The sequence below is a fragment of the Helicoverpa armigera genome, chromosome 25 (assembly GCF_030705265.1).
Source record: "Helicoverpa armigera isolate CAAS_96S chromosome 25, ASM3070526v1, whole genome shotgun sequence".
In the NCBI taxonomy this organism is placed as follows: Eukaryota; Metazoa; Arthropoda; class Insecta; order Lepidoptera; family Noctuidae; genus Helicoverpa; species Helicoverpa armigera.
Genome location: NC_087144.1, coordinates 5956610 through 6238562, shown reverse-complemented (window position 1 = coordinate 6238562; position 281953 = coordinate 5956610). Strand labels below are relative to the sequence as shown.

The 281953-nt window shown below is 36.9% G+C and overlaps 16 protein-coding genes and 1 long non-coding RNA gene across 23 annotated transcripts; 8 read left to right on the top strand and 9 right to left on the bottom strand.

The window, feature by feature from the left end:
- Positions 1–15572: 15572 nt before the first annotated feature.
- Positions 15573–22032, bottom strand: LOC110382059 (uncharacterized). 6 transcript variants are annotated; one of them, XM_064041467.1, is made up of 7 exons: positions 21823–22032; positions 19880–19988; positions 18213–18423; positions 17979–18111; positions 17599–17691; positions 17234–17516; positions 15573–15821 (listed from the first exon to the last, which is right to left on the bottom strand). In XM_064041467.1, exons 3-7 carry the CDS (start codon positions 18395–18397, stop codon positions 15769–15771), a joined length of 747 nt encoding a protein of 248 aa, XP_063897537.1. In that variant the 5' UTR covers positions 18398–18423; positions 19880–19988; positions 21823–22032; the 3' UTR covers positions 15573–15768. The 6 variants fall into 6 exon arrangements, with proteins under 6 accessions (XP_063897537.1, XP_063897532.1, XP_063897534.1 ...); XM_064041462.1 differs by having other exon boundaries at positions 17895–18111; positions 21823–22031; XM_064041464.1 differs by having other exon boundaries at positions 17895–18111; positions 21849–22031.
- Positions 22033–23562: 1530 nt separating this feature from the next.
- LOC110382052 (exportin-2) lies at positions 23563–46527 on the top strand. Its single transcript, XM_064041389.1, has 19 exons — positions 23563–23787; positions 24591–24736; positions 25070–25262; positions 26811–26956; positions 28047–28247; positions 29358–29528; positions 32019–32148; positions 32742–32905; positions 33911–34100; positions 35674–35774; positions 36802–36988; positions 39353–39509; positions 40100–40191; positions 40948–41153; positions 42077–42174; positions 42735–42902; positions 43435–43597; positions 43959–44103; positions 44603–46527. The coding sequence occupies exons 1-19, from the start codon at positions 23703–23705 to the stop codon at positions 44755–44757; spliced, it is 2898 nt and encodes a 965-aa protein (XP_063897459.1). The 5' UTR covers positions 23563–23702; the 3' UTR covers positions 44758–46527.
- A 1714-nt stretch (positions 46528–48241) lies between these two features.
- Positions 48242–49582, bottom strand: LOC135118724 (uncharacterized). Its single transcript, XR_010277742.1, has 2 exons — positions 49441–49582; positions 48242–48845 (listed from the first exon to the last, which is right to left on the bottom strand). It is a non-coding gene; the product is annotated as an uncharacterized LOC135118724 (long non-coding RNA).
- A 508-nt stretch (positions 49583–50090) lies between these two features.
- On the top strand, positions 50091–52666 carry LOC110382065 (uncharacterized). Its single transcript, XM_049845767.2, has 2 exons — positions 50091–52282; positions 52365–52666. The coding sequence occupies exons 1-2, from the start codon at positions 50165–50167 to the stop codon at positions 52470–52472; spliced, it is 2226 nt and encodes a 741-aa protein (XP_049701724.2). The 5' UTR covers positions 50091–50164; the 3' UTR covers positions 52473–52666.
- Positions 52667–55948: 3282 nt separating this feature from the next.
- Positions 55949–60487, bottom strand: LOC110382060 (large ribosomal subunit protein uL30). Its single transcript, XM_021342537.3, has 7 exons — positions 60348–60487; positions 59432–59579; positions 58881–59000; positions 58268–58357; positions 57699–57842; positions 56539–56688; positions 55949–56111 (listed from the first exon to the last, which is right to left on the bottom strand). Exons 2-7 carry the CDS (start codon positions 59573–59575, stop codon positions 55971–55973), a joined length of 789 nt encoding a protein of 262 aa, XP_021198212.1. The 5' UTR covers positions 59576–59579; positions 60348–60487; the 3' UTR covers positions 55949–55970.
- A 257-nt stretch (positions 60488–60744) lies between these two features.
- Zmynd10 (Zinc finger MYND-type containing 10) lies at positions 60745–66179 on the top strand. Its single transcript, XM_064041371.1, has 10 exons — positions 60745–60946; positions 61210–61318; positions 61506–61619; positions 62056–62195; positions 62494–62616; positions 63014–63168; positions 63490–63641; positions 63941–64102; positions 64308–64546; positions 66068–66179. The coding sequence occupies exons 1-10, from the start codon at positions 60843–60845 to the stop codon at positions 66135–66137; spliced, it is 1368 nt and encodes a 455-aa protein (XP_063897441.1). The 5' UTR covers positions 60745–60842; the 3' UTR covers positions 66138–66179.
- Positions 66180–68005: 1826 nt separating this feature from the next.
- Rps12 (Ribosomal protein S12) lies at positions 68006–72527 on the bottom strand. Its single transcript, XM_021342530.3, has 6 exons — positions 72440–72527; positions 72268–72305; positions 71846–71980; positions 70460–70562; positions 69467–69568; positions 68006–68112 (listed from the first exon to the last, which is right to left on the bottom strand). Exons 2-6 carry the CDS (start codon positions 72282–72284, stop codon positions 68050–68052), a joined length of 420 nt encoding a protein of 139 aa, XP_021198205.1. The 5' UTR covers positions 72285–72305; positions 72440–72527; the 3' UTR covers positions 68006–68049.
- Positions 72528–72725: 198 nt separating this feature from the next.
- On the top strand, positions 72726–80100 carry LOC110382056 (uncharacterized). The gene is made up of 16 exons (XM_064041365.1): positions 72726–73301; positions 73424–73599; positions 73677–73815; positions 73882–74011; positions 74090–74215; positions 74296–74348; positions 74488–74678; positions 75459–75546; positions 75740–75875; positions 76149–76241; positions 76332–76494; positions 76567–76743; positions 78639–78778; positions 79074–79138; positions 79399–79491; positions 79948–80100. Exons 1-16 carry the CDS (start codon positions 72922–72924, stop codon positions 80015–80017), a joined length of 2220 nt encoding a protein of 739 aa, XP_063897435.1. The 5' UTR covers positions 72726–72921; the 3' UTR covers positions 80018–80100.
- LOC110382057 (protein NDUFAF4 homolog) lies at positions 76935–78206 on the top strand. The gene has a single exon (XM_021342527.3). It carries the CDS (start codon positions 77084–77086, stop codon positions 77747–77749), a length of 666 nt encoding a protein of 221 aa, XP_021198202.3. The 5' UTR covers positions 76935–77083; the 3' UTR covers positions 77750–78206.
- Positions 80101–80230: 130 nt separating the features above from the next.
- Positions 80231–88644, bottom strand: LOC110382051 (N6-adenosine-methyltransferase catalytic subunit). The gene is made up of 13 exons (XM_064041366.1): positions 88181–88644; positions 87631–87817; positions 87056–87180; positions 86461–86552; positions 86068–86194; positions 85434–85605; positions 84736–84818; positions 83759–83854; positions 82861–83005; positions 82247–82394; positions 81392–81503; positions 81029–81095; positions 80231–80715 (listed from the first exon to the last, which is right to left on the bottom strand). The coding sequence occupies exons 1-13, from the start codon at positions 88371–88373 to the stop codon at positions 80589–80591; spliced, it is 1674 nt and encodes a 557-aa protein (XP_063897436.1). The 5' UTR covers positions 88374–88644; the 3' UTR covers positions 80231–80588.
- Positions 88645–88913: 269 nt separating this feature from the next.
- Positions 88914–89824, top strand: LOC110382064 (NADH dehydrogenase [ubiquinone] 1 beta subcomplex subunit 9). The gene is made up of 3 exons (XM_021342540.3): positions 88914–89100; positions 89169–89314; positions 89458–89824. The coding sequence occupies exons 1-3, from the start codon at positions 89006–89008 to the stop codon at positions 89634–89636; spliced, it is 420 nt and encodes a 139-aa protein (XP_021198215.1). The 5' UTR covers positions 88914–89005; the 3' UTR covers positions 89637–89824.
- Positions 89825–89923: 99 nt separating this feature from the next.
- On the top strand, positions 89924–94563 carry Dpit47 (DNA polymerase interacting tpr containing protein of 47kD). Its single transcript, XM_049845797.2, has 3 exons — positions 89924–90253; positions 93061–93251; positions 93680–94563. The coding sequence occupies exons 1-3, from the start codon at positions 90104–90106 to the stop codon at positions 94491–94493; spliced, it is 1155 nt and encodes a 384-aa protein (XP_049701754.2). The 5' UTR covers positions 89924–90103; the 3' UTR covers positions 94494–94563.
- Positions 94564–95077: 514 nt separating this feature from the next.
- LOC126055643 (uncharacterized) lies at positions 95078–102359 on the bottom strand. Its single transcript, XM_049845790.2, has 10 exons — positions 102105–102359; positions 101526–101696; positions 101238–101315; positions 98864–98996; positions 98377–98608; positions 97815–98004; positions 97222–97321; positions 96503–96619; positions 96040–96164; positions 95078–95236 (listed from the first exon to the last, which is right to left on the bottom strand). The coding sequence occupies exons 1-10, from the start codon at positions 102165–102167 to the stop codon at positions 95093–95095; spliced, it is 1353 nt and encodes a 450-aa protein (XP_049701747.1). The 5' UTR covers positions 102168–102359; the 3' UTR covers positions 95078–95092.
- Positions 102360–102562: 203 nt separating this feature from the next.
- On the bottom strand, positions 102563–106733 carry LOC110382066 (vesicular inhibitory amino acid transporter). Its single transcript, XM_021342544.3, has 4 exons — positions 105987–106733; positions 105624–105786; positions 105417–105549; positions 102563–105330 (listed from the first exon to the last, which is right to left on the bottom strand). The coding sequence occupies exons 1-4, from the start codon at positions 106123–106125 to the stop codon at positions 104146–104148; spliced, it is 1620 nt and encodes a 539-aa protein (XP_021198219.3). The 5' UTR covers positions 106126–106733; the 3' UTR covers positions 102563–104145.
- A 921-nt stretch (positions 106734–107654) lies between these two features.
- On the top strand, positions 107655–112442 carry LOC110382049 (uncharacterized). The gene is made up of 10 exons (XM_049845787.2): positions 107655–107833; positions 108319–108489; positions 108747–108824; positions 109126–109267; positions 109649–109880; positions 110101–110290; positions 111015–111114; positions 111206–111355; positions 111635–111756; positions 112260–112442. Exons 1-10 carry the CDS (start codon positions 107732–107734, stop codon positions 112419–112421), a joined length of 1449 nt encoding a protein of 482 aa, XP_049701744.2. The 5' UTR covers positions 107655–107731; the 3' UTR covers positions 112422–112442.
- Positions 112443–114004: 1562 nt separating this feature from the next.
- LOC110382063 (BSD domain-containing protein 1) lies at positions 114005–127493 on the bottom strand. Of its 2 annotated transcripts, none has more exons than XM_064041368.1 (9): positions 127327–127493; positions 126182–126284; positions 120251–120316; positions 119704–119761; positions 118768–118865; positions 118264–118478; positions 117690–117812; positions 116905–116990; positions 114005–116477 (listed from the first exon to the last, which is right to left on the bottom strand). In XM_064041368.1, the coding sequence occupies exons 1-9, from the start codon at positions 127335–127337 to the stop codon at positions 116101–116103; spliced, it is 1137 nt and encodes a 378-aa protein (XP_063897438.1). In that variant the 5' UTR covers positions 127338–127493; the 3' UTR covers positions 114005–116100. The 2 variants fall into 2 exon arrangements, with proteins under 2 accessions (XP_063897438.1, XP_063897439.1); XM_064041369.1 differs by having other exon boundaries at positions 114005–116474.
- A 28947-nt stretch (positions 127494–156440) lies between these two features.
- On the bottom strand, positions 156441–276245 carry LOC110381447 (putative transcription factor SOX-15). The gene is made up of 4 exons (XM_021341789.3): positions 275911–276245; positions 267669–267900; positions 249718–250109; positions 156441–158651 (listed from the first exon to the last, which is right to left on the bottom strand). Exons 2-4 carry the CDS (start codon positions 267746–267748, stop codon positions 157408–157410), a joined length of 1716 nt encoding a protein of 571 aa, XP_021197464.1. The 5' UTR covers positions 267749–267900; positions 275911–276245; the 3' UTR covers positions 156441–157407.
- Between the last annotated feature and the right edge of the window lie 5708 nt (positions 276246–281953).

The following is a 281953-nucleotide window of genomic DNA, read 5'->3' as shown; positions in this document are numbered from 1 at the left end:
AATAAAATAAAAATATTCTTGAAAACTATTTTATTATTATTAATGAGTATTTTATCAGATTCTGTTACATCAGTTTGTCAACACAACACAAAAGCTTTTAAATGCGGAACATTATCTATGGTGGATATCAAGTATTTTTACAACATATTTTATAAAAAACCCGAAAAAGATGCATTTTTTTTTTAATACTGCAATCCAAATCAAATAAAAAGGCGCAGAGGGCAGCAGAATTCAAATAGAAGAAAATTACTACAGACTAAATTTTAAGGTAATTTGTTTAAGTCAGAAGTGCATTGTTCCTGTTTGTCAGAAAGCCTTTCTTAATATATATTGCAAATTACAAAGCATAAAGTTCAAGCAATAATGAAACCTGGTTCTTTGGTAACTGAACGGCGTGGTGGTAACCGCTAAGAATTACCATTCAAAGAAAAAGTTGCTGCTGTGAAGGGATTTATTTGTAGTTTCAATTGCGATGAGCCTCATATTGTCGGGGGACAACAAAAATAGTTTATCTAGCCGCTGAACTTAACATTAACAAGATGTGGCGTATGTATAACACTCAAGCACAAAATAATTTAAAAGTGAAGGCATATTTCAGAAAAATGTTTAATACGCATTTTAATTTAGGGTTTGGCTCTCCCCGAACAGACGTCTGCTCAACTTGTTTGCAGCATAATGAGGAAAAAAAATTGCAGATTTATATTTGCCAAAAACCATTAAAATTCCAATAACAAAAGTAAGTTCAGCTTACGTCAAAAGAGAGAAGCCAAAAATTATTGAACTTAATTACGGGTTTAGTGCTGATTGCGAAAACCAATGCGTGGATCTCAGCTTTATAATTAGATCTCGCCAAAGTCAACAGCGTCTCCAGGCACCTACGGCGGCATACTCGGCAAAAATACCTATTGCTAAACCAAAGTATATAAAAAAGGTACACTTACCATTACACATTACTGGTGAAACAATTTTAAAAGAAACACGACATTCATGTATCCCAAATTTTGAACAAACTGAAATCAAAAGTATTATAAATACTTGTAAAAATAAGATAGCAGAAGATGCAAGCACCTCAATTCAAGAAATTTTTGAAAATGAAATATTGACATATAAAGAAAAAGGATACGATCTTGTTCAGAAATGTCCTGAATATAAAAATGTTAAGTGTAGCCTGGCAAATTACAGGAAAAAGGCTTTTGGGATAAATAAAATACACAATCAGAATATAACCCAATTAGAAATACCAAAGAAATTTGAGAACTTCTTGTTGTGTGATTATAATGATGGAAACGAACGCATTATTGTATTTGCAACAGAAGAATGCATGCTGCAACTCACACAATGCAAAACTGTGTACATTGATGGCACGTTTTTTGTTGTGAAACCATTTATTCAATTATTTACAATACACGGTGACTTGGGTAGCACTGCATCAAGTAACAATATTTTACCACTTGTTTATGCTTTATTGCCAAACAAAAAAGAAAAAACTTATGTAAGATTGTTTGAAATGCTAAAATGTCGCTTGCCTAATTGGTGTCCAGATCAATTTCGTCTTGATTTTGAGACAGCAATTATTAACTCGATAGCTGCTGTTTATCCAAATGCTAATATAAAGGGATGTTATTTCCATTTTGCACAAGCCCTCAAAAAGAAGACCAAAGAGTTGAACCTCTTAAAAAGAAGATATTCAAGACGGCATGTGGACTTATGCAAAGCTTTAAGTTTGATTCCGCCAGAAATGTTAGATGATGGATGGCTATATATTATGGAGGACAGTCCAACAGATGCAGAAACATTAAAATTTAATAATTATTTTGTGGAGATGGTATTCAAGAAACCTCTTTGAGTACTCGAAGGTTCGTTACTTCAAAGCATTAAGAGTCGACGATAGTCTGAAGCGTCTTAATAGATTAGTCCCAGATATTAATGAGGGTTTCCCTTCTCTACAATCTCTTTTAACAAGTGCCTCAACAACTACCGAAAACATATCAAGAAATTGCAACTCTCCGTGTGTTCCCTTTCTATTGTACTCGATAGAATCTGGAAACATAATGAGGAGAAAGGGGCTCCTTCGACCCCAATCTGATAAGATGAGACTCCCCGTGCTCCTCAACTCTCCTTCCATATTCGAATAAAAAAAAGTAAAAAGTGGCATAGAATTAGACAATCGAAAAAAAGAATACATTGAACGAGACCAAAGATTGAATTATATTATAACTAAATTAATAAAAGGAGAAATTAGTCTAAGTCTATGCTTAGAAAAACTGTGTACGTACTTATGACTAATTTATAGTTATGGATAATCTGCTGTGTTGTAATTTTGATATTTTATTTGTCTTTTTTTCTATATTTTTTGATATTGATAGTTTTTTTTTTTTTTAATTTTGTATTTACAATATAAGTTAATTTTTAATTACTTTTTAAATTGTGATTTTATTGTTGTTGTTTAAGTATTATTATATACATACTATAAATATATATACATAATATATTATACCTATGCTGTGATGTTTAATCAAAAAATCTGTGATTATTTTGTACGTTTTTTAGTCATGTAAGTGTTGATTCCAAACTTTGATCTGTGATTTTAAATTATATTAATTATCTAGGTATAAACCATAGTATAACATTTTATTTGTTAAACATTGAAAAGATTAGTATGTGCGTGATTAGTATGCGTGATTTACAATATATATATTACACTTTTTTAACTCCACATGCAGTTTTATTTCAATTTTCACTATTAAATCCCAAGGCATTATTGAAGTTTTAAGAAAAAATATTCATTTAAATATTTTATAAACTTAGGAGTGCTGACAGTACTTTTAACTAACCAACAATCGGGGGCGAGTTGGAGTATCTAATAATTTAATGGGCGAGTTGATGCACTTAGGCAATCAGGGGCGAGATCCAAGGGGCGAGCTGAGCCTACACCCGACAAAAATATAAAATTCTTTAATGAATACCAGCGGAACGAAGTGTCTTTGGGATCCAAAACACCCTCTATATAAAAATAGAGGCGAGAGAGGCAGCCTACAAAGTTATTATGGAAACCACGGAAATGGGTAGGTACCGTGAAAGAAGTTGTAAGCAAAATTCGGGTACTTCGTAATACTTATAACAACGAATTATTGAAAAGATAAAAATGTACTAAGACGGGTATGGGAGCTAATGAGGTGTATATGTCTTAAATACCATGGTTGATTCATATGGATTTTTTGAAAAACATTGATAGTTACACCAGAGAGAATACAGAAAATATGGTAAGATATTATTATTTTTATTTAATTTAATAAATCATTCTTTCTTGCCATTTGAAACGCCCTTGTCCAACAAAGTAGTCACTATAATGTTCTCTTATTCTGTGGGCATTCCTGGAATGGTTTCTACTAAAACTCCTGAGTGGCCTGAATGAACCTCTAATTATTTCTCCTGAGTTTGTATTTTCTTCATCAATCAACCCTGGTTGAATATAGGACTCTGATCTAGTTCTTAACCAATTGTGCAAAACACAACATGCCTTTATAATTTTGTCCACAGTTTCCGGCATTAAAGGAATAGGTTTTTCAAATATTCGGAATTTACTAACTAATACTCCAAAAGTGTTTTTTTTTTTTAGTATTAGAATGACACATTGTGTTTTCCATGACTGTGAAATACGTTTACAATGCCAAAGGAGATTAAGAACATTAAGAAAAAAAAATGCGCAGATTCATCTAAAATTTTAATAATACAATATGGAAAATCGTCTAAACCAGGTCTCGTGTCTCTCCGAGATATCAAACTCATGTTAAATTCTGACCATGTAAAAGGATGTAGTAAAGTTTTTGAATTTATTTTCTCGTGTCCAGAAGCCAATTTCGAGGCGAATCATCTCTTAGCCATTATTCTCCGCGAAATTAATCGAGTGAATATAGAAATTCAGAAAGAAGATGGTCTGCTCAAAACTTTGCAAAAAATGAGACAAAATCCAATGTAATATTGGATAAAAGAAGCTGGCAAAGTAGCTGAAAAATTTGGTGTTGACCCTATTGTGCAAAACAAACGAATTCCAAAACGAAAAAAAAAATTCGACGAGATGTGTGAAGACGAATTGAATACTCCACAACCTGTTCAACTTTTTTCTAAAGAAATAATGATGGTATTTGATCGAATCATATCCGAAATTAAAAAGAGATTTGATTGTGCTACAAAAAAAAAGATTCATATTTTTATTTGTTTTTTAATTTATATAGTGAGATCTATAAAAACCGATTACCAGGTTTTTTTTTAATAATTTGTGGAACCGCAGATTGAAAAGTTACAGAGAGTTGAAGTTCAAAATTGATCAAAGTAACCCCGGTTTACGGTACTTCAGAAACTAATATGCAACTAACAACTAACTAACATGGTTGTTGTAAGTTTGTTTTGAATGAATTAATAACTCATTTTAATTTATATTTTTACAAGAAGACTAAGAACAGTTAGGAATACAAAAAACCGAGTTTCCTTACAAATACAGAAAAGGAATTACATAAAAAACTTGTTGCTGCAAGGATTAGGATAAGCAAAATGAAAAACAAAGTTAAAAAGCTGTCTGCTAATGTAAAAGCAGCAAAAAGATTGCATCAAATCCTGCAGTATTTGATATATTGTACAAGTACAGCAAAATAAGTAATAAGTATGCAATGTCGAGAGGACCACAAAAAGGAAAACGGGTGACGGTTTACATTAAAGGAAAAAATTGCTTCCTTATCTATTTTCAAACAAAGTCCCACAGGATACAGATTTTTGCGAAAAAAAAATATTTTACCTGCTCAGCAAACACTTATTAAATTGGTACAGAAGTAACATAAAGCCTGGGATTAACAAAAATGTTTTCTCTCAATTGAAAAATAAAGCTGACAACATGAAATTAGAAGAAAAGCTATGTGTTGTTATGTTTGACGAAGTTTCTTTGAAGAATAAATCTTGCTTATTATAATGAAAGAAATGATAAAATCACTGGTCTTGTTGACAATGGGCAAGAGAGGAAAAGTGAATTTGCAGATCACGCCCAAGCTTTTATGTTACGTGGTCTAATTTATAATTATAAGCAGGCAGTATCCTACACATTTGCGTCAAGTGCTACTAAGGGACCTGAACTAGCTAAACAAATTAAGAAAATGACAAGAAACTTGCAAGAAGCAGGGTTCAAAGTGGTTGCTACTATATGTGACCAGGGTACTAATAATAGACAGGCTCTCAACCTGTTACTTAACGAGACAAGGGGAATTTATTTAAGAAAAGGAGAAGAACCAAAAGATAATATAATTTTAATAAATGTTCAAGAAATTGTACCACTTTATTACCCACACCTTCTCAAAGGAATTCGAAACAACCTCATGACTAAAAATATAGAATACCTATACCATAGAAGGCGCCACCAAGGATACCACATTTTCTTAACGACGACCAAGAAACAGCCCGAGTGAGTTGGTGTCGTCGACACCAACTCGTCGTCTCGGGTTGGGTCTGTTGAGTTTGAACTCTGCAGCGATTCGACCGAGGAGAGTCAAAGCAGGTCTATGATATAGTTAGTGGTAACGAGTCCTAGATTTACGCTTACGATCCGGATTCTAAGCAGCAGTCAGCTGTCTAGGTCTCCCAAGACGAACCAAAACCGACCAAAGTCGTACGCTCGCAAAGCACTTTAAAAAAAATAGTTGCCTCGTCTGTGGCAAAGGGTGATCATGTCGCCACTATTGTACTAAAATATCGCGAGACGGTTACCGCTGACTCGTATACCACTGTTTGTTTGCCAAAAGTCAGCACCTAATAAAAAAATAAATAATCCAAGAAGTCGAATGATCCTGCACCATAATAATGTGATTTCGCACACCGCGCGCCAAACAAAGATGTTTTTGAGTTCCCAATATATTGAAATATTGGATCATCCACCTTACAGCTCTGACTTAAGCACTAATGATTTTATTACATTCCCCAAAATAAAGAAAAAATTTCGTGGTCTACCTTTCAGCACACCTGAAGAAGCTGTTGTGTGTGTGTGTGTGTGAACTTATACAAATCGGCCATTTTGACTACCCCGACTTTGGAATGGAATAAATATTTAAAAACTGGTTTGAACGCATGCAAAAGTGCATTAAATATCGCTGAGTATTCTTAAGAAAACAATAAACGGTAATAACCTATTGGATTATCTATACTTATTTCAAACGACACAACACAACTTAAAAGGCAGCCCTCTAAAACTATAGATGATTGACCTGTTTTGTAACTGTGTTTTTTTTTTTTAGATAAGAACATACTTCCCACAGAGTGCAAGGACACTGCTGATCTGCTGCTGTTTATGGACACCATATTTGACTCAATGAATGACAGTCAACAGAAAAATAAGAACGCCAAGCCTTTACTAGGCACAGCAACGCTGAACTCGGCACATCACAAAATATGGCTTGAGGGTGTACAAATATTTCAATCCATGAAATTTGTAGCTAGTAACGTTAGGAAACAATCAATTCCTTCCGTTACCAATTGGGTGTGGACACTGAACGGGATTCAAACGCTATTAAAAAAACTACAAAATTATTTTAATGTGTCGTCAATATGGTTGCGGCATCTGAATCAGGACCCCCTGGAAAATTTCTTTTGGGCAGTGAGAAGCCAAGGGTGCCGCAACACTAATCCTACCTGCGACCAATTTGAGTCGGCTTTCGCCAGATTACTAATAAAATAATTTAATTACTGTCCACACCCGCAGAAACTGCGAAAAAGACTTTTGTGATGATCCAAAGCGTGCACAGATTGCTGCAATGATTTTACTTCAAAAAATATAATACATTAAATATAGGGAATTCGCAGACCGACGATGGCTTTGCACTCCCAGCATAAACTTAATAGAGGTGATTTCGAATATTCAGGATTTAATTAATGAAATGAAAAATGAACAAATCAATGAGTATGTTTATTTGTTTGATTCTATAAACTGCAAAAATATTAATAAAATATTAGCTGGGAGAAAAGACGTTGATGACTGTGAGGACAAATTGCAAACAAAAGCAAAAAAGCTAAGTGATTATAAAAAACACAAACTAGATTTTTAGCCTTTAGTTCTATTCTACAGTAATCTTTCACTACATGACATATTTAAAACTTGTAGTAGACAACAGAAGAACAGAGTAACACTATCTACTACATAATACAAGTTTTTAAATGGTAGAGTTGAGGAATGCTTTTTAAAGCGCCCAACAATCTATATCAAGTAGCACTCGAGCAACTGTCTTCAATGCATAAAATCAACATAAAAAATTGCGGCTTGTTCAGAGATGAAAAATATCCTTTTTTTGGGTGCTACACCTGACGGGATCACCACCAGTGATAATGTTAGTGGATATAAAATGTCCTATTGCACCATTTAAAAATGACATAAAAGATACAATACAAAATAAAAAAATTATGGTGAAAAAAATAATGGTGAGGTGGTTATTAACCAAAGATCGGATTGGTAATTTCAGATCCAAGGCCAAATACATATTGCAAAAAAAGATGAAAAATATCCTTTTTTGGGTGCTACACCTAACGGGATCACCACTAGTGATAATGTTAGTGGATATAAAATGTCCTATTGCACCATTTAAAAATGACATAAAAGATGCAATACAAAATAAAAAAATGCATTTTTATAGAAAAAAACTAATGGTGAGGTGGTTATTAACCAAAGATAGGATTGGTATTTTCAGATCCAAGGCCAACTACATATTGCAAAAAAATATATATAATTATATGGACTGATAATTGCGCAGCTCAAAACAAAAACTGGGCATTTCTTTGTTTTCTAGTTTACATGGTTAATAGCGTGACCATTGCCACAGACTAACAATAAAATATTTCGAGCCAGGACACACTTTTATGTCGGCGGATCACTTTCACCATCAGGTGGAAATGACTATGAAATATGAGAAAATTTACGATTATGATGATTTTGTATTCTCTTAAAAGATCCAATGCTAAAAATAATACCGTGAAGACTATGAACGTAAACGATTTTTTTAATTTTACCGACGTGTCGTCGCAACATAAGATAAAAAACACAGTGCCCAGAGTATATTTGAAAGATGTGAAGTCAGTCAAAGCTGAGAAAGGTCAATTCTCAATAAAATACAAAGACAGTCAGGCAGAGTGGAAAATTCTGGACTTCCTTAAAATGAAAATAATTAAAAATAAATCTTTTCCGGAAGTCTCAAGTAAAATGTCAGTTAGAGGGGTCAGCAAAGAAAGAAAAGCCGAAATAATAGCCAAACTATTACCTTTAATGATATCTTGGACCTTTTATTCGCAAACACCTCAGTGGCGACGAGGATAAACCTATTAAACAAAATAGCATAATACTCTGGAAGTCATCATGTCGATCGGAAATATTTCCGAATTTAATGTGAGGTCAGGCAATTTCACCTCATACGTAGAACGTCTGGGAATGTTTTTTAAGGTAAATAAGATAAAGGAAGAATTATGGCTACCTACTTCAATAGCAGTAATGGGCGATGAAGCGTATGAATTGCTTAGTAATTTGACGAGCCCGGAGAAGCCGTGCGAAAAAACTTATATGTCAGTGGTAAAAATTTTGACAGATCACCTTCAACCGAGTCCATCGTTCATGGCGGAAAGATTTCGTTTCCGCCAAAGACGGCAACATGAAGGTGAATCTGTTTTACAATACATATCGGAATTAAAAAAACTTTCAAAATATTGCGAATTTAAGGCCGTGTTAGAAGAAAATTTACGGGACCAGCTTGTTTGCGGGCTAAGGAATCAACCATTTAAAAGATCCAATACAAAATAAAAAAATGCATTTTTATAGAAAAAAACTAATGGTGAGGTGGTTATTAACCAAAGATAAGATTGGTAATTTCAGATCCAAAGCCAACTAAATATTGCAAAAAGATAGCTGTTTATTGGGTATATGGTATGGCGATAATAAAATAAAAACTGAAATTATTAAAAAGGATGACGCGTTCTGGAAAAAAGAGATGGAACCCAAAGTTGTTAAAATTCTATTACGACTGTCTTCTTCCCGAACTTGTCGACCCCAGGCGCACTAGGAATAAGCCTATTCGTGATCCGGATTACGTGATTGTTCGTAACAATACGAACTCTGTGCCAGATACTTGCAACGAACAAGTAGAAAAAGCAACTATTTCGGGAAAGGAAAATGCTGATTGAAATCAACAATCAATTATAACATAAACACGGACGGACAACCAGTTATTTGGAATAATATAAAAGTGTTAATGATGAAGAAAGAGAAACCTTTAAGTATTTAAAAATATTACAAAACTTCATACAAGGATTATTGTTACCAGGAAATTGAAGTAAGAAACAAAAGGAAGAAGATGAACCTGGTAACAGAAATTTCACTAAAAAAAGCATACACAGAAAGGCAGGATCTCAACAAAAAGAGGGATTTAAGAGATCTTATCACTAAAGGACTTATCCCTCTTTTTTACGCAAATTTTTATAATTCCATAATTAATTAGATTTACTTAGTTGAAATTTTTATGAAATGCTTAGTATAGATTTGGTATTTTAGTAGTGATGATACTATTAAATATACTTTGTCCTTTGAACCTACGTCGCGTAGCGTGTCATGCTCCTCTACAGATGTTCTTAGAGATGATGAGGGCATTCACTTTAAGTCCTTACTCGACACGCACACATTTTTAGAGCAGGGGGAGGTCCGACTCCATATGAGTGCCGGTTATCTTGTTTTCTCCTCCCAATGTTGGTTGACTTGAGGTTCTTGAGAAGCCATTCTCCTCGGATCATACAGTGCAATGGTCCCAGTTACTTCAGTGATTGGTCATCTATCATGGCATTTCAAAAGTGTTGTGATGGTGATTGCGAATCCATAAGTAACTCTCATAAACTGTTTTACATGCCCCTATACGATAATTTAAGGAACTTGTGGTTGTCATTCCTAATGCCTACAAACCCTAACTTACTTAGACTCACTAAAAATCAGTTAAGAAACAAATTTGTTTGTGACAAGCATTTTGATAGAACACAGTTTGATGATCGTGGAGTCAGGAATCGTTATTCATATCCCTTCTATCTATGAGATCATACGATCTTGCCACTCAACATTTCCATCTGTACTAAAATATGTTTTATATTGGTCCCTGTTTCGTTTAGCTTCCAAACTCATTTGAATGGTAGAACGTCTTTGGAGATTAATTAATGGAATAGAATTTTCAAATCTCTCCGCATGTTGCATTGTGTCTGTAGTAAATTCACCCCTTGTGAGGCTAGAAATAGAATATAAGTTACTGTGTTTACACAAATAATTGTGTAAAGTGCAAATAGCAAGCACAACGTAACAGATACTGTTGTGACTTTTTATACAATTTATAGCAGTCTGTAATAATCGAAACCTTCCAGAAATTATTCCAAAGGCATTTTCTACTACATTACGAGCCCTTGATAGTCTGTAGTTATAAATCCTTTTTTCATAATCGAGTTCTCTCTGGGAATATGGTTTAAGAAAATTAGGTTCTAGTCCTAACTGTTACACTTTGTATGCACTTTAAGCATGTGTGAGAGACCACCCAGCGTAATGTTTGTCATCCCGTGAGACAGCGAATAGGTAGTACTAATTAATAATCCGATCTAACCAGTCGTTTTCCTCATCCGATGACTCTCTCATCCAGAGACTTTCTCATCCAGTGACTTTATCTTATCCAGTGTATCTCTCATGCGGTGACATTTACCAGTGACTTTTTATGTAATTATTTGTGTTTTATATCAAAAATTCTAATATACTAAATATTTGGAAATTGGACCTTTTATTCCAAATCACCTAACTCTATAACAAATCTGGTGGCAGCGTAGCGGGATACAAGGTATCCCTGGTTCGTCTCCAAGCAGTGTTCGGAAAAACTTTGGTACTCAAACATTGTGCAAAACTGTTCTGGTGTAATAACTACCCAAAAATTGTGCAAATACTTCTCTGATCGAAAACTGCTCGTCGTGGCCGTTACTACAATTATTAAATTTCAAATTGTCAAATTATTATTTTTTACATTTACATAATCCGTATATATAATAAAATTGACAAATTATGTTGTTCCTGGAAATTCTGCAAGCGGAGACCATTATTTGGGACCCCAATGATACATGTCATAACGACAAAAAATGATTATGCGCTTGCTGAATCTCTACTTAAACGGCATCGCCCCCGTTCAATAGGGATCAGTCAGGCACCAGTGGAAAACGTGAGGCTGAGGCGAAATATCATGCAAGAGCCAGAGCACTTGATGGGACGTGAAAATACAAAGAGATGTGTGATTTGTCAACGGCAGAAGAAATCCAAAGCCGTTCACTCAAGGTGCATCACGTCTGACGCATATCTTTGTTTTGGGGACTGTTGGAGAATTTGGCATTCTGCAAAAGAGTTCCCAGGCGTAGATATACGTGAACGTTTTTGGGAATGTGTGAAATGACAATGCGCCATATCACTCTGTTCAAATTAACAAACCCCCCAGCAGCAATAACAAAAAGCAAAAATTTTATAGTGGTTACAACGCAATGGTGTGGAAGCTGACAGTCAAATGTTAAAAAAAGAGTGGGTTAGACTATTGAACTTACAAAAACTACAGACGCACCCCTCATATTTTTTCGATGAATTGGCCAAATCAAATGGTCACACAGTATTTCGGTTACCCTACCACTGCCAATATAATGCAATCGAGTTGATATGGGAGCAGGTCAAAGGTATCTATTTGTTTTTTCTTAGCATTTATTGTCCCACTGCTGGGCCTTTTTTTATAACTAAATGTACAAATATTTTTAGGTTATACAGCAGGCGTAACAAAACTCCGCCATTCACGGCAAATAAAATGATGGTTTTATTAGAAGAAGCTTGGGCTCAAGTGACAGCTGACGATTGGCGAAAAGTGGTCGAAAGAACAAAGAAAATGTGCTTACAAGACTGTCGTCCGACTGTTACACGGGTCTGTCGTCTAAGCAGGCAGAGGGACGATGAGGGATGAAGTATAGATGAAATGTGCATTGCGCCACATTTTGATTATAATCAAAGAAAAGATGAAATTACAGGTTTCGTAAATAATGGCGAGTCAAGACAAAATCAATTAGCTGACCATGCTCTTGTGTTTATGATAAGAGGCGTTCAAAAAATTACAAGCAACCTATTTTATATTTATTTTGTACAAATTCAGCTGAACTGGCTAAACAAATAAAAGCTGTGATACAAAAACTGCACAGTGTAGGACTACATGTCCTAGCTACAGTCTGTGACCAAGGTTCATCAAACGTGAGTGCGATAAACTCTTTGATTAAGGAGACGAGAGCTGATTATTTAAGGAAAAATAAAGAGTTACGGAGAGACATATTTGAAGTCGACGGCAAAGAGGTGATTCCTTTATACGACCCGCCACATTTGATTAAGGGAATAAGAAATAACATGATGACCAAAAATTTAGTAAGTTCCATAAATGGATCCTCAAAATTGGCAAAATGGGAAAATATAACCAAATTATATGAAGAAGACCCAGCATATAAAGGAATACGACTAGTTGACAAACTTACAGATCGACACATAAATCCTGATAAATTTCAAAAAATGAAAGTAAAGTATGCAACACAAGTTTTGAGGAAGAAAGTTGCAGTTCCTATGGGATTTTTAGCAGGTAATTATTTTCGAAACATTTTATTACCTAAACATTTTAATGACTGCCCCATTGGTCTAGTGGTCGCAAGCACGACTGCTGTGCGGTGGGTCCCGGGTTCGATTCCCGAGTCCGGCCGAAATCGCTTTGTGGGTTTTCTGAGACTTACACAAAGCAGCCCGAAGTCTAGAAGTTGGTGGTGGTACACCCTCGTTCCTGGGAGGGCACGTAAAGATGGCGTACCCAACTTTACTCAGTAGCAGTTGCTGTTAAAATTCCACGTCAGAGGCCGTGAGGCGGATTTGAGAAAACTCTGACACTAGGGCTTATTAGGCGATAAAAGCCTACAGCTCACTCGATAAAAAGAAGATTAACTCTCAGAACCTAATTATGCTAAAGTCATCAGCATTTATATCAACCGAAAGAATTCCAGTACTGGACTTAGACCCCCCCCAAGTTTCACTACAAAATCACCCATCTTCCCGCCCAGTAGGTACTTCCACACTGTACTGCTAATTTAAATCTTATTTTGTTTTTCAGAAAAGAACATACTGCCAGCTGAGTGCACACAGACTGCTGATGTAATCCTTTTTTTTTGACGAACTTTTCGACTCTCTAAATGGGAGTTATGATATCTCAAAAAAAAAGGTACGGGAAATCTTTATTGATGCAAGTGACTCCAAAATCAGACCATGGTACCGTTTGGTCTAAAGCTAAAATAGTTTTAAGGGCAATAAAATTTGTAAGTAAAAACAATAATTCACAGGACAGGCAGGTCACAGTTCCGACAATAAGTATAATTGGTTACGTACTGTAAACAATGTGGAGTACCTAATAGAAATACTTTTTTAAAGAATATGCTATTAAATATGTGTGGATGAGGCATTTTAATCAAGATCCTCTGGAGAATTTCTTTGAATTGCAGAAACACTAACCCTACTGTAGCTGGCTTCGAATCGTCCTTTGCTGCACTATTAATTAATAATTTAAGTGGCCAGCACTCACCTGGTTCCAAGTATGAGGAAGATAGTTGCGAAACAATTTTTAAAACCATAGAAACTATTTAAAAATGATAAGAAGCCGTCCATACCCATAACCACTGCAGATTTTGAGGATCAAGTCCAATACACAAACTTTGAGGTGAAAGCAAAAAACCCTAGAATATTAGCCAGTTTACAGTACGTAACTGGTTATATGCCACAAGACACAAGCAGAGCTTAGTTTGTGGCTCGACGTCAACTACCAGAATGTTATGTTACTCTCTTGTCAATAAACGTTATTTTATTATTTTTATTTTATATAATAAAAATCGAGAGCAAAGATATCTAAAAATTGAAAAAAATGCAAAGATTATTTTTATGACCAAAACAGTGGAAGCGATTTTTTAAAAATAAGACAATACAGAAAGGGAAAAACCTATCTAACATATCCCAGTAATGAGATAATAATGTTTATTTATTTTTTTCAAAAATACAAGATATTGTTACTTTTTATAAATCTATATTTGACAACATAAAAACAACTATAACAACAATCATGCATGTGGATCTCGATTTTAGTATATTTCAATGTGAAAACCACAAACTATTTCAATGTTGTTTGATTTTACACCTTGAATTCCTTTCTCTCTATCAAAGAGAGAATTTTTTACCTTTTTATTCCTCATTTTTTAGGATGAAACTGACACGTATGAAGACGAAGAGGTTCAGTATATTTGCGACGATGAGTCAGAATATTTAGAAGAGACATTGTGTGCTATTTGCTGTGAGGCAGGAAAAAATGAGATGTGGTTAAGGTAGAATTCCGTGGATAGCGGCTACGACAGCCGCGCGCGGCTTACGACAGTCGTCGGCCGCGCGCGACAATAGTCAACCTATGAAAATGTATGGCGCCGTTGCCGAGGCCAGCGACAGTCGCGCGCGGCCGACGAATTTCGTAAGCCGCGCGCGGCCGTATGCATCTCAACATGGTCTAGCGCTTAGTAACATCTATATAATTTTAGTAAAACCAGAATTGAATTGTTTTTTATTTAGTCGGCAAAACTACCTTTTGTTTTCATTACAATACAAATGCTTTTGAATCAGTATTGGGTGGTATCCTTCATCATTTCTACTTTTTAAAAATAGGGTCGATTGGTAATCTATTTTCATAACACAGCCACAGCAATACGTGATCCTCTTCTTCTTCAAGGATATCAATTAGCACTTCGACTAGAGGGAACGGACGAACAAAATCTACTAATTTCAGCACAATGTCGCGCGCGGCTTACGAAATTCGTCGGCCGCGCGCGACTGTCGCGAGCCTCGGCAGCGGCGCCATACATTTTCATAGGTTGACTATTGTCGCGCGCGGCCGACGACTGTCGTAAGCCGCGCGCGGTTGCGTAAGCCGCGACCCACGGAATTCTACCTTTACCGTTGTCTGAGAGCACGGTTGATTATATCTGCGTTTTCTGCTTAGATCCTTAAAGTTACACAGTAACGTTTATATTAAAATTTATAATAAGTAGATTTCAGACTGATATAGAATTTTTGAGGCTGATTTAATAATTAAGTAGCTCCCATCACACATATGAGAATTTAAAGGCTCTCATTTTCCACTAAGTCGGGTAATGAGAGCGATTCTGTTTTTCTCTTTAAACGCGTCTTTAAACTGCGTCGTCCCAACAGTAAAGTACGGAGGAGGCAGCATAATGATGTGGGGCTGCAAGGCGGCTGGCGGGGTTGGCAAAATGTTTGTTTGCGAAGATCGTATGAAAAGCAAAAAGTACATGGAAGTACCTACTTAAAACTGCATTTATGCTTTCGTTAACGACTAGTCTTGTTGCCACCGGTCTACGCAAAAAATATTAAATAACTTTTAGAAAAATTGATTTCGGTACACGAGATACAATGAAAAAATGAAAAGCAGAAAGTTATCGGAAGCGATTCCACGTTTATTAGTAACAAATACAAAGTCGTGGTGGCCTAATGCCACTTTCCTAAGTTTTAAAACTAAGTATTTCATGGTCAACAATGACTGTGTTTCGGAGGGCACGTGAAACTGCAGGTCCCAAGGCTGTAATTGAACATCTTTGGCAGTTGAACATTTTAATTGTCTAATCGTATTATTATTTTTTATCATTTTGAAAACCAAATAAATTACTTAAACTAATGCCTCCACCTGAAACAAATAAAATATTTGTATTAAACGAAGTAATAAGTCGTGGTTTATGTTTTCAGGGCCATCTTCCGACTCCTTATCTCCATTCAGTAAGTAAGGGCCAGGAAAACTATAATGATGCTCACATCAAAACAATGACAAAAGAAATGTAGGTAGTGGAACGGCAATATGGAGTTTTAAAAAGACGATTTTCGATGCATGTTACGTGTTACATATGTACAATTTGTAAAGAATTTGAACCTAAAATAACGACTCTATACCAAAGGAAATGCCTTAAAATTATCTGTACTTTCTTTGACTACAAGTACTATTTGCAATGGCTGAAAAGTTGTGTGAGTTGTGTGTGATCGGTCGGCTCTTCGAAAAAGACGTCGTACATTGTATCTAGAGTATTTAGAGTCTCATCGAGATTTCGTGGATATGTTTAGCACTTTGCTGCAGCAACAAGGAAATAGCTTCTTTAAGATTCTAAGAATTAATTTTTTCGTGAGAAATAATGGTATACTCAAACACTCGGAATAAAATATAAGACATTTTCAAATGAGAACATAATATTGTTCGATGCTATACGCAATGCCAAAAGTGAGTAAACTTAATCCCGATTTGAAAGAAGATACCAAAATTGTCACGCCACACACAAAATGAAAATAGTTTTTAGCGACAGCAAATACGCAGTTATTTTGTTTAAAATGGGTGTTCGCGAGGAAGAACGGGAGAAAAATACTCGCCCCTTCAAAGTACGTACGTAGTATGCGTTCATTATATCGATGGCGCGAGGAAGACCAGAAACAACAATATTGAAAACTCAGGCGGTGTGCCTAGGACCTGTAAACTTTAAGAAAAAACTGTGCCAATTGTGAAGCCAGTAACGATAGTTCAAAGCCATCCCAAACTGACAACAAAAACACTGAAAACTGACTTCAAAACATGCCGCCGAGTTGGCTAAGAAATATGATGCTCATTACGCGCCGACTCCGAATCGGCAGCGAAGCAACTCCTAGGCGTGTTTTTATTCCTGATTGTACATAATAATTTAGTTTGTAAATATAGTATTAGAAGTAGAATAGTAAGTTTGTATATAAATGTATTATAATAACGTATGTAATTATGTCAAGAAAAATATAAAATCATGCGTTTCGAAATATTGAGGGCACAAGGAATCTCGGAACATTTACTGCAGCTGATATACACAGTCGCCGTACATTAGGTAGATGTGGCCACATCGTTTCTATAATTTACTATCTTGCCTGGGTCGGATATGCAGACGACTGGATTCAGCTTGCAGAATTTTTTGACGCGCTATGTCTGAACATAGAAGATAACAATTAATATGGAATGATTCAGTATTGTGAGGAGATTTCTGTGCCACGTTTTTATATTTATTAATATCTAGATAGAAAGTAAATAAACACCTTTTATTTGATCCAAAATTGCAGTCTTAATCTCTAATTCTTTGGCTGCTGCTTGCAATTGTAAATCATACAATTTTCTTTTGAATTCCAGTTCTTCCCTCAATATTTGCCCTTTGAGGTCCTCAACAGTTTCCCTTTTTTTATTAACATTTTGCAAGCATGCATTTTTATGAGAATCTAGCGAAGTTGCCTCAGTCCGCTCATTGTTATTTGAAATATGTGGCCGCTTTCGTGACCACAGTGACGTTTTATTAGTACAGAAGTCCCGAAGTTCTTGTATACCCTAAGAAAAAAAAAATATGATTATGTATATTATAGGTGCCTATAGGTCTGTTACGAACACCATTGACAGTATTTCCACTTACGTCGGCCTTAGATTCTTTAACTAAGTTGTTTTCCATATTAATTCGTTCATATATTTGCAACTCGGCACTATCCGAAATTTCTTCTATTTGTGCCTGAAATAGAAGTGGTTCCATAAAATGTAGGCAATAAAATTATAAATTTTGACATTCTCAACGTTCCCATGTAAGGAGATTAGCCAACCAAGTTTATAAACATGAATACACTTCTAGGATTTTTCAGTTTCACTGATTTGCACATTCTTTTCTTCCGCAGTTTTACACAAATCATTTTGAATGGTAATGGTTTTCACATGCACCTTTTCTGTCTCCAATTCGGTCTCAGCATCAGAATCTGGTACCTCTAATTTTTCTGTACATCCTCGGCCAAGAAAAGCACAGACCTTTTCCAGTATAGGGTCAATTTTTAAGGTTGATAGCACATCCCCATTCCGTGTAGCGTTATTTTGCATTAAAACATATTTCTTGCTCTCGCTTTTTAACTTCTCCCACATCTTCATCAAAGATTCCTTGTTTCTAAAAGAAGACATGGCATTAAAAATAATAATACGATTTTTTTGGAAAGAATATGCAATGAATAGTTGGAACAATATACATAGAGAATGAATGTTTCATACCTGTGAATTTTTGATGTAGAATTAAAAGAATTTGTGATGGCTATCCACGAACAATTCTTCGCCTCATTTGTAGCCCCATCTGTCTTTTTATTCAAAATTGTTTCTTTGTGACGGAGCAATAACTTAATTAACTTATATTTTTCTTGCAGGGAAAAATTTTGACCACGCTTCCTCTTTTCAGTCATTATTCTTAGTTTTTTCTGAACCGTTACTAAACAAAAATAAAATAGGTTTAAGAGCAGAGCTAATTAACGATTTTTCAACTATTTATGATACGACAGCGTGTCTAAAAACGCCCCGATCGACTCGCATACACTTTGTAGTAGCCGAAGTAACTTGCTTTGATCCATAATATACAGAGCTAGTCCACATGCAAACTAAGGGTCCGTTTAAACAGACCGGCTCGGAGAGCTTCATCGCTCTTTTTTTTTTCACACAGACAGGAATCGGCTCCGATCGGCTGCGTAAGATGCAATCGGAGCCAAACGTCTGCAAGACCGAGAAAAAGTACGCGATCGGAGCCGGTCGGCTCCTCTTATTATTTCACACCGAATCGCCTTCGAGCATTCTTAATGACAAAAGCAGTGCACATGCAAAAATAAAACATACTTCGAATACTAAGTACCCGATTTTCAACGTGTTAAGAATTTGCTCTCCTCTCCGAGCCGGTCTCTCTGTACGGACCCTAATCGTGTATATAGCGGAATAAGCGCGAAAAACTTAACAATTCCAATCTATTCGCGAACAGTTGCATGCTCGTCGTTTTAATTTATTTCTATTATAATGACAATCATATAGATAGAGGTAGATCTGCGTATCTATTCTACATTGGACTTGAGGCACGTGCTCTTTTTTGATAAACCCAGAGACATTTGTACAAAATCTTAATAATCTGATAGGCCGCCGCCGCCGCCCCGCTGCCCGCAAAATTCGAGGCAGAGGCCTTATGCGGGTTTTGTTGGCAGTGGGTTCACGTCAATGCACGATAACGCCCGCTGTCACACCGCTTTAATTGTAAGAGACTACATGCAAGAAGTTGGAATCCCTGTTATGCGCTGGCCGGCGCGAAGTCCAGACCTGAACCCTATTGAGCATCTTTGGGATGAACTGAAACGGCGAGTACGGGCACATGATCCTGCCCCTACCACTCTTCAAGACCTCCAAGATGCCGTGGTTGCAGAATGGGACAACATTCCGCAAGAGACTGTTGTCACGTTAATCAAGGCCGTGGACCAGGGGGGTAACACTAGGTTTTAAATTGTTTTAAAGGACTTTGTTGTAATTTTTACTGATAAAATAAAATTTTCCTTTTTAATCATTTGCATTAGCTTGCTTTTTTTATATCCATGTAAACAAATAACCACGTCCATTTATTTATTCTGAAATTTAAATAAATTGCCTTTCCAATGATACCTCATAATCATATGTCTACCACTGATTAATAGGGTTAAAATGACTTTGAAGGGAATTTATAAAGTTACTCATAAGTGTTTTTAGACAATTAGGGTGTTTTGGATAAGAAATTTGTTTATGCAGTCAATGGTGGTCCTAGCTCACTTTGTTGTTGTTACATGGAGAATTAACATTGTATTGCATAGAAAATGAGTGGTTTGCCCGCAACTGATGTCGCCAGAGCTGTGACAATGATCGAGGAAGGTCACACATACCGTTCAGTGAGTCGAAGGTTGGGTGTGTCCGTATCTGTGATCCACCTTAATGTTAAACGGTATAGGCAGACGGGGTCTTACGTGCGGAGGCGGAGACAAGGCAGAAATCCTGCAACCAATGCCGTAGATGACCGTTTTATAAGGGTGCAAACTTTGAGAAATCGTCGTCAAACTGCAGTTCAAACCCGAAATCTTTAAGAAGAAGTGCGTAATGTGCGTGTCAGTGAAAGAAGAGTAAGAAGACGGTTAAATGAAGCCGGTTTAAAGTCACACGTGCCAGCTAAAGCGCCCAAGCTTAAGGTATGTCATCGAGTTGCAAGATTAGCGTTTGCTCGTCAACACCAAAATTGGTCTGAAGAATGGAGTCAAGTTTTATTCTCTTATGAAAGCCGATTTTGTGTAAATTTCATCGACGGAAGAGAAAGGATGTGGAGGCATCGAGGAGAACGCTACCATCAAGCAAATTTTACCGAAACAGTGTCATACGGTGGAGGGTCCGTTATGGTATGGGGTATAGGAGTATAATGTTATAGGAGTTACAGACAGTCCCTTATGCAGAGCCTGCATGGGGGAAGAAGAAACAGCGGCACACGTGCTACTAGACTGCCCTGAAACCGCCATATACAGGGCTAAGTACTTCGGTAACCCAGGTACTATCCAAGAGATAGTCAGCAGAATTAAACCTCTGCTGGCTTTTCTCGAGGAGTTGGGGTGGATCGAGTGAATAAACACCCATTATCACCCTCACACGCAAAATACGCGCTTTGTCGTGGAGTTGCGGAAACCAGCCCGAGTAATCTAATCTAATCTAATCTAATGGTATGGGGTGGCATTACTTTATCAGCACGCACGGCTTTAGTCATCATCGATGGAGGTTCTCTAACTGCACATCGATACATTACAGAGATCTTAGAACCCCATGTAATGCCTTTTGCCCCATTCATGTAATGTAATAAATGTGTAATATGTAATTATATAATTAGTAATAAGCGCTAGAGATACTATATACTGTAATTGAATTTGTTATGCATATCTTATATTAAATGAACTGTACAGTTTTTATAAGAAAAAAATAAACTTCTTTAACCCGATGTATATAAACTTTGATTTGCTGTTTCTCAAAAGTAGCTTTTTTGGGTTGCGTTACATCTTTCATCCTGGAGGTCTGATTTACATAGGATCATCATAATCCACAACTTTTATTGCAACCTTTATAGAAAGTGCAAAGGGAATATTGAGTTCCCAAAAATTTACAACCAAGCCCATGTATTTTCACTTTTTTTGGGAAATTATCAAATGACCCACTGCCTCACTGCACAGAGAGAGAGCTCCTGTTGTGGTAGCAGTGAGTGACCTGGAGTAGTAAACCAAAGCTTCAAGAACAAATCAAGAATTTGAGATGTTTGATCCCTAAGACAACCATGTGGCATTTCCGAATTCCACTGCACTGACAAGACTTTCAAGACTTTAGAAGCTAATTTTAGCAGCCATTGCAACAAAAACCGACGATAAATTTAAATATTTTTCCTCTATCATTCTTGTACCTAGTCATTTGATGTAATGATAATAACATTTTCTGTATGTGTAAATTAATAAACTTTTGTTGATTATACTCAGTAAAGATACGACGCCATGTTGATAAATGACTTTCATTGCAAAATCTTTGTGACAAATGCAAAAGGTGAACCTGTGTACCCAAAACCCACTGAACAGCGGTACGGAATGATGGGTGGTACCAAAATACATTGTGCCGAAATCTGAGAACAGTTTTGAATGGACCAATCACACAGAAAACACTGACCAAAAAACCTAACCAAAACCTAAGACAACCCACGAACCAAAAATCAACCAACAGACCAAGAATTTACATGTTGTCGTTACCCACACTGTTTACAGAGATTTTTAAGACATAACCGAGTCAAATGATACATAAAAACAATAACCTTTTGATTATGATAGCACTTCGCACCTGCAACAGGATTTCCTAGTCCAAGCACATAAGACTCGTATCAAGTCTTTTATTTAACTTTTTACTTAAAACAATAATAACGTTATAACAGAATTAATTTTAGAAAAACAAATCCTACAAATTCCGCAGAAAATACAACTTGAGACAAGTATCAAGAGACAGACACAAGTGAGACGGACAGACAAGTTCAGTTTGCGTCTTTGTCTTTGATTCATCGACTATCGACTACTACCACAGATCCTACAAAATTTTTTAGATATTGTCCGTCATAGACAAGACCATAGATGTAATATACTAAACAAGATTGCGCACTCGTAAAATATATATTTACGAAAATGAACTCTATTCCAACGCAATAAAGTACTAAATTGGTTGCATAATACACAGAGGCAAATCTGAGCCAAGAGGGATAGTTATAACGGGGGCCGCGTGTCTCGTTCTAACTCCTTGCCAACATAAAAAAATGTTATGATCAACAGTTTTATCTACCAAAAAAAAACAATTGAATCACTTATATTAACAATTCTTGTAAGTCAAAAAATTAATAACAATCGCATTAATTTATTCTTTAAACATAAAGAACACAAAGGTAATGCTGCCAGCCTCTTGGGCACGCTCCCAGTTGACAGCGATGGGGACGAATTTTTTGACGCTTTTTAGTTGTTTGTTTTACTAGGATAGTTTTTGATTTTTATTGTAAATATTTATTGTAAATATTAGTATTGTAATTAATGAAGAACATTTTGTATTTTGCTTTTTTTATTTTCTAGTGGTAGCACTGAATATTCTTGGCGCGTATTCAACGTTAAAATGTTTGTATATATTATTTTGTATTAAATCAATTTAAACTATTAAATTGGTGAAAAAGTGTTGCGTTAGGTGTGCCCATGAATTCTTGTAATGAGTCAAAATATGGGTGATGGATTTTAAAACTGTTGTACTATTGTTATAGCTTCCCAAAAAATAAGAATAAATGCGGCGATATAAATGGCTCAGCAGTCTATTATGTGAAGCAAGAATTTAAAAAAAATCAGTCTTTACTTTGAATCTTCCTGCTTTTATACTGCTAATTCCTGCTAATTATTAAAAGCCTAGATTAGTATCTTAAGGTCACAAACTGCGTAAGTTAAAACTTCAATACCAATCTGTGTTTAATAATCTTAGCAAATTCAGATTTGTCTCACATCTCACAGCTTAATGTCACAGTTACACATAAGTGCGCAGTCCTGTTTACTATATTATAAGGCTATGGATAAGACAAGCAGCACGCGACGCGCGCGCGGTGCGCCCGGGCGCGAGTCATTCGCTGACTTGTTACTGTTACAGCTTTTTTATCGTCCCACTGCTGGGCACAGGCCTCCTCTCACACGGAGAAGGATTGAGCATTATCACCACGCTTGCTCAATGTGGGTTGGTGATTTCAGACTAGGTATATATGTCGAGGTTTCCTCAAGATGATTTCCTTCACCATAGTGTCCAAGATATGTATGTATACTTAGAAAGTACATACAAACTTTAGAAAAGTTGCATTGGTACTTGCCTGAACTGGAATCGAACCCACACCCTCATACTCAAGAGGTCGGTTCTTTACCCACTGGGCCACCAATAAGTCGATGGGCCACCACGACTTTACTTGTGCAGAAAGAAATTTATACACTGTGGTTATTATTCATTCAATTTAATGTCAATGTCATTGCAACAATTGTCAATGGAATTTTATCGGCCGGCATTCACTAGCATCGGCTGGCTGTCATCGAATTACCACTTCAACGGTTGAAAATTGTTTCACATCGTCACATTTTTACGAAAAATACATTCCTAGTTTAATAATCATCTAGTTTACGCATTTCAAATATGGAAGTAACGGACGAGAACTTGGCCACTCTGGCGAATTATCTGCAACAAACGTTGAACCCAGACACTAACATAAGGCGACCGGGTAAATAGTCTTTGTTTTTCTCCTAACCAATAATATATTTCAAACCTGTCAGTATTTTTTTATTCAGTGGAAATTTGCCGGATAAAAAGATATTCAAACAAATATAATCATGCCTCTTTGTAAATCAATGAATATAGATAACCTTGCAATGTCTAGTAGTTACTTCACGAGACATAATCCTTAATATTAATTTGAGCTTACAGTTGGGCTTACAATGTCTCTTACACAATGTTATTCAATTTAGAGACTGCTACCAGTGATACAAGTTATCTGTACATGTTGAATATTGGTAAGGCTATATAGGTAAAACTAATTGACCTCATGCTGGTGTGATCATAAGTTTTATAAATACATATGACAAAGTATTGAGTTTCACAAAGTCATACAGCTCACTACTATTGTAATAGATCTTATATTGCATATTATGTGGTAAGAGGCCAAAAAAACTTTCTGTTACATACAACTTCATTGTAAAACATTAAAACCAATTTATTGAATGTGGTGTATTGGAGACTGGGTCTTATTTTCATTCTGGTTTCATGAACACAATGTACGATGGTGGACTTAACACTTTAGGCTTTTCAACCAGTCTCCCTTTTCCATTTACACTTTTTTTTTAAATTTTCTACATTGTCATCTGCCATTGCTGTGCAGCATACAACCTTTTTTTAATGCTTGATAAATAGGTTTTTATAATTTAAATTTCAATGGTATCTAAATTTATGGTTTACTAGCTAATACAATCAGAATAATACAGATTCATTTACTGTAGTTTTTTAAAATGTAATTTTCACCTTTTACAGCTGAAAAATTCCTGGAGAGTGTAGAAGTAAACCAGAACTATGCCATTCTGTTGCTGCACCTTATTGACAAAGAAACTGTGGATCTTACTATCAGGGTTGCTGCTGCAATTGCCTTCAAAAACTACATTAAGAGAAACTGGCCTGTTGTAAGTATTATAGCATGTAAGATGGATAAATAATCTGGGCCTCTTACTCACGGTTGGTTAGCCCCATTGTAAGTTATTAATAGTGTTATCGAACGGTGACGAACTACATATAGCTTTAATTCATATTGTAACACCCAGACCAGGGCCAACAAGCATGCTCATCACACAAATGTCGACCAAACCGGGAATCGAATCCAGAACCTCAGGTTTGGCAGTCTGGCATTGTGACCATTGGACCATAGATATCATTTTCAGAAATAGATTTTGTTCCACACTACACATTCACAGTGTTGAATTAATCCATACCTCTAAACAAAACATATTATTTAACAGGAAGAAGATGGCGCTGACCGCATCCATGCATCAGATAGGGCTACGATCAAGACTCTCATTGTATCCTTGATGCTGAAGTCTCCTGAAGCCATACAGAGGCAGTTCAGCGATGCCGTCTCCATCATTGGCAAGTGTGACTTCCCAGAGAAGTGGCCGAGCCTCATACCGGAAATGGTTGAGAAGTTTGCTACTGGTAAGTGCTGTTTTATAAATAAAATAAATTGATTATTACTTCACTTTGTAAATAATTTTAAAAAGTAAAGTCTGCATAATTCTAAAAAGTGGTCATGTATTTTGCCCGAACTAGGTAAAAACCTGTCTCATGAGCTTCAAAGTATTTATTATAATACGTAAGGCTGCCTTTTAAGTTCTGTCGTTTGCTATCTTCCCGAGATTATAAAAAAATTATATATATGCCACTTTTATCTTCTTGAATTTAGAATTCGAAAACAAAAGTATGTTTTTAAATTGGTCGAATAGTTTTATTGTAGTGTCCATTCAAACGTGACAGGTCGGTTGTAAAAATGGAAATGTCTAAGGAAAATTTGCGTGCCATAATTTTTTAGAACTTTAAAAGGGGTTTGTCGCGACTTTAGTGCTTTGAAGAGATTAGTTCTGTATTTAGTGATGTAGCACCATGTCTTAGGACCGTAGAACGCTAATATTTAGGATTTCAACGTGGCCACTCTAGCCTCAGTGACAAGCCACGTGAAGGTCGTCCAAAAAGCGCCATGACGGAAGATAATATCGACGCCGTGTGTCAGCTAATTCTCGCAGACCGATATGTAACATACTGCAAAATAGAGGCACCCGTGGGCATTTCAGGGACCACTATCCAAAAAATTCTGCACGAAGAACTTGGCGTAAAAAAGTTGATCTCTCGTTGGATACCCCATTTGCTTAGCGACGACTAACAAACAGCCCTTGTAAGTTGGTGTCGCAAAACTCCGCAGCCATTTAACGGAGGAGAGTCAAAGCATGTCTGTGATATTGTCAAGGGTGACGAGTCTTGGATATATGCTTGCGATCCATATTCAAAGCAGCAGTCAACTGTGTGGGTCTTCCAAGACGAGCCAAAAGCGACCGGAGTCGGTCGTTCAAGAATCTCTTTTAAAAAAATGGTTGCCTCGTTTGTGACAAAGGGTGGCCACCCCTCCACTATTGTACTAGAATATTGCAAAACGGTTATCGCTGACTAGTATACCACTATTTGTTTGCCGCAAGTTATCACCGAATTTAGAAAAAATAATTCAAGACGTCGAGTGATCCTGCACCATGACAGTGCAAGTTCGCACACCGCCCGCCAAACAAATACGTTTTTGATTTCCCAAAATGTTGAAATTTTGGATCATCCACCTGACAGCCTTAAGCACTAACTATTTTATTACATTCCCCAAAATTAAGGAAACTCTTCGTGGTCTACCTTTCAGCACACCTGAAGAAGCTGTTGACGCTTAAAAATAGGCCGTTTTGACTACCCCCACTTTGAAATGGAATAAATATAGCAAAAACTGGTTTGAACGTATGCAAAAGTACATTAAATATCCCTAAGTATTCTTAAAAAAACAATAAACAGTAATAACCTATTGAATTGTTTATACTTATTTCAAACGACAAAACTTAAAAGGCAGCCCTCGTACTTATAGTATAATATTTAAAGTTACTATAATTAAGAACATTATATTGGGACTTTATCATAAAGCAAAAGCCCTGTAGTTTACCTTAACTCGTTTTTTTGTAGGTGACTTCCACGTGATCAATGGAGTGTTGAGGACGGCACACTCCCTGTTCAAGCGCTATCGATACGAGTTCAAATCACAGAAGCTCTGGGAAGAAATAAAACATGTGCTCGAAAACTTTGCAAAACCTCTCACAGACTTGTTTGTTGTAAGTATTCTTAGGGCCGCCGTACACGGACTGCTCGAGCAGTTAGCGGCTGAGTGAAATACACGGACCGCTCGAGCGGTCGGCGTCGACTGCTTGAGCTGTCGGTTGTTGACTGCTCGAGCTACGACCCAACTGCTCGAGCAGTCAAATGAGAAAACAGACGCCGCGAGGCCGCAAAGGGCGGGGGGGAGAGGGAAGTCGGAGAGCTGTCGACTGCTCTAGCGCAGTCAACGGCTCGAGCAGTCGGTGTATGCCTCGCAACCGCTCGCGAGCGGTCGACGGCACGATGGAATTTCATCATGCAGTTGACGGCTTGAAGCGGTCGCGACTGCTCGAGCAGTCGTGTGTACGGCAGCGAATGAATGACTATAGTTCACTGCGCGGTCGCGGCTTTAAGCAGTCGGTCTCAACTGCTTGAAGCAGTCCGTGTACGGCGGCTCTTAGGGTGCATCTACACTGTGCAAGCAGCCCGCGCATTTTAAGGGCGCAGGCTACATGCATTCTAAAAATATGCGGGTCCTGCGACTCGCGCATGTACCAAAGCAAAATACTCACCCGCGAGCTCTGATTAATTTGTCTACGAAATACAATTAGAGATTCTGAAAGATTTGACTTCTTATGCATAAACCTAAAGCTGACTATAACTGTCCCTTTACAATCTTCTATTGTTTTCTGCTAATGAAAATCCAGTATATCTGGGTTGATGCTTGGCTATTTCGGGCGTAGTCCAGATTACCTCAAAATGTTTTCCATCACCTTTAATCAGCCATTGGTGTACAAGATATACTTAGAAATTACACACAGACAATGGTTTCTTAATTTATTTATTTATTTACAAGGCACACCAACAACTGATTTACAAATGCTACACAGATATTAGTATTAAGTTACCAGTGGTTTCATCCGTATCCCGTGGGAACCTCTGTGCGAACCTGGATAGAAAGTAGCCTATAGACTTCCTCCATAAATGGGCTACTATACTGAACTAATTTTTCAAATCGGACTTATAGTTCCTGAGATGAAACAAACAACTGTATAATCTCTTCAGCTTTATAATATTACTAATAATATATATCATTTAATTTCACAGGCCACAATAGATTTGACGACAAAACATGCGGACAACCCGCAAGCTTTGCGAGTTATCTACGGGTCGCTCGTACTTATATGCAAAGTGTTCTACTCACTGAACTATCAAGATCTGCCTGAGTTCTTTGAAGATAACATGCCCATTTGGATGCCGAATCTACTCAACCTCTTACAAGTGAAAGTCCCGTGTTTAGAGACGGACGTAAGTATACTTTTTTGTGCTTGCATTTACTTCAAAAAAACGACTTCAATCAAAAACCTCTCAAACCTTCTCCTGAAGCTGCCAAATAGTATGCTGAAAACCGCTAGAAATTCGGTTCAGCCAAACTTGAGATAATCGCGCACAAACATACTTACATAAAGGTCAAACTGAGAACCTTTGGATTCTGTTATTTGCCTGTTAAGTAATGATGTTGCTAGGCTGTCTTAGATTAAATTGAAGTTCTGCTTAACAAGTGGCATAGTTACTCGTAAGTTAACAATCTTAGTTTCCCTCATGGATATAAATGTACTACGTAGAAACATGGCAAACTGAAGTAGAACCAAGAGTGACGGAATCAAGTAAGACGCAGTTCGCAATAAAGTTTAACGAAAGCACTTAATTTTTACACACACTGAATAGCAAAAAAAGGTTTACCAATATAATAATAGCTTTGCTATTTCTCCACCACCCAAAGGTAGTCTCGGAGAAAGTATGTCTGCCGTTGTATAAAATGTGCAAAAAGTATTTTCTATACTAATATTATAAAGAGGAAAACTTTGTTTGTTTGGTTGTAATGGATAAACTCAAAAATTACTAGACCGATATTCTTTCACCATTAGAAAGCTATATTATCTGCGAGTAACATAGGCTATATTTTATCCCGGTGCGGGCAGTAGCTCCCACGGGACGCGGGTGAAACCGCGGGAACACGGCTAGTAATAAATAAAACTACATTTTTACTTCTATTTTTATTTAATCATTTACTTATTCTTGAACATATTAATTACATTTTTAAATATTAAATATAAAAATAAAAAACATTTAAAAATATAAAAAATAGGTTGCTACCGATATCGGGCACAGGGTCCAAGGGACCGGTGGTTAGGGTCCCAGAGACAGAAACATCCTCACAATACGTGCCGTATCAAGGAGTACTGCCTTCTGAATCAGTCCCTTGATCCAGCCGCCTAACGAGAGCCTCCTGGGGTGTTGGTCGAGGCTCTTGGCTATTAAACCATTAGCCGTAACGACAATCGGCACAATAACAGCCGTGTCGACACTCCACCTATTTTTATTTTATTGTTTACATTTTCTTGTCTTGGTACATAGGATGACGATGAGAAGCCCGGCGTTATGGAGCAGCTTCGTACGGAAGTTTGTGAGTGTGCGGCTTTGTATGCGCTTAAGTACGAGGAAGAGTTTGGTCCTCACGCGCCGTCTTTCGTGACCAGCGTGTGGACGGTATTGCTGGCTACTGGACCACAGCCCAAGTATGATGCGGTTAGTATTCTAAACATTCGAAAACTCAAAAAAAAAAACTCAATTTTTTTTTATTTCAACTACACTCTTTTGCAAAAAAAACGGGCACCTATGCGAAATCTTAGTTTTAAGGACTTTAAGTGTATTTCATAGGGTTTTAATGATTGTAGTATGTTTCTAGCATCAAAAGGGTTAGCCGAGCATGCGTGAGAGTGTATTCTAAATTTGAATTTTGTACAATTGCTAAGAAATTGGTTAAACCTTGTTTTGGACTAATTGCTGGCAGAAAGTTCGTCGGTGTTTTGAAAAGTTTTTGAAGTGATTTTCAGGAAAATGATAATGCAGTTTTAATTAATGATTAATGTACTCTTTTATTAGATCAAAACATTTTTGAAAAACTATGCGTATTTGATAAAATTTTTACCTGCTCTAAATGGGCTATACTGATGATCGATTGCAATGTTAAGAGTTTCGGTATTTTAGTGTAAAGCGTTTCTATTGTTTAGATATTGTACCCACGTGTTTTAAAAAATCGCTTTTTCATAAATAAACACTATTTAGAAGAGTATCAGTACCTTTGGCTACGATAAAACCAATTTAAAGTAAGCAGTGCCCATCACAACTCGTCTCCTATAGGACTTTGACATTTAAAAAATACCAAATTTTGTGATAAATGTTAAAATTAACCACATGAAAAATGATGAGGAGGGTTAAAACTATCTAAAAAGTCGAATTATTGCCTCGTTGAAGCTCTCGATAACTCCATAGGTATCGGGTTACTAAACAACGATTTAGCTGAAAGGGAGTCAAGAATTCAAAATTATTGGCCAAACGTATGTTTCTTATGAAATGAGCAGCTAGCCAATTATTGTTATGATTTAAGCAGGAAAGTGCTGCAGATGCCAGAAAATCTCGGTGCAGGCAAGTTTATTTAATAAAATATCCGTGGGATGAAAACACGCTATTTGAACGCTCAGACTCATAGATCTTCAGAGGTCTACGGAGTTTCCCAAGAGACGAGGTTGTTTAAAAATTAGTGATTACGAGACCTTAAGACCTCGTGCTCACAGTCTATGCGCTATTTTCTGTATTTTGTAGAATTTCAAGACTTTTAAAAATGTCAAAGTCCGATAGGAGACGGGTCGTGATCGGCACTGCTTACTTTAATTTTGTTTTGTCGCAGCCAAAGGTACTGATACTCTTCTAAAAAGTGATTATTTATGAAAAAGCGATATTTTAAAACACGTGGGTACAATATCTAAACAATAGAACGCTTTACACTAAAATACCGAAACTCTTAACATTGCCATCAATCATCAGTATAGCCCAGTTAGAGCAGGTGAAAATTTTATCAAATACGCATAGTTTTTCAAAAATGTTTTGATCTAACAAAAGAGTACATTAATCATTAATTAAAACTGCATTATCATTTTCCTGAAAATCACTTCAAAAACTTTTCAAAACACCGACGAACTTTCTGCCAGCAATTAGTCCAAAACAAGGTTTAACCAATTTCTTAGCAATTGTACAAAATTCAAATTTCGAATACACTCTCACGCATGTTCGGCTAACTCTTTTGATGCTAGAAACATACTACAATCATTAAAACCCTTTGAAATACACCTGAAGTCCTTAAAACTAAGATTTCGCATAGGTGCCCGTTTTTTTTGCAAAAGAGTTTATTTGATTTTTTTTTTTTTAGTTTCAAATAGTTGAAATCATATATAGTTAAAAGAAAAACTCAATCAGTAGGCCTATGCCTATGAAAGCTCTTTCGAAACGTCAAAGTTAGGTGCACGGTTCCAAAGAGGTCTCATGGAGAAGAACCGGTAAGAAACTCAATGGACACTCTTTTTAAAAGAAAATAAAATTAATTACATATTTCATACAGTTTTCTATTTAGTCTTGATGTCTACCCATATCCAAATAAACATTCTTGATTAGATTATTTTAAAAAGTTATAGAAAAAACTAAAAACACGCTTTTATCAATCTTATTATATTTTTTTTATTGATTGGATTTGTAATGACGTTTCTTAGGTAGTCGTATTTCATAATTTCAAAATTTCATCCTATTCGAAGACGCTCAAATTAAGATTCCAAGATTTTCTTACATACATTGTTACTAAAAATAAATACCATTCATTTTTTATAATCAATTAAGAATTGTAAAGAAGTATGTCCATTGTCCATTTTTCACCTTTACACATTTAAATTGTTCAACTTTCAAGTTGCTTAACCTCAACTGTTATTAGAAACTTGACGTTTCTTTTTAATTTACTCAAAAAATTATTTCGACTAAGACTACTGAAAACCGCTGGCGTTCCCTGGAGACAACCAGTTCTTTAAAATATCACTTTTGAAGTGTAAAAATAGCTTTTTCATTCACATTATATCACGTTCAAACAGTGCTGATTACTTTCAAAAAGTGCTGATTTTCAGCCTTCTTTGAATAAATGACTTTTGATTCATTCACAAGTTTATATAAATTAATATTTCTATTTTTCCGCAGTTGGTATCGAACGCGCTGACCTTCCTTGCCAAGATAGCTGAGAAAAATAATTACAAAAGCTTGTTCGAAGACCCGGCTACACTCAGCAGTATATGTGAAAAAGTTGTCATACCCAACATGGAGTTCAGAGGTAAATCCTAACTACTATTATAAATGTGAAAGTAACTCTGTCTGTCTGTCTTTACTTCACCCCTAAAGTACTAAACCGATTTGAGTGAAATTTGGTACAGACATAGTTTGGAACTTGAGAAAGCCTATACTTTTAGCTTTAAATTAAGGGTAGAAACAACCAACCCTTAATTTAAAGTACAGGCTTTCAAACGAGACCATAAACTTTTAACTGTAAATATTGTATCATTGGCAATCGTTGTAATTGTATAGCGCGAGGGGGCGATCCCATTTTTTTGCTCAGGAGTGTATAATTTGACTGCGAATTATTGAAGCGCACTGAATAAATTAATTCCTACTATATATATATATTGCAACTAGCTTCCGCCAGCGGCTTCACCCGCGTGGTGTTGATAAATAGTAGCCTATGTGTTAATCCAGGGTATCACCTATCTACATACCATATTTCAATCAAATCGGTCCAGCCGCTTTTGGGTGATTGAATAACAAACATACATCCATACATTCTCACAAACTTTCACATTTATAATATAAGTAGGACCTAAAAAGAGTTTAAAATGATTGGTTTTACACATTATTTGTTTTATTTAACAGAGTCAGACATGGAGTTGTTCGAGGACAATCCCGAAGAGTACGTGCGTCGAGATATCGAAGGCTCGGACGTGGACACGCGCCGCCGCGCCGCCTGCGACCTCGTGCGGACGCTCGCCGCCAGCTACGAGGACAAGATGATGAACATCTTCGGACAGTATGTGCAGGTACGTCAGCATAGGCCAGGGTATGTACTTGGAAAGAACAATGTCAGACGTCCATAGTAACTTAGGCTCAATAAAAATATTCCATGGACAGTGAAAATTCTTACAGTTTTTTGTGTAGTTTAAGGCTCCAGCAGACCGGATGCGTATGCGTAGACGTAAGCGTAGACGTGCACGTACCATGAGTTGTAATGTATGGAAATGTATGAGACAGGCCACACCGCTTGCGTAACGTAGACGTGCGCGTCGTTATGTACATTTCCATACATTACAACTCATGGTTACGCCGTAACTACGCGCGTGACTACGACGTGGTTACGCATACGCATCCGGTCTGCTCGAGCCTTTAATGTCAGAAGCTTTTCTATGTTTTCCACTTTTGCATTGAACTTTTCAAAACGAAATTATTCCAAATTATTAATAAAACGAAAAACCTGAACTCGATAAACAAAATAATTACTTATTAAAATGATATTTTTTTTTCGAAAAGTTAGTATTTTATTGCGGGTTGGTGATTTCAGACTATATAGTCCAGGTTTCCTCAAGATGTTTTCCTTCACCTTTTTATCAGCCACTGGTGTCTAAGATATACTTAGAAAGTACATACAAACTTAGAAAAGTTGCATTGGTACTTGCCTGACCTGGATTCGAACCCGCGCCCCCATACTCGAGAGGTTGGTTCTTTGCCCACTAGGCCACCACGACTTTTGATTTTGATGAGCAAGCGTGGTGATTAATGCTCAATCCTTCTCCGTGTGAGAGGAGGCCTGTGCCCAGCAGTGGGACGATAAATAGGCTGTAACTAACTAACTAGTATTTTATATTTAAATTGTTGTAGTAAAGAACTTTGTGTCCGTGAGAATTTAGTTTTAAAAGTTGATTGGGTGGGCTGAAACCTGCCATTGTTCTTTGTGATAGAAGTCAGTTTCAATTGCTAAATTGAGAAAATTACAGAGAGAAGTGAATAGTTCGTTTCACAAATTAAATTGTTTTTTTTTTTTTATCCAGCTCATGCTAGCCAAGTATGCGGAGTGCGGCGCATCAGCTTGGCGCGGCAAAGACGCGGCCATGTACCTCGTGACGTCACTGGCGTCCCGCGGCAGCACGCAGGCGGCCGGCGTCACGCGCGCCTCGCCGCTCGTCGACCTCGCGCAGTTCGCGACCACCCATGTACTGCCCGAGCTGCAGCGACCTGACGGTGAGCATATCGTACTGTCATGTACCTCGTGACGTCACTGGCGTCCCGCGGCAGCACGCAGGCGGCCGGCGTCACGCGCGCCTCGCCGCTCGTCGACCTCGCGCAGTTCGCGACCACCCATGTACTGCCCGAGCTGCAGCGACCTGACGGTGAGCATATCGTACTGTCATGTACCTCGTGACGTCACTGGCGTCCCGCGGCAGCACGCAGGCGGCCGGCGTCACGCGCGCCTCGCCGCTCGTCGACCTCGCGCAGTTCGCGACCACCCATGTACTGCCCGAGCTGCAGCGACCTGACGGTGAGCATATCGTACTGTCATGTACCTCGTGACGTCACTGGCGTCCCGCGGCAGCACGCAGGCGGCCGGCGTCACGCGCGCCTCGCCGCTCGTCGACCTCGCGCAGTTCGCGACCACCCATGTACTGCCCGAGCTGCAGCGACCTGACGGTGAGCATATCGTACTGTCATGTACCTCGTGACGTCACTGGCGTCCCGCGGCAGCACGCAGGCGGCCGGCGTCACGCGCGCCTCGCCGCTCGTCGACCTCGCGCAGTTCGCGACCACCCATGTACTGCCCGAGCTGCAGCGACCTGACGGTGAGCATATCGTACTGTCATGTACCTCGTGACGTCACTGGCGTCCCGCGGCAGCACGCAGGCGGCCGGCGTCACGCGCGCCTCGCCGCTCGTCGACCTCGCGCAGTTCGCGACCACCCATGTACTGCCCGAGCTGCAGCGACCTGACGGTGAGCATATCGTACTGTCATGTACCTCGTGACGTCACTGGCGTCCCGCGGCAGCACGCAGGCGGCCGGCGTCACGCGCGCCTCGCCGCTCGTCGACCTCGCGCAGTTCGCGACCACCCATGTACTGCCCGAGCTGCAGCGACCTGACGGTGAGCATATCGTACTGTCATGTACCTCGTGACGTCACTGGCGTCCCGCGGCAGCACGCAGGCGGCCGGCGTCACGCGCGCCTCGCCGCTCGTCGACCTCGCGCAGTTCGCGACCACCCATGTACTGCCCGAGCTGCAGCGACCTGACGGTGAGCATATCGTACTGTCATGTACCTCGTGACGTCACTGGCGTCCCGCGGCAGCACGCAGGCGGCCGGCGTCACGTAAAACGACCATCGTCATCCTCCGAGCCTTTTCCCAATCATGTTGGGGTCGGCTTCCAGTCTAACCGGATTCAGCTGAGTACCAGTGCTTTACAAGAAGCGACTGCCTATCTGACCTCCTCCTCAACCCAGTTACCCGGGCAACCCGTTACCCCTTGGTTAGACTGGTGTCAGACTTACTGGCTTCTGACTACCCGTAACGACTGCCAAGGATGTTCAATGACAGCCGGGAATACAGTTTAACGTGCCATCCGAAACACAGTCAATGGTGTCTAAGATATACTTAGAAAGTACATACAAACTTAGAAAAGTTGCATTGGTACTTGCCTGACCTGGGATCGAACCCGCGCCTTACTTGAGAGGTTGGTCCTTTATCCACTAGGTCACCACGACTTTTTCACGTAAAACGACCATTTTAACATATTTATAAACTTATATGACCGTTATTGTTACAGTGAACGAGTTGCCCGTACTAAAGGCAGACGCCATAAAGTACGTTATGACGTTCCGTTCGCTGCTGCCCAAGGATCTCATCATTGCTTCAGTACCCTTATTGGTAAGTTTATATTGTAGAAATAACTTGAGCCCACGCATCGTCATTAAGCGTGACAAATGAACAGTAGTATTTAGGGCATGTTTTAACTTAAATAATGGACACGTATTTTATATTTTCTCTCACAAACCAATAACAATAATGAAGGTGTGACATGACATGTTTAAGTTTTTTGTGTCGTCCCGCCTATTTAAGCCGATTTCGACCACGGCGGCTGTTCTCATATAAGGAGATCAGCCAGCTGCGCAGGACATATTATAGTGCACGAGCATTTGCGCAGACACAGGTGCACTCACTATTCCTTTACTCTCATAGCCCGATGGGACGGCAATCCGACACGACCGGAGACAGATCAGACTCAGGACCGACATTAACGTGCTCTCCGATGCACGGGTGAATCAATCACCAACTTCCAGACTACGGGCTGCTTTGTGAAAGTCTAAGAAAACCTACAAAGCGATTTCGGCCCGACCCGGTAATCGAACCCGAGACCTCTGGCACAGCAGCCACGCTTGCGACCAACGAGACAGTTGACGATTTAAGAGGACGCATTGGACATTTTGGCGCCAATGATCTCAATTTTTCTCAGTAAATACAAAATTGATCAAAATACAACCTGAAAGTTCATGATAAAAACCTTATTTTGTTAGTTTTCAAAACATGATTAGATAACTTTTAAAACAGGGAAAAATATATCAAACATACCTCTTTTTAAAAAGAGATTCACATATTATGAGCAAACGAGACCGATTTAAGTTAACTTTTAACTTTTTTCGTAGTTGAAGTATATACTTACTCTTTAAAATTGTAGAAGGAATTTTTATCAAATTATCATTTCTAAATAATAAAATTACAAAACCACTTTGTTGCTTGCGACTTTTAGTTATAAGCTAGCGCGCGTATTGTGATCCTCGCCCCGCTCAGACGCTCCGTCCCCTCTTGGCCCCTTAGATGCGCGTGCCGGTTATGGAATTATTGTTTACCAATTCGTTGCCTAGTACGGAGGCTAATAAAAGTTTAATATGTTAAGATATCGCACGTGCGCGGGCGTGGCGTGGTGCAGACGTACGGCGCGTGTGCGCTGGAGAAGCTGATCGCGGGCGGCATGCTGCAGCGAGCCGCGCTGCAGCCGCACGCCGCCGCGCTGCTCGCCGCGCTGTTCCACGCGCTCGGCGAGGCAACAGACCCGCAGCACCACAACGAGTACGTCATGAAGGGTATACATGGAGAACATGATGCTCATGTACGGTAGAGAAGCTGATCGCGGGCGGCATGCTGCAGCGAGCCGCGCTGCAGCCGCACGCCGCCGCGCTGCTCGCCGCGCTGTTCCACGCGCTCGGCGAGGCAACAGACCCGCAGCACCACAACGAGTACGTCATGAAAGGTATACATGGAGAACATGATGCTCATGTACGGTAGAGAAGCTGATCGCGGGCGGCATGCTGCAGCGAGCCGCGCTGCAGCCGCACGCCGCCGCGCTGCTCGCCGCGCTGTTCCACGCGCTCGGCGAGGCAACAGACCCGCAGCACCACAACGAGTACGTCATGAAGGTATACATGGAGAACATGATGCTCATGTACGGTAGAGAAGCTGATCGCGGGCGGCATGCTGCAGCGAGCCGCGCTGCAGCCGCACGCCGCCGCGCTGCTCGCCGCGCTGTTCCACGCGCTCGGCGAGGCAACAGACCCGCAGCACCACAACGAGTACGTCATGAAGGTATACATGGAGAACATGATGCTCATGTACGGTAGAGAAGCTGATCGCGGGCGGCATGCTGCAGCGAGCCGCGCTGCAGCCACGCCGCCGCGCTGCTCGCCGCGCTGTTCCACGCGCTCGGCGAGGCAACAGACCCGCAGCACCACAACGAGTACGTCATGAAGGTATACATGGAGAACATGATGCTCATGTACGGTAGAGAAGCTGATCGCGGGCGGCATGCTGCAGCGAGCCGCGCTGCAGCCGCACGCCGCCGCGCTGCTCGCCGCGCTGTTCCACGCGCTCGGCGAGGCAACAGACCCGCAGCACCACAACGAGTACGTCATGAAGGTATACATGGAGAACATGATGCTCATGTACGGTAGAGAAGCTGATCGCGGGCGGCATGCTGCAGCGAGCCGCGCTGCAGCACGCCGCCGCGCTGCTCGCCGCGCTGTTCCACGCGCTCGGCGAGGCAACAGACCCGCAGCACCACAACGAGTACGTCATGAAGGTATACATGGAGAACATGATGCTCATGTACGGTAGAGAAGCTGATCGCGGGCGGCATGCTGCAGCGAGCCGCGCTGCAGCCGCACGCCGCCGCGCTGCTCGCCGCGCTGTTCCACGCGCTCGGCGAGGCAACAGACCCGCAGCACCACAACGAGTACGTCATGAAAGGTATACATGGAGAACATGATGCTCATGTACGGTAGAGAAGCTGATCGCGGGCGGCATGCTGCAGCGAGCCGCGCTGCAGCCGCACGCCGCGCTGCTCGCCGCGCTGTTCCACGCGCTCGGCGAGGCAACAGACCCGCAGCACCACAACGAGTACGTCATGAAAGGTATACATGGAGAACATGATGCTCATGTACGGTAGAGAAGCTGATCGCGGGCGGCATGCTGCAGCGAGCCGCGCTGCAGCCGCACGCCGCCGCGCTGCTCGCCGCGCTGTTCCACGCGCTCGGCGAGGCAACAGACCCGCAGCACCACAACGAGTACGTCATGAAGGTATACATGGAGAACATGATGCTCATGTACGGTAGAGAAGCTGATCGCGGGCGGCATGCTGCAGCGAGCCGCGCTGCAGCCGCACGCCGCCGCGCTGCTCGCCGCGCTGTTCCACGCGCTCGGCGAGGCAACAGACCCGCAGCACCACAACGAGTACGTCATGAAAGGTATACATGGAGAACATGATGCTCATGTACGGTAGAGAAGCTGATCGCGGGCGGCATGCTGCAGCGAGCCGCGCTGCAGCCGCACGCCGCCGCGCTGCTCGCCGCGCTGTTCCACGCGCTCGGCGAGGCAACAGACCCGCAGCACCACAACGAGTACGTCATGAAAGGTATACATGGAGAACATGATGCTCATGTACGGTAGAGAAGCTGATCGCGGGCGGCATACCCTGAAGACTGTATCATCATCATCCTCCTCCGAGCCTTTTTCCCAACTATGTTGGGGTCGGCTTCCAGTCTAACCGGATTCAGCTGAGTACCAGTGCTTTACAAGAAGCTACTGCCTATCTGACCTCCTCAACCCAGTTACCCGGGCAACCCAATACCTCTTGTTTAGACTGTCATCTGACTACCCGTAACGACTGTCAAGGATGTTCAATGACAGCCGGGACCTACAGTTTCATCCGAAACGCAGCCAATGGTGTCTAAGTTATACTTAGAAAGTACATACAAACTTAGAAAAGTTGCATTGGTACTTACCTGACCTGGGTTCGAACCCTCATACTTGAGAGGTTGGTCCTTTACCCACTAGGCCACCACGACTTTTTATACAATGCAAATGATGCTAATAATAACGTTTTTTGTTCCCTAAACACACAAAACCAATTCTAGACTACACACAATTAATAATAATTATTATTTTCTTGGCAGCCGTTCTCCGTACACTCTCGTGCCTACAAGACGGGTCGCTGTCCTACTTGGGCGATGCGCTACCGAAACTTGCCCATATGCTGTCAGTTGTCGCCAAGAACCCTTGCAAGCCACACTTCAACCATTATTTGTTCGAGACTCTATCGCTCGCTGTGTCGTGAGTATATTTTTGTATCCATATTTTTATTTATTTTACTATAGGTATATGTTTGTCTCTTCCAGACCTCAGGACTATAGAGTCCCGGTTTTGGGAGGCGAACGTAGGGCCGAAGCCAACACGCTGAAGCCCTTTTGAAACAACTTTAATAAAATGGAGACACAAAACCGACGATTATACCTGTATACACTATAGAAATGTACCCAAGGACAATCCCCGGTTCTGTGCTAAACTATTGCTAACTATGGATGAAAACTACTTGGGCTATTGTGATGAGATGCTAATGGACTAGGAATGGGGAAACAATGGGAACTATGGCACCTGCCGATGACTATGTATTAAATACATATAAAAATGTTACTATTACACGCAAAAACTACTTGATGGAAACGTGTTAGTAATATAGCTTATAATCAGTGGGTTTTTTTCTTATCCGGGTGCGCGAAATAGTTTCCATCGAGGGTGAAACCGCTAGGAAAAGCTAGTATAAACAGCCAACCCTGAGTCTACATAATATTTAATTACATTTCGACAGGTCTTAATAACATCTTTCTTTTTTTCTTTGGAATTTATTAATTGTTTTATTGCAGTTTGGTGACGAAATCAAATCCTGACGCTATATCAGCCTTCGAAGATGCTCTGTTCCCGATATTTCAAGAGATCCTTCAGAATGATGTACAAGGTATGTTTCTGTAGTTAACTAGTACGAAAATCTACCTCCATGTATTGGATGCGCTGATGCTCAATGCTCTTTGTATAAGAAAAGGTGGCCTGTGCCCTGCAGTGAGGCAGTAAAGGAGTATATAGGGTTAATTTTCCATATACATAGGTTATAGAAAATTAAATGGAAAGTCGACAATAATAAAAAAGTGACCTCAAACACTGTTATTGACATCTTCACGACAGTACTTACATTTGTTAACAGACTTCATTCGATTTACTAAGCTATGGTGAAACTTTACCGTAACGAGAGCCGTGACACTTTATGTTTCCTAAAGATATTAATCAGGAAGTCCACCAGTAAGCTTTCGTTTAAAAATGCCGTGCGGAAGTATTTGATTAATAAATTGTTAGCAGAATCATCATTATAATAATTCATTGGTATAATACTGGGTGTACCAAAAGTCCATTGAAATTTAAATTTCGAATAAAATTCAAATGTTGCACGGGGTGCGGGGGTAGCACCAACGGTCTGTCGGAATTCATTCGCCATGGAACGTTTTACCGGAGCCCACGGTGCTTTTTTGTGCGTGAGTTTTATCACAACAGCGACTCGCGCATGTCTCAAGCAAACTGCCCACGTCCTCTGTTTAGTGCGCGGGGGGCATGTTTATGTGTTTCTGCTACATGCACCGTGTAGATGCACCCTGACAGTCGTTGTGTGCGTGCATTCGTATTTGTACAACACCGCGGGTTACATGTCGTCATGTTGTTGCAGAGTTCATGCCGTACGTGTTCCAAATGCTCTCGCTACTGCTGGAGCTGCGCGGCGGCGGCGGCGGCGGCGACGCGTACAGCGCGCTGCTGCCGTGCGTGGTGGCGCCCGCGCTGTGGGAGCGCCCCGCCAACGTGCGGCCGCTCGTGCGCCTGCTGTGTGCCTTCGTGGCGCAGCGGCCCCAGCAGGTGCTCGCCTCCGGCCGCCTCGTGAGTACATACACACATACACTGTACTACTGCCGCCAACGTGCGGCCGCTCGTGCGCCTGCTGTGTGCCTTCGTGGCGCAGCGGCCCCAGCAGGTGCTCGCCTCCGGCCGCCTCGTGAGTACATACACACATACACTGTACTACTGCCGCCAACGTGCGGCCGCTCGTGCGCCTGCTGTGTGCCTTCGTGGCGCAGCGGCCCCAGCAGGTGCTCGCCTCCGGCCGCCTCGTGAGTACATACACACATACACTGTACTACTGCCGCCAACGTGACCTTGCAAAATGTTACCACAAAAAGAACACGAAAATTAGTATAGCCAAGGTTTTTACAAGATCGTTGCTCCAGTCGATGGCGAGGCCTCTAGCCAGACGGAAACTTTAACGGTCGAGGATTTCACTGCCCACTCCGTTTGTCCCGCTCTTGGAAAGACTCCCTTCTGGACACGATCTCCCGAGAAGAGTTTGGCAGTCCTTAAACAGACTCCGAACGCAGGTCGGCCGAAGCAAAGACAATCGATCCAGGTCGGGTTTCACGGGCGGGACGGACCTTGGTTGCGAGTGCGGGGCTGCTATGCAGACCATGTCCCACCTCATCACATGTCCACTGTGCCCTGAAACTTGCTCGCGGCAGGACCTCATGAGCGCATCCGGCCGTGCTCTCGCTGTGGCGGCATATTGGGCTGACAAAGTGTAGTCTCACTTTAAGACATGTCATCGACACGAAAAAAGAAGAAGAAGTATAGCCAATACTTAATGTATGGAATACAAATCCAATAAAAGATAAGTTATGCATGCCCAGGGGGTCTCCTTTTTAGACGTCTCAGAGAAAAAATATGCTCCAATCTTTTCCAATAAAAAACAGACCAAAAGCTTTGTTCAAAAGTTTTGTTCAACAAAACTGAGGCGGATGTTTTGATTTCAGAATGCAATGCTCGGAGTGTTCCAGAAGTTGATCGCGTCCAAAACGAATGACCATGAAGGATTCTATCTCATGCAGACTATGCTGTACAAGTTCGGAAAGTAAGTCACATCTCACTAAAAAGCTGTCATTTTATCGTTAATGCATCCCATTTCACTTTTGCCAAAACCACTATCCTACTTTCGACTAATGTTAGGCCAACCTTACACTTGTAATTTTGCTTTTAACAACTCCATCATGATTCCCTTATAGTATTTTCTTAAAACTTTTTACAACTTACGTAATTTTTACGGAAGCAACATGTGTAAAGTCGGGGTTGCATGGATTTTACTTGTCATATTTTTATAATATAAGTAAATCTGTACAAATATTATAAAGCTGAAGAGTTTGTTTGTTTGAACGCGCTAATCTCAGGAACTACTGGTCCGATTTGAAAATTTCTTTCAGTGTTAGATAGCCCATTTATCGAGGAAGGCTATAGGCTACTTTTTATCCCGGTACGGGAAGCAGTTCCCATGGGATGCGGGTGAAACCGCTGGCAGAAGCTAGTATAATATAAAAAATGAGATAACAAATTGGAAATATTTGCTTTGACAGAAGTTATAGGGACTTAAAAACAATATTAAAGTAATGAAAAAACAAAAACGTATGTTGATTACAGCGAAGTGATGTCCCAATACACGAAGCAGATAATGACGCTGCTATTCCAGCGGCTATCGTCGTCTAAGACCACGAAGTATGTGCGCGGACTCATCGCCTTCCTCGGCTTCTATGCGGCGCATTTCGGCGCAGACCCATTGATTGATCTCGTCGATTCAGTACAGGCTGGGTAAGTTATTATTATTCTTTTTTGAAACACTAAACAGTAAATACACAAGAAAACAGGTAGTGTACATAAAGTCAACTTCAGGTCAGTGGTAATAGTTTTATAGGAAAAATCGTACTTATTAAGTTAAGGTGTATGACAGTTAACACTAATGTGCAGTTTACTGTACAACAACGAGCTTTACCTAGAATTAGGTTCTCTTACAGCCAACTTTAAAGCGATAGAGAAATTCAATAGAGGTAGGGTAATTGTGCAAATAACTATATGCCTTTAAGAGATACGAAGATTTATTAAATTACTACTTGCCTGCGGTGCGTGCTTCGCTGTTTATAAAGTCCGCCATTTTGTAACAACAAAAAAAAATTAAGAACCGTCCGACCGATTTTGTGCCAACTTCACATAAACCATCTGCTAAATAGTCCAAAGAAAGCTTAAATATTTGGTTTGGATAAGTGAGACCGGTCTTGGGTTTTAAAATTACGAAAAGTGTCATATACTTTATTATTCTTTTAAAATGTTTGTGTTTCATTCGCAGCATGTTCGGAATGTACGTGGAGCGAGTTTTAATCGCGGACCTACAACGTGTGAGCGGCGCTCTGGAACGTAAGGCGGCCGCCGTCGGCTGCGTCAAGCTGCTCACTGACAGCCAGCACTTCCTCACCGGCTCCCTCGCGCCGCTGTGGCCGCGACTGCTGCAGGTAACATATACTCAAAGTGAAATGTTTTTATTTCAAATAGGCCTTTGCAGGCTACTATGAAACATCACACGGTTCTAAAAAGTTGGTCTCATGGAGAAGAGCCGGCAAGAAACTCCATAGGACTCTTTTAGAAAGCAATATGTACACAAACATTCTATTACAAACACACACACAGGCACATTTCTAAATTTTAATTATTCTTCTTTCTTCTTCAGTGTGCAAAGCAGAATTTTATAATCACTTTTCTTTTTATATATTTTATTGTTTGTTATGTAATTGGTGTGCCAATAATATAAAAAATAAATAGACACATCCTACGTAATAAGCAGTTATTCAATATTATACAATTATTACTTCTCAGGCGCTGATCTCGTTGTTCGAGTTGCCGACGGACGAGACAGCATTGCCGGACGACCACTTCATCGAAGTAGACGACACTCCCGGCTATCAGGCGCAGTACGCACAGCTCACCTGCGCTAAGGGCGGCAGTGGGGACCCACTCGCTGGTAAGAAAAGCTGTTTATGACTTTCTGTTGCTAGAGGCAACTATGTTGGGGTCGGCTTTCAGTCTAACAGGATGCTGATCTAACCTCCTCAACCCAGTTACCAGAGAACCCTATACCTCTTGATAGGACTGGTTGTCAGACTTCCTGGCTTCTGACTAACTGTAACAATTGCCAATGATGTTCAACTGATAGCCATGTCTATACTGCCAGAGCTGCGTGATTGTTCGAAAGAGTTACCGCGGCTCTGTTACATATTATGAATAATACTTTAAAAAAAACTAAAAAGCACGCTTTTAGCAAGCACAAAAAAGTCCGCCACCTTGGGTGTAGAGGGCTAGTCATGTATTGTCATCAGAACTCAGAGCGTGTGTAGAGTTACATCTTAATCAAAGACCGAGAAGTGGGTCAAATTAAGATTCCAAGATTTCCTTACATACATAGTTGCAAGTGAAGCTAATATAAGCGTGTGAATTAAAATAAATGATTATTATTATTTCAGACGTGGGCGACCCGGTGAACTACCTAGCCACGTCCCTGGGCGCTCTATCCCGCCAGTCCCCCGGCGTGCTGCCGCCGCGGCTGGCGGCGCTGGACGAGCCGCACCGCAACGCGCTGCACCACTACCTCGCCGCCTGCAGTGTGCAGCTCTGCTGATCACCGGACCTGATATACAACCTTTATACACCGGGATTCACTAACTAACACGCCACTGAGACACACACTTCATCTGAAAAAATATTATTATCTATGAAAAACTTAGCCCCAAATTCACCCACAACGTAAACTTTATTAACCTTTTGAACGCCAATGTCGGCTATAGCCGACATGAGCAAGCGTGCCCTGTGCGCCAACGACGGCTATACTCGACAAAAAACAGGTCGCAGAAAAATACAAAATAAACCTATTAAATCATTACTTTTATGTATTTTTTAGTAGATATTTAATTAAGATTTTCGGGCTTGGCGTACAGGGCATAGGAATACCGATATGGCGTGGCGGTGAAAAGGTTAAATAAAGTACAGTAAGTAAAGTAAAATATAAAATTTATATTTTTCTAGCGACCTGCCCCGGCTTCGCACTTGATAACTATATGTCCACACTATTTAATGTATGTTATTATACATATAAACCCTTCCTTTTTAATCACTTTATATTCAAAAAAACCGCATGAAAATCGATTGTGTAGTTTTGAAGATATAAGTGTACAAATGGATATAGGGACAGAAAGAAAATTATTTTTATTGCGCAATTTAAGACATATACACACTTAAAATATAAATATAACAGAAAAAACTACTTTGTATGTAGTGAAGTGCAAAATCAAAATAAAAGGACCACAAAAATAATAAACAAAACGGTGTTAAAAAGTGAATTAAAAAACGGTGTACAAAGGTTGCAAAGTAAAAAGTGATAAACATGAACGAATGTGTATATGTGAAACTAGTGTAAACTTCAAGACTGGACATTAAATATGAAAGGAAGTATGACTGTTATTTGATACAACAATTACTGTTACTGGTATTTAGGGTGCGTTTACACGGTGCAAGTAGCTTGCGCATGTTGAGGCACATGCGCAGGTTATACATGCATTTTAAAAACGTGCGGGGCTAGTGACTCGCGCATGTACCAAAGCAAAATACCCACGCGCTTGCGCATGTTAACTTGCTCCAGCTACATGCACCGTGTAGATGCACCCTTATATTAAATAAGGATAGTGTGATAGTGGACATGTGATGAACAAATATTATGCATAAGTGGTGATGAATAAATGTTATAAATATGATATGTGAATGTATTTGAGCTGGTTCTTGTATACAATTGATGAATGCATTTATGTTACATTTTCTTGTTAGACAACTGTTTTTTCATGTAGATATTTTGATAATGCACGCTAATATAACAAGCCGTCTTAGTAAATCTATACTAATACTATAAAGGAAAAAGTTCAATTATTGTTTGTTTGTATTGTATGTTATATAACTCAAAAACTACTGCACTGATTTTAAAAATTCTGTCACTGTTGGAAAGCTATATTTTCGCCGAGTAACATAGGCATTGTAATATATATTTTGTACCCTTACGTACAGTAGTTCCCACGGGACGCGGGTGAAACCGCGGGAAAATGGCTAGTCAAATATAAAAAGCTGATCTGACTTGAATTGCCGTTTGTTTTACAATGTTTTTATGAATAATGTGCACTGTCAAAATAGGTTTGCTATAAGTAATATAAAATTACTTTATTTACAATTAATGTATGTTGTTTTAAGCTGCTGTATCTATTGTATGACTAAACTAGATGTAAAATTGTTTGAACACGATGTTGAAAGGGATCAGCGCTAAGCGTCGCCCGTGAAAGTGTAACCGAGCAGTGATAAGTTAATGTATCATATTATGTTTGTACAATAAATGCTTTTTGTCTATAAACAGGTGTTTAATTTTTTATTAACTGTCCTGCAACTGTTCATAGGGTAGGATATATAGTAGACATCTAAATAACTGTTTGGGTTCTTATGCCTTAAATGTTTCGAAACTGATCCGATTTAAAAACCAAAACCATAGAGTGTACATAAGGACATACATAGGGAAGTTCATAGTGTACATGAGGAAATACATAGGGGAGTACATAGAGTGTACATAAGGAAATACATAGGGGAGTACATAGAGTGTACATAAGGAAATACATAGGGGGTTAAAGGTTCGAATGAAAGTCCTGTTTCAGAAGTGAGGGTCTTAAAATTAAATTTGTAGTTAGCCCGCTTACAAAAAAAAACGTACGTGGACGAAGTCGCGGGCGACCGCTAGTATATTGCAATATGCTTGAGCTAGTATAAGACGGGACGCTCCCTGGACGGTAAATATAATTGACGATAAAAATAGAATGAACAAAAATCATTATACAATAATATCATATGGATTGGTCTGAGGCCGCCTAAACGGGGTGTCGCGCGATGGATTCGGGTGTCTCATCGTTCCTCCGTCTAGATAGACACACCCAGCGGGGCCCAGTAGGGCCAAAGCCTGCCAAGGCTGCGGGATTGTTCGAAAGCGTTACCAGTGTTACCACGGCCCTGGTACATAAAAGGCCTACGACGGAACACGATGGATTTTTAGTCATTAAAAATCTGACATTCCCTCACCGCTGCTAACCCATAACGGGCGGGGTCATTTGATGATTTTTTCCATCGTTAAAAAAGAGGCCGCCTAATAGCCAAACCGTTCAAAATGAAGTAAAACTAACCACAAAAAATATAATAGTTATTTCTGTGTGTTCTTTCACATTCTCTATCTCGGTACCTTATAATTTTCCTAAGATTTGAAAAAGATTTTTCTGTCACAAAAAACCTAAAAAAATGTACACTATTTCAGAACTCAAATGTCAATGTCAAATTTAAATCGCGCCCTCCGTTTATCCGGTCGTGTTCCACTCACAGAACATATATACCCTAAAGGGAAGAATAACGACTCCGTACAAATTTTATGAGGAAATTTTTCCTTACCGGCCGGCGCCATCTATATTCCGCCCACGAAAACTAGAGAGTAGAAGCTAGGGCGGGAGTTTCAAACTACAGTATATTCTATAGGTCATTTTTATTGCATTTTATGCACAAGTACAGGGGCCCGATTCTCCTAAGTTAATAATGTTAAAATCGAATAGAAATTGAATCGCAATATGATCGCAGTAGCAGTTTTAACCATATCGGGCATTCTGCTACTAATATAAGACCAATCGTATTCCAACGACATTCGATTGGTTTGCGATTGGTCTGCTATTTTGGTGATTTTGGTCTATACGGTAGTTTGCTCTACAATCATATTGCAATCGTAAATCATTTGCAGACAAAATGATTCATTATTGAATGACAGAAAAGGATAAAAACGTTTATTTCAAAGAAAAAATAGCGGAATGCCACATATGCTTCAATCGTAATTGAGTCGGGATTGAATCTCAGTCGAATGTGAATCGACTCGACTGAATCGTAAAATTAGGAGAATCGGGCCCCAGTGCGTTCGTCGATTATGGCTGAGCAAGATTATCACATTTTGCTCAGCAATAATCGACATGAAACACAGTGTACTTGTGCATAAATTGCTAATATTTATCTTTATAGAGCAGTGCAGCAGTGTAATAAAAGGAAGATTACAGTACAAGAGTTTTTTATTTAGCATGTTAATAATTATAATTTATTTCCAGAAATAGGGTACAAAAGGTGTTCATAAATCACAAGTATGTGCACCTATGTAATGAATTTTAAAATACATGAATTTAATCAATTTAGGTAGGTATTTCAGACATTTTCGTCCAAAATAACAAGTATGGATGGGCCTATTGCATACAATTTCAACATCAAAACATAAACAAACAAAAATTCTAGTTAGTTTTAAAGTGTTACTATTATAAAAAACAAGACTATGTTATTATACAATAAAGAATACTATCGATTTGTTTAACAAACAACAAGTTTACAGACATGGTTTAAATTATTCTATCATATTGTGTAATAAACGTTGGTGTTATTTCTTCTTTATTATAGAAATGATTAGGAAGAGAAAGACACTAGACCAATTATATTTTGATATTTACAAACATCAGGTACAGCTGTTCTGAACAACTTCTTCTCATTAAAGCATGTGCTTTTGAAATGTTTGCTGCATAGCATCTTATGTTGTTTATGGAGTCGTCCTGGAATTTTGGTGAAGACCAGGCTTCGTTTGGGAAGCAATACTTTGCCCATAATTCACAACTGAAAATTAAAAATATCAAAATTACACACTCATCATCAGCCTTCTAATGTTCCCACTGCTGGGACACAGCCTCCTCTCTAGGAGAGGGCTTGGGCCATAATCCACCCCGGGCCCAGTGCGGATTGGTGGATGTCACACGTCTTCGAATTTTTTTTTGGTTCTAGGACATGCTGGTTTCCTCACGATGTTTTCCTTCACCGTTTTGAGAGCAGTAGTGACGAAATAAATTACACAAAGTTATGCGCCAGATCGGGTTTGAACCCGCGACCTACCACTCGTAAGTTGGGGCAGTTACCACTCGGCCACCACTGCTCTCAAATTACACACTATTTTAATCATTTTCCGAGTTAAGATATTATTATATCATGTCAGTGGGTAGTCTTCGCTTTGATTGAAAGAGATGTTATATTAGATACGGGAATGGTGTAAGCAAGAAAACTTTTTATAGTAAGTACCTAATGATTTTGGCAAGGAAAGTTGGGACTTAAGTATATAGGTATATATGTTACGTGAGTTTGTGGTAGTTAGAAGCGGAATTAACAATAAATGTGGTATTCTATGTCGTCTAAGACGAATAGCATGGAGTGTACATACCGCAGAGCATTTTTAGTGCCAGGCTTTGGAAACCGATGCAAAGTGATGCTGGGATCTTTAGAAGGTGAAGATCCACACAAGCAGCAGATTCTTGTGTTTTCTTTTTGTGAACTCATCGCGAATTAAACACAAAACAAAATCAAACAAGTCACTGTCTCAACACCGAGTCTATATCTCACAAATACACACTTAATTTCACCAAAACACAGCAACGGAGGAGCAAGCTCGACTCAACGTTATCAATGTATGTAGAATTAAATGGAAGTAGTTTATTTATTACAAATAAACATTAGTACAAGATAAAATGGTGCGCAACCGGCCGCAGACATTTTTCTTGTGACGTCAACAATGTCAAAACCAATATGGCGTCCGGACATTAGTGTTGCCACACATAATCCCCCATATATATTTTCTAATAAGTAATATTAAATTTTATATCTAATATTTCTCAACTAAGTATATTTTTTGGCATTAGAATAATAGCTAAAAGTATCTTCAAGGGTAATTTACTTTAAAAATCAATTTATACGCTCATTATTAGGGAGAATACGAAATTGTATTTTTGGTGGCAACATTATATATTTATCTCTTTTACTCTGATGTCGTTGACTCTCTCTTGTTTTCAAGCCCACCTTAATGCAATTCGTAGAACAAACTTGACAGACCCGGTTCCACTCAACTTGTTTATCAAGTTTTATTTATTTTATGCAATCAATATTTCAATATGGATATCAGTTCTGAATATAGTACTGAAAAGCGATGTTTCAAATGTGACCGAGCAGTATTAAAGAACTTGAATATAGTTCGTAATGCTTCAAACAATGCAATGTTATTGTGGAATCAGTTTCAAATATTTGTTTATGAAACGTATCTTGAACTGAAGACTTCAACTTTATTATTAAGTCCTGAGTTTTTAGTAAATGACATAATATTCTCTGGGAACTATTTGGTTTGCCTTGATACGAGTGGAAATATACATACCGCTGCTATTACCATGAAAAATACTACTCCAAAGAGTTTTAAACTTCGCGGAACCGGCACTATGGCCAGTTCTCTATATGGAAAAGACCACATCCTCTTTCTAAAACATGAAGCGAATTCCTACTTCTTTAGTCTCCATAAACTTAATGCAGACTTAACATTGATAAAAAATGCAATACTAATTTACAATGAACAATTGCCAACAACGCAAACAAGTAATAAACACATTTTGCGAGTTCATTTATTAAAAGAAAATGATTTGGAAGCTCTTAAAAAAGTTTTTAATGATGAAGATTTGAATGTGAGGAACAAATACAACTTGATAATTGTAACTTTTGATAAACTTAGCATTTTTGGCTGTCTCTTTAGCTCTGATGTAGCTGAAGAGCAAGTTTCATTGTTAAAACTTTACACGAGTCCTTCAGAAATATCTGGAATAGAAATAATTGATGATGATGAACTAAATGTCATGATTGGTCTTACTATTGGCACAATTATAACACTGCCATTGAATAACTTGAAAACTCCTCAGATAACCCATTTAAACATTGCCATCCACAAATTCCTAGCGTTTAATGATGCTATACTATACACAGATGGAAAGTCTATGTGGAAGGCAGATAATATGTCTAAGGATGTAGAATTTAGCAAGTTCTTCGTTAAACATGTAAAGGACTTTATAATAATGGAAGACAAAATAATTTGCACTACATTTTTTAATCTAATATACAGATTCTCTATACATGATGAAGCATCATATTTGAGATCAGAATCCAATGATGAATATTGCACTGCCGATAAACTTCTAAATAACTCTGCATATTTGGATAAAATTTTGGAAGAAGTGAACAAGAATGAAGCATTGATTGAAAAATTAAATAAAGAAAAGGATTACATTACTGCTCTGTCACTTTCAAACAGGCAAGATGTAATGGATAATATTATAAATCACAAAGTTATTGTTTATGAGAGTTATGAAGATGCAGTTACTGAAAATAAAAATGTTGTTCTCACAAACAACTTCAGTGAATACTTTCATGAAGATTCATTTTTCTTTTTAATTAAAATCTCTACTACAACTGAGCATAAGCTTAGTCAAATATTATCTAACTATTTAGGAGATCTGAGAGTACACATCACATTTGCAACTGCAAAGAAAGTTTTAAAAACAATTAGTATAAAAGTTGCCGACCTCTCAAAGAAAATTGGTATTTTAATTCCATTAAAAACTGATGTGATTGACATTACTGAAATGAATGTAAATATTAAAATAATATCTAATATACCTGGAGCTTTGGATGCTAAACAGAAAATATGGACAATTCTTTATAGGAAGCATGTGAAACTGCATTCCGAACATTTTATAAAGTTCAATTTAAATTTGAAAAAGGAACAGTGCTTGAAAAATTTAGATTTACCATTACAAGCTCAAATATATCAAGCTGCAATGAACCATCATGGACATTTATTTGAGTTTGACGATGTTTTGAGGAACAAGCAAACAGTTTCAAAAGAATGGCACATGTATGTGAGACTGCCGGACAAGTACCAAGAAGTATTCAGAAATAAGGACCATACAAAACACCTCACATCTAAGAAAGTCAAGTATTTTATTCAGCAGTTTACTTCTGAAGACTTTTTAAAGTCAAAGAGTAATTTAATATTTTCAATAGGCCATGAAAATGTGAAAATTGAAATACACAATGATAGTTTCACAAGTCCACTGCTGAAATTATCTGGAGAAAACATGAAAGTTGTGCTAAATATTAGGAACTTCTTCTCTGATCTGATTTACTGCGTTTTTGCCAACTTTGGTCCAGGAAAGGAATTTATAAATCTTTCATCTTATGCTACAATTGAAGTAAGTTTGAGACCTATCGACAAAGGTATTTAATATATGGTATGCTGTTTCTTTAATGTAATATATGTATATTGTATTTCAGAATTTACAAAAAGCAGTGCAAAAATGCATCACAGGTTCTTCAGAAGAAGAAATAGAACCACTCATTGAGCAGTTTGAAAGAAATGTTATTGGAGTCTTACCTATTTGAAAGATTCAGTTTCTGAACATCCTGTGCACACCACTTTTGTCAACTCGCCAGCCAGCGTGTTTGCAGCTGAACACATATGAATCAGAAACAAGAACTTTGTACACCTTGGCTTTTAAACGCAACAGACGCGCCGGTTAAATCCGTCCTGCGTTTAAATCTGAACTGACTAATAAAGTGTTGAATGCCAGTAAAATTGTTTTAATGTTTCTCAAACCCATCAAAAACTTTTATGTAAAACTAGCTGTTGCCCGCAACTTCGTCTGCGTGGGCAATATAGAATAGTCAAAATACTACTTATCCCGTAGGTGCATTCTTTCACGTGACAGTATAATTAGGATTAGCACTTAGCAGTCGCATAGATTCATTGATCAAGGTTGTGTTGTGGATGTGACCATTTATCTAAACAAAAGAAGTAAAGTTTGTGACGTTGTGAATATCTCTGGATCTAGTCAGCCAATTTGGAAAATTATTACCTATGGTGCGTAAGTAATTTTCACAGGAAACAGTTATAATCTATGTCTATATGCTTTGATCTCAGTGGCGTGCACTTGGAGAGGCCTATGTCCAGCAGTGGACTGCGATAGGCTGATGATGATGATGATGATGATATGCTTTGAGTCTGACAAAGCTGTCATTTGTACATTTTCTGCAGCTGCTGCGACTAATCAGAAGCCAGAAAGTCTGTCAGTCTTACCATGGATATCGGCTTGTGTAGTTGACTGGATTGAAGATAGGTAGATAGGTAGTCGCTCCAAGCAAAATATTGGTACTCAAACAGATTCGGTGACTGGAAGCCAACACCAACATAGTTGGGGAATAGCCGGATGGATGATAAAATGAGTCATCATCATCAGCAGGCGCATAGGGTAGGATAGTTTCACTACTGGGGAGAAACACTTGTATGACGGGGATTTTCTGTGCACTTACTCACTATGGTAAGGCTGACCCCATTAGGCGTGCGCGATCCTCGGGCGTGTGAGTAGCGCGGGCGTCGCGAGCACGCTGCATGAACGTCGCGTTTTGCTGCCCTGCGGCATGTGTGAAGAGTGCAAGCGACGCGGCGCTCGAGTTGCGTTCTTACCCCTTCGCCTGCTATCCCCGCCACCTGCTAAACGCCTTAGCAGTTAAACGTCAAGGAGAGCGGCGCGTGCGCGCCGCGATCTCGCTGTAGGTAAATGCCGCAGGGCAGCAAAACGCGACGTTCATGCAGCGTGCTCGCGACGCCCGCGCTACTCACACGCCCGAGGATCGCGCACGCCTAATGTGGGGGAGGCCTAACCCGGGACTCCACCGAAATGTTTGCATTAGTTCACGAATAGGCAAAATGTACGTGTCTGTGAGAGTCCACTTCATGTGTTCGTACTTGAAACCTGCAGTTTTGCCAAGATTTTCAAAATGTACGCTCTCAATTTGTCATTTCTTGGTGGAGCCAGCAAATCAAAAGAAACATAAGTGTTGTATACTGGGCGTCACTACCGCACACCAGGAAAATTTCGCTCTTGCGTTTATATACCATATTTTGTGTCACACGTAAACAGGACGACAGTAAGTAAAAAAAGTCCACCGAAAAACTTTCAAAGATCTGATGAACGAACAAATCAGACCTGACTTGGTCAACTGGGGCCAATCAGAGCTCTATGAAGCGATCATATGCTTTGGCTCCTACTGTTATTGTGGTTTCTGAAAATTTATTCACCTCATTCAACGATGAATGTAATTCTGATGGTACTATTAAGAACACTTGCTTAGCGCGGAAGCTGACGTTGGCAGGTCGACTCTTTTGACTTCTCGAATAGGATACCATTGGTTTTTGTGCAATGCACACCTGCAATGCATGCTGGATTAGGATAGGATACAGGTGGATAGGATTTGCAACAGAAAACAATTCTGTCTTTGTGATTGAATGACATCAAACGTAGTTTTATATAAAAGGTGTTTTTTTAGACTTGGCTCGGGTCTTACTGAGACTGTTCGTAATCGTGACCAGTGTATTTGCGATCAGAAGTTGAAAGTAAGCATGTCTCTGGTATGCGACGCGTAATTTGTACGTTTTCAGACGCATAAAGCATTTTACGTGTGTATGGTATTAAATCGAGAAAGCTCCCATTTCTTATCTGCACTTTGTATCTGGGCTTGTTCTTAAAGCTACAGAATCCTACATTATCTACCTACCTCACGCTTAGCAGCGCTTGCGAGAGACAGATCCTCCTTTCTTCTAGGATTAAGTTTACATACTTTGCATCAGAAAAAATAATGAAGGTCTACTTAATACTATTCACTCAAAGTAATTTGTTTTAAGGCCACCACATTAGTGGAAGAGAAGCTAAACTATGTTTATGAAAAAATCCTGATATAAACTCCATCTGTAGCTTTAAATGATAATTAATTGTTACACTAAAGTCATCATTCTTGACATAATATTCAAAAAATAATTTAGATGGCACCGTTTTAAATTTGGCTGAGAACTATTATTTTCCTTTCATCAAGGTAATAATTATAATTGGATTTTGATGTGGCACGGCAAACTGACAAACACTATTGAAATGTCTATCGAAAAATTACTCTACGTGTTAAAATATGGTGAATTACGGAAAATACACAACTCCATCTGTTGAAATAATAATCCTCTATAAAGAATGTATGGTAATTTTTTGTCATTTACCACCTCGCTCCTTTGACAAATTTTATGTATTTTATTTAACACAGATTACCACAGATGGAGCTACTTTAACCTTAGCTAAACACAATTTTCATTTTTTTTTTCTTCCGAAGTTACTTATGAAGGTGTGATTTTCTATGTAAAGGTTAATAATAGGCCGATCAACTAATATAAGTACAACATTCAAATGTACAGTTTTGACAAACAGATTGCGTGTCGTAATATTTTACATCTTGAATTCACAAAATTAATCATATCTTTTGATAGAGTGAATCGATTTCGATGAAACAAAAACTAAGTAATACCCCAAGTTACGTAGAATTTTTGTATATAAGCATTGTCTGCATTTAATTCGTAGATTTTACGTGAATCCCGAACGAACAAACAGATAAACAGACAAAAATGACAAAAATGATGGAAATGGGTTCTGTTAGTTATCCTTTAACATGCTGGCTATTTTTTTTGCCAATTTCTTCAATGTACAAAAATTACTTTTCTACAGATTTATTATATGTATAGATGAGAGGTACCCCCGCGTAGCGAGAGTACTTTACATTAATTGAAGCCTGCTATGCTTGATATTTGTACAAACAGGCACACACTAAACTTAGTTTGATACTTACCAATGCATTGGTTGTGGACTTTGACACCAAAAAAAGTGATACCAATCTATGCTAGTTCTGAATTATATTTCTTCTTATAACTTAGTATATTGAAGCCTAACGTCCAACTTGGCCAGCCAAATGGTTGGTTCTTGGCCTTGAAAATCTAGGTAATAGGTTAGGTTATTTATTGTAATAAAATAAAAAAGTAGGAATAATTATAATCTATATTTATTCTTAGACCATTCTCCTCAGGAGCTCGTTAATCTTGTCTTCGCGGTTACCGAAGTCACCTCCGTCGACGTAATGGATGGTCTTCTTGCGCCAGCCTCCAGTCGGGTTGTTCAGCTTGAAGGGCCACAGGAAGTTGCTGGCGTACTGTAGGCAAAGAATATAACAGTTAGGGCAATTATCAAATTAAAATATGATAGGACAACTTCACATGTTTTTTTTAGTCTTATTTATTTATATACATAGTTAGTGGAATATCTTTATTTCTTGCATCTAAAACCTGTTGAATTTTGCCATTAGCCCGACACAAGTAATAATTATATAGATATCATATAAAGAATAATATCATTCAATAATTATATAGATAGATAGAATATTGAAAACAGCTGTAAGAAATTGTAATATCTGTTTTAATTAAACCATCATCAGAAGCTCTCCAAAAATAAGTTACATAAATTAAAACAGTTTTTTTTCTTCCAAATGTTACACCATTCTATCAAGACTGAAAGTTACCATAGATCCAATTAAGTAAAAACTTAGTGTAAAGAGAAAAAAAACTAGTTTGTTAGCTTACCTTAAACTTGTCTCCGACGCTGAAGATCTCGTGGATGAGGTCCTCAACACAGATGATGTTCTGTTTGCCGAGCTTCTGTTCGACGATTGTGTTGGACGCGATGGGTACTCGCTGGCCGTTCACCTTGGCGAAACCGCGCTTGTACACCAACTGGCGAGTGAATAGGTTAGTTAGTTTACTTCAGCATAAAACCTTTTTGGATGAGTTTTATTAAGCATGAGAGGACTGAACAAAAGTAATTAGTCCATCTTTTAGATAACCCTAAAATAATGGACACGTATTTTTAATTTTTTCTCATTTTTCTCACTAACAAATAAATAATAAAACAAACGGGGTAAGCTAAATAAAACCGTTTAAAAACAACGAAGATATATCATCACGATAAAATTTTGTGTTACGTCATGTTTCAGTACAAATTATACACAGATGTGACGTCACCAGCCCCCACTCTCAATCTTTCTTGCGTTATATCTTAATAAATATTTAATTTTTTGTTAAAATAAAAAATGTGTCTAATATTTTTAGCCAGTCTAAAATGCGGACTAATTAAAATCACTATTTTGGAACCCAGTCATCATGCCTATTATTATCTAGCAGCCATTAAAAAAAGATATGACTGGCCTATTGTGGCAGATACAGTTATCGGCACGGATGTCGGGCTCTCGGCGGAAGAGTGGGGATCGCTTTGCGCACCCGTACGCATAAGGCAATAAGGCAGTAAATCGCTTGTGCACAGGTGAAGGTCAGGGCTCGACATCCGTGCCGGTAACTGTACATATTTAAATTATAACTTATCTACCTCATGCTTCGATTATAAAAAAAATGTGTCTATGAAAATTATTGATGCTAAAGCTGTTATTTAATTCTGCAAGTTTGAATTTCGAAAATATGCAAGCAATAATCAAGCATCTATCATCTTATCACACTTATACTATAAAGACAAAAAATCGTGATTGTGTGTGTAATTTTGTTGCTTCTTCACGCGCAAACCGCTAAACAGTTTTTGTTGAAACTGCTGGCAGAAGCTAGTACATTTACTTTAAAGAATTAGTCATACTTAATGCTCAATCTTATCAGTGTGAGAGGAAGCCTGTGCCCAGCAGTGGGACGATAAAAAAAAGCCTGTAACATATTCAAGTAAAGTAATGATTTATACTGACCTCCCTGACGCTCTTAAGGTTGGGGTATCCCCAAGCGATGTAGGGCTCCGCGATACGCAGCATGTTGACGGTCGCCTTGTTCAGACGGACGAACACGCCGTTGTTGATCTGACGCAGTCTGAACAACTGCAGAACTTTGCGTACCTGTCAGACAGAAATGAGTTGTCAGATATTTATAATATTATAATATTTATAATAAATCCTCACAAAAAATCTGTTTAAGGCTGGCAAAGCCGATCGCAAGATTATTATAAAAAAAAAAAAATAAGATATTTATAAGTGAGTGAGATATTTAGAATATTTAGATATACTTGTTGAGTCATGTAATTAAGGTTTTTTTTTTCGGAAAAAATTAGAAAAATCGTTCACTGTTCAAAAGCTGCACTATCGCCGATTACATAGGCATAATTTTATTCAACATTAATTATGAGTCACAGCTGCAAAAGGTGAATAAAACCTCATTAAGTTAACCATAATTCAATCTTAAACTTAAGTCCTCCAATTTATGTTTTTGGCTTTCAAAGCCCTGTAAATCAAATAAATATTAATTAAATAGAAAGTATATTTACCTTGGGTGAGACCTGGTTGATACCACGGATACGGATGACGAAAGCGAGCTTGGCTTCTCCGGGCACGTAGTAGTTGCCACGGTTGCGCGCCTGTAAAATGAAAAACAGCTTTTAGATTATACATACATCTAGTTGAGAGAAAATGGACTAGAACTCTGTGTTGTTTACACAAGTTTTTTAATTGCAACTGAAATTAAATTGTGTCTTAAAAGGTACCATAATGACTTATTTTTCATTTTTTATCAAAATAAGCTTCATAAAAATGTAGTAACTCGATTTATTGATCAAACACCTTATGGCTTCGAAAAGCCAGGGCTAGGTATCAGTGACTGGCATAGTGGGTCAAATGCACATACCATAGCAAAAAAGTTGCAAGCCATATCAAAGCTTGGCAAGAACTATACAAACAATGAAATCACCTAAGTTGGGAACCACGTGTTATCAAAACTTAGTAGAAGATCTACCCTTCCACTATTGAATCTCTCTACGGCTTTAAGGTTGGCTGTAAGAGAACCCAATTCTAGGTTAAGCTCGACATTGTACATAAGCTGTTTTAATTCTTTATATATTTATTGGTAAGAGAGCAATAAATAAGATATTGATTCTCGCTCACCTGTCTGGCTAGCCTGATCTCATCTCGCTCCCTGATGCGGTATTCCTTAACGTACTGTTCAGCCCTCTTGAAGATTTCTTTCCTCTTCTTGACGGCAGCTGAACGCCTCTTGAGGGTGACCTAGAAAAGTATTCTATGTTAGTGTATGTGGATTGTAAATATGGTGATTGTGTGTGTATGTGTGCGTCAGTTATGAAAAATAACAGCATCTTTAGTCAGATGAACTATGCCTTTATGTATTGGGATCATCATGTTAATAATTTTTAAATAAAGTTTGTTTCAGGTTGAGTTACTGTATGTTTACTGTCAATGGAACATGAAAATGACAAAGTTTTGTCAAATGGGCCAAAATAACAAACAACATAAACAGTCATATTCTTAAAATGACTGTTTACTTTGAAAATTTTAAGTAATAATTCATAATATGTATAAAGTTGTTATAAGAAAACTGATGTATGTAGTCCATGTAATTGGCCCTGTGTTGTTTCTTTTTTGTTGTTCTGTCAATTTTTCATCCATATTGTAAGCATTTGAAGGTTGTCAGGTTATACCTGTAGACGGCGAGTGCGGAGAGCTTCCCTCCTCTTGCGGTGCTTGAGCACTGACTCTGGGACAGCGGGCAGCTTCTTGCTGTCCTCCTTACCCTTCACGGGCTTCTTCTCGGCCGCAGCCTTCTTCTCTGTAGTCGCAACCATCGTGCTAGAAGAGTAATAACTTATTAGAAAAATGGAGGCATTTCTGAACTTTTATACTTTAAGAATGGTGTTGGAAGCTTAATAGAGCAAGTTAAGTTTGCTGCAGGTTGTTATTAAATTAAACGCATGTATGGATCTTGTATGTGATAAAAAAATGTTGTACAATTGTAGGTGTCCCGGGGAATTATTTACATGCAGTACAACAGAATCTGGTATAACATGAGATGTTGAATAAGTTGCAGCAACAGAATATAACAGTAAATAAATGCAATGATACAAAAACTTCTAACAAAAGATTATTTCCTAACAAGCATATTTATGAAAATTTACAAATCCGAGACGCACGATGGCTCGAATATGCGTAGGAATTACAGATAAAAGCGCTAACAATCACATAAGTAAACCAAATTGTGGTAATCATTCAGCAGTTTTGGTGCCATACCACACTTGTATTGGCAAAGAGGTTAGGTCGTGTTGCAGAAACATCAATCATCAAATTGTCTCTAAATATACCAAATAAAGCATCTAGATCTGCTAGAACAATTCGAACGCCGATAATTTCAAACATAGTGGTAATAATAAGGCTATGAACACTACGGAAAACAAGGATCAATGGTGTGGCGGCATGTCACCAGACTACGATCAAGTTTATCAACACTTTTCACAAAATCCACAAAACATTTTATATTACTGACACTGTATTTATGTTCCTTATGCGATTATTAACTATTTTAACACTTAAATACTAATAAATATATTATTTTTTATCAACCTGCGGGGCAAAACTCCACGCGGCACGTGTGTCAAATTATCAAAAGAAAGACAGAATACAGACTTCCGCCTGTCGCCATTTTATTTTATTTTTTCATGTAGTAACACAAAAGCTTGTTCGTTTTATGGGCTGCTCAATCATTGAAAATTACCAATAATAAGATTATTATAAGAAATCAATAATTTTAAATTAGGCTGATTTTGTGTTTTTCCGACATTCCCCGCTAGATCATCATTTCATTAAATAAAGTTCCATGTTTCGAGCATGGCTTGCAAAGCTCTATTGCCCAATATTTCAACTGCTTGTTTGGCTTATTAGCTATGAAATAGAACAGTATCAATTGTTTTTTCTGGAACTTCCGGCGGCGCGATTTATAAAAATATTGAACTATCGTTTCTATAGTTACAAACAAATACCGAAGACACTTTCTTTGCTTGGTATATGCAGGTTATATTATAAGAATTTATTAGTAGGTAAAAAGATAGTATCTTTAAAATGGTTGAAAAGGATCCCCAGCTCAGCGCTCTCAATGTAGGAGAGCTAGATTTATTTGTCGATAGTATGCAACCATCCCAAATCGAATGCATCGGGAATCAGGGGTAAGTGAGAAATCGTTCTATTTTTAAAAAGCTAGGCAGAAGTATTGGTTAGTTTTAGATTCTACCGCTATCGTCATAACACAATTAATCATCGGGTTATCGTTTTTTAGACTGGGATCAACATCCAGTTTAATTCGAGTACTTAGTGTTGAATACCAGTGAAATATCTTTAACTGCTTTAACTAAATAACATAATGCTTTACTCTTCTATTACCTACGGTCCATGGCCTAACTACCTACAAAATAATTCACTTTCCTTGCAGATGGGTGGATTGGCACATAAGATTGCAGAAACTGAACCAGCAAGCCGTCTTAGAAGCTTCTTCATTGCAAGAGGAGCTCACCAAAGAAACCCTTATTTCGGCTGGGAAGGTACCTTCTTCATATTTTTTCTATGTAAAAACCTGTTGCTTGTATTTCAGCTGTTACCATCTCCCGTCGTAGGGAAGTTCTTGGTATCATTTTAATGTCTATAATTTCAAATTAACTGTTCCTATATGACCTCTTTGTTAAAACTAAAAGCTGTATTGAACATTTGAACTTCATGCTTTGTTTACAGCTCCCGGTTTTAGTCTACGAAGCAATATGCATCCAAGTGTGGCGCACCAAGATATTTCCACAAATTATAAAATTAGAACCCGCACCTGAGAACACTTTCGGGGTTTATATGGTGGTAAGTTAGTCTTCAAGTAGTCCTACTCAAAATCAAGTCATTTATTCAAAGGAGGCTAAAAATTCAGCACTTTTGAACGTCAAATTTACAAAAGACAACCCCCAAAACGCCCGCCCTTCACCACTTCCTATGCTTTTGCTGGGAAGAAGAAGTGGTGGAACAAACTCCCCAGCAGTCAGCCTATTTTGACCGCATAAGCATTCTGATTCTACAAACCTAGGTTAGGTCAGACCTCAAGTGCCAGCAAATTGTAAGTAAAGGCCAGATTTGAAACGAGCACCTATGTGCTGAAAAATCAGAGTTATTCGAAGACTAAAACAAAAGACAGTCCCTAAAACCGCCCGGCCTTCTTATCTTCAACCGTTTTTGCTGTGAAGGAGTTGCAGAGCAAACTCCTTAGCAGCGCTGTGATGATGATGAAGCTGCTTATTTTCAGTTATACCACGAGGCTGCAGCCGTTGGCTTGTTAGAAACGGTCCTCTTCCACGAGGACGGAGCGCAGTGCATCAATGAGGTCGTGGTGGACTTGCTCAACTATGCTGTTGACCAGCTCACGGCACTCTTGGCTCTTATCAAGTCAGTAAATTACCTATACATTCCTCTTCTTTGAACCTGTTTTTGAAGATTTTTGAAGTAGATAATCCTTATGGTTCTTTTCTTTCACAAAAGAGTACCTAGAACTTACCTACTGGGTGGTGCTGGTGGTATTTCCATTAGGTACCTACATGTAATTAGTTTAAAGTAAATATCCTCACGACGGTTTTTCATCTTGCTTTTAGACAATGATAAATAATTAATTAACAGGTAAAAGTTAGGGTTCTTAATTTTTTATGAAAAGACCTTTCAAATAGTTTAAAAATATTATTGATCGCAGTAACGACTATTTGAAACCAGTGACTTCCAAAGATCTGGAATCGGAGACAGCCATTGAAGAGTTGGAGAGACAGAAGCGCGATCTGCAGTTCGACATAAGCATGAGATGCATCTCAATTGTGCGGTAAGATCTGTGGTCTGTAGCCTAGCAGTTTGAAATATTTTAATTTTTATTTAAACTGTGTTTCTCGTCATCGTTTATTTAGTTATTAGGTACATCAGCTGACCTCTAATGTTTATTGTCAGAACCCTATCTTTGGTCCTGGAGCCTTTTGAGTAGGTACTAGAGCCGCGATAATTTATTCCAACAATCACGCAGCCCAAGAGTCGCATATTTCTAATTTTTTGACCCGGCTCCTGAAAACCGTTCATAATTCTTTGACCTTCTACTCTTTCAACTCTGCTCCTGAAAAACAAGATATATATAGGTGTATGTACATAAGTCATGATGTTCTCTTAGCTCGCCAGTAATGCCAGATTAGCGAAAAAAGCCCCATTAATATTTACCCACCCCATTTTAGCTACATAGCGGAGCACATGGAGGTAGGCGGCGCGGGCGCCTCCATCTCGACCAACTTGTACAAGACGCATGACGTGCCCTCCTTACTGACGCATCTGCTGATACATGAGCCCTGGATGAAGAGGAACGAGGCTGGAGACCTGCAGATGTTCAATTGTGAGCATTTAAAATCTTAATTAATATTTTTGAACAGCAAAAATTTAACTGTCAAGTTCTTGGACATGCTCTGGTCTGGCATATTACTTAGACAAGTTTCATCATTTCGTTTTGACTATTTTTTTAGAGAGCATGAGATAACATTTGCAGCCCCAAAAAAGTTGGAATGGAAAAAATAGTGCCAAATTTAAAACAGAGATTTTACATAGGTACAATCTAAGTTTAGGCAATTAAGTTAAACAGGCTAACTAAAAACACAAACATCTGAATGAGAACCTCCTTTTTGAGAAGTCTGTGTGTGAACAAAGAGGTCTATTCCAGTCGGTCGCTGGAGCAAGCCGTCAGCCGAGGACTTGGCTCAGATGCACCGCACGGAGGTGCAACTGTGGCTGTGCTTGCGTCAGTTGTTGTTGGAGCCACGTCTCGCACACTACTACACTATAGACGAGTGTCGACGCAGCGCTTTCTGCAGGGTGAGTATTTTGGGATCCTGGCTACTTTTAAATGGAGGTGATGTCCCAATAATTTGTAAAAAAGTCAGGTTTTAACTCTGTTGCTTCGGACTTAGTAGACTTCAAATATTGTGTCCAGCCTGTAACATTATCAAAAAGGCTTTAACTTTAGGGTCCAAAGCATGATTCGTTAGTTAACAGTCTATTCGTAACTTCAGCTTTGAAATCTATTAGACTCTAAAGCTATGCTGCTTAGTAGATATAGTAGCACTTACCTCAAGTAGAATTGAAACTTTACCTTGCATTTTCCTTTATTCCAGTTGCAAGTCAAAATGACAGACCTCATGCTGGACCAGATCCCGCCTCTAGGCGATCTGAAGATGTTCCTCTGCCGCCTAGCAGTTGGAGACTACTCCAGTCTTCACAACCGCACCAACGGTGTCAAGAACCCTGGGTGTACGCTCATTGAGATTGTGCCACAGGTATCTTCATCTGCCTAGCCTTTTCCCTATGTAGGTATCAGTTATTTTTAGTACATGGAGCGGCTGCCTATCTGACCTCTTCCACCTAGTTACTTGGGCAAGTCGAAACCCCTCCGTAAGACTGGCTGGTACAAGCTGCCTGACCCAATATGAGTTTATGAAGACGATGAAGACCCTACCAGTTTATGTTTTTCCATTACCACAGATAAAAGACGCTTACTTAAAGCAAGTCCACAAGAAAACAAGGACCTTAGCTAAGGCCCAACTAGAATTATTCCACATGGATGGATCTGAAGAGTCGCGGATTATGGCCAAGAAACTGCTGGAGTCGTACACTAGCGATGCAGCCCTTGCTTTGGACAGTGGTGGCGCCAAGTGTGCTAAATGCGGCGATAAGGCCACTAAGAAATGTTCGAGATGTAAAACGGAATGGTATTGTGGCAGGTGAGTGTTGCCATTTAAAATGGAACGTATAATAAAGGGCGGGAAAAATATGAAAGTAGTCCTAAACTTTCATAATATTCCCGCCATTTTGTTTTTTTTTTAACACGCTTATTTAGATTCAAGCAAGATATAGATAGTTCAACTCAGATTTGCGCGCGGCCCTATGTGTGCGTCGGCTTGTAAATATACAACTTTCATTCGTGTGACAGTGACGTCGTCCGAACATGACGTGTTCTTGTCGCTTTTTGTTATGGGTACAGTCGTTTACGAAAATACTAGTTATTCACGGAAAAATTATTAAGGAGCGTTTCAAAAAAAAAATGAAACAACATTCAAAGCTTTTTATTATTAAATATAGTTTTTCATTATTTTCTCATACGTCTTTTCAAATTGACATTGACAGCATCTAAGAAATAAATAAGGTGAACTATCTAAGATGAATTAAATACTCCTTACATATTTTCTAGCTCGGGGTACGCGGACAATAAATAAAAGTGTGGACTAAGAATGTAAAAAGAGGTATAATCTAGTATAATAATGTAAACTACATGTGTGGGGAATTTTAAAAAATTATATTGCTTCGCATAATGTCGACCAAAATAAGACGAAAATAATGAAACTCATAAATGAACGTTTAAGTCAAATTGATGAAGGGATGTCGGGTAATACTTGTCGACATGTACAAAAGAAAAAAGAAGAATACTATAGACATTTTGACATGGAGTCAGAATTTATAATTCACCTTGGAGAGCGAATCCGAATTCATCATTTGATTTTTCAAGTAGCGATTCATAATCATTATAAATAAATAAACATTAAAGAAGACGGATCACAATCCATACAAAATTGCCCCACGTCCTATAACAATGTGACGTATCTCAAAAAAAAGATAAAAATGTTTAAAAATATGGCATACTCTCTAATTCATTTTTTTTACACCTTCATACGAAAAAAATGCTTTAAAAATTGTTCAGGCGCTGTTATGAAAACATCGTTCATAGGACTATTTATGGACTATTATTAAATTATTTTTTTGTTTGATAGGGATATACCTCACAGGTGGTCCCATAATCATCAGGCCAGGATCTGATGATGGAAACCCTGAGAAATCCAGGGCAACTTTTGAAAGTTGTAGGCATGCGCAGGATGAAAACTTGACTATAAGGTGTATGTCTAATACACGGGTTACCCACACATATGGCCGCGCGCACGACTGAGTTGAACTTACTATAGGTACTCTACACTCGACAGCTGAAGGCTACATATTGCTTTACTTAACTTTATTCAGACCTGTAAGCATTCATAAGAAATAGAAATAAAGAACTAATTTCCCTTGCTGCTGAATCTAATATTTAAGTATCTCCTAATGTTCTATCTATCCGTTGTTTTGCTTTATATAGAGATAGGAACCTGACATTTTTTACTTGAATGAGCTATGTAAAAATTATATCTCTACTTAGCAAAACAACAGATAGGAAGAGATTGAGCTATATAATAACAAAATCCACCAATATTTTGCAGGGAATGCCAAGTTCAACAGTGGCCGAAGCACAAAGAACTCTGCGATCAATTTGCGAAGATTTGTGTTTAGAAACTTGATTTGAGTTTGTGCGTTCTGTTTGATGAGTCTGATTAAATATATTTATTACTTAGAATTAATTAAACATTACTACTACAACAGTAACGTCTTTTCATTATTTCATTCACAAAGCTATATTTTACTCGTCCTTAGGGCATGCAATACCGGTTAACCGGTTTCGTTTTTACCGGTAAATCGCCCATTTTTGCGAGTTTTAAATTACCGGTAAAAATAATATGAAACCGGTAATTTACCGGTTTTTCTGATAAAATATAGCAACTGTTCATTTGACGTCAAATGTTTGTTATGTAGCCTGAATATAATGTAATGTTGCATACATTACGTATTGTAAGAGTGTTAAAGTTGCTGTTTTTTAGGAAAGTAAACTTATATGGCTCCTTAACTATGTCTAGGTTAGATACAAATCTTCATTCTCATCTTAATTTATAAAATCTAAACAAATTGTATTCATTCGGTTATTCTGTTTTTCCTCATAGCTGTCAGCTCATACTAGGTACAAATGTAGTTAATGCTTATTTTACCTACTCTATGACCTTACTGAGCAAGGGCTTTTACTTCACCACTATGCGGACAGCTCTGAGGACACGGTGGAGCACACAGTTCAGGTGTGCACTGCCTGGGAAGGGAACCGCCGTGTTGTCGTCGAGGCAATAGGCAGCGGCGACCTTTCGCGTCCTTCCCTGGTTCAAGCCATGGTCCGGAGCTAGAGGGAATGGGAACCGTCGCCTCCTTCTGCGAAGCAGTCATGCTCGAGAAGGAGATGGCGAGTAGCACCTCTCATCCCAGCCGCTGCAGTGGACCAGGAAGACACCACGGGCGCCATGGGTCGAGAGACGACTCCCGGCCACCATAGGCGTCGGTCTGTGGGCGGTGAGTTCCGGTGGCTCATCGTTCCACCGTCTGCATAGACAACAGACCCGTGTCAGCGGCGCGCGTTGTTCCACGGGCTCCTCAGGGAGATGTCAGCAAACCCAGTGGGGCCCAGCAGGGGCAAGGCCTGCCGGGGCCGCGGGATTGTTCGAAAGAGTTACCGCGACCCTGGTCCATAAAACGCCTACTAAATAACATGGGTTTTAGACAGAAAGAATCGTCATTTGATGATTTACCATAAAAAATGGCTTTCACTTCAATGAAAAATATATTTTTTTACGGTAATTCTTAGCGTTTATCCCGTCTTGTGACGGGGTCGGCTTTCCGTATCTTCCTTCTTCCACTTCGCTCTATCCTCCTGAATAGACTCTATCTTCCTCTTCGAGTTCGCAGATTTTCATGTCATTCATTACGACACTCAACCACCACGGTTTCGGCCTGCCTTTGCGCCTTTGACCGGGTATATTGAGATTGAGTATCACATTCACACTGCCGATGTCCTCAGGTGTCACTCCTTTTTACATGTCCGTACCATCGCAGCCGTTTCTCTTGCATTTTGTCAGCGACAACGCGTACGGATGGTACTGACATGTTTTTTGTTACGGCCCACGACACAAAAAACGTTTACCACCTTATACTTTGCATATTTAATTAGTTTTTGCTTTAAGACTACCCAATCTTATTGTTATAATATCGCATTTTAAAAAAATTACAAAAATTACCGTTTTACCGGTAAAAATATTTTTATTACCGAATTTTTACCGGTAATTTTTGTTTTACCGAAATTGCATGCCCTACTCGTCCTGTCAACTTCGTTGCTATTCCACATTACTCTTTACCTCGTGACGGCGATAACACTGATAAAAAATGCTATCACTATTTCAGACCTTATTTCCGCCCGCATCCTGATGGAATCACTTCCTACTCAAGGATTAATGTACGAAAAAAATCGAGGTTGACCAAAAGGACACCAGAAATAAAAGAATTAGTATTTTTTTGTATTTTTATTATTTAACTTATGCACTAGGTGAAATTAGCTTGAAGACTTAAGGTAGTCTTTGAGCACGTCCAACGCTGGCGTCTCTTCACCGAAGTCCTGCAGACAAACGGAACGAAAAAACATTAAAAATATGTACAACTGGGTATGTGAGTGGAGGGCTAAAAACAATATGGCCCATTTACTACCCCGCCTTTACATTTGTAAATTGCTTACATAAGTTATAAGAAGAAGCAACATGCAAGGGATTTTACATTTGCAAATCTGAAGAGTAAAACTTACTGCAAAGGCGGCCTTATAAAAAGGTTTAATCTTACTAAAAAGAGGTAAGACTTTATACGAAGGAATAAATACTGTCTTGTTTACAGTATTATTTATTTCTTCTATAGTCTTTAACTTAGATAAAAAAATATGATATAGTCTGATTTTTAATTCGAGTCAGTAAAATGACATTTCCAGTGTTGCACTGTTTTAAAAAAATAGGGTCCCAAATAAATAGTCATGTGGAAAATCGAGATTTTTAAATCGAGAATTAAAAGTTAGTCTAGATTACATTCATTTATTTATACATACATTAAATTTTTTTATTAATATCAAATTGGCTTTATATTAACATAAATATGTAATTTACGGAAATTAAACTGAAAACATGTAATTAAATATTACATAAAATACTGTTGTTATATATTTTTTTTGTTATTGGCAGGACTAAAATCATGACTAAACTTCTAATTCGATCGATTGTGGAACATCACTATTGTAGTGGGTCACCCTTTTTTGTGAAAGTGACAGTTGCCCCTGTCATTTTACTGACTCGAATTAAAAATCAGACTATAGTTGTTATAATTTGTATGTACGAGTGATAGGAAAGTTGCCTGTGCAAGTGGCGCGGCACCATAGGGTCACTCGATTTCATGTTGCGCCGTTATTTCGTCACTACCAACGATGATTGTTGGTAGTGTTCGTGCTGAGCGCTACGGGAAGTTGGAACCACCAACTCGTATTTAAGTGGAGTCTCATAGACTTTTTGCTGTGAAAAAGAAGGTCTAGCAACTCAAAAGCTTGATTAAAAACCAATTTTCAATGAAAGCTGAACGTTCTCGCCAAACTAAATGGCGATTCGAATCTAAATTCCGAGTGGAAGTATGCACTTGTTTCCCCATCCCCAATTTCCCCCTCGTTCACTGATATCAATATTTTTTTGACGACCTTATGGCCATCCGGCCATCCTCTACGGTCTACCGAAGAGTTCCATCTGTGCAAGTATGCCTGCGCAGATGGACAGGTATGTGTGTGGGAATAGACCTGTGCAGTTTTTTGAACGCTACCATTGTACGGTTGACATGCTCAGGTATCTGCACAGATTACCTCTCTGGTAGAACGTAGCGTGTGAGGCCGTTTGGCGAGAACTGTATCAACTACGTATTAGAAATATGATTAAGTTTGAACATACCTTGATCACTACACAGGAGCAGCCAACGATCTTCCTAGCCTTGCCGTCCTTGTCGATTTTGCAGAGACCAGCCCATTCACCGAGTTTCTTGTTGTTGTCCACCTAGAGAAAATAATATATTGATTTATGTGTATTTTTGATTTGATTCCTTTGTATAACAGTAGTAAATAAATTAAAGAAATAGCACGTAGTCATAATCTCGAGTATTCAAGTGAGATATAAAACAAAAAAATCATGTGAATTTAAAAAAACGTTAATTAAAGTTAATATTAAAGCCGAAAGTTTATGAGGGTTTATGTTTGTTACTTTTCCACTCACAAACGACTAATCGGAATTTGATTAAACTTAGCAATACAGCTTGTATTATAACATACAGGCTACTTTATATCTACGTGCGAAAAGTAGTTCTCTCGAGACGCGAGTGAATCTGCTTCCAGAATGCTAGTAGGTAGTTACATTTTAACAAAAGATCTCTTGTCAATGAGAGAATGACTACATGTTGTATTATTTGCATAAAATATTGTTGGTTAGTCAAAATGTACGGGTGCTAGGAAAGTTGACTCGTCAGGTTGAGAGCCACCATAGGGGCACACGATTCACTCTGCGCTCCTTTTGCAGGACCGATATAGTACCGGGACCGCTCGTGCGGAGCGCAACAATATAACTATTATTCCAACTATAAATATATCACAAACAAGAAATCAAGATGAGGGGACAGAAACAGTTGTACAAAACTTAATTGTCTTAGATTATTTTTAATTTATTTTGGTAATCGCTAAGTTACAGCTATTTACATAATTCCCAAATAGCTTGTCTGGTTTCCGAGTTCCACAAAAGTTTAATGTACAGCCTGACAGCTAAGTTTAGGGCAATATTCCTCTGTTAAAACATTTCTGAGACTTCATCATTAGAATCACTAAGTTATTCCAAACACAATTTTAGTTTTAATAATAAATTAACATAGCTAATTACTATAGCTGAAGTAAGACTCACCTTCACGAGGGGGATCTGGTGCTCATTGCAGAGAGCCTGGACGAGCTTCTTGTATGCAGCCTCGTCGCAGTTCTCAGCCAGTACGCAGAGGACAGCTTGCCTCCTGTTACACAGACAGACACAATTTAACATAATGCTCTAACCTTTTTGCTGTAAATTGGACTATCTCCTTAAATTAAGCTGGGCTATATCCTTTAAATTTTATTGGCACACCCTACTTCTATTAATTAGCTCGCTGCCTCCGAGCTATGCCAAGACTGTATGTTATACATTACATAGGGCATTAGTGATCTGAAAAACTCTGTTCTTGAGCCTAGCAAGAGGCCCTACAAAATGATGAAGCTAAAATTTTGTGTACATTGTATTGCAATCCAACTTAACTCATTTACTTTTTATGTTGGCGCAGAAAATAGTTGTGACCCTGGTGAAAATTGCAGGGACCAGCTGCTAGTCTATACTAATATGATAAAGGGGAAACATTTATTTGTATGTAACCGATTCGAAAAGTTCTTTCACTGCGGGTAAGCTACACTATCTCCAAGTCTCCATCTCCCCTCCCAGAATGCAAGTGAAACCATGAGGAAGAAGCTAGTGTATAATAAAGCAATGTGGCACAATTGGGAGGCCACAGTATTGAAGATAGAACACTGTGGTACTATGTATGTGCGTCTCTGTTTGCATCAGAGTGTATCCCGCACACCTTTGTGGAGTGCCAGATATTTCCACTCAGCACGAGACTAGAACAGCCCCCTACTGAATGAATATTGGTTGTAGTTCTAATGCAATTGTGAGGAAAAAAGAAATGGCGGCTTTTTAACGCTTTAAATAATAACTTTAGATGCTTCATGCAAAATATAACACGTTTTCAGATTCCATACGAATTGGAAGAACTTTCAAACTCAAAAGTTCAGAACTATAATTTTTGGAGCAATATTATTTAATTACCAAAAATGCTAAGATCATGCCAAAAATCTAATGTTAACTTAATTAGGAAAAAAAAAAATACTTTTAAATTTTCGCTAAGAATCAATGCAATTTGCTGTAAAATTTTTGGAGTATATTATTTGACATCTTTGATGCTAACTTTTGTGGAATGTTATTTAAAATATTCCACTGTAAATGCATATTTTCTGAAAGTTAATGTGCCAGAATAACATTATCAAAATTGTCTATGTATAGGTACAAATTAACACATGGTACCAACACCATGGTCACCACAGTAGCTTTTTTAAGCTGCTGTGCACATTCAAGAAACTGAAATCACTGAGATAAATGGACTTAAAACAATGCAAGACTTTGTACTAATGGCACTAACTCACTTCCATAGGCATTATCAAGACTTAGCAGTACCTAGTAAACTAGAACTAACAAAGAAGGTTTACTAACTTGTCAAGGGCCTTGGCAGCCTCGTGGAGTCCGTGTACGAGACCTCCGTGGATGAGGGCCGTCTTCAGCACCTCTTGGAGGGCTGTGTTCACGTCCATCGCACCTCCGCTCAGGACGGGGTTCGCGGGTACCTCACTGCAAAATTAAACATGGTTATAGCGAATTTGCTACTATAAAAGTTCGCAAGAGGCTTTGGAGATGTATAAAAAGGACGATTAACCTTTAATATCATCAAGTCATGCTACGGAACAGAATAAATTTGGAGGTTATGTTGACAACATGTTTACATCATATTTTAAGGATTTATTGGTTTTAAAGTACAGTAATAAAACAAAAGCGTATAAATTAACAATTATAAGGACAGAATACTGGAAAAACTTAAGTAGAAATATGCAAAGTAACGAATACAAAAATGTACTTACACTTCGACATCAGCCATGGTTTTTTGTGATTAGACGACCTGAAATACGAAATATAATAGGTTGAGCGATACTCCAACATAATTTTGAAACACTCACAGTCATTACAGAATTAAAGATTGCGAAAATAATTCAAGATTCAGAGAAAGCGAACACAAAACGTTTGACAATTTACCTTGCGTACCGGAAAAAGACTAGAGCTGTCAAAAACATTTTTTATTGTGATAATATTTTCAAATAATTTTTAAAATGGCAATACTAAACTCGTATAATATTCCTAGCACAAACTTGTTATCAACTGTAAATCGTTGCTAAGTTATCACTAAACTGCATTTACATTTCAAGAACACTGGAATAAAGTCAAATCTAATTTTAACTTGGCATGCAATTTGCAGTTTCTACTGGTGAACCTGGCAACTTGTAAAGTTAATGTGACGTCTGTGGCTAGTTTAAAACAAAAGAGTGCCAACGACACTGTCATTTGAATTTTGTAATAGTTTTATTTTTTTGTAAAATTTGTTTAGAAAATATGTTTGTGTTATGAAATCGTAGTGTTTTAGTGTCTTATTATACAAAGCTGTGTATTGTAGTTGTAAAGGAGTATTATACTATATAAAATATGTACTATCAATTAAGTTACGCATCATTGTTATTGCAATGACGAGTCGAAGTCCTGATATATTGTTTAAGGCAGAATATATAAAAAATGTTTTGTATTTTGCAACAGTAAGGCAAGGCAAAACACTTAAGAATACGGCTGATACACATTATTTTTGTATAGATAACGAACTAGTCTACGAAAATTATTATTCAGATTTCGGACCCTTAAATCTTGGTTGTGTTTATAAATATTGTAGAATATTAAACGAGAAACTCAAACAGTATCTAAATAAGCAAACTATAGTACATTATACTTCAATAGACCCTAAAAAGAAGGCTAATTCAGCATTTCTGCTGGGATGCTACGGCGTACTGTATTTGAGTTTGACGCCAAAAGATGCATTGAAACCTCTCATGGTTCTCGGACAAAGCTACAGGTATCGCAAAGTTTAAGTAATACTTTACTTCTGCCCAGAAATAGCTCATACATCATATCTTTCAATAAATACTTATTTCAGTTGCAATTTAATAAGACTAACCCATTTAACGTTTTCCATAGACCTTTCCAAGATGCCACACAAGGTGATTCGACATTTACGATATCACTCATGGATTGTCTCCAAGCTATAAAGAAAGCCCGAGAATTAGGTTTCTTTAACTTCCAAGATTTCAATTATGAGGAATATGACAGACTCGACAAAATTCAGGGTGGTGATTTGAACTGGATTGTACCTGGTAAGAAGTAACTTGTATGGCTTACTACGATTTTGATAACGCTCGATAAGTAATTAATTGGTCTTGAATATTTCTAGGTAAATTCCTGGCGTTTATTGGCCCAGTTGACTATAGCGTGTCTTTATTCCATCCTCCAGAAATGTACATAGAATATTTCTTAAACAATAACGTGAAAATCGTAATCCGATTAAATAAGAGATTGTACGACGGGAATGTGTGAGTAACCAAAATTTGTATTCAATTCGTCTTTCAACTATTACCTAACTATTTGTTTACTTGTAGGTTCAATAATGTTGGAATAATACATTACGACTTATTTTTCCCTGATGGGTCCTGTCCTCCACGACACATTTTATTCAAATTCCTGCAAATAAGTGAAGAAGCTAGTTGTGCACTCGCAGTGCATTGCAAGGTTACGAATTTAGTCTGTTTGAGACAATAATCTGACTCTACGTCTTCTTTTTTTGTTTCTGACGAAGAAATTGTTCAGGCAGGTCTAGGGCGCACTGGCTCGTTGATTGGTTGTTACTTAATAAAGCACTACCGCATGACTTCTCACGAAGCTATAGGCTGGATGAGGATATGCAGGCCAGGATCTGTCATAGGGCATCAGCAGGTACACAAAGTAGTACTTTATTCGCGCTTACATAATTCGATATTAGTTTCATATCTGTTTTTAATCAATTCTCGTTAAAGGGTTGGCTGGAAAAGTTGGAGCCGTGGCTGATTAAACAAGGCAATCTTTATAGGTAAGTACTTACGTGATTTAATTTGTAGTTTATAGAAATAGCTGGAATTCATACATACAGATATCTAAATTCATAATGAGGCCTCAGGTTTCGCTCTAACTAGGTAATCAAAAATTGAAATTAATAAAGTCTTTGACAGGAAACGTACATATCAGGACACAGAGAAGATGCCGCTGCATGAATTCGGCGTGTATTCTATTGCCGAAAAGAATATGAAACAGCGTCCAGTGGTGTTCCATAAGTCACCCTCGCCACCGCCTCCACTGCAGAAACAAGTCCGGTCCGACGTAGCTACCCCAATGAGACCACAGAACTCCAGAATAAAAGAAGGTAGATTTAATTTTTAACTTTGTCGTAGCTTTTTTAGTCCTTCTGGATAGAAGCTCCTCTCAATTTTTCGCAACTTCTATTAATCGATTATGAAAAGCTTCGAGTTTACGCTTGGCGTGTATATTTAAGCTGTAAAACCACCAAACAGTGTTATTTTTGTTATGCACTTCATTTATTGTATAAACCATATTTATAACTGTATATCTGATGTGTTTAAAGTAACACTGTTTGTACTATTAGCTTTTCTTGCAGCAAAGCTTTACGCAACGCACCGTCAATTTGAAATGAGTACCTATTGTTTAAGAAATAAACAGTGTTATTTTAAATGTGATAAAACAGGGGCTAGATTTTACGAAGTATCGTAATGTACATATATTTCTCGTTTTACGTTCAGACTTTTTGAGTAAACCGGATCATGAGGAGGATGAAGTGTTTATAACTTCATGTGACTTGACTGTGATCCCCACAACAGCAGTGGCCCAAGTGAAAGGCTGTATCATAAGAAGTAACTTGTTTTGTGAAGAATATGACGAAAGTGATTGCCATTCAGCTAAAGTCCCATGGTGGAAAAAATACCTGTGTTGTCAAACTTGCTTCAAAAGAATTAACGAAAGTTTGTGGATGATGGCGGTGCGTTGCGCAAGTTATGCTCCAGAAACATGTAACGGGACAGGCTTGTGCGCTTTTGTTGATGGGGTTCGTAATTCTTCATGGTACGATAAGCCGTCATTATGACACACAAGTTATCCCTAATCATATATTAATTTTGTTCCATTCTAGCTTTTAACAAGGCGACGGAGAAGGAATGTGATTGGCGCGTGAAAACACATAGTATGGACAGTAGTCATCAAAAGATGATGTATAGAGGGTAAGGAAACAGTAGTCCCATTACCCGAAATACGGAAAAGTCATTTGAAGTGATCTCTTATGAATGTTACTTGTTTTTATAAGTATGGCGACACGTTTTACGCTATAGTCATAAAAACTGATGCTTTTCACACAATACCATAATGTGAATACCTATTGACAACCTAATTAATATTTTAATGTAATTGCTGTAGAGACCCATATGACTCAATCAATAACATATCGCGTCGCAGTAGTGGTGCGGGCGATCCTAAAGCTGGTCGCCCAAATACAAGATCCTCTACAATACGGTCACCGACGCCAAGAGAAAGTCTCAAATCTAGCGTTAGGGTAAATATTTCATTAAAAAATTACTTCATTAATATTTAATGCCATTACTTCTTGATTGCTGTTTCCTTCCTATGAAGGCTTATCGCACCCAGATAAAAAGTACATTTCCTTTCTTCGGTAAATGGTCTAACTAGAATTTTTTTCAAATTGACCCATTGTGTTCATGAAATTAGTGCGTTCACTTAATAAACAAGAAATATCTTCAGCTTATATAGTACAGATTTCTTATAATTTTCGGGTGTGTAAATAATCTTATTCTGAAATATTTTTCAGGAGTCTGAATCAAAAAGCATTCGAACTTACACTCCTATAACAACTTATCGTACAAGTCAGGCTCCAGTAATAAAGAACGTCAATGATGCTAGAGTGAGTACTGCAGTAAACTTTTATTTATCAAACAATGTTCAATAAGTAAAAGTAATTTAATTTATAAAGTTATGGTCCCGTTGCTTACAGAATTATCTGATGAGGAGTAGTATTTATAGTAATGAACGTGAAAAGCAGTTGAATTCGACCGTTATGGTGACTCCACATTATATGAGCCGGCCACAAAATAACTCTTTCATGAATGCAGGCTTATGCAGCGGGGCGCATATTGCACCGTCATCTTACAGTTCAGGTATAATACTTGGTCATGTAATTTTTTTTTGTTATTGGAGTGGAGACCAATTGTCTTTAAACTTCTTTGCAGCACCTAAAAATACAGGACAGCCCCAACCTCGTCGACGACTTGGACGAAGTCCCAGTCCACCAGTTCGTATGTTAAACGAACAGTCACGGGCGACGAACACACCTTCACCCACAGAGAAGTTCTTAGTGAAAGATGCGTCCAAATCTGCTTTAAAAGATGTTTTATCTAGATTAAAACGTAAGTATTATCACAGATTTTATTACATAATATATGATTTTCTTTGTTTATTTCTGTATTCTTGCAGCTGCTTTTAGTTTAATTAATAGTAGTGTCTTCATTGAAACTTTTTGCATAATACCATTCAAAAAGTTTCATTTTACGTGTGAATTGTTGCTGGCAAGCTATTTTGAATTTAGAACTGTCAGGTTGACTAATCATTCTAATCAAATGTCAATTGTCAATCGGAAAAATAACCTCTCTTATTATGATGCAATTCAGATTATTTACTGTTAAAACGATGTTTACTGAGTGACTTGTGCTAATTTAATTGATTAAAACTGTGCTATTGCCACCTGAGATGGGTGCCATAGTGAGCAAAGCTTTGAGACCGATCAAATCCTTCAACATTGAAAATCGCGCTCATCGCGTGATTTCCAAAGAGAAGCCGACTCCTGCTCCGACTTATGCTCATAATATCGAAGATTTAAAGCGCACTCTGCAGGCAGATCCTGATATAGATGAAAAACTTAATCGAAAAGATGAGGGGCTCGATAAAAGATTAAAAGATGTTTATGTAACCTCAATGGGAAGGCCCGAAGATGATATCACAAGGGAGAAGCAGTCAGAGAGTAAGAGCAAGCGTCCTCTGCCGCAAGACCGCAAGATGCCGGAACAATACGATTTCGGCTTTAAAGAGCCGGAGAGAGTGCCTTACGGACGTACAACTCTTCGCGATGCCATAAACTTTATTTCTTCACATCAAGCTAATCCTGAAGAAGCGACGGCTGAAAAGATAGCTTTAGAGTACAAGCTTAAGGAGGAAGATGTAGCTAGTATACTGAAATATTTCAAGACTTATGAAGTTTACATACCAGAGACTAAGAAAACACCAGCAGTGTTTGCGGGACCGGCTCAAATGAGAAAACAACTGTACAAACTAGACGCAAAACTAATTAGCGACAGGAAAGAGAAGGAAGAAAGTACCACATCTAAGACAGACGTTAAAGTCAAGGACACTGCTTAGTAATAATTATTTTAGTTAAATAGATACTGTTACCTCAATGTATCTTGTTTTATTAATGAAAATGGATTAGTTTCAAGAATAGAATATATTTAATGAATTGTTTTTATTTTAATAAGGACAAATTGAATATAAAATGTTGCTGTTATATATCAGGGAATTACTTGTGAAATAATTCTGAGAATATTCTTTTTCTTGATATATCAAAGGTTGCTATTTCAATAAAATTTTGATCTCCACAATATTTATACCACAAAAACATCATGAAATTGAGGAAAAACGTCTTCAGTTCAAGAGATACAAATTAGTTAATAACATTTTATTTTTCTCATTAATTTATTTATTTCAGAAACAAAACTTTACTCAGTATGTAATGTTAGAATATTTTCGATATTGTTAACAATATCTAGCTAATGTGATGTAGTAGTTAGAAGGGATAATAAAATTGTTTTGTTTTTAATGTTCATTCTTTAATTTAAGTTACCTTTCTGGCCTTACAAACTTATCAAATAACTTCCCTCTGAAGTAACTAGTCTGAAGGGTACTCATGCATGAGGCCTCAAATTGTTCACTTTGAGGGAAAATTATTTGGAGAGGATTTTGCCCACTATTAAAATTCCTTTCCCTCATTTACTTACGCCATTTTCCACTAACAACAAAAACATCCGTTTTTCTTAAAACAACAGTTTATTTTAAAAATTAAACGAGAACCGTTGTTTTAAAATCATCGTCATCATCATCCTATCGCAGTCCACTGCTGGACATAGGCCTCTCCAAGTGCACGCCACTGAGATCGATTTTCGGCTTCTTGCATCCAGCTCCTGCCAGCCGCCTTACCGTTTTAAGAATACCGATGTTTATGTTGTTATGAACTTGGGTCTTGATTGGTTAGTGTCGATGTGTCGCGATGGCTCGCTCGGCGCCGCGTCGCTGGGCGCCAACCGCGACGCGCCCGCCCCGCGCCGCGCGCCCTCCGTGCGCTCCGATGAGAGACCGCTAGCCACGCAGGGAGATATGCTCAATAGCATCAAGGTAATTTTTTTCTGTATACATATCATTTCCCAAGCCTTTTCCCAGCTATGTTGGAGTCGGCTTCCAGTCTCACCGGATGCGGCTGAGTACCATTGTTGTACAAGGAGCGACTGTCTATCTGACCTCAACTCAGTTACCCGGGCAACCCAATACCCCTTGGTTAGACGTAATGAAATTAACTGCAGGGTGTATAATAAGCATCCTATACTTATACACTACACTACATAGGTGCATTAGTGCAATTTCCCTACTAAATTGCTTGCCTGCTTTTGCTACTGCCTTTTTGCTTTTACAGTTTCAAAGAAGATTGCGCGAAACTATTAATGCGGAGAAAAGCGGCGTGTTTCACGAGAAAGTCAGGTAAATATAGAAAATAGTTAGGTAACTAATGTTTTCGTTTAAAAAAAAAAAAAACGCCATACCTACATAGAGACCTCGCATAATTTTTGAGAAATTATTGCATCCAAAAATAAAATATAATAATGCGAAACCAATTTGTGATGAGGATGAGTAAAAACAATTTGATAGGTAGGTATTTTATTATTTTTTATGCCATTTTAAGTAGTTTTGTTTTTTAAGATAACTTTTTGACTACAGATAGGTATTTATTTAACTTACAGTTTGTCGCCCACGAAGCCTAACATCAAGAACGTGGACTCTAGAACGTTCGCTAGAAGAAACGTGGCTCCTAGAACCTACCCTAAGGATTTTAGGTACGAACAAGGTCACTACTGTAGTTTAACAATACGTTATACATAGGTACTGTAGCTGATCTTGGTATTTCAATAAAAATCTGCAATATCTTTAAACTTTGTTTATTTGGCTCATTGGCAGACGTGACATAGGTAGAGTAAAAAATCTTAAGCTTCAATTTTAATTAAAAGAACACTTTAAATATTTATTAAAAGCTATTAATTCCTATATAACATCTATAGTACTAACGAAATCGCTGCTGAACTACCGCTGCTCACTTTTTATGTGGCATATAATCGGCCTGATTTTTTGTAGGACCATCCGACTATGATTTTCTTACCGAGTACTGACTGTATGCTTTATTTTGCCCCAAGAAAAAAATGGTCAATGATTCTGAAATAAATCAGGCTGCTGTCGCGCGACGTTTCGCCCCGCCATAAAGTTTGGCGAGAACTAACTCGTGTTTATTATTTCAGCGGTAGTAGAGAAAAGCAAAACTCAATATCTAGAAGCTTCTACGGCCCCGCGCGGCCGATGTCACCGTAGGCTCGACGGACTGCCTGATGTATCACGGTAACTGACTCAAATTGTGTCGTGTATGTGGGATGTAATAAAAATACGTTTTCATATTCAATAGTTTTATTTACATAGTATATTTACAATTTTATTTACATGGCATATAGCCGTTTAGCTTAGGCCCAAGTTATGTAAACGTCAGTTTTTTTAAAACAACTGTTTACGTACATAATATGAATTTTCACGTTCAATTTTCAAATTACACAGTTGTTTTAAGAAAAACGGACGTTTATGGGTCGGTTCATATCTGACGGAAAATGCGTCGAGCGTATCGTAAATGTATGATCGACGCACTAACGCATCATCAGTTATGTGTGAATGATTGAATGTTTTACCGTATATTTGTCAGTTCTGGCGTTACGCGACCGATAATACGCGACGCATATTCCGTTAGATATGAACCGACCCTTAGTTGTCGGTGAACTTGGGCCTTAGACAGTAAAAAAACTGAGCATATTTATAAAGCTTTTTAAACTTATTTAACCAGTTTTTTGCAACATATTATAAGACTTAAAAGTTCTAGAATAAGTATAATACTAAGCTAGGCTAGGCCAGGGTCGGGCGGCGGCGGTGCCATGCAGTTGCCATCCGGGTAACGCTTTTTGAAGGCACCGATCAAATCCGGGTCTACCAACCGCACTCCGTCCACTTGGTTACCGAGTGTTATCCTAGAGAAGTGAGTACATTTGTTAGGGTTAAAAAAGTAAAAAAATAGATGGAAAGAAAAATTAAAAGTAAAATATGTACCTATCTAGAAATCCAGAGAATAGGATTTTAATTTTGAGTTACTTTAGTTTGACGATAGACGTCGTTTTTAAACGATGGTTTTTAAAAACTTAAATCAAATTCTAAAGTGATTGTGCCTACATATTTCCCGAAGGACCAAAATTCGCGCCGCAAAGGACCGCAAGGGATTATATTTTACATTCAATGTGGAATTCTAGAAAAATCGTTTAGTGAAACTCCACATTATTTACTCACCAATTAGGTTGAACATTGTGTGGTCTGCCAAACAGTTCTATTTTTCTGGTTCCAGGACTAAGCCTCTCTGCAAGAAAAGTTATGTGTTAATTTTTATTTTCAAAAACCTGGTTGATACACAAGTTCGTGCACCTGGGTAAAAAATATCTTATCAAAAAATTTGTTTATCGGTTCTCTCGACAATGCTATCTAACACTGAAAGATTTTTTCAGTTTAGTAGTTCATGAGGTATGCGCTAATCTCAGGAACTACTGGTCCGATTTGAAAAATGCTTTCAGTGTTAGGTAGTCCATTTATCGAGGAAGGCTAAACAAACAAAATAAACTCTTCAGCTTTATAATATTAGTATAGATGTGTTCTCACCAATAATGCCGTAGATCTCATCAGGTTTGTGCGAGGTGGCGCGAACTTCGGCCACGATGACGTCACAGTCCAGGCCACGGTTCAAGTTTTCCGGGCTGCCTTTCATACCCACCTGAAAACGTTTAAAATAGAGTTTAGATAAAAAAAAAATTCAGCCGCCAAAATTACGGCACTTAGAAAAACAGATCGTTTAGTTCGCGCCACGTTACTTTGCTTTTCTGAAGTTAGCCGTATGTTGCTCAAACATGCGCAATAGTTAATACATTTTTTGACTATCTTACAGACAACACTAGCTACATTTTGACACACAAAGCTACTTGAGAATATCTGTGCGAACAAATGTGCAAGGAGTCAAATGCCTAACTTCAGAAATGCAAAGTGAATTGGTGCGATCTGAAGACAGCCAGAGGTTCGATTCTGTTAATTTTACCTAAGCGACATACGATTCATATCCAACTGAGATCCAATCACGACTCAAGCATATGTGGCATTCCGCTATTTTTTCTTTAAATAAACGTTTATATTCTTTTTTGTGATTCAATAATGAATCATATTGTCTGCAAATGCAATTGCTTACAATTGCAATTTGACTGTAAATTAGACTACCCTATTATAGACCAATGGCAAACCAATGGAATGTCACTGGAATATGTTTGGTCTTATATTAGTAGCAGAATACCCGCTAAGGTTAAAACTGCTATTGAGATTCCATTATTATCCAATTGACACATTAATAACTTAGCAGAATCAAGTACCCCTGTACGAACAGGTGCGCAAAGACTCAAATGCCTAACTTCAGAAATGCAAAGTTAACTGGTGCGAACTGGAATCGGCCAGTTTGCCCCGAATACGTACGAGACAATGTTCCTTCCCGTGGTTGAGCCAGTGCCCCGTGCGGCCGGTGCGAATGATTCGCTGCAGCTGGTTGGTCTTCACCCAGATCAGCTCGTCCACGCGCTCGTACCCCCACAACTTGAGGCATTCCCGGCCTAACTCCATCGCTCTATGGAATTAATATTCAGTTCTTTATCACAATATTCTTTAAGTTCAGGTACATTAGTTAGTACGTATTATTTTTTTCTTTATATAGACGTTGTCACGTATATCCTAACTAATTATCATAAATGTGAAAGTAACTCTGAATGTCTGTCTGCCTTTTTTTCACGCCTATACTGAACCGATTTTTTTTAAATTTGCTACAGACATAGTTTGGAACTTGAGAAAGGACATAGGATAGTTATTAATACAAAAAAAGAAAACATTTATTCCGGGCATATAGATGGCTATTGGTCAAACCAAAAATCTGCCGGAAGTCACTATTCCACGCGAACGAAGTCGCGGGCAAAAGTTAGTATTAAATATAATTACGGCCAGTTGCGCAATTGCAGGCAGGCATCATATAGTTTAACAGAACAATTTAAAAATTGACTTAGGTATGTTTGATGCTGGTAACATTTTTTGCAATTTACCTGCCCGTCACCCAGAGGAATATAAGGCCACTGTCTTGCAGCTGTGGCACTCCCAGACATCTCATCTCGTCGTCAGACATGGTACCGTATGGTAGCTCCATGTGAATATCCCACGGTGGGTCCGCCATTATTACTGCGAACTTACCTGACGACAAGAAACATTTTTTACTTTTTGACTTGTACAGTCAACTTCAGGTCAGTGGTAATAGTTTTATAGGAAAATCGTACTTATTACTATTGAGTTAAGGTGCATGACAGTTACCACTGATGTGCAGTTTACTGTACCTTCTCTGTGTGAGAGGAGGCCTGTGACGATAGAAAAAGAAGTGAAATTTTAAAATTTCACATAGTATGTTGGTATGTAAACTAAAATGCGGAAAAGTGCGAGTCAACCTCTCTCATGAAGGATCAAGATATCACGTTTTCTGTATGGGAGTCTACTGAAATATTTATTTTATTCTAGTTTACAGAATTTGCTACGTTGCAACAGAAATACATAATCTGTGAAAATGTCAACTGTCTAGCCATCATGGTTTATGTCATAGTGATAGGGAATCCTAAAAAGTAATGATATAGTAGCGAAATGAATTCTTCGAAACTCACAAAACTGTTATTTTGGGTCTTTTAAATATACACAAAGGCAATAGGTGCTAGTATCAAGATACAAATGAATCAGAAAATCCTACTAATATCCTAGGTCCTACTAATGTTATAAGTGTGAAATTTTGTGAATAGGTATGTTTGTTATTCTTTGCAAAAACGGCTGGACCGATTTGGTTGAAATTTGGTATGTACATAGGTGATACCCTAGATTAATACATAGAATACTTTTAATAAACTCACTACGCGGGCGATGCCGCGAGCGGAAGCTAGTTATACATATACATATATTACTAACCTAAGAACGTCATATCAAGATATCTGAGGTCGCACTGTATCCATTGTGGCGGTGTGAGCGTTAACACGCCATCTGGCTTTGTCGCTACTGTGGTCCCTGAAAACAATTATAAATAGTAATTTTTTCATGTACAAAATTTTTGGCATGAAAGCTCTTGAAGAGCGCTTAGCTTCATTATTTGGCAGATAACTTTAAAACCAGCAAGAACATAGTGTTATGGCCTATTTAAAAAAACGGCGGTCAGTAAATTCGGTTTACTGACGATAGTTGAACGTGACAACGCTGCCGAACGCGGAGGCCGATTGTGCCTCTTTGTCGCTCGTTACGTGCTCTCGCTTGCACTTCAAGCCTTAGCCTTAGCTCCATCGATTTATAAGACGTTGTCACGTCAAAAATATTAGTTAAAACTTGTACATGATCGTCCTCCTAGCCGATTATCGGTTACGGCGGCTGTTCTTATGTAAGGAGATCAGCCAACTGCGCAGGACATATTATAGTACACGAGCATTTGCGCAGACACAAGTGCACTCACTATACATTATCGTACATTCGTATTTTTCACTAACAAGTTCTGTTTTATTTATAGGTCATCATCATCCGAGCCTTTTCCCAACTATGTTGGGGTCGGCTTCCAGTCTAACCGGATTCAGCTGAGTACCAGTGCTTTACAAGAAGCGAATGCCCATCTGACCTCCTCAACCCAGTTACCCGGGCAACCCGATACCCCTTTGGTTAGACTGGTGTCAGACTTAATGGCTTCTGACTACCCGTAACGACTGTCAAGGATGTTCAATGACAGCCGGGACCTACAGTTTAACGTGCCATCCGAAACACAGTCATTGGTGTCTAAGATATACTTGGAAAGTACATACAAACTTAGAAAAGTCGCATTGGTACTTGCCTGACCTGGAACCGCGAACCCGCGCCCTCATACTTGTTTTATTTATAGATAGTTAGGAGTAATAATAATTAGTTACCATTATGTGCCTTGGGCGCAGTCTCGGCAGGTTTGGGGGCGCTCACATTCGGGTCTGAATTGTCCACTTCATAATGCACGTATCTGTTGAAAATAATGTTGAATTAAACAAACAAAACAAGACGGATTTCAATGAAGGTTGCGTAGCAAGATTTTTTAAATCATCTGCCTCGCCTTTTCCCAACTATATTGAGGTCAGTTTCCAGTCTAACCCGTGGGTATGGATCAGCGTTTTTCATAGAGTGACTGCTTATCAGACGTCGTCCACCTGATACCATTGGGATTTAAGAATGTTTAGTTAGAGGTTGTCAAACTTTCTGGGTCCAGCGGACAAGGACAGTTGCGACTCGCCAATATAACGTGCCTTCCGAAGAACGGACGAACTCGCCATGACAAGATGGTCACCCATCCAGGGACCGAACGCGCCAAGGTTTGCTTAATAGCATGTCCACTGCACCCTGAAACTTGCTCGCGGGAGGACTTAATGAGCGCATACGGCCGTGCTCTCGCTCGATATTGGGCTGACATAGTGTAGTCTCAATATATGACATGTCATTAACACGAAAGAAGAAGAACCGGAGAGGCCTTGTTTCCTCTTACAAAATCTGAACAGCAATATTCTTTGAGAAAGTGTGGTGCTTAACGCCTTTTCCTACGCACTACAGTGGTGCAATAAAAGAGCTGACGATAAATACATACTTGCAGCTATCCATATGGAAGCAGGTGTTGAGAAAGGAGCAGTCTCCGAGTGCCTCATCAGTGTGTGGCTGTATGATCTTCTTGAAGTGCAGCTTGTTGCAGGCGTCGGCGCCGCGAGCTCGCTCGCACTCCGCGCGGGTGCCGTGAGGACAGAACTCCATCACTTGTGCTCCTGTGGGAAGATTCATATTTTATGTATTTATTGTTTTTTATTTAAAATAATTACATGAAATACATTATACTTAAAAAAAAGAATGCTGAACTCCATTATTTGTGCTCCTGCGGGTACTATTAATATTTGTGTTACTTCATGTGTGCTGAATTATAGCTTAGAATACTGGTCAGTGCATTCATGTTGATAAGTAGCTTTTTCTCGCAGATTCACCCGCGTCCCATGGAAACTAATGACATGGAAAAAATGAGAGTGTCATAGGGTATATTTTGACCACTGAATAACGACACTCAGGAATAATTCTCAACTGTAAAAGATTTATTCTAATGGGGTCAGTAGTTTCAGAGTCTTTATACAAACAAAAACTGTCTTCTACTAAATTAGTATAGAAGCCTTTAGGACCACTCAACAGACCATCTTCCAGATCAAGTGACCATAAAGCAAATAAAAAAAATTACAAACCTCCTTGACTCTTGAACTTGTCAGCCAGTGACTTCTCCTTGGCAGTTGGCTTGCTGAGCAAATCCATTATCTCTTCACCCACTCTTTTAACTGCTTTCTCTCTGCTCGACGGCATTGCTAGTAAAGACTGCAATACAAAAAGAAAACATACACTACCTGTTTCTCGCGGTTTCACCCGCATTTAGCAGTATGGAGCTCTTAAGGTATATAAAAAAAAATGATTCCTCTATATTGATAGTAGTAGCCAAAACACAGAGGGTTAGAAAAATTTATTTCTAAATATAAAAACATCTGAATTGAGAACCTCGCCTTTTTTGGGACATCTGTAAGTGATGTTGTTAAAAATGTGTAATACTTTATTATTTCAAAACATATGAATTAATGTTTACTCACCATGATATCTGTGTCGTTTTTGCCAGTTTTCTTTTCATCTGTGGCTGTTTTTGATACTTTAGGATTTGTGCTTTCTTCTGATTTACTGTCACCTGCAACAATAAAATAATTTTAAGGATAAAAAATAATTGGTAATACATTCATGTAATAAATTCGAAAGTCCCTAAAAAAGATGAACATATGTTGAAAGTCAAAACTACGGGATTGATTGAGATGAAACTTGACTGTAATATGGCTTATACATACGTATGTAATGTAATGTCGGGACACCTTTTCACACACGGTCGGTTAGCCCCATGCTAAGTTATCAATTAACTTGTGTCATGGGTGCTAATACAACTGATAAATTACATATAGCTACATTATACATATTATAACACCCAGACTAAGACCAACAAGCATGTTCATCACACAAATGTCGACTGAACCAGGAATCGAACCCGGGACCTCAGGTACGGCATTCCGGCATGGTGACCATTGCACCATCGAGGTTGTCACATCAGAGTTACATTTAGGCTGCTCTTCATCCATAAGCAAGTAGTTCCCAAACTGCATGCCAAAGCTAGTGACAAATAATTGAACCAAAGAGGACAACCTTTTCTCTTAGTGCCAGAAGTTTGTTCCTCCATAAGTGCTGCTAGCACGGCGGCCAGTCTCACAGACTCGGCACTTACAACCTCTATGCTTGCATCTGTTGTGCTCTCTGTCCTTTCTTTAATCCTGGAATGCAGATTATATATTTATCGATTATTTCATAGTGTTAATTGGGGTCTTTCAAGTTACACATGTGTGTTAAAAATTGCCATTATTGTGTTAGTGAGATTTGCGCATAAATGCTTCTATGCCATTTTCAATAAAACTGCTAAGAAATCAATATGATAAATAAAGTGGTATGTAAAATGTTAATGGCCCCTTTATTTAAATATTATTTTCATTCTAGTTCAAAGTATTTGTTGTTCTAGTGGCAACAATAGTACATTATATCATGTATAAGCCTAGTGACAGACACTACAGTCCTAATTTATCGGCGGGTCCCTATTAAACCTTATATAAACTTTAAGCCTTATATACACCTATTAAACCTTATATAAACCTTTGAGTATGGAATGTTCTTGTACTCTGAAAGAAATATGTAATATTCCAAAGACAACAACATTAAATACTCCTTACGTAATAAGCTTCTGAGTAGCGAACTTTTGAAGCAGGCTGGCTACAATCCCTGCATCAACGTCACCCAGGCCGGGCAGGAGTGCGCTGGCTGTGGCAGGTAATTGCAACTGCATGTCCGACAACACTTGAAGGAGTTGCACCTCTAAGGACGCCGATGGGACCACTACTTTTGGCTTATCTGGTGTCACTGAAAAAGTAATGCATGGTTAGTTAGTATCGAGGTCTCATTAACGAGAGGTAATTGTGACTTTAGATATATTTGTTTCTATATTTATGTGTGCTTAGTATGTAAATAGCGTAAACAATCAATAACTTCTCTGCCCTATAGCAACTTTATAAATTTGTATCTATAGTTTTGTTTAAATAATCACACTTCAAAGTTTGTAAGTGTACGTATGTATACTTAGTTATGCTACTGCTGCAAGATCTATAATGCAATTTGGTATTGATATAGCTATATATAGGCCACTTTTTGTATAGGTGCTGGAAGTAGTGCCCTCAAGAAGCGGGAAAATAGTGGAAGTTAGTAATAAATAAAAGGTTGAGATACCTTCATGCTTTAGTGTTGACGGGCTAGCTGTGGAGCGCTCCTTGCCGCCGCCGGGCGATCCCTCAGACTTCTCGCCGCCAACCAAATTAGAACTCAAGATATTCTGACGTTCTTTTTTACGTTTCTCCAACTTCTCGCGTAGACTGTTCCTTTTGCTTTTAACAGCTTGGATCTCTTCCCAAGCGTCCGACATGTTTGTTTATTTTAATACAAATGCCATACGATGAGAAAATAGTTAGCCGGCCTTATAACCATTCAGGCTGCCACTTGCAATGACGACGAAGTTGGTTTCAACAAGCCGTACTTTGGCTTCTCTTAAATAAACAAGTGTTTTTTAAATAAGATGCATTCTTAGTAACGTTTTTACTGGCTTTTTATAGCTGTTAAAGTTATTTCTAACTTTTTTTACTTCAGCGAGCCCGCAGTGGACGCTTCTCAAAATAACTTTAGAGTTTGACACTGACATTGACAAAACATCTTCTTTGACAGGCGATTCAGAATAGAGGAGTCAATGTGCGGAATAAAATCGAAACGTCCTGGGGTTGAATACACCTGAAAACTTTTTTGTTTAAATATTTTAAATTCCAAACTCACTCACTTCACTATACTTCAGAGCAGTTTTGCCACGGAGTCATCATTTAAGCTGTAGGCAGATCCTTAAATATCCCATATTCAAGGGTGGCTTCAGGAGGTGTACACAAACTGGCACACTATCGAAACCTTTTTTATCCGTTTTTACTTTTATCTCATGACAAGGTTTTGACAACAGTTTTCTTTCAATTCGCAATTTCAAAGTGTTACAATTTCTAAAACTGATTATTTAAAATGCCTTTTGCTCCTGAATTACGTACTCACTCGCAAAAAGTATGTACTCTTTACAAAAAAGCTATGAGGAATATCGAAGCATATTATGTGGCAAGGTAAACTGGCCAAAGTTAGAGTAAAGGTTTATGATGAGTACAGTATAATACAAAAACCTTATTTTCAGAAACGTCGTACGTTACCATCAAGTTATTTTGAGGGCTGAGTTCGACAAGAACAGAAATGTATCTGATGCTAAGGAGCGGCGTCGTTTATTGTGGGTGGGCGAACATGAAATGTTTTTAAAGGCTACTCCTCTGCCACCGTGTAAATGTAAGTCAGTTAAATGTTATTGTTCTTAGTTTTTCTACTTTAGACCTAGGCACCTCTGGACTTCAGTAGAAATAGTGAAAATGCTCAGAAAGACTCCATTTGTGTGAGCTCCTATTTCTGAAATAAAACTTTATTTATTCCAGTTGCTCATTCTGTTGGTGAAGCCGGTGGTGTAGCTTTTGAACGAGTTGTAACGCCCCCAGACTGGGTCCTTGATTATTGGCATCCCCTGGAAAAGGCTCACTTCCCAGAATACTTTAAAAAACGCGAAGCTCGCAAATGTGAATATATTCAGAAATGGCATTTAGGTCAACTGTATTGAATATCAACGTTAGATATTTATTGTCTTGTGTGAGTAAATGTTAGGTTTGATTCATTAATTACTGTTTTTTTTTGTTCTCAACTTAATATTAATTCTACAGCAATATAAAAATACATTGCTTCATATAATTCTTAGATTCATATTTATTTGAGATGTAGTTTACTCATCCTTTTGATCATACCGCATACCGGTCGGCCCGGCCTGGGCCTTTCGTAGTGTTACTGGACTGAATTTGGTTGTCAGCAATACTCAACGGGCTGTCAGTGTCATAATGACAGCAATTGACAGTACGAAACGTGACATTGTTTAGCTTTAGAGGTTATATTTATATGAATACATGAAAAACATATTAAAATTCACAAATTGCAATAAATATTAAAACAAATTACTGTTTTATTTAATATCGAGACAGTTTCATTCAAAAATTTAGTGTAAAATCTAGTTAGGAAGTATATAAATTGTAAATAATGGCGGAAGAAGGAACAGGGCTTAAGCAGCCGATGACTGAAGAGGAGAGGATCGCACTGGCCCAGAAACTGGACAAGGAGTTAGACGACTTCATTGATAGCCTGGAGAAGAAACGGTACACGGAAGGATGGCCCGAGGACAAATGGGAGGTGAGAAAAAGTTGCCAAACTATTCCTGATTGACAGAGGCTATATTTTTATGGGAGGAATTGGTAGATTTTCTCCCAAGACGCGGGTGAAACTGAGAAAACCCGCATGCCAAGGTCCACTTCTCGTACTAAGATAAAAGGAAGCATAGTATGTTATTCTGATGTAATATTAGCTAGGTATTAATATATAGTGCTTTTTTAGCCATGGAGAAAATCATCAAATTATCCGCTCCCGCTCAAATTATCCCTTTAAAAGATTTAATAACAAAAGTAAAATTGTCAGAGTCAAATACATAGTTTTATGTTTATGGGGTTGAAACCCTCGGGTCGTGGGGTCCGAATGCGCACACCCTGTATTTAAAAACCTGTCTAGGCGGCTGGTTGACGCTTCTCGTGACCAAAAGGCTGGCTATTACCTCGGACAAAGGATCAGCATGGCCATCCAAAGAGGTAATGCTGCCAGCCTCTTGGGTATGCTCCCAGTTGACAGCGGTGGGGATGAATTTTTTGACGCCATTTAGATATAGTGTATATATATATATTTTTTATTGTTCTACTAGGATAGTTTTTTTTTGTGTTGTAAATATCTATGTATATAACTAACTAACTAACTAACTATGGCCTGATAACATCTATAAAAGATGATTAAAGCTGCATCCGTTTCAGGGGGTTTGGCTTTGGCACTTGCGCTGATGGCTAACAAGGCCTATACGGGAGCGACATCGCCGGTCGCAACGTCCGCAGACAAATTGAGTTCCTGGTGATGTTAGAGGCTGTGCCATTCGTTGGTGACGTAGATCGCGTTTTTTGGAGAGCAGATCGAACCAGGCACTGTCATGCGCGACCACTCCATCGGATACTTTTTTCCTCCAACTATCACGGTCATCAGAGAGTTTTTCCCAGATGTTCGGGTCGATTTTAAACGATACCATGTCGCGTTTAACGCTATCTTTAAATCGCAACAATGGCCGCCCAACTGGTCGCTTGGCATCTGATATTTGGCCGAGGAGAGTTTGTCTTGGCAAACGAGAAGGTTCCATCCGCTGCACATGCCCTAGCCAGCGCAATCTTCTTTGTTTAAGAAGTGCGGTTATGCTAGGTATGCACGCCATCCTAAGCACCTTCTCGTTTGTTACTCGATCCTTCCAAGAAATATCCAATATGCGCCGGAGACAGCGCATATGGAAGTTGTTTAATCTCCGCTCCTGTTTAGCATACGATGTCCAGGTCTCCGCGCCATACAAGAGTATGGATAAGATGCATGTCTGGTAGATAATAATCTTAGTCTTAACTGTTAGATATTTGTTGTGCCAAACTCTTGCGCTCAGCTTCCCGAACATCGTAGAGGCCTTACCGATGCGGCTGTTTATTTCGGCGTCCAGGCAAAGGTTATTTGTGACTGTGGATCCCAGGTAGCAGAAGTTTTCAACAACCTCCAGTGGTGAACCATCCAATGAGATTGTGGGTATCTCAGTAGTCCCCTGCGTCATAATTACTGTCTTCCTTTCGTTGATTGACATAGAGAATTGCTTACATGCTTTATTAAACCTATCCAGCATTTCCTGAAGTTGCGATGGGCTTGAAGCAACAAATGCTGCATCATCCGCAAACAGTAAGCTATCAACGATAATATCCTGGCGATGTTTTTTGGATTTAAGGAGCGAAATATTGAAGAGCTTACCATCCACCCTGGTGTGAAGGAGTATGCCTTGTTGATTATCTCCGAACGCAACTTTGAGGAGTACAGAGAAAAATATACCGAACAGTGTTGGTGCTAGTACACAACCCTGCCGGACCCCTCTTCTCATGTCAAACGGGTCAGATGTATTGCCCTTATAAACAACAGAGGCTTTCATGTCTTCATGGAAAAGCCTTATTAGGTTTAACAGCTTCGGTGGACAGCCAATCCTCTGCAGCACAGCGTATAGTCCCTCCCTGCTCACAGTATCGAATGCCTTGTTAAGGTCAACAAAGGCCGTTAGCAGAGGTGTTCTTTGTTCCCTACACTTTTCCTGAAGTTGCCGGAATGTAAATATCATGTCTGTGGTAGATCTTTGTGCGCGAAAGCCACACTGAGATTCAGGATATACTCGATCAGCTAGCAATTGTAACTTGGAAAGGATCATACGACCAAGTAGTTTGCCAGCTATACTTAGTAAGGAAATTCCACGGTATGAATTGCAGTCGCCGCGGTCGCCCTTTCCTTTGTACAATGTGATGATGTTTGCATCGCGCATATCCTGAGGGATGTATTCTTCATTCCAGCATTTCACAAAAAAGTTGTAGAGTATAGGGCCCACACAACGCACCTTGATAATTTCAGCTAGAACACCGTCAATTCCCGGACTTTTACCACGCTTTAGCTGGTTGATAGCGGTAATAAGTTGCTCAACTGTAGGTACAGCGTCGAGCTCGGTGCAAACAGGTAACTCGGGGAACATTTGAACTGCTTCGGGCTCTACACCAATGGGTTGAGAGTAGAGATTTGAGTAGTGTTCTACCCATCTATGAAGCTGCCGATCCGCATCTAAGATGCAAGAGCCGTCAGCTTCCTTTAGGCGAGCTGTTTTGTTTGGTAAAGGGCCCAGCGCTTTCTTAATAACCGAGTATACGCCAGAAAAGTTGCCAGTTGAAGCATGACTCTGAATACTCTTACAAAGTTCCAACCAGTAAGAATTGGCACAAAAGCGCACATTGCGTTGGAGGTCTGCTTTGGCTTTAGACAATTCGCCGCGTGTCGTACTTGTCGGATAACTATGTAAATAAATAACTAAAAGAAAAAAAATCACTTTATGTTTATAATTTCAGGAAGAAATGGACAAGCATCCATTTTTTATGAAGTCAACACCAGAAAATGGGCAACTGTCTCCACTTGCGGAGGGCCTGGCTAAACTGAAGTATGATCCTGAGGAGAATACACCAGTAGAACTGGCTGGAAACTACAAGGAGGACGGCAACTTCAACTTCAAACATAAAAACTATAGATTGGCTATTTTAGGGTGAGTAATTAATCCTTCTTGGATAGTTTAGTTTATGGTATTACCATATTGCATGGTTTGGCTACAAGAGTAGAAAAAGTTCAGCTATAAGTGAAGAAAGTGAATTTAAAAGGTTATTAGTGGCTCATTGTAAAGTAGTTTAAAACAAATTGTAGACGAAGTGGGCCATGAATCAGTGTGGTTGTCTAAGATTAAGAAGAACATTATCATGAATTTATGAAAAACACATTGCAGTAAGTTATAAATACAAAATAGAGGCAATACATAATACGATATCATAGTACATGTTGTAAATAAAACAGTACATTTAATTTAATTTAATTAACTTAACTCTAAATAATTGTGCATATAATTGGGTATCAAAATGCCGCGCCGCCAATTTGGATGCACCTAAATACTTTTTGTTAACACAGATATTGCATTTACAGTTATACAGAAGGCATCAAACAGAGATGCGACGATGCTGAAATCAATGCAAGCCTATACAATAACCGGGCTGCGTGTCATTGGCATCTCAAGAACTACAGATCAGCCTTATTTGACAGCGAGAAGGCGCTAACTTTCAACCCTAAACATGCCAAGGCAAGATTACGCGCGGCCAAAGCTGCTCTCGAAATAACCAAGTACGATGTCTGCATTGAACACTGCCAAAAGCTATTAGAAGGAGAATCTAAGGACAAAGACATTGTCGAACTCCTTAATTCAGCGAAGAAGAAGACATTACAACAACAACGTGATCAAAGGAAGAAGGAGAGAAAAGGTGAGAAGGAGAATGAGCAGAAGGAATTGGTGGTTAAAGCAATAATTGAAAGAGGAATTAAAATTTCGAAGTGTGATGATGAAGATGATATAGATTTGTCTAAGTTAGAACCTAGTTTACCAGGAGCGCAGGACGCGATAGTACATGTTGAAGATGGTATTCTAAGGTGGCCAATTTTACTTCTATATCCAGAATATCAAATGACGGACTTTATCAGAGCTTGCCCCGAAAATGTGCCGTTACGAAGTCAGCTAGAACAGCTGTTCCCCGCGCCATGGGATGAAGAAAATAAGTACAACTGTTCTAAAATCAATGTCTATTTCGAAGGTTATGACAAAATGCCCCATATAGTTGATCCTACCAAGAATTTGGGCGACTTATTAGTGGTCAAATATTTTGAGTTGAAGGCTGGTACACCCGCGTTTTTTGTACTGCCTCGAGGCACCAGTATCGAGCGTAGATTTTTGGAAAGTTACATTTAATTGTAAATATTGTTCTTTTATGTATATTTTATTTTAAGTTTTATTTCTAAATTAAGTTTTATTTCTAAATATATCCAGTTTTACATTTTGTTAGAACATTTATTTTTACTTTCGCAGCCTTCATACTTTGACTTCTTTTTCTTAGGGTCATGGCACATTATACTGGCACCGCATCAGCACAGCTGCAACACGGCGTCGCCTCCGCCGACCGCGCATCGGCCGCGAGGTGTAAGCTTGCTGTCACCGCAAACTCAATATTGTTTTAATGAACACGCCTAGGACTTCGCTGCCGACTCAGAGTTACGGTCCGCTCGCTTGCAGCACGCGGGCTGCGAGCCGAGTTGTGTGGTAGCAGCAAGCGCGCTGACTGCCTGCCGTTGGCTTTTTCATATTGAAATTATGAAATATATAATACTATACACGATTTAATGCTCTAAATTGAATGACAAGTTAAATGCTGGCGTGGAGCGGTGCTGTTGCGGTGCCGGTATAATATGCCATGACACTTATTTTCATGACTGATTGCAGTCTCACACAGCGGCATTCTTTAACTAATACGATGTTGCAATAAAACAAAAGTGAATCTACAAAATAATATATTATTCAATGTCCTGTTCGTCCATGTCGTAGCCCTGTTGGTGCGCGTAGAACGGTCCGTTGGGTTCGTAATCCTTATCATCGCCCATGGCAGGGTATGGGTGGTGAGGGGCCGCACCCATCCATTGCGGGTACCAGTAGAGACCCTGGGGAAATGGGAAATTATATTAAAGTTATATACAATATTTTGGTAGATTATACTGTCTTCGTTACTAAGGTATTCATATCTGATTATCCTGCTCGCACAAAGTTTTTGGAGGCAAAGCAGTTTGAATCAAATCAAAATACCTTTATGAGGCGTTGGCCCATAGCTGTGTATATCGGGTGTGTCGTTCATAATCACATTAAATGAAATGCGTTAATATACTGGTTAATATATGTCGACTAACACAAAGATAAAAGAAAAATACGTAAAAATAAAAAAAATGATTTTTTCAAACAAAGTAAATGGAATAAAAATGTGCAAAAATTAGAACACCATATAAAAGTCAGTCATTACAAACAACTGAAATTCTCCCTTGAAAACTGTCAACTGATCAAAACATACGATACTCCTAACTTCTTCTGCTTTACACATGATGTTGTAAATTATAAAAACGAAAAATGACTCCTGTGGTTAAACCACTGAATGGATTAGGTTATTTTTTTTACAATTCGCCATAGAATATCATAAAGTATATGCGATATGATTTAATGTGATTGTGAACGACACACCCGATATACCCTAACACTACGATACACCGATATTTGTCACTAGGCGACTACTGCATCAAAAAAGTCTTATATGCTCTGTTTTATTTCCACGAAAGTGTTTTATAAAAGAAAGATAAAACATCGATAGTCGCCTAGGGACTTTTTTATAAAAGGAAGATAAAACATCGACAGTCGCCTAGAGACTTAAATATTTATGTCTGAGTATCTGAAGTCTACGAAGGTCAGCTATCGTTACCTTATTTCCGCCAGCAGCGTTGCAAGTAAACCTGTCGTCGTGTAGATCGATGGAATCCAGGTAACTCTTGCCCGCGATGGACCCGTAGTTCGGTGGGTACATGAACAAACACCCATCAAGGATATCTGGATACAGAAATATTTCATTAATCATTTGTTTGCACTATAATCCTGTGACTGTACTTTTTAGGCTCATCAGGGGTTCGATTCTGCTGATTTTACCTACTTTAGCGACATACGATTGATATGCAACTAAGATTCAATCCCGACTCAATTACGATTGAAGCGTATGTGGCATTCCATTTTTTTAAGGTATTTATCTATGATCCATTGATGCCTGAATGTAAGTTTTAAATTAAAAAAAAAAAAAAAAATCGATCCAATTTTCACATTATTAGCTTAGTAGAATCGAGCCCCTGGAAAGAGGTCGTTTCTATTTCCAATAAGAAAGTGCAAGATCTTACAAGGCACAGTGATGTTTTCCTCATCTCCATCTCCTCCGTCAGTCTTGGGTGTCGGTTCGATGTAAGGCGGCACTGCGTCGATACCAGTGCCCGGGTCGCCCGGAATTAGGAACGGACCTTGAGAAATAAAATGAAAAAAGTTAAAAATATATATTTAGTGCTATGGGTTATGATGGTAAAAATAATGTTTTTGGCGAACATAAATGTATCGAATAAATAATAGACATTGGGAGTCGGATGATCAATGGAATTGTAACGAGTCGATCGCTATCGATTTTAAATTTTGGTGGCCCAATAATTCGCCACGCTCACGGCATGGTCTGTGTTGGTACCTATGTAGATGTTTAACTGTGCTGGTGCTGGGGCCCTTTGCCCAGCATAGACAGTTCTGAATTTTTTGTGGTAGGTACTAGCTTTCGCCCGCAGCTTCGCACTCGTAGATGGCGCTGTGTGTGAAAAAAGATTTTCCCGCGTTTCGGTTGAAATTTTTCCTAAATTTACTTTGCTATAAACCTCACCGAGCCTGAGACCTTTCCAACGAATGCAAAACCGTGGAAATCGGTTCGTGAGTTCTGGATTTATAGCGTCAGGAAGGAAAACCCGACTTATTTTTATATAATACATGACGGTATCTGATTGATATTTATGGTATCAAAATAATGTCTAGAAGTTAATATTTAAGACCTCTATATTATTTAGGTCAGTATTGACATACTTACCTCCATAATGATTAGTGTAGTTCCACTCGCAGACGTGATGATCGCAGATCAACGGGGAGTGGGGTTCTTTGGTGTAGTACGTGTTGCCATTAGGTAAAGTCTGCAAGTAATATAAATAAATCAACCAGTTCAGGCTGCACAATCACGTCCGATAATCGGTGACCGTTTTTTTGTAGTACCTAGATAAAATAAGGTATCGTTCTGATGTGTCCTACAAAAAGTCTGAGGCGGGCAGTCTTAGGGCTGTGGTCATGGACTACAGATATGCCACCGAGAATTCCAAGGGTTACGTACTCATTCAAAAGCAATGAAGTTTTCTAGTAAACGAGACACACATAATTATGCAACCACGAAATGAGGTAGAAGTCAGACGTTGTGCATAATTAGTGAAGTGCAACTAACATAGATTTAAGTTTTATTTACTAACACATTTTGAATACAACATAGGTAGAATCAGATAAATAGATTAGGTATAGATATATATAGGGTATTCTATATATTCCATAATATAAAGTTTAAATAAATAAATAACGACTTTTGAGTCTATAGTTTGCCAAAATAGTTCAAGTTCATGAGTTCAAAATTGTTCTTACAAGCAAATAGTCGTGGTGCCGGTACCGAACGCCTTGGATATTGAAGTCCAGTATAAAGGAGCCTGACGTGATGATGCAGGATGCAGCAGACAGTGGCGGCAGCTTGTACATCTCTGTGCCGCATTTGACGATAGCCTTCGGTAATGTGGACACGTCACGGATTCTTTGTAAGAGTTTTTTGAAAGGAAACCTGTGGCAGTTGATTGGTTGTTAAGATGCTATAAAAACAACTGGCCTTTTTGGCGGAAGACATATACGTCCGTTTTTCTTAAACAACTCTTGACTTTGAAGTTTCAATGGAAAACTCCAAAGAACACAGTTGTTTTGGACACAGTTGTACTGAAGTGTTTGCTGTGGTTGAACTTAGGTCTACCTGTCCCCTTGCTTTATTTTCCTTTCATATCATATACTAGATTTAAACAGCAAATGTGCTAGCTGCTTGCCTCGCATAGATTTAAAGACACTATGATCTTGTAAGTTCAGGGCTAAATTCTAAGGAACCAATAAAAATGATGTGGTGAAGCAGTGTTGGTTTAGTGGCTGGTAAACTAGCTACACTGACCTGAACACACAAATGCCTATATGGCACTCCAAGCCATGCAAGTAATTGTCCGTCGGAAAGGAGATGCTGGGGTCGTCCAGGAGATAGTACTTGGCTTCGTCATGGAAGTGCAGGAAGCCGAGGAACACGAAGGACCGGTCCTTGCAGTAGGGTGCAACTCCTCGGCCCATGTTGTAAATGTCGCTGTATAGCTCCGACATGAAGATGTACACGTTTTTTCCGCAGTAAAATTCTTTAGGACAGAAGTTATAGGCCAAGATTATTTTCGAAATTATAATTTGGTATTTTATATTATTGAATCCTCGCAGAAGTTTGCATGTATGGATGTTTGTTCTTCTTTCACGCAAAAATAATTGGATTGATTTTAATAAAACTTGACGGTATTGTATATTAGAACAACATCGAGGGTCCTTTTTATCCATCCATCCAAACCCCTGGGGAAAAACTAGTAAAAATGAATTTCTTTTTAAAACTCTGTTTAACTCACCTTGGCTCATATAGAACTCCATAGGCACTGGTCCTCCCGTGTAGGTGGCCTTTCTTTCAGCAGCCACCGAGTTGTGGTTCTCGTACATCGTCAGCATGTTGTCTATGACGTCATCTAACGTGATCAGCAGGACCTTTCCGAAAGCAGTTCATTAGTGGGTTTTAGAAACTTTCACAAAGCAGCCCGAAGTCTGGAAGTTGGTGATTGATATCAGAGAGCACGTTAATGTCGGTCCTGCGTCTGATGCCTTTCCGGTCATGTCGGATTCCCGTCCCATGGACTATGAGAGTGAAGGAATAGAGAGCGCACCTGTGTCTTCGCAAATGCTTGTGTGCATATACAAGCTGTTGATTTGCATCCGTGCCATAGTCAAGGAGGTTAAAATTAAATACGTAAATAATCGATTTGAATTACGGTAGGTGGGAAAAAGCTAATATGCGCTGCTTTTTTTGATGTTGTAATTTCATGGTATTTCAGAATTTAGCCCACGGTTAAACACAAATCATAACAGAATTCCCCCGCGGCCACAGTGTGTGCGTGATGGCAGCTATGTGTGCGTAGACAGAGAAAACTAATGTCTACGTGTGTGCGTGAGTGTCGATGTGTGTGTCTTATCTACGACATGACAGCGCGAGCGCGCGAGCGAGCGAGACCGAGTGATACGCGATAGCAATCATTTTACCTAAAGTTTCGAAAATCACCTTCATTATTGTCATTAACTTCGTTTTACTTTACTTAGGTACTAATTTTTGAGCATAAATTTAACACAGATATCTTATTAACTACAGTAATAAGCAATACTAGTGCGCGAAAGAAAGTTCACTAACATGTTAACAGCTGATTGATAAAATGTTCGTTTTGCTTTATCTTTCAGCATAAAGTTTTCGCAGTGATTTAGTTTTTATTTTTGAATTAAATTGGTTAATAATTAGAAATTTTGCTTCCTTCTTAACGGTCTTAGGACCTTGGAACACGGAAATCTTATTAATGACGTAATACTAGTGCGCTAAAGGAAAGTTCACTGACCTGTTAACAGCTGATTGATAACATTTTCGGTTTGCTTTAACATTCAGCGTAAAGATTTCGTAGTAATTTTGTTTTTACTTTTCGATTAAATTGGTGAAAGATGTGTTAGTTAAGTGTAGGCACGAGGTGATTCTTTCGGCTCGTAGGTATTATTGGCGTGGTTAAGAAATCAACTTATTTACACTAATAAAATTGATTAAGCTGACTACGTATTTACAAAATGTACAAATAAATAAATTACCTAGTTTAGTTACCCGGAGGTACTGTTCAAAGCTGTCACCTTCACACTCTTGGCACAATCGAGCACGACGAAGTACCTAGGTAGCTGGTTGTCCTTCAGCTAACATAACACTATCACATTCGTTTTTATTGTGTCGAAAGCACTAAGTTGACGGTCCTAGCACATAAGTCTGTCACATGACCAGCATGACCCTCCGTGATGAGGGTTCCCGGTCGGTAAACATTTCCCGGAACATAGGTATGTACGGCTGTCATTGCACATCCTTGGCAGTCGTAACGGGTAGTCAGAAGCCAGTATAACCAAGGGGTATCGGGTTGCCCGGGTAACTGGGTTGAGGAGGTCAGATAGGCAGTCGCTTCTTGTAAAGCACTGGTACTCAGCTGGATCCGGTTAGACTGGAAGCCGACCCCAGCATGATTGGGAAAAGGCTCGGAGGATGGATGGCTGTTAGTACACTGTTGTCACTGATGGCATACAGGCGGACCATCGCCACCAACTCGTGTTCGTGTAGTTTTCCGTCATCTCGCACTTTGTACCTACACGTCGCGGAATTCAAAGCGCGCGTACGCAGCAGCGGCGGCGACATCAAACACACTGCTTGCCGTCGGCGCTTGTTTGTTCCGGCTTCAAGGGCACGCGGGGAGCGGCGCGGCGGCGAGGCGAGTGTGTGGGAGTACTCGCACTGTGATTGGGTGAATTTGGGTAGGCTGGATGATATACGATTTTTATTGAACGATCGTTGCGTATGCTTTGTGCATGTATCGTTTGCGTTTGTCTGAGTGCGCAGCGCGGTAGTAAGGCTAGTAACACACGCGCCGAATTAAAGTACGGCTGGGTTACACTGACGGATATACGTAAATAAGAAAAAAACATGAAAAAATTACCTACCCATTTTTTCGTTGATTTGGGTCGAGAATCATTAGCATATTTACGTCCTTGACTATGGCACGGATGCAAATCAACAGCTTGTAGTGTAATAGGTAATATGTTCTGCGCAGCTGATCTTATATGAGAACAGCCGCCGTGGACGGCAATCGGCTAGGAGGACATCATCACCATTTCAAGGACTCTTTGGTGCTTTGAATTTATTGTGGAAATTGGTCTTACCTTTAGTTCTTGGATGTGGAGTTTAACGAAACGTCCCAAATGATCTGTAGCTATGTGGATTCTTTCATTGATAAGATACTGCGGAGCAAAAATGTAAGTTGCTTATAATTCGTGACAGCCAAGCAAAGCATCTTTAATAGGTTGTATATGTGTTCTTGTGCAAAGCAATGTTACATTATCGAGAAAGATAAGCCACAAAGAAGCAAGATGCCACAACAGAGAACAGCCAACCCCCCTAAGGTACCTATAATGAAAGGAAAATGATTGCCTAGCTCTTGTTAGGAGTACCTGGTCTTCAGCAGTCTTAACCCTTAACATTTCATTCTGGTAAAGCCACAGGTTGTCCAGCTTGTCCGTGGGGTCGTGGCCGTAGATCTCGAATGCATCTATGATCATAGCCAGCGTGAGGTTCTCGTTGGGTTCTTGACAACATGGGTGGTTCCGTATGCTGTACGGTCGCTAAATTACGAAGATTATTATTTAGTTATAAGCTACTGTTAAACTCTACAATTTTTTCAAGCTGTGCCCTATAGGGTCCATATTGTTGACTGTAAAATGTACCACCTGTATAAAATATGGAATGCTAATAGAGACTTGATTATTGAGAGCTGTAGATACTCGTAGAGACTAGATTTTAGCGTGTTTTATTTTAGCAATCTAGGAATCAATCATGCAAAAAGTACCCCGACTGATCCTGAAAATTCTTGTATCATTTTGGCGCCCAACGTGGGACACTCACTTCGATAAAGAAATTTCGTTTGCAGATAGCTAGTTTTTAATGATTTTGACGTTTATTTTTCAGCATTAAAAATTATGTGTTTGTAGATTAGATACATATTTATATGATTTTATATTAAAAATACTTACAGTTATCTGTACAAGAAGGAGACATAACAGAAACAGCACGCATGCGTGAATGCGCGCGTCCATTTTGTAAGCATGGCGTCTGATCGTGTAGCGAGCGCGGGAGTAATTAAACAAATTGCCAATTTAAATGGCTGCCTTATCGCCAAACTGACCTTGATAGTTTTTATTGAGAAAACATTGTACCTACTTCTTGGAAAGTTAATACTCATTTGGTAAAATAATAGGGCTACGCCATTTCACCTTCATATCATTTATAATTGGATCCATCCTTCAGAAAAATATTGGCGTAGCTTCCTCGTCACTTTTAATATTATTGGAGCATCTTCCTAACTTCTGATTTCCAGTAATCACTTTAAAGTGTCTTGCACAAATTGCAGGTATCTCGACTTGTTGAAAATTGCATAGTTATGGGGGAGTGCCACAGGGTAGAATATTTGGACCTACACAAAATAAAAAAATATCGAATAACATTTTATATTATTTAAAATACACACCTAGAATTGTTCATTTCATCACAATACATATTATTAAGTATATTTATACAACATTATTGCACTTGGATACATTTCTAAATATTCATATGGATACAAGCCTGGATAAGTTAATCAGAACTAAACGGTTAGGCGTTATCGAAGACAAGCATCTTTTTATTATAAAGTTTTACCATCGAAACTTTGGAAGCCCAATTTCTTATACTAGGTATACAGATGGTAGAGTATTTAGACTGTTTTTTCTTTGTATTGTTAATTAGATAACTGCTTGGTAAAGCAACCCATCGACTGTGAGGCCATATTTAAGACTTAACCTTTCTTTATGGAGTTTTAGAGGTATTAATATTCGCGCAGTACATACCCACGTTTTCAGTTTTTAGTATTATGACAAGTTTCCTAACTGTCTTTAATACATAGTGAGTTGTTCTCATATGAAATATTTGAGGACACTAACAATACCATCTACCTAGAAGTAGACGCACAGCATTTTTCAATAACCTTAGTACCGATTTGATCTTTCTTTCACATAAAGATTGTTTTGTTTTGAGAAGACTGTTCGTCTACAGCTTTTACATCATATTTTTTTATCCTTGTATTAGTTTCATGTCATTGTTGTCAACTTTTAATTTACAAAAGTCATTGTCATGTTTCTCAGTTTCTTCAAAATCATCTGTATACTTAATATAATATTTGAAAACGTTGGTATCACAATAATCACATATTCTCACAATATCTCAATGTAACATAACTATCTAGTCTAATCAACATGTATAATTTAGTACAATATTCTATTAATATAATCAACAACAATTATATTTAGAAGTGGAAGACTTAGTTCGGATATAGTCGTCTGAATATGAGCTAGTTTACTTCTCCAATCATCTTAATAAATAAAATGTATAAGTTTGTAAATAGATCTTTCAGAATGACTTAACACAAATAATTAAATAACTTTTTTTATAAACTAAACATGTTCAATATATACGCTTGCTTTTCTTTTTAAATTAGGTGTTTCAAAATCGGAGTAAACTAGGACTTGATAAAATATCAATGATTTACAATACAATACCTAAGATTAATGTAAATATTATCCAAATATGTTTTTGATATTTATACGTAAGTACAAGCAGATAACATCGCTGTTGATAGCGACATAATCAATGGAAGACTTCGTTGTTACATACTTCAAAAACGTAATATTTCATTGGAAGACATTGGATTAACAGTACTTCATACAATATTTGTAGAATAAGCTAGACAATTATAACTATATACATAAAAATCTGGAGTAAAACGAAGTTGCGAAGGCAAAAGGCGATCGTTCTCTTAAACATTAATTATTGTCACTATACGAAGAAATAAGTCCGCTAACAAAAACTATTTGCCCATGTACTAAACAGACCTAAGATACAAAACTTATCAATACACCGGTCTAGGTACATAAATCATGCATTCAACATTCAGCCGTATTATTATCGCGGCAAAGTTTAGTTTACGATGTACGCGTAAATCTAAAAATAGTTCAACAATGAGTCTATTATTATGGGAAATTAGAACGGCAATCCTATTTTGAATGCCTTGATCAGAGCCGATCCAGAATCGTACATACCGATGACTCCAAAAAGAACACCCAGGGCTATTATGAAGTAATCATACGCAATCCTTGTGCTTTCAAGTGTGTTGCCCTTCAGTTTGAGGTGGAAGTAGGCTGGCCAAATGAAGCTCAGCATAGTTCCCGTGAAGCTGCCGATGAAACCCATCAGGATAGCGAAGTGAGGAATAAATATTGCCATCAAAATAGTGAACATTATCACTCCCAGTCTCCATGCAAGTCCCCACACCTTCAGCTCGCCATCTAGTGCATAAATTACTGGGAATATTGTTTTAGGTTTGCCTCTAAACAGAGCACGCTCCAGCAGATCACACGCCGCATAGTAAGGCAGAGGGTAACTCAGCACTGCCTTAATGACAAGGAAAAAGTTGACTAGACCCTTAAACCCAGCTGAACGCAAGTTATTCGTAATCACCTGTTGCGTATCGTTTTGGAAAGTCAAAAAGCACAAGTATCCGAAAATGGATTTGAATGCTGCAGCGGCAATGTGAGACCAATCTAACATCCATTCGAATTTGGAACGATCCTCCATGTTACCTTCTAGTGTTGGCAGGAATATCTGCGAAGTGTATGAAAAGACGATGACGCCCAAGCTGATGGGAAAGTTCTCAAAATCTAAAGTCCATTTGACTTTAGACCAGCCCCAGTCGCCGATGTTAAGGATACAATAACCCAGAACGATAGCGTTTATTATCAAGTGGCTCATGGTACACCAGAAGGACAGCATACTCACACTTTTGAGCGATTTCAAGAAAGCCAAAGGCAGAAGGAATATGCCTGTTAGCATCATCCAAGACCTAGCGTCAATAGCGCCATCAGGGAAGGTGCCAATCATAAGATCACCACACACGACGACGTAAAGAATGCATGTCATTAGCAGTTCGATAATTTGAGCGAGATTGACAATTCTTGCGCCATATTTCCTGCCGAAGCATTCTTTAGCGATGCTTACATAGGAGTCACGAACTCGTACACGTTGGCCCGACACGGGATCATCTTCATAGAGGCATTCGACGAGGATCTTACCAGTGTAGCAGCAAATATGTGCGATGCCGATCATCGCAGCGATGGCCCAGTAACCGCCTTGTAGGACGGCGAACGGCAGGGACACTACGAACATACCCTGGAAAAATAAATACAAATACATTAATCAATATATCGCAGGTGACGATTGACGTATGAATACCGAGCCTCTTTTGTTTTACACACCTGAATAGCATTAGTGACGTTCCAAGCTGCTTGGTATTCATTGATTTTTGCGCCAGGCGGGCCACCACCTTCCTCGAAGCCTCCGCCTTCTTCAGATGAAGCATAAAAATCTACGCTTTGCATGCTCTGAGTCCTGAAATCACAAAAAAATGAAAATGGCTGTCCTATCGCAATATTTTTTATACTGGATTTGGATACTAATCTTACCTGGGAGCTCCATCTTGCTGAGGATAGGTGTTCTGATAGCTGGTGAAAGAGTCTTCGGCCTGCAGGGCTCCGCTTAGGAACGGGTTCGTGGGATTAGTTGACTGGTAGCTAGGCGATGTGGTTTCATTCATAGTTGATAGTTCGCAGCTTTCACCCATATTGTCTGGAAGATTTTTAAACCATGAATGTTATGAAATAATGTAAAGCATCTGAATCGAATGATGTAAGTTTTCGCGAAATCTAAAGATCAGAAACTAGTGTTACTTTAGCGTTGTCTTGAAGAAAGGAAAACTTTACTTCATGAGACCCAAAAATAGTCTTAAGTTTATTGATTAACCTACTGACCTTCTACCAAAAACTCACCTAAGTTCGCGAACCTGACGTTTTGTGGCGGACGCGGAGGAGCGCCCGGCTTCTCCGGGATCTGTTGCCTGACAGTCTGCATCGTCACGTCCAGCACATTCCTCAAGGGAGGCAACTTGAACTTGCCCAGGTTTATCATCTTCAAGCCGGTTTGTACCTACTTCACACACCTCACAGGCAGTATAAGCCAATCAACTAGCGATTTAATATACTTAATGCATATACTCTTGCCAATTAAACTTTAAAATTGACACCAACGGGAAGACATCGATTTACTATCTCGGTAAATATATTTTCACTTTCTATTCACGAACTAATTTATAAATATTATTTTAATTCTTAACACTATTGGAAGACTTCTTTACACTACTCTAATTTAGTTTTTATTACATTATAGTTTGAACGTGCCTTTGGTATTTGGAGCAGCCATTTTCCCCGTCGATTTACTTTATTATACTCATTGTTTTAAGGTGTCGAATTTCGATTATTGTGTTTTATTCACTAATGTTTTTTCACGGGTTTGTGGTTTTAACGTTTTAGGGTTGATTTTTGTTGGGTTTTATCATTTTTAATACGTTATTCGGGGATACAATGGCTGTTCGGCACGGTGGGTCGCACTGTGGGGTTGAGTCGCGCGGCGCAAGGGAGGTGCGCGCTGAACCGATCGATAGATCGAGTACACGCCAACATATCTCACGGGAAGGAATGTTAACTTTTGCTGAACGTTTACTTAGTTTAGCGTTTTACACCTGCCCTCAAACATACTGTTATGACTAAGGGGTAGTTTGTTCTTTCTTGTGCTCTTATGCGCTAAGTTGACCTAATTTTCAAGCGCTATTGAATACCTACCCAATGTTGATTCGATTATTATTAACTATATCAGAACACGGCTATAGCGAAATAAATTCATGAATTTTAATATCTTCTTAAAATGCTATTTTCTTACAATCAAGGAATATTCTGAAAGAGAAATGAATTATGAAAATTGTTGGTATACCTAGTACTGCCTTATTTATTACTGCATATTTGTTCATTCGACTGTCTTAATTTAGGAATATGCGTTTATTATGGTTGCAAAAGGTCCCAGAATCTACTTTCATTATATTTTGATTAATATAAAATTGCGAATGTACGCTGTGGCTGTATGAAATGACCTGGAAGGTCTTTCGACGACAGGTCTATTTAGAGATAAATATCGTTCCGCTCGCATGAACAAAATGGTTTACGTGGATGATACGCGTAGTATTGTTTCTGCTCATTCCCCATTAGAGGATGGCTTGAGTATGGTGTCTATAGGAGTATAAAAATTGGTACGCATGCATTCATCAGATCCTGTAAAAAAGACATTCATTTTGATATTTAAGATCAAGTTACCTATATGAATGTGGGTATGGAGAAAAAGAACGACCAAAAAAACGATCGATGATGGATGCAAGACGATATGGCTGAAAAGAATTTCATTAGAGAGATGGCAGCAGACAGAAGTATGGAAGAGGAAGACATGCTTCGCCGACCACAAAAGGTAGTCAGGGAATCAGGGAATGATGATTAAAGTGCAGCTTAGGCATTCATTATAATACTTTTTGTTAATTATCTTCAGAAACTTAAATCAATTACATAAACTACAGTCCTAAAAATAAAAGTATCACTCAAATAGTTACCAAATGGAGCTATAAAAGTCTAACAGCGGCTTTCTACAATAGGGCAGTAAACTTTGATTGGCAATTAATACAATTGGCAATTAGATGTGTTGCTCCCGTTTGCACTGGGGTTTGACAGTCGAAATGGCCCGTCCTGGTCGTGTGTTGTTCTTGCTTGTGTTACTGATATCATGTTTGACGATAACCGTAAGTTACTGCTACGCGTTGCAAGTAGTTTTCGTATTTTGAGGCACATGCACTAGTTACATGCATTTTAAAAACCTGCGGGTCCAGCGACTCGCGGATATACCAAAGCAAAATACCTACACACCCGCGGGCTCTTGTCACTTGTCTCTTGCGCATGTTAACTTGCTCCAACTACTTCCACCGTGTAGACGCACCCTTAAAGTACTCAGATTATTTCAGAATGATCACACTACCTTTGCCTAGCTGCCACCCGCATCCAGAAGGAACTACTGCTGATTCTGATATCTAAGCTGTATTGTTGCCAAGTTTCATTAAAATCAAGGCAGTGGTTTTAGCGTGACAGTAACAAACATACCAACATACCTACCGTATAACCTAAGTACATAGATAACATACTAACATCAGTAGCAGTCTACGTCGTAATGTACAAAGTTGATAGTTTTCTTACATATAACTTAAGCTCATTAATTACCGTGTAATCCTAGCATCCGTATGTAATATCGAACCACCCATGCTGCCGGGAGCCGAGCGAGAATCTAACACTGGCCATGGTGATAGACGCTTACGAAATCTACGGCCATGACCCTACGGACAAGTTGGACCATCTTGCGCATTACCAGATTGAGATGATGAAGATCAAACGGGCTCCTGATCAGGTATAAGTTCCATGAGAGGTAGGGATCATGGACATTATAGAAGATAAGAATATGAGAGTGATAAAATAGTTCTCCCAGGTCCCTTACAACCTTGTCTTGTCCTAGTTACCTAAGTGTAATTCCCTTTCCATCAGAGTATCTCGAAGTGCAGAGTGCTTCTGATAGTCTTTCCAAAAGACGAAATTCTGAAAAATATATTTGCTGACTATTCAAAACATTGCGTCTGATGCTCTGTAATTTATCTCCATTTATTTCAGTATATAATCAACGAACATGTCCACATAGCGACGGATCACCTCGCAAGGTTTACTCATATGCATATTAAGGAATTAAAGGTAGGTGTTTGTTGTTTCAACGTGGTCTTCCATGTTTCGGAAGCCACGATATATTGCTGAGTCTATGGCTTCCGGGTGGTTTGAAGCCAGAAAGTCTGACAACTAGTCTTGCCAAGGGGTATCGAGTTTCCCGAGGGTAGAGGAGGCTAGGTAGGCAGTCGGTCTATGTCCAGACTGGAAGCTGACACCAACATAGTAGGGAAAAGGCTAAACAATGACGTTTGTTGTTTCAATTTTCATATCTTATGTGATAACTTGACCATCATTATTTTGGTCTATAATTATGAATATTTTCTTACAGGTGCTACTGATAGCCTTAGACGATACAATAGACAACATGCTGACGATGTATGACAATCATAACGCTATTAAGACCGAGAGGGTCGCCACTTACAACTCGGCGGCTGGCGGCGCTGTGCCTTCTGAGTTCTATATGAGTCAAGGTAAATATGTTCTAGTGTGTGTAGGTACCCATAACTGAATATATAAAGAATGTGGGAGCACCCAAGAGGTAAAACCATGATGAAAACCTTTATCTACATTTTTGGTATAGGTATCTAACGTAACGTAAGTACGCGTAACAGTGATTTCGATTAGCCAAATACTTCGATATTTTTCTAGAATTAATGGGAAGACAGCAAAACTACGTAGTCAGAAAACAGAAGATCACATATGTCAATGCAGTTGTGAATATAATAACCAACACTCATGATCAATACCAAAATCCCTGTGACTCATTTCCTCAGAATCCCGTTCACTATCCTGAACTTTGTTGCGAAACTAATCAAAGCTCTGATTATCTAATGCCAAAAGACCTGTTCCAGAGTACTACTGCGGTAAGAACGTGTATATCTTCGTGTCGGAGTTATACAGTGACATATACAACATGGGCCGAGGCCCTACGCCCTACTGCAAGGGCCGCGCCTTCCACTTCTTGGGATTCGTACACTTTATGGACGACAAGCGATATTTCTTAGAAGAGGATCCTAATGTTGTGTTCAGTATGGACAACTTCGTGCATGGATTGGAGTGTAATATTGGGATTTGTGTGTTCAGGTGATTATTTAAGATGATTATTCATCTGCTTAGACGCTACGGTCTTACCCCCAAAAGTCAGTAGGTGTCACATCAAGTCAGTTCAGCTCTTTTGTGTTGCTAACTGCTAAAATTAACTTCGGCATCTTACATCGACCACATAAAAGCATTTCTTCTGCACATGTAGATTTGCACCTTTACAACCTTATATCAATATGATATGCTCCACTATTTGGTCCAGGTTTCCTTTCAAGAAGAACCTGCAACACATTCGGGACGTGTCCACATTGCCGAAGGCTATCGTCAAATGCGGTACGGAGATGTACAAGCTGCCACCCCTGTCTGCTGCCTCCTGCATGATCACTTCAGGCTCCTTTATCCTCGACTTCAATATTCAGGGCGTTCGGTATCGACACTACGATTATTTGCTGGTGAGTGAGAAGATAGGCTTGACTTCATCTGGGACTGGTACTGGTTTCAAAGTCCTGGTGGGTAAAGAAACAACCTCTCGAGTATGAGGGTGTGGGTTCGATTCCAGGTCACGCAAGTACCAATGCAACTTTTCTAAGTTTGTATTGTAGGTACTTTCTTAGTATATCTTGGACACCAATGGCTGATAAAAAGGTGGAGGAAAACATCTTGAAGAAACCTGGACTATAAAGTCTGAAATCACCAACCCGCCTTGAGCAAGCGTGGTGATTAATGCTCAATCCTTCTCCGTGTGAGAGAAGGCCTCTGCCCAGCAGTGGGACGATAAAAAGGCTGTTACAGTACAGTACGGTTTTCGAAGGTAAAATAGAGATTGAAAGCCGATCTGCCATAGTTAAGTAACGCTTGGCACTGTCGGTCTATAGATTGGTGACCATCTATTGTCATCATAGGTTCCTACGCGTCTCGGAATGCATGTTGTCAGGCTCGGCTGTCATTTGTATATCTTTGACAGACGTGGAAACTAGTTTGAATACTTGGGGGGTATCGGGTTGTCCTGGGTGGTAACGGGGTTGAGGAGGTCAGGTAGGCAGTGATATCACGTAAATTACTGGTACTCAGCTACATTCAGTTAGAATGGAAGGCGACCTCAACATACTAAGGAAGTAAATTTTTTGGTCCACTGGTCGCAGATAAATATTCAAAGCATATTGAATTTGTTTCTAGTTCATGCCAAACGGCCAAGCTTACTACACGAAAGAGAAGTACTCTCCAATGTTCTGTGACCATCATGTTTGTGAGTGGAACTACACCAACTTTTATGGCGGTAAGGAGTTCACAATACTTTGACTTCGCTTTTAACGTTTGAAAAAGGAATTTAAAAATGTATTAAAGTCTGTTGAATTTTGGTATGTCAGGTCCATTTATAATTCCTGGTGATCCTGGGACGGGGCTGTCGCCAGTGCCACCGTTCATCGAGCAAACGACTGATGCCGTGTCCACAACTGATCCCAACGGGCCCGGAGGAGGGCCTGGAGGTCCAGACGGGGGGGAGTCCAATATTACCTGTAAGTTCTCCCCTAGAATCCTCCTGTCATCTAGTGAGCTACAGATACTAGGCTCCTTTTCCTTATTTAGGCCTACAGGCTTTTCACGTTAATGAAAATCGGTCTTAGTAACTTCTGCTATTAATAACCTGAGATTTCTGCTTTTTCTACCTGAGCAGATACTTAAGTCTATATAGGCTTAACATATTTTTGGCGCATACCTACAAATTTTTTCCTGCCATTTCGTAAAGGGTTATGATGTCTTATATGTAGTTTGAGTTTAAATAATGTTGTTTTAAGATTCGCTGGACGGCTGCTGGTACATGTTCCCTCCTAACTACGGCTCCATCGCTGGCATCAGCTACCTGGACCCGCTCAGCGTTAACGAGTATCGATTCACTTGTCAAGGATCCGGGAATAAGGTATGGCTACTACTGGTCTGTTACCACAGGTTTTGACCACGATTTCGTTTTCCACTTATAAAAACCTGCCAAGTGCAAATCGGACTCGCGCAAGTAGGTTTCCGAACCATCCAAACTAATATTCTATACATAATTATGGATATCGAGCTAAAATGAGCAAAAAAATACTTTTGTTGTATGGGAGCTCCTCGAAATATTTATTTAATTCTAGTTTTCAGTATTTGTTGTTATAGCGGCAACAGAAATAGGTACATCATCTGTGAAAATTTCAACTCTCTAACTATCATGGTTCATGAGATACAGCCTGGTGACAGACGGACGGACGGACGGAGAGGAGCGAAAACAATAGGGTCCCGTTTTACCCTTTGGGTACGGAACCCTAAAAAGTGTGTTTTTCAAACTATTCATTTTACAAATCATTCCATTACTAGGTACATTATTTAGTGCGTGACAAATCTGGCAATGTTTATTGGATTTCTTTTAATCAATAACTTCATTTCCAGGGCCTATACTGGTATCCACAATGGATGGGCGCTTCGCCTCACCATCCTTACCCGACAGCGGGAGATACACCAAGCTCACTGTCCAGGCCCGTGGATCCCGTGTACTACCCGCACCAGCAAGGCAACCCGCCCCCCGCACTCATGCTGCCCCCACGAAACTGAATAAATTATTTGTTTACGTACACCACATTTTTTTTTAATTAAATAAATAATCTTTATTGTCACCAAAAAATTATAAATAATTACTAGTTTCTGCCCGCAGCTTTGCTTGTAAGGTGAGTTGATAAAAAGATATCACCTATCTACACACCAAATTTCGATCAAATCGGTCTAGCAGGTTTTGTGTGAAAGAATAACAAACATTCATCCATACATACATTCTCACAAACTTCCACATTTAGAATATTAGTAGGAAGTAGGACTAGCTGTTTTACCACGCTGCGGAAGAATGTGGATTCCCGCGGCCCCGCGCCCACGTGCAAGGAGGACACGGGGGGTTTTAGCCAGTAGGAGTCCGGCATACGCCTCCGCCTCTCCCCAAGGGGAGGAAGTCCATGAGGATTTCCCCCTCCCAAAAAAGCTGTTTTACTCGGTTTAACCCGGGTCTCGTGGGAACTACTGCCCGTGCCAGGATAAAATAGCCTATGTTACTGAGGAAGAGTGCAGCTTTCCAACAGTGAAATAATTTTTCAAATCGATTCTCTAGTTTCGGAGCCTTTAAAACTAACGAAAATTCCTCCTTATCATATTAGTATAGGTAATAGTCATTTGTTCATTTGCAAACATGGGTTATTGAACAGATGTTTTATTTATAAAAGTTCTTCATTCTGTGTCTGCATATGTGTGGCTAAAATACCTGATACAAAAAAACAAAATAAAACCCTCTACTACGATTTTTAATAACTTTTATTCATATTCATAATAATCATAATTTACACAAACATAACGATACCTAGAGTCAACTCATTTAGTTGAGAGTTTTAACCTAAATATATTTAAAAATAAATGTCAAGTTAAATGTAAGATAACTTTATTGCACTTAATTTTAATATTTTTAAACCAAACGTTTTAAATTACTGTTGAAACACTTTTGATAATGAATGCTTTGGTTCTAGTCAAAGATTTTATTTCCAACATATTATTTTTCTGTAAAGAATGATCCTATTATCCGATGAATGTCTATAAACTATTGCCCCGTTTTGCAAAGAGTCGGCCACGGCGGCTGTTCTCATATAAGGAGATCAGCCAGCTGCGCAGGACATATTATAGTGCACAAGCATTTGCGGAGACACAAGTGCACTCACTATTCCTTCACTCTCATAGCCCGATGGGACGGCAATCCGACACGACCGGAGAGCGATCACGATTAGGAATTTACCAATACACTGGATTACCAACAGCGGACCATTTGGATCATTTTATACAGAAGCGTATACAAACTTTAAGGCGTTCAAATATAATATAAAAGTTGGAATTAAAATCGAGATGACAAGAATCAAAGGACCAAAATTCGATTGCGCCTAATGTTGCCCAAAATCGATGCTATCGAATAATCTAGAATAATTTTACATAGCTGGCATATAACAAGATTAATGGCGGCCATACAGGCTTAATGTTACAAAACAAATCCATTATATTTTTAATTTATTGATATAGACGGTATTAATTAATACTTATATTCCATTATTGAAAAAATATTTATAAGCTCATAAGGCAGCGATTTTATTGACTATATGATTTTTAAGACATCTTCTGATTTCTGGCAACACTAAGCCACTTGCCAAGTCAGCCCATTCATTAGGTGGATGTTACCAGCGCACAAAATTATTACTATTATCTACTTACAACTATTTCAGAGACCTATTTTAGAAGGATATCACACTTCAAATATTATTGTACCACTTGCAAGATTTTTAAGCAATTTGTAAATCGTTGGTAGGACAGGTAAACTCGCCAGGTAAAACTCGAAGCAAAATAATATAAATAGTTTTTATAACTTTTTAAATTGTAAATATATTTTGTTACTGGCGAGTTCAGGCAGCATAGTATGGAATGACTAAAAAATAAATTCGTTAGAAATAAACACTTAAAACCCATGTTAGTAGCTAAAGAAGGTGGATTACCGCACATAGACAAGGACGTATAACCTTTTCGGTAACGTTCTTTGTAAATGTGAAGTTTAAGAGTAAAAGTAAATGCATTAGGATAGGGGAGACCGGGCGGCCGAGACGCGTGCACTTATACTAAATAATACATAGTGTTTGTAGATAAATTCAGGACACGAAAACGATGAAAACTTTCAAGAAAGAAACACCATAATATCTCTATCTGTATTTTTTCCTTATTTCAGAACTACAATATAGACCTTTATTGAGCAAGAATAAGGTTTATTTTGTAATCATGAAATAATAGTGATATTTCTACTTTTTTGAACTTCAGTTAAAATGACTAACCAAGTTTGGCCCGTACCAACTTGACGAATCCGTAACTTTGAAAAATCTAGCGTCCATTGGCTACAATAATCACTATGTATTATTAATTAATATTATAATACATATATATTTATTTTACATCATGGTCAGTCACAATGCAGTCGTATGGCCAGAAACAATAGAAAAAAAAACTGTTATTTCGTTTCTTACATAGTCTATGGTTACACGTCAAGATGATTTTATCAGCCAGTGACATTTAGTTTATGGAATTTATGGCTTTCAATTTAATATATAAAGCTAAAGAATAGACCAAGCAATCCTTGAAATTAAGGCTCGATTTTTCAATTATCAGATAACTTCTACCTAAAGGTACGTCTTATATTATTTTTAAAATTTTGCGGTTTGACATATTTCCTAAACAAGTATACAAGTTTTTCATACGTAGTATACATATAAAAGTCATACATATTCTTCGGATAAAAGTTATCTGGCGATTGCAAAATCAGCCCTGAAATGTATAAGAAAATACCTCATTCTATATATCATCTTACTATTTATTCTTTCTTGCAACACTGTCACACAAACTACCGAACTTTCTAGAAACTACCAGAATTATCCATTCAAATTCTGCCTTTTATGTTTTTTACAGTCGAATACGATAAACTTTGGTCCATTCTTTAGATTTTTTCTATGTGAAAATTTCTTGTGATAATGGCTCAGGAATTAAAAGTCCGAACTTCACTTGTTATTACATAATAAATATATAACATTGTTATTGATTACATTTAACAAGGCTTTTTGAACATGTTTAAATGTATAGAACAAACAGTCTGGTAATATTCGTTGGTATATATCAGAAATAATTAAAAATCCATACTCTAAATATTTTCGATAAAATTATCTACAAAAAATTAAAAAAGGTACTTACGAAAGAGTTTGTGTATATAATACAGAAGAACATCAAAAACGCGCAAAAAATAATTTCAGCTGCTTTAAGAACGAATACGAGGGAAAATAGACTTTATTATATAGTGATAAGGGTAATTATTGCTAATCAAATTGTTAGAATGTACAACGAACATTCCCAGGCCGCTGCAAAAGCTTTCAATGCTGCTGGCACGGAACATTGTGCGAACTACAAATGGCTGCACTGCAAAATTCAACTTTGTGTACATGACAATACAGGTCTTTATCCTTTGACATAACATTTCATAACTTCACCAATCTGTTTTGAACTGTGCGTTAACGACATAGAGTACAGTTTTGCATATCAGTTTTACTTGCGTGGTTTGAATATAGAACTAGGCTATTTTATGGCTATTTGTGTGATCCAAAGTATGACGTCACATTCGCGCCGCACAATGTGCCCGAACTATGTTATCCTTAAATTACTCTATGGCCGGATTGTTTCATGCTTTCTGCTCCACAACGTCATCAATTTCAAATTCCTTTTCCCAGCTTTCATCGGAATTAGCGCTAGCATCATCTTTAACCTTTTTATCACCGAAATAATCTTCGACCATATTGTTTAAACAAACGTCAGATTTGCCCGCCTTTTTCGGCGACCTGCCATTTTTGTTTTTAGTCTTGTTGTTCATCTTGTCTCTGGTTTGTGCGGTTTTTGTTTTTTTATTGTCTGTGTTCGTTGTTTTGTCTATGTTGTTGTTGGCTATGTCGCGGGAGGAGGTTTGTTTGGTGAGTTTCTTGTCGGCTATTTCTCTCTCGTATTCTTCTAGGAGAAGTGTTTGTTGTTCCTCTGTAAGTTCCACGTCGTGCGCGAAGTCTTCTGTACAGAGGTACGATTATTTGGAACGTGATATTACATTGTTCTTGAATACATTAACCAAATATAAATACAACAAAATATAAACACTAGATTTTTTGTACTACTTAAAAATGGTATATATTTGGTTAATGAGTTCAAGAATTTATAGTATTACAAACAGTTTAAAAATAGTAATGATTTATGAATAATGAATAAAAGCGTTCCCAAAAAGCAAATAATTTTAAGTCAAGTTGAAGTTTGTGATATGACAGGAGTACAAAAAACAACATTTAATACATAGGGTTTATTCACAAAAATACAATTCGAGACAATATATAATGGCCAATAGATACAAGGACGGTTTAAATCGAGCTGAGTTTAGACAATCGATTACAGTATCGATTGTGAGCTCAGAATCGATAAGAAAGACAACACTACGATGACTTACCGTCTTCCCAAGCGACGACGTTGTCCAGTTCGGGAGCTTCGAACGGCTTCTCGTCTTCCAACCCTGAAAGGACCTTTTTAGGACTCCTGAAAAAAAAAACCAATTTGATTACAAAACGAGGATAGACATTTTAAGGTTGTGAAGCAACTGGCAAAATGGTTATCTAGTAAAGTAAGTTTGTATGTACTTTCTAAGTATATGTTAGACACCAACGACTTTGTGTCGGAGGGCACGTTAAACTGTAGGTCCCGGCTGTCATTGAACATCCTTGACAGTCGTTACGGGTAGTCAGAAGCCAGTAAGTCTGACACCAGTCTAACCAAGGGGTATTGGGTTGCCCGAGTAACCGGGTTGAGGAGGTCAGATAGGGCCTTCGCTCCTTGTAAAACACTAGTATACAGCTCCATCCAGTTAGACTGGAAGCCGACCTCAACATAGTTGGGAAAATGCTAAGCAAAGGATGAAAAAAATAAAAATCGATGACAGCGACCTTAATGTGCGTATTGATCGCCTAAATTTTTTTTATAGGTAATTAAATTGTTTTGATGATTAAATAAAACTACTTTCGGGTCCCGTACAGCATCACCACACATCAACACCTTAATCTGCCCGTGACTATGGATGTTGTAAATAAAGGATCCGAAACGTCGAGAAAAAATAATATTAAAATATAACCGCGATAAAATCCGTAAAAGTAGTTTTATTTAAATGTGTAATATTCGCGTAAGTGTTAGAAACCAACTTGTTGTGCTGTGTTAGTAGAACTATGGTAAATGTCTACGTACTGGTCGATGGGTGTGATGGGCGGCAGGTGAGCGAGCACGGGGTCTGCGGAGGGCTCGGGCCGCGGCTGCTTGCGCGCCGCCGCCGCCAGCCGGTCCTGTAGCAGCGCCACGCGGAATAGATAGCTACGGAGGGAAAGAAGAAGATATTAATCCTTATTTTACACTATTAGAAGATATACACTCTCCTACAAAAACTTAAACATCTGTTGAACACTCGTCTAAACAAAGTGTGGCTGCGAAACGGACCTTATTTCAACGTCATAATCTGTCATTTTTTAGACAAGTGTTCAAAAGACGTTTAAAGGTTTTTGTAGTAAGGCGTATAATCTTTATTGATTTAGTTAGAGTATACAGATTGTATTATGTGTATGTACTATGATAGTATTATGTATAGTAGGATTTACAAAATTAGAACAAAATAATAATTTCAGAAGTCCAAAGGTTATACAATGGCATATTTAAAAAAGAAAATAGTCGCCATTTTAAACTTACAACTGTTTTCTCTTGCAACTTTAAGGATAAAGGTAGAGTATACAAAAAGAAAAAAAAACATTAAAAATAAAAACATTCTTACCGTTCCCAGAAGTCGTCATGCGACACGGCGTCGGGCACGAGCTTGTCGTACTGCGCCTTGAGCGTGGGGCTGGCGTCGAGGCGCCTCGCCGCGGCCGACAGGCTGATGAGGCCTGCCTCGGTGCTCTCGAGGCTCGCGCGCCACGCCTCGAACTCGGGGCTGTAGGCCGGCACTATGAATGTCGCGTCCACGCGTTGGAGAGCTTCTAGTTCTTTCTGTGGGGACATTTTGAGAATAGTTTAGGCAGATGGTACTACGAGTGTCTGAGATCAACCTGTGATAACAATGGCGTTTACCATGATGTGAGATAGGGGTGAAACAAATGCCTATCATTAAAAAAGATTTCAATAAAATGTTTATTTGTTATAAATAGCGTAAAAACTAAAAAAAATTGCCATTCAAGCAATATGAAAAGTGAGTAGGTGCAACGACGTTCACTCACACATTTTTCAAATGCCTGCAAAAATACTAACAAAAATTAAAAAAAAAATAGCAACTTATTACCTTGTACGTAGACAGCATGGTGGTGTCTCCCGAAGACAGGATGACCTCCGTATCGTCCTCATCATCCGGCTCAGGGTTCAACACAGTGCTCACTTGTCCTGAATTTTCACATAACATACACCAAAATGATCGAACAACTGGTCTATTGCCAACATTATATTTAAAACACACCATTTTTAATTTTAAAACGGCACATATGTGGAATTTAACAAAATCAGGTTATGAAAAATTCGGTAAAAAAAACACAATAGCACTACTCGAATGAATGAAGCCTTGAAGTTTGAAATTACTCATGTTCAGTTGACCTAGAATAAAGTGATTTCCTGTATTATTTCTTCATACTTTGCAGTCCTGAACATATGTATATGATGCTTGATATAAGCAACTTAAATACTATGTAAATAGAGTTGAAATTTCAATGTTAATGGTCATAAGTAAATGAACTGAAACTTGCGACCAATAACAACGCAATATAATCTTTATTTCTATGTAAGTAAGTTATATTTCACTTCTTCGCAATTCAGTGCTGCCAATGGGCGCTGGGCTACGGCTGAAAAGGGCCTAAAAATTCGCTGAAATACTCGTGGATTTTTTGCTAATTCCAGCATTTTTTTAAAATCTGTACGTTATTCAATTAAAATTATAATAAACAAAAAATAATTTATTCAAAGAAGGCTGAAATCAGCACTTTTTAATTTTTGAACGTTTTGTTTTTTTTTTAGTGTAGTTTATTTGACAACACCAGTTCCTATGTGTTTTTGGTGGGAAGAAGTTGATTATGCTACGTTGCAAAAAGTCACGTCGCTTTTAAATTGAGCTTTTTAACGTCATCGCACACATGAACAGCAGGGAAAAAAGTCAACGGCGGGGTGACACAGAGCTTGCAACTAACCTGTGTGTTCTAACCTTTAGGCGTGCAAACTTTAAAGTACTTACCAATGAAACTGCTAAGACTTTTCTTCATGGCATTCGCTGGTGATTCTGGCGCGTCCAACTGTGAAACAAATTGATATTTATTAAGCATGCAATATTCAGAACAAGGAAGTATCTCATCTTCAGTCAAATGAGACTTGAATGAATTTTGAATAACTTTTGGACGCTTTGTTAAGCCTGGCCTTGTAGCCTTAGTTTTTAGTGCCTCTTGATCTTATAATCGTTATGAAAAATTTGAAGTAGTTATAATATTTCTTCTGCACATCAATTATTTCAATAAAAAAAAATCTTTTTCGTTCATCATCATCATCTCAGTCGTAGGACGTCCACTGCTGAACATAGGCCTCCCCCTTAGATCTCCACAGACTATTTTAGGATCAGTTAAAAGAGTTATCAATATGTACTCTTTTGTACATAAAACTCAAAAATTTGGCACACATGCGCTGTTGAATTTTGTTATTAGACCAAAAGCATAGTCGGCAAAAGAACATTAGTAATTTAGTTCATGTACAGTAAAAAAAGTAACCTGACAATATTTAGACTCCCTTACCTTCATAGTTATGACATGGCCGATCTCAGCCAAGTCTTTCTTCACCATCGTGTACACTTCTGCTGACTGAAAAATAATAAAGAGCAATAACAGTACATATAATATCAGTTTTTGCTGGGAGAAAGAAGTGGCAGAACAATGTGTAGATAATTATTATTGTAACGTAAAAAATCCTGAACGGTTTAAATATTTTTTTTTGTCATCGTCCTACGAGCCTTTTTCCCAACTATGTTGGGGTCGGCTTAAAGTCTAACCGGATTCAGCTGAGTTCCAGTGCTTTACAAGAAGCGACTGCCTATCTGACCTCCTCAACCTAGTTACCCGGGCAACCCAATACCCCTTGGTTAGACTGGTGTCAGACTTACTGGCTTCTGACTACCTGTAACGACTGCCACGGATGTTCAATGACAGCCGGGACCTACAGTTTAACGTGCCATTCGAAATAGTTGTAAATATTAAAAAAAATTAATTGGCAATTATACTCTCTTTTATTCTCATTTTCCTTTCGCAGGTATGCTCGAAGAGATTTCTTTAGAAATAAGCGTTACCTTTGTAAATTCTTTCTTTCCTGTCTTCTTCCTTTATTATGTGTGTGTACAAAAATTTGAAAATAAATAGCTTATGCATTACAGTCAGGTAACTTGAACTTGTTTTTAGGCTTGTTTGGTATGAGATTGAGAGTCCCCGGGATCCGGTCTAAACTGCGGTCAACAGCTTTTCGGTCCGTGGGCCCATGGTATTTATTTGTAAAACATGCTTGAATTGTATTCTATTTTACAAGCTTCCCCCAAAGTTCATCCTAGTAAAGATTTTTCATGATAGATATTACATAAAGAAAACTAGCCAACATTTTAAACAAAAAGATATACATATGAAACTCGCAAATCATACTTGCTATCTACTCACACAGTTTATTACTTACAGTTAAGTAAGGTTTTATCTAAGAGATAGTTTATCGGAATTAGCTATATATATAAACAGGGTAGATAATGCATATTGTTTACATCTCTGGCCTACATAGATTATACTACGTAAGTATATGTAGACTGAGCAAAACTAGTGTAACTCTTAACTTATTTATTTGTTTATGTTTTTATCAAAGATTCCAGTTAGGAAGGTGTTTATGGTAGATAATGCATATTGTTTACATCTCTGGCCTACATAGATTATACTACGTAAGTATATGTAGACTGAGCAAAACTAGTGTAACTCTTAACTTATTTATTTGTTTATGTTTTTATCAAAGATTCCAGTTTGACTTAATATGGAAGGTGTTACTATCAAGATTTTGTAAAATTTTATCAGAATCTATTAATGGTCAAAAGATAAAAAAAGGCAAATCATTTATTTTATTTATCTCATTTATATCATAATTTATTTTTTTATTTTTTTCACAAAAATTATAAATAAGGTTGATTCTTAAGATTTTTTGTTTTTATCCTAAAGGCTAAGAAACTACTGTACCGATTTGAAAATCCTTTCACTATTGGAAAGCTATACTCTTCCCGTAACAGAAGCTATATTTTATGCCGTTATGGGCAGTAGTTCTCAAGGGACGCGGGCGAATCCATGGGAAAACGGCTAGTCTGATGCCATCGTGAAAATTGCAATTTGTATGGTGTAGATTCATATTGTCGAACCATTGATTTTAGGATACGTATTTAGTAATTATATATAGATTTCAAACGAGTTCTCAAGGTGGCGTATTTAACGAATATCATTATACATATGTTTTTAACATATGACCTTTACCGTTTACAATGTTTATAACAGCCGTTACGGCATGTGTTATAAAACATGTTTATGGTTATTTAAAATTATTTATTTATCCAATAGAAATAAATCGTAGTCTAGTACTATGTAATTAAGTTCAAAAATAAGGTAATGAAACATAACATTAGGCTTTGAAAGGTCTTTTCTAAAAATAATCCCTACTATTATATAAATGCGAAAGTAACTGTATCTGTCTGTCTGTTACGCTTTCACGTCTAAACCACTGAACTGATTTTAATAAAATTTGGTACAGAGATAGAGTTGATCTTGAAAAAGAACATAGGATAGTTTTTGACCCGGACTTTTGAAGAATTCTCTTGGAAACGCGATATAACCGAACTCTATGCGGGTGAAGCCGCGGGCGGAAGCTGGTATTATAATAAGGCTACTTATTTCATGCACGAAGAAAGTGAATTTCAAAAGAAAACGAAATTAGAAATCTTTTGGATTGTAGAAAACCGATCTAAAACACATTTGACGCTTCAAGGAGTTCGGGTTATTATTTTTCATCACAAATGTCATCTTTGTTTATGACAGCCAGTATTCAAACGTCTTTTTTTTCTTTGCAATAAGCCTCAATGTAAATTAAACCTTATTGGCGTAGTTTTAGAGTACATTTTGGTACGTTAGCTGCGAAATTAGCAAAGCAATGATTATCGGACGCACACGATACCTCTAACATGAAACAGATTCATTTTCACGAATGTCAATGACCCCGCAAGTTTACATGTTATATTTTCAGTTACATATTGGGTCGAGTATAAAAATAACTGTATTTTACTAGTTGCCAAATCATCGCGTTAGTCGTAAAATTCGCCTGATAGATTCGGTTATGGTCTTAGTAATAAGGTGTATCTATGGCTACTTGTAGAATTATATTGTAATTTTATCATCACGTGAAGCCGTGGATCCAATTGATTCCGACCTGTATTGAGTCATAGGTTATAGGACCAAATCTAGTCATACTCTTAAGGCAGGAATCCACCACCACTGCTACAAATGTTTCTTCTGAATTCTGAACTACTAAAGTCTACCAAAGAGTAACAAATTGCGTGAAAAATTGCAACCTTCACGCGCCTACCGTAAACACTGTTTGTTCGCGAACGAATCCGTGCAAATAATTTTGGTGGAATCTCGCCATTAAGTAAAGTAATACCAAAAAAAAAAAGAATAGAAGATCCTAAGATAACGTTATGGAAGAGCGGTGTCTCCCAATACAGGCTGTCTATGCTTAACGGGAGGCTCCAATCATAATATTTTTTGTACAATCCTTTATGAACTACCTAATAAATATTTTTCATTTTCATTTTTCAAGTAAGGCCACTTGAACCTGGCCTCCCTCACGATGGGGGATGCTGTGTCCCAGACGAGTGAGCTAGTAGGTGATACTGTCTCGTTGGTTCAGTTGACGATAGCGCGACTGCCGACTCCGAGGTCTGGGCTTCGATTCATTTGGAAATTTTCACAAAACAGTCCGGGGTCTGGAAGTTGGCGGTGTTACACCCACTTTGATACACAGTAGCAGTCGTTGTTACAATTCCACGTCAGAGGCCGTCAAGGAGATTTGAGAAGAAGAAGGTAGTAGAATCTACTGAACCAATGTGAATAAGTCTTTCACTGTTGGGAAGTTACATTGCCATCGAGTAACATGGGATATATCTCATCCGGGTACGAGAAGAAGTTTCAGAAATGCAGCTACTAATTTCATACAATCAGTTTTGCCTTCATAAATCCGCATAACAATACTACTTATAACTAATGCCTACTGTGACTAAACGGTGAGAGAATGTTTCAATTTAAGCGCTGTCAAATTAAGAAAATACCTCGGTTTAATAGTGTGTACAAGATTAAGAAATATATATCGATATAACGTTGTTATGAAGGTGCGCAGCATGGTATTGGAAACTTTATTACTTTTAGGACCAATTTTTCAATCATCATTTAACATTGACGCAATTCTTCTACTAGAACTAACGAGGAGTTCGAGTTCGTTGTCAAATCAAAACCAATGTGCCAAATCTGTCAAAGATTGATTGTTGATTTCACTTCGAAAATAATTAGCATAGAAGATTCCATAGAGGGCGTTTAAGGGCGGAGCTAGTAACATTCTCGTCCCCCGAACACTTTTCATTTTTTTTAACGATGGCAAAAATCTTCAAATGACCCCTCTCGATGTGGGTTAGCAGCGGTGAGGCAGTGTCAGACTTTTACTGACTAAAACCCATCGTGTTCCTTCGTAGGCCTTTTATGTACCAGGGCCTCGGTAACTCTTTCTAACAATCCCGCAGCCCCTGGAGTGGTGACTTTCTGTTAGACATTATTCTGTTCTCCATGGTCTACCTACACTAACAAAAGAACTGCATTGACTGAGTGTGCAAAATTGTGTATACATGTTTGACATGGCATTGCCATATAAATAGTTTCTTTATTCGATAAACGGATGAATGAGTCCTGATTAGATACGCAATGCCGCCACTCTTATTTCAATGCAATTTTTTTTCATACATTAAATTTTGTTATGAGTATTCAGAAGCCGAAATGTCCTGACACTCAAAGAAGTCTGTTGCCAGCTGCAATTATTTAAACTGGTGGTCTACTCCAACAAGTTGGGAAAAGGCTAGGCAAATGATATTAAAGGGAAAAATACACCACCTTAACCGACTTTTAAAAGAAGGACATTCTCAATTCGATTGATTTTTTCAATCCTTGATATTATTTTTTTTTACCTTTGCACAATTGCAAAAAATATTATTCAAGTATCAGTCATTAATTTACCAGTCGCCATATATGTAGGTATATATTAAAGAATTTAAATTAATTTATTTTAATAACTAATTATATGTTTTGTTAATTAATTCAAACCCATTTTATGGTTTGTATGTATTATAATTTTATATGGAACACCTGATATAATGCATCTGTTCCATATATCCATAGTTAATAAATAAAAATTTAACCACTTGTGTAAAGTAGATTAGATTAATAAGCATTATTGTGATGTGATCAATGCAATGTTAATTTTTTTAAAGTTTGCAGAACTCAGTTGTATCAAAAAGTATTTATATGAATAAATCTTTCTTACGGTTTCACCTGTGCCCCGCCCGGGGGAATTTCATCCCATAACTGGACAAATAGCATATATTACTTGGGGATAGTGTAGCTTTATATAAGTGAAAGAATTTTTCAAATTGAATCAGAAGTTTCAGATCCTTTACAAAAAAATATATGTGTAATTGAATACACCTTGATTGTAAGTGGGGTAAATAAACTTGACACAAGAGTGTCAACTTCCTTTACAATACAAAGGAATAGAATAAAAAGGAAAATGAGTAATACTACATATTATTATGTTGGCACATTTCTTAACAAAAGCCAATGTAAAACAAGCTATTTTATTTATTTTGCCTCCATGTTGGTTCTATTTTATATTTAATGAGAGTTTGAAATAATGTTTATAATTGCTGGCATAATAATATAGAATAATATCGATTTTTATTTAGAAGAATTTTAATTATGTACTGGCATTAAATGCCTAATGGTGTTGGGCCCTAACAGGGTCCACAATTGTCCTTAGTAATAATAGGCCTACCATAACACCTTGTCAAAAAACTTGTGGAATGCAATTAAATAATATGAATATGATGACAGAGCATTTAAAAATAAAAAAATACTATGTCCTTTCAGTCTATACCATAGATTACTGACTAATATAAGCCACCTTCTTTGTAATAATGCTTTTACCATAAACATTATTGCAAAGAAGCATTGAACTGCTTCAGATATAAGGAACAGAGATAAGTTGGATCTGGCCATCCTGAAAGGGATACTGTTTGGCTGTATGTGGAAAGTTGTTCCACCATGGAATTATAGACGCTTACTAAGAAGGACAACAGGTCAGTAAGAGTCTGACACTCCCTCACCGCTGCTAACCCACAGCGGGAAGGGTCATTTGATGATTTTTGACGTCGTTAAAAAAAAAAGAGTCAAATAGACCTATTACAGGTTCTTTCATATATGTGTTATAACAAAACCTTGACTTTTTTTAAACAATTTGTTACAAGCGTTACTCATTTCCTGGACACAAAAAGTTCTCTGCTCTTCTTTGTCTGTGACCAAGCCACCTTTTCATTGTTAAAACCTGTTTCGTTTCAACCTTACCTTGGACTTAGCCGAAGAGATCCAGGTGTCCCACCAGTTGCCGTCCTGTTTGTCATCATGCCTTGGAGTACTGGCCGCATCACTTGGACTTGAATCACTAGACCTAGGCAAATATTTTAAAGATTATAATGAAGTTTATTAAAAACAAGTTTTTATATTTTAATTAAATGGTATTAAAAAAAATAAACTGTTTTTTTGAGCATGCAACATTGAAGATAGCTTGACTTGATTATTGCCCAATAGTCTAAAATCTATGTATGAATAATAAATATACAAAAATATGCCTCATTTTGGAGAAATGCTAGGTCTAGGTAAATTGGATATAATTTGATGTTAGTTACTCATGAGATGTTCTTTAAAAAATTATTTATAAGTAGCACATGGATACAGGTACAGGTATGAAGTTTAATGAAATTATTTGAAATCTTTTCTAATAATAAACTTAAATACATACATACTAATCTCTTATGTAACAAGTATTATTTATTACTCCCAAATGTCAGTTTAGATATCAAAACACAGATAATGGGTTAAATAGATATGTATTGATATCCAGTGTTATGAATAAGTTAAAAGCTCATAAATTATTTATTTACATGACCAGTAACCTATTTGTAACTAAATATTTCAAATTGTGGCTGTATCAAAACATTAAATCTTCATCTCAATAAAACCTTTTTTAATATCTGGCATGATTGCCATGGACAATAAAAAAAAGATATCAAAAAGTATTTATTTACAACTTTTATCTCTCTCCATCTTGAAAGCATGGAAGCATAAAAAAGACTTACCTACCCAAATGCCCAATAAATCTAGTTCTAAAGAATTATGTCAGCATCTAGTTAGCACCAAAACGTTGCGGTTGTTACTGTTATATGCCTGACATTATGCGGTGTGCCTAATTCGCTTACATACAGGCTCAACTAGCGAATAGGAAGCAACGAATACTTTAATTAATTGATCTCATGACCTTTCACAAACAAAGCTCTCGTACCAAAAACTGAATTTCTACAATAAATTGTGAGCTGTATAACCATTTTATTACCAAAACAACGCATTTTTCCACCAATAGACCTCTTTCTTCGTTCACACAACCAATGTTGTCATGAATTCTATGATAGAATAAATATGTAAAAAATACTCACTTTTCAGCCATCACGACGTTTCTTTATAGTAAACACAAATAAAAGGAGCACATGGATTGCTGCACATAAATTGTTGTGTGATTTTGTTGTTGTTTTTACACGAAATTTAGAATTAATTTTGACATAGTTTTGTTTGCGTTGACATAAGGATGTCGTTCCGTTACAGTACGTGTCAATGAAAGGTGCGATTATTGTGTTGAAATTATTGAGTTAACCTTTCGATACATGGATTTTGTGATAAAGAAATATTTATATTACTCGAGATTATTTTAATGAAGTTTGATCATCATGACAATAATTTAAAAGTTTTAACATGTGATCCTTGAAATGGAACGTTTCTATTTAACACTAAAGTTTTTTTGCCTAGGCTACAGATGGCGTTATTTCATTTTTTACAGATTTTCCTGTAAAGTTTTAAATACCATTTGATTTAACTTTTGATTGATTTTAATTATTAATAACCAAATGAAAAATAGGACAAAACTCTAAAAGGTATCTACATAGAACATGTTGGTACTTTAATTACTAATTCTTAGAAAAAGGAATCATAAATCTATACCTACATAGGTACATATTTACATTTTTAAAATTTTCGACCTAGGTACCTACTTACTTTTTTTTTTTATCAATTCGTCTTTGTTTTGTGTGCGAATATATTCCCACTTTCAAAAATATTGTGTTATAAACGCATTACATTTCCTGTTACAAGAAAATCAAACAAAAAAATATTTTTCCCATGGTACACAAACTTCTTGCATAAAGCAACGCACAAAACTGAATAATAATTACGGCTAATTATATTAATTCGCCGATGCGAAATATTAATTTGCGTCGGGAGAGGCCGTATCTCCGATCTTTGGTTCGTCGATTATTCAATAAGGCATTGAAGAGGGATTAATTTTATAAATAAACTCGTACGCTTAGCACAAGTAGAGATGTTCTTCCTACGATTAAGGATAATAGACATGCTTGTTTTAGTTTTCCATCCACTAGGGATGAAGTCGTTTAAGTATAAGTATATTTGAAATTAAATGAAAATTAACGGTGAATCATCACAAAAAAGTTTAGGATATTGAGGAATCTACTGTCTGCTCCAGTTTTTAATCCAAATTGTCCTTTATCAGAATTTCGTTAAGCTAACCCTGATGACTTAGCCAGGCATTTAGTTATCCTTAAGTAGATATAAAATTTTTAAATGGTACCAATTTGATTAGGTAATTATGTAATGTATTTTTATTTGGGATAAGGGAAAGAAGAACCTTAAGCTAAAGGTTTTTTTTTACCACAAAAAAACATTTCCTACCATAAACAACACCTGTATCCGAATTCCCGCGCAAAATCCGCAACCAAAACCATAGCCAAAGATGCGTAAAATTGTCACAGCTCGCATAAACGGCCTCCTTTCTTACCGTGTCGTATTTTTAAACGTTCGATGTATTTTGTAAAAGCTGGATATTATAATAAATAATATTTGCTTTGGCTTCGCGAGGATCCGTGCACACCCATTGTTTGTCGATCAAGAGATTCGGTGCAGCTTTCTTCGTTATTAATAAGTGCTTGCGAACGATGTTGTAACGGCCTGCGTATAAAGGGTGATTTTGTTTGAGGGTACCTACCTACAATGTTTTTGGTTAATATCATTTTTGGGATAGTGTGTTTGTTTTGATTACCTATTTGGTTAATGTAATGTAAGTGTATTAAAGTTGACTCATGTAAATTTTTGGCACCTCTTTGGGTGCCGAAAATCTGGCGTTGGTCTAGCGTAGAAATGTAGGTATTTTTTGCTGATGTTGGTAGGGGTTATCGAATTTTTAGGTATGAAGACCTGAGGTTATATACCTTATTCGCTGATCGAATCAATTCACATTGATAGGTTATTGACTAAAGCATAGCATAAACATATTTTTTGTGATTAACTCAACTCATACATCACGTCTCATTACATACCTACGTTTCACCTCGACTCATTGATTAACCTCCCACATCGCTCAATAACTAATAACCAACATCCTGTCTACAAAAATCTGAATGGATAATCCTTCGTATAAACTGTAGCTAATAATAATACGTGAAATGATCGACGCGGCTCAGCAAAGTTCATCGCTCAATCAGCGCGCGCCGGCGGCGATGACGTCACGCCTCGTGAGGTGCCCCGCCCCACCGAGAGATGGCGCTGTACGATCGAACTGGGATCTACCCTCACGCTTCGCCGTGTGTGGTTCCATCAACGTTGTAGGGGGTTGATGAACTTTTAAGTTTAAGTTTATTTTTTAATTGATTAGATTCTGATTTAGATAAGATGATGAGGTAGATTGTTGTTTTGATAACACCTCGTAAGTCTACTGTATACGTAACCATCACAATGTTTTCTTGTTATGCTCATAGTGGTATCATCAGGACTTGATTGCTGATTATTATAAACTTAATCCTATGAGGAGACATAGACGTATGGTGTGAGTGTGTGATCATCTGCAGTGTGTGTGTGTGGGAAGTCGAACAATCACTGTGCGACTTTGGTTTTGGACGCTGTTGAAACTGATGAAGGTAATGTTTCGTCTCCAACATTACAGTGACACTTAAGGAGTACTGGCTAAATGACTGACTTACCAGCGGCAAAGTTACGGGACGAGACAGGTAAGTACTTAAATATCTTACAAAAATCATAGCAAGTCTTTTTATGTAGATACCTATGTATTTTCTTTTTATGTAAGGCACTTTCTAACAAAACATATGTAGGTACATCTTTGTAAAGTGTAGGCGCATCGCGAATTTTTCTCAGAATGGACTGGACGAAACTTTCTTACGATCCCGCTTTCATTTGTTTTTGGGCTTCTTTCAAGGTACTACCAAGTAGTGAGGTCAATACAGGCACCATTAAAATCTTGGGGAGTAATAAACTGTTATTTTCAGAGCATAGTTTAGCCTAAGGCATCAACGATCTTGTATCTACTGCCTACCTATGTATTGCGCAGATAAAGCATTGCTTAAAGCAATCTAGAAATCCCAATACCCCTTCTAATGACTGGTATTTATAAGTTTATTGCAACTGCTTCTGATCTAGTAATTAAATATGTACTAGCTTCCACCAGTCCGCCAGCGGTTACGGGAAAACTTCTTCGCGTACCTAACTACCAGGGGCCCGATTCTCCTAATTTTACTTAAGCGACATACGATTCACGTTCGACTGAGATTCAATCCCGACTCAATTACGATTGAAGCGTATATGGTTAAAACTTCTAAGTATTGCGATCGTATTGCGATTCCATTTCTATTACATTTTGACATTATTAACTTAGGATAATCGGGCCCCAGGATAATAAGCAATCTTCCGCGGGCTATAAAACTAGATACTTGTGTACCAAATACTTAAATCGGTTCATTTGTTTTGGTGTAAAAACGTAACAGAAAGACAGAGTTATTTTCGCATTTTTAACGTTAGTAAGGATTAGTATGAAATACTGTCATCATTTCCCAAGCCTTTTTCCTAATATGTTGGGGTTGGCTTCCAGTCTAACCGGATGCGGCTGAGTAGATACCAGTGTTTTACAAGGAGCGACTGCCTATTTGACCTCCTCCTCCCAGTTACTCGAGCAACCCAATACGTTTTGGTTAGATTGGTGTTAGACTTATTGGCTTCTGCCTACCTGTAACGACTGCCAAGGATGTTCAATGATAGCCGGGATCTACACTTTATTATAAAGTATTTATAAAGTAGGTACTGGATGAAGTTCTAGATTTTACGATAACTAAGAACACTCATTGTGTGTGTACGTTATAGGTAGTACCTACTGGGTTTATATTAGTAAACATAGCAGAATTGTTGAAACAGCTAAAAATAATAGACTGCACTATTTTCATTCTAGTTTCGATAGACGATAAACAATTTACAGTTGAAAATGAAGAAACTAAAATATATTATAAGTATTCCTTCCGTATTTGATATACAATACCCATATGCATCCCATATGTAATCGAATTCTTTGCGAATTCGCAACGGTAAAGTTGGTTGCACTAAGGGTGTGTTGCACCATTTAACTATGTCATAGACTAACTATGTTTAACAATATTCAAATAATAACCAGCCATGTAGGTACTCGGCGCCTATTGGTCAAATCGGTGACTGACAATTGTAAATGGTTCGGCTAATGTCATAGTTAAATGGAGCAACTCCGCGTAAGTATCGTTAAACTGCCAAAGGTTACCATAGTCTGTACATCTTTGATAGAACCTTTAAAAGTGGAAAACTATTATTGCCAGCATCGTCAATTTCCTATTTGAAGATGGCGAAGGAAAACATCATCCCCCGTTTCTCAACTATGTTGGGGTCGGCTTCCAGTCTGGTAAAGGAAAACGCCGTAATAAACCTGGAATCGCCAACCCGTATCTATTGAGCGAGGGCGTCATTCCTTCTCGGCATGAGAAGAGGTCTGAGCCCTGCAGTGAAATACAAAAAGGGCTCTGATGATGAAGTTTTTAACACGCTTTCATTAGGTAACTAATCTAATTTTCCAAGGATCATGGCGTCATGAACATTTTAAGTTGTGTGTAGTTTTGATAAAAAGTTATTTTTTTTTTAATAAAAGTGAGTTTTTCTATTTGTTTTTAAACAATTAATTTATTCAACAAATAAGGTTTTGTTACGAAACACCAAACCTCTTTGGAACCGTTTACTCGATCTTAACCGTAATGATGAGTCATTCATATTTCTAATTCATCTACGTACTAAGGTCATATCGTTAAACTACAAGATATTAAATAACTACGATTGTTTCATTCGCTGGCCGATCGTTTTATTGATTGGTTGGAAAAATCGTGCTTGTGATGTTAGGGGATGTATGTCTAAGTCATTTTGAGGGATAATCCTGGATTTGTTGGCTTCATGCACTATTTACTTCAGAAACGAAGGTGTAAAAGAAGATTTAGCTTTCAGTGTAATGGTCAATCCTTTTGCATTTATTTTTTCTTGCCCCATTAATATAAAATATTGTTTCCTATTTAATATTAATTAATGTTAATATTTTATGATCTTTTCTCAACTATGACAAGGTACGGCCATAGTCGTCTTATTTAGCTTCAGGATCTTATAATTTAGACCCTTTTGAGATTACATGTAAAACATATAGCGGAACCCACGAAAAATTTCTAAATGGTCGAATATTTTCCGCAGTATCCTTTTTCTCGCCACCACTTTCGTTAGATCTGCATTTATAACCAGATGACTAATCCAACTTTTCTCCGTAAATCATCTTAATAAATTCGCATGATTATTATTCAATACGCATGTCGCGTGGTCACCGTGGCACCGTGGGCGAAGCGTGGGTGCGCGCATCTCTATGTGATGCACATTAAATTTGATTGTTACTGCAACCTGCGCAGGCCCACAGATTTATATTATTACGCCAACCACTCATTTGGTGATTATTAAACGATATAAATTTATTATGCGATTCAATATTAAATATCGTGATGTTCTAGTAAAAGGGTAAGTTGTACTTTGAAGGTGTTTTACAGTATTTTATTACATTAATATGGTTTCATATTTGCCTACATTTATAAACTGAATTATTATTCTCAGTCGTTCATGTAACTTCGACTCTAAGGACCAAAATATTCATTCATTCATGCGATGGTGTTCGAAATCATGTGAGTTCGCGTATAAAGTAAATATGTATTATCAAGATACCAGATAAACTACTGTATATGGTGCGTTTTCCTTGTTACAGTTGCCTTTATGAAGCTACCATAATGTAACAATTTCAAAAGCAAACTCCGTTCGTTCGCTGTTTGTACCAGGAGCGCAGATCGCGGCGGCGGTGGCCGCAAAGAATGTCGTCGTCGGATTTATGTGTGCGCGCGCACGCGATGACAGGTCGTACCGGCCACTACTCTACGCGTATGTCCGCCTGGTACCGCGGACTTGCGTTGAGCCACTGATTGCTTTTTGTTTCAGGCGTTTTCCCTTTATTACGTTCGCACAATTCAATTTGATTTGTAAATCAGTTAGAGCGGAAAACTTCTGCATTTTGTGACCGAATTTGTTATATATATTTTTTTGTCAATCAATATTTACTTAGGGCGAGATACGCCTCTATAAAAGATTTTGTGCTTACAATCCAAGTTTTAAAAAAAATAGAGCGTCATTCAGTCTCCGTTGAAGTTGCAGTCACTTTATTTCGGCAAACGTTTCCGCCATCGTCGCTCGGTCCACTCGTAGCTCGCATAAAGTTAGTTTAGGTCTGTTTTCTCAGTTTATGTAGGCGCGGTCGACTGTCTACTGCTGCCACAGTATTTATGCTAAAAGGCCCAGCGGCTCGGGGCCCTTAATAAACAAATGACGCGCTCACAGATTTAAGAGCCCACGTCGCAATTATTTCGCTATTTCGACGCGGCCCGGCCAAGAAAAGGCGGCTTTTTCGCTTTATTTGAATTTTAAGTAACCCCATGGCAGTAATAGTGGTTCGGGAGTCGGTGCCTGGCTTTTGTTGCTTCGGCGAAGGGAAATGACTTGTTGCACGTCAGAACGCGGTGCTGACGGTTTTCGTAATGTCATTCGAAGCTTTTAGACTTGAGTTACAGAGGCGTACCGCGCCGACTTAGTGCTGGGTGTTATAATGGCAGACTTTAGACAAATAACACCTTTAACATAAGTGTTTTTTAAGTAAACACTGTTTAAGTACTAACATTGAGAGAAGAAGCTGGAGTAGTTTATTGTTTGTTAAAGTAAAGGGTTGTTTCTGAAGTAGTAAAAATTTTAAGAACTGTTTGTGAAGGTAATTTAATTTATGTAGATACTCAAATGTCACAACTTGACGATGATTGATAAGGTAACCCTGGAAGAAATATTGTTAAGACATCATTGTGGATATAAAGGACCAATATTTAACTGAACGAGATTAACCACCACAAAAAGTCATAGTGACCGTCCGTTCGTGATACTCGACATTTTATCGGATTTCCAATATGGCAGCTACTGGATACGATCATTTAAAATGATAAATCACCCGCTCCGTCACCGGGCGACTCGTCAAAATGAACTTATTTGTCAAACTTAGATCAGTGAGTTGCGATAACTAAAACAGGAAATTGAAATTTGTATCACTGGAGAAAAATCGCCCTTAAGTCGCCATCTTGGACGCTAATCGCGCCACGATTTGAATATGGAACTCTTTATACGTAAATAGCTTTTTATACTTTTCTTTTTATTATTTTGTAACCAGCCAGTTGATGCATAGGACTTGACAGGAAATGAGGTTGGGTTTTTTAAGGTTCGTATTTGCGTGGGAGAAGGGTGCGTTCAAGTAGTTTATGATAGGAGGTGCAGATGGTTGATAGAAGAGTCCAATTGTAATTTTATGCCTTTGTGTTATTTGAAAATTCTTATCTATATTCATGTCTCACTAATAAGATACATAGCCCAGATATAAGTCCATCTTAATTTCTTTAGGAGACTATCTACCAGGAAGGTGTTCTTTGGATCTTAGTAAGAGTCTTAGTAAGTTATGAAAAATCTACTGAAAAATATATAAATATAAATGAATGGATCTCGTTACAGTCATTGAAGATACTAGGACTACTAAGTAAACCCTAGGGCATTGACACAGTTTCTCTAACAAAATAAGCAATATATCTCACTTCTCAATTCGAAAAAACAGGTGAAAGGCAGTATAAAAGATTCCAATGCCACAGAATAAATAATATACCTACATATGCAGTAAAAAAACAGTAGACTAATCGTTTATAGTAAAGGCATGGTATTTGCAAGTTTGTTTCTCTATGGTCAGTCGGTTCCGCAAGCGTTCCGAACTGCATCGTTCCTACACTATGCCACAGTTTAGATATATTCTGTTATAAAATTTAATTAAATTAAATATTATTTATTTCAGGTAATTAAAATATATCCATAAAATACACTAGATACAGCCTAACACAAACACAAACATCATGACTTAAACTTTGAAATACATAGATAATAATTAAATAAAATAACAGAATTAAAAAACTTAACCTATATGAAATTAATAGTACTAAAAGTCTTTAATTTCTCGTTTTAGATGGACGTTATGAAAAATAGAGGACTCAATTTTGTTGTTACTCAGGGCTACTCTGCTGTAGAATGACACTCTAAGCTTCTGTACTAGACCAACAAAAAAGAGATTTTAAACAGTTGATAAGCTACCTATTAACGTTCGCAAAAATGTCACTCATGCACACATGTGTTTTTATGTTCTTCTCTCGGTGCTGTCAGTACTGAGTGTCGTGCATCGAGTACATGCAGTGAGAGACATTTTTACGAACGTTAGTACGTATCTTCACAACTGTTTTCAAGAGAATATATTTAAACTGTGACTGTGCTTTATACCAACATTACAGTTCCACCAACATTTGTATGCCTTATATGGAGCATTTTATCTAACCCCTAAGTTAATTTTTTGACTGCAATCTAATTTGAACTTTAAATTGTAAGGTGTAAGATTGAATTTTGGCGTTTGCGTTCAGCTCTTTGATTTCCCATCTGAAAGTTTTTGGTGATCATTAGAAAGGTAATAGGTTCTTATTATCTCATTGGCGAAGTTAATTAGTTATTCATTAAGTAGTTATAATAATAAAATAAGTGTTTGATGAATCTGTGGACATTAAACCCCTTTGAAGGGTTTTGCGACTTAAAAACCTTTATAATAAATAAAAAAATAATAACATTTGAATTGTAATTGTAAAAATAGCAACAAATTAGTAGGTTTATGAACCTAATTTAGTTTAGTTGCGCTATGGCGCAACTGCTGTGCATGGGGACCCGAGTTCGATTCCCGAAATAAGGACTGCCACTATTATTTATTCATCAGAAGATAAATAAAGAAATGAAGAAAATGATTTTCATCAAGTAGGTATGTATGAAGCAATCTAACTATGACCTATCATCGCAGAACTGCGTGATCCGAATAATTTCTAAAGTCGATGCGTTAAGTGAGTTTTCAGATTATTATGAAGCGACAACGCATCGCAGTTTTGAGCTAAACCCAATATTTAGGTAAAAGTACACCTACAACATAATTTTTTTCTTAAATCCACTGTTTACTATGAATTTTCACGTTCATTTTCAAACTAAAGGTGTTTTAAGAAAAACCGCCACTTATTTTGTCGGTTAAAAGCGGCCTTATTCAAACCAACAAACGATCGTATAGCACCACCAATCTCTAATCTTTAACCAGTGCAACTTTACTTCTTAGATCCAAAGTTAATTAGTTCTATCGCTAATTACTTAGCAGATCACGACCACGACTATTCCAGGCATTCCATGATTTATAGTCGAAGACTATCCTTTGACCCGCTGCGCTCTATTTGGTCAAAATATTTTGCATTTTACTGCTAATGGATTTAAATCTACAGTCTATAGTAATATAAAGCTGAAGTGCTTGTTTGTTTGAACGTGTTGAGGTACTACTGGTCCGATTAGAGACATTATTTTATTTTAGTGTTAGGTATGTTCATTGAAGAATAATATCTTTTTCGAATCGAATTTAAATTTTGGTGCGCCTGAAGAAAGCTATGAATTAGTTTTCTCGTGACGCGGGAAAACCTCTACTACTAACTACTACTTAATGCAGGTAATACTAACTACTTAATGCAGGTGTGTATCTCGCGCTTAATTTAAGAGCAGTTGATCGGTTTGTGGGTGTCATTTTTGAGTAGGTAATTGCAGAGTTAATTTTTGTGAGCGATGTTGGATAAAAAGAAGAAGGTAAGGAGTCTTTCCTACGTTAGGCTTACTACTTACGTACTCAATTCAATTTTTTATTGCATCAAAATAGAAACAGGATTTTTTTTACCAAAGTCTCCATGCTGTGTCCATCTTCAAAAGGCATAAACACTAAACAGATACCTAAGCTATGGAATTTCCTATACCTACTTAATTAAGCGTAGTACTTACCACCTATAACCTAGCAACCAACTAACACACTCCATCCAAATTTCTCTTAAAAACAAAACAGCAACCATTAACATGTACATACATATGAAACCCTTGTTATTTCGAATTAAAGACGAAGCTAGATAGTGCACAATCGGAGACCGGGTTAGCTTCCCGCTACAAATAAGTTTAGATCCGATCAGCTCCTTTTTGTTCCCACTGTCCCTTCCAGCGATCAGCGATCATTGATCACGGTGCACGAACGAATTGTAGGATGCGCCTCATTAACCCTTATTAATATTACAAATGAGGTAATAGTATTAAATCAATCCGACCCCCGGTTCTGGACTAAGTCAACATCCTCCAGCCCTTATCCCAATTTATTTGGGGTCGGCGCAGCATGTTTTTTCCTTCCATGCTTTTCTATCTGCCGTCATCTCGCAAGTAACATTCCGATTCTGGACTAAGTGCGAACACGACTTTTGTCTGTTATGACAAGAATCAAACTAGATAAGATTCTTAATTAGTTTTTCTGAGTTTCGGAAACCACGTTAACTTTTCGGTCCAATAATTTTCACATTTCGGGCAGTAAATGCCCGATGCCAGAAAAGTTGTTGCGTTACTCAGATAACTCAAGTAAGACCTCCGTCTAGCAGGCCCACGGTTGGTTCTTCGGCTTTTTTCTTGCAGGGTTCTTTAAAGCTTAAAATCCGTAATACTAATACCCTATACAATGAGTCACAGTTTCTCAGTCCATAAACGCTGACAAAAATACATCAAGTACTTACGTACATTTTTACTCCACAATACTTTAAAAATACTATCCAGGGTCCACTCTATTCTTACGCGTCGCAATTAAACATTTTTTCAAATACCCCATTAGAGTCCTTAATTTGTAAACCGTTCGGGCTCTAAAAGTCCTGATGATGCTCTCTGCAAGCGAAAATGAACTTTAACTGGGGGCCTGATGGTTGAAAATTGTTTGAAGGTATACTTTTGTTTCCCGTACAATATGAGGCTTAAAAGCTACGTTCCGTTTTGTGCTAAAATAAAACCAGCAATAAAATGTAGTCAGATTACTGGACAGCAACGGTTTGAAGTACATACCTAAGTTTAATTTGTTGGGAAACAACACTCGGTTTTGTTCCGAATCATTAAAACGGATTTTCGTGGACCTTTGTTGGTGATATACTTACAGAACTTTGCGAAAACAGTTGTTGACATAAGTAGCTACGTACTTTATCATCAGTTGACAGGTAATAGGTAATAATAAATATAATATACAGATGAAAACAGAGATGATATGAAGCGGTGGTCAACATTTTTGGTTTTCTTGCATTTTTTGTCAGGTCTAAGAGCTCGGTGACCACTTTGACCAAATATGGCACATAACTTTCAGTTATCTGATAAAACTGGCACCCAACACCATACCATTTCTAATTTTGAAGAAACATCAAAAATCATTAATTTCCTTAATAATCAAAAACCCATTCAAAGTAGATACTATTTAACAAAAAAAAACTACCAATATAATAGCCCACATAACATAATCGTTTCAAACATTTTTTATCTCTTGCCGCTTGCGCAGTTTGTCGTCAGATTCAGCATGTACGTATAGCGGCGAGGCGACAGGCGTGTGCTACCGGTGCGCTACTAAATAACAGTGTCACGCTAGCCTTTAAGGACACCGCCGGGATGGGAGCGTCCAAGAGGGAACTAGGGTCTTTAAAGCCAGAATTTTTTGGGAAGATTTATTTAATAAAAGTGTTTATGTCTGTGCTAGGCTGGGGCTTTAGAATCTGGGCCTGAAATGTCGGTTATTCGTCAACTGGACACACGAGACTGGACACACGTGTGACCAGTTGGTGAAACTCTTTGTACATTTCGTCAACTGGACACGTCAAGATTTTCATTCGTGTCCAGTTAGTGAAGCTTAAGTTATATCACTTTTATGTTTTCGCCAGTTTGTCGTCAGATTCAGCATGTATGTATAGCGGCGAGGCGACAGGCGTGTGCTACCGGTGCGCTACTAAATAACAGTGTCACGCTAGCCTTTAAGGACACCGCCGGGAGGAGAGCGGCCAAGAGGGAACTAGGGTCTTTAAAGCCAGTATTTTTTTGTGAAGGTTTGATTAAAAGAGATTGTATGTTGATATGCTATGCTGGGGCTTTAGAACCTGGGTCTGAAATGACGGGTTATGCGTCAACTGGACACACGAGACTGGACACATGTGTCCAGTTGGTGAAACTCAAAATTTGTACATTTCGTGAACTGGACACGTCAAGATTTTCATTCGTGTCCAGTTAGTGGAACTTACATTATATTACTATTATGTTTTCGCCAGTTTGTCGTCAGATTCAGCATGTACGTATAGGCGAGGCGACAGGCGTGTGCTACCGGTGCGCTACTAAATAACAGTGTCACGCTAGCCTTTAAGGACACCGCCGGGATGGGAGCGGCCAAGAGGGAACTAGGGCCTTTATTTCTTTAAAGCCAGTATTTTTTTGTGAAGGTTTGATTAAAAGAGCTATTATATTTATATGCTAGACTGGGGCTCTAGAATCTGGGCCTGAAATGTCAGGTTATGCGTCAACTGGACACACGAAACTGGACATACGTGTGTCCAGTTGGTGAAACTCTTTGTACATTTCGTCAACTGGACACGTCAAGATTTTAATTCGTGTCCAGTTAGTGAAACTTAAAATAAATAACTTTTTTGTTTTCGCCAGTTTGTCGTCCGATTCAGCATGTACGTATAGCGGCGAGGCGACAGGCGTGTGCTACCGGTGCGCTACTAAATAACATTGTCACGCTAGCCTTTAAGGACACCGCCGGGATGAGCGCGTCCAAGAGGGAACTAGGGTCTTTAAATTGTTTAAAGAAAATTGTTGTTTGGTGAAGGTTCCCGTGACCATGGATGCTGTAAAGGATCCAAAACATCGGGATTAAATAATATCACCGCGTATAAGTAGTTTTGTTAAAATGTCTAATATTCACGTAACTGTCATATTCCAATAAAGGAGGTTGGTTTAGCATGCATGCTTCATCTCACATACTACCTTCACGCGTGTGCGCCTTTTTGTTGAATTCCCGGCCGTATTTCGGCTGCGCGCGCTTCCATTTATCTGGGCTATATCTGATACAGCGGCTATCGGGCCATCTTTATGCGAGCCCGATAGGCGATAGTGACCGCCGCTGATTACCCGATACTGGACTCACCATTCATAATGTTTTGGCGGTTTTTTAAATACTAAGGGTTATTTGATTGGTTATCATTAATGAAAATTGATTCTGCTTTATGTAAGTGTAAAGTTTGAGCGCTTGTTTTCGAGGATGCCACGATTATATTAAATTCGCAATTCTTTTGCAGAAACAATCCATCTTGTATGGAGCTTAATAGTGTCACTGTCTCTGTGGTCCTCATAACTGAGAATCGTGGTCATCAATGAATGTGGATGATCTGTCTTTTTGTTTCTTGCTGAAATCTTTCATGTCTAGGTATTAAGTGTCATTCTATTCGGTAGACTTAAGTAGACGGTATTTAGGTTCGTAAGCGGTGCATTATTAACTCAGGCTTTGCCTACGAATAGGTTTAGACTAAAATTTATCTTTTATGATCCAGTAGCTTTCTAATTTCAGTTATACGGCGAAATAAATAGATCCATTCATCCTCATATACATAAACTAGAAGCTAGTAAAATAGTGTTCTCCTGATCACCTAGGTCTACATAATTACGGTACGATAGAAGCCACTCATTTAGATCGTTGATACAAGCCGGTCACTTTTTAGGGTTCCGCACCCAAAGGGGAAAACGGGACCCTACTGTTTTTCCCTCCTCTGTCCATCCGTCCGTCCGTCCGTCCGTCTGTCACCAGGCTGTATCTCATAAACCGTGGTAGTTAGAGAGCTGAAATTTTCACAGATGATGTATTTCTGTTGCCGCTATAACAACAAATAGTGAAAACTAGAACTAAATAAATATTTTGGGGGGCTCTCACACAACAAACGTGATTTTTTGTCCGTTTTATAAATAATGGTACGGAACCCTTCGAGCGCGAGTCCGATTCGCACTTGGCCGGTTTTTTAATATCATCGCCGTGTTCTGTATCATTCAACGTTGGGCCCACCGGTTTACATTGTGTGCCCCTTAATTAATTGTAGTTTGATTGAGCGTCAATCCCATTTGATCTCCGATCCGATTCATCCGATTGATGGCGGTTGAATAAGGAGGTATCAAATGTGTTCGATCTGATAATGTAAGCTTGTTCAACAATATACCATGCGGTGTGGTCGCTTTTTTGTGGCTTAAGCTGATTTGTGTGTAATAATTGTTAATGTTTTTTGTTTTTGTTTGTTACTAATTTGATAATGGTTGTCAAATTATTTTGTTGCTTTGATTGGATAATTGACCCATTAAACACATTGTTAATATTTCGTTGATCCCTATTTTCAGTTAAAAGTTCTGCTCCAGGGATCAATTTTAAGCTTAATCAATCTTTGAAATGTTAATACTTAGATAAATCTACATGAACAATTAAACGCACTATACGTATCCCATATTAAAAAGCAAGTGGCTGTCGGCGAGCAAATAAAGTGCTATAAGGTACTATACTAAGTATTCATAGTCTGTGTCGGCTCTCGGTAGCCTATCGGCTGTCGTCGCGACAACGCTTTGTGGCGACACCCGCTGCGTACGCAGTCGAACCATTGTGCATGCAACGTGCATATATTGTGATTAAAACTAAACGTATTCGCCAAAATAGATCCCGTATAAAAAATAAAAATGACAAATAACTGTCAAAGTCAAAAACTTTTCCCGCCAATTCGTAACTGTCAAAGTGACAGGCGTGTTTTTTTTTAAGTCCGAAAAGGTCTTATTATGTGGCAGTGGTAACAGTAATATATACAGCCTAGTGTATATAGAGGTTGGTCTCCCGGTAGCCTGTCGTCTGTCGTCGCGTGCGCTTTGTGGCGACACCCGCGGCGTACGCCGACGTCAACCCATTGTACGCTATGTATTGCGCATGTATGTAAAGACGGTAATTTGTATATAAATGCGGAGTGCAGTAAATGGCTTTATAAGGCTTTAGGTTCGGTTTAGACCATTTTCACTCGTGAATGAATTATTTTGGTACCTATGAGTATCTTTTGATAATGAAAAATGTCAATACGAAAGGTTTTAGCGATAATTTAACCAAACAGAGCGCAATACATATTTAGGTAGTCAGAGAGATAACAGTACACTTAATCTTCGATCACTTTTATATTTTTTATTCTTAAATGAAAAAATAAATGAGATGCGTCAAATGCAAATATGGGAAATGAAAGCACAGTTCTGAATAACGAGAAATGATTTAAGAGAAAGCGTCACAGCGTAAGTAACAACACATCAACTTGTCGTGAACTGTTATGAACTTACGGCACATGCGTATACGCATGGAAACTAGGCGAGACGGAGTAAAAACTCTTTTTATCATTTGTCTATTAAGACATCCATATTGAACATTTAACTTTACCAAGACATTGAAAGTTTGGAGATAATTATCATTCCTCGAAAGATGGAAATTAAGAGCATTTTCCCGAAACTACGAGTAAATGTTTTTGGCGTCCCCTAAAAAATGAACCAAAATCAAAGAAAACATTCAATCAAGCATACAAATATAAACCCTAAGATAAAATCAAAATAGATCCTTTTAAACCTAAGGCAATTTAACTGTTAGGCAATTCATAAGTGTGTCGGTACTGGCTTGTCAAGATGGCGGCTTTCCCGCCGGAAGTCAATTATGCAATAAATCTGCGAGGACTGCGCGCGCATAGATCTCCGCACATTTACATATAGAAGTGCAACAAATACACGACCTTTTTGTAGTTACGAATAGTACTGGCTGATCGATATGTTGTTTGAATTTGGAGTTCGAATTTATAGGAAGGAGGTTATAGTGTGAGATTTTATTACACTTGCTATTTTCTACTTTCGTGTTTCGGATGGTTCGATAAACTGTAGGTCCCGACTGTCATTTTAACATCTTTGGCAGTATTTATAGGTAGTCAAGAGCCAGTAAGTCTGACAACAGTCTTACTAAAAGGTATTAGGTTGCCCGGGTAACTGGGTAAAGAAGGTCAGATAGGCAGTCGCACCTTGTAAAATACTGGTACTGGTCAGATGCACCTGGTTAGACTGAACGGCAAGCCACCCAAACATTGTTTGGAAAAGGCTATGCAAATGATGATCCTACTGAAGTATTGCCCATCTTTTTTGCTATATTTATACAAAGCTCAGTTTGAAATTATATCAATTTAAATATTATTAATTACTCTATAGGATGCGATCCTTATACTTTCGCCATATATAGATCTTAGTTTTTTCATTACAAATTAGTTTCATATTTTATAATCCTTATTCTCAGAGCTTAAAGTAGCAACATTAATTTAATCTAAACCGATCTTAACTCTAGTGTGTTAGATAATGAATATTTTTATTCAGCCGTAGGGCAGTGGGAGTGTACAGTAAATCACGTTTGCAGGCCAGTGAGTGTCTTGCAGCCTCATTTACCTGGCTTGGCTCCGCGGTATCAGAGAGCCGATATCTGCGATACTGGCCATCGATAAATAAAATATTGACGTGCATACTCACAGGGGAGGTGGACCTTCTTGGTGCGTTTCATAGACAATTTTTTTTTCTGTGGTGCTGATTTTTTTTGACAAGTCGTTTCTGTGTAAAAATGTCATGTTAGGTTCTTTCTTGTGATTTAAAATTATTTTCTTAGGAAAGCATTACTGTAATGATTTTACCTGTTCTGTAGTCTCAATATATGACATGTCATCGACTCGAAAGAAGAAGAACCTCTTCTGTACACGTGTTAGTTACCACTACAAACACGTTTTTTAAATCAACTTTATCCTATAGGAATTATGCCTTTAAGATTAAAAGCAACATTACCCTTTCCCTGTACTGCGTAGCATCCAGTTTAAATTAGCGTTGGTCGTACGCACAGGAATCTGCCAGTGACCATTAACATAGAAGGGATGCCCTCGGAACCGCCGCATTTTTAGCTAAAAGCCTAGCCTTTTACACGCGCCACGCACCGGTAGTGGATTCCGAACGCACCCCAACATTGATAGACCATAGATAATTGGAGAGGTATTTTTAAAGTAATGTGTTGTTTATGGTGTGTTGAATTGTTATTTATTTTTATTGGTGTTCAATTAGTGGGTTGAGATAATGCGTTGGACATATTTTATGGTAACGATATAGGTATATTGAATGTTACTTGCGAAAGTAAGCAATTTTGTCTGTTAGAATTTCACTATTAAATAATTTGAATTAAGTTTTGTTAAGACACTATTTCAATCTGATAGTAGATCAACACGATAGTTTTTTGGAATCATCAAGATGTTCACTTTGGAGACAAACCTCCTTTTTGCTTTTAGACTCTCCAATCATTCCGTGTATCACCGTTTTCATGTGAATTTACTTATTACGCCTAATAATGTACGTAAAGTAAAACTGTAATATCCCAACAAAAGTAATATCTACGCGTATTTTACAGAGAGAGCGTCAAAGAATGTGAATGAAGCGCCTCCTTTCTCAGTAGTTCTATAAACTATGTCCCTTTTACTAGCTATTTCTCGCGGTTTTACCCGTAATTATCGACCCTTATAAAAGTAACTCACCAGTCACCCACACCTCTTCAGACTGCTCTTTGTCGCGATAGCTAAGTTTTTCATAATTGGTTTGACTGCTGTTGCTTAACCATTCCAATACAAGTAAACTTTCACTCCCTAAGTTTAGAGAGGGAGTTTTGAGAAGTAGTCTTTTTAATTTCGTCTCCAATTCATTCAAGCGTAAATATTAACGTACAGCATGGACTATTAACAAATTAGTTAAATATTTTGTTATATTATCAAGGGTTACTCTTACTGTTACAGCCTTTTTATCGTCCCACTGCTGGGCACAGGCCTCCTCTCACACGGAGAAGGATTGAGCATTAATCACCACGCTTGTTCAATGCGGGTTGGTGATTTCAGACTTTATAGTCCACGTTTCCTCAAGATGTTTTTCCTTCACCTTTTTATCAGCTATTGGTGTCTAAGATATACTTAGTAATTACAAGTTACTTACGAAGGTGTAGGGTGCAACACGATAATATGTAGTAACTATTATATAATCTGTGATAATATGCGTATAAAATGTAAATAATTGATCCAATGTTTATTATGAGGCTGCTTCCATTGATGCTGTCCAATTAAATTGATTAAAATAGCTGTTTGATCGCTGCTCATCAATGGCTTGTCTTTGATTCATGGTTGTCACTTTAATTGTGTTTGCCGTGAAGGTATTTGCATTCTTAAAGAAGTACCTGCATACATATGTTTGAGTATATCTACGCATTACGTTATATTACACATACGATATGATTTTATATAATGTTAGTTCGTAGCTGTTTCCGACGGTTTTGGTCATGTCTCGAGTGAACTTTTTCAGGCATCTGAATTAAAAATAACTAATAACATTCATCTATAAATGGGATATCTAAAACTTAAAGAATATAGAAATTGGACCAGTTGTTTTTGACATTAGTGTGTTCAATAAAATTAGCTCTTTAGTTTAATAAAAATAAAGTAATCGGCAATAAGTATCGATATTTTAAACATATTAGATTTTTTTCTTTGAGCTGTTCATTAAAACAGTGTCTTCAAATAATCGATAAATATTACACACTTCACTTCTGTTTACCTTTTCAACCCTTTATGCTTTTATTTCAATTGGTCGTAAATATCATAACCAAGCAATAAAATGGAAATAAAAAATCAATGGCCAATAATACATTTAACAATGTTCACAGACTAAAAAATAAATGATCATGTCATTTCCGAATCATATCTCGATGCAAATCGATAGGAAATGTCGTCTGGCTGTAAAATTACGATACCTCGGCACGTGGCCCACAGACCTACAGAAAAAGCTAAAAGTTTATTTTTTTATTTCATAGAGAATTTATTTTTAAATCAGCCAACGTGCACATGCGTTCGGAATTTAAAAATTTGAATTGTTTGTCGTTCCAATAAGGTTTTATTTCGTTGCCAAGGAGGTTTTAAACATGTAAAATTTAAAATAGAAATGGTTCGTGATGAGTGTATGAATACTCCATGTTAAGCTAGGGGTGGTCCGACTGTTTTTTTTATGAATTTCTAATTTATTTATGAGTATGACGCGACATGTCGATTTATGAATATTAAATGTGTGTTCCTGTGACTGACAGGCGTCAGACGCGTCAGACTATAGTTTTTCTGAAGTATTGTGTAATGATGATTAATTTATGAGGCTTTTTCTGTTCTGAGTAGACTTTTTTATTGGAACCATAATTTACTGATGACATGCATGTCCTACTTATGCTAATATTAATTAACTTAGTGACAAATACCAGATAGTAATTCTAAATATAAAAGTAATATACAAATACAACCCACAAAAGCTTTAAGGGTTTAACCCATATACTTATAAAGTATAAAAAAATATAAAATAAGGTTCTACCATTTTCCCAGTATCATCTAACTTATTTTATCCACTTTCCACATTGCCTACTATCAAATCAATTAGTGTCACCTGGATGCTCATCATCATCTGCCTAGCCTTTTCCCAAATATGTCGGCTCCCAACTATGTTGGGGTCGGCTTCCAGTCTTACCGCATGCAGCTGAGTACGTATTTTACAAGGAGCATCTGCCTATCTGACCTCCTCAACCCGGGTAACCCACTTTACCACATTCAGCTGAGTAGGTACCAGTGTTTTGCAAGGAGCGACTGCCTACATGACCTCCTCAACCCAGTTACCCGGGTAACCCATCTTCCTCGATGCTACAAAAAAAAAACTACTAAAAATTAAAAATTATAATCTATCAAAGAAAAAAAAACAAACTACGTATATGTAAATCGGTGGTCGCGTGACAGACAGACGCAATACTCAGGCAGGATGTGGCGGTGACGAGGCAAAACCGCGCGCCTCCACTAGCTGACTGCTATGACGCCTCACGGGATATTATTGTGCTGAATAATTTATTTATTTACCTCTTTTGAAATGGATAAATTATTAAAACTAAATCAAAGTTTCACTGGTTGTCTACGAATAAAGTGTTAGTTAGTTATCTGATAGTTATTGCTATCCGCCAGATAAAGGGTGCTTCTAATTTCATGATATTGCTATCTGCGACCTGTGAAACCAAAAGTTATAGTTTATCTATTCAATAAGATCCTGATAAGCTATCCGACAGTTTGTCAGTAATCGGTGAAACTGGCAATAAGAATTTTGGAACTGTTAGATATAGTTTAGAACCCTTGGGTACTAATATTTCAAAGGCGAAATTAGCTCTTTGAACCGAATTAAATGCAATTTGGTACACAGATATTCTAGAGCCTGAGAAAGAATATAAGTTCTTTTGTCCTGATGCAGAAAGTAGCCTATTTAACTTAGAAGCTGCAGTACCTACTGTAGCGTGTAATGTTTAAAGATGAATTAATTGGTTGAGTCCGTGCTGATTTGAAAGTTTGTAGATATCATTTATCACAATGAAGATAATTTTCAAAAAAAAAAAAATTTTTTTAAGTCGGTTAATAAAAAAGAACAATCAAGAATCACGCTGGAAATCATTCAGTAGTTTACGAGGTTACTCCGAACGCAGGCAGACTGATAAGGTTTTTAGTTTTTTTCATAAACATGGTGCGATTAACCGTTAACCAGGCAACATCCGCTTCGCTAAACCTTGATATTTTCACCTGCATATACAATCAATATTGAGAGTACCTACAAACTGACGATAGATTGTCGGTAATGTTAAAATTGTTCTATGAATGTTCTCTTTTGGGAGAAATTAAAGTCTTTAGTTAAGACCTATTTCACGTTTGCTTGAAAATATGTATATGAAAGGCCATTTAAAAAAAAAAAAATACAAATAAATAAGGTGCTAGCAATACCGCTTCACAACTTCTGTTTGTTTTTGTTTTAGGGGCTAAAACGTTGCATACTCACAAATTATTTTCACTAAAGAATTAAAACTTATTAATCTTATTCAATTTAACCAAATGCAATAGACCTGCTTTATTTCGGACACAAGTAGCTTTCAAAGCAAGTTTTGGGAAGAATCCGGCAGTTCGTTAAAGAAGATTCCACTTATACTCTCATCTCCATACAAACTATGACTTCAGAAAAACCAGTACCTATTTAGTCCCAATACTTATACATTTTCTTTAAAAACCAATATCAAAGTTTAAATAACGCTAATCAGCACAAATCATAAGCCTTAAGGAACCGTACTTCATATTGAACGTCACACGGCACGATGCCGCGTGTTTCAACACGTGCTAGTAAAGTACACATTTCAAACATACATATACATACATACATGTACTAATTATACTTAGGTATATGCTTAGTACAATTCCGAGGAGTGAGTAAGAGAATAGTTCCGTTTTGTTACCTGATTTGTAAGCTGTAGGGCTTTCTTCACAGCGATGGCTGTCTTCCCAAATCTGCAAAACATTGATAGTACAATGCATCTCTTGGGAGGAAAAAATATACATACCTCTATATCTATCATAATAAATACTTAAGTACTCTTACTTCCTTTACCGTTACAGCCTTTTTATCGTACCACTGCTGGGCACAGGCCTCCTCTCACACGGAGAGGGATTGAGCATATTGAGCATTAATCACCACATCGCTTGCTCAATGCGGATTGGTCATTTCAGACTTTATAGTCCAGGTTTTATCAAGATGTTTTCCTTCACCTTTTTATCAGCCATTGGTGTCTAAGATATGTACTTAGAAAGTACATACAAACTTAGAAAAGCAATACCTTACATAGGTATATTTGGAAATGTCTGGTACATTTCCAAGGCATGAAGTAAGAAAATATTCCCTTTCCTTGGCTGCTATGATTGTAGAGCGTTCTTCATACCTAACGCTGGCTGTCTGTCAATAGCAATGCATCATTGGGGTGGAGAGAAGATGCCCAAATGTATCGTCCTATTGGATTCCTATTAGAAGACCCTGCGAGCAACCGCAAAAATTGTCAGTTAAAATAGGTGAGCAGGGAGTCAACTATGTAAGCTTGGCATCAATTTATCGGCGTTATCGATAGATCTTTTTTTGTTTTTATCGAGTGTTTGGAAACTAGCCGGAGTTACGTTGTGCACAATAGCTCATTAACGCTAGTGTTTTGGTTTCACTCGAAACTGGGTAAAAAGGACATCTAGTGATAGTGTGCACGTGGGCAACTGTGCCTTGATAACGCATTGTTTTTTATATGCCAATCTATTTGGGTTTTGTTGATACTACCATGGAAAGTTTGGATCGAGTTTGTAGGGTGCGAAGGATGGCTTATTGGAGATATAGGTATCGATAGAAGTGACCACTTCAAGCAAAGGGTATTACACGAGACAACTCTCCCTTGCCATGGGTATTCCACACATTATAATAAACTAGCTTTCCGCCCGCGGCTTCGCCCGCGTGGAATTCGGTTCACCCCTCCCGCTGTGGGTTAGCAGCGGTGAGGGAGTGTCAGACTCTTACTGACTAAAATCGTCGTGTTCCGTCCTAGGCCTTTTATATACCAGGGCCGCGGTACCTCTTTCGAACAACCCGCAGCCGCGGCTGGCCCTGGCGCTACTGGGCCCGCGGCGAACCTTAACATCGCGATACAGAAAAGCACAACGCCATCTATCGAGCTATCGGGAAGCTCGCGATTGAACAATGAGCTACAGGTTAAAGCGCGAGATATCATTGCAATTCTTACGTATCTTAAAAAAAACAACGTCACCACGTTTTAAAAAGCTATCATTCCACTTCTTAGGTATTTTAAAAACACATCGTTACCACGTTTTAAAAACACCCAGCGCCATCTATCGCATACCTCAAGAACTAAATAACTTAACTAATACTTATACCAATTAATAATTCGTTGAATTATAGTTATTTCAGGATAAGTAGATGTAAAAAAAACAGTTAAGACGATAAAACAAATTGTACGTCATCTCTCGGGAATTCCTCATTTTCGAGGATTCATTATCGTATCATTTAGCTTCTAAATTTATATGTTCATATTCGTTTGCAATATATAAGTAGATGTAAAAAAAAAACAGTTTAGACGATTAAACAAATTGTACATCATCCCTCGGGAATTCCTCATTTTCGGGGATTCATTATCGTATTTCGGGGATTCATTATCGTATCATTTAGCTACAACGACACACAGCGCCATCTACAATCCATCCATCAAGCAAACAATATTTTTGTTTTCCCTCCGGAATATCTATTTTTTTCGGGATAAAAAGTACTCTATTATTTAATCCGGACTTCTAACTTTACGTCTGCAAAATTTCAAAGCAATCGGTTCAGTAGTTACGGCGTGAAAGCGGAACAAACAAACAAACAAACAAACAAACAAACAAACAAACTCACTTTCCGATTTATAATATTAGTAAGGACTAGCTTTTGCCCGCGGCTTCGCTCCCGTCAACTGACTTCTCTATTTTACCCTATTTTTTTTTCATAAGAACCTTCTCCTGACAATAACAAACACAACAAAAAAGAATTAGCAAAATTGGTCCAGGCGTTGTTGAGTTATGCGCTTACCAACACATTTTGCGATTCATTTTTATATTATAGATAATTGAATGAAGAGAAATTACATTAACTTGCGAGTGTCAAGCACATTGATATTCGCACGATATGAAAAACTCTCTGTGGAGAACATGAAGTTTGGAAGGCTGGTTGTCAGAAAGAAATTAATGTCCTTTACCTAAAGATTTTACCAGACGTGACCTGACCATGTTTCTCAGAGAGACTCAGCTATCACTGTCCTGACCATGTTTCTCCGAAAGACACTCAGGTATCGCTGCTTTTAAAGAGTTTCAGCATATCAAGAGTTTGCCAAACTTCAATCTTTAGCTTCGCCGACGGAAATACATTTGATGTTCGCGAACATTTTAGTAGAATCTTGCCATAACAGTTGGGTTATGGTAACCTTCTATTTCTACAGCAACGTAACTGCTTTGGAACAATTTGTGAGTACATACATAACCAAAGTCACATGTAAGGTTACATGTTATGTAGGTGTGTTAGACACGTGACCCGGGTAAAACATTTGCTTTCCTCGATAATTCAGTCTTCACAATTTTCAGTGGACTTAGCAGTAATTTTGTGCAGTGATTGTTAAGCGCTTGATTCTATCTACTAACGTCCGTCCCCAATATTCTAACTAACTGTTTCTGTTTCACTTAATATAGGAATTTGAGGAGCATTCCTTGCATGGAGCTTATGTCAAAATAGTAGTCTATCATATCTAAGATATTAGGTACAGTTTGAATCGCTGGACTAGGTAGGTAGAATGTCCATGTGTACGTAAAGAGTACGCATAACGGGTAGTTGATCGAAAACTAAAGCAATAGACGATGTCGATCTATAACTATAGTAAAAACTACTCGTCATCATCCACCTAGCCTATTCCCAACTTTGTTGGGGTCGGCTAAAGTCGGCTTCTAGTCTAACCTGATGCAGTTGAATACCAGTGTTTTATAACAAAAACTACTCAAATATGGATTTCACCTTAGACATCGTAGTCTACTGCAAACTAACCAGATTTAAAAGCAATTAAACTTCCACACAATCATTCGCTATCGACCAAAAAGTTGAGAGTACTAGTCAAAAAGCACAATTCAAAATAACTCAACGGGGAACCGAACCTTATTCAGGCTGGCGGCTGATGGCGGTCGGTATGCAAACCTGGCTAATAAATGTATCGGCGCTATCTTCAAAGGCGCATCTCTTTGGAGCGGTGCGCTTGCGCCGCTGCCGTCCTACGTATGAGCGACGTAGTTAAAGCGATGCTGTGCTAAAGATTTTTTTTAGGGTTGGATTTGTTTTTGTTTTTTGGTTAAATATAATGCATATTTTTTTTTAATATCATTCATTTTCTATAGACGAAATACGTATTTTCAAAATAGTATAACTGCTCTATTGACAACTAGCTTTCCGCCCGCGGCTTCGCCCGCGTGGAATTCGGTTCACCCCTCCCGCTGTGGGTTAGCAGCGGTGAGGGAGTGTCAGACTCTTACTGACTAAAATCGTCGTGTTCCGTCCTAGGCCTTTTATATACCAGGGCCGCGGTACCTCTTTCGAACAACCCGCAGCCGCGGCTGGCCCTGGCGCTACTGGGCCCGCGGCGAACCTTAACATCGCGATACAGAAAAGCACAACGCCATCTATCGAGCTATCGGGAAGCTCGCGATTGAACAATGAGCTACAGGTTAAAGCGCGAGATATCATTGCAATTCTTACGTATCTTAAAAAAAACAACGTCACCACGTTTTAAAAAGCTATCATTCCACTTCTTAGGTATTTTAAAAACACATCGTTACCACGTTTTAAAAACACCCAGCGCCATCTATCGCATACCTCAAGAACTAAATAACTTAACTAATACTTATACCAATTAATAATTCGTTGAATTATAGTTATTTCAGGATAAGTAGATGTAAAAAAAACAGTTAAGACGATAAAACAAATTGTACGTCATCTCTCGGGAATTCCTCATTTTCGAGGATTCATTATCGTATCATTTAGCTTCTAAATTTATATGTTCATATTCGTTTGCAATATATAAGTAGATGTAAAAAAAAAACAGTTTAGACGATTAAACAAATTGTACATCATCCCTCGGGAATTCCTCATTTTCGGGGATTCATTATCGTATTTCGGGGATTCATTATCGTATCATTTAGCTACAACGACACACAGCGCCATCTACAATCCATCCATCAAGCAAACAATATTTTTGTTTTCCCTCCGGAATATCTATTTTTTTCGGGATAAAAAGTACTCTATTATTTAATCCGGACTTCTAACTTTACGTCTGCAAAATTTCAAAGCAATCGGTTCAGTAGTTACGGCGTGAAAGCGGAACAAACAAACAAACAAACAAACAAACAAACAAACAAACTCACTTTCCGATTTATAATATTAGTAAGGATTAGTAAGGATTATAATGAATATTGAAAATATCACATTTATTTCGGTATCACAGAACTATTTATTACGTTAATTAATCCGATATTCTTATTATCCGATATTTTCTTTTGTATTATTGTATTATTTTGTATATAATCCGCAACGTCTAGGTAGATAGGTAAATCGAACTATTTATGTAGAAAGAAAGCAAAACAGTGTATTCCCAAAATAATGACGGAAACAAAAACCAAGTATGATCGAAAATAAAAAATGAAGGTGGACATTACCTCTGACTAAAAAACTACTAAGCTGCAATAAACTAAAAATATCTTCGCATATCTTAAACTACAGCAAAACCTTTTACCCATGGTCAGTGCGCAAACGCATATTTTATTGGCTCTCTATCGGCCATTACGGCGCGACTGTTTTTATGTTCTTTCAATTTCAGGCGCAGCCACGCGACAACTAATAGTCTAGCTTTGTCATCCTAATTGTTTCTAATGAGCTTAATTACTGAATGGTTTACTTCGTGAATTATGTCTTTATATTAGGTGTATATTGGCTCCTAGAGAGGCTACGGGATTGTTCGAAAGTTACCGCGGCCCTGGTACATGAAGAGCTTAAGAAGGAACTTGGTGGGTTTTAGTCAGTAAGAGTCTGACACTCCCTCACGCTTCTAAGAGGTAAGGTCATTTGATGATTTTCTAAAAAAGGGTTATAAGGGCTTTGGTTGATCCTCATTAGATATGTGTAATGTTAAAGGCTTATGTTTAACTGATCACCAGAAATAGTAACAAATAGCAGACAAAAATAGTAAATGATCACCAAAATGAAACTCGCATTTTAATGTAAAATGATAACCAAAGTTTTAACACTTTGCTATCCCATTTAAGTGAAATTACTCCAAAATAAATCATGCGCAAGCCAAAAATAGTAAATGATCACCAAAATTAAACCACCATTTTAAAGTAAAATGATAACCAAAGTTTTTACATTCTGCTATCCTATTTAAGCAAAATGAGTCCAAATAAATCATTGTTATCCCAAAAGTAGTAAATGATCACCAAAAGTAGTGAATGATCATCAAAATTATACCAGCGTTTTAATATAAAATGATAATCAAAGTTTTTACATCTTGCTATCCTGTTTAAGTAAACTGACTCCAAAAAAATAAGTTCGGCCTGATACAATAAATGTAATAACATTATGGGGACCCTTTTCCTGCACTAGGGTGGAAAATTGTCTATTGCATGCCTCTAAACAGTGCGATAGGAGTGTGTTTTCGAGGGAGTGTATTGAGAAACACATTCTTCTTCTTCTTTCTCCTGCCCTGTTCCCAATTTTACTTGGGGTCGGTGCAATATGTCATTTTCTTCCATTTTCCCCTGTCACTCGTCATACTGACACTCACGCATGCATTGCAAGCCGGACACATAACTTAATATGGCATCATAATACTTTATTTGATAATAAGCCTACATTTTATGGCAATCACAGTGACTTATTTAGGCAAAAATAATACATTAATTTGGTCGTCAAGAGTTGGTGATCATTTACTAAATTTGGTGGTCGAATACAATTTAAAGTGAAGTCGTGACTAAAATAGCTGGTACTATTACATTTTTAGACTTTATTTTTCTGGTGTTCAGTAGATTTTTCTGGTTGCAAAACTAAGGGTATCAAAGCATTTTATGGTGGTCATTATATTTGTTCCCAATGTTAAATTCTATAGGTATATATGACACGTTTTAAGTGCCAACTGTTGAATGCATTACTATGAAATTTTGTAAATAGCTTAATCATGGGATACGATTTAGTAAAGAACGAAACTCATAAAAATTACGTATGAAAATTCTTTTTTTGCTCTGTCGAATCAGGGAGGGTGGAGCTATTTAACATAGGCTTTTTTTCCTATTGCAAAATAAAGACATAAATCGGTGGTTAAAAAAAACTGTCATTTTTTTTTTAAAGTTTTTATAACTGAAAAAACTTATGATACGTATTAATTAAATAAATAAATTAAAAGAATATCAGATATTCTGGACGGAGATGTCCCCGAGGATTAAAATGTAAAAGAGCGAATAAAAACTTAATTATCACGTATTATAACAGCCTCGCGCCAAAACACGCCAGTTGGGAAACTGGACGTAACTCTGAAACTAGGATTTTACAAACTGTTTACTAGTGAAATTCTTTGATATCATACTGTCGAGATAATCTGTGAGATATATATATTTTTTTGATTTCTGTAGATATTATTTTCTATACCTTTGTGCTTTGTTGTTTTTTTTTGTCTATCCTTCGCCAATTTATTTTCATATCTGCTTAGGGTTTAACTTTTTTATGATTATATTCCCATTTTATTTCTTTTCTATTTGTAACATTTCAGTCTTACCATATTTAGATACTTACTCATACTTTGTATTTCGGGATGAAGAGTGAAGCTTTGACAAATACTCCTTCTCTGTATGTATGTTGTCGAAACACGTTGAATTTTCTTCCAATTGATGGTTTCATTCAATTTGTGTCGTTTAATATGTGTATTGAGTAAAGTTTTCATCTTATTACATTTAGCGCGTAAAACTGTATATTCCCAGATTTTAACATCAGATAAGACACAAAAAATATTTACATAAAAAACAGTCTGCAATGAAAAATATCTCAATTATGCCTCCCTAAAGTTCCCAGAAATACTCATACGGCACGTACCAAAAATCTTCAATTCTGTACTTATATCTGCCTTTCTCAAAAACGTCAATACATCAAAGACCGTGGTTGTTGCAGGGGCGTGATCCCGCGGCCCGCGTGGTAATTACAGGGGCGCGAGGCCCGCGGGCCGCGCAGGCACACCCCTGCCAGCGCAAATTATTTAGTAATTTTAATTTTATTTGGACTTATATTGGTCTCGCTTTGTTTTTGTTGTGTTTAGCATTTGGCAAGTGTAAGGTAATGTATTATTAAATGTGTCATTAATTTGAATTGATGGCTATCGGTGCGATAAAATAAATATGAGATGCTTTTATGAATGTTCGTGTGCGGGTATCTGTGTATTTGTCAAGTTGTGTGGTATTGTCAAGGTATTTAAGTTTGTATTTTGTATGTATTTTTATGAAACTGTTTATTTGGTTCTGTAGGTACTGTACTGTAAGGAATACCTGATTTTACGTTTGTGGGTTTGAGGTAAATAATTAGTCTAAACTTGCATATGAATAAAATTTTATTGTTCCTTATAAATTTTCTTACAATTAGGAAGAACTTAGTTTCGCAGTGCGAGTGTTTCCTTACTAAACTAAAGAATTGCAGTAAACTAAAAACAATTTAACTAGTTATAGTTTTAGTACAAATAATTATAACCTATGAGATATTTCTTTATTAAAAATATTCTAACAGTTTATACAGAAAAACAGTAGTTCTATAATTTTTAAAACGATATAAAAATAAGACTTAAATTATATATCTACAGACTTATTGGAAGAACTATATTTCATTTAATTCGACGCTCGTTTTAGTTTTTATCTACGAAATATACAAAAATAGTTACAAATAAATAATCTTTTACATAGGAATCGCAATTATTCGCTACCTCTATGGTATACGGATTTGGACGTACAAAAAATATTTTAGGACCTCTTCACATAGCACCAATTCATATTAACATTATTTATTTTATATAGTTTCGACTTACTAGATAACAGTCGCTGAGACACGTTACTGCCGCTAACTTCTCTTAATACAAGTCAAGGCACAAACAATTTGGAACATAACACGTGAGTACAAGCCGTATCGCTTTTATAATTAATCATAACATTTTTTATTGTCCTAAAATCATATAAATTCACTTAAAATATGTTACTCTCCTTTTTAATTTATTCACAGGGTAATAAATAATTGAAAAGTTTTACACAAATTACAAAAAGCGCTAAGTCGCGAACTAGTTAAAAATATATTTATATTTGAGTTACATCACTTTGTCGTCGCGGTATAATTTATGTCAATGTCTAATGTAAAACTACATTTTGTGTCTAATTTTAGTAGAACAATTTCTAACAATATCACTATATCCGCAGTAGAAACTTTGTCATCGTATATTCCGTAACATTTGGAAGGGAGTCAACTCTTTGGGCTACAGTTAAGGAAGAGTCCATTTGCTACCCCGTATCAGTCCTGTCTAGTCAATTGCTGTAGCAAGTCTGCCGCACGCCGGCCAGGATGACGCTGAACTCGTCCTCGGGTCTGACGTCAGACCCGGCCGCGCTAGGCGCGTAGTTAGCGGGCGGTGCTCCTGCGATCACGGACGCGTAAGGAGACGCGTACATCCTCTCGGGGCAGTAGTCCGGCCCGGGCGCCTGGTCCGGGCAGTACGGAGGCCTGTAGTTCTGTTGCTGCTCATACCGGTACTGTTGCTGCTGCTGATGCTGCTCCATCGGCCCCTCAGCCCCGTAGTCCAAGTATTTATCAAACTCCCGAGCATCCACGTCAGACTCGGGCGAGCCCGTCCTGATCTCTGAGCGTTGGTTCATGAAGTTTTGTTCTCCCTCTTGCTGCTGGTTCGACGGTGGTTCCTCAGAGAAGTAACTGCCACCCGTGTCGTACTCAGTTTTAGGCTGGTCAGGATAATGAGACACGTACGAGTCCTCAGTTTTATACATCTGTTCGTATTGTTCGAAAGGATGATATTGAATAGTATATTCCGTGGGCATCGGGCCACTAGGGGCGTTGGATACTCTTGGCGTGGAAGTGCCGAGAGCTTGTTGGTCCTGCGAGGTGGCGACGGGCGGGAAGAACGTCCCTGTTACCAGCGGTGGTTGCTCAGTCAGAGTCCTCTGCGTGCACATGACGTACATCCCGTTAGCCATGCCCATGGCGGCGACGGGCGCCGGCGAGAACGATCCTGGCGTTCTATAAGTTTTGTAGGGTGAGTACGAGTCCGACATCGAGGAGGCGTTGATCGCTCGCCTCCTCTCTTCATACTGGAAGTTTTCCTTTTCATTTTCTACAGGAGATGCGTCAGGTGTAGGCAGAGGAGCTTCAGCGGGGGCGCTCCTTCGTCCTTGAGGTTCAGGAGACCTTGCGGGAGAGGATTCCGGAGTCTGAACGTGTCCGTTGAATTGTTGGTTATTTTGGAAGTCGGAGGCGAGGGGCGAGGTGCGGTAGGGCGAGAAGCCGGCGCCGGGGTTGTGGCTGAAGCGCGCGTCGGGCGAGTCGGTGCCGGCGGCGTAGGGCGAGCCGAGCGCGGCGGCGGCGGGGGGCGCGCTGGCGCCCTGGCTGGGCTGGTTGGGCCGCGTCTTGTTCTGCTTCCGCCGCCGCGGCCGGTACTTGTAGTTGGGGTGCTCCGTCATGTGGATGACCCGCAGCCGCTCCGCTTCCTCCACGAACGGCCGCCTGTCTTGCGGAGTCAGCGAACGCCACTTTTTACCTGAAAAATAAAAAAAGTAAAATGAGTCGATTGTGCTTGGCGGCTACAATGTTGCTACACGTTTTTACCGAGCGGAGAAAATTGACGTGCCATGTCTTGTCGTGGTGATATTACGATATTATTTACGATACTTTTTATCCGCCGTGTAACAGAGAGGTTTATGCGTTTAGCGTGAAAACTTGTCACTGTTTTTCTGCAAAACTGTGCATCCAAGTTTGTTGCGGGTCTTTGCAAATATTTTATGACGTTTTCAAATGTTCGCCCCGGGCACCCGGGACACGAGGATAACATCTTTGTAGTAATATGTTACCATATTTTTTGTAATAATATTTAATTTATTTGCCATTTATCATAGCGAGACAGCTGTAACATTAGACTCAATGTTTATTAGTATTACCTTTCGTATAATATGGAGATAAAATCCAAGAATAATATTAGTGGCATGTTAAATAAACAAAATAGATTCAGCCAGTCACAGAGTCAAGCTAAATAATCACGATAGTGTTTTATCAAATAACTATAAAACACGTACTATGAGGGTATCATAAATAACATCATATATCTTGGTCGAAGAATTGTGGAGCTGTTATACAATTTTATGCTTTATTTTTTAGTTGATAGAGTAAGAATTGGTTTGTTGGTTAAAGTGTGAGGTTCCGAGAGAAATTATCGAGGAGTCCGAACAATCTTTAAGGATATTTATCAAGGCGACACTACTTGCTACCGGCAAAACAAACAACTTCACTCTTAGTGATGCGCCGTGTCGATATAAAAAATGGTAATTTATCAACCGAGAATTTAAATAGGAGTTTGCTTTTTTACCTTTTAATGGAATGGAATGAAGAATATGAATGTATTATTTTTATGTGGTTTAGCATTTTTGTGCGATTCCAATGATTAATGTTCGGGGTTATGACATTACGTTTTTCGAACTACTGTAATATATCTTTTGACAAATCATTTTTTGCTTCTTCCAAATTCCTTTTAATTTAGTAAAACCATAATATTTGATAAAAACAAAATAATTGAGCAACTTTAAAAAAAGTCCGTTCATCAGGTACCAACTACTCGGTTGAGTGATGTCAAATGCCATCAAGACAAATGACGGGAACAGGCTTCCTGTAGTGCAGGTCTTACTCCATTATACGATTAATCGATAAATAACTTATCGATGTTTTTTCTATCGATAATTAATGATGCAGTATCGTGGAGATTAAGAGCACTTGTCAGCGGTAGGGTGTGTCTTTTTATTAATTCTTTGGCTAACTTGTATTGATGTATGTAATTTTCTATTTACATATAAAATTATTTTTATTGATTTGATTCAATTATTGTTACAGAAAATAAATAGAATTTTTTTATGTCAACTTCTGCTTAATTAAAGTATGCTAAAATCCTTCTGAGTGTAGATAGACATGCCATATAAAGTATTATTCATTTCAATGTAATTCAATAGCAGAACAAGCAGTCAATATGCTGTCGTGTCAATGATAAATATACCAAATATATTGCAAAAATTGACAAGCCGAAACATAATACATCTATACCCAGCTTCCAGTATCACGCATAAATTTCTTAAAACATTTTATTATTAACCACATAATTCACGTCCTACACACATAAAACAAAATCTATATAATTATTTATAACACATTTACTGTCGCTCGCGACATTTTTCCTATTAGTCATTTGTCGAGATTGTCGATAAGGCATCGACTACCGGATTCCGAGGTGTCGCCTCACTACGGCTTGCGGAGAGATATTTCTTTGTAGCATCTAATAAAGCTTTTAGCGGACATTTTATTAGTTAGGTAATGACCTGAATGGCGGCACCTGGTTAAACACTTGGTTAGATCTAGGCGAGTAGGTAGCTTTGGTGTTTTGACTTTGTGTTTAGCGTTGAGCTAGTTGCTTTATGTTATAAAGGTAGGTAAAGTTAGGTTCCGTCAGCGTTTTTAAAAGCATTGAATAGGCATAATCCAGGAGTCCTCTCTCGATAAAATAAGCTATCTAACTCCGAGTTATTTTTGTACGCCTTAGTAGTAAGTTCTTAGTTCTAACATAAATACTTATTTGGAGAAAGAGGTACTTATTAAGGTATTTTTTTATAATCTAGTAAATAATAGTATCTATATTGTGTTGTACATAAACATACCAAATTGAATTCGAAATATTTTTCAAATCAGCTCAAATAGATCCTTAGTTTAGCGCGTTCAGTGTCATATAAACAGACAAACTCATATTTGCTTTATATTTGCTACATTCATATTTTGCCAACAATTTTATCAATTAGTTACAATAACGATATTTATAACTCCAATAAAATGCTATCATAATATAATTAGCTAATAAGCAAGAACACTAGAGACCACCAGGTCGGTAACAGGAGACGCGTTATCGAGCAATAGACTGACGTTGATAAAGCGAACATGCGCGTGCGACTCGGAAGCTAAGAGAGCTACCTGACAGAAATTAGGAAGATACTCCTAGTTTTTACTGATTATAAGCTTAATAGAGAATTTTGGGGGCGATGGTATGTAGGTTATAAGAAGCTACTGAAGAGTTATTGAAAATTGGATATTAATAAAAATAAAAAGTCAGCCTAATTCAGTCTTCGCTTGAAATTCGTAGAAAAACTTGTATTTTATGTGCACTATTACATAAGTTACCTAACTCAATTTCTATAAATCTTTGTACAAAATTAAAGCCTTGCTTTCATTTAGGAAAAAATCAAACTTACAGTAACAAAGCTGTTATCTAAATTATAGATTTCATCTAGCTTCACATTTTTTGTCAAAAATAGAGTTATGCCGCATATCCATCAAGAACATCCCAAAATATTTTTGTATGTAGGTACATCTTAACTTTCTGGAATATTCGTAGAAAACCACCCAAGAAAGCGAAATATCTCTCAATCGTTATAAATGGGCAGCCATTAACTACAATTTGAAGGATAGAACCTTCCACCTAACTCTGAATGATAGGAATCAATCAACGTAATAGATAAATAGACGACATTTTTTTTTGTATTTTTGGGTTACACCACTTTGCTTTGCTTGTTTGGGTAAAAACCTTTTTCATATTGGCGTTATTTTGAAATATGTGTGTCATTTGTTTTTTTTTTGGCTTCCACTGAGATGTGAAAAGAGGTTTTATTGAAAGATGGAATAGTTTTGACATACCATGTTATAGTCTGTATGTTTGTGTATCAACTGTCAAAACTCTTCATAATCAATTTAAAAAATTAAAACACTCAAAATAAACGAACGAACCTCTTAACATCACATCCTCCCAAACTAATATTATTAAATTATGAAATAAAATAGATCATTCATTAATATCAACGTATCATTAGGCGTATAAGACGGCGATCTAATTAATGACCTGCGCAAGAGTGGACCACCGCGTCATAACAAGCATGATCGATTGGATCATTATGGCGTTATCATTTTTTTTTTCTTAGTCTATGCTTCTGGGTAACTGGTTGGTATGGTAGCTACTGTTTTAGACAAGGTTAATTGAGCTCGATAAGTTCTTAAAATGGTGGGATGGGTTTTTTAGATACTTTTTGTACTCTAGACATCTTTGAGTTATAACCTAAAATGACTGATCCTTGGTATCATAATTTGCGAAAGGGGCATGTATTAACTTGGTAACCTGTAGGTACTTTAATTTCAAGGGACACAGTAAAAGTTTTCGTTCCAAAGTTCATTGGAAGAAGATAATAAATTATTTCACAACACTGTGTTCGGAATACCCAAACAGGCACTTAAGATTTTGCAATGTCAAGTTTTATATTCAAAACCAGGAACTGACAAAACTTGCGACCTAAAGCCGAATGCCCCCAATCAATCGTTGAACTTTAACGGCCGCTTTCAATATTCTATCTATCTGTTGTTTAGCTAACAAGAGATAAGAATTTGACATTACTTGTATGGGCCTCATGATCATCATCATCTCAGCCATAGGACGTCCACTGCTGAGCATAGGCCTCCCTCTTAGATCTCCACAGATACCTGTTGGAGGCGACCTGCATCCAGCCTAATGTCCAAAAACTATCTCTAGTAAGGAAGACAACACATGGATATAATATTGGAACGGCGGTTAGTGTCACAAACAACCGATAGATGGCAGCACCGATTTTTTGCGTCGACGGATGTCGAAGAGCATGCGATGCATTCTAAATTTATATCCACCCTCCCTTTCTGTTACACGACATTTTCAATACTGCCGTCTCGTTTTAGCAAAATATTTTTTTTTGCATTTCGATTCCAAGTGCGTGGTCAATTTTGTCGTTTTTTTTTTAAAGTCTTGTCTCATAGTCTTGGACAGTGGCCGGTTCGTTTTATTGTCGCGTGTAGACTTTTATTTCGGATCGTACAGGGTCATGTTGAAATTATTGCTTGAATTTAAATCATATGGATGTTCTGTTCGGGGTAAAGTACTGTTGGTTTCATACGATTGCTGCTTGTGAATTTTATTTTTATTTTATTGAGTGTTATTGGTTTGTTTTGTAAGCTGGAAGGTAATTAGAAGGTGCTTTAAATATTGGAAAATGAGAATCAAAATCTGAAAGTAAATATGGTGTATATTTAAGTTTGTGTAAATAAAGAATCTAAGAAGAAAAGAGAATCTGAAGACCTCGTGTCACCATTTTTGTCTATGCCATGTTAAGGTTCCGCAATTCAACAAATCTTAACCAGAGACAACTTATAGCTGTCAGACACGCGCTGCCATCAAACCACGCATTCCTTTTTCAAACGAACCTTTACCAACAATAATTGTCAACGACATATTATTTCAGCGCTGTTCGGCATAACTCAAAGAGGAACCAACACAAATGTCACTGGTATTCTACAGAAGCCTACAAGCCCACGTCTCCGTAGTGTCTGCAAAAGGTATTTTTTCGTCCACTTCTGAGAAAGGCCGAGAAATAAAACAGCAAAGCTGCCGAAATGCATAAAGCGACGGTTTATTCGGCCAAGCTATGTTGGCGGAAACGAAAGCCTTTTAGGGTTAAGATGTGAGCGCTGGAGGGTTAAGTTGGTTAAGGAAATAATATAATAACTACTCTTGTATAAGACCTAGGTATAAACCATTTAAGTTTTGATGTCATGTCAACACTTAAAAGGTTTAATCAGTTACTATATTTCTGATTCAATGTGATACATGAAAAAAAAGTTTAAAGATTTTCTAAAAGATCAATATCGAGCAATAATGTGAGTGTACATATGCCCAAAAATAAATAAAAATGTTGCTGTAGGTATAGGGAATTCTGATGCAACAGCAGACAGAAGCTATTTCCAAAAAAATTGGTACATGCTTGCTGAAATGTACTTTTGTCTCATTTCACTAGATGCTGAGCTCAAATTTCCAAAAGTTACAATAGTTGTCTTAAACTTCTGTCATCTTACCGCCCTTGTTACCCGCTCTCAGTTCATACCTTTAACCATCCACGCGAACCAACGCATATAAGCATAAGATGTTCATGTTTCAGTGCGTAATAAACTTTAGTATCTCACAGTAAACTGTGGCCGTCGGCGATGCATTGTGCGTCGGTCCCGAACGCATCGACAACGCCTTCTCGACCAATTTTATAATCTATTTTATGTATGGAAAAGCTATGATTTGCACGTAAAACGTAAAACCAACACTTTCTAGAATTCTTAAAGAGGAATGCTGGGGTATTTGCTTTTTTTTGCGTCAAGCCTATGGAGTTTTATTTCATTTCGTTTTTGTTTTTTTTTTTTATTGTGGCTTAAAGAGAATTCGATGACAACTTTTTACTAACGACCTTTTTCGTCAATAACAAATGAGTTTGTCAATTTCGAATTAGGAACACCTTTTTTTAAATGCTCATTCGATTCGCAAAACTTTTTTAATGTTCTCATAAAGTACATTTATTGCTCAGCGTTATGCTAGCACAGAATTCTTAGTACAGGCACATCTATGAAACCTATAAGGAATATATTTTTCAAGCTTCCTGTTTATATCAGAATCCTGACTGCAATAATAATCGGTTAACACGACAATTGTGTACTAAAGAACAATGTTACAACATAAACCATATTAAAAAGTTTTAATATAAAATCACATATTTTTTAACATCAACTCCAATATTTATTTCTCCTAATTTGACTGCATTTCTTGGTTACGGGTCGTACTCATTAATCATATAACTGTCTCGCTCGCTCACGTGACGTGGGTATAGTGCTGTCTCGCTCTGGCAGCTTAAGATGCGATGCGCGTACGCTGACGGCGAGCCCGCGCGTGCCGAGTCGCGTTGTTTTTTTGGATTACAAGAAAAAGCATAAAATGAAGTGATTGTTGAAGGCTGCTCTATTGGATTAGTTTCCGTTGGTTGGTGCGGGTGATCGACGAGGTAATCAGGCGAGGGGGCCTACTGTTTTTTTTTCTGTTAAAACTATACCTACTCCGTGAAATTTAACTTGATTGAACAGCCGACAAAATTAACGTTAATTACCTCAGTTTTGAAGTTATCCTGGAAATATTGATCTAATTCATCAACAATTCTATCTATTACATAAAACAAAAGAATAAATACCATGTCAAGTTAAAAGTACCGTGTCAAGTGGAATAGTTTGCAGTTTTAGATGTGGATATTTTATTTCAGAGCTTATTTTTTTTTGTCGTTAAAAAGTCAAGTCAAATAGGCTTATGAAAGATCCAAATAATCTTGATTGCACTATTTACATCATGGAGAAAAATTTCCGGAGAAAATTAATGGGTCAATGATGATATTAGAAAGAAGGGGGTAAATCTTAGTATGCTGAAGAGAAATAGATGTGGAAAATATATTGCATCGATAAACCAAGCAGATTATTAAGGCAAAAATACTTCTCCATCATATTGCAGCTCAATCGGATGCATCTGAGTACCAGTGTTTTACATGAAGTGACTGTCTATCTCACCTCAACCTAGTTGCCCGGGCAGCCTCCCAGTAATGTTGGTTGGTTGGATGTTGCTTTGTCAGCTGATCTGTCAGATCAGGCTTCTGACTATCTGCCACGACTGTCGAAGAAGTTCAAATGACAGCAAGGACCTACAGTGTAACGTGCCTTCTCAAAAACATAGGAATTTATGATGATATAAGTAAATCTCATAGTAGATCAATCACAGACCGATCTCACCAAGTTTTGCTTAACCTTACCATCGAACGATATATGAGGCTGTTACTTTGTCCATAATTTTCGATTGATTCCCGCGATTTTGACTTAGCTCTCCGTCACCACAATTCCAAAAACGATATGACGTGATACACACCACAGCTACAGTGAAGGTGAAGTAAGGGCGCGCTCACACGCACGTGCTCATTACCGCGCGGGTATGCGCGCCGCGTGCGCAAGCGGTCACGTCGCCCGCACGCGCCGCCGTGCGTGCACGTTGTTGGACGATACGATTTTGTGTTTGTTTGTAGTGTGGAAAATTTGTTAAAATGAACCATCTACTTGGGATTGGCGTTTTTTTGAAAAGGTTGTATTTTCATCTCCAGATGAGAAAATGTTCTAGATGTTTTTTGTTATATCATTCTTTGTTAAGGCTATTTACTACATCAACCTCGTTAGGTAAGGTTAGTAATTATTATAAGTAATCAAGGGAAAGCGCTGTTCTGGGCAGAATAAAACTGTGGCTTGTATACCTAAAAATAAAAAAGAGAGGTTTGGAGGTTACACATAATACGGTTATGATTTTATTTTCGCGCTTTTATCCCCAGTAACTAAAAAAAATTGTTCAAATGGGTTACTAAACGACTGAGATATGGGCATAGAAACACATAATTCCCCAATTTTTTTCAACCTTTATACATATTAGTCTCCTACAATGGAAACCCACCCCCTCGCACATGTTTGCGCCAACTCTTATAGTTATTACTATGAATGTCGCGACAAGCCGCCCGATGACGCGCGTTGTTCGCCGAACCGCGCGTCTCCGCGGCAGGAAGCGACACGTGTGTACTTATGCATAGACAAAACCTATTTGGTTATTTTTTTCTTTTATCGGAATTTCTTTTAATGGAATTTTTGTAATGGAATGTTAGAGTGATAGATTGGTTACAAATGTGGTAACTGTGGAAGTTATTTTACGGATATATTTTAGAGTTGTGAGTTAGTGATTAATTAATTTAAAATTGACTTAACATTGCCTAAAATTAGTAGTTTCAGATATTGGAAAATCAAATATTCTTTCATTGCCTTTCTCTTCTTGTACTACCATTGGATTTGACAATAAGAAAATATATGAATAACATTATTGCAGACAGCTAATATTATAAGTTATCAGCCAAAATTCTAACCAATTCTTAAAACAACTATAGCACACATCTAAAACACAAAATACGAAACACTACGAACGCGTTGATGTCTTTTATTTGTCCATTTTACCTTCAACCTATCTCCGAAACTCCCCAATTTTTTCACAACAAAAGACCACTTTTCTAAAAGAACCCTTCTATAAGGAGGATCAAAAGTGTCAATACTACAAGTATTATCATATTGGCTTGCTGCTTGATATGCCATAAGAAACTATCAAATTTTTTTCACAGAAAAATAAATTTTTTCTACAAGAACCCTTCTATAAGGAGGATCTAAAGTGTCAATACTACAAGTATTATCATATTGGCTAAGCTGATCTGCTTGATATTCCATAACTCATATCGTCTGGTCGGTAACACAAAGCCGGCGCAGGCGCACGTCGGCGGAACATTAGCATGCGAGGGACGACGCTAACGGTAGCCGCTAAACTGTAGTTGTGCGGTTAATAAAGGTTTTATATTGCCTTTATTGGGAATTTGGGAATTATTGGGTGATTTTGTTAATTATAACTAGTGTCTAAGCGGTTTAAGCCGCATTCAGTCGCAAGTGCCACAGGCAATTCTAATTTCTGCCATGTTTTTCACATTTTAAATAAAAATGACCTAGAAATGTATTTCGTGAATGAAAGACAACGTCAACCATCTAGAAATGTAAAATGACACAATATTTTTCAAGGCAAACCCTCATAGGTCATATCATATACATCATCATCTGCTTAGCCTTTATTAGGGTCGACTACGACGGGTATAGTCTAACCAGCTGCATGGACCTGTTGTTAAAATTAAATATCAGACTTTCTGCTTTCTGGCTATGTGTAACGACTTTACATTCATACAACACAACACTAAACTTATACATTGCTAGTTTTTCTATAAAACGGTACTTATAATATTATTTTGATGCCACACCTCTAGATCATATACGTTTATTCTGAATAAACGCTTTATCTTCCCATCTACCAATTTCACAATTCAAGAAAATCCCCACTTTTTCCTACAAAACTGAACTTACAACAATATTATTTTGACGCGGCACCAGCTCATATATAATGCATGGAGACAGCTGGTTAGTCACGATCCTCTACAACTTCACAACGATGCTGAATTTCCTACAGCCGGGAAATTGTTACACACTACGACGAAATACGTATTATAAGGGAATAGATTTGTTTTAGATTTCTATGCCAGTTTGGTTGTGTTTCTATTATTTTTAGTTTTAATTAGGTTACTTTTGTGGTGTCTGGGAAATACTCCATGGGTGCATGAATTATAAGTGTATAGCCTTTTTTGATAAATGGATTAGTTATTGGTCTGCCTATGTTTCTCCTACATTTACATTCATACAATTTGTTACACATATGTATTTTTTGTGTGTCAATAAGCGTTTTATCCATCTATCCACTAATTTTACAGTTAAAGAAAATTCCCACTTTTTCCTATAAAACTGTACCTACAACAATATTTTGACGCGGCACCAGCTCATATATAATGCATGCAGACAGCTGGTTGGTCACGATCCTCTACAACTTCACAACGATGCTGAATTTCTTACAGCCGGGAAATTGTTACACACTATAATAGGTACGACAGATGCAATACTTGGGAATAGATTTATTTTGTTTTTGATTTCTATGCCATGTTATGCTGTGTTTCTATAATTTTTAGTTTTAATTAGCTTAGTCTGGTGGTTTCTGGGAAATACTTCATGGGTGCATGAATTATAAGTGTATAGCCGTTTTTGATAAATGGGTTAGTTATTGGTCTGCCTATGTTTCTCCTACATACAATTTGTTACAGATATGTATTTTTTTTGTGTGTAAATAAGCGTTTTATCCACCTATCCACTAATTTCACAGTTAAAGAACATTCCTATTTTGTCCTATAAAACTGTACCTACAACAATATTTTGACGCGGCACTACCAGCTCATATACATATAATGCATGGAGACAGCTGGTTGGTCACGATCCTCTACAACTTCACAACGATGCTGAATTTCTTACAGCCGGGAAATTGTTCTACACTACGACGAACGAAGTACTTGAGAATAGATTTGTTTTGAATTTTGTGTTTTTGATTTTGATTTCTAACCTCCCCACTCAGAGACATTTAATGGTTTCTTAAGCCATTCCTTAGTGAAGGATTTGTATGACATTCCGTCACTAAGGAGAGACTTAAGTAATCATTAAATGTCTCTGAGTGGGGAGGTTAGACTAGTGGCGAATATTTTTATTTTTGTTACAAGCTTTGTCAATTGTTTACAGTGGAAGTACTTTGGGCATGTGGGGATATAAGTAGCCGATAGCGTGTTGCTTCCTTAATAAATGGGTTAGCTAACATTGAATGAGTTTTGCAAATTGGACCAGTAGTTCTTGCGATGAGCGCGTTCACAAAGATAGACACTTTAACTTCTTAATATGAAGTATAGATTTATTTGTATGATCTTTAAATGGAATTTAACAATGTAACAGGCTCTCAGGTGCAGGGTTAAAAATATTGTGAGACTCATTACTGAAGCTTTTCCATATTTTATGCCTATCTACGTATAGTAATATTTTGAAACTTAAAATTAAAAGAAGAAGGAAAAAAGTGCGCAACATAATCTGTTCCCAAAATCTTTTGTTTATCTCTCATTTTGAAGTTAATTCCATCAATTAAAGCGACAAGCCATCGAGTCATCCCTTCACGTCATTTCTCACAGCCAGATGTTCCCATACATCATATTATGAACTTCAAGTCAACGACCCCAAGAATTCCACCATTCCAAACGAAATTACAGGGGCCACAAGCGTTCGTCGCCCAAATGACACGCCCGTGACGGCCCAAATGACATAATTGTCAAAATAGTCACTGCACTGACGACCGCACGTGACATCCAATATAGAAAGAGACATCTATATGTAAGAGTAACGAGTGAGAGAGAGACAAACAATGGCGCGTCGGTGTCAATTATAGGCGGGGAAAGAGAATTAGAGAGGAGACCTCGCCGGTTTCAAATTTGGAACCGTTTTGTTTTAAATCGATAAATCGTTCGATTTCGTCTCGATTGCGTGTGGTCGACATTTCTAAGAATAATTGAATATCAATATTAAGTTATGATTCTATACCATCAAAATGATTATTGGACTGAATGAATTCTGATTCATTCATCGCTCAAACGCGAAAATATTTCACGGCGATATTTCATAATAAAGAGCATTCTATTAAGGGACATTATTATTAAATACGGACGAGAGTTTTATGTGCACATTTATTAGTGTGGTATAAGAAAAATCGGTCATATATTTGCGGGTCGCAGTCCTGCCCTTTCGACGCCTGTCGTGCATAAAGTCCGTGATCATTCCTCCTAATTATACGTGTGGCGAGGAGGGCAGGCACATTTGGTTCGATGTGGGTGTTCGAAATATGAAATTACGAGTTGGCGCGAACGTGTGACAATGTTTTCTTTTTTAATAATAAATGGAGACATTGATTGCTGTTATTATGCCTAATGTACGTAGGAACTATAAACTTTTTTAATCACCAAAGAGGTTGTTTATTTGTTGTGTACAACGATAAACGGGGAATATTTATGGGTTTTAAAATAAGTGTAACGTAAGGAGATGTCACGCATTCAACGGCGTGTCATGAAAGGACGATAATTTTATTTATCGCTTTATAATGAGCATGTTTACACACAGTGTTAAAAAGCGGAGTCATTTATCTTGTAATATAAATAATCTGAATCATTTTTAAATATGGCAATAAATTATATTTTTCCTTTTTTATCCGCAAATAAAGTAAATAAATAAAAGATCCTTTAGCATATTATTAAGAAAAGCTCTTAACATAAAGTTTTCGTTGGACTAACTACGCGTAAAGTAAATTAGTGTAAATGGAAGACGGATGTATATTTCATCCACGGTTCAATTCCTGCTTAAACGTAGCAGGGTGTGTGAATGACGTCAAAATATATACTGATCGAGTTTGTCAGACTTGGGAAATAATATGGGTATTTATGGAGATAAACTTTAATGAACTCCACATCTTAATTATCAAAACTAGTACTATCAAAACAGGAGGAATTTCTGCCCGTATCCGGATAGAATATAGCCTATGTTACTCGGGGATAATGTAGCTACCTAAAAGTGCAAGAATTTTTCAAATCGGTTCGGTAGCTTTGGACCCGATAAAATATATGTTATTTGGGGATAATGTAGCTTTCTAACAGTGATATATTTTTTCAATTCGGTTCATTAATTTTTAATTAGCAAACATATGTTTCCTCTTTATTATATTAGTGTAGAACTATAGATACATTCTAGACACACGATCTCTTACAACTTGTATTAGGAAATCGTGTTTATAATATATCTTTAAAAAAATCAATTAAGTAAATATAGGATGTTACAATGACTGGCATCTTAGCGTGTAAGAGGCAAATTCTGCAAAACTCTTCACCCATAAAACGAGAGCATGTTGACTTAAACAAACATAATTAACGCCATTAAATCACGACTGACCCGCAACTAAGCGATTCAACGAACTATCATTATTACAAACAATTATTTCATAATCGATAAAAAAATCGAGACACACGGAAGCTATACTACGGGCCAATTATCGAGATACAAAAAATCGATTGGATCCGATTATGACGGATCGGTTAATCGATTCATGCTTTCGACGTAAGTAGGGGAGGTATGGGAAAATTGCTAGCGGGTCAACTTTCTTAATCACAATGTGTAATGTAAGAGGTTTTTGTGTGTGTGCGTGACTTCTTGTGCATGTGTGCGTTTTATGTTGCGGACCTTGTTCGAAGGAGGTGAAGTGTTGTAGATTACAAGAAAAATGGTGTTAACTTTGCTGTTATTCAGCTTTGATATCGATAGGAGTAAAACAGGGAACATACATAAGTAGCTAGATTAGGTAACTATATTTGTTGATATGTTATTTAAAAACAAAACTAAAATTTACACCTCAAAAATAAGAACCTTAACTCAAAAAATTATTCAAGGCCATCTAAAAAAATTAAGCGCGCCCCAAACTCAAGGAAAACGCCCTCAACCATGAAACAACCTTCGATTGTCCCCAAAAATATGTCCAATCAATTTCCTGTGCTCGAAAAAAAAAAGAAAAAAAAGCCACGTATAAAAAGGCAAAGTTCGCTTCGTATAGACCATTTCTTCGGGGTCATAGCACCCAACAGGAAGTTTCGTTGCGGGTCGGCGCGCGCGCAGCCGCCTCTTACGAAAAATAATACTCTTCTAGGTATAACACATAGCCAGTCAGTCGTGTAAGTGTACTGTTAAGAAGTTTTTTTTTTAGTTTTAGTTTTAAATCTTTTTGTATGTTGATATGATGGTGGAAATGGCAGGTTTATGATTGTGGATATATAAAAATATTATCAATGCGAAATTTTCTATCAATTTTTGTTTATTTGTTACTTTTTCTCTACGCTAAAAGTACTTGATGGATTTTGATGGTACTTGGCAGCAATATAGCAAACCAAATATCAGAGTAACATGTACCGATCATGACTATGTACCGCGGTGAAACCGCGAGTTATAAAAATATATAAATATAATTATTAAAAAGGACAACAGTACTATTTGATTATCTTGACTCTCTTGAATCATCTTCACTCATATATTTTTCATTCTCGAAGGAAACTTTAGCGTTTTAGCTGACGAACTTTTATTAAGACCAATTTAATACCAGACTTCAATGAAAAATGTAATTAATTTCTTATACCACTCGTCCCTTAAATGAGGATACTTAATGAACATGTAATTTGATTGATAAAACCTTATAACACTTATATGAAGTTGTACAAAAACAATAATAACTGGCCGGTTGACAGTTGTTTTGTTTTTACATATAAGAATTCGGCTCTCCGCGTGTTGAGATCATTTGTTGAAAAACTGTTATTTCTTGTTGTTGAGATGTGGCGTCTACAGTACTTATCTACTTTAATGAAGTATTTGAAAATATGTATTAGGTATACTGATTTATGCATAGTACGAGCTGTTCTGAGCGTTTTCAAAAACGTCCCGGGAAAATGATTTTCCGTAACCGGATAAAATAAAAACAGTTTAGAATTGACGATCGTTATAGGATGCCAAGGATAGCTTTGAAATAAATATGCGCTTGAATTGAAATCTTCACTTTGGGAAGTTGGCATTTTTTACATCAATCGATTTTATTATAGCAGACATGACTTCTCACCAAAAAAGTACTTTCTTTTTCCCTCCCAAAAATGCTACTCGTCATCAAAAGTGAATCGACCCCAGCCTTGAACTATCAGGAGTCATGTGAACTTGTACAGGGCATACGGAAGTTCACGCTTGGAGGCATTCCAGCCGTATGTTTACTGGTCATAGTTGAACCTCCATGGTTAATTGCAAGACCTTTGACAATTATTGGGAGTCTTCCTTCTCTGGTAATTAGGTCTAATTGGTAAGCTTGTTACTTTGATAAGCGGTTGCTGTCGACGGATGGGAGAATCTAGACTTATCTATACTCACTTATAATGTCATATAGCTTGAAGGGTTTATTTGTTTGAAAAATTGAAAAACAGTTGCCTCTGGTTTTCTGGCTCTAGGAAACAGAAAAAATTTGGGGATATTTGCAAAAATGACCTCGAAATTGCAACCGTTTTGCGGCAACACAGGTTAGAATTTAATCATAAAGTTTACACCTCAAGAATACTAAATTAAATACGAATTACTGTATCCTACCTACCTATCTGTTGTTTTGCTATAAAATATTAATAGCCCATATAGGATTAATGTCAAAATGTAATCTCTAATCAACGGATAGGTTACAGAAATCCACCATTTCTGAACTGCAGAAAATCAAGACACAGGTCAAAGTCCACTGACCTTGCGATCTAAAAAAGCAATTATATAAATATGTAACTCAATCTGTGTACAGTTACTGTCCGTCATGGGAAATGACTTCTCATGCATATTGCACTACTTCGCCATAAAAATTATGTTTTACTGTAGTAATTATACAGTGTTTTACAATTAGCGATACCGGGGGGTAGCGGCGCGTGTAAAATCTAAGCTAGTTCTTTTAGTGATGCTGGGAATTCTATGCTATGAAGCGTTTCTATAACACGAAGGTTACGTTTTTCAGTATTCTTAAGAAAATTAGAAGTTATTCTCCAGTCTTCATGATAGAAGAAGATGAATCATTACTTGTTAGAGTATTTTAAGTGTGAGTTATTTTAGTGATGTTGGGAAAACAATATAGTTGGTTATTTTCTGATTTAGCATGGTCTCCAGTATTCACTCGAAAAAAGTTTCTATAATAATACAATGGCGGATTCTTCTTCTATAAGTCTTCATAAAAGCAGAAGAAGAGTTAATCCTAAAAATAACGGTGAAATGATTAATATTATGAATGCGAAAGTAACTCGGTCTATCTGTTGTATTCTCACGTCAAAACTACTGAACCGATTTCAATGAAATTTGGTAGTCTGGAATCTGAGAAAGAATAAAGGCTACTTTGTATTTACCCAGTTACGGTATGTGGTTTTACCAGTACAGGTGAAACTGTAGGAAACAGCTAGTTATCAATATCTTTATTACAATGTTTTCTAGCTTCTGGCCTTTCTGTCTCATTATCACTAAAGCAACTAATTAAAAAAGTAATAACTCAACAAACAATTAATACCTTGTCTAATTAACATAAGCTACATATCAACTATTTAACGCCAGCACACTAATTTTGTTTGCGTATCGCCCCTTACAACTGACTACACACTCAAAAGTCATTCTTACCTTTATAGAAATAAAGTTCATAATCATTTGAAGCTAGAGGAACTATATGGATTTTTATAGATGGTCAGTCATATGTGTGACCATACAAATTGCGACTTTGACGTTATAATTTTAAGGTTGTTTTTGTATTATTTCTGCTGTGTAATGGGTGGTTATGCTCAGTTTAATTAATAGATGCAATTAATATAAAAACTGTTGTGTGTTCATATGATATGTTTGTTCGTTGTTTTGTAAATACATGTGTTTAGACACGTTAGATTATCATAATATTTTGTTTGTGATTGTAAACTTTTGGCCAAGCGTGTTTATGTATGTTAGGTGCAATAGTTTATGTATTGCCAGTAGTTTTCTATTAAACATGGGCGCGATGATTTTTGTCTGATTTCAAAATTGGATAAACGTTTTAGTCTGGTAATTTATTCTTATTATAGAACACTTTAGTAGGTCTCCCTTATCCAAAATCTATACTAATACGCTGAAGAGTTTCTTGGTTTGAAATCTAAGGAACTAAAATCCAATTTGAAAAAAACCTTCAGGGTTACATAGGAAGGCCATAGGCTACTTTTTACCCCGTATGCGGAAAGGAGTAAGATAGTAAGCTGTGAGCATATAGCAGAATTTAATTAAATAGAATTTTCTATTTTTGTAGTTTAACTTAATCTAAAAACGACTAAAAACTCAAGTACGTATTTAAGTTAGTTTTATTACATACTAGCATCTGCCAGCGGTTTCACCCACATCCCGTTGGAACCTCTGCACGAACCCGGATAAAAAGTAGCATATAACCTTCCTCGATAAATGGGCTATCTAACACCGAAAGAATTGTTCAAATCGGACCAGTAGTTCCTGAGATAAGCGCGTTCAAACAAACAAACAAACTCTTCAGCTTTATAATATTAGTATAGATTTCCTAACTGCAAAGATGGCATCAAAAATCCCAAATTAAAACACCAAAACGAAACTCTTCCGTCTCACCCAAAAGCATCTGATTAGCCGACTTCAAGACAAACTGTAATATTACAATTAATTTAATTTAAATTGGCGACAGAGCAATTAAGCTGGTCGTGAAAGTCGCGGAACAATGGCGGATGGCTCCCACAGATGTCTTGCTGTGTCACCTACATACTGACGAATGTAGATCATGGGCTTATAAACTTATACTAGATTTTGGATGTTGCTAGGTAAGACTGACGACATGCTGAATTGGTGAATATATCTTTTACTAGGTACTGTCCATGGAGGTAGTAACCAGTCTTGCCAAAGGGTAACCAAGGACGGTTTACCAAGATTGAGTAAGCTTTTTTTTTAACGACGTCAAAAATCATCAAATGACCCCTCCCGCTGTGGGTTAGCAGCGGTGAGGGAGTGTCAGACTCTTACTAACTAAAAACCGTCGTGTTCCGTCATTGGCCTTTTATGTACCAGGGCCGCGGTATCTCTTTCGAACAACCCGCAGCCCCGGCAGGAAGATTGAGTAACTCAGATAGATATTCCATGGTGCTAAGATGCACTCTATATATGAATACTGGAAGCCGTTGGAAAACGTAATTTTCAAAGTTCATCATCATTATCTCCTGAGCCTTTTCCCAACTACATAATGTTGGGGTCGGCTTCCAGTCTAACCGAATTCAGCTGAATACCAGTGCTTTACAAGGAACGACTGCCTATCTGACCTCCTCAACCCAGTTACCCGGGCAACCCAATACCCCTTGGTTAGACGGACTTAATTTTTAAAATTAATGTACTTATTGTATTGCTATTGGCTTTAGATACGGTCAGAAACTTTGATGGATGAATGATTAGATAACACTTTTAAGTAGGTGCCAGAATTGCCAAACAGTCAACCTGAAAGAGACGATTCTTTTGAAAACCCTTTAATACAATGAAAATTTTAAAAAATTAAATTTAAATACTATGAAAAAAGAAAGAAATCACTAGAACAGTTTAGAAACTTTTTGCTACTACACAGCAGACTGGCTGTCTAGCCCTCCGACTTAAGAACCCTACACATTAGCATATTCTCACGCAAACCCTTCCGTGGTGAGCAAAAAGAACGGTTAGAACTAACGGTTGTATAATCTACATAAATAATATTACTTGTGATGAGATGTGAATCAAATCGCTGTAAAATTTGTAGATTTATATAGGTACGTTATACATATGTGTGTGTGTGTGCTTGTGTGTGTGTGTGTGTATGACCCGTAACTTATGTGAAGTTGATAGTTAGGACTACGTGGTGGCCTAGTGGTTATAACAAGTGCCTCTCAAGTTCGAGTGTGAGATTTTGATTCCCGGTCAGGCATAAAAGTAAATCATTTATATTATGTACTCTTGGCTAAGTAGGAGATGAAGAAATTATCTACAGGAAACCTGGACTTATAAGTCTGAAATCACCAATCCGCCTTGTACAAGCATGGTGGGATAATTCCCTTAGAATACAGATGAAATTGCGGAGAACAGCCGGTAAAAGTATAAGTGCAACAAGAATATACATTAAAGGAATAGGTTAGGCTTTCAATATCATTAAAACTGAGACGCATCAACTTCTTAATACTGTAAAAGAAGGAATCTTGTAGCATTTTCCTTTAGCAATTAAAATACATCATACAGAAGCAATTTTTCTCTTCACCAATTTTACCTCTGAACTCCAAGAGGGTAATACCATGTCATAGTGTCTCAATCACTGCGCCCGCGTCGCGGGTGGCTGCGCGCGCAACTAGAGCAAAGGTGAAAGAACACGAGAAACTCTCGAACATATGTAGGCGGGAATTTGAGTATGATTTGTAGCTTGGCTCTGTAGATTAATACTTGATACCTTTTTGCGATAAGATGGAGTCAATCACTGTTTGAGAGATTGGTGGAAACGTACCTTTTTTAAAACTGGAAAATGGAATCACAGTTATATTTTTAAGTATTTATTTAAATGTATTAAGACTAAACCTACGTCTTCAAGAGATTGGTGAAATGTTGCTTTTTCTTCAAGCTGTTAAATGGAAACATTTAGTTAAACCTATTATATTAAGGCTATACTCACTACCGTCATTTAGCTGTATTTTATGTCTTCTATATGTCAATGTTAATATCATAAAGAGGAAATATTGTTTCGTTTGTTTGTAACCATAAAGGCTGAAACTACAGAAACTATTTGAAAAATTCATTGTTGGGAAAGTAGACTATGCCCGAGTAACATAGGTGTATGCTTTATTATCTCTGGCGAGAAGATCCCTTAGGGTGCGGGAGAAATTACAGGAAACAGCCAGTAAATAATAATTTAACCAAACAATTATTTGAAATTCTACATCCCATAGATTTTCTAAACGAAGAAGGATATTTCATAGCTTAACATTAACGGTAAAGAGTAAACTATCCGCGGCAGAAGTCTCATAAAGTTGGAACTACATTTCACGTGGGAGGATCAACATGCTACCAATTATAGCATGGAAATTCCAATTCAATGATAGATTTCCAAACTAAGTTTCTTGGGAAAGGAAGAAGGATTTTGTGTAGTGAAAATATTTGAAGAATTTATAGTCAAAAATATAGTTGTTAGATCGGTAAATAAAAAGTAGGTTGTGTCATCTCTCTACAAGACGTATGGAAGGATAAAGTGCATTGGAGTACAAAGTTAATTGAATGTAAAAGTTTTAGATTTGTGGACATTTATGCGACTATTAATGCTCGCATACTGTTTGATATAGCGAGTAGAACAGAAAAAAAACATCTGAGTGCGTCCCAGTGCCGCACACAGATGGAATATTACTTTAACGACTGCTAAAGATGCGAAAACGACACACCCCAAGTCTGCCGGTACCGCGGTGCTGCGGGATTGTTCGAAAGTTACCGCGGCCCTGGTACATAAAGGGCTTAAGAAAGAACATGATGGGTTTTAGTCAGTAAGAGTCTGACACTCCTTCACGCTGCACCCTCAGAAAAAGTCATTTGAAGATTTTCCACCAAAGAAAGATAATACTGATATGTGCTTAGTTACAAATTTTCTAACGTCTATTACTGATAAATTAAATTAAATATTGGCAGTGACGCAATGAATGTCGTTGTCAACATATTACGTAGAATATCCGCGTCATTGCATAAACTAATGTTTTTGTAGAGCAAACGCAAGTCCTATAATTAGCAAGATATTTAAGTACTTACTGTTAGTGCGTCATTATTAAACGTTATGTTGTTTTGTCGTTTAGATAAACACGCATTTTAGAAAATTTCTTAGTTATGTAAAAGTACTTAAATAGTGTGTAATTATAGATAGGTTACGTATTTTTTATATGTATTATTTTATTAATATACTTAAGTTCTGATGCAGACGAAAAATTATGATAAGCTCATAAAATACGAGTTTACCTTTCTCCACTTGAGTCTATTTAAGTGTCTTCAATTCGGTGACTTGTTATACATAATACTTATATTATGTTACTACAGTGGTACATATATTAAGTCTCGAGGGACCTATTTCTCGCACCAGGGCAAAAAGGAGCCTATGTCAATGTCATTCTTGACGTCACGTCTTGATTGTCTATGTACCTGCACCTATCAAAGTTTCATTTAAATATGTCATAATTATATGATTTTGACGCGATAGACAGAGTTACTTTCGCATTTAAGACTATCTTTTGTATTAGAAAACGGGACATTTGGCAGCTTTTAAGGCTTTCTTTTAGACCTACTTTCAGTGTGGAATACAAATAACTTTTTCTTGGTGTTAATGATCGATTTAAGTGGTATTGTTCATACATTGATGGCCTATTTGGCTCAGTGCCAGAGAGTCTCCCAGTACGGGATAGATTCCCGGGTAGGTACAATGGGTGGTTTTATTATTTTGCAATGATGGGACATATTTATGACTTGTTGTATTTAGTTATAGGTCACTTTCTAATGGTAATGGTAATGTGTTAATAATAATACAATATGTTTTATTTACCTACGTAGTATCTTTTTTGAAGAAATGTGTTTAAAATTAAGTCTAATCGGAATTTTAGTGTTGTTTTCTAAACGAAATATATGTAGTTATCTACTCATAAGATTGTTACTGAAATTAAATAATACATTTACAGCCGATCGGGTTCGTTGTATCTAGATGAATGTTAATGCGCACATTACGACTACAGGTATCCAGCCAGAATCAGACCAAAGAATCAAGTTTTATTAGATATATGATTACCTTCAAAATAAACTACTACTATAAACCGACTGATTCTGCAGTGTAGGTATTTCATCATTATGTAACATTTCAAAAAATCCCAATTTCCACGTCACATTAATCATCAAAAAACGCGACCCAAAAAATAGATTATTCCGTACTTTAGGCAAGTATAAGTATGTAAGAATGTAAAGCAATCGTATTGAGCTCAGTCGGCCGGGTGGCGACCCGTTGCCCAACCAACTACTAATCGTATTCATTGAGTCGACCCCCGACACTGTTGAAAGCTGATTCATATTTATGAACATCTTCTTCTTTATTGGGTACTTGTTTTTGTGGTTTGTATGTTTGTAATGTAATGTTTTTGATGGTAGTTTTATTAATTTTAATAGTGCACCAGTTTTTCAGGAAGAACTACCTACTTTACACGATAAATGGACTATCAAATACTGAAATATCAATAGTATACTTTAGATTGGGGTGTTCAAGGAAACTCTTCAGCTTATAATATTAATAAGATATTTGATAATTGGATGAAATTGAGACTTTCTTAGTTAAACGCGTGTTAGATGGAAATGGTAAGTTTCTGTTGGTAACACCGAGGATAAAATGGCTATGGGCGTCATTCAGGTTTTCCTTATAAACGATGATTGTTACTAATTCATAGCTAAGACTACGTAAATACACCAGCTTGAGGGTTCTTTCAAGGACCGATGGTTAATTACAAAACTTTACAGGAAACTAGCATAATACTAAGTTCTTCATACAAGAAAATCAATGGACATTACTCATAGAACAAAACCGTGTATTAGACAAACAATCCTTTTTAAAACCACCCGCTCCCAATTGTTCTAACTCGGCCAAGGGTTATAAGAATTTGAACTACAGCGTAAAAACAGACTAATTCTACAATAATGACAGAACACACTTCACATAAGGCCGGCTACACAATGCCGCCCTTCTTGCAACATGCAGTTTTTGCGAAATACGCACACGTTGCAATAGTCGTGTGAAAATTGTTTCTTGTTCACCAGTTTCATTGTCATGTGCCAACGATTTATGAATGTGTGTGAGCTGCCTAAATTGCGATTGGTTAGAGATAATGTATTGCGAAACGAGACGTTTAATTTGTGCTATAAAGTCTGTTTGACCGCTAGATCGGTCGATGACTTTAGGTACGTCATTGCTGAATTCACACAATTGTTTCAGCCTGTTCTACAGGTGGTGTTTGTTGGTTTTGATAGAATTTTATTTGTTTAACTAGCCACTGACAGTTTTATTTGCCTCCGGTGGGCACTACTTTGGGTATCTGGATAAAAATTATAGCGTATGGCCTTCATCGATAAATGGGCTAAAACTAAAAAAGTTTAAAAAAAAGTAGGCACAAAAAAACCTACTTTTTAATCACAAATAAACTTAATTTTTTCATCGATAAATGGGCTAACTAATACTGAAGTGTGTTTGAAAATTGGCACAGTGGTTCCTGAGATTAGCGCGTTCAAGTAAACAACTCTTTACCTTTATCGTAGTAAGTATAATTATTTTAAACGATTAAGAAAAGTATTATTATGTAAATAGTTGTTTTTGAATTTGGTGTGTTCAAGGAAGTACTAAGTAACCAAAAGCTAAACTCTTTCGGTGACATAGTTAAAATGTTACGAATTGCACAATTAGACTACAAAAACATTGCATTAATTTAAATAACTGATTAAGTTCAACATCAAATTAACCAAACTCGAAAATAGTCTAACCTCTTTCGCTTTTTTGCACCTACAGGTTGTTGCCAAATTAGATTTCATAAAAAAAATGAAACGAAACTTTATTAATCGGATTACAGTGACCTCAACTTTAGAAAGGTAAATTACTGCGGTAATTAAGAAAAAAAAAACGGTCGGTACATATGGTCGTGCTCTAACGGCTATTGTCTCGGGAAAAAATATTCTTTATACGTACATAGAATAGTTTTTATCAGATTTTCGCACGGTCCCAACACTTAACTGTTCATGTATACAGGGTGCTCTAACGCTTACGGGTAATATGGCGAAAATATCGCGGCAATTGAGCAGTTAGTTATTCTTAATTAAGTACTGTTTAAAGTAAATAACGTCTAGTGTGTATTTTTTGTTTTTAGTTCTTTTTTTTATGATGACAGTCAAAGATGGTTAGCTCTATATTTATATATTTGAATTTTTAATATGAGTTTTAAAAGTAGAAAAATATTTTCTAACTCTTGATAACTTTCTCGAAATATTTTGCAACATTCATCTAACAATTTTTTGTTAAATTAACAACTTATTACAAAAATATATTCACATACAGTTTGGCTTAGACCACACACAAAAAAAAAAATATTTGACACCTACTACAAAAAAAAACAAAATCAGCCTGTATACATTTCAGTGTGGCAATTAATACGTTTTGCGCCACCAAAGTTGCGCAACAGTTGCGCAGCCATCCTTGAGAGGCTCCCGAAATATGGACCAAATGCAATGGCCTTGCACCTATATTGTGATAGATAAGCTCTTTTTATGACATAACTGGCGTATCTTGGCGGTCTCAACCGCTTAGTACATGATACTTGCAATTTCGAAATTGCAAGATTGATTTCAATGAAAAAGTAATTCTTGTTTTGTGTGTTAAGTTCTATAAAAATCAAGTTTTTTTCAGGTTTTATCACAAGAGGTAAACTATTGTCATATTATAGATCAATCGAAAAATGAAGAGAGGCCATCTTAAAATTTATAATACCGATTCTATTTTCTTTGCGATTCAATTCGATATTATAAAACAACCGATTAAACGTTAGGTTACATCAATGTTACTGTCAAGGGATATCATCTTATTTCGAAAGAAGTATAGTATCTAGTCTCTAGATACATTTAGTCCCTTATCATTCTAACTATAATTTTATTAAAATTAATACGTTACTCATACTCAACAGTAATTTACAGTAGGTACGTAACAGCCACTCCTATTTAAAAGTTCCAAAGGTTATTTTGACGTTGACAGCTCATAAACGTCAAAATGACGTTACAACCCCGCTTATTATGTACTCATGATGCTCTATGGTCCAACATAGTATTATGTACGTCACGATAACCGTCATTTGAGCATTATTTCAGTTCTTAGTAATCTTATAATAATAAGCCGCTTACGTCATTTTGTCGTAGGCGTCGAGTGCTGAAATGAGCGTAGAAATGACATGTGAATAAGTGTTCGTGGGCTATTCAGTTAATTTAAAGAGGTACAGTAGTAAAAGTTCAAAGTATGCGGAAGGTCCTTATATTGCTATAAAAATATTTAGTATAAATCCTCCTTCCACATTCCTTTTGCGTTTCTAAAGGAGGATTTTTAAACGTTCCTTTTATGAAAATCGTAAAGCCATTTTGATGTTTGTATTTAGAATAAAAAAATAAAAATGACCGTTGTCTTGTTTTGCATTTGTTTTGGTGATTTGGAAATATTTAAGTGTTTATAAATAGATATAGGTATGTGTATTGTGGATTTAACGCAGAAAAATGTTGACAGCCAAATGTTACGAAAGGTTAAATGCAAATATCTAGTAAGTACGGCAAACATTAACAATACTAGAATTAGCAAATAGGTAGCTATTCGTTAGAAATTAAATACTTTTTAAAAATAGCCTTAAACTGAATTCATTATTTAAAACAATAGGAACTAGATTAAACAATATTTTATATTTGTAAGTTAAGTCATAAAAATATATATAACGTGAATAACGTTAAAAAATACAAAACTTTCATAAGAAATGATAACCCACCATTTTCGCTTGATTATCATAAACAACCGTTAATAAACTATAACCTGAACATTCAACAGTAAACCATTCAAAATTCACCCTTAAGCCGTCGTCTTAAAGTCCATAAGACACGCATAAATAAATTGGTAGTTTTCTACACATTAAGTTCATTGTGTGTAGTGAAAAGATTTTCCCACGAAAAAAGGAAAACTTGTGTGTATGTTGAAACTAGTTGCAACACTGGTTGCGTGTCGTATGGCGAGTGAATGGCACGCCTAAGGTCGTAGTGCGTTGACATACGGATAAGTGTGATTAATATTACAATTATAGCGAATAACTTAGGTACCTAATTAAGTATTAAATGATCTATACTATCTATGTTTACGTATACTTCTATACTAATATGATAAAGACGAAACTTTTTTTGTTTACACCACATAGGCTCCGATATAACCAACCGATTTGAAAAATTTCTTCACTGTTGGAAAGCTACACTATCCCCGATTGACATAGACTATATTTTGTCCGGTTACAGTAGAAGTAGAGTATTAATATAACATAAGCAAAGTAAATAAGGAAACATCTAGGTAATACTTATATGTAGAACATTTAGGAAAGAAAACTTGGGTAAATCGTATTGAGACGGATATATGGGAAAAGAAGGTTAAATTATGAGGCTATTATAGAATTATTAACATAGAACAATTTTAATTTTATGTGAGTATAAAATAACCTTTGTATGTATTAAGAAACCCTCTCAGAAAATACGAATATTTTTTTACGTGCCTCTTGAAAAACTTTGATCAACTTCAGAGATGTACGTCGCCATTTATTTTTCTATGACTAACCGATAAAAAAAGTGTTTAAGTACACATAAATTAATGTCGCATGACATTGAAGGATATAATTACTTCGCTACCGAAGGGCATTGGGCATGTAAAAAAACTTGCCGTTTTAACATCTAAGTCATAGTAATTTTCCAGTTTTCCTCATACACTAAGAGTAGCCGCATACTGCAAACTTAAACAATCGGCCAATAGTTGACCCGATGATAAGCAATTGTTTTTTTTTAATTCTTACTGTAACATCCTTTTTATCGTACCACTGCTGGGCACAGGTCTCCTCTCACACGGAGAAGGATTGAGCATTAATCACCACGGTTGCTCAATGCGGGTTGGTGATTTCAGACTACCTTTATAGTCCAGGTTTCCTCAAGATGTTTTCCTTTATCTTTTTATCAGCCATTGGTGTCCAAGATATATTTAGAAAGTACATAAGAAAAGTTGCATTGGTACTTGCATGACCTAGAATCAAACCCACACCCTCATACTCGAGAGGTTGGTTCTTTATCCACTAGGCCACCACGACTTCTAATCTTCATTCTACCTAATCAACGTTTTCATCTGTTTTCATCCGATCTTTGTAATGTGCGTACTACCGTTCATCTTCATACTGATTTATGAGCCCAAACAAACTATCGGCCGACTAAAAGTTTGTAGTGTGCGGCTACTCTTAATTGTAGTTTTATTCAGTCATTTTCTTGTTATGCTAATCGAGATGTTAATTGGGAATAATTAATTAATAATTATTTCATATAAATACTTTTTTTGGTGTTTAATGACGGAGTTTAGTGTAAAATTATCTTAATTGAAATTATATTAATGGTTGCATGTAAAAAAAAATTAAACTTTTTTTTTGGTTTGACGTATTTAAAACTATAAATATATTTATTAATAAAGCTAGATTAAGTTGGAAATAATTATTAAAATCAACATAATATTAAAAAAAGTCGTTAGCCTACACAAACTTCAGTTTATTTCAGTTCATAATTTTGAAAAGAGTTTGAACGAGCTAATTTCAGGAACCATTGGTCAGATTTGAAAAATCTCCAATGGTCTAATCTTACAGTGTTAGATAGCCTATTTATCCAGGAAAGCTATAGACTACTTTTTTATCCCTCTGTGCCAAGTACATAATCCCAACAGAACGCAGGTAAAACAGGTAACAAAAGCAACTCTAATACACAGAAACCCGTATTACTGTAGCAGTGTTATGAAACATTCCGTGGGCGGTACTCTTATGTATGTAAAGCACGGCTATAAATCATAGAGCGATTTTAATTGAAGACGGTACGATTTTTCAAGGCGAATATATGCTCTGTAATTACATACGTTCGCGGTTAACGAGTAGTTGCATTTCAAAACGAAACGCCTACCGTAACATGGTTGGTTGAAAATTGATTTTTTGAATGAGTTATGTAAACTTGGGAAAATATGCTGAAATACATAGTATCAAGAACCTAGAGGATTAAAAACTAAAGATTTTTTTTATTATAGGCTTTTATCTTCCTAACCTTTTCCTAAAAACGTCGGAGTCGGCTTACAGGGAAAAATTCAGTCGTTGCATATAAAACACTGATAGGTATTCAGCTGCATCCGTATATACTCGAAACCGACGTAGCAGGGAAAAAGCTAGGTATGTGATACAAGTCACACTTCTAACTTAGCAAGCCAATTAAATATTTTGACCATCCTCTACAGTTGTCTCCAAGCTAAACTAAAGGTATATTTCTATCAAAAGCATCTTTACCAACACATTTATACTATTGACCCCACTACATCCCTTTAAGAGTACGAGATGAAAATCAGCCTAAAAGATTTCCTCTCGACCGGCCACTAAGCCAAGCGTTACATTTACTCAGCTCCGGATCTTGCCACAGCCTCATTAAAGATTCTAGGTCGTTCTGCAATCGTTAATTAGTGAGATAAGTACTGTATTAATTGTGTACGCCATTGGAGCTGGTATCGCGCCATCTAGCGGTGAGCGGCGTTAGGTTACATGCAGATGTGAACCTCTTTGGTTGGTTGGCGAAGGTTTTGGTGAAAAAAGTTTGTATTTCGAATGTTTGTTTAAAAAAAAACATATAGACATTCGAATTGAGAACCTCTTCCTTTTTAGGATGTAGGTTGAGAATAGTAATTTTAAGTATCGATTTGAATCTATCACGTAAGATTGAAGTAAATAGAGTTATGCGTAGGGTTAGACTAGTTAAATAAGTTTCTAAACAACCAGTAGAATTTTGTTATTCAAATATTTTTATCGCTGACCATTATGTAGTACCCCTGAGCAAAGCTATATGATTGGTTGTTTAAAGTCTCCGCTACTATTCACTTTGGCGGATTTAGGGCCTTAGGCATTTTTCATGTAAAGGTTAGCACAGCCAGGGCTTATGACTATCTTTTATTACTACTTATGTAAGTACCGATACTTTACGCACATATTTCCTTCTCTAACATAAACCCTCCGTACAGTTAGTATGAACACAGCCTTTTTTTTTTACTGCTTCAGTACGAGGTCGAGTTGTACAATCCCAAGCTTTTGTAACGAACTTTACATTTTATTATATCGTTTATGCCACAAATGTTATTGGGAAATATTTGGCTTCTACCTACATAGGTACTTATTTTATAAAGCTGACGATTCTGCTTATTTGGTGCTTATCCGGTTAGACTGGAAGCCGACCCCAACATAGTTGGAAAAAGGCTAGGAGGATGATGATTTTCTGTCTTAAATAGGGTCGCTGCATATGCTGAGCGAGGGCCATTTCGCGTGATTGTGACGCATATTTTCCTTTTACCATATCGCTCCTCCCACCGAATAATATCGTTATCAATAAATTCAAATTTTACAGGAAAAATAAAACAGTGTTTTTTTACGATTATTGGAAAAACTGTGCAACCTAAGAGAATGATTTATATATCAAATAAAAGCTATTTATTTATAGAATCATTCTAAACAAATTTATTTACTGTTTATTTTATTAGAACGAAGTTATTTAAGAAAATAAATTTTACTGGAAACGCTAGAAAAATATTATTTCGGAAAACAACATTACGATATTATTCGCGTAAGAACAAACAGACAGCGTGCACAATAATAGTATACTACAATGGTATTCATTAAACAAAGACAACCAAACATAAACAGTAATAGATTGTACCTGGATTTTTCGCCGATATAATGCATATTATATATTAAATTATTGTTTTATTACTATTTTATTTTTCAATTAACTATCAAGTAATATCAATTTATTAGAAATATAAATCTCAATTAAACTATGACTTTGTGATAAAAGAAAACTGTTTATTAATAAAATGAAAAAACATAATCATTTGTTTAAAAAAAAATTACAAACCAAACTATGATTAGATCTGTCCGATCTTTCATAAACACCTTAGTACAATAATTTAGTCTCTGTCATTGTCATCGTCACTATCAGAATCCGAAGCTGGTTGTCATTAAGTATAGCTTCGGAACGAATTATAAAATGAATGATAGTGGGCTTCAGTTCTGCATAAGCTGAGTAAATCTTCTAGTAGAGCTTTGCTGACCGCAATTGGTTCAGAGTATGCTGGTTTTAGACTGGTCACTTCAATATTACCTGATATATTTTGTTTGCCTCTTCTGGACCTATTGATACAACTTTCTGTGTTTAAGTCAAAGTATTGATCATCATAATTATATTTAAATTGTACTATATTGGGATTGAAATTTGAGACCTTTACTTCTACAATTTTAGTCCATGCGATTTTAGAGCCTTGAGTGTCTGTAGTCCAGTTTTTCCCAATGATAAGGTCTTTAATGTTGTAAAAGTCACTTTGTCCCATTATTATTAAATTATATTTCTCTCCAGTAATTTTGGCATTCATTATTACACCATACACTTGGTCAGGTGTATATAAAACTTTGTTTTTCATTGCTCGTTCAATCAACGAATGCATGCTGTCACCCTCGTTTTGACTGTGACCAGTTTCAAAAAAACGGTGGGTAATATTTTCTATATAGCCTTTTTTATGGCATATAGATAAAGTGCAAACACATACCGGTTTTTATTTTGGCCCGCGCAACCATCCGAATAAAATGATATGTATTTGATTCCTCGTTGTTCTTCCATAATTATGAACTTTAGTAAACAGCTCCCTATTTCAATAGAGCCTCTTTAAGCTGTAGAAAGGTGCCACACGTAAATCTTTCTTTGGTTTAAAAAATGAGTAGTTATATTGAGTATTAAATATTGATTCGTATTGACGTTTTGATGCTAGACCGAGGCTCTCTGAATATCAACTTCAAGGCCGAACGTTTCCGTCTGAGGCCAGGCTCCGACGAACACTGCTCCAAACCATGACAGGATCTGAAACGTTCCAGTCAAATCTGGAGAACCGATTTGCCGCCGTGGAAACCACAACAGACGTTAACCAGAACCATGAATATGTGGTTCGGATCCTCAGGGAGGAAGGTTCGAGATTCTGTAACATGCAGCGTAAGGGCAAGAAATCAAAGCTTTCGGAAGAGACATAAGGGCTTATGAAGAAACGACGTGAAAACCCGCCTGTCACTTCGTCAGCTAAGCGGGCTCTAAACCAAGAGATCAACAAGCACGTACGACGCGACCTCCGGTGCTCCAATACTCTTGTCATTGAAGCTGACCACAACAAGTGGAGAAGTCGTTTCTTCGGTGCCGGCAGTCCTTTCGGAAGTGGAAAATTTCTATGGCCGGTTATACGCATCGCATGCATCTCGACCTGATCTCGGAAATGAGGATTCTAGAGCCACATTAACACGCCATTTCACCGAAGACCTGCCAGAAGTCAGCAGTGTCGAAATCGAGATCGCTCTGAGACAGCTCAAAAATGGAAAAGCCCCTGGCGAGGATGGCATTACAACAGAGCTATTAAAAGCAGGAAGAAACCCCTTACTGGGGGAGCTCCAGAAACTTTTTAATGCCGTCCTGTTTGAAGGGAGAACTCCAGAGGCGTGGAGTAGGAGTGTTGTCGTCCTGTTCTTCAAAAAGGGAGACAAAACCCAGCTGAAGAACTATCGACCCATTTCCCTCCTAAGCCACGTCTATAAGCTGTTCTCAAGAGTGATCACGAACCGACTTGCGCGAAGACTCGACGAATTCCAACCACCGGAACAGGCTGGGTTTCGGAGCGGATACGGTACCATAGACCACATCCACACAGTGCGGCAGATTATACAGAAGACCGAAGAGTATAATCAGCCCCTGTGTCTAGCATTTGTGGACTATGAGAAGGCCTTTGACTCTGTTAAAATCTGGTCTGTTCTGAAGTCCCTGCAGGGTTGTCAAGTAGATTGGCGATACATCCAAGTGATGAGATGTCTCTACGAAGCCGCTACAATGTCCGTCCAAGTACAGAATCAGCAAACAAGGCCCATACCGTTGCATCGAGGAGTGAGACAAGGGGATGTTATTTCCCCGAAACTGTTCACTAATGCAATGGAGGATATGTTCAAGACGCTGAACTGGAAAGGACGCGGCATCAAAATCAATGGCGAACACATCTCTCACCTGCAATTTGCTGACGATATCGTCATCATGGCGGAAACGCTGCAGGACCTACAACAGATGCTGAACGACCTGGCTGAATCTTCTCTACGCATCGGCCTACGGATGAACATGGACAAAACCAAGGTCATGTTCAATGAACATGTTCTACCGGGACCGATTGCGATACACGGCGCCGTTCTCGAAGTTGCTCGGAAATATGTATACCTCGGGCAGACATTGCAGTTAGGTAGAAACAACTTTGAGGACGAGGTGAATAGGAGAATTCAGTTGGGTTGGGCTGCATTTGGGAAGCTACGTCGAGTCCTAACATCGTCGATCCCACAGTGCCTAAAGACAAAAGTCTTTAATCAGTGCGTCCTACCTGTCATGACTTACGGAGCCGAAACGTGGACACTGACGGTACGGCTGGTTCACAAGTTTAAAGTCGCTCAGCGGGCCATGGAAAGGGCTATGCTCGGCATTTCTCTGAGGGATCGCATCAGAAATGAGGTAATCCGTCAGAGAACCAAGGTCATCGACATAGCCCACCGAATCAGCAAGCTGAAGTGGCAGTGGGCTGGCCATATTAGCGGGGATCTTTCAAAACAAACTTTTTCATTTTTGCAGTATTTTGATGACACTTTATTCTTAATCTATACAATTAACTCTACAGATATTAATTTAAAACAGAAAATCGCTTTATATTTAAGTAAACTCGTATTTATTGCAATTAAAACAGAGCGCAACACTTCACCACGAAGTTATTGTCCGGTACTGATTTAAAGTAAACAAACACGGCGACTAGGCAGCACGTGCCGCCTACTCAGTATTATTCTATCCCTTTCTTTATCATTAGAAAAAAAGAAAGCGATGCGTATTGCATGTAGCTCGCGGTAATAGATAAATACAGTAATCGTATGTTCAGTGTAAACATCGCCTCGGTAAACTATTGCAAAAGTAATTGTTAGTTTTTTTTAAAATATAATTTAATAGTAACTAGCATTACCATAATTTAAAAATAAAATGTCTACAGGAATAGTATTGCTAGAATATTTTACTATAAAATGAGTTTCCTGTTCTTACTCGAATAATATCGTTATTGTAACAAATTGAAAATCTTATTTGCAGCGCTACCCGTAATCACTACTAGTGATGGTATTCACGTAAATAAGCACAATAAATCTGTAACAGAATAATAATGCTATGGTTATTATAAAAATTCTAGTTTGTAATATACTTATAGGAAAAATGTGAAAAAAATTTACAAGGTGTAAAAGAGTATGTACATGACGAATATGCAATAAAACGAAAAGCATCGTTATGTCACATTACGATATTATTCGGTGGGAGGAGCGATATTCTTTTGTTTTTCTATTTCATTCCTGTTTTTTTTTGTGTGCTTTTATATGTATATATATTCGTTTTTGTTTCTGCGTCATGAACGCGAGTAAACGTTTTGATTTGATTTTGCTTATTGGGTTGAACGCTCAAAACTTAGGATCTACTGATTGGTTTTTCAACATATTTCTGTGTTAGATAGTGTGCCCATTTATCAAAGATAGACATAGATATTTAGATATACTTTATATCCGGGTGCATAAATTAGTTATCATGGGACAAAGACGTCACCACATGCGAAGCCTTCCTCAGTAAATACGCTATTTTACATGAAGATATTTTTTTCAAAACAGTCTAATTGTTTCTGAGTAATCTCATACATACAAAAAGACATGCAAAGTCTTCAGCTTTATAATACGTGTATTAGCATATATTTACCACTATATTTTTTTCGTTACTTACGTCAGTATATTGTAAAGGTATATATGTATTTTTGTATTTTATATATGTTATGGTTATATTATCTCCATAATAAAATTAATTATTAATTGTAACATCTGTCTTACTTGAATGTCGACAAAGACGTCAGCTTACCTGAAAAAGTGAAAAAAAAAACATTAAAAATATGCAAATAGAACAAATTAATATTAAAATTTCTATAAATTATGCTAATGTAACCGTGACAACAATATAAAATAAATAATTTTAAATGTTATTTATATTTAAGTAGGCACTTAGGTCTGGTTTTTATGTGCCTTTACTATGTATTTTTCAGCAGTTACATAAAAATACTATTTAAATGTAGATCTATCTGTTTCTTGTGTTCAAGCTTATGTCACAAACTTTTATCAACTTGATAAAAGTTTAACTGATAATTTAAAACCTACATGCACAATTATTCCAAGTTACTTATAACCGTCATACTACGGACTAAATCTAACACTAATAGGAATAGAAACACATAACATAATGGCTAGTTAATTAAAGTTTATGAAGACGGCAGTGCAAGTTGATACATGTACGCTTTTTCTGCAATTCCCATGTAATTAAAGAAAAATTATTGCCGGCTACTTTACAGCACAGAGTAAAAAAAAAAAGAAAAACAGCAAAGAGGTCAGCTCACCGGGTGATTAATTTTCAAACCGTGTATCCTATTCGATTGCGTTCGGAAACGCACCAACGCTTACCATTTCGGATGTGTAGTGTTGCGAAATTAGAACGGATATTGCTCGTTCCTCTCGGCGGCTATTCTGATAGAAATTTGAATTTTGCCGGTTAACTGCCGCCGTCCGGCCTCGTTACACCTCTTTGTTATTTGGACATGTATCCGAACGGTTTGGCGAGAGGTGACGAAGCGTGAAGACGCCATTTTGTTTCGACAGATTAGACGTTAAATGTCTAATTAAGTGATGGCGTAAGAAAATGAAAAGCGGTTTTCTTTCAGTAATTACTGCTTTAATAGCATGAAATACATACTTGATTTATAACATATATACTTCTAGAATTGTACTTAACGTTTTCCGCAAGCTGTCTTACCTAAATTGAAGGCTTTACAAGAGCTACAAAACATTAACCTATTACGAATCTCCTTCATTTTCAGAAAAGTTTTGGCCACTACGCAGTTAATCACAGTATTTCCTACAATACCACAAAATTGTACGTAATTGCCTAAAAGCAACAACAACTACATTTAATACGGCAAGTGAGGCGTGCTTGACGGAAATTAAACGCGCATCAGCCACTCCTCGGAGCGTGGCCGTTACGGACGTATCCTTTACTTGACAAATGTTACTGCTACGATAGACAAGAACGTTTTAAGAAGGTTTTACTTGAATAAGTCTTTTTTGGAAAGAAAATTGTCGCAAGATTAAGAGGCGACATATTTAAACAAGTTAAAATGAAATGCAAGAATAAAAATTGATCGCTTTTGAACTTAGTACTAGTGAATAAGTCCTTTACGAGTTTCAGAACGGAAAAGATAAAAGAAAACTATTAAGTGTACAAGAGCTGTTTTTGACAACCCTCCTAACCTATACATCTGTTGATGAGCTTGCTAGAGGCGGGAATTTGACATTGTATGATATGGGACTACTGTCAAAATTATATCTTTAGTCAGGAAAACAACACGCCGATAGCTTATTGAAATCTGCAAATAGAGACAATCTGCAATTAGAGTAGTCCAAGGAAGGTGAATTTTTCGTTATTCAACCCTTTTTCACACCACAACAATTTCTCGTTTCTCCTAATAAAATAAATCATCTCCACATCAGCATAAACAAAAACGGTACCCTCCAATAGTTGGTTTATCACACGGCCAGGGCGCTCCCGTCTAACTGTAGTCACGGGTCGCGGCGCAAGCAATTAGCTCGGGCGCCCACCCGTGACCGAACTTCGGACATACTCGGCCATCTTCGGGTTACTTCGGATTTGGAATGCTTCAGATTTTTCTTGTTGAGATCTGTTTTCGCAGAAGATTCTAGAAGTTCTCTGAGTAGAGACCGAACCATTGGCAGGGTGTAGATCTGTGTGTGGCTAGAGAACAAGGCCTTAGATTTCAAGGAACAAGTAAACATTTTGAAATTGTTTCGAGACTTATTTGAAATACTACATAGGTACACATTACAACCAAAGCTTAAAATTCGAATGTTTTAGTTCTTTAATCATTATGAAATAAACGAGCCCAGTTTTTTGAAAAAAAAAATTGTTTAAATAGTCCTTGTAAGATCATTCAGCTTCATTCGATTCGCGAATAACCGTATTCGTAATTTTGAAAAAAAGAACCATTCATGATTTTAGCAGCCAGTATTCAAAATCTGTCAACGACAACACATCATATCTAAGGAGTTCCAAACAACAGAGGTTTAAAATACTCATGTTTTGGCCAATCATCTGCTGTTGACGTATTGGGTTCAGACATTTGAAGGTCAGGCCGACATGGGTCACCGCTACCACGCCCGGCTGTGTCACGCGTATGTACAGGACGAGTTTACTAAAATATATTAATTTTACGAAATTGTATTAGTGTGGACTGTTCTAATAGTGAGCGGTTCTTAATTGATGCAATTGAAGAACGTAATAGGTACTCTTGGCTATAGTGCACAGTTCAGTATCCAGAAAATGGCCCGTGAAAATAAAAGCATGTTAGTACGTAAAAAAAAGTAACTACATTAATCATACAGGATCGGAATATTTAAATTATAAAATTAAACTGCACTTAGATGTCTTAAAATGGTGTGCAGAAAAACATAGATAGCATTAGGAAAAAGAATACTCAGAAAACTTTATATGTATATAGAATTAGTAAAGCGGGAATCCAATATAGCTATTTCTTTCCACAAAATTAATGGGAAATTGATTACAATTTAGCGTAAACTATTATATACCCAGAATGGGTACCCACGTGTCCAATTTTACTAGACCACAAAGTCTAAACCACAGGAAAAAGGTGGTAGAACAATTACTTACGTACCCTGAAAAGTGCTGAAAACCACAAACGATTAGGTAATTCATTTACCTTGTAAGCTAAAAGGATTAGTAGTAAAATTAATAAGTTTTTTGTACTAGTTTTGTAATGGAAACTTCCTGTAGAAGGCTATGGTACCCCATGATACGTATGTGAAATCAACCGCGAATGACAGACCGGTGCTATTATATTGTTTATAGGTAAAATACGCTTCTTTTCTATGAAATAAAATGGTCTAATAAAAATATATTATGTGCTTTAATAAATATTAAACTTGCCTAAACCTTGGTAAGATTTATTGTCAGACTTTCTGGCTTCTGACTACCCGTAATGACAGCCAAAGATTTTAAATGATAGCCGGGCTCACTTAAATATGTCTTCCGAACATGTATTTCTTGCCATCCGTGGTAATAAATTGGAAGGTAAAGGACAAACCAAAAAGCATTAAAATATATCTACAAATACTAGACACTTCAGAACACTAGTAACGTGAATCAAAACAAAAATAATTACACAAACATATCGATAAATTATAACCTAACATCTGTCATCCAAACCAGCTACCAGAACTGAAGCTATTAATAACAAAATAATAATAATATCGAATAATATTTCAATACCGATCTCTAGTTGCTGGTGAATGAACTAGCAGTTTGACTTTTAAAACTGGCTGGCGTGGTCACCGACACGGCTTGACGTGACATCATATATCATTCGTATCGACGCGTGATCGACTGGCTAACGATTACAGCCAAATTGTATTTACACTTGTAGTTTTAGTGAGGGGCAAAGTGTGCTCGATAATTTTTGGTTGTCGATTTTAATTTTTTATAAATAGAATTTTTTAAAGAGGACTTCAATACGTATGGGTTTTCCTTTTCGATAATTTTAAAGGAACATTTTCAGTTTCCAAATGCCTATGTGTCCTGGTACATTAAAAAGATATTAATATGTATTTTTTTAGTGTAGTTATACACGTGTGTCTTTATGCCATTTATCAACAGCAGTACCTCTCACGAATTTAATTTCAGTAATACTCCTCTAATCCTCTTTGACAGTTACACATAATGTTACAATAAACCTAACGGCACATCGATAAGGAACTTAACTTTAATCAACGGCAAAGCTAAGTTGGCACTAAAAAGTACCGGTTCGTTTCATTCACATTGTCTCCGTGCGAGCTGATCATCTGATTGATTGCACCGCATTCTGACCTTTACGCTTTACGCAATAGAGGTCATGTCTGTCTGCGGTGATGGGGCAACATCTGATTCATTCATTGCTTTCGAGATTTTAAGGTTATCAAATTGATAGTTGTTTGAGTAATAGGAATGCGTGGTTTGGAATAACCTTCTTGGTAAAACGCTCATCTCGAACTTACAGAATATTGGTAGTTGGTGAAGATGTTGGTTGTTGGTGTCCAACTTCATTACGGGTTGGCGTATTAGTATGTTGGTCGTAGTTCAATTGTTTGTCAAATATCGAATTAAACAGACAATACTGACTTGTGGCGTGGTTCTACAAATTATTTATTAGTCTAAAACGGAACTGTAGGTTTAACAAAATATTCAATGACGAAGTTTTATGAAAATAAGGAGATCTAGGACAAATAATAAAACCAGATAAATATTTTTAATGGCATGAAGAAAGATGGCCCAACATTGAACATGGGACATTTGTAAACTCGCAACTATTTGTACGGTACAAAGTTTTCTACGCTAAGGTCGTACTAATGCCTTGTAATATATCACGGTAACAAGTACAGTTCTTGTTAATTAGCGTAAGAACTAATACGTTTAACCTATGCGTCTGTTTGTGTATGTACAGTAGACCGCACATCAGTGGTAACTGTCATGCACCTTAACTCAATAGTAATAAGTACGATTTTCCTATAAAACTGTTACCACTGACCTGAAGTTGACTGTACTGTTGTAGAACACTTCCTATCTCATTAATTTTAAATGGTTTATAGTTCGTAATTCTCAGTCTATGTATCATCTGGCTTGGGTTTTCGTATGTTGGGGTCGGTATAGTCTAACTGTTTGCAGACCAGTGTTTTACAAGCAGCGACTGACTATCTGACATCCTCAACCCAGTTACCCGGGCAACGCGACATCCCTTGGTAAGACTGCTTGTCAGACTTTCTGTCTTATGACTACCAAATTTGATTTTTAGAGGCGTTTTGGAGGCTGTCTTTTGTAAATTACTAGATCTATAAAAAATTATAAAGTTGATTTTGTTTGTTTTTTGTTTTTTAAATATCACAGTGTTACAAACCGTTGTACAAATCTGTAGCATTATGTAACGTAAAAGCTATAATTGTGTTTCTAGTCGAATTTGCCTGTATCGATTATAATGCGCGAACAACCACGAATCATCTTTGAATGTGGGCGGCTGTGGTAAGAACGCGGTACTATCGCCGTCACAAGTTTATACCAATGTACATATTGTTTTTTTTTCGATTTTATACAAAATATACATAGATGTTATTTACAGTTTAAAAAATACCTATTTGCAGTAAAAAAACAAGAACATTTTTATTATTTGTATTGTATAATTTGGTTTTGTTTTAGGACACTAGGCATGCTGTATGTACAGTTGTTTTTTTGTTCCCAACTGTAGTGTAGCTTTTTCCATAGGAATAATGTCGTCAATCGTATCAGTGAAAATTATGACCACGATTTAACCCCCCACTGTAATACACAAAATGACATACTTCTGACACGATCGGATATATAGAAGTTAAAAGGAATCTACATCGGAACCTATTTACACAAAAAATAGCTAGTCTTGAATCTAGTTACAGTAAAATCCTATAAACTCAACAATCATCTTAGTTAAACCAATATAATAGAACCACAAAATAAAATTAATTTAATAACCAAAACCCATCACGACCGTCGTCACCAGTACATTTGCAACAAAAAACGTTTTAACATATTCAATTTACGGAGAGGCGCGGCGTCCGCCCGGCTGTCACGGCGCACGCGCGTCTCAGATGTATGACGAATAGTATGAGATTAGGGTTAGTTGACACTGTGTGGAATTTGTAGGTATGTATGTATGCTCTATGTATAGAGAGGTGCTGGCTATATACATACGTGTTTCTGGGGAGTTTGTTGTGCCACTTCTTCCCAGAAAACACATAGAAAATGGTGAAGGGTGGGAGTTTTGGAGCCTGTTTTTTGTAAATTTTGACGTTCAAAAAGAAACCGCACTTACTTTTTTTTTTGCAGCCAAATTTATAATAAGTGATTTTTAGTTTGTCAATAATATGGTTATACTTTTTTTATATATTTTAAATTATTTTTTATTATTTCTATACTTATAGAAGATTTGTATATAGATAGATGATTATAATTCTATTCAATTCTATTTTATATAATATATATAGAAGAAATGTGGCGACCAATAAAGAATAGGTAACCATAATACCATTATCCCGTTGAACTGATTAAATGGCGTAATCGTGGTGATGTAATCACGGTGACTGGTCTCCCCGCAGGATTTAACCGACATGTTTTAAAAGGCAGCTGACAATTTACAGAGAACAGAGATTAAAGGAAATAAGTCAGTTCTAAAAAGCAGCTGAGGCAAAGAAACTCTGTGGATACGTAGGCCATCTTTCCAAAATAACAGTAGTCACAAAGAAATACAAATATAATAAGAAACATGTTTGGGCAAAATAATGAATTTGTAGAGTCACTCATAACCTGACATTGGAGTGTTTTATCGCCCCCAAAAAATGATTAACTAGAAAAATAAGGTAAGATGGTCACCTTGTAAATTGATGACTCGCTTGAAGATGTATGCCAATATATTCTAAGTGCATTCATAGATTCTAACTACCGAACACTTAACAAAATTTACGACAGCTCGACAGGCGGCAACTAAGTCTAAACACAACTTCAAGCGAATTTCGACTGTATTTAAATTGAAAACCATTTATAGGTACCCACGTAGGTACGTAGATTCCCACTTCCCATTCCCAACTAATTATGATGGTGAAGTTATGCACCTATAACCCTGAGGTCTGCGCACACTGCAGAATTTTTAGTCGGCCATCGGTAGGAACAAAATACATAAAGAAAAATGTGAATTCAGACAAAGTTTTTAGTCGGTCTGATACTGAGAAAATACCTAGTCATTGTTACGTGTTTACTTCCATTCATCTTCATACTGATTTATAACCCCAAATCAACCATCGGCCGACTAGATTTTCGAAGTGTGCGCTCACTCTAAGGCCTTAATAGTCGTCAAGCGAAAATCAAAATTGCGTATTTCTTTGAAAATTTGATCTCAGTCACAGCTACAGAGCGTTTGGTCGTATTAAGTACATAGTAAATCACATAAAGGTTTTATGTGACTTCACTCAAGTTTATTGCTTGGGTACCGACAGCACCAGCGTTGAAAGTCTTTATTTTTAGTACTTTAGGTATTTATATATTCAAACCAAGTTATATAGTCCCGGTTAACCGGGTTGAGGGGTTCAGATAGGGCAGTCGCTCCTTGTAAAGCACTGGTACTCAGCTACATCTGGACCCCAACATAGTTGGGAAAAAGGCTCGGAGGATGATGAGCTATTTATGTATTTTTTGATATGTATGACTTAGTAGCTATTCAGGGTGATTTTTTGGGAAAATAAGGTTTTAGTGTGAGTTGTGAGTTCGCCATTTCAGGTGAAATGAAAACGGATTTATCAACTTGAGGAAAAATAGCAATGAAAATTACAAAAGACTGGAATTACCAACTTGTTTGAATTCCCTTTATTCCTGCATAGTAACATTTTATTTCCTTATAAAACCACTTACTAGTTATACCTAAAATAACTTAGTAAAATATATAAAATAATATAATAAAGTTTGTTCTGCTGTCGGCTGCGCGTGCGCTCGCTTGCGGTTACGTGCGAGGCTAACGATTTTTCCACCACCATAGCACCCGGCCAGCCTTATGAGGTACATACGAATGCAAACTTGTGAAGTTATGACACATTTTTAATGAAAAAAGTGACCAAAACTTGTCAAAAAATTGAATATGTATCGATAACAAACAAAAGAAAAGCGGCATCCCTATTGTAAAAAAGAAAAATTAATTCGCCCTGATTAATCGTTCCGCAATATGTGGATAGTTTTGTGGCTTCGCTTCTATTGCGTGATATTTAAATAAAGAAGAAATAAACAATTGAATCAGAAATGGTGATTTTCTTTTATTTTAACTATTGGGATTAAAAGCGTCAGATCTCTTTGCAATAAGTGGGCTATTTCTGCGCATTTTCTTCGCATTGCTAGCTCCTGTACCTACCTATAGCCTTCACTATTTTCACACCATTTATGTACTTCCAAATATAACTTATTCCACATTGCCAAAACATGTATTAAGAACACTTGTACCCCACATATTTCTGAACCAACACAAAATTAACATCAAAAGTCAAACGGTCAACGAAATCATTATTATGTAATACGACCGCTGTCGTCGAGTGTACCCAAGTGAAATGCAAGTAAAACAGTACTGTAACCAGAGCGGTTCGATCCCAATGCATAGCCAACGCTGTATTTTTTGTACCTCATATTCATATGGCTATATTATATGTATATAGGTACCTGGTTATGTGTATGTGAGGTTGCTACTTCACCATACACAAGGGTTTAAAGCTGCTTGTGTTCTTAAGACCTCTTTTGAATATTTTTTGAGAGTTAAACGCATGGCAAACTTTTCGTGTATTCGTTCGTCGAGGAATTAAGTTTATGCGATCGTCATTTATTTCTTTAGAGCCAATGGCAAAACTCATCTTCTATAACCGAGAAATGAAGTGTATGCGATCGTCGTTTATTAATTTGAAAATATTATAAATCTGTTCGCGTTTATTGGGGTTTCGTACTTAAAAGGAAAATGGGTCCCTGTAACTAAGATTTCACTGTCCGTCTGTCACCAGGCTGTATTTCATGAACGGTGCTAATAATACATACTTTTCTTTTAATGGCTAGCAAAACTGTTTTATATAAAAGAAATAGCATCCTCTTATGTTTTGGGGTCTGCATAGTATACGGTTTAAGCTTAGTTTATATTTATTGTAAATACATATTAGGGGGGGAGATGTTCCCAAAACGGGTAAGCTAAGGGAAGATGTTAAATAAAATAACCAAGAACATTACATGCGACTTGTATTTGTACTCATAGGGTTGTTTATATAATAAACTTTGGAAAACATAAGATAGTCTTAGTAATCTTCTTCAAAATTCAGAAAAAAATCAAAAAAAATAAACCCCTTCGAAATACCCGCTTTGCCCTCGGGGGGGTCCCAAAACGGGTAGCGCCTTTGGGCAAAGCAGGTAATGAATGAATATATGTGATAAATGAATTAGAAAACGTATCTTAGCCTCCTGTTATCCAGGAAATCTTTATCGTTAATTAGTCTCCTCAATTATGTTAAACAGTTTTCTTATTTTGATCAGTCTAGATCACTTTTTTACTTTATTAAATGTTACATTTGAAATTATAATCCTACCAGCAGATAATTTTGTAAAAAATCTGAGAAAACATATTTTAATTTCTTTTTCACGCTGTTCCTGTACTTGTTCAGCTCTCTGTGGCTTCTTTTGTCTTCGATTAGCTTTCTGTGGGATCAATTGAGGAAGTGGTCCCTTATTTCAAATCGGATAGTCACCCGTTATGCCCCTAACCGTTTTGCCCAAAAGCACGTTTTAAATTTCAACTACCTTAACCTTAAAATAGTAAACAAGGAGACCACTAAGTATTCACAATTAATAAGCATATAACATGCAAAATGATAATACAAAACTACGAAAACCGTATCTTGCACCATATTTGAGTAGTCAGCACTAGCATAATCCGATTTTTTTTAATAAACTCTGCAAAAAACTTTTTTTACATCTAATCTCGAAAACGCTCGTTCTAGGCGTGCGAGCCAACTGACCGTGATCGGCGGGGTGGTAGTGCACCGCTCTACACTCACAGGTTCACACTAAGACCTATAATATACGAATGGCAAAGCCTACCCGTTTTAGGAAGGGTACCCGTTTTAGGAACATCTCCCCTTTTCTGACTAAGTAAGATGTTGGACAATATAACAGTTTAGCTTCATAATTTAAGTTTTTTGTGCTAATTTCTATAGGTAGTTTTTCCTTATTAAATCGGTTGCCAACTACATATATTAAAGTAACTAAATACGTAACATATAGGCATTGTTCTTTTGTGTCAATGATGTGTCATATTAATTGGTTTTCCTCAATTTATTTTATAAAAATAAGTCGCTCAGTTTATTTTACTTGGTTATTTCATTCAATTGTGAGTTATGATGTAATTCTATAGAAGACAATTGTAGGATGATTTTATATTTATTTATTTATGTAATAATAGGATTAAGGATAGTAGAAGTATGAAGATGGCTTGCATTGTTACGTAAACATATTGTTAAATATAGCTTTAGTTTATAGTTACATAAAAAAGAAGAAACATTAATTGTTTGTTTGTGGGTAAAGGCTCCGAAACTACTGAAACATTTGAAAAAATATTTCACTGTTGGGAAGCTAGACTATCCCCGAGTACCGTAGGCTTTATTTTATCCAGGTACGGGAAGTCTCAAACAGCCAGTTCTAAAAACTTTCGTTTGTATAGTACGAGGTACAAGACACCTAAATGTACTGTTCCAGGTTGCCATGACAACGCACAAACAAAATTTTAACAAAACACATTATATATTCTGATCTTCTTAGAAGACAGACGGACGTTCTTTCTTTTATATTTCATTAACATTTTCACTAGATTACCATAACAAAAAGGTTAGACAAAAAAGTTAATTCATATTATCGATATGTCAGAGTAAAAATGCTTCGTAATTGTTGCTTGACGGGTTGGGCAATGACTACAAACGTTGGCCCTGACTGCATCAAATGTTGGCTGTAGTTTAATGCCGTTGGATGCTTGAAAGTAGGTACTTAGTCAAATAGTTGGCTCGGTTTGTACAAACGTTGGCGCTGAATTTATCGGATGATTTGAATCTTGTTGGAAGATTCAAAGTGCTTAGTCCAAAGTTAGGGCAAGATTTTGACATTTTCTGAGTTACCTAGGTATACTAAGAAGAGATTTATCACCTGAGAAGCTGATCGCCATACGGTTTTGCCAGGCTTTAATTTTCAGATACTGCTTCATATGTGAGATATTAAGTAAAAACCAACCACTCGAACATGACATTTAAGTATCTTCGTAGGCCTGAACGACGGACGACTGCCAAGGAGGGCTATTTTTTTTACAGCTTTTCTTAATTTGAGGATTTTTTTCTGAAAAGATGTTATATCTAAAATTGCTACTCAAAATACAGCTTTCAATTTCTTTTATCCTATTCCTATAGTCAATGGCTCGTAGTGTACCTTACCATACACACCATGCCACACTATATATATTCCATATCCCAATATGTGTTCGTTGCGGGGGTCTCTAGAAAGCAACAGTCATGCTCAGGTGTGCTCGAATTAATGGATTTATTGGCGGGATACTATCAGACCAGTATCGTTTATTTAGATTCAGACCTGATATTGATACGGCGTTTCTTAATCTGATTACGAAAGATTCGGAAAGATTGGAGTTGTATCTAAAAAGGATTTTAAGGGTATTTTTCATAACTAGAGCAAAAAAATATTGTTTTTACCCTAAGGATCGTTAAGAACGATACAACGTAATTGATATAGGCTATATTTTCTTCTAGTTTAATCATATTTTGCATCTTATTTCTGCTAGAGATTGCATATTTATATCGTTTTTATTGGGACTCAAATAATTTAAAAACTGCATTTGATCTTAAGTCAGACAGAAGGTGACTTTTGCTGCATTATTATGCAAGATTATTAATTTCAAAATACTTACGTAGCTTATGATAAAAAAAATATAGGAACTCTATACATCTAGTCAATTAATTAACTATAAACAAAGGACAGTCATAGGAAAACCGTTCTGAACATCGGTTGACGCACTTTCCCGTGCTCTGATTGGTTGATACTCGCGTGACGTATTGAGGGGCGAAAGAGCAGTGTCATCATTGGCTGATAACTAGCCAAGTCTTGTTGTAACATGCGGTAGTGACATTCAATGACAATGAGAACGCACAAAGTCAACGCGCCATGGTCAGAGAGAGATGAACTAAAATTCATCGGAAAATAAGCATTGACTTAGAATTTCACAGATGCGAATAAACACCATTTCAGTAAGATAATCTTAAAAATTCTAACATATTTTGATGTTAGAATTTTACAACATTTTAATATGTTGACAAGACTAAACTTTGCTATTGATCAAATTACACATTATTTTTCCAGTTTTCTCAACCATTATACAACTAATGATCGAATAAATTCGAGACCTACCAACCTATCAACAGAAAAATGGCACTACCAACTCTAATCGATTACAATATAGTCGACTAAAACATTCCTCTATTACAAATGATCGAACGGCACAGTTAATAAGGTAGCACGTTTATCTTATTAAACGTCTGAAGCTTGTGTGCGTGATGGATACCCGGGAGGTAAGATACCGTCGACAAATAACGATTAGTGATGGGCTTAGTCGTTTGGATGTATCGATTTTATTTTCTGCGATTTACAAACTGTCATTGAACATCCTTGGCAGTCGTTATGGGTAGTCAGAAGCCAGTAAGTCTGACACCAGTCTAACCAAGGGGTATTGGGTTGCCCGGGTAACTGGGTTGAGGGGGTCAGACAGGGCAGTCGCACCTTGTAAAGCACTGGTACTCAGCTACATCCGGTTAGACTGGAAGCCGACCCCGACATAGTTTGGGAAGAAGGCTCGGAGGATGAGGATGATGAAGATGAGGAAATTGTTCATCATCCCCCGAACCTTTTCCTTTAAATTGTTTTACGAATAAAATGTGATGTCTCCCCCTTCCAGTTAGAGAGAATAAACAAAAAGTACTGAGAAACATGTAACCTCAAGCGGACATCATAAATCAACCACATCGCCCCATATTATGCAGTATTTACATATCGATATTCAAATTACATCACTAGCATACGAGAGAGCACACATACCGATACAATTAGTCGATATCGGTACATCGGTGGCTGGCGCGCTAACTCAACGTTTACTACATTTGTCATAGACTGCTAGCATCTGTAGAGAAGCTTGGATTTATTATTATTTTGGTATGGCAATACTGGTCTTTAAATGTCAAATATGAACGGTGTTAAATTTTTAAATTAAGAAATTAAGTGCATATTATTGTTTTAGAGATACATTTCAAAAGGGAAAATGTAAATAACACCTTAACAATCATAAATATCTGAATAAAACAAAAAAATATAATTGGGTAACAGTTTCATAATTAACACTACATTACAGTACGGCGTTGATGACGCCAAAATTACTTTGAAAGCTTAATTTAACAACTTCAAAACTTAAGTCGGACATAAAGTTCGAAGCTCAATCACCTCTCAATATTACCAATGTCATATTATTTATAATACCTAATGTTAAACCACTCCGCCTAGAAAGCCATTACTGAGAAGTGTTATCTGAACTGGGCGCTCCATCTCTCATTTTTGGACCGCACGGGACGCAGCCATGAGGCGATAAGAGCGGATTAACTACAACTATTTATCATTTCATTCCACTTTTTTGTTCACTACCGTTCTAGGATGGATGAGGTTCGACCTCCTTGGATTGCGAGTAGGCTGTACGTCTGAGTGCCACTGACAGGTTCATTTTTATTTTTGGAGTTTTTTTTTTGGTTTGGTCGTGTTCGGTTTTCGAATTTGCGTGGCTTGAGTTTTTGAATTAGGAATGTTTATTTGTTTGGTGTTGCAAGTGTTGCGAAATTCTTCAGTGCCAGTCACTGATTAGGTAATTTGCATAACCAAACTCCTTAGAAGGGAAGTGAGGCAATCAATGCGTGGTATCCTCAAACTAAGTGGTTGCATTCACTTCCAACAGGCCGTTCTATTTGATGATAGTGTTGTGAGCATTTTGAACAATGTTAAACACCTGTTAGCCTATTCACCTATCAGTTACAACGAACCTTGACATTGAAACAAAACAATAAGACAACGTTCAAATAATCTACAAATACAAACGTCAACCGAACGACAGTTGAACTAAAGACATCCATTACATCACAGCCTAGAAACAATAAGATTTAACAGCACTACGTCACGGCTAACAATAATAAAACAATACGTACAACTAAGTTCATTGTTACCATCTTTCACCTATCAACGGAGATATAATCTCGTGAAAACAGCTGATCGGAACAATGACGAAAACCAAATGAACCTATTTAAATGAAAGCTACTAGATGTGAATGAACTGCCTTGAGGAACTCCTGATGTTGGCGCAAATATAAAAGAACAATGCCCTATTGTTGTCGAGCGACGTCACACTACGGAATATAGGTCAGTGGAGGTCCAAATGTGGCGATCAGCTGATCCCACGATCAGCCACCACGATGCGTTCAATGAGCTAACTCCCGTGCTAAAAAAAGGTTTTTTTTTTGTGGCAATACCTAATTGTGAACTTGAGTTTTTGCTGTTTTTTTTTCTTGGTAACATTAGCTTACGATTTCCTCTATGATATGGGAACTTGGAACAATGCGTTTTATCAGCCGTGCGGTTGTAAATTGTTGGGAGAAAATATGAGTAGGTTCTGACGGGTGACTGTTTAAGGCGTTCTGTGTGTGAACTCTCTCTTTCGTAACACTTCTTGTATGGTACTTCAAGTTAATACAAGGTGACTTTACAAGACTTGTAGTCATAGGCTTTCCGTTCAAATACCTTTGCCTGACAACCGACTTTCAGAATTTGAGCCTATTTATCGAGAAAAGGTATCAATTGTAATTTAGATTTTGCTAAACATTTATAGCCCAATTAACAGTGTTTGGTATTGTTCTTAAATGATAAGATTAATGAGTTAGAAGTGAAAGGTGTGAAAATCTTTAATACGAGAAATCCGAATCGACACCAGAACAAGAATGAAGTCAAGAAAAGCGTTAGACCATGACCATTTTAATTAAAAAAGTTTTCTATACACATTTTCTGTAGCACACATTCCATGACCTTCGAACTATCACCGTTTCAAACCGAAGATCGATCCACACTACGGCAAAAACCGCACCCAATTATCATTTCTCCTATGAGAGCACAATGCGAACGGCCCCAAGGAATCTGTACGACAAAAGACAATGGTACATTGTTTGTTTTCGCCGGTCGAAGCAATTATGTCGACCACGTGCGCAAGTTTGTTTACCATTTGTTATCTGCCATCTAGTCTGTCCTTGAGATTTCATTGTTCGTACATCTGGTGACAAGTTTCCGACGCGATTTTCGTGTTGAACTTTCGATTCGTGTGTATCGATGTTGCTAATGTCACGTTTGACATTTCTTTTTTTTAATTAGTTCTTCCGTGTGTCAGTTGAAAGACGTCACAGATGGACAAAGGCCTCCCCCAATATTCGATACTTTGCTCGTTCTTCAGCAACCCATATCCACTGCTTCCCGGCGACCTTGGTCAGATCGTTCGTCTATCTATTGAGGGTTATTAGTGCTTAAGAGAGAGTAATTAGGAGGGCCCGAATCAAGTTGATAGGTAGGTAGGTACTAAAGTTTAGGCGGCGTGGTACTATTCAGTACTTAGTAACGAGTGATTACCCGTGAGGTAAACGCATCGAACTCGTGTTTACTAAACATGTGCCGAGCTAAGTAAACATACATCATACTTAGTTTAAGTACATGTTCTTAGGATCAGTGAATAGGTTTATCACCTTTCGTATCATGAAGATCATGTTTTTTGGCCGGGCGGTGGTAAGTCGAGGAAGAGTTTCAAAAATATCGAAATTTTGAGGTATAATTTTTAAGCTAAGGTTGAGTTTGTATATTAAATATTACATAATATCTAGGTGACATTTAAATTATAAATTCAATAGTTTTTGAATATCCTGATCAAATCCAGGAACGTAGTAACGAAATGAAATGTTTCATAAAACTCCTCAAATTTTTTACCTGACAGCCTAAAACGAAGGTTTTCTAGAGGTTTGCCCTCTAAATGGTTTTAATAGAAAAATACAAATAAATAAATGGCAAAAAAGGCAATAAGCAGTGATAAGGAGCAAGTTATCGTGGCCACTTTAAAACAAGTAGGTAGGTATGTATTTAATTTATTAAAACGGGACTTACCCGTGACGTCAGCTGCCATGAGCATTACGTAAATGTTACTCTAATTAACTTTTATATGTAGGAACATTTTAGAGATATTAATATTATTAGTTATGGTACAAAAAGTGAACCTTTACCTATACTTTTAAATATAAAATAGCTTTATAACTCATTATTATCATCCCTACTAATATTATAAATGCGAAAGTAACTCTGTCTGTCTGTCTGTTGCGCTTTCACGTCTAAATCACAGAACTGATTTTAATAAAATTTGATACAGAGATAGAGTTGACCATGAGAAAGAACATAGGTTAGTTTTTATCCCGGGCTTTTGAAGAATTCTCTTGGAAACGCTAGTAAGTTATATGCAAAATAAACATAGAAACACTAATGCACCTACGTACCAGAGAACTTCTTACGAATGAACGTTTTACATAATGAATGAATGAATGAATATTTTGCTAAACGATCAGATCATCGACCATCGTCCCTGCAATATTCATGTGCCTACGATATTTATCGATTAGAAATGTCATTTCCATACAGTTTTTATGACTGCTTTTTTTATTTTTTATGGGGATGACGTGCTGCCCCTTCTTCCAATTTTCTGATCATTGTCCGTAATTCTAATAAATTATTTGCATGATACATAAGTTAATTTGAAACACTTTTGAAAGTGAAGTAAATCATCAGATTTGGTTTTACGATGAGGAGTGGTTACTCATGAAGCTTATTGTAAATTGGAGATTTCTTTTTGAAATCATTCAAATGATCTACAGTGGTGTAGTTCAAGGAAGGCAGGTTTTATGACACGAGAAAGTTGAAGAGGCGTTCTGAATGAGTGAATGAGTAACAATTGTACGCAACAAAGCTCCGAGTATGTGTTGCGAGAGAAATTATGAAGTTAGGAGTCATACTGATTTCCACTACAGGGTTTTTTTTGCATCGGGAAGAAAAATAGTATTAAATATTGATAGTTTATGATTTGTTTAGAAACAGTAGATGGTTTGTATGAAAGACGATATAACTGCAAAGTGTACTTTTGTGAGATGATGTCATATAGGAAGGTATGGCAAAACTCATGCTGGTCCAACCCTAAATAATTAATTGGGATGAAGACAGGGGAATGATGACAATGATTTGTTTTGCTCAATTAACGAGTTACTTTCAACAAAAATATTTATTTTTATATCAAGTCCATAGAAGGGACTTTTTTCAGTGTACAGCAAAATAAATAGCTAGCAAACCAAGCTAAAAATCATTCGGGGAAGCGATCGAATTATCTCCGGGACGATTTTATGTGTCTCATCCCATTTTACGAGCACAACACTGTTGCCGGACTCCAAGTGATTTATTAGGACCTGCGCTCGAGTTACGCGGAGTAAAATTGCAACTCATTTCGATTTTGCTTCACAACATTGTTGCTCAAATGATTGATGTACCTTTTTAATGTTGGCCTAATGTGTGAAAGAGGTTTTATGCGGTTTTGTTGTCAAAATTGACAGAAAAAAGGTTATGGCTTCTGCTCGCTGAGCTGTGAATCTTTATGGTAGTTCTACTGTTTTGAAAATGGAATATTTATTTGTAACTGCCTCTGTCTGGAATTGTACTGTACGTTTTCTTGGATAAATATAAAAGGTTAAGGACTTTAGTACTGTAATAGTACAATTTCTCAAACAAGGAATCAAATCAAGTTAACATAAAGCTGAACATAAGGAATAGAGCAAACTGGACCCTAAGTTCAAAGTAATTTCTTCAGTTAAGGGGTCCGTACCTAATCCGTGCCTCAGTGAAAGGTGAGCGTTCACTGAATCGTTGACGATATACGGGATGAAATTCGGCCCAACATTTTTAAAATAAACAAGTAAAATTACTTACTGAATTTTGTGAATAAGTGGACTTAGTGATGATTTGAATTTTATTGTAGGTACCTAAGATTTGTCAGTTAAATTTATATTTATACTGAAATATATTAATAATATAACTAACTAATGAGCAGGAAACAAAAAACCTTATTAGCTGACTAAAAAAGAGGATCCTGTTGCAAAAAATACAGAAAAAACTAGATACAGTTAAATCTGCTTGTTTTTTCCTTGACACACAATGAACATAATGATGTTTACAAATAGATTTTTTCCTCCCTGTCAATTAAAAGTATTGGAAAAGAAACCAACATTCTAGCTTTAAAACAAATGTTATTTTTATAATGATCTATCATGGATTCGTGATATGCTATTTGCAGTATGATTAAATCTAAGTTTAAAAATATCCTAACTATGTGTTTTTTGTATAGGAATGATTTATGGAATCAAACTTTGAAGGGCACTACAAAATTAGGTAAGTCATACTTTTGACCGAGTTCTTAAAAGAGTTTAGAGGTTAAAACTTCTAGGCTTTTGACGTTCTTGACTACATTATTACTAAGATTTTTTTTACATTTATGTATTTTACTACATTATTTTTTAGATATCCATTTATCATTTAATATATATGTATTCAAATGATGACAAACATAAAAATATTATCGTTGTTAGTAGGTAATTATTATTATTTTTTCACAGTATTAACATTAAAATATAATTCGGATTTGCTGGTTGGAACTCGAGGCCGTATGTGGTCACATAAACAGCATGAAACATGACGCTTGCCGCCGTTTTTGAGCAAAATATTGCACGTTAATTTAACACAGGCCGGTCATTTGCGGCCGGCCGGCCTCATTCCGACTCTTTTTACTTATTTCATCTCGCCTCTGCGACGATTCGTCTCGATTTGACGATGAAATTCTCTTTATTTTTGAAGAATTTGTTCCACAGTCTGAGGAAATGTTGAAATGTTTTCGCGTTTTGAGTGGAGCCCTTTTATGTGTGGCAGTAAAAATTTTGACGAAATACAATCAGTTTATTAAAGACTTGAAATTTTACAAATATGTAGGTATTCCACACTGCAAAATTTTGGTCTGTCGATAGTGTGTTCGGGCTTATAAATCAGAATGGAAATGAATGAATAAAACTATCAGGTATTTAGCCGACTAAAAGAAGTAAGACCGACTAAAAACTTTGTGAAAATTCTCTTTTAAAAAAAATACCTTCGGGCCAACTTTCGGTCAACTGTTTAGTTTGCAGTTGTGAGGGTACTCTAAATTACTTTGAGCCTATGTATGGAAATGGATTTGGTGGCCAGAGTACGTAACGTGAATTTATTTAAGTATTTGCATTCTACAGAACTTCAACCTTTTGAACTGTGAATAATAAACATCCTACCAGTTGCCACGTTCCAGTGAATTTAAAATTCTCAAACTTTCGTAAATAAATACGAATGACAAATTTGGTATCAAACTGGGCCTCTATTTAAGTAGATACTGAAAACGAACTGAAAACCAATAGAATTTTATATTGCTTTTGAGCTGAATTAAAACAGCTAGCTATTGGTCTGCTCTTGCTTTCCTACTAAAAAAATAACTGAAAATAGAGTTTAGTTTTTTTTCTGTAAGTTAGTTTCATGTATGTTATATAGTCTTTGTTCCCAAAAACTCAAAGTAGAGTTAAGAATGTGCAGAGAATTCAACTGAACCACACTTCAAATCCCGAATCAATCAACGACAAGCGTTTGAATCAGCGTTTAATTTATATATACCTGTCACTTCCTTAGCATAATAAAACATGGTCTGAAAGTTGTATAACAGAGCACCAATGGGCTCGCTTCTGAAGCCTTCTCACGGTCATATTTTAATATCAACGGTTTTGTTTATATCACCAAAGTATAACAAGGAGGCAAACCCGACCCGTGTTTAGACTGATCTTCGATGAATGAATGTAATATGATCGATTATTGTATTCGATTTTCGTTCGGCCGAATCGATTGAATGGGCTCGTTTTGTTGAAGTTTTTTTTGCGTTTCTATGGTTTGGTTGGCTGTTATGCTGTTAGTGTGACCTCTAGAGGTTATAAAGTAAGTACTAATATTTAGTTCTTATTACTAAGGCTAACAAGACCGAGTACATAAGGTTCCTCAAATCCGCCTCATGGCTTTGGCAGTCGTTACGTGAATCTAGTTAGAAGCCACATAGAGTAACTGGTAACTAGGTTCAGGAGATCAGCTAGGCATTCGCTTCATGTAGAACACTTGCACCTACCCTTTGTATGCTTTTTAAGATAGGCAGATAATTATGTTAACAGCAATTAAAGAACGGTAATCAGACGTGTACGCTTGAAGAAATCTATGGTATATCTCAAAATAACTTTAATATAGACACTTTTGACCAGTAGTAAAGTTCATCATCTCAGCCATAGGACGTCCACTGCTGAACATAGGCTTCCCCTTTAGATCTCCACAGATACCTGTTGGAGACGACCTGCATCCAGCGTCTTCCGGCGACCTTTATAAGGTCGTCTGTCCACCTTGTTGATGGACGTCCTACGCTGCGCTTGCTAGTCCGTGGCCTCCACTCCAGCACTTTCGACAACATCGGCCATCTGCTCTAAAGTTGCTACTCTAAAGTGCTGCTAAAGTTATATGGTATAAGTAATATGCACATTGCACAATTAGATCAAAAATAAAATATATAAATCAGAAATGAAACGGTCTGTCACGATTATAAAATGTAAGACGTTAAGTACCCGCTAATTATACAGCGCATTAAGATAAAGACCATCGGTTAGTTCGCCCAATCGATTGGTCGTGGCCATGCTTATGTACAGTTTTATATACTAGATGTAGAAACTGGGTTTGTATATATATTTATTTATGACTAGTTTTTCCTCGCAGTTTCACCCGCGTCCCGGGAACATTTCTTCCCGTTACCGGATAAAACATGACCCATGTTCAGTGCAGATAGTGTAGCTTCCCAATTTTGGACGTATTATTCAAATCGGTTCAGTAGATCAAAAGCCTAGTCGATGCAAAGAACATAATTTCCTCTTTATATATTACTGTACAGGTTGCCCGGGTAACTGGGTTGTCGAGGTTAGATAAGCAGTCGCTCCACGTAAAACACTGGTACTCAGCTGTATTTGGAGAGACTGAAAGCCGACCTTAATGTAGTTGGGAAAATTAGAAGAAAAAAATAAATAGCCGACAGTTTAGTCTACAGTCTGCGGAGGCTCCAAAATACATGAAAAAGGCGTCAATACTTTAAAACGACTTTAAATACGTAATTCAATATTATTTAATTATTTTGACTTTCGTTAGTGTTTTGGCTTTTAAAAAAAGAGGAGATTGTCAATCCGACTGCAGATATTTTTATTACTTAAGTACTATTTTTTCATACTTTTCTATGAACATGGATAAAGTCAACATACCGGTACTTACGTACATATTTCAAATAAAAATATAATAAATATAAAATAACTAGTTATGTTTCAAATGCTTGTTAAATCTTAACATAAATTGTAGAAGTATTTATTTAAATCGATTACATTATATATAAAATGTAAAAGTTTATTTCAATTTGTTTTCTCTTGTAATAATTTCGATAACATTATCATTAGGTAGTTGTTTAAACTAAGTTCTAAATTGTTGCCAACTACATCTGAATAAAGAAAAAAATGTTTAGTATGTTACTTGTGTACTGTTACTGTTAGTGCTATTTATTTTTATGATGATATACAGACATATATCTATAAAAAAAATCAAATCGGTTCAGTAGTTTCGGAGCCTTTACGGTGCAAACTAACAAATAAAGTTTAATTTTTATTACATTTGTATGCACAGACATATTTTCCTATATATGAAACCGTTATACCTACATTATTACGGTTTTTACAACGGCTCTCATTTCTAATCACGCCTACGCTTATTTACTTTAATTATTTAGTTTAATTGCTGAATTTAAAATTATAAGCAAATTATAATCGTAATCGAAGCGGTATCAAATATGGCGACTATAATAATTTGTACGTTTATAAGGAATATTATTTAATACTAGCCGATTTCCCGCAGTATCACTCGAATTCCATGGGAACTACTGCCCCCATTGAAATAAAATGTAGCCTATGTTACTTAGGAAGACTGTAGCTTACTAACAGTGACAGAAATTTTCAAATCGGTTCCGTATTACAAACATAGGTCAGGCTAGACTTTCTACGATACGCCTAGACTTTCGTAGTTTTTATATCTTTCAACAAATATTATATATGCCTTACGGGCGGCGTGGCGTCTAATTGACGTACTTACTCTATATCAATGTCCGATAAAAATAAAAGAAGCTAACAGTTTCATATTCACGTATAAACATTAATGTCTCATGTCCAAGTTAATTGATCCCGCCTATTGATGGTCCAGTTATTAATGAACTGTAACCTTACACGCTGATGTACACGAGCCATTTCAGTTTAAGTAAAACAGTTCGTATGTCTATGACAATATGGTTCATATTCCTTTGCCATTAAGTGGGCAAAATTTTTGCAGTGTCTAAGGCAAGAGTTAATGAATTGCTGGTGTAGAAAACCAGACAAACCGTGTACAAAAACTGAAGAGTATACAAAGAATTGTAAATTTAAAAAATACAAGAAGTAGTGTTGTCACAAAAGATATCCAACTCGATACTGTCAAACGGAACATTAGTCGAATAATTCATAAATCGACTAAAGGGAATCGTTTAAAATTTATAACAACCACATTAACGCTATATCTGTGTCAATAAAATACGTTAAAAGTGCATTAATGAGGTGCATCAAAGTCACCGTATTGGTTCGGCAGTCGCTAGTACTTCGATTTGTATGCATTTCACACCTTGCGTGTGGCCACCGCCGATCGAAACCAAAAGGCTTAAGCACCAAATTATAGCACAACAATTAGTGCTTATGAAGACGTGTTATTTGTTTTAAATTGACCAATGTCGTTTAAGATAATGAGGTATTAGTAATTCGTTAATCCATTGAGATGTCTGTGACCAGACCGAAAGCTATTCAGTGTGCAATGTTTCTAACAATTGTACTACATAAAAATGTAGAATTTTACATTTGAAAAACTTTACACTGAACTGTCTAGCTCGACTATATTTAATGCACTTTTTATGTGTTAAAAAACTACAACCTTCAACCTTTTATTGATGACAGCGTCTAGCACGTCAATTTGACGTGTTACACGTCATTTTGACAGGTGGACACTCGCGTCTTTTGTCTTCCTACTTTAGTGACAGGCCTTTTGTACCGAGTATGACTTGTGTGTTAATTGTGCCGATCGAATCGCTCGATATTCTGATAATCGATAATAATCGACTAAAATTGTTTATCGTTTCGGGGAGTGGCCCTATTGTGATGTAGGTTGCTGTAATAGGCAAGCTAGTCACTACTAGTGTACATAATTTATTGAATTGCTCTATTATGCCGACACTTTTGGGCATGTTTTTGTTTGCTTAATATTGACGATTATTCACCGGACCACATTATAATTTTGACTTCTCCTTAAAAGACCGGCAAAAGTGTCAACAGTTCTGATTTTCTATTTCATTTCAGAACCATTCTGAAGTGCGCCATTTCTAAAACTGTATATTATGGAATTGCTATATCGCCTTATCAATGTACCTATCGTCATATGTTTTCCTTCCTATTAAACGTATATAGGATTGCTCCCCATACATGATTCGTGAAAGTTTCGTCACTCGCATAAAATAGGCGTTGCTTGTGGTCAACATTTTGCAGCGGTTTCTTTACAAATTCTTTGCAAATTTTAGCTACTTATTGACATAATAGGCGAATTAGATGTTACTTTTTTAAAAGAGTGTCCGTCTAGTTTCTTGTCGGCTCTTCTCCATGAGACCAACTTTGTGGAACCGTGCAACTGGTGTGACTTTTCATACGAACCTGCAAAGGCCTATTAGATTTGAAATAAAAACATTTGACTTTGACTTTGTATAATACAGCTCGTATAAACGACCTTTAAAAGCAATAAATGCCAACTTCATTACATAATCTACTAGGTATGGGCAAAAATCTATGGTACCTTCAAAAATATAGATAAGAGAATAAAAATAATCTAAAACCTATAAATACAAAGTGACTTTCCGAATTCTGACCCAAAGTTTTGTAACTTTATTTCTTCAAAATCTTTTTCGTTGCAATGTTAAACAGGTCATTCACCCGTATAGTTAATTTAATATTTAAATGAAGTTGTGGTTTTCGCACATAACTTATATGGACTACTGTTGAACTAAAACTTAATGTGCAAGCCTTAATAGGTGTAACTAAATTATATATTGTATGTATAGCTAATATAATGAGCTGATTAGTTGGTACTTACTTTGATTTTATTTTGAACGGTAAAATTCCATGAAATTATTTACTTAATGAAGGTTGAATGACACGTAGGAAAAAAATACGTCATTTTTGCAATATTTTTTTTTTGAATGATTTTCTTAAAATTTACTTTACGAATAAATATAGCGATTTGACATTAATATATTTTCTATACAAAAGCTGTGAAAACATCAAACATATGCTTCAGGTAAAAGTTACCTGGCGATCAAAAAATCAGGCCAAAATGAATTTCTTTAAAGCTATATGAGTTTTCTATGGGTGTGAGTTTATAAAGGATATAGGTATGTACAATTACATACATACATTACATAACCACAGATAGTCATTTTTACAAGATCGCTTCCACGACCAGGATTTTCCATACCTTCTTACATATCACAAAATAAAAATAGCCGAATAAGGAAATCTGAACTAAGTAGGTACATAGATTATTCCACCAAACATACATTTCATTATGTAATATGTATGAAATAATTTGCTGGGAGTTTGTTGCGCCACTTCTTCCCAGCAAAAACACATAGAAAGCGGTGAAGGGTGTGCGTTTTGGGGGCTGTCTTTTGTAAATTGTTGACGTTCAAAAAGTGCTGTTTTGCAGCCAAGTTTGAATAAATGAATTTTGATTTTGATTTTTCTGATAATTTTATGCGTTTTTACACGGATTTTCGAAAGTAAAGAAATAAAATGTCACCTTTATTATTATAACCTTAATTGAGCATGTTTTCATTCGCAAATGTGTTATGTCAACAAGCCTGGCTGTTTGAACTTAGTACCGCTAACAATAACACGTGACACACGATTTAAAGGGAAAATAAGATAATTTATACTTGTACAAAAGAATTCGAGATTAGTCACTTGTATGTAGAAAAATATGGGAATTACTTAACTGCGTTATGACAAGTTTTGATTTATCTTCATAAGAATACTTAAGACCCAAGATCACCGACAACATAGACGTCAGTTTTTCTTAAAACAGCCGTTTAATGTCATTAATAATTTTCCTCGGAAAACTCGAGCCTTCAATTACTAATTTTCGTTTGACTATATGGAGAGTTTTCTTAAAGATTCATTAGAATAAAAGGTATGTCAATTGTGTTCCATAACCACAAAATTATAAATTGAAAAACTGTGCAACTCAAAAGCGCCAAAAACAGATTTTATGGAATCATTTAGCTATGTACTCATAATCATAGATTTTTCGATGACCAATAGGTACACCTTTACCTACTAACAAACAAAAGACGATCTACCTTCTGATACGAGCCGTCAGAACCTACTTAAGGTTCACTAATAGTTGCCTACAAGTCTATAACCGCCCATAGTCCTTACAACTATCAATTAAACTACATTTACGGCCAGTTTCTTCATCAAAAGTTAAAGTTAAAGTTATGGCTAAAGTAATAGTAACGGTCAAATTCGTTTTTTCAAGGCTAAAGTGACAGCAAAACGAATAGAAAAATTGAATTTGACCGTTACTTTTACTTTAGACATTACTTTAGCCATAACTTTAACTTTAACTTTTAATGAAGAAACTGGTCGTTAGAGATCTATTTAGTACTCTGAAGACTAAACAGCCGGCCGACCGTTAGTAAAGTTGGCAATTGTTTTTTAAAGAAAATCTTGATTCCAATTAAAGTTTTCAGTCAGTCTGATAGTGGCTAAATACCTGATCTTGGTCATTCATTTTCGTACTGATTTACGCTCTCAAAGTCAAAGTCAAGAACGTTTATTGAAAGTAGGCTAGTTTTTAGCACGTTTTCAAAACGACAGCAACCCGAAAACGCCTCCCTTTCACCACTTCCCACCACCACTTTAGCTGTGAGGAAGAAGCGGTGAAGACCAAACTTCCCAGCAAACAAACTATCAGCCGACTAAAAGTTTGCAGTTTGCTCTCAGTCTACAACTACAACTGTATGAATGAATGCATCTAATAATAGCGTTGTGACGTCACAGTGCCATCGCAAAGATATTTAATACCAGTGATTTATTAAGGCAAAATGTTTTAACCTTGTTACGAGTAGTTTTCGACCGCAACACGCAACAAATTGCATAAAATACAAAGACGCTGTTTTATTTATAATCACTCAATTTTATAAAAGTTTTTGTTCAAATAAATTGTCGATTCCGATCTTTTTACTTAACACGGTTATTTTTAAGATTATCTTTAATTTTTAGGTACCTATAGGAGATTAATTACAGGGCAGCTAATTGGATAACTATATGTAAATAATACTTGATAAATATTTATTTAATTAAAACGTGGAAAACAGTGTGAAAACATACCATTGTGTAGAAAAACTTTTCTCAGTAACTTACCTGTAAAAGAGAGAAAAAAATGTTAAAAATAAAATTAAATCTTAATTTTTGCATATCCTTAATTAAAATTACTTCATGATACTGAAAAGTGATAATAGTTGAAATAATTACTACTAGCTTTCGACCGTGGTTTCACCCTTTTCCTGTTGGAAGTATACAACGCAGCCTTCCTAGAGAACAAGGCTATCACTGAAAGAACTTCATATTTATATCGGTCCAATTTTTTCCAAGATTAGACCTTACAGTTTATATTAGTATAGATGCCTGATATGTCTCTTCACAATTATAAATTCCGTTCCAAAAATAACCAATCTTGTCTAACCTTTATAGACATAAATGATTAAAGCCAACAATAGATTGCCATATACAAAAACTCGATCGGAGTATCGTACGTCGCTCCATTCATACCTCCCACTCAATAACGGTGAAGTTTTTCTACGTGTCATACACCAACACACGCAAGTTATTCATATATAACAGCTATTACCATACTGTGTTTTGTACAAACTTTTGGGTTTACTGTACGAGGTTCATTCGTGTTAAGTCTATTAAAGTTAGTAAGCTAATAAAAACCAGTAATAAAACATATTATTGCACAATAATATTAAAACTTACATCCATTTCAATTATGAATTAATAACAAATAAGGAAATGTTAATTGAATACGCGTCGAAATAAATTATTACAACTTGCAACCCTATTCAATTGGCGCGAGGTGTCATTGGCATTATAAAAATGTCTGTGCCCAAGATGGCGGCCTTAAAACATTTTTAACTCAACATATATTTTATGATGACTGATAGGTATCTATGTTTGGCCTAGGTATATATGTAATGAATTATTCATGTATATAAAAAATGTTTTACATAAAATATTGCGTCGTAATTTTGCAAACTGATACAGATTTTTATGGAAGGAATCTTTTAGAACATCATCATCTGCCTAGACTTTTCCCAACTATGTTGGGGTCGGCTTCCATTCTACCCGGATACAGCTGAGTACCAATATTTTACAAGGAACGACTGCCTATCTGACCTCCTCAACCCAGTCATTTCAGTACCCTTTCTGGCTTCTGACTAACCGTACCGACTGAGACATATTCAAACATTCACACGGTTGAAAGTAACATTGAAACAGGTTAGAAAATACATTAAACAAACAAATCTAAGTAGATTAAGACCTATCTGCTTATTCCAGGTTTCAAATGGCTACATTTTAAAAAACTCAATGTATTTATTTAAACATGGTGATGTAACCAAACAACCATAATTGTTGGTCCTTCGAGTCATCTGAAAAAGCTGGTCCTTTAGCCAGACGGGCAATAAAAAGGTTACTAGATTAACTAGATAGATCACTATACTAATGAAGACTCCATATTAATTAAACGTGCATAAAATATTAAGTGAGTCTGGACTGTAGTAAAAACTTGACGATTGGAAAAGGCGAGAATAATTTTATAATTGCTTGGTGGCTAATAACTACTTGTTGCTACTGCTTTTATTCAGTTATATATAATTTGTGTAAAAGTTTTAAGTACCCATGATTTGGTCTATACGAAATTCCTTTTTATTTTCTAAATAATTTCAGTATTTAGTTCTTTGAGCTCCAATCATTTATCCTATTGTTAAATAGAAGCATCTCTCTTATCCTTAGACATGTATAGATTTTTTTCAATAAAGCATATAGGTAGAAATCATCAATTTTTGAAGACACGAGAAAGGCGGTAATCGGAGAAGAGTGCGGAGAGTTGTGAAGCTTGCCACCGATACCCGAAATGATGACCTCGGCTACTCTATCAAGATTGATAACGATAGTAAAGACCAGACCTAGCACAAAATACCTCAAAATCTTCTTAAACAAGGCATATCAATCTACTTTTTTCACCGGATTTTACAACCAACAAGGCAACTCTACTGTCAAAAAAGTACCTAATTAGAAACTCAGCCATCACCGCGACTCGTGGTACCACGGGTGTGCGCCCACGCCGCGCTCCGTGTAAAATCCGAACACATTTACAAGTCTAAGCAGCTGGATGACGTAGCAGGAAGCCAGTACCTAAATATTACCGTGTACGGAAGAATATATTAAATTCCGTAGGCTGGCTACACTGATTCTGTTTTTGAAACTCGTTTTTGATTTTGTGTTGGAAGTAAAAAAAAAACTGGTAAAGAAGGGAAATAGTTTGCCAGTCAATAGTGGAGAACGAAGGTATCTTAATTTTCGAGATTATTTTAAGATAGAAGGGTAGAAGATGAATATATACCTATGTGTATCCTCCGAGCCTTTTTCCCAACTATGTTGGGGTCGGCTTCCAGTCTAATCGGATTTAGCGGAGTACCAGTGTTTTACAAAGAGCGACTCTATCTGACCTCCTCAACCCAGTTACCTGGGCAACCAAATATCCCTTGGTTAGACTGGTGTCAGGCTTACTGGCTAGAAGCGATAATAATGAGCAAGTTGACTCATAAAACAAAAGCAGAGAACAGACAACCAAAGGCACCACAAAACATTGATTACATTAAAACACAACGTAACCTGTAAAACACACCACATTATAAACTATATACAAAACAAACAAACAAAACAAGTACCACAGAACAAAAAGTACCTAATTTGCATGATTCAAGTGGCACTTTTTCGTTTTAGACTGTCGATAGCACACAATTAGTGTCGGCCGAGTCAAAGCCGATGTCGATAAGCGACCGACATTCGGAGACAAAACGCGATCGTATCGCGAACACTTGATTCATGTAGGGTTGCTTTTTGGAGACTTGAAATGTTCGAAATTTGATTGAGAAGATGGTTTTCTTTTGTTTTTTACTTGGTAAAGTGTAAAAGGAGTTTTTCGTATGGTGAATAAATATCGTGACACCTTCACACACGGTCGGTAAGACCCATGGTAAGCTATTTATTAGCTTGTGTTATGGGTGTTAACTTATGAGTAACCTAAGAAAAATATGTCCTTCTCAAGACGGTTTGGATATCCCCATTTTTCATACACTTTTCTGAGAATTTTGTCAGTGCTTGTCATACTGCATTTTAAGGTAGATTTTCTGTCATAGAATCCTATTTGCATATTCTGGTTAAACTACATTAACCGCCTGTCACTCGCATACATTACTTTGTGGTTTCTGTCAACCAAACGATATCCCCTAACAATGCCTTCATGTACATAATCAGAAAAAAAATGGGTTTCCCAATATTGCAATATTTTTATGTTAGCTATTATAATAATATGCAAGTTTTCCTTCCGGATAGACTAGCCAATAAGTGGATGTTTCAAAACAAATGGCGATTTTGTAGTATTTTTCCATTGCCTCTATTTACACCACGCCCATCGAGACCAAACTGTCATCATGAAACCAGTTCAATTACATTAATATCATTTTTATAGAAAAAGTTATAGCTAGCTGAAGTTCTAACCTTAAGTTAGAGCTAAAGATGCCTAAAACTGTTAAAAAAATATCAAAAATCGGTATCTTACACCTCTCAACCCTATCAATAAACAGTTTAAATGGTTTAATTCTTGCGCGCACGCACCTCGGCCATTGGTCGGCGGGGCGCGTCGCTATTGGCTGCGCGGCCGGCGGCGACTACAAAGCGCTTGAGAGGCGGGCTGTCCGCGGTACAGCGGCTGCAATGTCGACTGTCCGAGTCACTATGAATATGGATCGAGTATATTTATGTTCTCGATACCTGCGTTCTGGAAAATCGTACGCAGGGCTGCAAATGAATTGGTCCTTTGATACGGTGCCACTAGTGTGGGGTTTCGACGCGATAAATCTATTCGAATGACGACAGATTCGTGTTTGCTAATCGAGTCGAATAAAACGGATTAACACATTGTAAAGTTGAATTAGAATAACTGTGGGCTATTCAGATAAATGCATTATTTAAATCGTCTTTATAGGCCTGTAAAATTATTTCTGCTCGTAAAAATGTAAGACTGAGTTTCCTAACTTTACCTTATACCTACCTAAATAAATAATGAGCACTTTTGGTCACATTAAACGTTGCTGCGTTCGATGTAATCTAAAAATCTAGATACATATTAATGCTGTCATTTATATGGATAGCCTCATTAACATGTCTACCTACCAAGGCACTTAATTAGTAAATACATCAGATTTTTAAGTTGCTCTAACAAAAAAATGTTCGCAATTGGATCTGCGCAATTAGACACCTAAGCATGCAGTCATTAGGTAAAAAATAAATGGTGATCAAATGTTAGTAAGTCTGATCTAAAAATCAGAACACATATGTCATCATAAGAAGTGCAAATTGGTACATTATATTATTCCACGGAGCTCATTCCGCAAAGGTACTTAATGCCTCTATGTAGAATAATAAAGAACAAGCCAGTACAAATTAAAGTTATAATTATGACACATCCAGATATCATTAACGAGTAAGATACAAAGTGCAAATTAACAAAAACACTAATTAAATTATGTAGGTAAATAACATGAAAGTTAAGTACAGACGCTTGTTACTCTTTTATGCAAAAACTATTCAGCGGATTTTCAGGAAACTTTATAGTAATACGGCCTAAACATCAGAATCAGAACAACATAGGTACCTACAAGCTACTTTTCATCAGTATTTGGAAAGTAATTCCCTCGAGAAGCAATTTAAAACTCAAACGTAATTCAACCATAATAAGGTATTAGCATAGAAGCTGCTAACTGCGCATCTAAATCTTGTCACACCCTTCAGTGACGTAACACAGGAAGAGTCTATAATTTCCTAGAGTTTCAAGTCAATTAGCTATTAATTATCTCAGTTGCGATAACACTGATCTACAAACATGATCTGGGCGAGTGCATTTTGCTGTAGTCGGTAATTATAGCGCTTACGATTAATTGCGGATAGATCAATGAATTAAACATAATTTTATTTATAGGTGTTTGTCGGGGCTACGTTTTACGGTGCTGTTTTTTAATCATTGCAGTTTTGTGACGTTGAAATGCTGATGAATTTGCAAGTTGTAGTAGTAATTAGATGATGATGAATTGTTTCAAGAGCGAAATAATTCAGAGACATTGTTCTACATACATGAAAATATGTGTAGATATAATAATGTAAAATCAAAAATGTGGTGGTGAATTTCATAATATACACATACCTACGTTTCGTTATAAACCTAAAACTAACATTATGAAATTAATACATGGCTCTCGTGTCCAAAATTAAACCTACATTTCAGAGACATCATCCTCCGAGCCTTTTCCCAATCACGTTGGGGTCGGCTTCCAGTCTAACCGGATTCAGCTGAGTACCAGTGCTTTACAAGAAGCAACTGCCTATCTGACCTTCTCAACCCAGTTACCCGGGCAACCCGATACCCCTTGGTTAGACTGGTGTCAGACTTACTGGCTTCTGACTACCCGTAACGACTGCCAAGGATGTTCAATGACAGCCGGGACCTACAGTTTAACGTGCCATCCGAAACAATTTCAGAGACATACCTAGTTAAATTACAGGCAAAATCATTCTCTATCGAAAACATTTTTCTAAATATCGACAACATACCAGGAAATCATAAAGCCAGAAGGAAAATCCTGTGGCTTCGCAGGACGTGAGTCATACATCGCTGTAGGTAAACGTGCGATGTCCATACAGCCAGTAATATTAGTACGACTGACAAGGGTGACTGTGTTTGAACTTAGAACATTAGCAAGCGACGTGTTTTGTTATATGGTACCCTGGTAGATGGGGTTAAAAGAAAATGATGATGTGGAGGAAAAAGTAATTCGTGTAATAAATAAAAGTAGGTATGGTATTTATTTAGTTTTATGTTTGATAATAGAATAGTTTCTATGTAAATGTAAATGAATTGAATAATGGCGATCCAACGAGGTAATGCTGCCAGCCCAGGGCACGCTCCCAGTTGACAGCGATGGGGACGAATTTTTTGACGCTTTTTAGTTGTTTGTTTTACTAGGATAGTTTTTGATATTTATTGTAAATATGTATTGTAAATATCTATGTAAATAAAACGGTTTATTGAATAAACATTTTACAAGCATTTATTTGTCCTTATGAAATCATCACATCTGCCTACCCTTTTTCCAACTATGTTGAGTTCGGCTTCCAGTCTAACTGGATGCAGGTTCAGCTGAGACCCAGTGGATGGATGAACATAGAGCGACTGCCTATCTGACCTCCACCACCCAGTTACCTACTACCTACTTTTCTACCTATGAAAACATCTCAGAAAAAGTTGAAGTATTTGCAAAACCTATGAAGGAAAATTGGTAACTAATTTTACAGGTAGGTACCGTTTTTAGTGACAGAACTGTGTGGATGTTTAAAATAACTGAGGAAGAGGTAGAGGTTTGCCTATTTTTAAAGTTCGTCGGTATTCATGTAGGTAGTATAGAGGTTTTACCTCAATATGTTTTTAAATTCGTACTAGTGGTATTATCGGACAGAAAATTAAACATTACCTACCTACATTCTAAAAGAAGAAAAATGCTACACAGATTCTGAAAAGAAGAAAGTAGATAGATATCTTTTATTTTCACACATTTCACATCTGCCATCGGCTATTCAGCCATTATCAGATTTTCTGACTTGATTTGTACATATCTTTTGATGAAATAATATATGTTTTGCCTGTGAAAAGTCCTTGAAGCTTTTTATTCATCTGCAGTTCTTTCTTACTTTACAATAATTCAGAATATTGCAAAATACCCAAATAAAAACCACCTAAGTGTACTAACACCACTGTGTCTCGCATACCGTCTCGTTCAAGACCTTGCGACTATCAAAGTTCAATCGATTGCTATGAAGACTTCGGAGAACCCGAACTCGATACATCGATGTTATTCGATATCGGATATCGGTGTTCCCCAGCAATCAGATCGCGGTAGACGCTCCATGTGATACTGATACTCTTGGCTTCCAGAAGGTCGGTAGTTAGGAATCGAATCGATTGTGGATAATCTCGAATGTTTCAGAAAGTATGGTCATGACAGGATGGACATTGGACATCCAGCTATTAGGTACACCATTTAGAAGATAGTTTTAAAAAAGGTATTAATTTTCTTTGATAGCAAAAATGAAGCCGATGGAGTTAAAACCAAAGGCCGTGGTATTTTCAAACTACGTTTTGAAATCAATATGTATGTCTTTTACTGCTGTTGTAGAATTCTGGCAAGAAAGTCAAGTCTATCGCGTTTTTAACCGACTTCCCACATTATTAAATAATATATTAAATAATTACTTAACTTTTTAAAATGAAAAGTGGCAGGCAGTAGGCAGGTTCATAAGAATATTTAAATACAGGATGAATATCAGGATACGAGCTAATCTAAAGTACATAGAATACAGTATGTATCCATCTATGAAATACCGTAAGATATGACTAAGGATTTATATTAGGAAATGAGCGAACACCCATCCACTGGTAGCCTGTGCCAAGCCGCTTGCCAAGTGTGCCAGATCCCTCGCTATATAAGTAATATCTTATGGTGATTATTATCTTAACATGCACATCAGTAGTCGAATAGACAGTAAGTATTTTCAGGGTGGTCTTTTATGAACAAGGTTTTCATGAGACCTTCTGTTGAAAAAGGTTGTGTGTTATGTAAAAACTGTTAGACACGAATCAGATAGGTAGATTTGAATATGTGTAGTTTGGAGTCATCATCATCATCATCTCCCGAGCCTTTTTCCCAACTATGTTGGGGTCGGCTTCCAGTCTAACCGGATTCAGTATGTGTAGTTTGGAGTGGCATAATTATATTATGACACCAGTCTAACCAAGGGGTATCGGGTTGCCCGGGTAACTGGGTTGAGGAGGTGAGATAGGCAGTCGCTTCTTGTAAAGCACTGGTACTCAGCTGAATCCGGTTGGACTGGAAGCCAACCCCAATATGATTGGGAAAAGGCTCGGAGGATGATGTACCAGGTACTACTACTATATGTATATAAGGTTCTATGTATAAGAGCCTAGGTAAGTATATGAAACAGACTCTTCATTCTCCTTCAAAAAGTAAGCGTCTCATATTACAACAATAATAGGTATGCAAAAAATCTCGTCAAATACAGAAAAGATTATCCATTAATCCAGCAATCAAGTCACACTACAGGTTCTCTCCTTAGTGTCCAAACACAATTTCAATAAGATTGATACGTCTAAACAGATCAAATGCGTGAAACGGAATGAACTGATAGGTGAATAAGGGTTATCGACTACATCGGTGTGGCGCGAACGCCTTTACAACGTCTAAATAGCTGATACTCGTGGACACTTGCCTTAAAGTGTCGAGCTATGAGGAATGATATACGAAGTAAATCGTAGCTGGTGCTACCTTTTTTGGTGAGAAATCATCAAATGTGTCCATGTCCAGGTTCGGGACAGAGGGACTGTCAGACTCTTACAGACTGTGTACCCGGTAACTCTTTCGAACAATCCCGCAGCCCTGGGCCACTAATTTAGATGTAATAGTTTTCAAATCATAACTGTCTCTAACTATAATGCGAAAGTGAGTCTATCCATTTGATTAAGTTTTCTCCCGAAAATTGCTGGCCAGCAATTTTCGTCTAGTGTAACGACAGGTGAGATTATGATTGAAGATAGCAAACTTCTTTCTTCTAGATCAGTGATTCCCAAAGTGGTCCAGGTGGACCCCCAGGGGTCCACGGGAGATTTGCTGGGGGTCTACGTAGGCGTGAACAAAAAATGGGGGTCCATAAGATGTTAATGGGGGTCCACGAAAATTTATCTGCTTTTGATAGAAAAGAGTAAAAATGTAAGCATAGTTTTTATAAGGGCCTACCTACATTGTTTTAAGTACCTATCTAAGCAGATAATATTTTAATAAGGCAAGCGACTGTTACTTGTCCAAACTTTCGTATTCGATATTACGTACAATTTCGTGTACAGACTTGCAAAGCGCTATCCGCCCGACAATGCTTAGTGCTTGTTCAGACATGAACTTCATCACCATTATAAATACTTGATGACAAAGGCAAACGCATTCATTTGTTTTTGGAATTTCGAAAAAAAGGCGGAATTTCGAAAAAAAGTTGTGAGAAATTTTATATCTGTGTTTGCTAGTGCCGGAGAAAAGTAAGTAACCTACCTTTTTTTTTTTAGAAAAGGCTACCCAACATTTTAGCTGCAAGCAGAAATACCCGAAAAATATCCTGGACTGTGGGAAATCGCAAGGAAATTTTTAATAGCCTTTCCCTCGTCAAACCTTGTCGAAAGGAGTTTTAGTGCCGTTACAAACCTCTTAACAAAATAAGGAGCAAATTAAACATCACAGAGCGGGGGGGATTTGCGGTTATTGCTCACAAAAATAAAGCCAAACATTGATCGTTTGCTGACACTCCATCAGATACATCTTTCCCATTAATTAAAATTATAACCTGAACCTATATTACCTTAATATTTTTTTCTTGTAATTCTATTCTTTCAGTCGCGCACTCGGTGCGGAAGCAATTAGACGTGTATCTACTATCTATCGCTCATTTACGTGCGCGTACGCTTCCAACTTTTTACTCGTAAACAACTTGCACGTCCCATCGATCTATAAACATGGTGAAATGTGCTAAGTGCGGAAAAATGGTGACGAAAAAAAATCCTGGTATACAGTGTTCAAAGTGCAGTAAATGGTTTCATGCATCATGTGCGTCAATAACTGCAGATCAATTAAACGTACTGTATTCAACGGACGCTGTCGATTGGAAATGTCGACCGTGTATGGGTAACGGCAAACCCAAACGTCTATCCTGCATCCTGCCCGACGTTGATGACGAAGACATCACAGATACGGAGAACCTCATGGATAATAACATAACCCAACGCATCCTTAGCGATATACGGCGAGAGGTACGGGACATAATTAAAGAAGAACTGCAAAGTACCCTACAGTTCTACTCGGACAAAATCGATGAGTACGAATTAAAGATAAATGGATTTGAAAATAAAATAAAATTATTCGATAACCAGAACATGGAGCTAAAACATAAATATAAAAACCTCGAACTTAAATACGAGGTAGTGGAACAAAAACTTAACGCATTTGAACAAAGCCAACTAGCCAACAATATTGATATTTGTGGTGTTGAGGAAACAGAGGATGTGGATGGCATGGTGAAGAACTTATGTATTAAACTGAATTTAAAAGCGGAGGATGTCGTCTGCACTTATCGCAAGAAAAGTAACCGACCTGAAGCCAAACAAGGAAACTCCCCACCAATTGTCGTGACCCTTAAGGAAGGCCGTCGGGATTCATGGCTGCAAGTCGCTAAGACTCACACCATCTCTGGAAAGGATTTAGGTAGCGGTGAGGATACTAAAATATATCTAAGAGAAAGTCTATCACCCACCACGGCCTACCTACTTTGGGCAACTAAGAATGCTCTAAAAACAACAAACATATGTAAATTCGTTTGGTGTAAAAATGGTCACATTTTAGTCAAAAGGCACGAAAAGGGAAAACATATAACATTCGATCGGAGAAGGACATACATAAACTTGTCTCCGATTTTAAAATAATCAAGAAACTTGAAGATGTTCCTCATCACATTATCTACCCCCTGCCAATTAAATAACACCTTAAATGGATGACACTCTAGATAATACATTACTTGAAAATACATACAAACATTGGAATGAATTCACAGAAGATATACCATATACATATAACTCAATAACAATGCTTCACGTAAATATCAGATCGATGTTGAAGAATTTCTCCCAACTCGAATACGTCGTTACGAACTGCCCTCAGACTATTCACCTGGTCATTATCACCGAGGCAAACATCTCTGATTGGACGAAATCATTGTTTGAGCTCGACAACTACGACATGGAGACTCAGCTGCGTGATAATAGGAAGGGAGGCGGTGTCATCGTGTATGTGCACAAGAGCATTTGCTTCACCAGACTACCTTCGCGTACACTAAACTTCGAGTCTATAAACGGCGAGCTAAAAACGGACTATGGTGCAACTGTTGGTTTGTGTGTTGTGTATAGACCTCCTGATACAAATAAGAGACTGTTCATCGAAGAGTTAGGTAGGCTAATAAACAAATATTCGCAAAAAAATAATTTCATCCTGGTAGGTGACATGAACATCGATTTGAAACAAAATCTTCGATAACAAATCATTATTTAAACACACTCTGTGAATTGGGTCTAGAATGTGGAATAAACCAGTTTACCCGAATAGATAAGCGAGGTGAGTGCATAACAAAATCATGTATTGATCATATTTTTATACGTAGTGTCGACTGTCGCACTGCACAAACAGCTGTTATAAAAAATGCCTTAGCCGACCACTTCATAACCGGTTGCGCGCTAGTCGACAATACGTATGTAAACAAAGCCACTCAATACAAAACCATTAGTAAATTAGATAATTGTAAGCTACAAAATGAATTGATTAATATTAATTGGAGTGTGGCCTTGGATTACGACAACCCTAAAGATATTTTATGTTTTATCTTGGATAAATTTTCTGATGTGTACGAGAAATGCAAGTATAATATAAAAATTAAAACTAGTAAAAGACAAACTTGTATATGGAAAAGTACCAGAATAGAAAAAATGTGTGAAAAAAGAGATCAATTATTAGATATCTGGCTTAAAGATAAAAGTAATCTGGCAAACAGACTATTATATAATAAGTACAGAAATAAAACAAATAAACATATTAATAATGTAAGAAATAATTACTTTATGAAAGAGGTAAAATCAAATTTTCATAATTCTAAAAAAATTTGGGCAACTATTAATACCCTTTGTGGAAAAATAAATAAATCTATAGATGAAATAATTATAAAACACTTTAAATTATTGCCAAATGTTGTATCCAATAAATTCGCCTCTGAATTCAGAAATAATGTCAAAAATACATGCAAATTTCAGTGTAACACACCTATTTTAGACGATAATTGCTATATTAATAAATGTCACTTATCAATGAGACTACAGAAGGCCAAAGAGGAGGTTGTATCTTTTATTATAAAACACCTCAATGAGAGGAAATGTCCAGGTTTCGATGGCATCCGCGTCAAAGATATATTAATGAAAATAATAAAATATATTCATGAAAAAATTACCCCCGTTATAACGCACCTAATTAACAGATGCATTGCCACGTCCTCGTACCCTGATCAATTAAAGATTGGTATAGTAAGACCTATCCATAAGAATGGTTCGTACAAAGATGTAAACAACTACAGGCCTATTACTATTTTATCATGTATCGATAAGATAATTGAGAGGTATCTCGGACTAGAAATTAACAATTACTTGACAAAAAATAATGTTATTAATGATAAACAATACGGATTTCAAAAAAATAAAAATACCTCACAATTATTATCTAATTTTAGTAATGGGGTCAACAAGTGCCTGAACAATCGCGAACATGTACTTGTTGTCCTCATTGACTTTAGTAAAGCTTTCGATTGTTTGGAATATAATACACTATTTAATAAATTAGAGCAAAATGGTATACGGGGTCCATTATTAGATTGGTTCAAAAACTACCACAAGAACCGCTACACGTCGGTGTGTGTCGCGGGTTCGTTAAGTAGCATGGTCTCAACTGATAAAGGCACAGCACAAGGTTCAATTATCGGGCCAACTGAATACTTACTGTACGTGAACGACATGTGTAACATTTTCACAGAAGGCTCCGTGTACCAATTTGCTGACGACACATGTTTGGTTGCTGCACATAAAGACATACGTGAGGCGCAGAGAGTGATGCAGTGTAACTTCGACCTCTTATGCAAGTGGGCCCATGACGTTGGTCTTGTAATTAATACAAAAAAAACTAAGTTAATTTACATACACTCACCTTACCTGACAGCGTCTTGTGTGCCTTCTGTCGTTGCTCATGAGCACCTGTGTCTTCACCGACCGGTCAAAGCGTGTAGTTGCTCCTCATTGGAGCTAGTGACTCAGCATATGTACCTTGGTCTGATAATAGATAGTAACTTCCACTGGAGGCCGCACATCGATCATGTATGCAATAAGCTCAGGTCTATAATAGCAAAACTATCGATACTTAAGTATAAACTACCATATAAAATACTTAGAACATTGTACTTGGCATTGGCTGATTCCGTAATTGATTACGGCCTAAGTAGCTACGGACGAACATACAAGACTTATATTGAAGACATTTACAAGTTACAGTTACGCATTTTAAAACGATAGTACCCAAAAAATAAAACAGCAATTCCAAGATGATGACTCGGGTTTATTTAAGCACTGTCAAATTGTTAATGTATTTGATAAGGTACGTTTACGCGTTATAAGTGAAAATTGTCACAATATTCTCAATATCCGTAAATACGAAAGGCTAAAGTCGTTGCGTTGTTTAACATATTTACCTACATTTATCATACCTAAATCTAATAATATCTATGGAGCAAGGACGTGGGAATGTATGCTACCATCATATTTAAATGACCTGCCCATTGAACTCTGCAGTAAAATAAATCCTAAAAACTGTCAAAAGATACTAAAGAAGTACTTTCTAGACTGCAGTGAGATCTAGAAAGTAACTCCTTATGTATATATAATGTATACCTATGTATAAATGTGTCACCGAGTTGCCGTGGCTGACATACCACTGTTAAACCCGCGATGGTTTGTGTCGGTATATTTACTGTTATGTAACCAAATTGTAAATCTGATATTTTGAATAATAAATAATAAAAAAAAAAAAAAAAAATAAATAGTGATATAAAATGTACCATTTTTCGTTTTTATTTTACATATCGGAATATAGGGACAGAACTCAGAAGTGACACAATTTTTATTTTTTGGCGACTTTAAGAATGTGGTAGAAATGTAGCAGCAGGGGTCCACCGAAACCAGTAAAATTTTGAAAGTGGTCCACGAGAAAAATAAGTTTGGGAACTACTGTTCTAGATGCTTGAAAGATCCTTGGAGACGGTTAAAACCACGGTAACTTATAGTCAAATTAGCTGAGCTTGTGTAGCCGACGTATTTAGCAGGTAACAGAAAGAAAAACGATTTTCCTACCAATCTTCGTAGAAAGGTGAATGATTCATATGAGTTTTCCTATTTTAATACGAGACAATCAGTTGTATGTGGTCGCGTGCCGACTCCATTACGACATACGGCTTATAGCCATTCAATAAAATATAAGTAGATCGTGACTCCCGCTTGCACTTACCTCATTAATAGTTTCTGTCTACCCGCGACGCTCGCCTAATGAATATCGATATTTATTAAATAATCGTGTTTGAAGGCATGCTTGGAAAAATACAATAAACATAGGAAATTATAAATAATACCTATGATTAGAAGTTATACGGAACATATAAATATTATTGTTTTGACAATCTGTTTGTTATGTATCTGTGGTTATAAATAAGGGATGAGCGAATGACGGACATGCCACATAAAAATATAATAAAAACAACTATACTTAAAGCCATCCTTATAAGACGTTACATTTCGGCATTCTTTGAATACAATTTCCCTGTGAATTTAATTAACTTATTATCTTCCCAGAAATCTATGACACCACCATTACATACGTCAATTGTCGCCATATACCGCCGACGGGAGCCGAAGACGGCCGAATATAGACGAACCGAATCAAGTATGGCCGCACGCATTCCGATTGCATCTAATAACCTCAAAATCGAATGCAAAATGGCGTATTGAATAAATGACGCCGCTCCGTTTAGCATTCCGACATGCCATATGTGTGTACGCATTTTCATTTGGGGCCATTGTCTTGGCAGATATTAGTATTGATTTCAATAAATAAATTAATCGTATGGCTTCGCGAATAGCATTGGTTTGGCACGCGACGCAGGACAAACGATGAATCGATAAGTTCTCGATTGTGTAGCTATGGTTCGTCTGGTTATTGCTGAGTTTATAACGTTTGACTCATGTAGCGTACGTGAGCACGGCCGTTAACATCTATGTAATTTTCATTGTTAACAAACTAAGCAAATAGCTTGCAATTGTCTACTTAGCTACATGCGTGCGGACTGGGGACCACACACTGAGACTGCAAACTTTTTCACGTTCATTTTCATCTCCACTGATATGACAACTGCCTATGAATGTTTAGTGTTCACGTCTGCTTCATTCATAGACATTTAGACATGTGTAACAACACAAGATAAGAATACTTACTGTTTTTAGTTTTTCCTTCCCTATCCTATAAAATCTTACATAGATTTTGTGAGAATGAAGACAAATTGAGTGTTGAATGGTTGATAGTTTGGTCAAAATCAAACTGCCCATTCGCAGCTTAGCCAAAAAGTCATAATGTCATTGACCAAAACGTTCTTTAGAAAATGCTTTACATCCCTGATCATTTCATCATCATACCCTTAAAACAATTGAAAGCTGACAGCTATTTCTCGAAACGCAGTCTATTTTACATTGCCTTCATTATAATTTCCCCACTACATGATAATTCAAACAGATCTAAGATCTTATCCAAACGCAACATCGACATAAATCCTTTAAAATGAGTGCTAATATCTGATGTTTGTATATTTATAACAAATGATACGGTTAACAGATTAGCACAACCTACTTGTAACCACTTGTAGACTGGGTCAAGACCACTTGATCTGGGCAATTTATCTGCAACTGAATCCTTTGTAAACACCTACGATATGTCAACACTTAGTAAATGCTTGGTTTTCTTGGGTTATGTCTTAATTTAGGTGGCTTTTTAATATAGGACCGTTAAATCAGCTGCATTCGATAACACTGGAAGCCGACCCCATCATAGTTGGGAAAAGGCTCGGAGGATGATGGTGACTATAGGTTGAAGACAGGCTTAATAATACTGCAAGGGTTTGAGAACTAGGTACTGCTATTTAAGGAAGATAAAAAGGCAATATTTCAGAAGGCAGGTGTGGTTCTCACAAAACGATATGAATAATACTAGAGAAACGTAAAAAACATGTATCTGTTTAATTAAAATTCAGCCAATTCATCATCCACCATCAACAGTCACATCCGAATTTGTCATAAACAACATCGCCAGAGACCACACAAGATAACTTTTTAAAAACATCGACAAAAAAAGCCAAGCAGACGTTTCGCATCGAGCCCGCAATGACAGCTGTCAATTGCAATTTTAACATGGAATATTGGCGGGAATGCGGAAACTCACGTCTGGATTTATCGCGTTCCGAAAATACTTGATTCTTGACTTTTGAAATAAACGGCGTGTCATTGTACTATTGACACTGTCACTTATGGGAGAGAAAACACAAGTTTCACCAGATTCTTTTAAAACAAAAGGAATTTTCAAGTGAAAATAATACTAAAAAGTATTAATAGCCTTGGTTTCCTCATAAGATAACGCTCTCCGTAGTGAAAAATGGCATTTTGTTCGAATTGATTGCTATCCTTAGTTCCAACTGGAAAGTTTTCAAGCAGATAACCTCTTTGACACTGGCTGTCAAGAAATTAGAGGCGGTAGTGTCCTAAAGCGATGCTGCTAGCATGATAGTGGTGTTCGTTTTTTGAAATATGGTTTCTGGTAAGCTGCATTCAGTCTGAATTCCTAAGCTACACCATCATAACCTAGCTAAAGGTAGGCTATATGAACGACGTAACGGAAAGAAAAAAATGAAGAAAAATATGGGATAGTCTGGTGTCTAAAACGATACCAAAAGTATTATTTTAGTGAGGTGCAAGTTGGTAATCAACAAAATAAACGAAGGGCCAATTTAGAGGTACGTTACATGAGCAAATCTTTTTTTATTAAGATAATATTGAACTAATTGATACCCAGTTATTAAACCCATAATTATCTCAATGAGTTCAAGTAGGTGTTAACTTCATTGATTAAGAGATCGCCTATTAATAAGAACTAAACATTATACAAAGCACTTTAAGCTCAAAATTAGCATACAACGAACCACATACCTAACATTCATAAATCACAAAACAAAATTAATATCAACCGATTACTCGATTACTCGATCTCTCGATTGCGGAGAATCGATTAATTCGTAATAACAATTTGTCGTCGCCAGTCATATCTATGGAGTTCGCCTACTTACAATAAAATAATGTATTCGTCTCTCGATCCTACGTAGCGGCGATGCGTAGGCGCAGGTCGTGATTGACACGTCTTGATACTTTAACTGTCAAATTTAACATGTGTTTAAATTGACAGTGATGGGTACACGTTTTGTCTATGGTAAAAAGTTTTGTTGATTATGGTGTTGCGTGGTTTATTTGCAAGAGCTATGGTTTAGTCAAAACCGTCTGATGTCCATGTTTTGAATTATAAAATCTGCTGTATTAAATACATAAGTTCTTATATTGAGGATTTGTATATTGAATTTCAAAAGAGTAATCGGACTTTATTAATATATTTTTTCTTCCCTATCAAAGGCCTTGGGAAAACCTACACAAAGACTTGCTAGACTTGCACACGAAGAGAAAAGACTGACTCTCAATACAAATACTTGTTATGAATGAGAGGAAGCCTGCAGTTTTATAAAGTGTTCTTAAACATTGTAAAGAATTAATATTATTAAAGAATACCAGTTACTTTTACATAGTTTGGTTATTTAACTAATAATACAGTGAACCACGATCAAAACTTCACCAACCACGAATAACGAAACGCAATCAAAACTTGGTAAGCGGCGTTTATATAGTTTCATATACAAACTACATACACAACTACCTCTATACTCTATACCTCTATACTCTATAGTAGGAACGAGTGTCGTGACCCTATTGCGTGTGTGACTCATGTTGGCGCGCGCGCAACACTTTGAGGTTTTAAATTTCGAATATTCGAATTTGCATTAAGTTGGAACGATAAGGCACGCAGTGATTGTATTAGATTATTGTTTTAATGTGCGTTTATGGCGACGGAATGGCCATCGTGAATCAGAAGCTATACCTATGTATAATCGTTCTTTTAGGTATATATTAAAAGCTCTTATAGACGGTAAAAGTTTTTTTACTTGAAAGTAAAGCTTTCTTGTTACAGAATTTATGTACCACGTTACACCAGTTTTGTTTTGCTTGTGCTACAACCCCTAGTAGGTAATACAATGGCAGAGAATGAATTCATTTAGTCATCTTTTCATCCTGATTAGTAAGAGACAGCCTCATCTTTAGAAAGAAAGGACATGCAAATTATGATTGCTCAATAAAGATAGATTTTCCATTTTTATGTTAGAAATGGACAGTTTAATACCAGAAAATGTAAAAAGAAAGAAAGAAACACTGCAACTGTCCAAGCCACCACGGAACTTTTACTCTATCGTCACCAACTTACAATAGTGATGTACCATTACCATTAATACGCATATCGATAAACATTTTCATAGACAAACAGAGGTGCCGCGTAACGAGTCTATTATGCGTAGCGTGGGTCTATAAGTGTTCAAAGCTAGTTGTTTCAGTAATTACATATTACTAATTGAAGCCCAGTTAAACTGCATCGCATTTGAATAATTTGACAATCTTATTTAGATTTTTGACGTTTCAAGGGTGATTTTAGAATTTAGTGATGTCATCGAGAGCTGTCAAAAGTAGAGGTGATATTGTAATTTTATTTAACCTTAAATTGTATCTAGTAAGAATTGTTCAGAAAACACATAGGAAGCATTGAAGGGTGGGTGTTTCGGGGGCTGTCAGCCTAATTTTAATAAACGTTTTTGAGTTTTTAAATTGGCTTTGTATTGCCAAAAACAGGTGACACTAAAATAAGCCATAGACTAAAAACAGAGATAGCATAGAGTGTAAAGCCAAAACTCGAGCATACCTTTATGAAGTTACATGTCAATAAAGGTTATTACACGTTCAAAACTAATAACAATACTTAAAACACAGCACACGCTTTCGCAAATTCTAATTACCTCAATCAAAGACTCAGGGTCACCACTCCATGTCTGACCGCGAGCGTTGCTTAACCTCAGTAAATCAATAGTAACAGCTGGGAAGCGTCAAATTTGTCTATCTTAATATTTAATTTTAATTGATGTACTGTTATTAGTTTTTACGTAGGTTTGAAGTGTGAGTGTTAAAGTATTTATTTAATTTAAAGTGAGGGTCATATTTTAAAACTTTAGTAGTTAGCTGTAGAAAGTCTACGGCTAACAAAATGAACACATGTTTCAAAATATTTTTTCATAAACTTTTTTGTTTAATCAAAACTATTTTTACAAGTATGATTAGCTGTGGTTTAGGTAGTGCTAAGATCACGAAGAATCTACAAAAGTATAAAACTAGAGTGACTCAAAGTTTTTATACATAGAATGACACACGAAAACACTACATTTTCTACGAAACGTCTCAAGTGTGCCAAAATTAAATGTTGACAAAATCGTGAAAATTACAAACTTCCTGCACGATTATACAATTTGTACTACATAGCTATCTGAGATCTAGACGCCATCAGATCTTACAAAGAGATAAACTATAATTAAACTTATTTATATAAGAAGGAAATCATATATGCGCAGAAACAATTTTCCCAATGGTCTACCTCCCATAACGTTGAGACCATTTTGAGATTTTCTTTATAGCTGCATCAATTTACCAACTAACACTCCGAACGCACAAAAATAACCCTTATGTTAACGACATAAGGATTATTGTAGCTGTAAAGATAAGTTTGTACATTGGTTATCAGATGTGACAAACAGAATTAATTGTATTATTATAGCTGACGTGTGTAGAATGTTAATAATTTGTTCGTCGGTTTGCTTTTTGTTAGTATTTCCTAGAATAGTTTCGTGTTATTCCGCTAGTGTTCGGCTGTCGTTCGGGGAATTCGGCACGGCATGAATATGTCTAGGCTTCGAGTTAACGTGAAATATCCACTTATATCTGTTAGACTGTTACTAGAGTGATATTTTGGAGTTTGAAGTTTGGCTAGTCACGTAACGTTCTCATTGAAGAGACCGCAAGTCCTTGCCACGTTTTCTAAACTTTATCACGTATCTTAGCATTATTCTTAATGTCATCTAAACCAGCTGCAATCGGTTTACAAGACCGAAAGGCTATAAAATAATATAGGTAAAGAATTCTCTTGCTTAAGTCCCTTCGCATCGTCAATGGTAACAATCAGAGAATCAGACTTATACTTGTACACCACAAGAAATAATCTTCTATCTCATTCATTCGAAATCACAACCACAGATCATCAACCACACAAAACACAGCAATAAAGCCTCCCTGCTTCATTAAATTCATATTTAATGGCGTCCACAAAAATATATTTATACATCAAGATTAATATTACCATTAGTAAGACCTAACCTTATTTAGACGAGTGTAAAAACTTGTCTCTGGCCCAAAATGGCCGCTGGGCGAGATAACACCAAAAACAGTAGCATTTGTTGGAAATATCCAAGATATGCCTTTTGGGGGTCTCTTCAAGTGTTTTAATTATAAACGTAATGTTTCACTGGGGTTTGAATTAGGAGTGAAAGGTGTAGGTCCCAAAAGTAATGTTAATGTAATGTTAGTTTGTTTTTCCTTACCCGGTGGTATGAGAGTTGCGTAGGCTCAATAGCAGATTCAACGTTAGTTTTAACATGGGTCATTTTCATGGCAAGTAAGCAAGGAATCAATGTCCTTTTGCCTCAATTACTAAAATATTCGTGAGAAAAGTAGATTTCAATCTTGACGATTTGTCCTGTTTTTCCAAAATTCAATGTAAGTAGGTACCTGTTCAATTTTTTACTTAACATAAAACAGTTATGTTTAAATATTTGCTAACACAACTGAAAGATAACTGCAAAAGAATCACCAAATAAACTACAAAATCTAACAAGAACAAACAAACAATACAAATCGATAAACGTTTGAAAGACAAATATCGTTTGGCTTTGTTTTCCCCATAAATAGTAAAAGTTGAAGTGACTGCAGCCTTGGCGAGGTAGGCAAGCCAATCACTAGGCACAATCGATATTTTAGGCCAATATATCGATTTGTCTTGGATCGATTCCGATATTCGAGACATTGTTGAAGCAATGTAAGCTAAGACGATTCGCGTGACCAAAGGGCTGGCTTATTCTTTGGACAAAGAATTAGCATTGCCATTCAACGTGGCAATGCAGCCAGTCTTCTGGGCACGTTTCCGGGCAGTGATGCGGAGGAATACTTCGTCGTCTAATAAGTGTTTTTTTATATATTTTTATTTATTTTTTGTATATAATATTTTGTTATTTAAAAAGATAATTAGTATTATAAGGTTTTGCAGATTCAGTGGAAGGTTGCTAAGTACAACTATCGACACTGCCCCTGATCAGTGTGTAGTCGTGTCGGTTTGCCGTCCCATCGGACTATGAGTAAGAGAATAGATTGCACCTGTGTGGCTGACTGTCGAGAACAAACACCGTGGCAGAAAATTGGCCTGGGGACATTATATAATTAAGAATTGAATCTTGAAAGTAAATACATTACTGGGTATAGGCCTCTCCTCTCGCGTGCCATATAGTTCACTCTAGCTAGCTTGTCATTAAGTCTATGAATAAAGATAGAAATAATAACATAAACATTAAATACAGTTATTCAAAGAATGAAGTAATTGGTCATTAATAAAACTGTAATCTTTATATGGATTTCCATAATTCATTCATTCTAAATAAGTACATATGTACAGAGGAAGTTATTCTCCATAATAAATACACGTACATTAATAATTGAAACATAATGATGATATTAATTAATAATAATCCTATAAACAACGCCGATTAAATTGCTTAAAACAGCCGTAAACTCGATTTTTTTGAGCATACGTAAATTGATAAAAAATTGAGGTGCTTTTTTAATGTTATATACTTATTTCTTTTTTTCAATTTTATAATAATTATAATTCATGTTTTATTTTAATACATAGATAAGTGACAATAAAAATGTATTAGATATCCTGCAAACTAAACCGGTTTAATTTCTAAAATTCGTACACCCTATCCTTACGCACACCAATGTCCAACTAACAAGCCTGGCCTTATAAACACACCAAAAAAACCCTGCCCTTAACTCAAGCACGCATAAAAAAGCAATTTCAATAACATAAAGCTTCCTGCACATTCAAATCATAACATTACTCATTTATAATATAATACGGCTGACTCAAGTCGGACCAATAATGGCGGCCATTTAATTAGAACCTCTAAGTATGTACGGCGTAGTCTCCGAGTACAAGGATGTCATTATCGCAGTGAGGAGTCCCCTTAAAAGGCGTGCAATTTAGCCAATTAATGGTGGCAGGCTCAAGGTCGGGTCGGTTATTGAGAAAACGTGGTGTAACGCAGCCTTTAGTGATAGGCGTAGTGTTGATAGTTGGGGATTGAAAACCTTCTTCGTTCTAAAGTTGTTTATGGTTCTACGGAAAGTACGCAAAGAGGTCCATAAGGAACAAAAGTGGGTTTTGGTCAGTAAAAATCTGGGGTCATCTGGTGATTTTACACAAATGTATAAAGATAATGGTTGGTCTTGCTCTGCCATTTTTTTCTGTTCTCAAAAACATTTCTAATAAAATTCCTATGTACCTCTAGATTTGAAATAAAGGAGGATCTATCCGGAACGTACACAATACCTACAACCGACATAGACAAGTAAGCTGGTAAAAAAAAAATGTTTACTTTGAAGGCCTAATTAGAACGAGAAACAGCGTCATGATAAAAGAAAAGATTCCAATGGAGATCTATATGTTTAAATACTTCACCCAATTTTTAGAAAACGATCATTGGTCCGGTATTGCTCTCAGAAAGTAGCCAAATATGGTGACGATGTTTTTGGTGATCGTCTGTGCTCGCGAACAGTAGTAGAAATACCCTTGAGGTTTATGAAAACATTTGTAGTACATGTGTCCTTTTTCGGGCCCTGCAGTGTCTGTGTACCAAACTCTTAAATTGGTTTAGTAGTTTTGACATGAAAGCCAGAGTAACTTTGGTATTTATCATCATCTCCCGAGCCCTTTCCCAATTATCTTGGGGTCGGCTTCCAGTCTTTCTGAATGCAGCTGACCAGTGTTTTACAAGGAGCAACAGCCTATCTGACTGACCTCCTCAAACCAGTTAACCGGGCAAACCAATACCCCTTGGTTAGACTGATCCTTTACCCAATTAATTCAATAGCTTGGTGTGAAAGAATGACAGACAGAGCTACTTTCTCATTTATAACATTATGGTAAGCAATATTTGCTTCATAAATAACCTTCCATCTCTATGAAGGTATAAGTCTGACCTACAACCTCTATAGGTACTTCAAACTAATAATGATCGGGGAAATCCGAAGTTTGTTTACACTCGATATTAATTAATGAACCGAACGACTCTTAATGACGTCATTCTAACAGATATTGTACAAATATAGGAAACTGTATCCACGTTCATACGTCCAAATGTACGTATGTGCTGCCAAATGATGGTGTAAACAAATGAACATGACGTATTCGTTAGGGACAATGGTATTGGAAAACAGGATAATTGAAATAAATCGGAAATAGAGGTAGATAAACTAAATATGGTTGTGTCATATATCCGCTTCGTGGTCCAAAATTTGCTTAGAAACATCGATTAATTTTTTGACTGAATTATTGATTGGTTATCTAGAGAACATAAACAGTAAAAGATAGAAGATCAAATTTTGATCTGTAACGTCATAAATGTCTAAAACTACTTAAGAATTTGAGAATATGATAGACTAGCTGCCACCGTTTAAAAGAAAGAGAACTAGAAGAGCTATACTAACTTCCCGCAACTGGATAAAAAGTAGCTTATATGTTATACGAAAGTAAAAGCTAGGTATATTACAACCAAGTTTCATAATTTCAATAGGTCTTTGCGAGGAGGATAAACGACCATAATTAGAAGGATAATTAGGATAATTAGGACATTATAATTTAGGAATTGCTCAGCGTCATTGAAGTCGGAAAACCAAACTAATTATTCTATTTATTGATTTGAGTATTGGTTTAAATCACCTACATACCTACCTACTTTATATTATCAAAGGTACCTATGAATTATGTATTTTATATTAATTTATATTGTGGTTAGAGAAGAAGTAAACAAAAATATATTATTTAGATTAGTGGAAAAACCAAATTGGGTTCTTAATAAACAACTTACAACTTCCTCTGGTTTTCATTTCCTTTTACCAATTTTGGAAATGTTACTATGATAACATTTTAACTATAAATATTTCTAAGTTTTATTGAAAATAAGGACACATCTATCACTAAGGAAAATACTTATTTGCCTCAAAAATAACATCTGCCTATCTTTTTCCCGAAAATGTCGGGGTCGGCTTCTCATACAATCGGATTTAGCTGAGTACCAGTATTTTACAAGGAGCGACTGCCTATCATTTTAACCAAGTTATACTGGTTGTCATATATACTGTCTTCTAACTAGGACCTTTAACGACTGCTACTGTCTGCTACAGATGCTAACCAATTTAGGGTAGCTTTGGTATGGTATAATATGGTCATCATTTATGGTCGACCCAAGATGATGCTATTTTATTTAGATACTAAGCTTTGCCAAGCAAAGCTAAGCATGGCAAAATCGAAGGTCAGGTCTTGTCAAGATCGCCTTGAGGAGAATTTCAAAGATTTCTTGGATTAGATTTAGGCAACTGGGGTTTCGCACTTCAGTCAAAATTCAGTTAATTATATTAATTAGTATATTAATTAAGTTAGTGTGCCTTACAATTATTTTTTCACAGGTTTATGTCTGTGCAACTTATTATGAAACTCAACTGGAGTAGTTATACCTCTATAAATAACCACTTCGTTATTTCCGTGTTTATTTTTTCCTTTACTCAAAGTTAACGAAATCCTTACCATTTATAGACTATTAGCGCCTACTGGGTATTCCTATCAAATGGTAATCCCATATTTGACCGATAAAAATATATACCATTACTCATCAAACGACTGAATAATAGCTTTAAGACGCGCCAACTTACTTACGCGTTTGAAAAACGAAAAAACAAACGAATGTGGACTCTGTCACCTCGTGATAAGAACTGTAGCTTATTTTTTGGGTTGTAGAAGATAGTTGTAGAGCTTACTATTTACAAGTACATACTTTTTTTCCGAGCTTTATTTCATTAAGAGCGATACCATCGAGCCACCCACGCGGTCTATAATGACTTGCCATATCCAACTGGGTACAGTTGTGAACACAAATGAACCGTTAATTTTGACCCATTTTTTTTTAATAAATGTTAGTCACATGTGCTTCTATTGGCGGAAGTTATTATAATTGTATTAATTGTTTAATTTGTAGCGATATAACAATGTCTTCAGCGTTTGTTGAATTATTGTAGTTGGCTGTAGGTATAATAAAATATAAGGCGTGTTATAAATGTTATCTAGTCCAATTGAATGGTTATTGGTGAATTATTTTTGATATACTGTTTGCGTGTCTAAGATATTTTTTTAAATTATGCTATTAATATTTTGACCTTAATTTCACTATGGTTATTTTTAATAAAATATGTAAGTAATTTACATTTTAATTTATTGCCTTTGAGTTCAGTTACAAAAAAATCATTGCTTTCCTGTTAAATGCCTGGTTCGAATAAAAAAAAATGTGACTAGAATAAGTTTAGTCCAGTTGGATTCGTTGCCTGTATTTGGAATCGGGTCTTCATTAATAAAACCATATTTTGCCACTTTATATAATTCTAACAAAATAATTCATTGAGGAACTTGGTTGTAATTCCCAAGAATATTGTTATTTTACTCAAACGTCGTATATTTTTGCATAGCAACGGTAGGCACTTAATTGGTAAAATAAAAGGAAAATAAACACATTTCGATAGACACCGTAACTTATAGGTAATAATTTTACAAATAATCATAATGTTTCCCAAAAAATAACTACAGGAAAATATTACGAAAATATGACATGAATTATCGGTTAGGGGACATAATATTTATATCCGCCATATTTCGGACACCTACATAACTAAAAAACATTTAATAAATACTAATAACTATGTATTTAGATTATTTTTAACCCCCGACGCAAAAACGACGGGGTGTTATAAGTTTGACGTGTCTGTGTGTGTGTGTGTGTGTGTGTGTATGTGGCATCGTAACTCCCAAACGGATGATCCGATTGTAATGCGGTTTTTTTTGTTTAAAAGGTATGTCAGTCGGGAGTGTTCTTAGCTATGTTTGGTGGAAATCGGTTCAGGTCTTCAAGGTCATCAGCTCGTTTGCTAGATGTGATAGGAATGTTACACGCTCAGTTTACTTGCAAGTGTATGTGGGATCTGAAATTGGAAACACTAATGTCTTTTGGAACCACTGAGCTGGTCTGCTGTTAGGGCACGAAGATAGGGCACGTAACCCTGAACTGCCTTTTAGTAAACCCATCGAGTTTGGGCTCGTTGAATTTGTCTTGACGAGTTCTCTTCATGTTTCTGATTGACGAGAACCTGATGCTGGAAATGGGATGTGGCGCATGAAACCCTGGAATGCCGGAATGAAACGGATAAACCGATTTATATTTTTGCTGAAAATCTAGAATGTCCAAAGGTTAATCTTTATTGTTTCTCAATCTGTGCAATTCTCCCAGAGCCAGTTTGTCATGAGGATTGTTAAACAGCTTCCTTTGGCCGAGATCGCATATAACGACCCCATCTTAAGATAAAATAAATTAAATGAAAGAAGGAAAAATTAAGGAGCTCCTTTAAAAAGCATGAAATAAAATTAAATTATAAATTTAAAAAACCCCCGACCCAAAAAAAGTACGCAATAATTATGACAAAAGGTTAAAAACGCTAAACCCTATAAAAAGCAAAAAATAACTTTTAACACTAGGTAAACTAAATTTTGACGTGTCGGGGGACCGCTTTCTACCTTCATAAATACTTACATAAATCAAATGATACCTACCTAATTACAACATTCGTTTAAAAAAAAAACACGTATCTAAAGTAATGAATTAGAGCGGTCCCCCGACACGACAAAATTTAGTTTACCTAGTGTTAAAAGTTATTTTTTGCTTTTTATAGGGTTTAGCGTTTTTAACCTTTTGTCATAATTATTGCGTACTTTTTTTGGGTCGGGGGTTTTTTAAATTTATAATTTAATTTTAGATAGTTGACTCTAAAATCTTTACAAGGGCTTTCAGCTAAGAATTCGTCCTAACAGAATCTCAAAAACAACATTACATACAAGCACATATAATTATAATCGACTATAATGTCTCTGCGGTTACACATATGTACATATGTCCCGGAAGAACGACTTTCCGCAACTCGACAAATATTAACCTAGGTCCTTTATCAGTCTCTAAGGCAAACAGTAGCCTAAATACATTTTTAGGCTATCTGTGTACCAAAAAGTCAATCGGTACAATATTTTGCCTCGCTTATTTTTTACTAGCTTCCGCCCGCAGCTTCGCCCGCGTAGAGTTCGGTTATATCGCGTTTCCAAGAGAATTCTTTAAAAGTCCGGGATAAAAACTACCCTATGTTCTTTTTCAAGGTCAGCTCTATCTCTGTACCAAATTTTATTAAAATCAGTTCAGTGGTTTAGACGTGAAAGCGTAACAGACAGACAGAGTTACTTTCGCATTTTAATATTAGTCGGGATATAATAAAGTCATAAAACACTTTTTGAACCGATTATACTAAGTCACTACGTTCATTGCGTTGCGCCGAGTTCATGTCCTCGCCTCCCGTGTTTTATCTCGCAGAGAAAGTTACGAGGTCAACCTAATTATTACTAGCTAAAGCATTTGCATAATACTTACTACCACAATACTTAGTGTATGATTAAAAGCTTACTTAGTTGAATTTTAGCAGTAATATCAAACAGTTGTAAGACATAGGTAAAGGTGCTATTACGCGTACCAAATACTAGCTTCTACCAGCGGTTTTAATTTCACCAGCATTCTGAGGGAAATACGCGTACCCGGATAAAGAATAGCACTTACCCTTCTTTGATAGATGGGCTAAGTAATACTGAAAGAATTTTTCTAATCGGAGCTGTCACTTGAGATAAGCGCTTTTAAGCAAACAAACATACTCTTCAGCTTTATAATAATAAGTAGAGGTCTATTATCAGAGGTATATTTGATCACACGGCGACTGCATCTCTACTTAAAATACACAGTTTTAATCAAATATTAAATGCATAATCTAAAACAAAATGTGAACATGAGGTAAATATGTTATATTTCGATTTCCTTTGTTTTTATTCTATTTTTGACATCGGGTAATGCAGTTACAAGCGTAAAACACAGGGGAAAAAATAAATAAATAATTGATGAAAAAAACATTTTAATACTGGCAGCTGCTTTCGGTTATTTAGTTGGGAAAAGCCATGCAGATGATGGTAATTTTTTTTTTCAACCATATATGACAGAAATATGAGTAAACTAGCTTCCGCCCGCGGCTTCGCCTGCGTAAAGTTCGGTTATATCGCGTTTCCAAGAAAATTCTTCAAAAGTCCGGGATAAAAACTATCCTATGTTCTTTCTCAAGGTCAACTCTACCTCTGTACCAAATTTTATTAAAATCAGTTCAGTGGTTTAGACGTGAAAGCGTAACACAGACAGAGTTACTTTCGCATTTATAATATCAGTAGGGATACTGATGGGAAAACGAATCTCTTATCTTCGCTTCTAGTCCTAAATAGGAATAAACGAAGACTGACAAAGGTCTTTAGAGAGAAGATAGACCAAATAAAAACTACATGGAGCCAACTATTCATGCAAAGTAATGTCTGCTACAGAAATCTAGAAAACTAAGTTGTGGAAAAAGAAAAAGCACTGACAACCTCACGTCAATTAGCGACCAGTGTTAAATGAACCAGCGTCGTATGAATGTATGATAGACAAGCAGTTTTCCCGTGGTTTTAACCTGCGTTCCATGGGACCTACTGCTCGTACTGGGATAAAATGTGTTACTCGCAAATAATGTAGCTTTCTGGTGTAAGAATTTTTGAAATCGTTCCGGCAGTTTTTTTAAGTCTATCCATTATAAACAAACAAAAATTCATTTCTCTATTTAAAATTAGTCATCCTCCGAGCCTTTTCCCAACTGTTATATTGCTTCCAGTCTAACCGGATTCAGCTGAGTACCAGTGCTTTACAAGGAGCGACTGCCTATCTGACTTCCTCAACCCAGTTACCCGGGCAACCCAATACCCCTTGGACAGACTGGTGTCAGACTTACTAGCTTCTGACTACCCGTAATGACTGCCAAAGATGTTCAATGACAGCCGGGACCTACACTTTAACGTGCCATCCGAAACACAATCATTGGTGTCTAAGATATACTTCGAAAGTGCTAAATATTAGTATAGATAGATATAGAAGACAAAGTTCAGCTTACACTGGTCCTTTTCCTGCGGCCCGTACAAGTTTTACAACTAAGTATAATCATCGTGATAGCTTAATTAACTTGTTTTACTTACTAAGTATCGCCTTTACAAGTAGGAATGTTACTCGCATTACTAATAAGGAACAATATTGCGAGTTCCGAACGACATATTTTTTTTTATATTTCCACACACATAAATGTATGACCAGTTTCTTATTTGCTTTACTAATTAATCTTTGTATATTAAATTGAATTCTTATTATGTGTTGGTAAAGACATTATTATTAATATGGCTAAGTGACTGCTAATGTGTGTAGATACTTCGATCATAATGAAGTTATTATCGAGCGAGATTCATAGACAAGAATATTGTAGCAAAAAGGTTGTGACGAAAGTAGATCTTGCCATTTTAGTCGTCGTCTCGGCCGTAGTGTATTAATTTGTCTGTGGTTAGAGAATGATGGATATGCAATTTTTAGGGATAGTGATTATTAATTGCAACTCTTAAGAAGGCATTAATTAAACTAAGTAAATGCCTACCTCTTGATAATTGTCTGCCCCGATGGGCAACCCAATACCCCTAGCTAGGTAAGACTGGTTGTCAGACTTACTGGCTTCTGACTACCAGTAACGACTGTCATAGACGTTCTATGACAGCCGGGACCTACAGTTTATGGTGCCCTCCAAAACACGGCCATAGGTGTCAAAGGTACACTTATACTTGCCTGCCTCTTTATAAAGATTAACCAAACCAACGTATCATTGAAAAATAATATAAAATGAAAAAATAATGGTTTGTCAAGTCATGACGTAAAAAGATCTAATTAATAATTTATGATGCACTACTAATTATGCGAGTATCTGTGGAACAGTTCTGTGCCTGGCCACAAAGAAATACATATTTAAAAATATTCAAATTTCGAACTGTCTACAAGATTGGAATTTTGTGCTGACTCATGTCAGTTCTATTGGTAAAAACAGAGGCGAAATAATTTGACGTAGCAATAGACTTTATGTGTTTGTAATAAGGTCTATTTTAGAACGTAATATTTTCGAAGTATTTATATGAATTATGAGTATGTATGTATACATACGTATATGCATAATTCAGGCGTCAACTATAATGTTGCTGAAATATTATATCCGTGAAGAAGTGTAAATAAATAAATAGGTAATGAATATTAAAATCGTAGTTATACTGTTTCCTTCAAAGATAGAGTATAATACTTAAACGAAAGATTTATTGAAGAAACTTGTCACAATATGACATATAATTTGTTTATCCTACATAATAATATGAATGAAAAATTGCGTGAACCTTCATTTACAATTTGAATACATAAGTAAATGAATTCTTAGCCATGTTTCAAGTTAATTGTTCTGTTTCAGAAATTATGATAATAATTTAATTTTAAATTACAAATTAAAATCAGTTTCTGTAGGTCGTTGCAATAAATAATCCCAAGGAAAACATAAATCGTACAAATATAATTGTAATTTTTGAGGTCACAAAAATTGTTTGACGTCACAAATTATATTATTTTCACATCAAATTTATCATTTGAGGTGCTTCATAAATATTATTACATTTATTTATCTAAATGTATGCAACAAGCTACACTGATTAAACAATAGAATACAGAAGGTTCACTTCGAATAAAAACTCAGTTTAGCTCATAAAATATGCCTACTAAAACATCTGTTACTAATCTGCACACGAAATTGAATCTTATCGTGTAGTACCATAGTTCATATTCCGTTGAGCCTATATCACACCTGTACGAAAATGAAAACAATACTACGTTCTAAATTCAAAATTGAAAATAAAAACTTACCTAGCATTTTACTCAAATCGGCGTTATGCAGGTCCGGATTCTCATCAGCCAGCTTCTTCCTCTCGACCTTCGCCCATACCATGAAAGCATTCATCGGCCTCCTTATCCTAGCCTCCTTTAATGCTTTAGCCTGACCCATCTTCGTGGTAAAGGGAGCTCTAGCGTATTGCTGCGTAGAATAATCTCGACCAGTATCGTAAGGGCTTCGGTAATCATATTGACCTCTATATTCTAAGCCGTAAGGTAGAGTATGCCATACAACGAGTTCGGGGCTGGTTTGTTCTTGCACGGAGTCAGTACTGTTCTCGACGGCGCCTTGCACGTATTGTTCGTAGGTACGGTGGTAAGTAGGGGGTGATTCAGCTATGCCCGCTCCTCCGGTATCCATTATACTGCGAAAAAAAATACTCATTAGTAACTTAAAAATTATATTAAAAAACACAATAGATTTGTCGTAATAGTGGACTGTTTCCAGATACATCACAAACGCACTAAATATGCACGTGGAAAAATAAATAACATACGTAGAAAACTCAATGAATAAAATGTATATTTATTATTGTCATGTAGGTACTGTATTTAAAAACATTTACGTACAAAAATAAACAAGTTTTTCAGTGTTTTCAGTCATAATTTATTTGTGTCATTGTTCTTTTGGATGTTTTTAAAAAAACTGTCTGCAATCGAATTATGTTTACCTACTACACGTTTAACTTGTGCGAATGTACGTTATAATGTGTAATATTCGTTGTTAGTGATTTTTCTTGAAATGGATATTCGCAATTTTCGTCAAAGACTGTTCAACTATCTTCACGTGAAAAGTACACAATCTGATTATTTTTATTCTATTTATTTTGTCATTATCTTTTTAAGTATTACTAGTATTAAAACAGTTTAGTATTTAGAATCATACGATTACTATCTTTTCTCTCCTTATGATAAAATCAGGGCAGGAGGATGATGATGATAAAATCACGCAAAAATACATAATGAATGACGCTGCCATACTTTTTGTAACGTACCTCCTTGTTCTCTCAAGGGAGAGGCCAATGACTATATCTATAACTTTAGCCCCATATAAATTATGTCCCATATCTATCCATGTCCACAACAACGGATAGCTTATAGAAATCCTTAGCAAGCCGACATCAAAACGAACCTTTAAAAGGACATCATTTAATTCTAGAACACACATACATATTTGAATATCAAAAAAGTCTTTATGCTTCGGCCAGCAACCACCTCCCACCTCGCAGATAAGCTTCAAGTAAAGTGTCAAACTATACTAAGAATGGAATTTTAAAAATCCGTTGCTGTGCCGTGGTGTCATTTTCTTCGATAGCGCTTACCGTTAACATAACTCGGTTGCTGGAACCTGGTAAGAAGAGCTCGCAAGCGATAGGGATCGCGCTAATCGATCGACACCCGTAATGTGAATCGTCTCGTCTAGCGGTAGACTGTTGCTAAGTCTATGGCAGGGGACTGTACTATCTGGGCGGTTGTATGTTCTATGACACTTACTTATGTATGAATATGAAGAACTTATGTATGTATATGAATAAGTTATGTACTTATATATACGCATGAATTATGTTTGTAAGTATATGTAAGAGAATTCTTGATTTCGTGAATCGTCGTTGCTTAGTCCATGGTAAGACGATTGTACTATCTTGTTGGTTGTATGTTCTATGACACTTGATTTGAGAATTTTTTATTAGCGCGGTGGAATTTTCTCTGTATGAGAAGACGCCTGTCTGTATGTATGTTGCAGTGTGTTGAAAAATACTTCATAAAGTTTATTATAGTTGCTCTTTCCTGAGGTTCGGTGGAACAACTTCCCGCATCCGAACAAAAAGTTCTAGACTTATCTGTGTATATAACCAAACATTATTTAAATTGGTCCAATAGTTTTGTCATACTGGACGGACAGAGTAATTTTCGCATTGATGATTCACTTTATCTTTTCAGTTTACCTAAGAAATTCATTAATATTAATTCTGAATGTCATCTTTGATAGTAAGTTTTACGACAGCTAAGTGTTAAATTCATTAAAATTGTTTATTTAATGAGTCTGCAAAGTTTATAATTTACTCTATCAAATTGCATGTTTGCCGACTTACCATGAATTATTCTATCATCACCCATCAATCAAGGTTTAAGTCGTACTAGACAATTTTTATAGCTAAAGAATAAGTCTTTTGCTATTTATTTATTTATTTATTCAGGCAAACCAACAACATATTTACAAAACAAGTATAGTTATCAAAATTATAGCTAGGTATAAAAATTGATTAATATTATAAAAAAACTTAAAAATGTATGAAAACGGTAGACTTCTAACAGACCTAGGTACGTACCATTGACTTTAAAAATGTTCCGTTCCACGCAAGTATACTTACTGAAACGAAATATTGTACCTCTACCTCTATAGGACTAGGAAAGAGACTGTCTGTCTGTCTCGCATACACGACATCTCTGAACCAATTTAAATCAAAATTTGCACACAGTTAGTCTAAAGCCTGAGAAAGGACATAGGCCTCTTTTAATCCGGGTTCCCGGAGAATTTCGTCCAGGACGTAGCCGAAACCGTGGATGGAAGCTAGTACCTACATATAAATTCGAAACTTTAGCTTCGATACCTTTTCCTACAAGACCACGCAGTACTAAAGACACTATTTGTCAACACGCCGGTAACGCGATACAAATAATGAGTAATTCCCAATTTAAAGGAAAGCGGGCGCCGATCACTCGACACCGTGGTTTCTCGGAACGCCGGCAGAGGCGCCACTGTGTGGGAACTACGAAGCATTGTTCCTCTGATTTCACTACTCATCCGACATATGTAGGCAGGTAGGTACCTACTGCTAACAGTTCATTAAGAGGGTACGGCAAATTGTCACAAGTAGAGTTATGGTGTTCTAGAAATGTCGAGAAGGTCTTACGGTACCTGTAGCACACTGTCTGATATGGCTCTTATAACCTCGAATCTGAGATGTATTCAGATAGAGTCGAATGGAAGAAGAAGACATGTTATTCCGAATTCAAATAAGTCTGGGATAGGAGCAGAAGAATAATGAAATGAAGATGCATGAACAAGGAAGAGTAGACGTGGTGAAGATTGCATAGGGATCCCATTGACTGAACGCTGAGTTTAGGAAAATGTTTCAAAATAACTTTCCATGTAAAATTTTTAATTTAAATAATGTTCAACAACTTATATGCCTTATTATTTAAATAACTTACCTACATGTGACGTAGGTAACTTATGTATATTAAGGTTTATGGAAACAAAATGGATGCTATTTAGTTTATAAAACCCTATGAGTTATTTGTTAGAGTACCTAGACCCGAGAGAAGCCTGTCGCGTGTAACATTGCAACTGCAAATTGATCTATCGTCGCCACTCAATCAAGGTTCCCAAGGTCTTATTAATTGGTTATCATCATAATTAAAGTCAAGGCCACTAGCTCGATTAAGTTTTTATGCCAGTACCCTTCAAAGCGACACTGGTAAAATTGTGCCATAGACAACAAAGAACAAGACATTAAAAACTTTTTTGACGTCCCCAAAATTAGATTAAAACCTTCTTAAATAAATTAAAAAGCATGTTTCGTTAACAAAGAGCGAGACTTCATCAGTATTGCCGCCACACTTTATTCCCTTTTTGGGTGAATGCTGAACAATTAAAAACTGCTCCGTAAAAGGCACGCATTCCCCAAACCCGTCCAATTTCGTTGACTTAACATGAGTTGTAGGAACCTTGTCTTGTACGAGAATTATTTAAAACATTAGGTGATTGGTAAATTTAGTTTCGACTTGAAAAATAAAGACTTTATTATTGTTTATTGTTTTCAGACAATTCGACGGCAAATTAATTAACGAAATAGGTGATAACTAATTCCGAGGTGATTTCTGCATTCCTAGGTTCCAAAGACAATGCAATTTATACATTAGACCATCATTACTGCTTTCCGATTTGTCTTAACTAAGAAATTGTACAGCAGGAATTTAAATTTTTATACTTTATGCTATTCTAGTGAACATTCTCATACATCCGTCACATAAACTATGACTAGCTCAAGCGCTTGAGTAAACTAATGTTCTTTTTATATCAATAATAATTTTATATTAATGATTCAATGAAGATGAACGATCAAACAACATTCCCAAAGCCGTTCAAATGTACGAAGCCTGAAAGTAAATCTTTCTAAAGCTATAGCAAAACAGTCGCCAACGGTACACTCCATATTTCGAAGTACCGCTTCACTACCACCGTTACAACGTAAAGGAAATAATATATTGCAAATATTTAACTAAACCATTTACGTGTGCAAGTAAACGATAAAATGAACGTTTAATTGTCAACGCAAGACCTTAATATGAAAACGTCAAATAATTTGCGCGGTTTATTTGACAGCTGTCAAAACGAAATGTCATATCGGATGTGTGTGATCTATGGCCATGGGCATGTAGAATGGATGGTTGATATTGTGACCAGAATTAATTTGGTTAATTTGTTAGCCAATATAAATTAAAAATTGTTAGTATTTTATAACAAAGTATTAATACGTATTATGTCGCTTCACAACTGGTTTAAGAAACTATAGATATGACGACCAGAACACCGATTTTGAAATGAAAATCTTTAAAACGTTGTAGCATTTATCAAGCAGTTTGTTATCTGTTTAGTATTTCTTTCTCAACATAAGTATTATGTACAGAAATGTATTATTATAACATTCTAAATAAAAATAAGAATGACGGAATACAAAACCTTGTCTATTGATGATCGAATCGCATTTGTTTACGAAATAAATACACTTTCCATTAGAAGTGTTTCACAAACTCAATCTATTCCATCACCAGTATTATTTCCAGTGAAAACGTAAATATAATACGCTTGCACACATTTCTATTGTTTTTCTCCGTTTTATTGTGTAAATATAAATAAAAACTGATTGTCACAATCGACGTCGTCCACGTTAGAAATATCGCATTCCATACGATCTAAACAAATGCTTAAGAATGAGAAATAACATTTAATGTTTTCACTATAACCATTGTGCGGTAGATTCTTGATTCGTAATGTGTTTAGGAATCTAAAACTGGGGTCAGGACTTACTTTGACTCATTAGAGATATTTGTCTTAACCATTATGTTGCCATCAACAATCATCTTCTTACAAAAATATTTTGCTCCAAATAACTTGTACATAAATATTATTAAGATTTACCTGCATGGCTGAAATAGAAAAACAAAAAAAACAACCAATGTTTTTACTTTATTTTATAACTCACGACAAAAGAATTAATTCAAGATACAATAATGATAATTATTATTTAAAACTTCTATGAAATATTTAAAAAACTATATTTATAAACAACAAAAACGAATAAATAGATGTCATTCATAATACTTATAATTGAAAGAGTTCTTATTTCACTGACGTCAATTTCGATGCATGAATGAATATGAAGGCTACGCATTCTCTATGTATTTTCTTAAAAATGAAAAACAAATATTTTTTATGCCTCATGACTTTAATTTCTTGTTATATTTTTACTAACGCACAATGAAGTTTTTTAAGAATCATGTGAAAATTAACTGTGAGCTTGTTAACTAGGTTAGGTTAGGACTTCATAAAAAACCGCTTGTAATAAATTGAAGTTTTGGGAAGTTCGGGTACCTATGGGAAATAAACCATGTCAAAAAACGTACAATAATGGAAATATGTTTCAGTAAGTACACCTACAATTAAATATCCTATGGGTGCTGTCTATATCAACAGTCTTGCCAATTGCCCTGTATGATATAAAGATGAAGGGAACGACCAAAGAAACGATTATTCCATTAGACAATTTCCGTCTAATGATGAATTTAGATCTCCCCAAGTGACTGAAAAAAATCTTATTTTCAAAAATGACACCAGGCTGAGAAGTATGGAAGAAGAAGAAATGCTGACCGAAAATAACACCGAAAATATTACCTACGCCAGATAAGGTGTTTGACTATAATAAAGTCGTATACAAATAAGAGATGATTATTGCACTTTATCACTGAATTAAATGAAACTTCAACTTCGCAAATGCGTTTGCGCATACTGAAACTATTTATAATCGGTTTTCCCAAATGAAGAAATCATGAATTCTATTTGTGCATAGAGGATAATGACATTAACGGAGTAGAAATAGATTTAAATTAAATAAACAATACAAAGACTAACATTTTGTCCTTACATTATGATGATCATTATTTTCTGTTTGTCCCAGAGACAAATCAATTAAGTTTGCCAGATTAAAAATATCTGAGGTCTGATAGTTCATGTAAAAACAATGAACATATAGGTATATTTCATTCATGAGATAAAATTTATATGACTTAATGAATCTTTCAGCCCTTAAGTTTTTAATCAATCAAAAGGACAGTCATTTCCGCCAACTTTAGCTCAAGAATTATGCCCATCATAAATGTCCCCTATAGCTGATATGGCAAATATCGATAAGTCCCCAAACGTGTCGCAAGACACATTTACGCCCTGACGCGACGATCTTGAAAATTTCCTGCACTTAGGAAGGGTGATGTCCATATATTATTTTCAAACATCGACCGAGACAATAGCGATTGTTGACAAAACCATCCGTCAGCGTTCAGAGGACCCGCACCGAGATATCGACCAAAACTGCACACGGTAGAACTCGATTCTTCTCTCGATTCAATCGATTTGATGAGATCGGACATTTTTCGTGGACGACCTCGTCAGATAAACTGTTTTTGCGATTGTGCTTTCAGGAATTGGTGTTTGAGAAAATTTGCTTGATTGCTTTATTTTGTTTGCTTAGTCATCAACTTAGCGTTAGGGTGATAATTTTCATTAAGTAGATATGAAATATACAACTTCAAACTTTAAAAAAAATATGGTCACCGTGTCGCCTATGCGTAGTACCAATACTTGTCAAAACTAATTAGGGAAATAAACATAGCATATAATTCGTATTGTAGACTATTTCATATCATATGCAGCCATAGTTCACTGAAAATCAGATGCTTGAGACATGGCTAGCTAGAGCACTGCAAGACCCCCAGATACATACAACATAGAACCTTGTCACACAAAAGTCGCGAGTAAAATCAAACAAATTACTGCAAGACAAAAAGCGATAAGGTTCTAAACCAAATGACTAATCCGAACCCAATATTCCCATGGAACTAATAAACTTAAACTCAGCAGAACATTTTCAAGTAAGTATCACTAAACAGAATTTCGGTTATGACTTTGAGAAGTCCGTGACTCATATTATGGTATTCTTGGTCATGAAACATGACATGTCATTACAATAAGTATGATTCATTATACTTGGGACTCCTGTATTGTCAACTTTGGTATCGAAAAACCCCAAGTTATCGGTAAAGAATCTTGTCAAGTCATCTTTAAGGAACCTACAATATCCTTGACTAGCTATATCCCGCGGTTTCTACTTTCTGTAACCAGATGAAGAGTGGCCTATATCTCCTGGGATAGAGCCGCTTCCCAACAGTGAAATAATTTTTCAAATCGATTCCGTAGTTTCGGAGCCTTTTAACAAACAACTAAACAGAAAAATGTATTAGTGTAGTATATTAACTTTGGAGTTATATGCGACTACTCACTTACATAGCTCTTTTACAGTGAATACGCTTGTACACTAACCCAAAATAAAATTGGGATAAGGGCGGAAGGATGATGACTGATTTAAGAGCCCGATTAAACTATCTGTTACTGTTACTGTTACAGCCTTTTTATCGTCCCACTGCTGGGCTGCGGCCTCCTCTCACACGGAGAAGGATTGAGCATTAATCACTACGCTTGCTCAATGCGGGTTGGTGAGTTCAGACTATAATGGTTCAGTCAGGTTGCCTCAAGATGTTTTCCTCCACCTTTTTATCAGCCATTGGTGTCCAAGATGTACTTAGAAAGTACATACAAACTTAGAGAAGTTGCATTGTTACTTGCCTGAACTAGAGTCGAACCCACACCTTCATACTCGAGAGGTTGGTTCTTCACCCACTAGGCCACCACGACTAGATCAAACTATCGGCTGATTAAAATTCAGCATTGCGTTAGCTTCATCATCATCATCATCATCTCAGCCATAGGACGTCCACTGCTGAATATAGGCCTCCCCCTTAGATCTCCACAGATACCTGTTGGAAGCGACCTGCATCCAGCGTCTTCCGGCGACCTTTATAAGGTCGTCTGTCCACCTTGTTGGTGGACGTCCTACGCTGCGCTTGCTAGTCCGTGGTCTCTCGTTGTGTTCGCTTACCTACTTAAAACCATCCAAGAATTATAACGTCAGAAAACACTCCACGTGCAATATTTAATAACATCACATTCATGATTAGTAGTACTAGTAATATCATATAAATGTTAGTTTGCTTGCTGAAACAATTTGATTGTGGAGCGGCTGCGGTCTGTTGCATGTCTGATAACAGAGATCGCATATCAGTGATAGCTTATCAGTACTGCATGTTGCACTGAGAGTGATATGTTTGTATGTGTGGGTGCTGTGACGTATGGTATGTAGAGGTTCTAGTTTAGTTAGATGCTAAATGTGTCTATGGCAAGGTTGTCAAATGATACTCAATTTTAAGCTCTAAAGATCATATTATGTCTGATAACTTTAGTACCTACCTATAACAACTTTTAAATTCAACTTGCAATTGATTGACTTGTGATTGGTGCGTTTAAACTAAATGTGTGTAGTTATGTTCTATCCTTAGTTATTTTAGAGAGAATAAAGTAAGAATGCTATGAGTCTGCTGACATTTAAAAAGTTTGACAGGGAAGAACAGCTAATTTTCGTCTTCCCGAGACAACATATCTTCTTTCTTTCTCCTGCCCTGTTCCCAAATTTTACTTAGGGTCGGCGCAATATGTAATTTTCTTCCATTTTCCCCTGTCACTCGTCATACTGACACTCACTTCCTTCCTATTCATATCATCTTTCAGGCAACATATCAAAACTTTTAAATTAGATAAGTAATGATTCTTTTCTAAGCTGAAATTATGCTCAAAATAAGTAGCTTAAAATCACCTAAAATGAACTCATTAAAACTTGCAGATTCCTAATTCTTAATTGAATCCATCGATTTTATTCTATTTTATTCTACCACCACATATTTTATATCACCTCACAAGCACGTCATAAGAAATTCTCGCGGTTCAAAATGAAAAATACCGTTTTAGTTTACAGTGTCGTTCGTGAAGGAGAAACATACATCATTGTGAATGTCCACATAGCACAACATTGTACGTAAACACTCAGTACTCGGAGTTGGGGGGTACAACAAACAGTTCGGGGAAAGACGACGGACGAGCCTAGCTACTGAGATTAGGAACGTGGACTGGATTGCTTCTTGCTGTTATGCTGCCCTGGTAGTTGTGAAGGGTGTTTAACTACGTCGTAGTAACTTTTGGAGGGGATTTACCTCCTTTGTTAGATGTGACCCTGGTAGCTGTTAGCTGAAGAAAACTTGTTAGTATTGAAAAGATTTCAGATTGAGAAAATATGTGTCTACGGTTATGCTACCCTGGTACATAGTGAAGGGAGCTTACTCCCTAAGTAAGTTTGGTGCCCTGGTAGCTGGTGATGTTAGCTGAAGAATATTGATAGTTGTACGTAAACACTCAGTACTCGGAGTTGGGGGGTACAACAAACAGTTCGGGGAAAGACGACGGACGAGCCTAGCTACTGAGATTAGGAACGTGTACTGGATAGCTTCTTGATTTTATGCTGCCCTGGTAGTTGAGAAGGGTGTTCAACTACGTCGTTGGAGGGAGTTTACCTCCCTTGTTATATGTGGCCCTGGTAGCTGTCAGCTGAAGAAAATTTGTTAGTATTGAAAATATTTCAGATGAAGAAAATATGTGTCTACGGTTATGATGCCCTGGTCTCTTGGGAAGGGTGTTTACCTCCTATGTAAGTTTGATGCCCTGGTAGCTGGTGATGTAAGCTGAAGAATATTTGTTAGTTGTACGTAAACACTTAGTACTCGGAGTTGGGGGGTACAACAAACAGTTCGGGGAAAGACGACGGACGAGCCTAGCTACTGAGATTAGGAACGTGTACCTACTGGCTAAATTCCTCGTGATTTCGGTGATGGAAGAGATTACCTCCTATGTAAGCATGGTGCCCTGGTAACTGAGTAGTGATGTTAGCAGAAGAATATTTGTTAGTATCGAAAATATTGAAGACATTCGCTATATTTAAGACATATAAACGTTGGGAAGTTGGTAGAATATAAAAATTTGAGTATGATGAGGTTCCAGTAGGAACATGACGACCAAAGAATAACTCTTTGACAGGCTTTATAAGAATAAGTTAAGATTAAGGCAATCCAAAAGTTCTAAATCTACAGCATTCTAGGGTGTTTCTATATCTCTGGGAAAAACGCACAACGACTGAAAGAAAATTACACTACCTACTTAACAACCAGCTGAGATATCTACAAACAACATACCCTCAAAATCCAACACTTGTAACATGGAAACAGAATCAACTTGAACTGAATAAACACGACGTCATCAGGACAATATACTAGAAATTGATAACAAATGATAAGCATGCACGTGCTGCCTCAGTGCTAATAAGAAGTTAATAGTATTGCACTCACATGATACTAGTTCAGCGCTGAAGATTTATGTACATAGGTACTTAGTGTTTATGCAACCATTGAAATAAATGAAAAGTATACGAAGACTTTTTAAATGTTTTCTATGAAAGTTAGATAGTTTTCAGGACTATACCACCATTTGCGAAGACCCATATGTACTCTATTTCTCACTCTCATAGCCTAAAGGGATGGCATTCCGACACGATCAGAACCACTGCATGTGGTATGCTTTGTGAAAGTTTCTTAAAATTCGCAAAGCGATGACAGCCCGATCCAAGAGTCAAAACCAAGACCTAGTGTATAATCAAACAAAATTGACACATTTTTGACATTGGTAGAATCCATTAAAAACTTCAAAAAAATGCTGAAATATTTTTTCAACCGACCTCTACAAATCTAATAAAGCTTATACCCTGGAAAGCTCTTACTTCTCCTAAATTACTAAAGGCTACGTTATATGTAAATTATTGGCAAAGAGTATACACCAGTCAACAGTATAGGAAATACTGAACCCAGATAGCAACAAAAGGCCTATGATTAGGTACAATTATTTTTCTCGAAGCCCCGGGGCGACGTCCGGCACGTGTTAACTATAGATAATTAAATAACTACTGAATAACTTTCTATGACAGCGCCTCACGAACCCGACCGGTTTCAAATGTCTCGAAACAAAGCCTAACGTCAATTAAATTGGGGGTTCCGTATAAAATATTTGAATTTTCAAAGAAAATGGTCGGTGTCAGCAAATCATTAGGTTTCGGTTCTATAATATCAATAAACTTGACACATGTATAACAATGCAATATGAAACATGAAAAAACAATTTAAAGGTAAATGAAATCAAAAATGTATTTCAAGGACTACAATACACAGAAATAAGGATAGATAATATTTTATTTCTATAACGACAAATTAAAAAAACTTACCCCATTTTAGTATCCAAGGAAAATTTAGAAGAAATTGTTTTATTAACAAAAATATTTATTTATTTTTTATTTATCTCAAATAAAACACGACCATTTGGGTCTACTAAACACATTAAAATAAATATAACATATGTTCATAAAATACGTTTTTACCTATTGTGACGTTGGGTATTTTGTTGTACACTATCCTTCTGGTAATTCCGGAATTACGATTACCGGTACAAAACATTATATTTTAAGCTTCAAGTCACAACATGTACCTACAATTTTCTCAATATGTGATAACAGCAGAATCAAATTAAACTATCATCATCATCATCTGCCTAGCCTTTTCCCAACTATCTTGGAGTCGGCTTGGTGTATAATTGGATACACGAAGTACCAGTATTTTACAAGGAGCGACTGCCTATCTGACCTCCTAAACCCAGTTACCCGTTCAACCCAATACTCCTTGATAAGACTGGTAGTCAGACTTACTGGCTTCTGACTAACAGTTACGCCTGCTAAAGATGTTCTTTGGTTATTCAACAATTAATATACATTTTTGACACAATAAACGTCAAAAAACAGCCATCCGCCATCAAACGACCCGTTTGTCTTACGGAACCCTAAACCATAAGCACAACGTTCGCAAACGAGGCCACTGATCTGTGGCCGGGGATTTTGACAAATCGTTATTGATGCTTCGTGATCTATAATGACACTACGCTACCAATTATATTGTTTAAAATACCAACAATGTACCAATTACCGAACGCTATTATCTAAACTTATATTCGAAAACGGAAAAAAATGGTTGTAGGTACTTTAGCTCTAAACTAATGTCGTCAAACGGAAAAATTATGTTTTTATTTTGGCTTCTAATCTACCTACTGAAATGACTTGAAAAATTTTATAGGTACAGAAGTTCCTTCGGATTTCGAGTGAAACCGTGGGTAATACCTAAGCTAGATCACCACAAACTAATGCTACGATGATTATCGAATAAACTTTCAAACCATTTTTTTTATATTTTAAAGGACCAACAAGTATTAAATACCAGTCAAAAAACATGATTTTAACAATACCACCAGCAACAATAAACTGACTTTTATAAATAAACAAAGTCTTTCAAACAAATTAGGTTACACAAAAACTTAAGTAGGTAATCGGATTACAATGCCTCTGATAGGAGATTAATCAAATTAAAATGAACCTCATAATTCGGACCTCGTTAGGGTTCAGTAGTCAATAAAAATGTGATTCATTTATGACAATAACTTGGGAACATTTAACGTCTACAGATATAACTGAAAAGTTTGTTTGTTTGAACGTGCTAATTTCAGGAACTACTGGATCGATTTGAAACTTTATTTGAGTGTTAGATATCCCATTTATCGAGGAAGGTTGCTTTTTTATCCAGGACTCAGCTAATGAAAGGAAGAAAGTAAAGAGACATTGCTTGCAATTATTCAAAAAAAATCTGGCAAGATTTTGAAATCTGGAGAAGACGATTTTTACTTTAATTCAAGTACATTTCACTCCATTCCACATTCCACATGCAAGAGATGCAACTGCAAAAAGTTACCTTGTCTCTAGTTTATCTATCTTTGGTAAAGATACATGTAACTCCTGAATAGCAACGACAGATATGAACCATTTGGGCATTAGTCACAGACGCTTGAGGCCTGAGTTACGTAAGCCAACGAGACGCCAGTATTTAGAAATAGACCTAACTAATGAGTACTTACTCTACAGGCTAGAGGTCACTAGATAAACTTTAAAATATATCTCAATTTATTCCAAACCTATCCAGTTTAGTTCTAAAAGTATTATTTGTTTCATAATCTCAAAGTTTATATTTAAAACATTTCGAAACAGTAGCAACGGCAATTAATTTGAGTGCCACAAAAAATCACAAATTCATTCTATTTCATTTCTTAATTTTTGAAGCGTTTAACGCAATGCCATTAATCTAAAGATAAGTAACAATGAAAACATGTTATATAATAATATCAAGTACCTACGTAGTTAATAAGCAACGTCATATTATGTCTGCATTGTAGAATTGTATGTAATCTCTTGAGACGTCAGTACGAAGGAACCTTGAGGAACAACCACCATTGAACTGCTAGACCATAAAGGAGCATTTTCAATGACTATTAATTCTGACCAAAACATCGAGGGGCAAAAAGTTGAAGCGCAATTCGCTGCCGCAGTGGCAGGTGAAGCTACAAGCCTAGCACAAAATAAACTCAACTAATATACCGCGGCTTCACAACGACCATAACTCCACATTGCGACAAAACAAAAACACAAATTTGCAAACGTATAAAGAAATTGAAAGGTACCGGCGTGCGCGATGCTATCGCGAAATTATTCCAAATTTCACCGTTTTGCCTCTCTGGCTGTGGCCTTTTTTACTTTTTTCATACGATGGCAGTCGCGGGCCAACTCCCATAAATTATAGTTCGGTAGCTCTGTTAAAGGGGTTTTTGAGTATTTTTTTATTTTTGTTTAGCCCTTTGAAGAATTTATGTCCCCGTCTTACTTAGTAGCGGCGGTCAACTCGCCAGCTCGCTGACCGGCTCCGAGAAATGTTCGGGCCTTTCGATACGCGACGCTATAAGTATTTTGTACTTGCATTTTTGTTTGTGTGCTTGTGATACGGCTTTCGGCTTATTTTATTTTAGTTTCACTGAAGCCGACTTCAAGTTGGGAGTTGAGGCTGCTTAATGACTGTCCTGTGACTATCTGGACAAAAGAAAGCCGCCTGAACCTTTCCAAAAGTTTTCATAACACAAAAAAAGGTTTTACCTCAACACCGCATCCTTTCATTTGATTCTAAGAGCCCAAAAGTCACATGCTTCATGATCCTCATTAACTGATGCTTCTTAAGAGAACACAGTTACGTTTGGCTTTCTATAATTATCCTCTTTTTGTATGCTAGTACCATTGGCACCTCATACCACTGAATGAATGAACTATCACCGTCCTACAAACCAGATCAGAGTGCTAGCACGTTACATAAGCCAGTGACGTAATGAAACAATGGCCATCGGAAGCAAGCACGTGTCTCCAAGTCGTGACAGACCACATCACTTGATATTGTTCACTCTCATATTATATTGCTTAGGATGGGAGAATATGGGGACTGGTGATTGTGAAGGGTGGAGCATTAATATAGTCTCATTTGTGTTTCTGCTAATTGTCAATATCTCTGAGTGGAAAATGATAGTTGGTTCTTAACAATTTTAAGGACAGATCTTTTCAGGGAAGATTATTCTTAAATATGGACCTAGTTTCTTGTAGATCGATAGATAAGCATACTTGCGTGACACAGACTCCTCTTTGTAAGTTCAGAGGTGATGAAGCGATTTTGTTCTTCTTGAAGTGAATATATTGAACTCAGCCCAGACATCTCTTTATTTTATGTAGGTACACAATAATTTGAATTTATACATAGTAGGTACGAGAGGAGTTAAAGAGGATAACAAGAAAGTTCATAATGAAACATTTGCAAGTAACAAATGATGTAAGAAGTCAATTTGTTAAAGGTCGTTCAGCGGTTGCTTACAATACCTCACGGCTCGCAAATCCATCAAACAAATTATAAAGCTCTCAAATTAAACCTCTTTCGGATATTTATATTCTTCAATAAAGGGACAAAATGATTCCTTAAGACCTGAATTCTTCAACAATTGGCTAATCAAAAGAAACTGGGATCAATGTCAGAAATCCGGATCACATGCGTAAGAAGTGAAAAGGGACATTATGATGAGCAAAAAGCAAAAATTACAAATATTCCGTAACCGAAATAACCTTAAAACGCGATAGCAGACAAAACGGATTCCAAATACTGGCAATTGGAATAGTTTTCAGTTGTTTTTTTTCTCCGTTTTAAGTTTCGAAGGCATCCTAACGGTATTCGGGAGACATAGCATCGGGACGGACGCGACAACGCTTTTTATGTTATTTTTCTACTGACCACGGTCGTTTGCGATCGATTTCGATCTTTTTAATCGGTCCTCCTTAAAAATAAATATGAAAGTTCCACTCTTGTTCTGTTTTCAGACTGAGTTATGACTGAAATGCAAGTTAGTTGAATTTTGTCTCCAGTTTCAAATTGAAATTGATTTCAGGAAGAGTTGATAGAAGAAACTATGTACAATTTTAATTAGTATCATAGAATTAAGATTGGCTTATTAATTAACTTAAGTAGTATTTAAAACTAACATTATCGCCGCGCAGTGATTATGACAAAAAGCTTTACTGCCAGGTCTAATTGCGTTCAACGCCGGCCAAAATTAAAAAGAAAACTCGCACAGCAAGAATCCCGCCTATTTTTAAAAATGGAACCCGACGATGATTCGCCTAATTAATAAACCAATCACGTACAGTCGAGACGCGGCGTCGAGGCGCGGCGGACGTGCGGGCGCGGGGGATGAACGCTCGGAAATTCGAATACTATATTTTTTCTGCACTCAAAGCATCGCAATGTTACTTGTAATTGGCTTGACGGCCAATGATAACGAATTTAGAATGCAATCAATTATTTATGAGTTATTACTTTCGTTAACAAGAAATTAGTACTTTATGTGAAAAATGTATAACTAGTTATTATTAATCATTAAGAGATATTTGCGAAGCCAGATGTTATCCGGCTAAAGTATTCACCATGCCCGCTTGTTAGAATGTGACGAGACAAAAACTCGGCTCAGTTAATCTCGTCAAATCAATATGAGAAGTATAAAATTAAAACTTCTGATCGGATTCTCAGAACATTGTTATGAGAACGTATCGGATTATATGACACGGCATTATGTTTTCTCTTTTGATTGAATGGACATGAATGGAGCACACATTATTAACAAAAGATGTCCTCCAATATTGACACCGAGAAATTAGTTGAAAAAATCTCCAGTTTGGGGTTTTAGAAAAAAAATATCATTTATCAAATAAATGCATTCTCTGTTATGTCTTTGCGCAGCGTGACTATAAAAACTAGTTGAATAATAAATGCGATGGTTGGCAACACTGGGCCCGAGGAAGCCCGAAGCTCGGCGAAAAAGGGCGAAGATTAGCGAGCGCGCGCTTTTTGTTTGCATCAATCGATGCGCTCGCGCATTCGCACGATGAATAATTCAAAAATTGACATGAAATGGCGTATGGTTCTTTTTTTAAATGAAAGGTGCCCGATTGAGGACTGTAACCGCCTGACGAATTCATTGGTCAACGGCTTTTTGCGTTCGGTAATTGCTGTATTTACTTTATAGGTTATGAAATGAAATTAATGCACGCGAACGATCTCGTTCTGTTGTCCCAATGCCAATAGCAGGGTTTTTACTGAACTTAGAATATGAATCCATTTGAATGGCAACAGTTTATACAGCTGACAATAAATATGGAGTTTATAGTCTAACCGCAAATGACGCCTCGCCTTGCCGAACGTAAAAAATCAAATGTCATAGGATGCTTCATATTGCACAACTGAAGTTGGAACAAATTAAAAATGTTTACGCGTCTGTCTGTGCGTATATCTAGAAATTGGTCGTCATCCAAACAAAAAATGTATAATTAATTCGAGTAATGCTGTTAATGATGCATCGAAAACTTGTGTCGATTTCCAAGTATAAGTAATCTTGTCATCTGAATTCTGGATGCGATTGGTCGAGAGATCCCCGCTGCAGTTTTTGGATAAATGGCTTCATCCCGCACTACGGGATGCTGTCAAGACTCCTTCGAGTTATGGTTATGACGACTTTTTACGTGTTTCATGAAGATAATTTCATTATGTCGTTACAAAAAGTATGCGGTAATTTGCCTGTCTCGATTGTAGCTAACGTTATTTGTGAAGCTGGATCGATGTCATTGTGCATTGTGTGTGAGAAAACTTGGTTTCTTCTTAGTTTTTATATGAAATACTTAGTCGCATAACGGTGGACATGAGTGCATTTGCGCGAGAGATTTTAATACGCTGTATTAAATAGCTGTAAAAAATTACTTTAGCTGTAAATATAAAGAAGATATATAAACAACTGTTTAGTGTCAAATGTCAACTTGTCACTTGCTTAGTACTAAATAATTTGCAGTTCTTTGACACTGAGTTTTGTTTCCTATTTGTGAAGTACCGTTAGTTTTACGAACAGTATCGGAATTCCGGGGTCATTTCAGATTTTTGGCAGACCTTTTTTTTACCTACCAGATGCAACTTCATAAGACATAGTCGTGCCCCAGTGTCACTTAAAACATGTAAATCTTTCCTTGTACCTTTTTTATAGTCATTCTCTCATCCTATGGTAATTGTTTATCATTTGAAGTTCCAAGCCAGAGATGTATCAACATTCCTCAATAAACAAGCACTTAGTCTAGAATATCATTTGTAGAACTCACTTGTAAGAGGAGAACGCCATATTGTTGTCACAGGGTTGATCGTCCACCGCTCCGCCGGTTGTGAGCATCAGGGTGTTCATTCGGGATCGATTCTCACAACACGATCGATTAACGTATCGATTACAATCTATCGGTACACGCACTTCACTATTGGTTCTTAAAAGTCCGCGCGGGCGTCACTGTGACGCGTTCGCACATTATGTACGTCACATCACTAGTGTTTGTGGCATACCTGAAATGAGAGATTGACTTTAGTTATAACCTATTCGTAAGAATAATTTAATAAACCTAGATTAGATCAACCTATATCAGTTTTGTTTAACTACCTAAGTACTTTAATGATAGGTGTACCAACTGTAACTTAAATTGCCTTCGTACTAAAATCGTTAATCATTTCATCAAGTGTACAAATAGTGCCAGTACAAACATTCCTAATTAATACTCAACCACTAGTAAATTACATTCGAACATATCGGATTTTGAGCAAGTCGTGATAGTTTAATAGACTTCGTTAGACTTATCGTCAACATCTGCGGGTATCCTAGCAGAAAGTGAATAAACGTGTGTTAATGAAAGCAATTACGTTCGCGTGACATTTCAACTGTGTCTGAACTGATTAAGGAGGTCACAAAACAGTTTGTTGTATAAAAACATTTCTAATCTCTGTGAGCCCTGCGTCAGATTTGACGGAGATAGCGACCCGCGGTTGTATACCGACGGAACCGGCCCGCCGCCATCTTGGCCCTGATTGACAGCTGTCAATGTTGGCGGCACTGCGACGCGTCGCCGCGCCTGCGCACTACGGTATACCGCTCGTCACTAATTCGTTTTGAAAATAATGTTCGTTTTTTTAATGTTTTTTTTTTTCAATTGTAGTTGTAGTGTTTTTTGTTACATGATTAAACAATTGACAATCTTGCATATGGCGATCTTTCGTAGCATCATTTACTTATAAGTAAGTATAACATAAATGAACGGTCCCTAGACATTTCCTGATTTCCTCATTACTTAAGCTCATCTCGCTAATTATTTAACTGGCGGGAAAGTCGTAGAAATTCCCTCAGTCTATAATTACCGCAACTGACAAACGTATTTATTAGAATATAGAGTTTTAATCTACCAGTTCCTCTATTAAGGTTGTCAAAGCAAAATCAGGAACTTGCTTTTGATTTATAGCATGCTTTAATTTAATGGTAAATCAAAATGAAAATTATACGAAAAGCAAAAATAAAGTCTTCTACTTTCAAAAAGAAAGTTTTCCTAAGAATATTTGTGACGATTCATTTCTGCAATGATTTGGGATTTTCTTGGCTTTTCTCAGTTTTCATATTTATTGATCGTTTAGATACGATTCAAGGAATATTTAAGTTTTTTTTACCCGCCCAAAGTTAGACTTTTAAAACGTAAAAACAGTTCAATAAGAAAAGAAAAAGATTTTCGTCGATTTTATCACCATTGGATGAAGTATAAATAAATTATTTATTCCCCATTAACATACTTCACGACAATAATTTAACAAAACTCAAAGAAACATAGAAACACGAGGAAAACCGCTAGATAAATCATTAATACAGCATCGAGTAATAAATCGTTTTTTATATTGCAATGACGTTGTCTGTTGTCGTAAAATGTACCACGTTATGCAGAGGATATGTAATTGATGGCACTTGGTGCATTCCTGCAATGGAATAAGTAGTAATTTTATACCTCTTTGATTATATACTTGTATATAAGTATGAATGAAGTTAGTGAGAAAGAAAAGCTTTACCTAATGGATGGTATAGAAAAGTGGTAATCTTGCACCAGCTACATGTAGGCTTTTCTGGGGCGGTCAAAGAAAAACAGAATACGGCAGTTTACTTGTGTTATTTAAGACATCTCGATTAAGTATTAGATTTTCTCCGCAGACATCTCAAACTCAAACATCAATTTATAATAACTTCCCGAGTTTTCTTGTCTTACCTCTATGTTGTCTGGTATTTTTTTAATATTATTCCTATCCATTTTTCTTGTATACTATCCATTATTTATTAGAAATTGAAAAACAAAAGCAATTAATTATCAAGACCGAACGCGATGGCGGAGCACTGTGAATGCCCTCTGCCCCATCTAGGGGACATAGGACTTTAAGTCAAGACAAGTCAATCAACAAAAATCCTTAACACTTTTCACAACTTTCAAAATAACCTACCAAATTAAGTACCAACCTCACCTCTTTAAAAGGAAGAACAATTTTGAGACCACAGACAAACGGAAGGCGAGACATATCTAATATTTATGGTCAAGAAGCGTATATTTCCGGCGCATGCGTCGTCCGTGACGCCGAGGAAAAGGTACAGGAATGCTGACGAGCGAGGGACCTCGATGTTGTGGAGAGAAAACTGATGATGCCAAAAGTGAGGTTAGCTTTTAAGTTTTTAATTTTGGGGGTTAATATTTTTATATAAAGTAAAGTTAAGAGGGCAAAATAATTTTTAAACCTCTTTTAGATGAAGTTAATTTATATTTTTAGTTTGGTTTTTATCTTTATTGTATTTTTTGTAAATAAAGTTTTTAGAGCGCTTATTTCATCTATGATTTTTTTTTTACTCTCGTACAATACAAAAATGAACGTTGCAAGTCTCTCATTATTTCTAGATTTCTCGCACAAATAAAACAAATCTAGCACATACCTACACACTTTCTAATTTCAAATCTTTGCAGCAAAGCTCAAAAAAACTTGTTTTGACATTTACCAAGACAGTGTCGTTCCCATTTCGATCGATGTATCGATAAAAATCTTGCTACCGAACTTATCGATAATCACTGAGTGTCACCGCTCTAGACGTAGATGGTAATCTATGTGGACGGCCTGACACAACACTGTGTAAGCCGATAAAAAAATAACAGACTACACGTTGAAAATAATAGCTAGAAAAAGGGCAACAAAATCGAAGCTGGCTTGAAACCTATAAGGGGTAAAAAAATACTCGAGCCTAGTAAAAAACTGGTAGGCTGCAAAATAATTAGTTTTTATTTTGCTCTGAAGCAGATGTAGGAATAATAATTCCTATTTTTGGTCGTAAGATCGAGATAGCCATTGCTTGTATGAATATTTTAATATTACATGTGTTAGATAAAACGTACAAGGCAAGTGGAAATGTATCAACAATTAAACCACGCGGTCACTACGTGTGCAGCACAAATTATGAAAATAAACTAAAACTTGTTGAAGTTGATTTTTTGCTGTAAGATAACCAGCTTCATCTCTCAACTGATGGCAGATTGTAATCAATAAAAAACTATGTAACATGATCTGAGTTGTCAATATTTTCTTCAATGATATAAAAAGTTTCAGATCAAAGTTTAGTTTCCAAACAAGCATAAATGGCAAGTTTAATTAATTAAATATTGCACAAAAATATCTTTAAAATAAAAACTTTTGTTTCTTGTGTCTTTAATCTTTTTGACAAATGCAATAACTAATCATGCATAGAAATAACCTTTTTGTAACAGTTTCAACATCATTCTTCTGAATATAATACAACAACAAACAAAACCCTTCATATAATATCTATTTATAAATGCGGAAACTCTGTCTATCGCGCTTTCAAGCCAAAACTACGGAACCTATTGCAATAAAAGTTATTCTACAGACTGAAAAGGGACACAGGCGAACTTTTCATTTAAGTGCACACCAGGTACCTACCACAAGTAACATCTAGGTATATTCATGTTACTTATCAATAAAACAATTAATAATTTTGTTACCATTTAATAACCGTCCCTTCTACCTTGAAAGTACGAATACGTATAACACATGACTAGAATGTTAACCAAACAGCTGGTTAGTAAAACACACAGCCATGTTTTGGTTAAGTACAGTCGGTATTAAAAAATAACATCCGGCCTCTGGGATATCAATGTACGTGTGATTGTGATATGTGTTGTTACGCGGATATGCCTGTGTTTTGAATTAAATATTTTTTATTAATTTTTTTAAATAAAAAATAAGTTAGACAACTAAATAATTGTTTTTCTTTTTAGCAATTTATTTATTTTGACTTATTTTCGTTTCATAGTGAGAAAGCTTTAAAAAAAGGTTTTGTGTATTTTTATTTAAATATAAAGGATTTAAGTAATAGGAAACATTTCTATTTAATAATAAAAAAAGCAATTAAAAACCCTTGTAAAAAGCTCCAAGCTATGAAAACTCTTTTCTTAATTCGATTTTAAGTTATTCCTTATTATATTTGCCACCTAACATTTTATAACAATCTCCAATTTTATTGCGAAAATTGGAATTTAGAACACATAAAAATTTACCATAAAGCATCACAAAATGGCCCTTAAGATTAAAGTTCACTACATTAACGAACACTTATGCGAAAATACCCCATAATTTTAATTAGTACCATGAAAAAAACACACTGTAAAATTCCCACTTCACTATTTAAGAGAAACCGCATACTGCAGACTAAACAGTTGGCCGACAGTTGACCCGATAATTTGCAATTTTTTTTAAAGAACATCTTGAATCCAATCAAAGTTTTCAGTTGGTCTGATACTGGCAAAAGACCTGATCTTTGTAATGTGCGCACTACCATTCATCTTCATACTGACTTAAGACCCCAAACAAACTATCGGCCGACTAAAAGTTTGCAGTCTGCTTGTGCTCTTAATTATAGACTTAAAATGTCATTTAGTAAAAGCATAAGGTGTGTAGAAAACTATTAAAGAAATACTTCTGTACAGATAATAGTGCAAGATATTTTTATCGACATACCGAGAGGCTGAATGGCCAGTTGTCGTTTACAACTTAGTCTGCTCTTGTAAAAAAACTGACGGCTGTATAAAAACTCAATTAGTGGTCTGCTTCTAGCTTGCTAGATGAATTTAGCTTTGCAACCAATATACTATTAGAGTTTGAGAGTTGGTATTAAAATTACCATCACGTATAATTTTATTGAGATTAGGAGCAGTTACCATCTAATTTATTTAATTAATAAATAACAAAAAATAGATAAAATATGACAGTCGAAGTTTAATTGGGATATGGCAATATTTACTGTTTATTTTCTGAAAAATGTAGTTACAAAATAATTGTACAAAATAGGCTTCTAGAACTAATTAGGGATACTTTGAAATTAACCTAACTCCTCGAGAGTTTTTTATTGGTATATTAATTATTTACGTTCTTAGGGTCAATATGGACAGGTCCTTGAAATACATTTAATAGTTCCCTGGTGTAAGCAAGTGAAACCAGGAAACACAGCTAGTCATTTAGAAATTTCAAACCCAACATCGACCTTTAAGCTTCTACAAGTCTAATCCCCAATCTAGTTTATTCCGATCTCGCTACAAAGCTACTAAATATCAAATTAACATTGTAACAACTTGTATAATGTCGATAACTGACTATATTCTATGTACTAATTGTGGCATTAGTCGGAGGTCCCACGCATAGTCTTGTAAATCATAATATTACTGGGAATTTGCAATTTATGATGTCGGCTTTTGTTTTATGTAGATCCTGCTACTGGAATTATGATTTTGTATAGATTTTTGATCGGAAAATCTATTTAAATGGTACTGTCGTTTCTACCATCATAATTAGGTATGTCTATCTATTTATTTATCATGCTTTTTCAGTGAACTATAAAGATGGTAGAGTCAGCCAATAAAAGGATTCTACCACACAACGGAATAAGATTTTTTTTAAGGAACATAGTTGCTTTTCCCTTTCGAGCTATCAGAAAATTGCTCCTAGAGAGGGATTGTGCCATGTAACTATAATAATAAAGGTTAACCAAACATGACCAACCGTTAAATCGTTGATTCGACCAACTTGACAGCGGGTTATAGTTAAAGTTTCATAGTGCAAATCACCCTTACTGATATAAGGTCTAACAAAAGCGAATTTTTAAGCTAAGCTAGTTTTTGAAAATTATGAACTGCTTTCTTGACTAAGTTACACCTAAAGGAAAAAAAATAATTTCAAGGGATGCTTTGATATCAATCCCTAAGCACTAAGCTGCTTCTGCAAAGACTGGAAACCGACCTCAACATAGTTGGGAAAAGGTTAGCCAGATGATGATGCTTCTTGTAAAGAAAAGTGTTACTTAAGGCAAGTTTTATCTTTTTCTCTAGATGCGTCTACGTAGATATTAAAAACATCTAGAAAGAGTTACTTAACGTTACATCATTGTAATCTCGCAACGATTTCTTGAAAAAACTGCTTTAAGATGAGACACGTGGAAAAAGATAGGATAATTTTAAGGATAATAAGAAGAACTAGTTATTAAATTATAGTTAATAAGTAATTAATAGAAAATTGTTTGTCAGTAAATATTATTAAATCAAAGCTATTGTTTTACCTTTTTAATTATTTCTGTATTATCATTTTTTTTTATGGACCAGATATAGGTACTAAAACTTTATTTTTTCTACGATCTAATTCTAGACAGGGTAATTTGTAATTTCTTGAAGTTATAGTCGTAAAAGTTTTATTTAAAGGTGATCACTTATTATATCCTTTTAATGATTAATTGTTCTTTTACTACTCTTTTACTACTGTTATAAATATGAATAAATTCAAGTTTCTGTAGTTTTCTTTTAAATAGCAAGAAAGTGGTAACCTCTGCCAATACTTATGTTCAATATTATTGTTACTAGGGTGAATGTCGTGACTACTTACACGACCTTTTCTAAGGACAAATCATAACTTAAATACTCATTAATAATTACAAGAAATCTTGTTATAGATTAATCTAGTTTTTTCGCAATGTCAAGTGCTCATTTTCTGCGAAATTAAGTACCTATAATACTAACTAAGGGCCGATTTTTCTACCATCAGTTAACTTCTATCTGAGGAATAAATATGGCGGTGTCACATATTTTCTGTCAAAACGACAAACATATTGTTTGGATAAAAGTTATCATTGACGTTAAAATACGACGTTGCTAAAATACGGCCCTTTGGAGAATTATGGTACCTAATACTTATTACCTAGTGAAAAAAGCGAATATAAAATTTATATTCTTTAATGTTTAAAAAAACTAATCTTATTTCAATTAATTGTACTTTTTTTAAGAGTTATAGTTGAAGACAAACTCTGGTACTCAGTTTCATCCGGTAAGACTGGAAGCCGACCCCAACATAGTTCGGAGTTGTAGGCAAAGTGCGAAAATATGGTAAGTTGCAAATGACAAATAGCAGAGATCGTCAAGCGATCACATGTTGGTACTTAATCGCGTGTACGCAATCTATTAAAATCTTTATTACTTTCATATTTACAGAGCTAACATCTTGCTAAGTCATTCAATTATAATAGCACTTGCTTGACTGTGTATGTATGTCTTTATAACCAATATATAGAAAATTGCTCGCCGATTTTTGACACGCTTTCCATTGCGGTGCGTGAAAAAGTGGTCAAAAGCGATGTCACAGCGACTTTTTAATTTTTGTTCTTTTTACATTTTTTTTTATACGTTTGAAGTTATTTAATGATACAATGTTTGGTAAATAAGAAGGCGCAATGAAGATTTTTTTTATTATTTTATGGAATAAATAAAAAAGGGACGATCTAATCGTGATTAAATTCCTGATTATTTTACTCTAAATTTTTTGTTGTTATCTCTTGGGTAAATATAACATTTTTTAATTCTGCATTCGTACTTAAAAAAGCTTTATTTAAACAAGTACCAACTAAGTAATGATGACCAAGAAAGTAGGTACCTACTCATTAATTACAAATTTAAGTTTAAAAAAATAATGTTAAATTTGTTTTTTACGATCATCAATTAAAATGCCTTCAGACGACCTTATTTTGTTTAAAGTTATTTTAACCTACGCGTTTATATATTTATGTATGCATATTCAAATTAAGTGAGACGGGTTGCATACATTATATATCCCTTACCCTTGTAACCTATCATGTCAATGTATATTGAAAAAAAATGATTACCTACTTACATTGTACAAACAGGATAGGTACATTGATATAAGACTTAAGTCACTTACTCAATTAATCTTAATAAGGATTAATTAGTAAATGTAAAGTAAACAAATTAGAATTGCAGCAAGATTCTTCATTTCTAATGTGTTAGAAATACTATATAGACATCAATTAAATATCTGCAATGTGCACTCAGATATCAAAGAAAACAAAACACACAATAAACCCAGATAACTGAGACATACTCCAGTATTTCCATCAAATATTTATCTAGACTTCAGCAAATATAACCAATAAATACGCACCATTAAACTTGTATAACAAACGTTACAACGTCAATGTATATAGTTATCAATGTACATCACTGCCCCCAAAACAAAAAAAAAATAAAAAAAGCACAAAAAAATCTTGAAAAATTCAGTACATCCAAGAATTCGAACTTTTACTGCAATTCGTCACTAGCTTTTAACATTAACACACGGGAACTTTACACTTTGACACTTTCACGAGGTTTTTTTTATTATTTTGAATGTCTTTGCTTCGGAGGTGGTGTGAAAAAAGTTCGTAATAGATGTACGGTGACGCGGCGAGGCACTGCGCAGACGGCTGTGCTCGATCGACTGGAGGCGCAAGCGCAGGCCGGCGCGGCCCGCCGCTGAACGCAGGGGCTCGCAACGTTTGTGTCTTTTCTTTGGTTCACACTACGAAGTTTCTTTCGTGGTTGTCTGTATTGGGGAAGGTTTATCAAATACATACATAGGTAGTTGAAGTGTTCATTTCTTTACACAACTATTTAGGCATCAAGTACAGTGACTATGTATTTTTTTAAATGTCAGCCTGAAGGTTACCTACTATTAGTGAGTTTTATTCACCCATATCATATTTTGTCCACGCTGCTGTTAAACATAGGTTTTGACTTTTTTTACGGGATTCATCGTTAAAATAACTCTTCCTTCATGAGATCTTTGTAACATTTCTAAAATAAATAATAAGCATCATTTTCTTTAGAAATTACTCATAAAACGACATATTCAGCTTTTTTAAAAGAAAATTATTACTTTTTCAGTTAATTATATCAGCATGCCTGTATTTCATCATATTAATATTATCCGACAAACTGTTGGTTACTCCTAAAAAAACCTGTTAAGTCAGCGATTGAGAACGCAAAGAGCCTTGAGTCGCAACCGAGAAATACAGCAGTCTCTTTTACTCACGGAACAATCGAGCTTACATTAGAAAAGGACAACGCTATTGCTATAAGTTATCCCGCATAGACCTAGCTTATTTGATACCGTTTCAATAAGTTGTAAGTAAAGTTGTTACGAACCATTTAACTTAAAGCTCTGTAACTACAGAAATAAGATATATTTTCAAAAGTACTTATCTCCGATTTCACGAATTCGGAAAACTATGAGCTTAAAATATGTTAATTTCCATAACTTAATGAGTTTAACGGTTAAAATTGAAGCTATGGAAATGTGTGAAATTATTTTCATAATAAAAAATCGTTGTACTCCAATTGGGAAGTTTGAAAGATAATTTCGGCGCGGGATGCGCACGCACCGGACAGTGGACACGTCTGATTAGTTGCGAGAATACATCTTTTGGTGATGTCTCTTTCGCTCACTGAGTTTGGCAGTACGTTAGAGGGGGACGTGTAATGTTTTCATCTTTATGGACCGAAGAGACGGGGCCTTAATGGGATCTACCCAGATGTAGTGATCGGTTAATTTTAGTAGGTAGGAGGAAATCGTCGGTTACAGCAGTTTTACATAGCGGCCTGTTTTTTATGTTATTTATTGAGCGCTAAAGACGACTGCATTTTAATAGTCATCGAGTTACATGTGGAGTATTTTAATTTATATCTTTATTTATAACGTTTTTTTATTACGTTGTTATAGGTATGTCATTGATTTTTGTTGTGGACTGTACTTCGTTAGTTTGTTTTGTTTTGCCTCGTGTTATGTTTTATTTACTGGTTCTTTATTGATTAAACGAATAGTTTTAGAATATATTTCTTCATTATATCTACTTAAAATCTTATAAAAAAGTACCTTATAAATGCAATTTATTTATTTTTCAAAACTTAATAAATGTAGATTTTTTGTTAAAGTTTAGTTCAAAATAAAACGAAGGTTCGAAGAAAGTTTGTTTCTAAGCAGGAAAGCACCTTCTTATTGAAAATGAAAGCTAAGACAGAACTTTCTTAGCAATTATAAGTATGTTATTCATTAATTGTTTAAAGATATAATCTTGATTAACAAAGTGTAGTTATAACGTTTATCACGATGAGGAAAATATGTAGGTGTTAACTTACGCGTAAACGTTACGTTCACCCACACATGCAGGACCTGTATCTTTCAACTAGGATTCTTGAATTAATAAGTCTTTGGGTCCAAAAAAAGGGAAATGCCGGCATTAAAAGTCGTCGGCATAGCCTGTATACTTAGTTTTAGATATCAAAGATTGTACATTGTAGACTCCAGAATAACATTACAAAGTAATCCTGATTTTATTTCAAGCATACACAAATGCAAGAAAATAATTGCAATGTTTCAAAACTTTGTTACCCTTGATTCTAAAACGCAAAACTAGGTACTTACTTACTTATTGTCAATACAGCATTATCCAACTTGTTGATCAATCCTAGCTGTACGATCTTCTCCCTATCAATGCCATCATCATCATCTGTCAAACGTTTTCCCAACTGCGTCGGAGTCGGCTTCCAGTCTAATCGGATGCAGCCGAGTACCAGTGCTTAACATGGGCGCCTACCTATCTGGCCTCCTCAACTCAGTTACTTGTTCAACCTAATACCCCTTGGCAAGAATGGTGTCAGACTTACTGGCTTCTGACTACCCGTAACGACTGCCAAGGATTTTCAATGACAGCCAGGACGAGGAAGGCTACCTGTCAAATAATTTATATTCTTCAAATATTCTAGTTTTTCTACAAAGAATGCAGGTAAAGCTAGCATATGACATGATACAGTGCGATGACAGTTGCTCATGCGAGTGACGACGAGTGTGAAACCTGTCGACTCGAGGTGTACGCCCCAGATAACATCTTGATTGTGTCAACTGCCTTGTTGTAGTACAGGCAAACGACATACTAGTATTTTTGGATATTCCAATTTAAATTGCTATCATTTTAGCAGCAATCCTTACTTGTCGTAAATTCGAAAATAACTCTACGTGTTTGACGAGCCCCAAAGCCAAAACTACGGAGCTGATTTAATTTTTAAACATAGAGAGAGATAACAGCTAGTTATCTATTGAGTTTCCGTGCTTTGATTGCCGTGATTCCAAAAATAGTTTTTAATAGTTTGATTCCAGTCCTTTTTTTCTTCTTCTGCACTTATGTAACATACCTACGTTTAAGACTTCTCTAACTTAACGACTAGGGGAATGAAATTAATCTCAAAATCTTATACCTACTGGTAAGCTAACTTTATTAGTCTTTTTTAATATTCCAAGAAATACATATGACTAAAAAGTAAAAGTGTAAAAGGGGAGGCGCTTATTGAGCTGTGTTTTGTAATTTTGATGTTCAAAAAGTGCTCTTATGCAACTGAGTTTGAATTTACTTTGCTCACTCGAAATTGCTTTATTTTCTCCGATAGGCACCTACTTTTCCTATACATAACCATTTTCCTTCAGGTGTACACAAAAGCGCGCATGTTTCGGAGATCATGAAAGTGGAAAATCACCCATAATAGTTGTGTAGTTCATCGCGAACATAAACATAGCTTCGTTATGCACGTGCTTACATAGAGAAAAACAAAACACGGTTCATATTGTTCCCAAAATTGCACGAAAGCTTAATGTTTTGATAGGTGTGTTTACGGGGCAGAAAAAAATAATAACATTTGGTAAACCTGGGGTCAATTCCAGATTCAACTAGGTATATTAATTGTACATAAGTAATTATTTCGATGGTTGCGAGAAGCCGAAAATCGATCTCAGTGGCGTGCACTTTGAGAGGCGTATGTCCAGCAGTGGACTGCGATAGGCTGATGATTATTTCGATAGAATACTTCATCATCAAATATATTTTATCTATAAATGCGAAGTAAATCCGTCTGATCGTGCTTTCGAGCTAAAGGTGCTAAACCGATTTCAATGCAGTCTGGTACAAAGATATTTAGATTTGAGTCTGAGAATAGACATTAAATAGATCACAGGAAATAAAGTTCCCCTCCTACATCCAGTTCTAAATACTACAATAACGTAGGTAACACAGACATTATCAATGTTCTGCAGTACTTGGTTCCTATTAAATATTCCATCATTTGAAAGTTTGCCGCAATTCAGTTAAATTAGGCGTGTATGATACACATCAACCTTGACAACTGGTACAAAAAGAGCTCTTTCATCATCTTCATCAACATTATAAGCACATGCTTAAAAACTGTGCTCATCTACTTTACTTACTCTGTCAAAAGGATTTCGTGAATTGGAGTCTCAGAATGCACACTGCAAACTTTTAGTCAGTCGATAGTTTGTTCGGGCTTATCAACTGGTATGAAAAATAATGTTAGTACGCACATAACAACGATCAGGTATTTTGCCGCAATTTGACCGACAAAAGATTTAGATTTCATTCACGATTTTCTTAAAAAACAACACAAACATCAGGCGACCGGTGACCTTGTGAAGGTCGCCGGAAGACGCTGGATGCAGGTCGCTTCCAACAGGTATCTGTGGAGATCTAAGGGGGAGGCCTATGTTCAGCAGTGGACGTCCTATGGCTGAGATGATGATGATGATGATGATATGTACAGTTGACTGCACAGTAACATACATCCATCAATAACATACATTAAGTAGTGAGGAAATACTGTTATCTCGTGCGAATCCGGAGTGGGTCGCAAGTTATCTTATAAAAGCTTCTAACTAGTTAGATCAAAGTACATAGACCAGTGAACAATCCAAGCAATTCATTACTCGCGTGTCTTATTTTTGAAAGGCTACTTTTGAAATTCAATAGATCACATTCCGATTTCAAATCGATAAATTATTTTCAATGTAATTGAAAACAAACTTTTGACACCCTGATTTCAAGCACAACAAGCTACATTCCATGAATTCCTAAGTATGAATTTTTGTTTATGTATTATTTTGCTGAAATAATTATAGGTACATAAATAATCTTCGTTCTCTGCATAGCAGCCTCGCTACGCTTCACTGGACAGGCAGGTTTCTAACTCATGTACGTTCTTGGTCCTCTGTGCCATGCCCAATCACCCTAATGTAATTTTGACTGATCTGAAAAAAGCTTATACTTTTGCCCATGCAAACATCGAGTTTCGTACTGAAAATACTGACTCTGTTCTTACTATAATTACCCTGCAGCAACACATTTGCAGCAATTGAGGTTTAGTACCTATAGTATACGTATTTATTTACATCTTGCTTTATGATTTAGCGCCTACAATCAGATTGCCAAACAAATAAATGAAACAATTTAGATAAGTGCTTAAATCACATAAAGGTAGTTATGTTCCAAACTAGTTTGACAACTATCCATTTATATACTAATATATTATATACAGAAATTATCATGAAACAGTTATTTATCGAGCTGTCAATAAGTTAAATAAACTTGTTACCGCCTTTAACTCGATTGTCCTATAGTTAAACGAGTGGACCTACGATCGTAATTTATAAACTTAAATTCTAACGTTATCGACTATTAATGATCCATTACCAATCGTATTAAAGGGGAAAATATATACCTATATTACCGTCGCCGCATGTCTAAGTATCTGTCTGTTTAGATTTCGCTTTTTGGTCTGTATCTATAGTGTGTTTCAGCTTCCAGACAAGTTACCTGATGATGATGATGTCCTCCTAGCCGATTATCGGCTACGGCGGCTGTTCTCATGTAAGGAAATCAGTCAACTGCGCAGGACATGTTACAGTGCACAAGCATATGCGCAGACACAAGTGCACTCACTATTCCTTCACTCTCATAGCGCAATGGGACAAGTTACCTTTAATGTGTATGAGAAGTCAAAATCGCGGCTGCGATTCACAAAATAGCCCGATATCGTGAATCACACAACTTTCTTCATCTGTAAGTATTATAAATCTGAGGAGTTTGTTTGTTTGAATACCCTAATTTCATGAAACTTATAGGTGATATTTGAAAAAATATTGAAATGCTTGATATTCCTTTCTACTGAGAATGACTATGAGGCTACATTTGATACCTACGTATGCGGAAAGTGATTCCCTCGGAACGCGGTTGAAACCGCAGGGAACAACTATTATGTATATTCGTTGATCAGTGGTACTGCTACCTTCTCTTATACAGAAGAGGCCACCCCAGCTTGCAGACTACAAA

Excerpts from the sequence above, each read along its gene's own strand:
- LOC110382064 (XM_021342540.3), top strand. The coding sequence starts at position 89,006 with ATGCCTTTTGCTCCTGAATTACGTACTCACTCGCAAAAAGTATGTACT. Across the intron at positions 89,101-89,168 it reads GAAGCATATTATGTGGCAAG|AAACGTCGTACGTTACCATC; the intron begins GTAAACTGGCCA and ends CCTTATTTTCAG. Across the intron at positions 89,315-89,457 it reads TCCTCTGCCACCGTGTAAAT|TTGCTCATTCTGTTGGTGAA; the intron begins GTAAGTCAGTTA and ends TATTTATTCCAG.
- LOC110382063 (XM_064041368.1), bottom strand. Across the intron at positions 117,813-118,263 it reads CATGACGACTTCTGGGAACG|CTATCTATTCCGCGTGGCGC; the intron begins GTAAGAATGTTT and ends TTCCCTCCGTAG. Across the intron at positions 116,991-117,689 it reads CCCATCACACCCATCGACCA|GAGTCCTAAAAAGGTCCTTT; the intron begins GTACGTAGACAT and ends TTTTTTTTTCAG.
- LOC110382057 (XM_021342527.3), top strand. The coding sequence starts at position 77,084 with ATGGGTGCCATAGTGAGCAAAGCTTTGAGACCGATCAAATCCTTCAAC.
- Dpit47 (XM_049845797.2), top strand. The coding sequence starts at position 90,104 with ATGGCGGAAGAAGGAACAGGGCTTAAGCAGCCGATGACTGAAGAGGAG. Across the intron at positions 90,254-93,060 it reads GGCCCGAGGACAAATGGGAG|GAAGAAATGGACAAGCATCC; the intron begins GTGAGAAAAAGT and ends TTATAATTTCAG. Across the intron at positions 93,252-93,679 it reads TATAGATTGGCTATTTTAGG|TTATACAGAAGGCATCAAAC; the intron begins GTGAGTAATTAA and ends TTGCATTTACAG.
- LOC110382056 (XM_064041365.1), top strand. The coding sequence starts at position 72,922 with ATGACGAGTCGAAGTCCTGATATATTGTTTAAGGCAGAATATATAAAA. Across the intron at positions 74,349-74,487 it reads AAACAAGGCAATCTTTATAG|GAAACGTACATATCAGGACA; the intron begins GTAAGTACTTAC and ends AGTCTTTGACAG. Across the intron at positions 75,547-75,739 it reads CAAAAGATGATGTATAGAGG|AGACCCATATGACTCAATCA; the intron begins GTAAGGAAACAG and ends TAATTGCTGTAG.
- LOC110382049 (XM_049845787.2), top strand. The coding sequence starts at position 107,732 with ATGTGTTGCTCCCGTTTGCACTGGGGTTTGACAGTCGAAATGGCCCGT. Across the intron at positions 109,881-110,100 it reads ATTGGGATTTGTGTGTTCAG|GTTTCCTTTCAAGAAGAACC; the intron begins GTGATTATTTAA and ends TATTTGGTCCAG. Across the intron at positions 111,115-111,205 it reads CTACACCAACTTTTATGGCG|GTCCATTTATAATTCCTGGT; the intron begins GTAAGGAGTTCA and ends TTGGTATGTCAG.
- LOC110382066 (XM_021342544.3), bottom strand. The coding sequence starts at position 106,125 with ATGATAAACCTGGGCAAGTTCAAGTTGCCTCCCTTGAGGAATGTGCTG. Across the intron at positions 105,787-105,986 it reads CGTCAGGTTCGCGAACTTAG|ACAATATGGGTGAAAGCTGC; the intron begins GTGAGTTTTTGG and ends AAAATCTTCCAG. Across the intron at positions 105,550-105,623 it reads CAGCAAGATGGAGCTCCCAG|GACTCAGAGCATGCAAAGCG; the intron begins GTAAGATTAGTA and ends TTGTGATTTCAG.
- Rps12 (XM_021342530.3), bottom strand. Across the intron at positions 69,569-70,459 it reads ACCAGATCCCCCTCGTGAAG|GTGGACAACAACAAGAAACT; the intron begins GTGAGTCTTACT and ends TATTTTCTCTAG. Across the intron at positions 68,113-69,466 it reads GCTCCTGTGTAGTGATCAAG|GACTTCGGTGAAGAGACGCC; the intron begins GTATGTTCAAAC and ends GTTTGTCTGCAG.
- LOC110382052 (XM_064041389.1), top strand. The coding sequence starts at position 23,703 with ATGGAAGTAACGGACGAGAACTTGGCCACTCTGGCGAATTATCTGCAA. Across the intron at positions 29,529-32,018 it reads CACAGCCCAAGTATGATGCG|TTGGTATCGAACGCGCTGAC; the intron begins GTTAGTATTCTA and ends ATTTTTCCGCAG. Across the intron at positions 35,775-36,801 it reads TTGCTTCAGTACCCTTATTG|ATATCGCACGTGCGCGGGCG; the intron begins GTAAGTTTATAT and ends TAATATGTTAAG.
- LOC110382059 (XM_064041462.1), bottom strand. The coding sequence starts at position 18,397 with ATGACTGAAAAGAGGAAGCGTGGTCAAAATTTTTCCCTGCAAGAAAAA. Across the intron at positions 17,517-17,598 it reads TTAAAGAATCTAAGGCCGAC|GGTATACAAGAACTTCGGGA; the intron begins GTAAGTGGAAAT and ends TTTTTTTCTTAG. Across the intron at positions 15,822-17,233 it reads AATTTTGGATCAAATAAAAG|GTGGAGGCATTAGTTTAAGT; the intron begins GTGTTTATTTAC and ends TATTTGTTTCAG.
- LOC110381447 (XM_021341789.3), bottom strand. The coding sequence starts at position 267,748 with ATGAACACCCTGATGCTCACAACCGGCGGAGCGGTGGACGATCAACCC. Across the intron at positions 250,110-267,668 it reads ATGGCGTTCTCCTCTTACAA|TATAATGGATACCGGAGGAG; the intron begins GTGAGTTCTACA and ends TTTTTTTCGCAG. Across the intron at positions 158,652-249,717 it reads CGATTTGAGTAAAATGCTAG|GTAAAAAGTGGCGTTCGCTG; the intron begins GTAAGTTTTTAT and ends TTTATTTTTCAG.
- LOC110382051 (XM_064041366.1), bottom strand. The coding sequence starts at position 88,373 with ATGTCGGACGCTTGGGAAGAGATCCAAGCTGTTAAAAGCAAAAGGAAC. Across the intron at positions 86,553-87,055 it reads TTCTGGCACTAAGAGAAAAG|GTGACAGTAAATCAGAAGAA; the intron begins GTTGTCCTCTTT and ends TTATTGTTGCAG. Across the intron at positions 80,716-81,028 it reads CACAATGTTCAACCTAATTG|GATAACACTCGGTAACCAAG; the intron begins GTGAGTAAATAA and ends TCACTTCTCTAG.
- LOC110382060 (XM_021342537.3), bottom strand. The coding sequence starts at position 59,575 with ATGGTTGCGACTACAGAGAAGAAGGCTGCGGCCGAGAAGAAGCCCGTG. Across the intron at positions 58,358-58,880 it reads AGATCAGGCTAGCCAGACAG|GCGCGCAACCGTGGCAACTA; the intron begins GTGAGCGAGAAT and ends TTCATTTTACAG. Across the intron at positions 56,112-56,538 it reads GCGTCGGAGACAAGTTTAAG|TACGCCAGCAACTTCCTGTG; the intron begins GTAAGCTAACAA and ends CTTTGCCTACAG.
- LOC110382065 (XM_049845767.2), top strand. The coding sequence starts at position 50,165 with ATGGATATCAGTTCTGAATATAGTACTGAAAAGCGATGTTTCAAATGT. Across the intron at positions 52,283-52,364 it reads CATCTTATGCTACAATTGAA|AATTTACAAAAAGCAGTGCA; the intron begins GTAAGTTTGAGA and ends ATTGTATTTCAG.
- Zmynd10 (XM_064041371.1), top strand. The coding sequence starts at position 60,843 with ATGGTTGAAAAGGATCCCCAGCTCAGCGCTCTCAATGTAGGAGAGCTA. Across the intron at positions 60,947-61,209 it reads GAATGCATCGGGAATCAGGG|ATGGGTGGATTGGCACATAA; the intron begins GTAAGTGAGAAA and ends CTTTCCTTGCAG. Across the intron at positions 63,169-63,489 it reads AGACCTGCAGATGTTCAATT|TCGGTCGCTGGAGCAAGCCG; the intron begins GTGAGCATTTAA and ends GGTCTATTCCAG.
- LOC126055643 (XM_049845790.2), bottom strand. The coding sequence starts at position 102,167 with ATGGACGCGCGCATTCACGCATGCGTGCTGTTTCTGTTATGTCTCCTT. Across the intron at positions 101,697-102,104 it reads TCCTTCTTGTACAGATAACT|CGACCGTACAGCATACGGAA; the intron begins GTAAGTATTTTT and ends TTCGTAATTTAG. Across the intron at positions 96,620-97,221 it reads CTACACTAATCATTATGGAG|GTCCGTTCCTAATTCCGGGC; the intron begins GTAAGTATGTCA and ends TTATTTCTCAAG.